General features: G+C 44.0%; 1 protein-coding gene across 1 annotated transcript; it reads right to left on the reverse strand.

The window, feature by feature from the left end:
* Positions 1-808: 808 nt before the first annotated feature.
* On the reverse strand, positions 809-188,000 carry TRPM6 (transient receptor potential cation channel subfamily M member 6). Its single transcript, XM_029615982.1, has 24 exons — positions 187,881-188,000; positions 178,391-178,619; positions 174,214-174,369; positions 146,952-147,092; positions 142,383-142,511; positions 128,013-128,264; positions 127,377-127,551; positions 115,411-115,525; positions 111,248-111,447; positions 100,004-100,136; positions 88,775-89,916; positions 75,876-75,991; positions 66,471-66,600; positions 59,696-59,793; positions 50,108-50,166; positions 47,075-47,100; positions 46,660-46,710; positions 43,354-43,419; positions 40,553-40,839; positions 35,175-35,257; positions 31,300-31,505; positions 12,788-12,839; positions 11,337-11,443; positions 809-4,404 (listed from the first exon to the last, which is right to left on the reverse strand). The coding sequence occupies exons 2-24, from the start codon at positions 178,559-178,561 to the stop codon at positions 4,292-4,294; spliced, it is 4,008 nt and encodes a 1,335-aa protein (XP_029471842.1). The 5' UTR covers positions 178,562-178,619; positions 187,881-188,000; the 3' UTR covers positions 809-4,291.
* Between the last annotated feature and the right edge of the window lie 28,990 nt (positions 188,001-216,990).

The following is a 216,990-nucleotide window of genomic DNA, read 5'->3' on the forward strand; positions in this document are numbered from 1 at the left end:
CCTGGCATTGCCCACTCATTCCCCTAATGCACCCAGATCTTTTTCCTGATTAGTGTTAGGCAAGTATTTCTCCAATCAAAGTAAACTAAACCTGCTTTTTCTTGTGGCTCAAAATCCATTACTCTGCACTTGTCCATATTATAAACATGATTTACGAAGGTATTTTTCTCCATTCTGTGTCTATGAGAATAAAAAGCTTGGTAAATAAGGCCTTAAATTCCATCTAGCCATTGTTTGCACATTTGCTTGAAGTATCCAAGTCCTTCTATAAAATCAAAGATTGCTGCTATGTAATTACAGTTTGACAAGAGTCTGATGTCATCTGTAAAAATGGCAATATTGCTCTTTATTCCTTCCTCTAGATCATTGATTAATCATATTAACCACAGTGGTCCTAGTAGAGATCCTTGTGCACTTGTCATGTCTCACCTTATTCCACTTCGAATATGTGCCATTAATTCTGTGATCCTTCATAACTGCTCCTTCAGCCAATTTCTAACCCACTTGCTAAGGTTATCCTTCTACTCCTTTCTTCATTTGGAAATCAGCATTTTATGTGATAATGTATCAAAAGCTCCAGCAAAATCCAGATAAACTATATCAATCATATCAAGTTTGTGACTAACATTCTTGAATAAATCTATCAGATTGGTCTGGCAGGATCTATTGCTATCTGAACCCATGCCAATTCCTTGTTAATCATTCCCCTCCCCTGCAAGTATGCAATCATCTCTACTTTCATGACAGCTGCCAAGCTTTTCCCCCTGGAATTGACATAAGGAAACAAAAATTGGAAAACCTGTTTTCTGTAAAATACTCAAAGTTTTAATGTACGCATAGCATTGGAATCTAAATACAAAGTTTGGTCCTGACATGCAGCATGTACTATTAAATAAAAAAATCACACATGATGATAGGAAATTAATGCCAAAGAAAGCAAGAATTATATCAAATGATATCTCCAATACTCCTCTTGATTCACATCAAGCCAATAATTATTCCAATTATTATATATTATATATATATATATGCATTACAAAAATACATTAAGAAATCAATTTAAATAATCTCTTAGATGACAATTGTTTATATAAAGATTATTCTCAACATATCAAACTTTTTTTGATCTGTAAAAATAATCTGAGGTACATAAATTTGTTCTTTTCCTGTAAAGCTTGGGCTACATGAGAAAAACAAACATTAGATGGTTATAAATACTGCATTATTTTGTCTAATTTTTGTTTAATATTTGGAACATTGTAAAAATGAAAGTCAGATATACTAGAAAATATCTTTCATACCTTTTTTGGTCATTAAAATACCAGATCAAAAATGTCTGTAAGATATTGTGACGCTGAAGTTTCCATTCCACATGTGCTACATGGAACAGCTCTGTACAGTATAAAAGGTTAAATGCCTGGTCCCATTACTTTGCTTAGACAACAATGTTTGAAATGGAAAGAGATGGAAAAGGGGGTCAGAAAAAGGATACCACTATTACAAAAAGTGTGAACAAAGGAAAAGATGGTCTTAATAATAGCTTATTGTGTATACAGAAGTTGGAACACTATCACCAAACTCAGTCTCCGAAATCCTTCCATGATAAACTGCACGACAGCTGCTGCAGAGTAATATGAATTATTTTAGGGCTGGCTTATTTCAGCTAGAATTTGCACCATGCATATCTATGTCATGGTGAAACTTGTTTGGAATCAAAACAGTGTATCTGTCATATAAATAAAGCTAATGGTTCTAATGTACTTCCTGGGAACTCATCCTAAACACAGTCATCTCTGCTATTCTCCCAAATGTTTTACTGTAATTCATGTTAAGAAATCTATAGATTCTTAACATATTAACTCATTTGTGTATCATTCACCCAACTTGTAAGAGCTAAACTGCTGGCTCCATTTGTACAATTCTTCATGTACAGATGGCAAATTCAAACAACTGGAAAACAAACAGGCAATCAAAGTCAAGTCCCGTGTCATGTTTGCCATTTTAGCATTGTTTCAAATAATTTCCGAGACTGGGCAAGTAAGCTTGACTTACTAGGTGATGCCACCATATCATTAATTGACAAAGTGAGCAGAACGCAAGCCTCTTCTCTAAAAAGAAAGGTCACCATTAAGAGGGCGATTTTATAACTGTATGGATTAGGGGTAAAGTCTGGGTGCACCTTTGACTCTGAACTTTCAAAGTGAATTTATGACATCAGGTCGCTTTGAATATTCTTGTGTAAGTGGGTTGCTATACATAAAAAATTTGCCTGCACAAAGATACAACCTGCTCTGTCAAGAGCATCACTCGTACAGGTGCATATGTTCCAAAATACCAATGTACGTGGCTAAGTGCCAGATTCCACTCCTGGGAACACCTCTTCCCAATGCATGTAAAACACACAATATCAAATTACATGCTGAGCCCTGGGCAATGTTATCACAGCCATTTTAGGTGCCTTAAACCATGTTTAAATTGCATGAATGTATTTGGAAATTCAGCCGTAAATGTCAAAACTGTTGAGAGACAAGTTTTACCCGAACAATAGGCCATGTAGGATAAGGGTCTCCGTTTAACATCTCTAGCCGTTTCTTTGACCAGATTATCTCAGCACAGACTCAGGGAAACCATTGGGAAGTGGGAAAGAAAAGAAAAATCCCAACAAAGATAATTCCCCCTGCTATCAAACACAGAGGCAGGGCAATTTTCAAAGGCATTTCTGTGGATAAAGCAGTGAATTAGGTACAAAAATGGTTCTTTGGAAACTTCCTACCCTGTGCCAATGTGAGGGTGCTTTCAGATGCAGGGAGGAGACCTTCTTGGGGAAGGAATAAGGGTGAGGTTAGTGCTTATGCATGCAGTTACATGCATGCACGTATGGGCTTCATTTACATGGAAAAAGTACCAGCATAAATAGCTGGCACAGGTCTGCGTGTGCACTTTTTTCCACCCCCATTTAAAAAAATGTTCCTTTGAAAACTGAAAGTCTGTGGGGAAAACAGTGCCTACAGACTTTTCGCTTCTGTATGCAGTTTGAAAACATGCTCTCTAAAGAACTATATGAGATTTGAATTTTATATATATATATATATATATATATATATATATATATATACGAAAATATAAATCACAAATTCTATTTACAGCATGTTCTGAGGCTCCGTTTCAAAGCCAAGTAGTGCAAAGTACTAGTAATGCCATGTGTCCTGGAGAAACTGAATTCTTTGTAGGCTGTGCTACATCTGACCACTCTCGGAATTATTCAAAGACGATGCTATGCCTTGTTCAGATGCTACCAGAATGAAGAAGAGATCTTGAAAACTCATGTACAGCATCATCTTAATTCCTAAGCTGGTCGAATAGGAGACCTCAAAAGTCTCATGTGTCCTAGAGTTACTTTGAAAAAAGTCTTATCCGAGTTTATTTTTCTTATAAAAATATTCAACCAAATCCTAATCTTACCTCAACACATACAAAACGGTATCCCATGCTCTCTTGGGATTATATACATATTTCTTTACTGCTGGGCTGATTCATTTTCAGCATATCAATAGTCATCCCATAGTTACTGTACAGTCACATTATGCATATGCTTTGCACATAGCTTGTAGCTTTAATAGTTTACCATATTGCCAATTTGTTTGTAAATTGACAAATGTTCAAATTCTATCCCTGTTCACTTGAAAAAATATCTGTACACCAGTATTTATTGCATATTTAAGTGAAAGAGCTAAAAAAAAGTCATTTTTTGGCATGCAAGTACGAGAAAATACTTGCGAGAATGGAATATATATATATATATGCTTATTACAGGCAACTGGTGAGTCAAAAAGTAGTTGGTGCATGGAGCTCAACTGTCATTGCCCTCACCCCTTCCCACCCTGGTACCATTCATCTCCCCCTCCCCTCTGTCATCTCCTATTATCCTTCTACCATTACCTGTCTGCACCTCTGGCCTCTCAATTTATTTTTGGTGTCTTGGTCACACGAGTTACCGCTGATGCTTATAAAGTACCATTGGTTCTGGGACTTCACCACTAGGTCAGAATAACTGAGATCATTAGAGAATGTTCACAAAGCAGCGACCTATGGAGCTCAGTAACCAGCAAGTGTTCCTACACTTTCTGAAAATGCAGAAATAGATGCTTAAAAGATTTATTTTAGAAGCATCTTTACATTTTGCTCCCTGAATGCAGTCTCTAGCCTGAAGGTAATAGTGACCAATGCAGGCAGAGGGCTTCTGATGAGCATGTGCTCAATAACCTTCTTAAAATATTTAGCAGTCTCTCTTTTATAATCTGGTGTCATATTCCAAAGGCTCCTGGTCGGCTCCCCCTTCTTCTGCTATTGCTTCATTGAAGTCTGAATTCATTTTTCCAGGTGTATAGTCATTTCTTTTCAAATCTGTAGAAAGGCAAGCCAAGAGGTTATATTAAAAGGACTGCTGAGGTTTAGAATTGTTAGTGGTGTTATGTGCTTTGTCTGACATGGAAATTGGTGATCACAGCCTAACATAATGATCATGATTTTTCTTGGCAAAGATACTGCAATGGTCTGCTGTTGCTTTTTGCCTGTAACTGTGCCCGGTCTTTCCAGGAAGTATCCTATCCCAGGTCCAGGCTGAGCAACTAAATTTGGGATCCTTACCTATGCAAAATGTTAAGTTACTGCAAATTGTGATAACTTTTTCACACTTTGAGATAATTGTGGTATTTCCTACATACCACCACTGGGAAGTGGGGGGGGGGGGGGGGGGAACCATGTTTACTATATGAGAGAGAGAGAGAGAGAGAGGTATTTATATTTCTATGGGAGGCCCACCTAGTAACTCGGGGTGAGGTTTAGGTATTAGTGTAGGGGTTAGGGGCCACTTTGACATTCAAAGTGAGACGTACGAACAGAACAGTGCTCTCTTGTGAAGATTTGATGACCCTTGGAGAGTCCATCAACCTAGCTTGATGGACTCTCTACCTGGGTAACATCAAGCTAGGTTGAGAGAACACTGCACAAATATCATCTTTGAGTGAGTTTCCTCATTCCAAGGGTCATCAAATCTTCACAAGAGAGCACTGTTCTGTTCGTACGTCTCACTTTGAATACTGGCATCAGATGGCCAGAGTGCAGGAAGTTGCTCCTGGACCCCTGCTGGACTTTTGGCAAGTCTTGTGGTGGTCAGGAGGGTCCCCCAAGAATTGCCAAAAGTCCCTGGTGGTCCAGCGGGGGTCCAGGAATGATCTCCTGCACTCGGGTCGTCGGCTGCTAGTAATAAAAATGACGCCGATAGCCTTTGCCCTTACTATGTCACAGGGGCTACCGGTATCATTGGTCAGCCCCTGTCACATGGTAGGAGCACAAGATGGCGCCAATGGCCATGTGACAGGGGCTGACCAATGGCACCGGTAGCCCCTGTGACATAGTAGATCAAAGGGTATTGGCGCCATTTTGAAACCGGCAGCCGAGGTGTGAGTGCAGGGGATGGCTCCCGGACCCCTTGCTGGACCACCAGGGAGTTTTGGTAAGTCTTGGGGGGGTCAGGAGGGTGAGGGATTGTAGTTAATTTAATTTTAGTGGGGAAATGAATAGGAATTAACGGATAAAATTATCGGGGGGCTCCCTTGCCGAATGCAACATATCTGCCCCCCGACGAATATGAATCCCGAATGCAACGTATGGCGTCCCTCTGCACATCCCTACTAATTTGAAGTTGAAATCCAGGAGCGCCCACACCCCATTCTTTTCTTGGAATTTTTCATTTGTGCACACAAAGGGAGGTACGCAAGTACTCGGGCAGCTTTTAAAATCTGCTCAGCGTGCGCCAGCCTGACACATTCGCATAACTCCCAGTTTTCGTGCATCAGGCTTTTAAAATTCATCTTAAATAGATCAGGGGGGTTTTAAGGGTCGGGTCTAACAGAGGAGAAGGGGGGCTTTTAACCTAGGGGGATTTGGAAGTCCTATCACTTACCCAGGCGAACTGGGAAAACTGGTAATGGCGTTGGCACGCGTGTCTATTAAAATCACCCCACTTATTCGATAGAAGCGGTATTTGCGCGCATAGGTGCACAATCACTTAAAATTGCGTGCACATGTGCGCGCGATCAGGCTATTTTACAACATACGTGCATGTTGGTCTGCCCCTAGGCGTGGGCCGATGAACATGTGCGCCTGTGCGCCTGTTTACAAGTTACCATCCCTGGGTGGAGGGGATTTGGGGCGAGGCTAGGACTTAAATACAAACTTTTGGTTTCTCAGAATTGTGTGTGCAAGTTTCCATGCAGAACTCATGCACTGCTAGAAGCAGCTATACCTTCCTGTGTGTAACTTGTGTGCGTACTAGGGGACTTAACCCCAGCATTTGCAAAATGATTTTATTCACGATATATTGCTTTGAAAATTAGCGGTAAAGCCTGCATGTAACAGGCACGGGCAGACTTTATCACTGTACATGGTGTTATATAAGCACCCTCTTACAGGTCGATCCAGTAAAGTTCAGTTGAAGATTTCTCGTCTGTAACGAGCTCGCTGCGCACAATTCGGACGCGTAAGGCAAACCAGCGATACAGTCTCCAATTTTGCGCATCCGTAGTGCTTCTTAAAACAGACGCGTAACCCTTCCCGCACCCGGCATGTAAATGAAGGAATTAGCTGTATAATGAAGGAATTAGCTATTCCCCTCCGATACCGTAACGCGCGCTCAGGTTCTCTCATTAGTAACGCACTGTTTTGCCGCGGCCGTAACGTGTTAGTTTACCGCCTCCCCCTAGTAGGAGTTAGGACTGTGAGTCTAGTAATAAATCCATCGACACCGCTTAAGATACTCAAAAACAATAAAACACAATTTAAAAAAAAAGCGATACAGAGATGATCGAGAAAATGTAATGATGTGGGACACATAAAACCTGTCATAAGAAAAAATAAAAAATTTTAAATACCTGTCGGAGGGCCGCGTGGGTCCAGGCGGCGGGAGCCGGGTGGTCGCGTGTTAAATCTAGGCCGCGGGCGGGTGGGTGCCTGTTCCGGGCGGCGGCGGCAGCGGCGGCGGGGGGACACGCGTTAGTTCGAGACGGCCGGCGGGCGGTCGCGTGTTAAATCTAGGCCGGGTCCGCACAGGCGCGCATTCACTGCCGGTGGGGGCTGCCTCTCCCGGCAGCCCCCACCGGCAGTGAATGAATGAATGCGCGCCTGTGCGACCCCTGCGATTGGGCGCTCAAGGCGTGACGTCAAGGCATGTGACTGCCTTGAGCGCCGAATCGCAGGGGTCGCACAGGCGCGCATTCATTCACTGCCGGTGGGGGCTGCCGGGAGAGGCAGCCCCCACCGGCAGTGAATGAATTCATTCATCCAGGCGGAGGAGCCGGCTGCTTTCGCCACCGGCTCCTCCGCCTGGATGAATGAATGCGCGCCTGTGCGACCCCTGCGATTCGGCGCTCAAGGCGTGACGTCACGGCATGTGACTGCCTTGAGCGCCGAATCGCAGGGGTCGCACAGGCGCGCATTCATTCACTGCCGGTGGGGGCTGCCGGGAGAGGCAGCCCCCACTGGCAGTGAATGAATTCATTCATCCAGGCGGAGGAGCCGGCTGCTTTCGCCACCGGCTCCTCCGCCTGGATGAATGAATTCATTCACTGCCGGGAGAGGCAGCCCCCACCGGCAGTGAATGCGCGCCTGTGCGGACCCGGCCTAGATTTAACACGCGACCACCCGCCAGCCGTCTCGAACTAACGCGTGTCCCCCCGCCGCCGCTGCCACCGCCCGGAACAGGCGCCCACCCGCCCGCGGCCTAGATTTAACACGCGACCACCCGGCTCCCGCCGCCGCCGGGACCCACGCGGCCGTCTGAAACTAACGCGCGTCCACCCCCCGCCACCCGGAACAGGCGCCCACCCGCCCGCGGCCTAGATTTAACACGCGACCACCGGCCCCCCGGATCCCGCCGGCCGCCTGGACCCACGCGGCCCTCCGACAGGTATTTAAAAATTTTGATTTTTACACTTCCTGGTACCTGTCATTTCAAATGTCATTTGAAATGACAGGTACCAGCGCACCCTGGTTACTGTATAGGCGCTGTATTAAGCGCCTATACAGTAAATGGGTTACGCGGCCATAACCCTTCCCTACCGCTTTAAAGCCGCGGCATGCATTTGCATGCGATTAGAGGAGAGTATCGGGGAGTTAGTGAAGAGAACTGTGCGTGCGGGGAGGAAGGGTGCGCCTGACACTACCGCACTGTTTCTACCGCGGCCTTACTGGATCGACCTGTTAGAGGGCAATTCTGAAACTCTGCAGGCAGCTCGCAGTGCCACCTTTCCAGAGGTAGGGGTTTTTCTGTGTGTGTCCAGAGAGTTAATGCTCTTATTTATTTATTTAGCATTTTTATATACCAATATTCATGTAAAAAAATTACACATCACTTCGGTTTACATTAGAACGTGAACTGGCATGTAAGAATGCATTACATCACAACAAGGGATACATTAACTGGGATAACCGGGCGAATAAATGAAGGGCCCTTCCCGAAAGCCGGAGGATAAAGAGATGAACAAAGTGTCTGTACCTAGGGTACCTAAAACTGAAAAGAGTCTTGTATCTAGGGAACCTAAAAAAACTGAAAGTGTCTTGTACATAGGGTAACTAACATGGACTAATCTTCTGAAAAGTGGAGGAGAACTGCGAGCATGACATTTAGTGGAGGAGGTCTAAAGCCAAATGGATCAAGTGAATTAAGGGAAAGCTTGCTCGAACAGCCAGGTTTTGAGTCTTTTTTTGAAGGTAATCGGGCATTGTTCACGCCGAAGATCTGGTGGGAGAGCGTTCCATTGCTGCGGGCCAGCTGTGGAAAGAGCTCGTTTCCTTAATGTGCTTTTTGCGGGGGGGGGGGGGGGGGGAGAGGGGCAAAGAGAGTGTCTCTGTAGGCAGATCTCACCGGTTTGGAGGGTTAGTGTGGACAAAGTGGGATATTAAGGACCAGAGGAGCAATATTGTGAATGGCTTTGTGTAGGACCATAAGGCCTTTGTACATAATTCTGAACTTGATTGGGAGCCAATGCAAGTTCCGCAGGATGGGTGTGATATGATCTCTTATGATATGGTAGGTTTGCTCAATGGTTTCCAAGTGTAGCTTTTGTATTACATCAGTGTCTAGCAGGTGATAACAGAAATGAATATTTTTTTTGGTATGCAAGTAATAAGGGGAATTATCCTAGCTCTGCACCCATTGTGGGGGATGTTTCTCTGCACATGCAGTGTCTGTTGACAGAACTGAAGGTGCAGGGTTTCTGTTAGAGCTCTGTCCCATTCTGTAAACTTCTGGGAAAATGATTGCTCCCCGCCTTTTTGCTATCAAATCATTTTGACAGTAGTTTTCCTGGAAGACTGGCCAAGAGTTTTCCTAACTGCATTTAGGGCTCTTAAGAGTATTTTCTGAAAATGTTTTATACCCAATTTAAAACTCCCAGATGCACATGGGCAGGCCAAGATATGCATAGTCTAAGGTTTGCTCTGTATCTTGGTTTTTAGATAAAATTTGAATTTGCATGGAGATTTGTTGGCCTTTTTTGGGGGGTGGAATCCAGGCATGAGGTGAATGAATGTACTTCCATTTTAGATTTTTAAAATAATTGAGTTATGAAAACATATGAAAAATGCATTAATACTAGCTTCACCTGTAGGGCTCAAGGTTTGCAATAGTTCTCTAGTAAGCAAGAGATAAAATATTTCTCTGGGGTAGGAGGTAAAAAGCCCAGATCATCTACCTATAGCAAACATTTGACTTCCATGTCCTGGGGCTGGGAGTGCCTCCAACATTGTGGGGAGATCATTGACGTAGGTATTACATCCCTGTCTTACTTCTTCCTCCTGCCTGTCTGTTTGCATGTTGTTTATCTTTATTTTACAGCTAATGGATGAATACATAGATGTATTTATAATCTTAGGTTTTTCCCCAAATTACAGTTTGCAATAGTTTAAGAATGCGGCCAGAGCGCTAAACAAAATGAAATGCTTTTTTTTTTTTTTTTAATCGAAAATACAATATTCTCAATAAAATCAATATTCTCCCCGAGATGGTGTTTTGCTCACACCTTAATCAATCAGTGTCTGTAAAGTAATGATGTGGTCAATGGTCGGGTGCTTGGTGAGTGAACAAATAGACTTCTGTGCAGGTTTTATGCTGTTTTTAGAAACTGAAATACTGTTTGATTGAAGACATCAGAAAACAGTTTATTAATTTTCCTGTTAACACTGATTCTTACAATTACTTGGATTAGTGGTATCCTCATGTTCATAGACTGATACAACTAAGCACAAAGTAGAATCAGATTGAGCAATTTTACCAGTGCTCCCTGAACCTTTACACTGCTTGACTCTGAACGTTTCGTTGAGTAGTCTATCAGGTCGGCTTGCTTTTCTGAGAGGCATTCCTTGATTTCCTATAATCATTAAAGGGGAATCCTAGTGATGTTGGATAAGCTTTGATTACACTTTCCTACAGGTTTAGTTTCTCTTGGATGTGGTTTTGACCTTCGTGACATCTTTGCATTCAATCTGGTTATAGAAGTGCTGGAAGTGCTCCATCCAGATACTGACAATGTAGCCCTGTACTGAGCTGAAAGAAAATCTACCCAGAGAGGTTCCTCCCCCCTCCTTTTACTCTGCTATTGAGGATATGCATACTTCAGCATTTACATAGATTTAAGAGTCACTCTTCTCACTATTCAAACTACATATTCTCACTTGTGGTCTGGCCCCTCCTTCTAGTTATAATCTCATTTATTACTTTGTTGACCTCAGTCCCACACACTTGTCATTCACCTTAGATTAGGCAGGCAAAGTCCTGTCTCCATGCTTTCTCCCTTGCTACGCTCCCATCTCTGTTTAACAAGCTTCAATCTAAAATACAATATTCTCTTACTCTGTTTTGGTCTCAGCTAAAAACCCAGCTATTCCAGTTTGCCTTTCCAGATATCCAATTGCCTGGAATTTTATCCACTGCTTCTATCTGGTCTTGCTTGACTGAACATTTCGTTGAGTATTCTATCAGATCAGCTTGCTTTTCTGAGAGGCATTCCTTGATTTCCTATATCATTAAAGAGGAAATCTAATGGTGTTGGATAAGCTTTGATTACACTTTCCTACAGGTTTAGTATCTTTTGGATATGGTTTTGATCTTTGTGACATCTTTGCATTCGATCTGTTTATAGAGGTGCTGGAAGTGCCTAATATTACTTTGTTGCTATATTTGGGTAGGGCATACTGGGCAGAACACAGTACAGAACCTGAGATGATGATAATAATGTCTGCTGATGAAAGAAATGCATGCCAAGTCTCCTACCACATACCAGGAAGTTTGAGTTTCCTGCAGCAGGAGTTGCAATGGTGCTTTGCAATGAAGTTCTTTATTGCATCTTCTCCCAAGTTAGCTGGTCCAAATACCATCCCTCTAGATCTGAAAGAAATGGATATGAATAAAAAAAAAATCCTTGGAATCATCCCAGCTCTTGTGCTATTCTCAAAATATTTCACAGCATATCGAGAATCTCATTGTTTTCCAAAATTATCATTCTTAATTACTTTTGCAGTTGCAAAGATCCAATGTAAATAGTTAACTCTTTCCTTTATTTTTTACTGAATTCAGTTGCTAATAAAATTTGCAATAAAAAAATGTCTTTTATGCCCATTACTTCCAGAGATGGGGGGTAGTGGGTATTCATTCTGTGATACCACTGTTACAGATTTCTTTTAAATTAATTTTTTATTCTTTTTTTCCTTTCTCCCTTTTATTCTCTTCTGTTTTTCTTACTTTTCATCCTCTTTTTGCTTTCTCAGCCTTTGTCATATGTTATGAATCTTTTGCAGGCATTTTTTTATGTCCATGCTTGAGGCTCCATCTAATTAAAATCTCCAGTAAAATCAGCAGAGCCCCAGAATATTTTTCTCCTGTCTCTCAACCTCTCCATTCCACATACTAATCTGTTTTTTCCCTCCCACTGGAGCCCCTTTCTTTAACCTCCTTTCCTCCACTCCCCGGTCACTCTTCACTCCTCCCCCAGCATTTCTTTTCATCCTACTCTCATCCCTTCAGTTTATCCTGACCTCTCCCCTTCCAGGCTCTCCTCTCCTCAATCCCCTCCCTCCCAGTCCTAATTCATGCCATGCGACTTTTCCCTTCCAGAAAATCTGAGCTGTGCGGTATAGGCAGTACATGCAGGATGGTTGGTAGTATAGGGCAAGAACACTGTGGGTACTGCCCACATCGGGTCACACTGTGAGCAGACAGAGCAGGCAGAAGGAAAGGCTGAGGTGGATTCTGCTACAGTTACAGCAGCAGCAGCAGAATCACAACCAACTGGGGGTCCTGGCCATTGTTGTACTATTACTAGAGAGAGAGAGACTGTAGACAAAAGCAGTAAAAGAAAAACCAATTCCACTGGCTACTAAACATCAGCTTCAGAGCAAAGTTTGGAAGACCCAAAAAAGATCTTGCAATTTGCAAAATATTCTATTTTCAAAATAGATTTCTCTCATTGGATGCCTATGGCAATATTCCTTCCAAAGTAAGGGCCCGAAACCCCTTTCCAGAATGTTACAGCTTTTCTTTTGAAACCGTAAGACTGGAATACAAAATATATGCAAAAGGTCACCTTCCAGTTTGCTTCTGAACCACGACACCTACAATCTCCTTGAGAACACACACACAAATCTAGTCAGGCCTATGCATTTGAGGGGCAGATGACTATCTCTTTGCTGTTTCTGGCAAAAGAAAGAGTTTATGAAAGGAGAATGAACTCACTGCCTGTCTTCCGGTTTAATAACAGATGGGTCTGTAAGATTTTCTCCAACCCCTAAAAAGAAAAAAGAAGACACAGATCAACCAAATATGCTAAAAACTAAACCATCTCGTATTTCATGCAGACAAAAAACTGATGCCTGGAGTGCAGTTATGCTTAGGAAATATCATTCAGCTGTAAAATACTCCAAACAATCACCACATTAACTTAAAAAGTGCAGTCAGGAACAATTGTCACTAAAGCTAGGAATACAGCAATACAAATTAATGGGTAGATTTTCAAAGGGCCGCGCGTGCGCCCATAAACGCACGTATCTCTTCACGTGCAAAGATATGTTCTATTTTATAAAATACTCTACACGTGTGTATGCCTGCAGCTTTATGCGCGCTGAAAGAGAGAGAGAGAGAGACTCTTTATAAGGCTCAGCTTGACACTCAACATATGGAGCATTTTAAGGGGGCACTTTGATTCGGGTGAGTTTTTGGGAGGTGGATTGGGGACAGGGGAGCTATTACAGAAATATTCAAAGGTATTCATTGTAAGATTGACATCATTAAAGAATTTTAGACCTTTTAAGTGAAGAAAAGGAGTTGATTTATGCAATGCAGCTAGCAGAGACTGCAGTGTACAAATCAACTCCTTTTCATCACTTATAAGGTCTAAAATTCTTTAGTGATGTCAATCTTACAGAAATGTTCAAAGGTATTCATTGTAACACCCCCTCTAACCCAACCCACCTCCTGAAAACTCACCCCGAATCAAAGTGCCCCCTTACAATGCTCCATATATTGAGTGTCAAGCTGAGCCTTATAAAGAAGCTCTCTCTCCCTCCCCATCCCCTTCCTAATGAGAAGCTGTAGCAAAGTTACATGCGTAACATACACGTGCTGGCCCCGCCTCAGGAACACCCCTTTTCTGCCGCCTTTTTTCTGGGCCCATACATTAATGGACGCGCGCCCTTCCCGGCTATTTAGAATTCGCATCGCTTCCGGGCGGCCCACTTACGCGCGTATGTGGCCATTTTTGCGTGTACAAGGCTTTTAAAATCTACCTCTAAATGCAAAAAGTGCCAGCTATCTTGAAGCAGTTATCTAACAGGAAAACATACAGCTTTCTTCTCTTTGGGTATTATAACACCACCAAAACGTACACTGACGGTTAAAAATGCCGCAGCACTCAGCAAATACATACAAATTAATTCACAACTTACATTTTAGGGGTTTTGTGCAGTAAATAGCATTAAGTATTTTAACACCCAATAAAAGGCACCAACCATGTCCCTTAAGAGGTTAATTAGCACGTGTTAACAACTGCAGTGAAGCAAGCATTACATTACTTCTACTAAAAAGTCGCAATATTAACATAAGTGTGTAAAGCCCACATTTCTGTGTACTAGTGAGGATGGATATCATGGAAAGTAATAACCAAGTTACGTAGTCAGCTGCTATTTATTAGGCTGCAATAGGCACTGAAAGGTGCCTCGCTGCACCAGCCTCAGATAGGTGTTTCAGCCTGATTCCCATGCAATACAAGCTTGACTGAGAGCAGGGAGATCCCTTTTGCTACTGGGCAGCCTTAGATCTGTAATGTTTGCTTCTGCACATGTAAACAGGAAGACAGTGAAAGAAGGAGGATGTGTACAATACCCACAATACCAGGAGCTGCAGAGGAAGAGCAGGTGGAGATCTTATAGAGCTGGGATTTTTAGGAAAAGAAGCACATTACTAGTATTACTATATCTTTCAAAACAGGAAGTTCTGTTGTAGCCCCTGCTCTAAATTTGATGACCACTATATACTGTAACCCCTACTGCTTAACCTTTACCATTATTCTGTATGGGTTTATGGTTTTGCATAATTTTATATTCCTTTATTTTTGTTTAAATGTGAACATTTTATTTAAAAATACATTATCATTCATAAACAAGAAATCTCATATTTCCAACGAAACCATATGTGAAAAGAGAAGATTCAAACAAAAATACATACTAAATAGTAAAAAACACAATAAAAAAACAAAACAAATTGCAACTTCTAGTCCCAGTATAAACAATAATAAAACATCAAGGATAGTCAGCACCATGAATATCCCATAGAATCCAAGGGAAGTCTGAGGATTTATTTAAGAACTTATATGCCACGAATCCAAGGGTCTAGGCAGCTCACAAAAGCGCACATACATAATTTTAAGAACATCAAATACAATAAAAATAAGTATCAAATGAGGGCAAAATTTAAAAACAAACAACATCAGTAAAAACGATCAGTAACATTTTAAAAAACCTTTTTAAAAACAAAATGTATAATCATGTATCAAATGCTTCCTTAAATAATTGTGCCTTGAGGTGTTTTCTAAATGTTTTGTTGTTTGTTTCCTTGCGAATTGGAAATGGGAGAAGGGGAGGGGACCCCAGCGCTTGTGCGCATAAATACTTATGCGCACATTTCATGATAAAGTCCCAGAATGCCCATGTCATGCTCTTGCCCCTCCCAGACCATGCCCAGTCCCGCTCCTTTTTGGGCTCCCTCATTTGTGCACGCACCGGGAGATATGTGCATACACGGATGGCTTTTAAAATCTTCCCGGCGTGCACCGGCCAGACATACTCGCGTGTCTCCCAGTTTTGGTGCGCGCTGGGCTTTTAAAATTCACTTCCAATTCATCAATATGACTTTTTTCCCCACCGCAGGAGAAACCATCTTCACCGTATGATGCAAATGGACAATATGACCTCCCACGCCAACACCCAACAACGACAAAGCTTTCTTCAGGTGTGGTCGGTATACATCCAGGCGTTGCCTCATCGGGCCCGGAGTCTCATTCTTAACTGCTGAGGGCTCTGAATGTGGTTTGCTGTTTAGCGGACTTCACCAGTACGGAATCTAATGTACTTAACAATACTATGTACAATAGTGGGTGGGTTTGGGAGGGGGGAGGAGACAGGGTGGGAGCGGGAAGGGTTAAGGGAAAAGGCCCTCTCAAGGGGATTACTTGAAATGTGAAGTTGCAGTTATGCTGTTATGTTATGTGCTTTAATAATAAAAATTGTTTAATACAAAAAAAAAATTCACTTAACAGAATGGGAAAACCTTTTAGTTTACAGGCCCCTTAGTGCTGCATGATGTCCAGAGAATGCACTTTGCAGGAGAATAGCCAGGAGACTAACAAGATTTTGTAAGGAATTTGTAATTACTAATGCACTTTTTTCCCCTACTGCAGGTGACACTGCATTAGAAACCAAACAAGCACAAAACCATATAAGCAACATCTCCACACCAAACACGTATAAACACCATTGAAACAGACAGAAGACAAAAGACAGCTTGTTCAGAATTGAACTCTCTCTTTCTGTGTATTGTTTTGTTGATCTGTTCCAACATTGTTTAAGTGTGTTTGATATGAAGGGGTACACAAATCTCCCCATCTCCAAATGCCTATTACAGTCTGTCTCACTTGCTCTACCAACAGCATTACCAGTGTTTCATTTTAAATGGATTGATTTTAAGGCCTGCTGATTACAATCCCACAGTACCTTTCATCATAACAAGACATGGCCTACTACTGAAATGTGAATGATCAATAAAATTTTAGCACACTTTCTTCCTATGTAAATTAACATATTTACACTCAATCTTGAATACAGAATTCCCATTAAAAATACAGGGGTTAATTTTCAAAAGGATTTATGCACTTAAACCTGGGTTTTATGCATATAAATGCACTTTGTGAGTGTTAAGTGAGCTTTTGAAAATTGCCATGATACATGCCATTGAATTATCAATAGGTTTTACAGGCGTCAAGTGCACTGTAAACTTGGAGCTTAGGTACCTCACATGCAGGAAAAAAGCTAAAACATGGCTTTTAGCCAAGCATCCCTAATAGAGACTTCCTGTCCAACAACCTAGTTACTAGAGTTATTCCTATTTCTACAGCAACAATATGATCTAATACTATTGTAATCTACTTTAAATTTATTGTAATCCACTTACACTTAGAGGCCATGCATGGTAAAAAGCAGAATATTAAATGACAATCAATAAATAAATAAATGGGCATCGGTACCATGGGATCTTCTTAGTGTTTGGGTAATTGCCAGGTTCTTGTGGCCTGGTTTGGCCTCTGTTGGAAACAGGATGCTGGGCTTGATGGACCCTTGGTCTGACCCAGCATGGCAATTTCTTATGTTCTTATGATATGTGCTATTTTTATGCATGTAAATCCTTTATAAAATTGCTCCCCCATTTCTTTTTTGCATGCTACCTTTGAATTTTACCTTCTGACATTTCAGGTATTATTTAGCACTTTTTAAAGGCCTATGGCGATGTTTACTAGAAAAATCGAATTTATGAGAAGAACTTACCATGACTAATTTTTACCTCTCTGTTATATATATTCTTTTATGTATATAGATCTATAATCACACTAAAATGCATGACAAAACTGCTCACAAGTACACAAGCTAAAAGGATATTGGGAGGGCCAGGCTTATGCTAGCCTGTTATGTTTCCAGTGCCAGGGGAATACTCATCCTAATGTCAAAGCATATAGTTTTGAAGTGTATCACAGGCCCTTCAGAAACCTTGGACAGAATATTTATAATTTGAGTTTTTTTCAAAAGCTTTTGAGCCTTATATGTAAGAATCCAGTCACCTTCCCAGACTCCTCGGCCGCGGATGTTCACCATGTGGCAGGGAGCCACCATTGGCACTGACCTAGTGAAGAGATGCTTAGGGCATGGGTGCACACAATTTGGCACTCATTGGCGGGAGAGTCATGAACCCATCCCGATGATGAAGTCACACAGTGAAGACTACTTAGCCTGCCTGGACTTGGATTTGTTGCCTCAGCAAGAAGGTATCCTGTTTCCTGCCCCTTCTGGTTCCAGTCTTCTGACTTGCTCAAATCCATCAGCCAGGTTCCTGCCTTCAGCTTCTACCTGTTTTTGTCTTCTCGGCCTTCAGCTTTGTTTCAGTCTTCAATCTTGTGCTTGACTGGCTTCAGCCTCAGCCTGGTCTTTGTAGAGACTTTTGGAGACAGTCATAGTCTGGCCCATGCCAAGAGTCACTCACTCGCTGTGGATGTGGGTCTCAGGACTCTACCTAGGAGGCTTCATACACAGTTCCTTACAGTTTGCTGAGGCTATGAGCTCGGTGAACATATCTCCGCAACTCAATGATGTGCCTCAACACTTCTCACTTTCTTCCGCTATTCATCAATGTCATCCTGTTAATAACGTTACTCCTCAATGTAAACTGTTAATAACCTCTCCATATATAATCAGTCTTGTACATTGTTCCTGTACATTGTTCCCTGTTCTTTGTTCTTGTACATTGTTCTTTAAGTCCATTTAACCTAGTTGTTGCTCCTTGTTCCTTGTTAAGGCCTCACCATTGTTTCATGGTGTTGCCATTTTAGTTCTATGTAAACCGATACAATGTGCAAATGGATATCGGTATATAAAAAATACTAAATAAATAAATAAACAGGCCATTGCTGCCTTGATCACCCAGATGCAGGACCAAAAAACAGAATTGATTGGTCTCCTGCACCAGTTCATGCAACAGGCCCAGCAGCAACTCGATCAAATAAAAGACTCATTACGGACCTTGTCACAGTGTTTAGATGTAATACAAGTCCAACGTCCAGCTTCAATCTCAGTTCCAGTTCTGGTGAACCCTGCATCGGCACCTATCCAGACCGGTGATCCTGAAGCATGCAGAGGATTCCTTAGTGTGTGCAAGATGAAATTTAAATTACAGCCGGCTCGTTTTTTCTCTGACTGTGTCAAAATCACGTATATACTCTCCCTGTTAGAAAGTCCAGTTCTTGTTTGCGCATCTCCCTTGTTGGAACAAGGTGATTTGCTTCTCAGAAATTTGGACAATTTTATTCAGCAATTCTGACTGATCTTTGATCAACCTGGGTTGTTTCACATCCACTGCTACAGAGCTCCTTCATATTCATTAGAGAAATCGTTCTGTTGATGAAAATGCAGTAGAATTCCATACCTTAGCTTCTGAACTCAGTTGGGGTGAAGATAGCCAAACCGCCATTTTTTGGCAGGGATTATCTGAGACAATAAAAGATGAGCTTACAGCCCGCGACCTTCTTCCATCCCTCAAAGCACTCAGTTCCTTGGCTATCCATATTGAACTGAGATTCCAGAAACAGGCTTGAGAAAAGAAGAACTCTCAGCAGACCTCGCTCATAGTTCCCAGACCTTCGAATCTCTTGCATTCCATCCTAGAACCAATTAAGGTAGCTGCCTTTGAAGAACCCATGAAATTGGGTAATGCCCAACTTTCACCTGATGAGAAACAAAGATGAAGACTGCAAAATATTTGTCTCTACTGTGCCGCACAAGATCATTTTGTCTGTCAGTGTCCCCTGAGACCGGAAAACTATACAAAGTCTCATTGGGAAGGCAGCCTTACGCCATCCTGCTTCCTTTCTGCTACTAACGATTCTGGTGTGTTTTCAGTTCAGACTGAAGCTTTAGTAGATTCTGGAGCCGGGGGCAATCTTATTCAAGAATCACAGTTACATCAATGTGGCTACCCTAATACCAGCTTAACCACCTGCCTGTATCATTTCATCCACCATGGAGAACTATCTGGTCTTGGGACTTCCTCACCCATCATGATGCAGATTGTGTCTCACCAAGAGAGCATTCAGTTCTATCTAAAGCATCCAGTTCTCTTGTACTTGGAATACCCTGGTTGAGTCTTCATCAATCATCTATTGACTGGAATTCCTTACAGACTGAGCAGTGGGATCCCTCCTGCCGAGAACATTGTATCATTTAATTTTTGTCTTCGGTCTCTTCATAAGAACATAAGAAATTGCCATGCTGGGTCAGACCAAGGATCCATCAAGCCCAGCATCCTGTTTCCAACAGAGGCCAAACCAGGCCACAAGAACCTGGCAATTACCCAAACATTAAGAAGATCCCATGCTACTGATGCAATTAATAGCAGTGGCTATTACCTAAGTAAACTTGATTAATAGCAGTTAATGGACGTCTCCTCCAAGAACTTATCCAAACCTTTTTTGAACCCAGTTACACTAACTGCACTAACCACATCCTCTGGCAACAAATTCCAGAGCTTAATTGTGCATTGAGTGAAAAAGAATTTTCTCCAATTAGTCTTAAATGTGCTACTTGCTAACTTCATGGAATGCCCCCTAGTCCTTCTATTATTTGAAAGTGTAAATAACCGATTCACATCTACTTGTTCAAGACCTCTCATGATCTTAAAGACCTCTATCATATCCCCCCTCAGCCATCTCTCCTTCAAGCTGAACAGCCCTAACCTCTTCAGTTTTCACTTCAAACCACCTCATTTGAAGTGCTGGTTTTGCCGCTTCAATGTTCATCCTATTCCTATGTGAATTCTGTTATCCTCCTGCCAAAGATCCTTTGTTCATTGATCAGGACCAGTCTCAGTCCTTGTCCAAGCTTTCAACTGTTTCTTCAGTTAAGTCTTCTGCTTTGAATAGTTTTTCAGTCTAACCTCAAAAGCAAAGAATCTCTGGAGCCAGAGTCTGGACCCCCGAACCCCCAGTTGGAAAAAAAGTACCTTTGTCTCTTCAGAAGCTGAAAAGAAGAGGATTGAAGAGGGGGTATTGTTAGAATCCATCCACCTTCCCAGCATCCTCAGTGGCGGACATTCACTGTGTGGCAGGGAGCCACCATTTGACACTATGATGCCTGTGATTCTAGGAGACGGTAAAGAGATCCCCAGGGTATGTGTGTGCTTCAGTGTGCACAATTTGGTGCATGTTGGCAGGAGAATCAGGTACCCACCCCAATTATGATGTCAGACGTTCGACTACCTAGCCTGCCTGGAGTTGTATTTGTTGCCTAAGCAAGAAGATCTCCTGGTTCCTGCTCCTTCTGGTTCCAATTTTCTGTCTTGCTCAAGCCCTTCAGCCTGGTTCCTGCCTTCTGCTTCAGCATGGTTCCATCTTCTCAGCCTTCAGCTTTGCTTCAGTCTTTGCTTGTGGTTTTGCTGCAGCCTTCAGCATCAGCCTTGCCACAAGCCATCAGTCTTATCCTTACTTGGCTTCAGCCACAGCCTGCTCTTTGTATAGATTTTTTGAGTCAGTCAGTCTGGTCCATGCCAAGACTTGCCGCCCACCACTGACGTGGGTCTCAGGACTCCACCTATGAGGCTATGTCACAGCCAGAAAGGCTCACGCATACATAGTCCCTTGCACCTTATTCACAAAAGACTTTTACATATACTAGCTTAATCTAGGCAGGCTTTAGCAGCAATGTTCACATGCTCATTCTTTCTGTGTATCCGCGGTGGCTCCCTGGGCTCCTTCCAGCTGGTACTCAAGTTCTTTGAAGCTAAGCCCTCAGAAAGGTCAGAGAGAGTTATCCCAGCAGATATGTAGCAAAGATAGATCTACCTGTTCTCATCTGAGGAGATCCAGCTGAAAATGACTGACCACTAAATATACTCTATATTCATAGGAACAGTTTTTTCTAACCTGGATGTTTTTTGGATATCAAGCCCAGTGATATCAAAGAAACAGAGAGGGGTTTTGATAAGGTCAAAAGCCTGTAGACAGTTTGAAGCTCACAAAGGTTTTGGAGACTTCTCAGGAGGAAACTAACTATGACCACTTGTTGGTGATATAAGCCTTGGAGCAGGCTAAAGAACTGACTCTGAAAACATTTCTGCTACAAAGATTGCTATCAACGTAGCTATATTAAATCTTGTTATATTGTTCATGCTGATATATTAGCTTATCTTTTGTGATGTTTTAATTTATTGTACTATATATTTTTATATTTGTTGTCCCTTGCTTAGGGTATTTTTTGCAAATAAGCAGGTTACAAATGTAACAAATAAATTAATAAATAATAATGTGCTTATAGAAAAAGACTTTATTAAGCAAGGCTGTTTTAACTTTTAGTCTCTGCCCAAATACTAAATAATTTGTGAATATTAATTGAACCAATAATCCTGCAGCTCTGTGAGAATAAATAGCAATTCTATATTAATGAATGCCGAACCAAGAGTTTTGAACCTTTATCTATTTTTTCCTTGACAAACAGAAAAAAAATCAATACAGTCCCTGACCTGAATCCCACCCTTACCCCAAAGATCATATTTAGAGAACATTAAGCTGGTATAGAAGCTAAGAAAAAAGCTGATATTTGTGGACCACATTGGTCCACAAATATCAGCTTAGAGTGACTAGAAAGTTAGCAGATATTGTGGAGGAAATATACAATTAATAAACAAAGATTATATCTTCCATCTATGAGATGATGATGATTTTAGAACGCCACAGTTGGAAAATATTAAACAAAGATGGCATAAGCATAAGATCAAATAAACAATATTCAGAAAGTGCAGTTGCATACCTGTAACAGGTGTTCTTCTAGGACAGCAGGATGTTAATCCTCACATGTGGGTGACATCATCCAATGGAGCCCACCATGGAAAACATTTGTTTTCCAGAAACTTTGACTGGCAGACTGAGCATTCCCAGCCTGCCGCTATCCGTGCGTCCACTCGAGGTCCCCCTTTAGTCTAGTAATATAGCAAAAATACGAGCGAGAAAAATTAAAATAATAAACTGAAGGTGAACCCAACGTCATTGGGAGGCGGGTGGGATTCCTGAGGACTAACATCCTGCTGTCCTAGGAGAACACTTGCTACAGGTAAGCAACTGTGCTTTCTCCTAGGACAAGCTGGATGGTAGTCCTCACATGCGGGTGATTACAGAGCTCTAGACTTCCCCATGTAATAGAGGGACCCACGGTAGCTGAACAAGGTGGCAACAGGCACATCACAACTGCGGCACTGTGGGAAAAACAGGGGCAGTCTGGCCCCACAGAGAGCATGATGAAAACAGTTGGGTTAAAAACTGGAATAGATTGCAGAGGACAGACTGGCCAAAAGCACTGTCCTAGTGACTATCCCTGTCAAGATAGTAGTGAGCCGTGAATGTGTGGAGAGAACTCCAGGTTGCAGCCCTGCAGATCTCGGCAACAGGGACTGCACGCAGATGGGCCACTGACACTGCCATAGCCCGCATAGAGTGAGCCTTCACCCTGTCAGCCAGTTGGAGGCCTGCCTGCTCGTAGCAGAAGGCAATGCAATCCACTAGCCAGTTGGTGTTCTCAGCCTATTGGTGTCAAAAGACACAAAGAGTTGGGTAGACTGTATGACTCGCTGTATGGTTTAAGTGGAAAGCGAGCGCCCACTTGCAGTCCACAGTGTGGAGAGCACGTTCCTCCGGGTGAGAATGAGGCTGTGGGAAGGATGATTGACTGGTTGATGTGGAAAGCAGTCACCACCTTCGGCAGAAATGTTGGTTGCGTGCGCAGCACCACACGATCATGAAAGAAATTTGTGTAGGGAGCGTACGTTATGAGTTTGGATCTCACTGACCCTGCGAGTGGAAGTGATCGCCACCAGGAACATAACTTTCCAGGTGAGGAAATCCAGGTCACAGGATTTGAGAGGCTCGAACGGATGTTGCATGAGCCTCACCAGGACAATGTTGAGATCCCACGGGGTCGCTGGCGGGCGAAGCAGAGACTTCAGTTGAATCAGGCCCTGCATGAAACGCCTGACCAGTGGCTAGACTGAAATGGGAGAAAAGGTCCAGTCCGGGGCCGCTGCACCAGGTTAAGAAATGCTTCCACTTCAAGCTATAGGATTTCTGGGTGGAAGGTTTCTGGGATTCAATCAAGACCCTGGAGACAGCATCCAAGAGCTGTAAGGGCTGGAGGATCATGCGCTCAACATCCACGCCATTAGGGCCAGGGCCCGGAGGTTTGGTGGCACAGGGTGCCCTGGTTCTGCGATAGGAGGTTTGGAGCCGTCCCCAGCGGAACCGGTGCGCTCGTTGACAGGTCCTAAAGCAGAGAAAACCACACCCGTCTTGGCCAGTAGGGTGCCAACAGGATCATGGTCCCCCCATCCTCTTGCAGCTTCGTCAGAGTCCTTGAGAGGAGCGGAATAGGGGGGTACACATACATGAGACCTTGTCCCCAGTGAAGGGAGAACGTGTCGCAGGCCGAATGGTTCTTCCCCGGAATCAGGGAGCAGAACATTGTCACCTTGTAATTGTGGGGAGAGGTGAACAGGTCTATGTTTGGCATGCCTCAGCGACAGAATAAGTCGTCTGCCACTGCCGGGTTCAGGGACCACTCGTGTAGCTGAAAGGACCGGCTGAGGTGGTCCACCAACATGTTCAGGTGACCCAGTGGGTAGGTGGCTGTAGATACATCCTTCTGGAAAGGGCCCAATCCCAGACCTCTATCGCTTCCTGGCAGAGGGGAAAGGAGCCCATGCCACCCTGGTTGTTGATGTCCTACATCTCCACTTGGTTGTCCGTTCTGATGAAGATGACCTTGGAGGACAGCCTGTCCTGGAAGGCCCACAAGGTGTACTGGATCATCCACAGCTCCAGGAAGTTTATATGGCAGCAGACCTCAGCCGCAGTCCAAAGGCCCTGGGTATACAGGCCGTCCATGTGGGCCCCCCCCCCTTGAGGTAAGGGTCATCTAGGGTGGCACAGGCTGAAATGGGAGCCCAATTTCCAGATTGGGCAAGACCTCCCACCAGGTCAGGGAGAGGCGAAGAGGATCCTTGCCCGTCACTGGCACCTCCAGATTCTGGGATGTCTGCCACCACTGGAACCACAAGGCCCACTGCGGGTCCCTCATGCAGAGGTGGGCCAAGGGGGTCACGTGGACCAGACCACCATATGGCCCAGCAAGTGAAGCAGCAGACTGGCTGGCGCCCTCTTTCTGTTGCGAATGAGGGTGGCCAGCAAGGAGAGGGTGACTGCTTGATCCCTGGGCAGAAAAACATTTTCTTGTGCCGTATCCAACCTGGCGCTGATAAAGTCCAGCTGTGGAGATGAATTGAGATGTGACTTGGGGAAGTTGATAACAAATCCCAAGGTCTGTAAGGTCTGAACCCGACAAGGGCAGTGCATTCAGGGCCCTGGAGTGTGAGTCACTTCCGATCAGTCAATCATCCAGGTATGGAAAGACGTGGTCTGAGCGACGCCTGAGGTAGGGAGCCATGACCACCAAGCATTTTGTGAAGACACGTGGGGCTGAAGCCAGCCCAAAGGGCAGCACTTTGCACTGAAATCGTGTCGTCTCCACCAGAAAGCAGAGGTACTTCCTGTGGTTGGGGACAATTGCAATATGGGCATAAGTCTCCTTTAAGGCCAGGGAGCAGAGCCAGTCTCCTCTTCGAAAGAGTGGGATCCATGTGCCCAGAGAGACCATTTTGAATTTTTCTCTTACGAAAAATCGGTTTAACGCTCTGAGGTCAAAGATGGGGCACAAGCCGCCATTCCTCTTTGGAATGAGGAAGTACCTCGAGTAGAAGCTGTGGCCCCACTGCTCGCGGGGAACCGGTTCTATCGTGTCCGCCGCTAGAAGGGCAGAAAGTTCAGATTGAAGGCTGAACAGATGGGTGGATGTACCCCACGATGGGCATGGGGGAGCGGTCTCTGCGAGCCTGCTGAAGTTCAGGCAGCAGCACTGGTGGACAATGGAGAGGACCCAGCGGTCTGAAGTTTCCCAATGGTGGGCGAAGCAAAGAAGCTTGTCACTGACTGGAAGATCGATTGCCAGGGGAACCGGCATTTGGCTCATGCCCCTTCGCTGCCAGTCAAAAGCCGGTGGATGGGGCCTGCTGGGGGGCTGATTAGGCCCTCGGAACTCGCTGCTGCCGGCCATGACCTCTGCAGCTGGACCGAGGCGGGCACGCACGGCAGCTGGAGGAAAGTACTTTCTCGGCAGGTAGAAGGACTTGCGAGAACCCGGCTTTCAGGACTTCCTGGTGGCGGACGGGCCTTCAGAGGGGCTGACGGAAAGTTGCTGAAGAGTATCATGCTGATCTTTCAGCTGCACAATGACTTCTTTCACCTTAACCCCAAAAGGTTCTCGTCTGCACAGGGGAAGTCCGCAAGCCTGTCCTGAATCTCTGGTCGGAGATTGGAGGCCCAAAGCCAAGCCAGCCATCTGGCGCTAATGCCTTTGGTGGCTAGGTGGGCTACGGTCTCAAAAACATTATTTAGACCTGACCTCATTTCTGCCTGCCTCAAGCCCCATCATGGCAATGGCTGCAAGAGACTCCTAGACCTGCTTCCATAGGTTGCAGTCATATTAGGTCATGTATAGCTGGTAGGCTGCAATATGGGCCACCAGCATAGCCCCCTGGAACATTGTCCTCTCTATGCCATCGAGCTCCCTGTGTTCATGCCCCAGAGGGGCAGAAGCGTGTGTTCAAGAGCATTTGGCCTTTTTAAGCACGGACTCCACCATCGCAGACTGGGGGGGTAAGTGCCACTGTTCAAAGCCCATGGCCTGTTGAACCAGATAAGTCGCATCAGCCTTTCTGTTTACCAGGGCAACAGACACTGGGTGTTTCCACATACGGAGGAGGAGCTCCTTAAAGATGTCGTGGACCAGCACCGACACAGTCTCCTTTGGAGCGTCGATGAACTGGAGGACCTCCACATCTTGTGACGGGTATCCTCCTCCGTCAGGGGCTGGAAGGGGATGGCTTCTGCCATGGCCCTTACAAAGCTGGCAAATGACAGGTCTTCAGGCAGAGACAGATGCCTCTCCTCTGGAGGAGAAGGCTCTGAGAGGGGGGTCATCGGAGAACTTGAGGATGAGTCCGAGAAGTCATCCACCCCATGGGTCACAGGGAACCTCCTCCTCACTAGTGTCCGGATGCCGAGGGCGGGGATCAGGAGAGGGATGGCAGGCCTGGGCCCCAAGGACACTGCAGGCTGTGGGGACACTGACAGAATCAATGGACCCCCGGGCAATGAGGGGGGCATCAGCCATGGTATACCGGAAGGAACCGGCGGCGACCCGGGGAACCACGGCCATAGGCACCCTGTCCCCAAGGTCCTCCTCGAAGGACCTGGGAATCGGGATCACTCCGATGGAGGGAGTCTGTGGCCGAGGAGGCATCGGTGGCCTTTCAGGTACTGGTAGAATCAGTAGGGCGCCAAGAAGTATGTCCAGATGCTCCAGCAGGGGTGTGAACATAGAAGGCAGAGGCTCGGGCACCGGTATGGGGGCCTGTCGCGCCAGCAGCTCAACGCTCTGTAGAACTTTGAACACCGCCGATTGCACCCTGCGATCCAACTCCTCCTGGAAGTCCTGGATAGTAAGGAGTCATGGAGGGGAATGAGGTGTTGCCGGCACATCCTCAGAGGGATCACGAGGAGGCATGGCGCCCAGCTCCATTGCCAGTGGGAACGGCTTGGGCTACCGGGGGCACTGGAAGATGGGGCCTCCAGTGGTGGTGCTGCTTCGATGGTGGCTTGGCAGCCACCAATGCTGCTCCGGAAATGGACCCATGGCAGGACGGTGACCGGTGCTCGGCCTGGTCTTTCCCCGAGGTTAGGTGGAGGGAAGAGACCACGAGGATCAATCTCCCTCTCCCCAATCCTTAGAGGTACTGGAGAGTGGGACCGCCAGGGGAAGAGATGGGGATGGTTCCCTGCGGTCCTTAGGCGTGAAGGATACCAAAGCTGAAGTGGAGGTTTTGGAGAATCGAAGATCCTCATTTTGACCAGGCACACATGACACCCTTTGGGGATCATTTCATCACACAAACGACACCCCCGGATGTCATGCGAGGCCCCCAGACATCTCATGCGGATCCATGATGGACATAGTCCGCGGGCACTGGGGGTACTGTTAAAAACCCGATGACGCCATCGAAAAAAGAGGCTGGTGTGTGGTCAATGACCGATGGGCACCCCGGAGCAGGAATCGGGAATTGACCGCGAATAACAAAGGCAAAAGCCAAGGGTACCTACCAAATGGAGGAACTGAACGTGAAGCAGGACCAGATGCAGAAAACTCCCCAAAAAAACAGCAAAACACTTTCGAGGATTTGGAGCTCCACAACCGCGAGGCTACCGCACCGTGAAAAAGAAGAGACTGAAGAGGGACATTGCGTGGTCACGCAGATAGCGGCAGGCTGGGCATGCTCAGTCTGCCAGTCAAAGTTTCTAGAAACTTTGACAAAAGTTTTCTGTGCCGGGCTTCATCGGATGATGTCACCCACATGTAAGGACTACCATCCTGCTTGTCCTAGGAGAGTGTACATTAGTCATTAGGGATGTGAATCAGGCTTCGGACGATTGAAAATATCATACAATATTTTCAAAATCGTCAGAAATCGGGGGCTCCCCCAAAACGATAGGAAAACCCCACGAAATTGTTCGTGGGGGTTCTCTTATCGTTTTGGGGGAGAGTGGGAAAAACGGCACACATAAATAACCCCTAAACCCACCCGACCCTTTAAAACTAATCCCTTAGCTTCCCCCACCCTCCCGACCCCCCCAAAAACCTTTTACAGGTACCTGGTGATCCAGTGGGGGGTCCCAGGAGCAATCTCCTGCTCCCGGGCCGTCGGCTGCCACTAATCAAAATGGCGCCGATGGCCCTTTGCCCTTACCATATGACAGGGTATCCGTGCCATTGGCTGGCCCCTGTCACATGGAGGGAGCAGTGGATGGCCGGCGCCATCTTTAAAAATGGCGCGGGCCAAAACCACGATGTGAAACGGAACCGGCATCAGAACCGACACCGGTTCCGATTCACATCTCTATTAGTCATACGTTTGGAAAAAGGTAGCTACATAACACTGGCAAAAATCAGAGTTTCATTAAATGTTAGAGACATGCTGTCATTTTAAAACAGGAAAATACTAAATAATTCTTGTTTTGTTATGGGTCACTTTCTATCTAAAACGACAGAAAACAAAATAACAAAAATATTGTCTGTCATTTTAGCACATGCTATTTGCAAAAATTACAAACGCTATAAAAAAATGTGTTGTAAGGAGCAAGATGGCCATGAAACGATGCTGCTGAGATTTGCTGTCTGATAGAATTGCCTATATTTTCTTTCTAAATGGCTCCCAATAGAAAAGGGAAGGTCAGAAATTTTCCCTCTGAGCTTTCCTGGCCGGCAAACGATTACATCTTTCACTTATCCGATTTCTGCTTTCTCCAGAGGCCAATTCTCCGTTACTGGGTCCGATGAAGGAGCATTGGCTCAGCTGGGAGAGGAAGTTTCCCTCAGCCCCCGGCCACAAGACTTTCTGCCATCAGTCAGATGCGACTCCTCCCGGGAAACTGCACCAACGCAGAAGAATGATGTCCCTCTGTTGTCTGTGCGGGAGGGGGCTGAGGAGGTACCGCCGTCTGCTCGATCTCTGCAGGAATTGGAAACAATTCATAGTAATGCAGAGACAGCTTGCCAAGTGCTGGAAGCCCTGTCCGGTGGTTCTCCTGCTATGGCTGCTGTGTCTTCTGGGGAAACCTTTTTTGCTGGCGAGTTCACTTAATTCCTTAATAAACCGGCAGAAGTGACTCTGGAATCCTTATGGGATGTGATGGCCAAATTTGGCCAGATTCTTTGCGTTTCTGCAAGGAAAATAGACTCCCTTGACTTAAAATTGGAGCCCCAGATTTCTAGGCACGAGTCACAAGTTCAAGAGCATGTGGATCAACTAACTGAGATTAAAAATGACTTGGGGACAATGCAGGGGGGATCAAACTGCTTTTTTGCAGGAACAAGGAGCAATGTCTTGATGGATTGAAGCATTGGATAATTCTGCTAAAAGGCTTAATCTTCGTGTTTTGAACTTTCCTAAAATGATGGGTGAATTACCATGGATTACCCTTAAAAATATTTAGTAGAAATCCTACATCTGGCTCCAGAAACGCTCCCTTTGGTGAATAAGTTGTTTTTTTACCTTCTCCCCAGTCTAGCACAGTGTTTGGTCAAGATGCTCCTGTAGTTTTTTCTTTCAATTTAACGGGCCTCTTGGAAATTTCTGGATCAGAAACAATTGAAAGAACCACTTTATTAGTTTCTTTTTTTTTAAAGCTGATTTAAGTAAAGTAATGGTAGCATATTTCCAAAATTTAAATGCGGATTTTCTGGGACAAAAATTGAGAATTTTTCCTGATCTCTCACGGCTAACACAGCAAAGAAGGAAGGCATTATTGGCTCTCAGAAAGGATACCTTGTCTTTAGAAGCCTCCTTTGTTTTATGCTATCCTTGTAAATGTTTTGTCAAATATCATTCAGAGAGTTTTCTTTTTTTTCTCCGGATCAATTATAATCCTTTATTGAGGCTCGCAAGATGTTAATATCTTCCCTTAGGGAACCAGTGAATTCTTGTAATTGATATAGCAGAATGTATCTTGCTAGTGTCTTCATCTTTATATTTCTTCATAGTCTCTGGTATTTCTCTCCTCCCCCCTTTTAAATTTCTTTTTTTGTAGGGGATTGGATTTTTTTGATAAAATGTTCTTATATAAATTGTTTTCCTGTTTTTGTGCTATTATCAATCTTCCTGTTACTGTTATAAAGTTTTTATGCCTTGTTAATTGAAATACCAATAAAAATAAAGATAAAAAAATAATGCGTTGTGAAAAAATACGAATGCTAAAAATGAAACGAATGAAACAAAATATGCTTTTGAAATTGAAACAAACATGAAGATGCATTTCTTTTCTATGCATGCCCCTATAAAATAGAGGACACACTTATTGATGCTGATGGAGAAATTATATAGTTATACTGCTGACAACTCATATTCACTATAACATGAATTAATCTGCATTGTAATTGCCCCGAGTCCCATTATTCCCAATGGGACTGATTCACTAAAGAATGCAATACATTACCCACATTAATGTAAGTACATGTAACTGTCCTTTAGTGAATTTTTTTTATTAATATGGTATATTATTATTTTTATTAAAACAACACAGAGTCAGACCTGAGTAACCACCCAATTAGTCACAGTCCTTTAGATATTCTAGCTGGTCTACCATCTCTCTAAAACACTCATATAAGCTACTGAAACCAATAAATATTAACGTAGATAAGCCACATAAAGTTTAGAGTACCATGGTATCAAAAACATTTTCTGTAAATATAGAACTAGTAACAAGTATTTCATTTTAATTTACAATGGAGTCAATATTCAGTCGCTATCCAGCTGATAGCCATGACATTGAATATACCTGGCTATCTAATAAATAGTTGGCTAAGTTTATCCAGATAACTTTAGACCTGCTGACTAGCAGGTCTAAGCTATCTGGCTAAGCTAGCTGAATAAGACTGAAGTTACCCAGGTAAGTAGCTCCACACCAGAATTACCCAGCCCACCCCTCAGCCAGCTATTTAGTTGGATATATAATTATCTGGCTAAGCGACAGCTGCTGACCATGACCAAATATTGAAACGGCACCACTTAGCCAAATAATTCCAAACATATCCGCCTATGTGGTGCTGAATATTGGCCTTAATATGTTTTATATCAACCCTAGAGTGAAAATACCAGACTTAAAAAGTTATGCCCTCAGTGATCAAGACAGATGACCTGCATATATATAACTACATCTTTCCTGCATGATCAACGTGTTACGTTTACTGTTGGTGTTCACAATAATGCAGCAACCTAGCATTCACCTTGCAAGTCAAGCACAAGCAGCTCCCCTCGCGTGTATTCGTAGCTCCAGTGGGAGAAGGCCAGCACCGTCTCCTCCAGCACACTGGTTGGGGTGATCTCATCCCCATTGTTGTTATTGTACTTGCGAAACTCTCCAGTTATACACTTCTCTATAGTCAGCCACTGATTCGCTGAATGGCAGTACAGTAAGAAGACTTCCAGAAACCTTGGGGAGAAAAGTAATATCAGTCAACAATGGTCAAATTTACACTTTCTTGTCCAAAGAGGCTGTAAGTTGAAGACTGTTCGTTGCTTATAATTATTTAATTATATTCTCTTCAAGATCATTTTAAGCTCTGCTTTCCATTTGCAGCGCAACCTTTCTCTACTTAGCAGTCTTGAAAAAATTGCTACAGTTCTGGTACTTTTTCAAAATATTGTGTTATCCAAGACAGAAGAGGGTAATCAATATTCAATTCCATTTCCACAGGTACAACAGCATTTTCTATGCAGAAATGGGCTCTTGATTATTGTCCACCCTCAATGCAGGTAAAAGTACGTGTATTGTTCAACAACATGCGTGCTTTTACTCACACGATTGTAAGGTGTTCCCAGGTCAAGGGAGGAAACAATATGCCTAGTATAATCATAACTACAATGTTGTTTCAGATTTTAAAATTACACACATTGAAAGTAAGTGCAAATTTCTGCAGGTCATTTTTCACTAGGCAATAATAAAAGCAAAATTACCCATGTAATTTTGCTTTCATTACTACAGCAAACCCTGCAAGTTAAAATTACCCATGGTTTTGCAAGACCATGCCAAAACTAATTATTTATTTAATTCAATTTAAATAAGCATTCGTATTCTGCTTTTACAGGCTGCTTATATATTTAATTCATTTTAAATAAGCATTTATTCTGCTTCTGTGTTCAAGGCAGATTACAGCAACAGTGTAATATAAATATAGAGGAATATTTCTCAAAAAGCCCAATACAAAGCAACCTAAATTACAAAATAAAACAAACCAAGTAAAACTTACAATCATTGTACACACAAGATGAACAACAAAATAAAGACCCATAATAGTAACATTTAAACCAGCCCAAAATCATAAAGACACCCCTGCCCATTAACAATCAGACCTAGCCCAGAGTACAGACACAAATGAGGGTATATAACCATGACCCCAGAGAGAGAGGCCTCAGTAAGTAAATAAAATAAGCAGCAATAAAGCAATAAACATGCCAGCTACAAGGGTGTTGAAAAGAATTCTGGATCAATCACATAACGATTCCAAAAGAATAAAACCAGTCTGCCAAAATGTCTAAGTATCCATAAAGTGATGGTGTAAATATACTAAATCAGGAAAAAGATTAACATGTGAACATCAAAAGACTGGAAAAAAAATCAAGGCACAGGAGTCTTATTTATGTATTTATTAATTTGTTAGATAACCAAGACATTAACTTTTTCAAAAAGAAAAGATAGTTTGCCTCCATCTTTAATTGAGCAGCAACAGATTCCACAATTTTGGAACCTTTCCAATAAATGCCCTCTCCTATGAGCTAAGCCTTAATTATTACACAGAAGATAGAGCCAATGACAGTCTTGTCTTCAGCAGAGAATAATGACCATCATGGAAAGTTTTGTGCTGTATGGCTAGTTAAGTAGTCTAGGGTATATCCCTTCAACACTATAAAAGTAATGGAAAAGGATTTTAAAATACAAGGTTTAATAATAACCAATACAAAGCAACCAAAACAACATGGCTCTGTTCTGACCTTTTCATCCAGTGATGACCTTAACAGCAGTATTTTGAAATAATTGCAACTAAGCAAGTAATTTTACAAAAAGCCCTAAATACATGGTTTGGCAATAATCAAGATGGGGAAAGAATCACTGCTTGCATCACTGACCTAAGATCAGATTGACTTAAAAGTAGAAACATTTGTATGCCCAACCCCAAGTTGAGAAACATCTTCTTAATTACTGTATTAAACTGATCTACCATAGAGTAGAGTCTAGAGAGATCCCCAGGCCATGAACCTTCTAATGTTGCATTGCCTTGGCATTACCCAGAAATAAGCAAAATTAGTCTTATAGTAGGCAATTCTCATTTGCCCACTAACAACAATTTAGTTTTAACTAAGTTGTTTTAACCAGCTAGCTTACATCTAATTGCCAACCACTGAAAAGGCTGCATACAAGCTCTGGTGTACTTTTTCCAATGAGATAGTCATTGAAAAGAACAGGTGAACAATCATCTGCTTAATTAGTGAAACCTAAACTCCTGATAATAGCTCCCACCAGCTGCAAAAACCACTAAAAAGAATAGCTGACAGTGGAGACCCTTGTGGGACATTTCACGATAAAGACCACGACTCCAAGAACAAGAACTCAATGTTATTCTGTTGCCTGTCTGACAGGAAAGAGCAGGGCCAGAGGAACCACTAGGCGAGCTAGGCCTGTGCCTAGGGCGCCGAGTGGTAGGCGGCGCCGTGGTAGGCAGCAGAATTTTGAAAGGGCCTACCGCGGTGCCCTGCCTCACCCCCCACCCCCGTGGCACCCTCCCAACACTCCCCTGGTGGTCCAGATGAGGGCCTGGGAGCAATCTGCCGCTCCCGGGGCCTCGGCTGCCACTAACCAAAATGGCGCCGGTGCCCTTTAGCCCCTACCATGAGACAGGGGCCAACCGATGGCACCGGTAGCCCCTGTTACATGGTAGGGGGCTGAAGGTCACGGCGCCATTTTGATTAGTGGCAGCCGAGGCCCCGGGAGCGGCAGATTGCTCCCAGGCCCCCACTGGACCACCAGGTGAGTTTTCTTTTGGGGGGGGGAGAGGAGTCGGGGCTGCGACTGGGGCGGGGGCGGCACAAGGCTGAAATTGCCTAGGGCGCCCAATCCCCTTGCACCGGCCCTGGGTAAGAGGTGGACCATCTGGCCAGTGGCCACTGTGGCAGTGCTCCCAACGCAAGCAATAGAACACGATCAACCAGGTTGAAAGATCTAATTGTGCTAAAGAGTCTTTGCTCCCCTTATCTAAGATCAGTCAAAGAATGCCCAACAATGGTAACATCTGAATTTTGGTGCTAAAGCCTTTACCTAAAACTTGACTGTGAATGGTCCAATGTGTTTAACTACTTTGGCCAAAAATGTTATTTATTTATTTATTTATTTATTTATTTAAGCGGGGGGAGTTTTTTATACCGAGGTATAGCTAGTGGCCTTCACTCCGGTTTACAATTGCAACAACTTATTACATTTAACAGTATAACTTAAACAGAGAAACTTATAAATTACAAATGGTATCAACATTTATAACAGTGTATATCTGTGAACAAAAAGGAACAAGGAAAATAAACGATGTAATTTCAGGCATCAAGCGGACTCTGTCCGCTTGATGCCCTAATGCACTATGCATAAACACCCTAATGCACTATGCACAAACACAAAAGAAAAAAAAAACCCACAGTTAAAAAAAGCCAAATCAGAGTTGGCAATTGTGAGACTTACAGGCGGGCAGGCATCCACATGAAATGCAGATGGGTAGAGCAAGGACTTCTGTAGTTTTGACCCATGTCTTAACTATGGTGAGAGTTAGTAAATGTGAAAAAAATATTATGCAGAAACGTAAATAAAACTGAAAAGGCAGCAAGAAAGAAGCCATACATCATGCAGTCCTGTCCCTTCCCCAGAACGAATGTCTCACATTTGTCAGCAGACCTCACTGACTGCACGTGGGTTTTCACCTTCTCTTCTTTCTTTCCCTCTGTGTTTGGCAGCTCTTGTTCCTCACCCTATGTGTCTGGCAATACATGCACAACCTGTGTACAATAAGCACAAACACATCCTATCTTTTCCGGTATCTTACTTTTTTTTTTTTTGTTTTACCTTAGGGTATTAGGAATGGTGTGCGGCTTCACTTGGTTGAAGGTATATATCAGCTTCTGGGCGGCCCTTTGTTGCTGAATTTCCTAAAGGTAAGTTGATTAGACGTTAAACATCATGTGTCTGTCATGGTAAAGAACATCTTGTACAATATTCTTCTTTCATTTCTAGTAAGCAAGATGTAAGGTAGAATGGGAGCCTACCCGAGGCCATTCACTGGACCCAAATAGCATATTAAAACCTAACAACTCACTGCTTTTATTTTTTTTTCCCATAAGGTCACTAGAAAACAAACCGGTAGTCGATCCAAGATGGCTGTCAGCAATGAAACACGTGGATGGATCGGTGTAAACAAGATTTTTATTGAAGCTTGCCCGACTCTGGCCGAGTTTCGCTCAAAGAGCTGCCTCAGGGGCTTACAAGCCACATGAATTGGCTTAAAACAACGCAAGGTGCAATCAAGAGGAGGTTCCTTAGGTTTCAAAGCAGAGCTTTAAAAATATCAGTATTGCATACCAATTAATGAAGGCAAACAGAGGAAAAAGCTCGCAAAATCAGCGCACAACAGTGGATTCTCGCCAGAGTCGGGCAAGCTTCAATAAAAATCTTGTTTACACCGATCCATCCACGTGTTTCATTATTGACAGCCATAAGGTCACTAGGCAGTCTGTTCTTTTGCTGTATCCACCATGTCCTATAAAAATATTTCACACACAAGCTTGTCTTGGATCAGTTAAAAGCTTTACTCTGAAGATGTTGACTCTGCAATTGTTTTAGCTTGTCCCCTGCAAGTTCCATGCAGTTGAACCTATTCTACAAGTAATTTATTGCCAGTACTTAATCGTTCGCAAAACGATTGAGAGAATCAGACCCATTCCTGACCTAAGGGACTTCAGAGAGTCTCAGTGGACACTGATGTTACTATGGGGGTCTCAGGCTATTCAGAGCTTTCATGATTACATTCAGATCATGGATGAGCTGTGAGCCAGTCTGACCTGAAGGCATTCCCATTGAAATGTTCTCATATTGTGTTGACCATTGATACATTCAACCTAGGCTGGGGAACTTACCTAGAGGAACTTCATACACAAGTTACCTGTCATTCCAGAAAGCAGATATCAGTCTTGTGGAAATGAGGACTTCTGAATATTCTAAAGGTTTTCACAATGCTGGTGATCAAGGTAATTGTCCTTGTGCAGATGGAAAGCCAAATAGTCAGATGGAGGGTAATTTCAAAAGCCATTTCCACGGGTAAAACAAAAAACAGTGCTTTCTCTGCAGAAATAGCCTTTAATAAAACTGCACGCCTGATTAGCAGGTACAATTATGCGCATGTGTTGTATTTGCATGTAAGTTCACTTGCAGCGAGCAGAGAAGTTCTCAGAGATGAGAGTGGAGGGGGAAGATTTGTGCTTACGTACAGTACATTTTCTGCTCCAATTCGCAGGTGATCTTATGTGCAGTTAGGTTTGGGGGGGAAAGGTTTCCAAGGAGAAGTACATGCATACTTTCATTTTAAAAACTGGAGTAAAGTTTAGGGGCAATTGACTTGGAATCTATGCAGGCAGTTACCAAATTACCCCCACACTACTTAAACAAACAAGGAGGAAAAAGATCCAACTTGTTGTGATGAGTGGCTCTCAAACCTTGTGAGCTCAAGTACTTCACTAAAAAAGGTCGTATTTTTAGTGGCAGTCACTTAAACCCAGAATCAATTACCTCCAAATCCTAATAACTGATCTATCTTATACCAAATTGTACACAAAATAATGCTTTGCACAAATCCAATGTTAGATTTTTACCTTAATCAGTTACAGGTCGATCCAGTAACGTGCAGTTAAAGATTGCCCGTCTGTAACGTGCTGGGAGCGCACAATACAGACGAGTAAGGCCATCCAGCCATCCAGTCTCCAGTTTCACGCGTCCTTAGCGCTTCCTAAAATAAACACCTAACCCTTTCCGCACCAGCATGTAAATGAACGAAAAAGCTGTATAATGAAGGAATTAGCTATTCCCCTCTGATACTGTAACGGGCGCTGATATTATCTCCTTAGGAACGCGCTGTTTTGCCGCGGCCTTAACCTGTTAGTTTACCGCCTCCCCCTAGTAGGAGTTAGGACTGTGTAACAAATCCATCGACACCACTTAAGATACTCAAACACAATAAAACAATAAGCCTGGCACCTTCCTTGATGTAGTACGTCCCGGATGCCCCCCCCCCCCTCCCCAGCGTGCCCGCCACTACCCCTTTCATCAGCTGCATCCACCCATTATGCCCCTCACGGGCATGTCCCGCTTCACAGAGCGCTCCCACTCAAATCCGTTCATGGGTATATACCCTTTCGCCCCCCTCACAGCGCCATGCTACCACTGCGACCCGGAGGAGGTGAGGCACAGCGGCGAAGACAGACGGGAGAGGAGAAAAAGCAGAGCCGAGCAAAGCAAAAGCGTGCAGCAAGCCGGCGAAATAGACCTGCGAGCAGAGGCAATAGCAGCGGTTCGGTAACCCTGGCACCCTCCTTGATGTAGTACGTCCCGGATGCCCCCCCCTCCCCAGCGCGCCCGCCACTACCCCTTTCATCAGCTGCATCAACTGCGACCCGGCAGTCCCGTGAGGCCTACAAAAAAAAAAAAATCCCCGGCTCCCGCGCCCCCACACTGGCCCGCCGACTCTACCCCCCCCCCCCCCCCCGATCGGGCAGATAGGCGGCGGCGACGAAAACCAAAGCAATTTTTTTTTTTTCAAAAAGCGACATCACACATTGCATAAAATAATTTCTCCAGCCTTAAAGCGACTTACTTTTGGGATCTGTCAAGATCCCAAAAGTAAGTCGCAAAAGTAACTTACTTTTCTGAAGCCATCAGGAACATGATCTTAGCTCCTCCGGACGAAGACGAAGATGGCCGCCTGCACGGGGAAAGCGTGCAATTGGCCGCTGAAGACGTGACCTCACGTCTTCAGCGGCCAATTGCACGCTTTCCCCCGTGCAGGCGGCCATCTTCGTCTTGAGCTACGATCGTGATGGCTTCAGAAAAGTAAGTTACTTTTGCGACTTACTTTTGGGATCTTGACAGATCCCAAAAGTAAGTCGCTTTAAGGCTGGAGAAATTATTTTATGCAATGTGTGATGTTGCTTTTTGAAAAAAAAAAAATTGCTTTGGTTTTCGTCGCCGCCGCCTACCTGCCCGATCGGGAGGAGGGGGGGGGGGGGGGTAGAGTCGGCGGGCCAGTGCGGGGGCGCGGGAGCCGGGGATTTTTTTTTTTTTGTAGGCCTCACGGGACTACCGGGTCGCAGTGGATGCAGCTGATGAAAGGGGTAGTGGCGGGCGCGCTGGGGAGGGGGGGGCATCCGGAACGTACTACATCAAGGAGGGTGCCAGGCTTACCGAACCGCTGCTATTGCCTCTGCTCGCAGGTCTATTTCGCCGGCTTGCTGCACGCTTTTGCTTTGCTCGGCTCTGCTTTTTCTCCTCTTCCGTCTGTCTTCGCCGCTGTGCCTCACCTCCTCCCGGAGCAAGGCTGCTTTCGCGCCCTGCTCCGGGAGGAGAGACACAGCGACGAAGCAACAAAGACTTTTCGTGTTTTTTTACACTTCCTGGTTCCTGTCATTCCAAATGCCATTTGAAATGACATTTGAAATGACAGGTACCATCGCACCCTGGTTACTGTATATGCGCTGTATTAAGCGCCTATACAGTAAAATGGGTTACGCGGCCATAACCCTTCCCTACCGCTTTAAAGCCGCGGCATGCATTTGCATGCGATTAGAGGAGAGTATCGGGGAGTTAGTGAAGAGAACTGTGGGTGCGGGGAGGAAGGGTGCACCTGACACTGCCGCACTGTTTCTACCGCGGCCTTACTGGATCGACCTGTTAATCTTCCCAACAACAAGGTAGAAGTTTAGCTCTAAGAGAGCTCTTATCTTCTATTTGGAGAAGACAAAAGACCTTAGAAAGTCCAAAGAGCGTTATCCCCACAGCCCCAGCTTTTCTGTGGGTTAAACTTATTTCCAACTGGCCAGAACAATGCTACCTTCATTATGATTTTGCAGGGGGATCCAGGAGAGCCCATGTTTGGTTACTTCAGGTTAACCTATACTGGAACAATTTACAAGGCTCGAATGTGAAGTTTAGCCTGCACATTCGACAAATATTGTTGTCTAGATTCCCACCTTCCAGGGCTCAGGTTTGTTGGTTTATCTAAAGAGTTGTCTGTCTTTATCTGGTTAAAATAATTATAAACAAGTTGTAAGGTACATGCTAGAAGTATTGCATAGCGGTACGTTCCCCACTATCTGTTCCTTTCCCTCATCCCTCTCTTCTTTCTCCTTCCCTTTCTTTTTTCCATTCTAGATTCCTCTCTTGCTCTACTTCTTTCCCCTCCCTTCCAGGTCTTCCCTCCCCCACTGCTTTCCCTCCTTTTTTTTCTTCCCTGCCCATCCTCAGCACCTTGGCGTCTCCTGTAGCTGGTGAAGCCACAGCAACAGTAGCAAGATAAGGATCCTCAACATTATCGCTTCCCAACCTGAAACAGCATCCAGCAATGCTGGCAAGTTGGGATATGTGATGCTATCTTCCGGCCCAGGACACACCCCTGCCGCCACAGCATGATGGGGCTCATGACACTGCCACCTTCCAGCCTGGGACAGCCTTCTGCTATGGCAATGGGATGAAGCAGGGCCTGCAGAAATGGGCAACACTGCTCCTCCCACTCTCCTCTCTTACCTTACTGCAGTGTAAATGGCTGCTTGACTAATGCTGCACACCAGACAGCACACAAACTTGTGTACAGACAGATGGCCAGAGCCTCCATAATAGGCGCTCTTGCTTTTTGTAAAAAGTGTCGAAAAACACACAAGCATTTTTTTTTCTTCTTGTGTTTTGATGTCTTAGGTGTTTACTGATGCTTGTTTCAGCAGACAACCCTTAGCTAGCTAATCCTAGCCTTGTGACTCTTAAACACATCTGTAATGGCTGATCCTTCAGGATGGTATTCTAATGGGGTCACACAACCCACTTACCTAACCTTTTGGAAAACGTTTATGTCCCTTTTCATATCAACATCAAAAAGTAATGGAAGACAGCTAGTCTCCATGACTGGTGGCGCAAAAACTTTAGGGACATTGTAGTTTGGGAGAAAATCCATCCAACAGGTCACTTGACCATTATTGTAATACTAAGAGAAATGCTGTCTTCAGACAAAGCAATTACAGTTAAGTAGATAGCATTACCCTACTAATGTAGATATCTTGTACTTTTTTTTCCTCCAAACTAAGCAGAGCCCATCATATTCTGTAATATCAGGTCCCATCATATTATATGCACATGCCTTTACTATTCTGTAAACTTCTCATTCTGTTTACCCCTTAGTCTATTCTTACCCTGAGACAGAGGTGAAGCACGGTGCCATCACGAAAGAGCTTCTGCCAGGTCTGGACCACCTCGGGTAAAAACGATTTCACTATAAAAACTTCTCCCGACTTGAGCACATCTTTCTCAGACCAGGTGCAGACAACTTTCATAGCCCTGCGAAGACCCCCATCCATTTCCTCCCGAGACAAGACCTGAATCATGGCAGCCATTCCTCGCTGGGACCAAGAGGACATGCTTTTATCTAGAGTCACTGGAGAACTCTCTTCCAGCCTGTAGATGGTCACCTCTTCACCAGCTGTGTCCAAAAAGGAGGTTTTTGTATTAAAATATGTTATAATACAATATAGTGTTATCACAGGAGTGCTAGGAAAATTTTACTTCTAAAGAAGGGTCTGCAACCTTTCAGAAGAGCCATTATTTTGTTTATGACCAAAGTCTTTCAAGAGCCAACTCACATGCATGAATATTAATACACTCCTACATATATGGTATAAACAATATACATATATACACACACAAACACACAAATGCCAATAGATTATATAACAGGCGACAAATTAATTGTGACTCAAGTAGGAGTACAAAAAATATATGGAGGAATAAAATACATATCACAATAAGTCACTTCTGGTTTTTCTTGGTTGTTCTTTCAAAAAACAGCCACATCCCTCATTGCCCCAACACTCTTCCCCTCCAGAGCCATAGCACTCTTGCCCCCCCCCCCGCCACTAAGTCCCAAGCCTTATAGCCCTAGTCTTTTTCCCATCACAGTCCCAGCAACTTTCTTCCACTGCACCAACCCTCACAACCCTAGCATTCTTCCCCCCAGTCCTCTATTCCCAACAGCTCCAGCCATTATAGCCCCAGCACTCTTCTATCCAGTGCCCCCAACCCCAAGTAAGAGGTGCTCCTCCCAGCCCCATCCATATAAGATGGGTGGTCCTCAAGCTCCTCCCACCCCTTCTTCTCCAGGTAAGAGCTGCAGCCTTCCCGCCATTCTCCTAGCCAATGTGAAGAGTTTCTTATTGCTTCAATCAGCGGTTCTTCCAGGTCACAGCAAAATGTTTCTTTTAGCTGGCAGGCTAGCAGCTGTATCTCTGTTGCTGAGATAAGTGATGCTGGGCAAAGAAGAGCTGCAGATTGGAGCCATGGGGTGCCCCATTGACCTGGGGATAATCTTGAGACTGCAGGTAGAATGCATATTACAGGAGAGCAGCATCGAAGATGCAGCTGCTAGAATAAGGTAACAGACGCCTCTTCTGCCGAGGTTGAGCAAGAATGGGTTAAAGTGCCTCATGTATGTATTCAAGTCAAATGGTATTATACCATATTGTGTGTGATGAGAAATGCTTCTGAATATATGTGATAGAAGAATCTCTCTCATCATCTATATTTCCCTCTCTCCGAGGACAGCACCAAAACTGAGATCTGTGCTCATTTCCTGCTTGGCAAGAATGTCAAGGAAATAACATTTTTATTGCCATGAAGATGTAAGCTGTGTCCTCTGTGGGGGATTCTCCATCATGGCAGATGGTATTGATGGAATTAGTAGTTGAAGCGGGTATTGGTGGCAGCGGGTCCTGCAGTGGTGTCCCATAGGGTACTCAGTCCCACGCCTTCCTCCCAACCGGATCTCCCGCAGGGCAAAAGGGGTCCTCAACACACCCAATACTGTCTCCGAAGGACTGAAGAGGCAAGGATGAGTTAAAGGAGTAGACTCTCCTTTTGAGTAACAATCTTAACAGTTTTATTCAAACACACATAAGAAAATAAGTGCTGACTTAATTTCTCTTTTCCTTTCTTTTCAACAAATACAATTCAAAGAACTGCTTCTTATCAATACAGAATTTCATTCAGATAAGTAAACTCAAAGCTTCCTAACTCTCTCTTAATTACTTTCTGTCTCTCAATGTGTTTCCTTCCCTTAAGAATTGAGTCATTATGTTGTTTTAGTCTTACAGAGAAGCTTCTAGAAAAGAATGGTCACGGATGTGAGCCCTTGGGCTTTGCCGTGGTTGACACAGCCTAGCAAGCAAACCTACTAGGCCCATGCTGACTGCAGGTGAATTCGCTCTTACAGGGACTGAGTCTAGGGCTTCACCTATACCAGCCCCGTTCCAGGTTGAGCCTTTGGGGCTGGCAGGGCTTAGGCAGGGCTTAGGCAAGTGTCCTGCAAGGAATGATCAGACGAAGTCGAGTAGCAGGCAGAAGTCAGGACAGGGAGCAAGTAAATGGGATCCGGGTCCAAGCCGGGCAGGCAGCAGAATAGTCAAGTCCGTAGCAAGGGTCAGAAGCAGGTGTTGGCAAAGATGGGCAGACAAGATAACGGCAAGGCACTGTGGACCAAGACACAAGCAGGGAAAGGCAGGGCAAGACAAGGCAACAATGAGGCAGAGCAAGGCAGCGTAACAAGGAGGCAAAACAAGGCAAGGTAAAGCACAGGGACAGCAAGCCACAGGCTCTGCAAGGCAGGAGAACCTGTTACTGAGGCAAGCTCGGAGTGCAGCTGGGGTTTAGATTAGAGATGTGTATCGTGTATGACAGTTCACTCAAACACTCAAACAAAAAAAACCAGGACTCACTAAAACATTTATGAGATCAGTGAAGGAGAACTCTGGCCTTCAAGTGTGTATTGTGAGGGGACTCTGAATCCTGTCATGGGCACATAATTTCCTACTGCTAACACCATGGACTACATTTTACCTCACATATTTATCAGCTACAAATGTTTGGAACCCAGCTCCCAGCTATGGCTCCTTTGAATTGCCCATCTAGAATTCTACACGATTAAGATCAACAGAAAACTTACCAAATAGCTGGACTGGTGTAAATGGTATCGTCTGAGAAAGCCTCATTAAGTTATTTCTCTCAACAGCTGAAGAGGGAAACACACTTGCAATTAGTAAGCACTGTCTTGGATGATCCAAATACCCTGTTATCATTTTTCCTTGGAATGTGATTATAGTTTGGTTGCATCATGCTGGAGAATGGACTCCTCCTACAGCTGTATGCTTTAACTGTAGATATTAAATACTGATTAAGTACCCACAATTTTACTGCCTATGGAAGAGTTATCAACTAGGTGTCAACCATGGGCCCCCTGTGTAGTGTTACCATGGCATGAAACTGACCCAGCAGAGAGGACAAAGAAAAAGCAGCAAAAAGGAACTAATCACACCTCTAGTTATGGATCTATTTTCATATGCATTAGCGCACTGAATAATGCATACTTAAACCCTTAAAACAGCAGGGAGAAAAGAAGAAAAAAAGGTCAGCTCAGCTCTACCATCAAGATCATCATCATCACTATCAAGAAGAAAGACAACCTCAGAGTATAGTGCTTTCAATCCCTCCTTCTATTAGGGCTGCTTGATTGTGATCCTGGATTGCTGGAGGGCATGACACAAAACTGAAGAGATTCCCTTCCTTCCTAAATATTAGACTGTTTTGTTCCCCTCAAGAGACAAGGTGAGACTCCATTTGGCTGTCTGAAATGCCATGAGACAAGCAGAGTGCTGAGGCAAGCAGCATTTGGGTCCCAGCAGCAGAGATGCTTCCATAATAGCTAAGGAGACCTCCTTGGACAGAACAGAATATGAGACCTTCAGCAGCGGTGGTGAGATTTGGGGGTTTTTACCTAGTTCCTTTCTGGGGACAGTCAGTTAAGCTATTTAGCTATTTTAGGATGCAAGTCCAAGCTAATGTGATATGTAATTATCCTGCTGATTTTTTAGTATCTGATAAATATATTACTTTTATACTATTTTCTAATAACAAATCCTTCTCTGGCAATCACTAAGATGTTGTGACAACTCCTGGTATAAGCTATATCTCTAATAAAATAATTTCTATTACCTAAGACAAATGGTCTTGATGTAACTCTCTAACATTCTCAGATTGCTAGTAAAAAAAAAAAAATTAAAATAAAAAAGATACAGTGGGGGTAATAAAGCTAGGCGAATAATCCCTATAGAGTGAGGGGGACAGAGAGGGAAAGAACAGCATGGAAGAGAAAAGGAAAAGGAAAGAAAAATGGGGACAGCAAACTGAGGAAAAGAAGTGCCTTGTGGGTGCTGTGAAAGGCACAACATTCTCTCTTCTCTCTATTACAGGACCTTGAGATAGCTGTATGCACGTATTTAACCCAGCACTTAAAGGAGTATAAAAACACGAAACCTTACAAGGAAGTAGATGGAAGACTAGCAAACTGAATTGCTGTTGTGTACTCTCAAATACGGTATGAAGCAATTGGTATGGGGCCTTTTAAGGATCCGGCAACTAAATCTCAGTTTATTCAACTTAATTCTTTTGTTTCCTATAGAAAAATAAATTTTCTGGGTAATTTTTTGATATAACACAGAAAAATGATTTTTTTTTTGTACCTTTTCAAAGGAAAGATTCCCTAAAAAGAAACAATTCGCAGTGTTCCAGCTGTACACTTGTTATCCTTCATTTTAGGAAGGATTTGGTAAGTGGAAAAATGAAACATGAAGAGAGAATCAAATCCTGAGACCAAAAGTCAATCATGTCACCCAATGGTGAGGGCAGAGGCAACCGTTCCTGCTGAGGTTCATTAAACATTTCTGAAAACTGTAATTTATACATGCTAAGTTCTTGCCCTTGTTTGGTCCAACATTTAAAAAATTACCCAGTCACAGATAAATAGAAGACACAATTTTTAGTAGAAAGGGATGTAAGAAAAAAATGAAAAGGATATAAAGAGCCCAACCAAAAACTAACTAACCTCCTGTTCTGACCTTCAAAGTGATGTCATACGTACAAAATTAAAGGTGAATTTTCAAAAGTTTTGCATGTAAAATAAAATAGCACTTAAGCGAGTATTAGCTATTTAAAAACCTTGACATACACGTGTAAATCAGGGTTCATGAGTAAATTTAATAAAAGGGTGGGCTCCAAGCATTTATGTGAGTGAGTTGCTATTTTATAAGCAATAACTGCATTACACTGAACAACGGTATATAAAAACAAACAAACAAATAAATAAATTTATGCATGCAAAGATGGCACCTTACTTGCGTATATTTACTCCTGCTCAATATCAGGAGTAAGGGATCATAAACATCTTAAAAGTGAAAAAATGACTGAGCGTGGGGGAGGCTGGGTGAAATGGGAGGACTTCAGGCTAAAGAGCCAGGTGTGTCTTCATGAGCTACAGATCTTCTGGGTGAACTGGTAGACCATTTAGTAAAACTGGTTATTTCATTGCTGCACGCATCTTAGAGAATCCACTGACATACACGTGTAGAGCCCAATTTATGACGGGTAAATGCGTCTAAACTACGCATTTAAAATCTACTCGCATATCCCTTTAAAGCTGGAAGTAAAGATACATGTGTATATCATTTGCACACGCTTATCCGGCTAGGTAGCGCCTTTGCTGCTATTTAGACAGATATGTTCACATTTATCTGGCTCAGTAGCGGCACTTATCCGGGCAAATTCCAATTTATTCGGCTAAGTAGCAGCAAGGTGCAGATTAGCTGGATAAGGCTGAAAAGCACTACTTGGATGACAACGCTACTTACTTAGCTAAGTAAAAAAGCTGGATATTTAGCCAGCTAAGTAGCACTTTAACTTATATGGCTATCTGACTTAGTCAGACAAGTAACATTTTAAGACTTATCCATCTTAAGTAGCACTTTTTACAGACTATCTTACTCTGTCAAGTAAGTCTGACAAGCACTACATACACTGTCACCAATGTGTGTAAATGACTGGAAATAAATAAATAAAATAAGCCCTCCTTCGAGGTCCCGTGAGACTCTCACCACCCATAGAGGTGCCCCTCCCCCCAAAAAAAGAAATCAATGTTGCATGGCACACATCCCATTCCCCAACCCCCATTTTTTAAAAAATCCTCCCCTGCCCAGGCTCCAAACCACAGCCCTCCCCCTCCCCTGGCAGTAGCATCCCACTAAGACCCAACAGCCCAAGTCCCACCCTAGCCCACACTGGGCATACCCGGTGGTCTAGTGGGGCCCACAGCACTCCCTAGGCTTCAGGCCTGGTGATCTCTGCATTCAAAATGATGTGTAATCTTGTATCACGCTGGCCTGTTATCAATGAAAAAACTTAAGCTAAATCTAAATCTCACCTGAATAATGAGGGTTCATATCTTGAGAGGTTTTCAATGAAGCCGAGATTTCTGAAATATAAAAGAAAGCCATCATAGTCATGGAAGACAAATGCACATTCACGTTCATTTGCCGTGAATGTATTTAACCTATTCTGTTTAATACTGTGCAGCGAGCCAAGGAGCCATAAGGAATATATTTTCAACAAACCATGATGTCACGTGAAAGCTTTTCAGCTCTCAATACCATGCACCTGCTCAATACATTTATAGAAAGCGAAGGGACAGAGATGATGTCATGCAGCCCTGTCATACAAGCACTGTCCCAAATCACTTCACACATACAGAAAAAGACAGGGACAGAAAAGAATGGTCAGCACTGTTTCCAGTGCTGACAGTGCTGACAGGACGAGCCAAAAAATAAACAGAAACTTACTACCAACTCCATTGGAACTTCTGAACCTGTTTTGAAACAACATGGTTTAGTTTCCATCTGAGTACTGGAATAATCAAAAATAATATTCTTAGAACAGGAAAATGCAAATTAGAAGCCCTTTTTTATTTTTAAACTAAGCCTTTTTACATAGTGAAGTCTGCAAGGTCTCACCTTTTTCTGGGCTTGGGAAAAGCAAGGGAAAATGAGGACAGCTGTTTAATTAAACTGGCTAGGCATGCAGTCAAGTCCATACCACAGCCTCTTACCATCCATGCAGCCCAGGCCACGGCGCCGCCAGCTTGCTGGGAGAGCTGCGTGCACAGGGGAGGTGGATTTTTCCAAAGCCGTTTCCATGGGTAAAATAGCAAAAAAGGCCTGCGCTATGGCCGTAATTTTCAAAAGCATTTACACCCATAAAACACAGTTTTACATACATTTAAATAGGCTTTTTTTGGAAAAAATTATCATGGGGGTTGGTTGTATGCGTAAACGTGTGTGTGGAGGTGATTTTGCGTGAACTTGAAAAAGGAGTTCCTGGGGAGGGGGAGAATTCAATATCCGTGCACCATCTTGATTTTCGAAAGCACACGCATTAATGTCTGTATGCGCGTCGACACTTGCTCACGAGCAGGAGAAAATGTGTGCATGTAAAGCGAGCAGACCACTCATGATCCAAGAGGACTTATGTACGTTAAATTTACTCTGAAAATTAGGACTGAAGTCCGCATGAACTTTCTACACGTGGATTTCAGGCCTATGCAGGCAATTTTAAAAAATTACCCTCTATATATGTGGTAAAAGTATATAGGCAGGGCCTTTGTATTTACCACAGTAGGGGTAGGCATTCCTGGGGGGTTATATTTATATGCACATACATTTGTAGTTTCAAAAGCAGATGCAGATTTTTCCTCAGAAAAACATCCCACCTAAATTAGGTGCTGAAACGTGTGCGGGTAGATAGTCTGGGATTACTTTTGAACGGGAAAGTGCCCGCAGACTTTCCACCAACGCAAAGGGGTTTACAATTATTCCCTAATCTGAATATCTGCCTGTATTTTCAGGTGTTTCTAGTAATAAAAAGCACAGCAAATGCAAGAAATGGCTTTTTTTTTTTCAATTTGATAAAATTCCTGAAAATGAAATGCAATAAAATCAGGCCCTTGCTTATGCCCATTGTCTGTAACTCTGCCTGTAATTTCAAGACCAAAAAAAAAGTTAAAAGGAACCCTTCTACAAAATCACTGCTGCTGAGGAACACGCATCATTAGCTGACTGAGATCCCAAACAGAGAAGCAGAGCACTGTGCTTAACTATTAAAGATGATATTCTTTTTCAGGAAGCCTTTTCTGCTACCCTGGAATCATGTTATTGTTTAATTTTAAGATTTTAATATGTTTTATTGTTATTTTATTGTTTAATGTATTTTAAGTACTTACTTATAATCCACTTTGCATGTGCCATTATTAGTGGAAGATAAATATTTTAAATAAATAAGTAAGCGTCCAGCTGGGTTATTTGGAGCTCCAAAGGGATTCCGAGTACACCCAGTGAAGAGTTTCCTGCTCTACATCTCAGGCTCTGGAGGGTTACCTCCCACGCTTTCGAAGAATCAGGCCCCAGGGGTGTTTAGACTTTGCCAGGACTTAGCTGTCGGAATGAGTGTGACTCCTGCCATCGGAGGCAGGAAGCGGCTGGGATTTGCCTGCATGCTTTGGAGTTTTAAAGAGTAGGCAGGTAAATCTTCATGGAAAATGCGTGCAGCTGTAACTTGTACAGGTAGGTCTGGTGGGATCATTCTTACAATGGGCTTGTGCGTGCAAGTCCACTTTGAAAACTGGTGTGAGGGATGCATACGTTATACCAGCGTTTCTCCCAGAGGGATGCTGGACACTAAGCCAGGAGCTACGGTAAAACTGTGCTCCTCCTGGCTTCGCTTAGGAGTTTTCGGGAGGGGGGGGGGTAGGAGAAGGCAAGGCAAGCAATTGGGCTTCACTATCGGGTGGGCATGTTTGAGGAGGACAGGCTGCAGCGGAAATTATTTATATTACAGAGGCTCATGGAAGCAGGGGATTTAGTGGGGTTTGGGGACTTTTGCTTTTAGCTGCAGGGAGAAGGGGGATCCCACAGGAGGGCTGGTAGCTCCACCTCCCAATGTTTTCTTCACCCTAACAGATGGGGGATTTATGTGGGGGCACAGTAGCGCCCCTCCCCCTCCCCCCATTCCCCCCCAATGCTACATTTATTTTGCAGCAAGGACAGAAGGGGGAATCTCACAGGGGGCTGTCAGCATGCCTGCATTTCCATGTGAAAAGAGGGAAAACATTCAATGACATGGGGAGTGGTTAACCAGTGAATTTGAGGCAAGAGACGTCTGGGCTAGCCAGGTAGATTTCTCTGGCTAGGGCCGAATATCAGTGCTAGATGAATAAACTTTAACCATGCTCCTGGAAATGCCCCAGCAGCACCACCTCCGTTTCATCCAGTTACATTTTAACTGGCTTAACGACTTGCGCTGTGAAAACTGCTGCAAGGGGTGAGGAACTCAAAACTTAGGGTTTGTTTGGCTTAAGTCCTGAACTCAGCTGGACAAACTCTTTTGAGTATCAGTCTGTTTCCTCTCTTATGTAAAAGAGTGGTAAATGTAGCAAAATCCTCTCTTTTGCTCACTCAGTGCCCCATATCGGGGGATGGTGCAGAGGAAGCCATTCAATTCATTTGCAGGCGATGGAACCAATTCTCTGTTTTCTCTTTGTAGAGTAGTTATTGCTCTTCTGATTTTGACTTCATTTTTCCTTAATAGGCTCCTCATCCACCCAAGATTGTGCTCTAATTACTTGCATCAGCCTATGCTGCCGTTTTCTCTCTCTTTTCCTCTTTTTTTATGCTCTATTATCGTATTATTCACCAGAGAATGTTAATAATGGAAACAATATAAATAAAATGTAATTTTCAAAAAGCTGCCTAATTAAATAACATGAGTGACAATGTTCACAGTTATAGAGAAGGTTTTGATATCAATATCGGCATACTTACGAAGAGTTCCTGCTCAGACTGCTTTGACTGGCGGACCAAAACATACTGTTTTTGAGATCCTGGGGTGGATTAGAAAAATAACATTATTAATTTATTACCCATGCAATGCACTGTACTATTGATTTCTGTCCAGAGACCAGTTCAGTCCAGTTTGATTTACTGGGTTATTTCTTTGGGTTATTATAGGTATTGGTAGGGAAGCAGTGGTGTAATAATAAGAGCATTCCTGCTTCACTGGAATACACCAGCTGCAACGGCAATGCCGACATGTCACCTGTTCAGAGAGTCACCTGTTCAGAGAGTACTGTTCATGTACATGAACACGTGCACAATGGTCCCTCCAAGGAGTAACTAGGTATGTGCAAATTCTTTTTTCGTGTGAGCAACAATCTTTTTAAACCAACAATTTTTGAGCGCCAACATTATCATTGCATTTCTGTACATCAGCACAAAGAAAATAAGCATGTAAGTGACCATGTAAAACCTGCGAGCGATGCTCCAAAATATATGAGTGATCGCTCGCTTGCTCAGCTTAGAGGGAACTATGGGGCACACGTACAGTCACACAGGCACATTTGTAGGCAGCTCTGTGTGTTTTCAAGGGGCTTTTCCCTTTGGATGCGAGACCTTGATAATGTGAAATACAGCTATTTCTAAATCTTTTCATGAGGGTCATAGGTGTAGTTTAAAGTTTATGCGGTCCATATTCAAACACATTTAGTTGGCTAACTCAGAAGCTAAATGTATCAATGCCACAAACACAGTGTTAAATAATCCAAAAAATCAAAAAGGAACCAAAAAGGTTCACTCACTGTGAAAAACGTTTATGGGTGTACTATTCCTGAACTTTTGTATTTTTAATAATTATTTTTTGAAAATTTGTAACACCTACACAAACTGTGGAATTCTCTTTATGAATTTGTAACCAGAAAAATATTATTTTTTTGTAGAGGGGTTGGAAGGGTCTCATATAATCGTGTAGGCAACCCTGCCTCATTTGGCATGTTATAATCATAGAACCGCCAACCTCCTCTGTTTTTTTTGTGCCCTTCTATGCAAATATTGTGTTTCAAAACTTCAATAATTTCTACTATGTTTAAAATGACATCCAGTACAAAATGACTCAACTAGATGCAGGTTGTTCTTTGTGGTTTTCAAATACCACGGCACCACCATTGATGTTCAATCAACTATGATATCTGATCCTTCTCTTATTGAGAACTAACTCTATTCTTATTACTGTATATCAGATCTCACAAGTTGTCAATATCCCAACATGTACATGTTTCGGACGCGGATGCGTCCTTCCTCAGGGGATGTTCCGGCGAGTGATGTTTAAACCCGCTGTTGAAAACAAAATCAAAATTTTAATGTGTAAATATTACTTTCCTTAAGTTGCTTTCCTTAAATATCTGAAGAGGCACCCCTGAGGTTCGCGCCACTGCTGGTACTTGAGTTGGGGCCATGCCACGTGCGTGCCCTTAGGCTGCTGGGAAACATGGCAGAGTGTGGCGTCTAGTCGGTCCGGGGATGCCGGAGGAGAATGGCACGTTGACGCCACAGCAGCCAAACATCCAACAGGCAAAGAGGGAGTCGCCAAAGAGGTAAGGTGGACGTAGTGGAGACGTCGGGCAGTGACTGTCGCAACAGAGTGTCTTAGAAAAATTAATAAACTTCAGATACAAATGCTGCATACAGTTCTAAAAATGTTTAATCTTCTTATTCACAAAAAACATCCTGCACCAAGGAGGACTGTACCACAGCCAGCCGATTGGACTCTCCAGATCACAAATCACTTCCTGGGCTTAAGCTGCAAAGGAGGATTCCTGATACTGAAATTGTTCCTGTGCCTGAATAAGAACGGCTCCAAAAGAAGAAATGCCCTGGTGAAGGGAAGTGAGGGCCGATCAGATAACGTCAAAAGTGACCGTCTCGGGCTTTTCTTATGATGGAATAGCCACGGCCACCATGGGGGGTGGGGGGCGGGGGGGACAGCAAAGGCTGCCAATACCAAACTCATCCCTGGTCCTTCCACAGTGCAAGAAGAGGCGAGCACTCCACCACACGCTACCGCAGTGCTCCTCTCGTCACTTGCAGATCTAGATTCTGGGCAGCTGCTACTTTCACCATCCACTGGTGTGGAGTGACTTACCCCCCAATCTCACAGAAGCGGCTAACCACACAAGGAGAGGGGGACTCCTGCTGGTAATTGAGTTGTCACTATGATCCGATTGTGGGGAGATGATCCTGAGGCCCGGGCTAAGAGAAAATCAGCCCCAGAGCTGTGAGCTGAACCTTCCGACTGCAATGCTTGAAGTGGCCTCATCTACTCCAAAGGACTCGCAAATCCAACAATAGTCAACTGGCGACCTGGGAGGGAGCTCCAGCCTGTAGCAGGAGCATCCCTTACCCTGCCTTTACATTTCCTAATCATCGAGGTAAGGAAAGAAGCAATAGTTCAAAAGAAAAAAGAGACACTAGGAGCTGGAAATGCGTGGCTGGTTCAAGCCATCATCTTTACCCCTGGGAGCTCCTTTTTGAATTGGGTAAAACTTTCCTGACAGGCTGTCCTCAGTTAGTGCAGTTAAATAATAATTCTATCCACTTTTGGTCTTTTCTGTTTAATACTTACAAACCCAACTCAGAAAGACAAATGATACAGAATTCATTACCACTGTGACATTGACCATGTACAGCTGGATTTACCATTAGGTCAAAACAGAGACGATGATGTCAATACTATGACCAACTGCTTAGAGGCTACAGTAGACTAGATGTGTAAACAAGTTAAAACCACATCCCACAACAATATATATATCTGCGGTTACTACATGAACATTAACTTTGAAAGAGATGTAAAAATTATCGATATAATTTTAGATTGCAGCTAAAATCATGACAGCCCAGATTTCAGAAATGGTTACAGTCACTTTATTTTTACATTACAACAAATTCGGCAGATGTGTCCTTTTCTGGACAGCGCAGATCTGGCGACCATTATCCATGTATAACACCATGCATTGAATTTTGTAATGTACTGAGATTTGACTAAAAAGAATACAACAAAGATACTATTGTTACAAAATGCAGCCGCTTGTTTATTAATGGGAGCTAGGAATGTGCAGCCTGAAAATTTTCAGTTCAGTTCATTTTTTAATTTTAGTATGGGACTGAGATGGGTTTGTGTTTTGGTTCCTTTAAATGTCTTTTTCAATTCACTTTGTGTCATGAACTGAAGAAATAAACCCATTAAACTCCAAACCACACCAAAAACAAAAAAGAAACTCCAAACTGGGCCTTCCCACGGCCTTCCAACTGCCCTTCCACCCCCCAAGACACATGTGAGGCCTGGGAATACCCAGCTGGCTAAGCTTGGCCCTTCTGACCCCCCGCCAATGGCCCCATCTGCAAATCCTGGGGCCCACGCCAATCTGGCTGGGCTGACCTGAGCCCAGCTGGAGCCTCTACATGCTCCCCTACTCTTCCAGAACCATGTGCCAGGGCTGAAAACCTCCTTTCCTTGCCCCCACTGACCCCCCTTCCCACAGGTCCAGGTAAAAATAAAGAAAAGGGTAAGAGTGAAGCAATTTGTTACTGCCCTGTATGTCAGTGACTTAAAAATGGGGTCATTTTTATTATTATTTATTGGATTTAATATATTGACTTTCTAAAATAAACAAGGCCATTTACAATAAAATAAGGGGCATAAATAAACGCTACAGAATGCCTAAAGAAATACATTACAATACATAAAAATGCAACCACAATAAATACAGCAATAAGCAGGTTAGCACAATCATATCAATGTGCATTTTTAGGACACGTTCCCTGCTTGTAGAACTCTCTGCCTAGAAAGGCTCATCTATGTATTGAATATATATGCTATTTATAAACCTCAAAATATACGCAAAAGTAAGGGTCTGCAAGTGAATTTGCACAAATAAAAAAAGGGACAGGTCATGAGCATTCCAGAGTGTGCAATGGAGAAATTACTTACCTGATAATTTCATATTCCTTAGTGTAGACAGATGGACTCAGGACCAATGGGTTTATACTCCCCTGCCAGCAGATGGAGACAGAGTCAGGTTTCAAAGCTGACGTCACTCTACATACACCCCTGCAGTGAACTCAGCCCTTCAGTATTCTCTTCAAAAGCCACTTTGGACCTACTAGTGAAAAAACTTGATTACAAATATGATTTAAAAAGATAACCGTAACTGTACTCAACCAATCATAGTCCAAGAAAGCAAACCGGTAGCCGATCCAAGATGGCTGTCAGCAATGAAACACGTAGATGGATCGGTGTAAAAAAGATTTTTATTGAAGCTTGCCCAAAAGCTTCAATAAAAATCTTTTTTACACCGATCCATCTACGTGTTTCATTGCTCTCAACCAATCATAAACATTGAACCCCAGTAAGAATACAGGTGCCCTGATCGAGGGACTACATGATGGCTTACTCATAATCTCTTGGATTCAATATCCACCCCAGGAGTGAATCCTTGGCACCATTCTTGGGCAGCTGAGAGCGGGATGCTGAGTCTATCTCTCTACATTAAGGAAAACGAAATTATCAGGTAAGTAATTTCTCCATTTCCTAGTGAGTAGCCACATGGACTCAGGACCAATGGGATGTACAAAAGTTACTCCCGATCAGGGTGGGAGGCTGCTTATGGTCCGGTTAACACTGCCCTTGCAAAGGCTGAGTCTTCTCTGGCCTGTAAGTCCAGGTGACAGAACCTGGAGGTGTGTAAGGACCACCACGTCACTGCTTGGCAGATATTGACAGGAGACAGCTCTCTAACTTCCACCCATGAGACCGCCTGAGCCCTAGTGGAATGAGCTTTGACCTGAGAAGGTAAAGGCTTTCCTGCCTTCATTTAGCCTCCCGTGACCATCTCCTTAATCCAGCGAGCTATGGTAGCCCACGAAGCTAGTTTGCCCTGCTGCCTTCCACTGTGAAGGAAAAACAAGCAGTCCCGTCTTTCAGACCGGGTCTGAAACTTCCAGATACCGCACCAAAAGTCTACTGACATTCAAATGATGGAGGAGGTGGTATTAGTCTTCTTATCTAAGGATGGCAATGAAATGGACTGATTCGAGTGAAACTCCAAGACCAACTTGGGGAAGAAGGATGGAATGGTATGAAGCTGTAATGTTCCTGGAGTCATCTGGAGGAACAGTTCCCGGCACGACAATGCCTGCAGTACAGAGATGTGATGTGCTGAGCATATATCCACCAGGAACACCATTTTCAAAGTTAATAAATGCAAGGAAAGACTGCACAGCGGCCGAAAGGAGAGCCCCGCCAAAAATTCCAATACTAGATTAAGATTCCACAAGGGAACCGGCCACTGTTCGGGTGGTCGAAGGTACTTAACCCCTTTTAGAAAACGGGCCACATCCAGATAAACTGATGGCGGGTACCGTTCACCTTGCCCTCACTACCTGCATCCTCAAGGAGTTAAGGGCCAAACTTTTATTAAAGCTGTCCTGCAAAAAGTCTAGAATAAGTGGGATTTTGAGCGCCTGAGGGGGGACACCACGTTCTTCGCACCAGGCCTCAAATACTCTCCAGACCCTCACATACGCTAGGGATGTAGAGAATTTTTGTACGCGGAGTAAGCTGGAAATTACCGCCGCAGAATGTCCTCCCATCATCAGGCAATCCCTCTCAAGGACCGAATAAGACAAACTAGTCAGAATAGAGTCAGATCCTCGTGCAGAACCGGTCCCTGCTGTAGCAGGTCCTTGTGCAGTGGGAGGCATAGGGAGGGTCTCCACATACCACAGATGCTTGGGCCAATCTGGAACTACTAGTAGGACTGTGGTGCTCAATTCTGCGAATGACCCTGTCCAGCAGGGGCCATGGAGGGAAGACATATAGCAACTCTTCTTCTGGCCAGATCTGAATGAAACCGTCAATCCTCAGGGACCACTGATCTCTTTGTGACTGAAGATTCAGGGAACCTTCGCATTGTGAGATGGAGCCAGCAGATTGATGCTGGGAGGCCCCAGTGATTTACTATCACTTGAAAGGCTTAGGCTGAAAACACCCACTCTCCTGGATCTAGACTCTCCCTACTTAGAAAGTCTGCTCTGATGTTGTCTTTTCCTGTAATTTGGGAGTCAGAGATCATCTGTTTATGTATTTCCGCCCATTCCAAAAGGAGGTCTATCTCCTGTGACACTTACCGGCTCTTGGTTCCACCCTGGCGGTTGATGTAGGCTACCATAGTTGCGTTGTCCGACATTACGCGTACCGCTTGACCCTGGAGTCTATGGCTGAATTGTAGACATGCTAATCTGACTACCTGGGCTTCCATGCAGTTGATGTTCTAGAGGGCCTCTTCTTCGGTCCAACATCCCTGGGCTGATGGTTCCTGACAGTGAGCTCCCCAGCCACAGAGACTTATGAGGACCAGCCAGTTCGGTGAGGACAGTGACATGCCCCTGCTCAGATGAGCTTCCTGCAGCCACCACTGGAGCCGAGAGCACATGCCCATCAGCAAGTGGAGGCAAATCGAATAGTCTTGAGACTGCGGGTTTCCAAAGTGACAGCAGTGAGCTCTGAAGTGGTCGCATGTGTGCCCTCACCCACGACACCACATCCAGGGTTGCCACCATCAAACTGAGAACTTGCAGATAGGTCCACACCATCGGACGTATCGTGCTCATCAACTGATGCACCTGGAACATGAATTTCCTTATCCGCATGGTCGGAAGGAAGACCTTGTCCTGCTTGGTGTAGAATTGGACTCTCAAATATTCCAAGGACTGAGAAGGCTTGAGTCTGTTCTTGTCCAGGTTTACAACCCAACCGAGTTCCTGTAGTGAGGATGTCACCTTGTTGGTCACCTGGAGACTCTTCCATGGATTTGGCCCAGATCAACCAGTTGTCCAAGTACATGTGCACCAGGATTCCCTCTTTTTTTTAATGCTGCCACTATGACCACCATAATCTTGGAAAATGTCCTGGGGCAGTGGCTAGGCCAAAGGGCAGTGCCCGGAAATGATAATGGCGACCCAGTACCGCAATGCATAGCAAACGGTTTTCTTGATGGATTGGAATATGTAGGTTAGTTTCGGATAGGTCCAAGGAGATTAAGAACTCTCCCGAATCTACGGCCTTTATCACGGAGCTTAATGTTTCCATGCAGAAATGATTCACTTGTAGATGTCGGTTGACATTCTTGAAGTCCAGGATGGGGCAAAAACCATCTCCTGGCTAACTTTCTCTTTGTTCCTGTAGTCCCTTCCCCTGTCCCTTTTTGATGTATTTTCTACCTCAGTTCGGATGTAAACCGGTATAAAAAAGAATTAAATAAATAAATAGATAAATAAATAAATAAAAGAAACCTTCCTCCTTGAGTATGAAGAAATAGATGGAGTAATGCCCCATATTTTCCTGGGCACAGGTACTCGGATTACAGACCTCATCCTGAGGAGCCTTAAAAGAGTAATCTCCACTACCTGCTTCTTATGCTGGGAGTGGCAAGGAGACATCATGAATACGTCCCGAGGAGTTCTGTGAAATTCTGGTGCATATCCTTCTCGTATGACTTCCAGTATCCATTTGTCCGAAGTGATCTTGACCCACCACTGGTAGAAGAGGGACAGCCGACCTCCTATCTCCTCTCTCACTGCTGGATCCAGTGGGTATAGAGCTTCTAACGCTCATCCCCCTTTAAAACTTGCTTCTGGGGCATCCCATTCCAGGTCAATCAACTCCCGAATGGCTTCCAGTATTGGAAAGTAGCAAGAGGCTTTCTGTAGGGAGATCAAAATGGGATTCTATATGGTTCCAACAGAATCGGACTCCCAGCATCTTCAGGGTCTGGGAAACCAAGGCCGGCATTCCATCTCTATGGAAAAACCACATCATGCTTTGATATGGTTCCAACCCAGGGGGAATTTCCCCTTCTTCCAAGGAGTCTGGATCATCCTCTTCATCTGAGCCATCTGGGTCCCTACCAGGGATGCCCTTGGTAAGGTGAGGCAAGCCTCGAGGTCTACAGATAGGACTGGCGGAGGGAGGGCTTACCGGCTGAGCTTCTGCTTTGACAGGGGCAAGCAAGGTAATAGACTGCGCCTATACGAAGGCTTGTAGATCCTGGAAAAATTCCATCCAAGAGAAGGTAGCTGGGTCCATGCCTAGTCTAGGAGGTACTGGGGTAGGAGCCACTGAATTTCCCTCTACTATGGATGACCCAGTCAAGGGAGTACTCAGATCCAGGGTACTTCCAGTTAAGGCTGTGGCTAACCCATCCTCTGAATAGGAGGAGCTGGGCTTAGCAAAGTCCGGAGAGGTCAGCTCTACTTTAACTTCCTCTCAGTGCTGAAATAAGTTGGAATCCAGATCAGACTGTGAAGCCCTAATATGACAAGAAACACAGAGAGAAAGGCACTTCTGTTTCTTGGCTGCCAGCGCCATTGGCTGCGTTAACTATATGTTCTATCAGCTTGCGCTTAAAAATTTTATGTGCACAGATTTCGGGTACCTAGGCAAGGCTCAGCAAGGCACACGCACAGCCCATGTGCCCGACTATTCCTCGTTCTGTGCTTTGAAGTTGTGTGCGTATGTATGCGCGCAACATTATGCATGTGGCATGTGCGCAGAGCTGACGCAGTGCACGTACTGATTTTCTATGGAGGGAAATACGGCGTGTGCAAGATGGCATGGCCTACCACATGGTGTGCCTACCAAGCCTGAAGCCATTCAACCCATTCGGAAGCCCACTTATCCTTACCCTAACGGGATCGGGAATGAAGTCGGTATAGTATGCCAAGTAAGGAGACTGGAGGACGTTTTCCTGAAACCCCTCCAATTGTCTCTGAATCGGGAGGTAAATTTTAAGCAACAAAGTCCATGCTGGGAACTGGCTTCTAGACCAAGGCATACTTCTGAGGGATCTCGGAAAATCACCTCAGTAATACTCAGTTGGGGGAGGGACCTTTAGGTATCACTGCAGGAGAGAGGGACTCAATTTCCTTCAATTTAGAATGTAGAATTTCTCCTTCCAAAAAATACAGTAATCCCCATAGGAAGAGGGAATACTGAGAAGGGCTGAGGTCACTGCAGGGGTGTATGTGGGGTGACATCAGCTTTGAAATCTGACTCCATCTCCATCTGCTGGCAGGGGAGCATAACCCGTTGGTCTTGAGTCCATCTGGCTACACGCTAGAAAATTTGATTTTAACTCCTTGCACGTTGTTTATATTCTGTGTTTTACACTTTGCTATATGCTATGCTTTACTGTTTGAATTTTGTTTTGTTATGCTTGTGATGTTAACTATTTATTTGTTCTGTTCCCCACCCTGGGCACTGTTTTGTGGAGAAGTGGGATATAAATGCAATAAGCATTAAACTTGATTGATGCCAAATGTGCTTTAGTCATGAAGAACAAAATTCTTCTTTCTGTATTACCGTCAGCTCTGTGATTTAATTTTTCTAAGTTAACGTGTTGACCTAAATAAATAAATTAAAAAAAACCCAAAAAACATTTCAACAGTATTTTCTTATTTGATTCTCTCTTGCTAAGATGAGATGAATTTTCTCACACTTTAACGTATGTCTCCTGAACCTACCTCTTGAGATTGTCTCAGGTAGTCACTGGTTTGTATTAGGTGTTTTTCAATCTCCTGACAGTTCAGCTGCCGGTTCAAGTAACTGATCCGTTCCAAACCTGACCAAGAGGAAACAATATCAGAACTTTAAAATTCAAAGAGAAATAGGAATGTTTAGATATGATTCCTATATACTAATATATTATTAATATACCAAAAAATGGAGATGGGTGTATTGTTCATAAGAGATAGCCTAATTGTACAAGCTCTGAGCCAGTTAGACCAAGAAGAGTGAACTTCTTTTCCTTTGTGGTCCAACAAACAAGATTTGAGTTATATTTTATGAATCTTCTGAGCTGGAAGTTCAAGTTCCAGCCTTCTAGCCTTGAAATCAGGAAATGAGCAGTGAAAGGACAGGGACAGAGAGGACTCCTCTAATTTAAACTAATCTACATTAATGGAAGCATGAACAAAATTTTCATGCTTTAAGGGATGTATGTGGTTATATTAAATATTGATGCCAAACTAATAATAGATATTTTAATAACAAAAATAAAAAGCAGCAGCTTCTTTTTCCCATCCTTCTACAGGACTTCACATTTTACAGTTGCCAAGTGCCACATCTGTCACTGGCATTTACCATGAAAACTATGGAAGACTATTCTGATCACCTTGAGTAAATTGGTTTGAATCTTGGATTTTTTTTTAAATGTGCAGAGGTTAGAAAACTACCAATGGTCAAAAAACCTTGTCGGAATCAATACAGTAAATCTTTTTCAGGGGATGAATATAAGAATTCAGGTCACCTCAGTTGAGCTGCTCTACAATGCAAGCATGCGTGGGAGAATCTGAAGGGCCTCCACCAGAACCAAATGCTTCCCTGCCTCAATATAACAATCATATGTATTTGCCTCTAGTAACATCAGCATAAATGAATAGTATAGGCCTATCTGGAAAGATTACCACAGTTGGTAGAATCATCAGAAAGAGCAAAGCATAAAGCACACCCTCTCTCTGTTACCATAATACTATAGAAGTCAGTGGAGAATGTGTGATAGCATGTAAAGCTGCTCAATGTTACCAGAAACACTTTGAAGTACCTTTAAATAGCTGTTTATTTGTAAAGCTTCAATTAAAGGTAGTTTATAGACAGTACAGTCCCCCAACATGGCAATGTTTCGTCAGAGGAGGAACCACACTCTGAAAGCATTATACTCGTGATAAAATCCCACCGAGTAAGTTTCCTCACAGGAGGAACCACACTCTGAAAGCATTATACTCGTGATAAAATCCCACCGAGTAAGTTTTTCAGGACTATGTTCCTCATGAAATGACTTTGCGGCACAAGCCCAAGTTTATGTCTGCTCATTTCCACGAGAGAGGCCACCCCCAATGCGTTGTCAGCTTACAAGAGAGCTCTCTTTACTAACTAGGATCCATTGTTCTCCTCTGTCCTAAAGAAGCCTTGAATTGGCAGACATGTGTTCTTCTATTTTCAGAAAGAATAAATCAGGTGTGCGCCATTATAAGACATCACTGGTCTATCTTGACACCTCATCCCATGTTTCATGATGTACCCTGTTTTACTTTCTGCTGGGTCAAAGATTTACAAGATTTTCTGGTCCTCTCTGAACTACAAACTTTTCTCTCATTTCTGGAAACACACTAAGTGGGGCATTCTCCCTGTGATCACTGTTTGGTTTTCTCTCATTCCCCATCAGTTTCTATATTCATATACCCCAATATGGGCAAACTCTCTCAACACCATTCTAGTTGTTCTTCCACAGGCATTATCTACGTCATTCAGTGCTCATGCCCACTGTCATAGGTAGGGAAAAACACTGAGGTGTTGAGAACTGGAATCATTGAACACCGTTCCTGTTTATGATCAAGCCATATTGAGGCTCCTTTGGTTGCTCATTGCTTATAGGCTTTCAGCCACATGACCTTTTCTGATTGGTCTCAACTTTTTGGCACCTTTTTAAATGTTTAACTTATAAAATGCTACTTTTTGTATATTCATATATGTAACCATTCTTACAAGTGCAGCCTTTCTACGTGACTGCATGTTATATCTTGACATGTAAACATTCTTAGCACTAGTATATATAGAAGTTGCTGCATACTTATCATCAAGTGTTGTTTTGTGTATTATCTTTAACTTCTAAAATGCTATTTATGTATATTCATGTATATGTTTACCCTTACAGACACAGCCTTTATACGTGACTGCATGTTATATCTTTCTAATAAGATTTCTAAAAAAGCTCTTTGAACTGTTACGTACAGAAGGTTTTGTGCACTTACAGTTGAGGACATTTCTGTATTACTGGTCTATCTTTGGTGTGAGTACTGTACCTGCCACTGTTCCTATATTTATTTATTCATTTCTTTACAGACATGTGAAATTTCTCCTGTGGCTCCTTCCCAATGCAGTTCCTCCGGCAAAACCTGGCTGTGTTGGGGGACTGTTCTGTCTATAAACTATCTTTAATTGAAGCTTTATAAATAAACAACTATTTGAAGAATCTTCAAAGTGTTTCTGGTAGCACTGAACAGCTTTACATGCTATCAAGCATTCCCCACTGACTTCCATGATTAATATGTGTGATTCTATTATCCCACTATCTCTAGGGGCAGCTGACCATATTTACTATGGCAATTCGAAGTATTACAAAGGGGTCAGATTTTCTTAAATAGAAAGCACTGTTTCTGTCTGCTTTTCTTCAAGCTCATACCAAACAATCAGTTTGCATTTAGTCACAAGGAACATGACAACTTGAACAGCACAGGTCCTGCTGATATGCAATAGGACAATTTGTAATAGAAATTTGCCTTCCAATGAACATGGACCATTATAACACTCCCACTAACCGAGTGTCAACAAATGTATTAGGAGGAGCACCAAGACTTTTTTAAAAAGGCTTTTTTTTTTAGATAATTTAGGCCTAGATTTACTAAAACACCGCAGCGTCATGAATCACGCAGTGCAGGGGGGCTGGCCGGCTTTCGCACCCAATAGCGCCATCATAAAAGGTGGTGCTATTGGGCGCGAAATGGGCAGCGAAAAGGCTCCTTACCTTTTCGCCGTCCACGCTGTCTTCGCGACATCCGCCCCGACTTCTCCTCTTCCTGGCAGATTCCACCCTGACTCCACCCCTTTTTAGCTATTGCACGCGAAAAGGGACTTTTTGTGTGCGAAACCTCCCTTTTCGCGTGCGCTAGCTTTAAAAAATGACCCCCTTCGTTTGCAGTTATCAAAAAAAATTAAAGGTCAATTTTCAAAGAGCTGCATGTGTAAATAGCATATATTTGCATATATGCTATTTTATAAACCTCAAAATACACGTGCAAATAAGCGAACGTGAGTAAATTTGTGTGTGTAAAAAGGAGTGGGCCAGAGATGTTCTGGGGTGTGGCCAACACTTATGCAAGTTGACATTTCATAAGCAATTTATGCATGTAAATTTGGCAGCTTACTTGCTCTATATCTGGAATAAGTGACTGTAAATGTCTTAAAAGTGAAATACTGATAGGGTGAGGGTCCATTTATTTTATAACCTGCAAAAAATCATATACAAACAGGTTATAAAATACAGCAGTAGATTTTCACACTCCCATATACATGTGCCTATGGGCTCACACAGCTATTTGAAAATTAACCTCTAAAATTCCCTTTTTTTTAAATTACTGGTGGAGCGCACTGTTAACCCGCGATTATTCATTAAGGGGTAATAGCGCATTGAAAACGTGCATCCAACACCCCCCCTCGAACCTAATAGCGCCCGCAACATGCAAATGCATGTTGATGGCCCTATTAGGTATTCCCGTGCAATTCAGTAAGTAAAATGTGCAGTCAAGCCGCACATTTTACATTAAGAAATTAGCGCCTACCCAAAGGTAGGCATTAATTTCTGCCGGCGCTGGGGAAGTGCACAGAAAAGCAGTAAAAACTGCTTTTCTGTGCACCCTCCGACTTAATATCATGGCGATATTAAATCGGAGGTCCCGAAAGTTAAAAAAAGTAAAAAAAAAAAGAAAAAAAAATTTGAAATAGGCCCGTGGCTCGCGGGTTGAAAACCGGACGCTCAATTTTGCCGGCGTCCGGTTTCCGAACCTGTGGCTGTCAGCGGGCTCGAGAACCGACGCCAGCAAAATTGAGCGTCGGCTGTCAAACCCGCTGACAGCTGCCGCTCCTGTCCAAAAAGAGGTGCTAGGGACGCGCTAGTGTCCCTAGCGCCTCTTTTTACCGCTGGCCCAAATTTAAATAAATTAAATTACTGTATCGCGTGCACAAGAGAGTGTCCTGTGCACGTACTGGGAGAGCGGGCGCTCGGCCCGAATGTTTTTTTTCATTCTTGAGGAGATATTAGGGTTTAAAGATTTTAAAACCAGCTTCTCTATAGCCACTTTCACCATTATGAATTTAAAGACATGTCCATCTCTAGTACTCAAGGGCTACAAACTGGGCTGGCTTTCAGGATATTCCTGTAAGGAGGGATGATCCCTTTGTGCTGCAGCACAGCTGATGCTGCCTCGGGGGTGCCCCATGATGCCTTTGCCAGCAGCTGGAGAACGCACTTTGGCACGAGCAGGACAGACCTTCACCTGTACAAACCAACTGCTGTGCAAGTTGAGCCCTTGGGTTCTGGTGGCCAGCAGGACTTAGGAGATTCAAAGAGTCTAGATCAGAGCTTTCCAAACTTTTCATGTTGGTGACACACTTTTTAGACAAACATAATTTCGTGACACGGTAATTCAGTCTACTAGCAAACCAGAGGTTAAAGGTTAAACGAACAAAATGTATTTCAACAATTTATGTATGTTTCCTTAAATATATACATCATAAAATGTTTCACGACTCAAGCTATCTTGTGAAAACCTTTCATTTATATTAAAAATAGATAATGTTCCAAGATTAATGTTATTGTTATAATTTATGAATAACAATAATAAAACAAAGTTTTTGTGTTATTCAATTTACCTCTTTAATGAGATATATGAGCTTGATGGGATGAACACAGCTTTTGAATATTTGGTATTAATAAAAAAGTCCAAAGGGTCTTCTGCGTAATTTTATAAAGCTGGCCAGTTTCACACTATAAAATTGATAGTCTCATTCAACTAATTCTATATGGCTATGAGCGTGAAGTCTGGAATATATAGGAAGGGACAGAATGTCAATATAAATCCTGCACCTCCAGTTCTGTAATTCTGTGCATCCACTGAAATTCCCCCAAACAATGGAGCTTGGATGTTTCCCTTACAGCAAAGGCTATCAGCGCCATTTTGAATACTGGCAGCCGACGGTCCGCGTGCAGGAAGTCGCTCCCGGACCCCCGCTGGACTTTTGGCAAGTCTTGTGGGGGTCAGGAGGGTCCCCTAAGACTTGCCAAAAGCCCCTGGTGGTCCAGCAGGGGTCCGGGAGCGATCTCCTGCACTCGGGCCATCAGCTGCCAGTAATCAAAATGGCGCCGATAGCCTTTGCCCTTACTATGACACAGGGGCTACCGGTGCCATTGGTCAGCCCCTGTCACATGGTAGGAGCACAAGATGGTGCGGGCCATCCAGTGCTCCTACCATGTGACAGGGTCCGGCCAATGGCACGGATACCCTGTCACATGGTAAGGGCAAAGGGCCATCGGCGCCATTTTGATTAGTGGCAGCCGACGGCCTGGGAGCGGGAGATCGCTCCAGGGACCCCCACTGGACCACCAGGTACCTGTAAAAAGTTTTTTGTGGGGTTGGGAGGGTGGGGGAAGCTAAGGTATTCATTTTAAAGGGTCGGGGTTGGGTTTTTGTTTATCGGCTCGGGCGCATACTGTGATGGCTTGATGCTCATATACAACATTTGGAGCTGTCTACATTGTAACTATATTGTTAAGATGTGTACATTTTCCATGTGTACAGTTGCCTTGTCTATCTCAGTATTCTATTAGGGAGGATCCAGCATTTTAGTGTTAAACCCATAAATGCATATAAGTATTTGTTCGACGTCAATGTCAATAAAGTTGTACTTTTTTTTTAATTGATTCTAATTTTTCATTCACATTAGTGCTTTTTTCCCCACTCCTTTGGAGGGTATTTGGGTCTGTTTGCACCTCTGTTGAGCACCTTTCATAATTACATATTAATTGATGTGTTCTTACAGTGCTAAAAAAAGAAATAGAAATATAGTAAAGTAATTGTCTCTTCTAATGCTTTCTGCAACTCCTTCTTTATTTTCTAGTAAATCTGGTGCTTATGAAATATGCCAGATTGGCAGCACTGGAAACTGAAGTCCTCCATTTATCCTCAGAAGAGGTACAATGTGGGCAATGGCAGTGCAAGCACCCCCACATTGCCCTACCAGTGTGCCCTCTCCCCTTGCTCTGGATGAGTATGTTGTTCAGTTTCCAATTACCATGCTGTCTTTGGCCACTTTATTGACACTGTCAACAGTAATAGTCATTAGTGCTAAACTGTGATAATGATTTCTTTTATGGGATGTAGACACCTGTCTACTTCAATTGTGCTGGGTCTATCAAGAAATGTCACATAGGTCGCCAAGCAGTGATGCTAATGATTCTTGGTCAATAGTGGCCTGAGCTAGATTTGAACTGGTGACCTAGAAGTGAAAGACTCCATAACCCTATGCCAAATTACCTTGAGACACATAGTCCCCAACCTGCCTCCCCCCAAACGCCCCCTATCTTTGCCTTTACAAAGAAAAGGTGAATCAAGCTTAAATTTAGTTTAGTTGCTATTTGCAAGCATATGCTTGTGGTTGCAGCCCTGCCATGGAAAAGCTACTCACTTAGCTGGCTGCAGTTGGAAACAGTAAGCCTGTGCTTGTTGTGTTCTTCCTCTTCGTCTTGCCAGACATTGCTACTTGTGGGTTCTGAGCTCATCTGGGTGCTCTGGGAACATCCGTCGACTGTAATCACCTGCAGGGGAGGAAGAACATTTTAAAAGGGTATTCCGATTCTGGACATTCTAATAACTACCACCAGGGCCCACTCTGGACAAAACTGTGCACAGTCCATGTGCCATCATTTTTTTTTTTTATTGCATGAAAACTAATGTAGGAAATCAAATTCTGATGTTATCTGCTCTCTAACCATTTGTTTCATTGTGAAAGTACAATAACTTAGCCTGAATTCCATTTCAGAGCATTTGAAGGTTGATAGTCTATTCTTTATGGGAAAAAAACAGAAGTATAAAACCTAAACACTGTCCACAATGATAGGGAGCCATGTGGTCACATTACATGCACCATTACTATAAGAAACAAACATCCTTATGTTGCTCTATATTGGCACACAATTTTCTATAATAAAAAATTATACATGCTATATATATGATAGGATGAAAAATGTTATATGTTGTTTAATTATTATTATTCATAAACAGATAAATGATACTACACTTGATTTCAGAATTTAGGGATGCTTGAAACAGATACAGAGGATAGTGGTAAGACCAGAGGTGGTGAAAGACTGCGTAAAATTAAATAGGGGGACTATGTGTTGGTTTGGGTATGGAGCATGCTCATCTACCTGGAACAGTGGAGAACCATAAAGGGAAGATCAACTTGAAGAAGAAAATCTCCTGCAGGAGGTAAAGTTTTACAGCTGACTGCTGGGCAATTCTCTTAGCTACAACAATGTAGGCAGAGACAATGGAGAAGACCAGGTAGGCCAATTGGTCCTTATCTGCCAGCATCTACTGTGATACCATTTTAATATGAAGATGATAGACTACTTGACAAAACTGGAGAAAACTAAAATGTGGAAAAATAGTTACAGTACAATATTATTAAGAAAACATTTCAAGAAATATATATAATATTCACCAGCAACAATAAGGTGTACTGGGTATCATGCAGGCATCATCTCAAGCAGGTCTCTACAACTCTGACATTCGAGTTGAAAGAAAATAGCAAAGCTTTACAATATCCAGCTCCACGACCCTGAGCACAAGTTGTCCCAGGGAAACAAAGCGATCTTGGATTTACACTGCTTGATGCTCCTCAAGCATACATCTTCCTGATCTTCTCAAAAAGTGATCGAGACCTACATCAACCGAAGCCAGAGGAAGCTATCTTTTTTTTCTATATTATAAAGCACATGCCTATTGTTAAAAAGAAAAAGCCCTCAACTCACTTTAGTGCATGCCATGCCCTGCTATGGTTTAATACTATAAAAGGTGAATTTTCAAACTTTGCGCATGGAAAAATCAGCACATAAGCGTGTAAATAGCATATACTTCCATTATGCTATTTATAAACGTCAAAATATATGCAAAAGTAAGAGTCTGGAAGTGAATTTGCACATATTAAAAAAAAGGGGCAGGCCAGGGGCATTCCAGAGTGTGCAATGGAGAAATTACTTACCTGATAATTTCGTATTCCTTAGTGTAGACAGATGAACTCAGGACCAATGGGTTTATACTCCCCTGCCAGCAGATGGAGACAGAATCAGGTTTCAAAGCTGACATCACCCTAGATACACCCCTGCATTGACCTCAGCCCTTCAGTATTCTCCTCAAAAGCTACTGTGGACATATTATCGAAAAAACTTGATTAAAAACAGATAACCGTAACTGTACTCAACCAAACAAACACTGAACCCCAGTAAGATTATAGATGCCCATAATCTCTTGGTATCTATATCCACTCCACAGGCAAATCCTTGGCACCATGCTTGGGCAGCCGTGGGTGGGATGCAGAGCCCATCTGTCTACACTAAGGAAAATGAAATTATCAGGTAAATAATTTCTCCATTTCCTAGTGTGTAGCCAGATGGATTCAGGACCAATAAGATGTACAAAATCCACTCCCAATCAGGGCGGGAGGCTGCCCGTGGTCCGGTTAACACTGGCCCTGCAAAGGCTGCATCCTTCCTAGGACTGAACATCAGGTGATAGAACCTGGAGGTGTGCAAGGAGGACCACATCGCCGCTCAGCAGATGTCGACGGGAGACAGCAGTCTAGCTTCGACCCATGAAACTGCCTGAGCCCTAGTGGAATGAGCTTTAACCTTAAGGGGTAATAGCTTTCCCGCCTCCACATAGACTCCTGTGAGCACCTCCTTAATCCAGCAAGCTATGGTAGCCTGCGAAGCTGGTTCACCCTGCTTCCTTCCACTATGAAGGATAAACAGGCAGTCCATCTTTCCAACTGGTTTTGAAACTTCCTGATACTGCACCCAAAGCCTACTGACATTCAAATAGCAGAGGAGGTGGTATTCTTCCACATCCTTGTGCTTATCTAGGGATAGTAATGAAATGGACTGATTCAAATGAAACTCTGAGACTATCTGATAATTGCCAGGTTCTTGTGGCCTGGTTTGGCCTCTGTTGGAAACAGGATGCTGGGCTTGATGGACCCTTGGTCTGACCCAGCATGGAAATTTCTTATGTTCTTATCTTGGGCAAGAAGGATGGAACGGTACGAAGCTGTAACACACCACCGTAGGGCTGGCCAGAGGTACTTCTCCCCTTCCAGAAAATGGGCCATGAATGGATGAACCAACTGGCGGGTTCCGTTCACTTAACTCCTTGAAGGACCAGGTAGTGTCTCTCTCCTGTTTCAGGGGAGAAGGGTCAAATCTTTATTCAAGCCGTCCTGCAAAAATTCCAGAATTAGTGGGGATTTTGACCGTCCAAGAGGAAACACCGCATTCCTTGTACCAGGTCTCAAATACTCTCCAGACCCACACATATGCTAAGGATGTAGAGAAATTCTGTGCGTGGAGTAAGGTGGCATCAGGTGATCCCTCTCAAGGGCCAGACCGAAAGACAGAATTGAGTCAGATCCTCGTGAAGGTCCGGTCCCTGCTGTAGCAGATCCCTTTATGGTGGGAAGCACAGGTGGGTCTCCACAAGGAGTCTCAACTTCTCCATATACAATGGACACCTGGGACAATCTGGAGCTACTAGTAGGACTAATCTCCTGTGGTGCTCGATTCTGCAAATGACCCTGCACAGGAGGGGCCACGGAGTGAAGATTAGCAGCTCCTCTTCCGGCCAAGTCTGAATGAGAGCGTCGATCTCCAGGGAGTCAGGGAACCTTCGCATTGTGAGATGCGGCCAGTAGGTCAATGGACAGGAGACCCCAGCAATCTACTAGCTGAAAGGCTTTGGCCAACAACACTCACTCTCCTTGATACAGACTCTCCCTGCTTAGAAAGTCTGCTCTGACATTGTCTCTTCCTGTGATGTGGGAGGCTGAGATCATCTGTAGATGTATTTCCGCCCATTCCATAAGGAAATATCTCATGTAAGACTTGCTGGCTTTGGTTCCACCCTGGCGATTGATGTAGGCTACCATTGTTGTGTTGTCCAACATTACGTGGTCCACTTGACCCTGGAGTATGTGGCTGAATTGTAGACACACCAATCTGACTGCCTCTTCCTTGATCCAACACCCCTGGGCCGTCAGTTCCTGTCAGTGAGATCCCCACTGTTGTGACGACCAGCCAGTTCAAGGGGACAGGGGTAAACCCCTGCCCCAGATGAGCTTGCTGCAGCCACCAGTGGAGCCGAGAGCATACTTCCATCAGTAAGTGGAGGCAAATCAAATAGTCTTGAGACAGTGGGTTCCAACGTGACTGCAGGTAGCGTTGAAGTGGTCACACGTGTGCCCTCGCCCACTGCACTAATTCCAGGGTTGCTGCCATCAGAGGACTTGAAGATATCTCCACACTGTCAGGCATATCATGTTCATCAACAGACGCCCTTGAGACATCACATTCCTTACCTGCACAGTCTGGAGGAACACCTTGCCCTGCTTGGTGTTGAACCGGACTCCCAGATATTTCAATGACTGGGAGGGTTTGAGACTGTTTTTGTCCAGGTTTACGATTCAACCAAGTTCCTGAAGCAAGTAGCTCACCCTGTTGGTCACCCGGAGACTCTCTTCCATGGACTTTGCCCCGATTAACCAGTCATCCAAGTACAGGTGCACCAGGATTCCCTCTTTTCTCAATGCTGCTGCTACGACCACCATTTCATTTATTTTCATTTCATTTAATAACATTTATTAATCACCTAACACTAAAAGGCCTAGGCGATGTACATAAATACATACATAAAATTAAATCACTACAAACACATAGTTTCACAGAAACTAAATATCAAAATACCAGAAGACAAATAAAAATTCCATGATAATAAGTCATAATGGTAAAAGTAAACATCATGATAAAACTCAAGAGAAATAAATAAATAAATCCAAATTACTGATACATCTGCTATTATATATCACGCATCTTCACATCGCGTTTTACACATTAAATGCACGGGTAAGCAGAAATTCTTTATAAGACGTTTTAAATTTCTTGACATCTTCCAAAGATCTTAAGTCTAAAGGAATAAGATTCCATTGACAGGGTGCCGCGATCGAGAAAGAAGTTTCCCTAGTATTGAATAAGTGGGCCTGACGAACCGAAGGAACCTCGAGCAAATTCAATTGGGATGATCTCAAGCATCTAGCTGGTTTATGAATCCTCAAGAATGCATTAAACCAATAAGAGCAATTGGACATACGGAGTTTATAAACAATCATCCCTATTTTGAAAGCAATCCATTCATGGACTGGTAACCAGTTAAGACTGCATAAAACTGGCGAGATCCTCTCAAAACGCTTTAAATTAGAAACTAACCTAGCAGCAGAGTTTAATAATAACTGAATAAGCTGAATTTGACATTTAGGTAAACCAATATAAAGTCCATTACAGTAATCAATATGCGGGAATATGAGCGCCCGAACAACCATCAAAAAATCTCTCTCATATAACAGATGATGTAATCCTACCAATAACCGCTGTTTGAAAAAAACAGTTTTAATTAGCATTCTAATTTGAGGTTTAAAAGATAAAGTGGAATCAAATGTTTTGGGGCGGTGGCCAGGCCAAAGGGCAGTGTCTGAAACTGATAATGGTGACCCAGGACCGTAAAGCGTAGGAAACGTTGATATTCTTGTTGGATTGCAATATGTACATAGGCCTTGGATAGGTCCAGGGAGATTAAGAACTCTTTTGATTGTACGGCCTTTATCAAGGGTTTCCATGTGGAAATGAATTACTCATAGATGTCGGTTGATGCTCTTGAGGGCCAGGATGGGGTGAAAGGAACCTTCCATCTTGGGTACAATGAAATAGATGGAACAATGCCCCGTATTTTCCTGGGGCATAGGTACTGGGATTATAGCCCTCATCCTGAGGACCCTCAATAGGGTAGTCTCCACTGCCTGCTTCTTGTGCTGGGAGTGCCAAGGAGATATCATGAATATGTCCCAAGGAGTACTATGAAATTCCAGCACATATCCTTCTCGTATGACCTCCGGTACCCATTTGCCCAAAGTGATCTTAACCCACCTTTGGTAGAAGAGGGAAAGTCTACCCCCTATTTCCTCGTTCTGAGGGTGGGTCGGCAAAACTTCATTGGGTGGTTCGGGATGAACCTGAACCCGAGCCTGCCCCTCTCTTGGGCTGCTGACTTCAAAAGGACTGAGACTTCCCAAAGGATCTAGACCTCTGAAATTTTGAGTTTCTGTAGGGGCGAAGGGTTTGGGAGCCGCTGGATTGGGCACTGTAACTGCTTTCTCTTATCTCTGGTAGCCGGGTTACTAAAGATTCACTCCATTTCCTGGCCAGCTTTTCCAATTCACTTCCAAAGAGGAATGATCCTTTAAAGGGCATCTTTGTGAGATTTGCCTTGGAGGTTGCATCTGCTGACCAATTCCACAGCCATAGCTGTCTTCTGGCTGCCACCACTGAGGCCAATCCTCTGGCTGAGGTACAGACTGGGTCCGAGCCCACATCAGCTAAAAAGGTGGCAGCGGGTTCCATAACCACTCTGGAATTCTCCCTCAAGTCATCTACCTCCCGAGAGAGGAGCAGGCATGATCTACCAGGGCACAACAAGAAGCAATCTGTAAGGTCACTGCTATTGCGTCAAATGCCTGTTTAAGGATAGACTCCATCTGCCTATCATGCACATCCTTTAAGGCTGCTCCTTCTTCCACTGGGATAGTTGTTCACTTAGAGACAGCAAAGACCACTTTAGGGAAACACAAACATTCTCTCGCTGCCGGATCTAGTGGGTATAGAGCTTCTATCACTCATCCAACTTTAAAACTTGCTTCTGGGGCAACCCATTCCTGGATGGCTTCTAGTACTGGAAAGTAGGAAGAGGCTTTCCGTAGGGAAATCAGAACAGGATTCTTCTTTGGTTCCATCATAGACTCCACCCCTGAAACTCCCAGCATCTTCAAGGTCTGGAAAACCAGGGCCGGCAATTCGTCTCTATGGACAAACTGTCCATACGGTCCATACTGTCCATACCAGTTGTCTTGCTTACTTGTAATTCGTTGTTTTACCTGTAAACCGGAGTGAAGGCCTCTAGCTAAACTTCAGTATATAAAAGCGTATAAATAAAAATAAATAAATAAACATGGCCCAATACGGTTCTAAACAAGGGGGGATTTCCCCATCTTCCAAGGAATCTGGATCCTCTTCATTGTGCTGTTCGGGTACCTATCTGGGATACCCTTGGTGAGTCGAGGTATGCCTCAAGGTCTGCCAATAGGACTGGGAGAGGGAGGGCTTACTGACTGAGGTTCCATCTGGACAGGGGCAAATGAGGTAGCAGACTGCGCCTGTATGAGGGCTTGAAGACCTTGAAAGAATTCCACCCAAGAGAAGGCAGCCGGGTCTATACCTAGCCCAATAGGTACTGGGGTAGGTGCCACTAAATTTCCCTCTCCCATAGATGAACCAGTCCCAGGGTTACTCAGATCCGGGGTACTTCCAGTTATAGTTGTGGCTGACCCATCCTCTGAATGGGAGGAGCCAGGCTTAGCAAAGTCCGGGGAGGCCAACTTTCTCTGGGCTTCTCACAGTGCTGACATAACCAAGAATCCATGACAGACTGTGCAGCCCTAACATGACAAACTGTGCAGAGAGAAAGGTGCTTATGTTTCTTTGCTGCCGGAGCCAGATGGCTCACTCTTAAAATTTATGCGCACAGATTTCAGGCGCCTATGCGGGCCACAGTGAGGCACACGCACAGCCTGTGCACCTGGGCTTTACTTGTATTCTGTGCCTAGTGAGTTGTGTGCGTATGTATGCGTGCAACGTGATGTGCACAGTGTGCTTGCAGAGCTGACATGCACTGCACGTACCGAAGCTCTGTGTTGGGCCACAGGCACAAAAATGTGTTATTGCGGAATGGACCCATACCTCACAGTCGGGAAATGCCTCCCGACATGACGCGGACAGCCTCTGGTGGCATCATGGCTGCGTGCCACAGCATGGCGTGCAAATCAGCTGGGTGATGCTCCTCCCCTCACGTCAATGTCTTCCTGAGAGCCCCTGCGCTAGCGCAGGAAATTGAAGTATATAGACCCGAGTAACAGCACCAGCAATGCCTCAGCTACAGGCTTGCTTGTCCTGGGGCTCTTCGTCGGTGATTCTGTGTTCCATGGAGACTTGGACTGCCCGTTGGATTTGTTTGTCTTCCACCTGCCTCTGACCCAGACTGAGTATTTGATTCTGTTTGCCTGCTGCCTGCCCTGGACGGAGTTTGGATTCTGCGACTTGGCCACCTCAGCCGAACCTTGGCGCTGACCTATCATTTGGGTCCACGAAACGTAACACGCGTGCAAGATGGCGGCACTGCGGCCTACCATGTGGTGTGCCAACCGTGCCTAAGCAGGGCCTAGCCCAGCAGGGGGCCGCTCAACCTGCTCGGAAACCCACTTCCCCTTAACCCAACGGGATTGGGAATGACGTCGGTACAGCGTGGCAAGCAAGGAGATCAGAGGAAGTCTTACAAAACCCCTCCAACATTTCTGAATTGGGAGGAAATCCTCTCCTCTCTCTTTTTTTTTTTTTTTTACTTACCTGGGCTCAACGCTTACCAGCTGAGTACAGAGACAGTCTCCAGCCGCAGGAGGAAAGGGCTTTGGCTGTCACCGCCTCGCTCAGCTTCCTGCATCTGCTGCCTTTCAGCTGCTTCAGCAGTAAAGTCCACGCTGGGAATCAACTACTGGACCAAGGCACACCTCTGAGGGATCTCGGAAACCACCTCAGGAATTCTCAACTGGGGGATGGACCTTTTGGTATCACCGCAGGAGAGAGGGCTCAATCTTTTCTCCAATTTAAAAGTAGAATTTCTTCTTCCAAAATTTACCGAAATCTCCACAGGGAAAGCATGTCCGCATCTGTTGAAGATGGAGAAATACTGAAGGGCCGAGGTCACTGCAGGAGTGTATCTAGGGTGACGTCAGCTTTGAAACCTGACTCTATCTCCATCTGCTGGCAGGGGAGCATAAACCCATTGGTCCTGAGTCCATCTGGCTACATGCTAGGAAAGTTGCTATTTTAAAAGCAATTTACACAAGTAGATTTGGGAGCTTACTTGCATATTTCACCTGCTCTATATCTGGATTTAATGATTGTAAACATCTTAACACTGAAATACTGACAGGCTGGGGGTGTCTGGTTGAAACGGGGGGGGGGGGAGGAGGGAGGGGGGAGTTAAGAATGAAGACCTGCAGATGGTCTAGGAGATCTGGAAGACTAATTGGTAAAACTGTTAATTTCATTGCTGCACGCATATTAGAAAATTTCCCTAACTTACACACGGAAAAATTCAACTTTGTTGGGCTAAATGTATACAAATTACATATGTAAAATCTTCACATGTATACATATGCACCGCTTATCTGGAGAAGTTGTGACTTAGCCAGATAAGTCTTAAAAGCACTACTTATTTGGATAAAAAAGATAGCCAGATAAGTCTCAAATAGAATTACTTATCCAGATAACTAACACTATTGATAGCATATCAAGTCATCTGACTTAGCCGGATAAGTAATGCTTGAAAGTCACATCTGGCTAAGTAGCAGCTTTATCACTACTTAGCTGGATATATTGGAACTTATAAGTGCAATATATATTTGTGCTTTTTTTTGCCCCCTCCCTTTTTTTTTTTTTAACATGTGCTCACATGATGCAGGGTACATTTGCACATATTTAATAACCTGGGTATATCATATACGCACAGGTTATAAAATAAAGGTGTATATGTTCACGCACCCATATACACCTGTTTGAAAGTTATCCTCAGATTGCCTAACTGTCCTACAATCTAGAGAACAAGGGATATATATATATATATATCTAGCACTATAACTGCTTATACCTGTACCTACCGGAACTTGAAGCTCCATCTTCTGTTTCTTCTTCGGCCTAAGGGATTTTCTGTCAGTATTCTGAAGTTTCGCCTTCGGCCACACAGACTGGAAAATCTCACAGGATTTGGCAAATTCTGCAGATGAGAGAGAAAAATAAATTACCATACTGAAATGTGTTCCCAATATACAGGCTAGGGTATATATTTTATTTATAAAAAAAAGAAAAGAAAAAAAAAATCAAGCCTCATCTACCACCAGGTCCCTGGTAGGAGGCAGTATAAACTGCAGTATTGACTAACTCTTGTTTACTAAAGGTAAAGGAGATATTGACCACTGAATGTAAGCCGCTTTGAAGTGGCTGAAAGGCAGAATATAAATCTATGTAAATAAACAACAAGTGAGAGCATGGGATGCTAGGAGATTAATTATACAGCAGCATGCAAACACAATTATTCAATGAGAAGGCAGTATTTAACTATTACCAAAGACTTAGTCAAACCCTGGTTTCAAGGTGACCTTATTTCTTTATTTACAGTGGCAGTATTTTGCTAAAGGATTTTGCAAGTGCTCTAACTAACCTACTGAGACAAGAAAAACACAATGCACCAAGATGGCATGCCCATTTGCTCCAGAAAAGAAAGATGGCACAAATGTTCCTTTCTAAATCACACACTGATTTTGTACAGATAATATCAATTTTTTTTGTCCCCAACATGCACAATGTGGTAGCATTTCCTTTGTATAATAAAATATAATGAGCAAAAGTAATGAGCAAAATTGGACTGGATGTTATTTTTCCATGGCTCAGATTTTCAAAGCCAAGGCCCCTGGGTTTGTGACACAGGTCAGTGAATTTTACTCCAGGAACGTGGTCCATAAAGGTGATATAACATAGTATAACATATATTCTGCAGGCAGGTTTGGAACTTTTATGGTGTGTGTTCATCTAACTTCCTTGGACCGTACTTTCACAGTGAGTTTCCCTTTAACAAACCTTGAGAGTAGGATCAGATTAAGGGTCTGGCCAACTGGGCAGTCACCAGGGGAACCAACTGATAGGGCACTGAACCTCACCATCTGTTTTCCACGCTGATTGGCTCCCTCTGACTCTTCTACTGTGGAAGATCCGGTGGCCGAGGGCCTGGCCTGCAGAGCCCAACCCATCAGTAGCTGAAGACCTCAGGAGGCAGCAGGGCTGCCCGGCAGAACCCTAACCCGCTGGTAGCCAGGATAAGGAAGAGGCTGTGGGCCACCCAGCGGTTCCCAACCCGCTGTGTGGCAAAGTAAAGAGGAGGGCTTGAAGCTGCTGTCATATCCCAACCAAAGAAGAGCTGAAGACACTTGTCGAGGGGGGGGGGGGGTTGGAAAGTATGTAACAGTGTTTGTGGGTCAGCATGTGAGTGAGAGCCTATGAGAATGAGAGAGCTTGTTTGTGGGAGAGCATATGAGAGAGAGCTTGTGTGTGTATGTGGGAAAGCATGTGAGTGAGAGCTCGTATATGTCTGTGGGAGAGCATTGAGAGTGAGAGCTTGTATGTTTGTGGGAGAGCATGTGAGAGAGAGCTTGTGTGTGGGAGAGAATGTGAGAGTGAGAGCTTGTTTTTACATGGGAGAGCTTATATATGTGTATGTTCGTGGGACAGCATGTGAGAATGAGAGCTTGTGTATGTGTGTGCAGAAGAGCACTGACAGAACTTGTCTGTGTATGTGTGCATGGGAGAGCATGTGAGTGAGAGCTTGTGTGGAATAGTATGTAAGAGTGAGAGAGAGTGTGTGAGAGAGAGAATGTGTGAGGGAGGAAGAGAAGAAGATAGGAAGAGAGAAGAAGCAAAGAAAAGAAACCCTTAAAAAGGAATTAAGAAGACAAGACAAGGGGAAATGGAAAAAAGAAAATGGGACCAACCAATTAGAAAAATAAGATCAACAAACATTAAAAAAAAAAAATTTATATCTTTCATTTTTAGCGATTGTAATATGCCATCTTTGGGCATATGCATTTCTTATATTTTTGTATTTTGTTGTATCTTCATACTTCCATTATTCAGAGACTGGTTTCTTAAGCTTTCTATTTCAGGTTTGTCCTCATGTTTCTGTTTCTAATTTGTAATACCTTATTTCTGTATTAGGTCAGTCTATATTCTGCCTGTGTGTGAGGTGTAATATCTCTGTAGAGCAGAGCTTTCCAAACTGTGTGTCACCTAAAGTGGAAAGGTGTGTCGCCTGGTCCACATAGCAGCAGGGCCAGCAGAAACAGGGAACTACAGCAGGAAGATCGGCGGGGCCAAGGTGGAGCTTACCTCACCCTGGCCCGAAGAAAAGAGTCACGTTCATTCCTCCTCCTTCCTGCCTGCGCAGCCCTGGAAGAAAAACGTTGCCAGAGCCACATGGGCAGGAAGGAGGAGGAGCATCAGCCACGTACAGAAGAGGAGCAGCGTTAATGGGCCGCCGCATATCCCATGTCGCGGTGGCCCGAGAAGAGGAGGAAACCCGATAGCAGGGCCGCTGCGGATCCCATGTTGCGGTGGCCCGAGAAGAGGAGGAAACCCAATAGCAGGGCTGCTGCGGATCCCATGTCGCAGCGGCTTGAGAAGAGGAGGAAACCTGGTAGCAGGGCCGCTGCGGATCCTACGTTGCAGTGGCTCGAGAAGAGGAGGAAACTCAGTAGCAGAGCCGCTGTGAGAATGAGAACCTGATTGTGTGTTTGAGGGAAGAAGACAGATGGGGAGAAAAGAAACAGAAAAAAAAGACCCTGTAAAAGGAATTGACAGCAAAGGTAAAAATATTTTTTAGTGATTGGCATGTTATTTTTGGGAATGTGCAAGAGTAGCACTTTCTCTATGCCGATCTCACAATGTACGAGATCAGCATGGAGGAAGTGGAAGCCCGCAAATATTTAATACCACGGGGCTTGCACAGAGGAGGCAGCAGAACAAGCTTCAGTGCCAGTAGCAGCAATCAGCACCTCCCCAAATATCCACATGGCAGCAGTGACAGCAGTAGCAGAGGAATGAGAGAGGCTCTGAGGTTGCTGGCAAAAGAAAGAGAGGGGGGTCTGCCTTCAGTGTGTGCAAGTGTATGAATAGGAGTCTGCCTGGGGGTGTATATGTGTGAATGTATGGGTGCCTGCCTGTGGCTGTATCTATGTATTAGAACGAATGGGTGTCTTCCTAGGGTCTGTCTGTGTGAGAATAGGTGCCTGCCCGTGTGTGTGAAAATAAATTGGTGCCTGACTGCCTGCCTGGGGGTCTCTGTGTGTGTGTGAGAATGAATGTGTGCATGCCTGGCGGGTGGGGAGGGAGCAGTGTGAGAATGAATGGGAGCTGCCTGGGGGTCAGTGTGGGTGTAACATTATGTAATCCACAAATATTTATGTATATATTTCAGGAAACATGCATAAATTGTCAAAATACGTTTTGTTCGTTTAACCTTTAACCTCTGGTTTGCTAGTAGACTGAATTACTGTGTCGTGAAATTCACTTGAATGTTGAATTGAACATAGAACAACTAAAGTTTCGTTTGTCCCTCCCGACGCAGCCTCGCGGCGAAACACAGGTCAATGCTGGGGGACCCGCTTTGCGCCTTAAACTGCTGTAATATACACAGTGGAGTTGCCGTTTAAAATGAAAACACTATATTACTGAACTTCGTGTGGACATTGAATTTCTTCCTGCACATTTTCTGTGGTTCGCTGAGATTGTTTGCGTGCAGTAGAGATCCTGTTTGTTGTTTAGTCTTTAAGTAATTACATTTTAAATTAATACAGAAAAAAGTTATTACTTAAAGATGCAGAATTTTAAATATTTTGAGCAGAATTTCCCTAGAAATTCACTGTAAGAGTGTCCCTTCCACTCGCTCTCCCTACTTCCCTGGCCACATTGCCCTCTCAGGCCCCAACTCCTCCACCTGCCAGTATCTCTCTCCTCCACCTCTAAGCTCAACCTCTTCCCCTCTATTGCCAGTCCCAGAGGTTGAGTCTGTCCCTCCCTCTCTCACACACATGTTCCCTCTCTCTAATACACATACACACACCCTCATACAGGCTCCCTCCTCTCTCCCGCACACACACACACATCCCCTCATATAGGGCCCTCTTTCTTGCATATACACCCTCACAATCTCCCTTTCTCTCTCACACATACATTCTCACACAGGCTACCCATGTCTCTCTCTCACACATGCATTCTTCACACAGGTTCTGTCTCACACATACACAATCCCTTCACATACGCTAGCACCCTCACATACACACAATCCCTTTTTCATACACGAGCTCCCAATCTCTCACACACATACACTCCTTCACAATCTCCTCATTTAGGCTCCCTCTCTCTGAAACTCACACTCAAGCATCCCCCTCCCGCTCTCTTACCTCCCATGCTCTCTTCACACCCTCCTGCTCTCTCTCACCCTCCTCTCTCACACACACACACACACATTCTCTCTTACTGGGGCCTTCCATCTTTGCCGCGAGTGGAGCGCGGCACACGCAGGCCATGCTCCGTTCGCAGCATGCCGGGGTCTCTTCTGCTATTTTCTGTGCAGAAAATGGCAATTCTGCGCTCCGCAGTAGCACAGAATTCCCTGAGGTCTAGAGTCCTAAGAATTATTGCTGTGATTATATGGAATGGCAAGGCTCTGGGTTTCTTTTTTTTTTTTTTTGCAGTTGTTTGCATTACTTCACAAAGTATTTGGTAGTGGAGGTAGTTTTTTGGATTGAGGTGACACCAGAATATACATAATCATACATATATATTTTTTTTATGTTGGATTGTAATGTGAACTGTCCTAATTCTGCTTTGCATCTGTTCTTATTCCCATTTTATTACAGTTATGATTTCTGTCTTTCTGGAAAAAAGAATTCATGAAAGAATACTTGGATATTTGTTTCATTACATGATTGCTTGGATTTGATGTTTGTGTTCTTTGCTTTTTACATCATATTCCTCTTGTGTATTTATAAACTACAACAAATACAAAATAAATTAATACACATTAATAAAGAATTTTTAACATTAATAAGTGATGAAAATGACCGAGTTAAAATATTTTAAAGTTTCACATATGATGCATAATGGCTGTTGCAGATGGCTTAGAAATTCATTGTAGGGTGCATACTAAGGCATTATTTATCAATCAGAGTACAACTACTAGGGTTCAGATCTGTATGCCTACTGACCATCCACGTTAAACTTAGGCCCACCCAAAAAATCAGTTCTGACTTCACCACTGGTATGAGAGAGAACAAGAGCCTCCATGTGTGAATGAGCAAGAGCAAGCCTACATGTGTGTGTGAAAGCCTGCATTTGTATGAGAGAGTGAGCTTGTGTGTGTGTGTGTGTGAGGGAGAGAGGGTATGTGTGACAGTATGTATATATGTGTGCGTGCGTGGGTGTGTGTGTGTGTGTGTGTGTGTGGAAGAAAGAGGGAATGAGGCAGTGTGTGAGAACATGTTTTAGGGAGAGAAGAGGTGTGTGTGTGTGAAAGCATGTGTGTGTGTGAGAGATGGAGTTTGTATATAGACATGAAAGAGGGGGAAAGAGATGACGTATGTGTGTCTGAGCATGTGTGTATGAGGTACAGAAAGGAAATGTGTGTGTGTGAGCATGTGAGAGAGAGGTGTGTGAATGACCATATGTAAGTGTGAGTGAGAGAGAATAAAGTTTGTGCAGCCCCCCTCCCCCAATACACAATAATCTCAGGGTGACTGGAAACATGGTATGGAGAGCGGGAGATTTTTTAATCCTTATTAATTTTAATTTTTGGGTGCTATTTTACAATACATTGTGGATAAAGGTGAACCGGTAGATGTAGTGTACTTGGATTTTCAGAAGGCATGTGATAAAGTTCCTCATGAGAGGCTTCTAGGAAAAGTAAAAAGTCATGGGATAGGTGGCAATGTCCTTTCATGGATTACAAACTGATTAAAAGACAGGAAACAGAGAGTAGGATTAAATGAACAATTTTCTCAGTGGAAGGGAGTGGGCAGTGGAGTGCCTCAGGGATCTGTTTTGGGACCCTTAATTTTCAATATATTTATAAATGATCTGGAAAGAAATAAGTTGAGTGAGGTAATCAAATTTGCAGATGATACAAAATTGTTCAGAGTAGTTAAATCACAAGCAGATTGTGATAAATTGCAGGAAGACCTTGTGAGACTGGAAAATTGGGCATCGAAATGGCAGATGACATTTAATGTGGATAAGTGCAAGGTGATGCATATAGGGAAAAATAACCCATGCTATAGTTACACAGTTAGGTTACATATTAGGTGCTACTACCCAAGAAAGAGATCTAGGCATCATAGTGGATAACACATTGAAATCGTCAGTTCACTGTGCTGTGGCAGTCAAAAAAGCAAACAGAATGTTGGGAATTATTAGAAAGGGAATGGTGAATAAAACGGAAAATGTCATAATGCCTCTGTATCGCTCCATGGTGAGACCGCACCTTGAATACTGTGTACAATTCTGGTCGCCGCATCTCAAAAAAGATATAATTGCGATGGAGAAGGTACAGAGAAGGGCGACCAAAATGATAAGGGGAATGGAACGGCTCCCCTATGAGGAAAGACTAAAGAGGTTAGGACTTTTCAGCTTGGAGAAGAGACGGCTGAGGGGGGATATGATAGAGGTGTTTAAAATCATGAGAGGTCTAGAACGGGTAGATGTGAATTGGTTATTTACTCTTTCGGATAATAGAAAGACTAGGGGGCACTCCATGAAGTTAGCATGTGGCACATTTAAAACTAATCAGAGAAAGTTCTTTTTCACTCAACGCACAATTAAACTCTGGAATTTGTTGCCAGAGGATGTGGTTAATGCAGTTAGTGTAGCTGGGTTTAAAAAAGGATTGGATAAGTTCTTGGAGGTGACGTCCATTATCTGCTATTAATTAAGTTGACTTAGAAAATAGCCACTGCTATTACTAGCAACTGTAGCATGAAATAGACTTAGTTTTGGGTACTTGCCGGGAAACAGGATGCTGGGTTTGATGGACCCTTGGTCTGACCCAGTATGGCAATTTCTTATGTTCTTATGTTCTTAGTGGAGTCAGATTATTTCAGGAATTGCATCTCTATCATGGAAGAAAGGTACAAGTAACTAAAATTCTGAACTCTAAGGAAAGGGCTTGGTAATTGGGGAAATTCTGTATGTCTTTCCTGTTCCAAAAATCAGAAAGGTAATTGAAGAAAAATTACCAATTACATTCATTTAATGAATTCTTAATTTAATGTTATATTCATGACTGATTAATAAACAGCTTTCCAAGTGTAAGATATATAAATAAAAGTTATATCTTTGGTTCTTCTCTCCAGCTTTTTCCTGATAAAAACAATCCACACTGAACTGAAATCCAATTACATCTGAATAAGGTAATTTATTTTTTTATTTATATCTCATCTCCATTTTAGTTCTTCCTCACATTCTTATATTTCTATCCCCCATTTTTTCCTCTCTCTCCTCTCACCACCTCTCTGCCTTCTTTCTTATGCCAATGGAGATACATAGCTCTGGTTACACACACTCTCCTGTACTGGAGATGGGAGGAAGGCATCCTGGAGCTACAGCAGGTAGGAGGTGGCAGCCCAAAGCTACATCAGATGTGGAGGAAACCAGCAGCAGGTAAGAGACAGTGGCCTGGAGAAGTGAACAGGGGGTAGGCAGGTGGACAGTTTTCCCCAATTCCGTGGTTAGTAACAAACTCTGCATCAGTTGTCAGAGTTACAGAATCGCAGGAACCTGGAGACCCTGCCTATGGGCAATTCAGTGCTTAGATACAAGCACTGAAATATTCCCCACCCCCTTAATTCTGCAAAAGCAAATACAATCAGTAAGAGTTCTGGTTATTATTGCAGCACAGGTCTCATCATTCATCAAATAAAGTTAATAATGCATGCGTTATCAAAAAGCGGCATGTTTATGGAAATTTGTAGATTGTCACACCATGCGGGAACTTACCACTTCACATAGGTATTATCGCATGGCAAAGTAAACTTAACATGCACTGTGATAATCCCTATTTTTCACATTCTGCACTGAGAGAGAGATAGACTATCTACAAGGCCCTCATAGTAGTTAAGTATTTCTATGTCTATAGGAGGACCACCTGATAGGTTGAGGTGAGGTGATAGGGTGAGAGAACATAGTACAAACTTTCATCTTTGTGAGACTTTCCTCACTCCAAATGACATCAAATCTTCACCAAGGTGTAAATGTGCTGCTTGTATGTTTCACTCCCGCTCTTAGTCATACAAAATTATAATTATTACACTCTAGGGGGGCAAATGTGTTCTTGTGTTTACAGAATCAGACCGTGACTTAGAATCACAAGGAATTCCACTGCTTTGCCGCTGGCTCCCCAAAGGTTCTGTGCCTCCCTTTCTCTTGACTGACCAAGCTCTAGTTGGGTAATAATAATACGTCCATTGTGATGCCTTCTTTCTCCCCATTTGGAATATTAATGTATGCCAAATTCTAGGAAAGTACTACCAGACCATTCCCAATAATAATGATTGAAGAGGCTGAAAGGCAAGATTATTCGGCAGGGTGTATCTTGCTATTGCATAAACTAATGGCTCTCTAGAAATACAATTAGCATTTTTTCCTGGGTATAAGAATTTTAACTAGAGATGAGCCATGAAAAAAGAGATTTTCAGGTCACAACTTGAAACCATTGTCCCTAAATCAGGCTGTTTCTGCAGACAGGGTTTATCAGAATTGTTATCTCAGAACATGGCAATTTGGCCAAAGAAAAATCAGGCAAAAAATAGCAGTGACTAACCATGCAGTGCTTTAAGCAATGGAGATAAAATATGTACATATCTTCATGTCACAGCCGTGATATGAAAATATATGCATATAGCTGAAACTGTACAGAATTAGAATATATTGTATACTAGCTTATCTGTATTTTATTTGAGAGAATTTTGCAATTGGCTGAGGAGTAGAAGGGATGCCTCCTCTGAAGCCCAGAGATGTAAACCAAGTAGCAGAATTTGCTGTTCCATCTCAAACAGGCCCCGAGCACATTGTCCTCAACCCTCCTCCACCAATGAGGCACTACCCTTCACAAACAGGATTGAACCTACACCTCCTGTCCTCCACTACCATATAGTGTCCTGTGAGCCTCACCATCAGGAAGCGAGGTCTCAGCGGACGTCAGACACAGCTGTGGAACAGAGTCTTTATTAAAGAGGTAGAAAGGCACAGCCCGCGGAGCGGGGGGTGCAGAAAAAGTAACAAGATTAGAGCAGGGGGGGTATGCCCAGAAGGAATACTTCAGACGTGGAAATCCGGTAGTGGCCCACAGAGCTGGGTATGCCGAAGAAGTCTCTCTGTAGTGGTGATGCGGTAATGGCCTGCAGCACAGGGTACACTAAGGGATTCCTCACATAGAGATGGTATGGCAGTGACCCGAGGTACGGGAACATGGTGAGGTCCTGTAGCTATGAAGCGGTAGTGGCCTGCAGCACAGGGTACACCGGAATAGTTCCTCAGAGATGACACGGTAATGGCCCGAGGTACAGGGTACACCGGAGAGGGTCCCACAATAAGGCTGGTAGTAGTAGTGGTCCGTGGACTCAAGGTACTCACAGAGTGGTAGTTCCAGCAGAGGTCCTAGGAAACAGGAACAGACAGCAGTCCAAGGCAGAAGGTCCTCCGAGGATCGGATAGCCAGAGATGAGGAAGGGCCCCCGAGGAGCGGGTACCCAGAGCGTCTCATGCCAAAGTGCAGCAGCTGGAACAGGAGGTTTGTAAGGATGAAGCAGATTCAGCAACAAGGGAACTCCTTGCTTACTCGTCAATAGGCAGGACCAGTCGGCTTAAGTACAGCAGGGTGAACACGTCATCCGGAGGGGATGCCCTCGAGGTTCCCGTCATGATGTGTTTAAGACTGGCCTGTGCACATGCACGCCTATGTGATCCCGAAGGCAAGATGGTGGTCATCAGCGCCCATGCTTTCCCGGGAACTCCAGGATGGTCAGCTGTAGCTGGCGGAGGCCGCCATTCTCCCCATAGGTGACAAGGCAGCAAAGAAAGAAGTGAGCATCAGTGGTCACAGCCGTCTGCGACCGACGGGCATAACAACAGGGGTACACCCTGCTCAGATGAGCTTCCTGTAACACTGGAGCAGAGAGCATACTCCCATCGGTAAATGGAGGCGAATCGAATAGTCTTGAGACTGCGGGTTCCAACATGACAGTAGTGAGCGTTGAGGTGGCCGCATGTATGCCCTCGCCCACGGCACTACCTCCAGGGTTGCCACCATCAAACTGAGAACTTGGAAATAGCTCCACACTGTTGGGCGTATCGTGCTCATCAACTGATGCACTTGAGACATCAACTTCCTTATCCACGTGGTCAGAAGGAAGACCTTGTCCTGCTTGGCCTCGAACTGGACTCCCAGATAGTGCCAAGGACTGGGAGGGCTTGAGACTGTTTTTGTTCAGGTTTACGACCCTTCCGAGTTCCTGAAGCAAGGAGGTTACCCTGTTGGTCACCTGGAGACACTCTTCCAAGGACTTGGCCCGGATCAACCAGTCGTCCAAGCATGGGTACACCAGGATTCCCTCTTTTCTCAATGCTGTTGCTATGACCACCATAATCTTGGAAAATGTTTTGGGGGCTGTGGCTAGGAAAAGGACAGTGCCCGTAACTGATAATGGCAACTATGATCTAAAGATATTAGCTAAGATACCAGCAAATCGTTTAAGTGCTGTAATTCCTTCTATTATATCGAACAATCAAGTGGGCTTTATTAAGGGGAGAGTTGCAGGGACCCATATGATTAAGCTGCTTACAGCTATGAATATTTGTAAAGAAAGAAATATTCCAGCTGTTGCTATTGGATTTCATTCAGAAAAGGCCTTTGACAGGCTGTCATGGCCAAATATGTTCTCTGTTTTGAAGGTGAATAGCTGTTTAAGGAACTTCAACTGGAATGGTAATCAAGCAAGGTTATCTCTAGGCACTTTGATGAAAACATCCCAGCAAGGTGGGTTGCATTGCCCAAATCTACAATAGTATAATTTGGCGCGTCTTCTAAGACACATTGAGGACTTTTTATCTGACACCTCTGGCTATACTCCATTGAATTTCTTGAATGCCTGGGCTTTTCCTTTTTCTTTATATGCACTTGTTCAAGTGGCAGATAAGGAGGTACTGGAGCATATTAAAGGGCACCTATTGTCGAGCTCTTGTAGGAAGGCTTGGAATTTGGTGTTCAAATTATTTCAGAGATCTCACCATCTATCCTCTTATCTATCTATATAGGGGAATCCACAGTTTATCCAGGGATTCAGGATCAAGTCTTCAGAAACTGGAGAATGAAGGGGCTCAATAATATGCAACAGGTTCTCAGGAGAGATATAATAGCTTTTCATAGCTTCCAGGATTTACAACAGTTCTCCATTCCCCATAAAGTATTTTATGCTTATCTTCAACTTAGGCATTATATCACAGACTGTCTATCACAAGATCCAGGATTTGGAGATTTTTATTTTCTTGGAGGGCTCCTTATTTGAAATAGGAAAAAATAAATGCTCATGTGCAAGTTTGAATAAAGCCCTTCAGAGCATTAAAAGTGATGAAGAATTTATAATTTGTGCCAATAAATGGAGTAAATATCCAGATTTAGCTGTAAGGGGGTTGGAATTGAAAAAAATACTTCTGTAAAATAAATCTAAACTCAGAAAATGTGCTTTTGCGAGAAATTTAAATTTCTCCATCAAATGTACATCGCTCAATCTCGAGCTTTCAAGGCAGGGTTGTGCTTTACAAGTGTGTGCATTAAATATGGTAATAAGATAGGGGACTACCTACACGGGTTCTGGGAGTGTGAAGAGGTTCAATGCTTTTGGACAGATCTTCAGAAATTTATTACATCCAGTATGCTGTTATCCCTCCCATTCTGCCCAAGGATTTGGCTTTTCGGGATTTATGATCAGGTGCAAGCCAATACGAGTCAGACTCAATGCTTATTTTTGAACAAATTTAGTTTAGTAACCAAAAAGACAATCCTGTCTGTCTGTCTGGTTAGAGACTGATTATGTCTTCAGGCATGGAAAGCTAGGATGCTTAAATTACTCAATTGAATATACAACAGCAAAGAATGTATACAGGAGAAAACTAGATTGTATGCTGAAACTTAGCAGGATTTTCTGCTAGTTTTAACACCAGAGGTTAGAAACACAATTTACAATTTCAAATTAAGGATTTGTAATTTATAAGTCATGATTTATAAGGTATAATTTAATTTCTACCTTGTAATTCACAGTTTATAGTTGATTTATGTCTTGTACGTTCACAGGATTTTCAATTGAGGATCAGGTGTAAATTTCATTCACTCCCCTATCAATTCTTCTCCTCTTTTATACTTTCTCTCACCACAAAATACCTACGAGTGTCTTCAGTCCAGACTGTACAAGGATCACACATTATGAGACGCTTCTTTTGAACTTGGTTGATACTTTGTATATACTCTGTACAGGTAGTGTTTGATGTTCGGTTAGTATGTAAAGGGAGGGAGGGAAGGTAGGGAGAGGGGAAGGGTTGAATGGGTAAGGGGGGCAACACCGGAATGGAATGGATGATGTTGACTGGGAACTGTTGTTGAATTTTTGAAGTTTCTGTATTTTTTTTTTTATGTATGTTGAAAAACTAATAAAATAGGTTATACAAAAAAAACTTGTACGCATCTAAAACTGTGGATCCCCTTGAATCAAAACTCTGATGGACAAAACTTTCAAAACTTCCTTAAACAAAATGAGAGCAGGTGACATCATCGCACTGATGTAGCATTGAGTCATACAAAACTGGAAAAAGGTTTACCTACAAAGAGTAGGCAACTAGGGCAGCTCATTGGTGTGGGCTGCCAGCTCTGAAACATGCATAGATTGAAATATATAAAAAATACTACCATTGCTTGCAAGTCTGCTGTTCTTCCTCTCTTTCCCTTGTTTCTTGGACTTTAAGCTGCTCCCTTTGTGGAAGGTCCAGTCTCTGCTCAGTGGATTGATCCAGAAGGAGGTACTGCGCCGGGGGTAAGACCCAGACTCAGAATTGTCACTGATGTGCCCTGACCTATCGGAGTTGTAAGAGAATGATTCAGACTCTTTTATCTGAACTCTCCGGGGGCTGCTGTTGGTGCAGTTGCAGTCAGTGTTGTAGTTGGCATGGATACATGGCTGATTTCTCTCTTTGGGGGAAAACACCCCGGTTTCATCCCCTTCTGAGAAGGCCCAGTTCACATAACCGCCTACAGTGTCCTCCCTGTCTCTGTTAGGTAGAAGGCCTCCCTCAATGCCAGAGTTACATGAAGGTGGAGTCAGAGGACGCTCATCTACTATTCCATCATGTCCATCAGAAGGTTGCCAAACAAGAGGGTCACGCCTATTCTTTTGCTGTTTCTCCTGGCTTTCCTCTGCAACACTCTGCAGACCTAGTCCAGCTGGAACAGTATTGGCGTTCCTTTCGCTCTTTGTTCCAGACAGCTCTATTTCATGCCTAGCTGGAGTACTTTGAAAGGACATTTCCAATCCAACCTCTTCAAAGGTAAATAGTCCATCCTGGCTAGGAGGAACCAGAAGAAACTGCCCATACCTTGGGCTTGATTTGCTCTCAGAAGAGACTCCAGACGTAACGGTATCGCTCTCTATCTCGTGCTCCTCCTGGCCTTCTGATTTCCTGCCTACTTCCTTTATAGGGTTGTGGCACTCTGAAGACCAACGGCTCCTTGCTAGGCTCCTTAGAAGGGATGGGGGCATGCTGTAGAAATTGTACGCCTTATCAGTCAAGTCCCCCAAACTGCCCAGAGTCTTGGGATAAATGATATTGCTCCAGCTGTGCGGGATGTTCCTGTGGCTGCGACGCTTCTCATTGCTCAGCAGGGCTTCCTCCACCTGCAAGGTGTCTACGGCAGAGATGACTTTCAGGGTATCAACTGTGAGGGCAGAGAGGTCCTGCAGGTGTCCTAGCTGGCTGTCCAGGGACAGTAAGGACTCCTTAATGTAAAACACCTTTTCATTCACTTCTTTCAAGTGCAGACACATTTCCTCAGCCCTAAGGAGATAACACAAAGCAAAATGATGGCAAAGTGAGACACTTTTCAAATGATTCCTCTAAGACCAACACCGCCCCACCTCCCCTCAGAGCAGCATAAAGAATTAATAATCTTATGAGCCATCACTCAGAGACTGTTATATTCCTGTAAACACACTTCAGGGAGTATTTAAAATAATAGGTGCATAGCATCATCAAATAATGATCTCAGAGGAATTATAAAAAGCCGTGATATAGTATAATTGAATGGGGGGGGGGGGGGGGGGGGGGCAAAAGCTGCACTGCATACAGAGCATGGTCCACAATAAAAGTCCCTTTGTAAACATGACACTTGGGGGGTGCTGTCTGTGCATGGTCATGCGTGTCTGCTAAATTTGTTGGTTCAATTAAAGCCCAAGGAAAACAGACATAAAAGCATGGATCATGTGATTTCTGCAGCTATCATCATTAGGTATTTGTCTGGCATCAACTGACAGTACCATCCTATTTGGTACTTTAAGAATAGATGCTGGGCTTCACGTGTCCATGTTCTTTGTAATATTATTGACAGACACTTCAAGGCACTGGCCATCTGCCGCAGGTCCTCCAATCGGCTGTCAATCGCTGTGATAACCCTCATCAAGCTCCGCCAAAGCCAATGGAACTGCAGCAATTTGCTGGGGCCCTGCCACACAGTGACAAACTTAAAGCGGCTGGGCCCTTGAGAGCCAAGCTGGGAGGCAAAGGTCAATCACAGCGGGCAACCCAAAGTGGCTTCTGTCATTACATAGAATCTTTGCATTCCCTGATTTTTTTTTTTGAAATTTCCATTGAAATAGGCAATTGATCGTATTAAATATTTGGGGATTTGGGTACCTAAACGATTGGAAAATTTGTATGCATTTAATATTCCACAGTTACAACAAAAAACGGATAGCTCAATATCGGCTTGGATGTCTCTTCCTCTCTCACTGATGGGACAAATACATTTATTGAAAATGACAGTGCTTCCTAGATGGCTATATGTGCTCAATGTCCTCCCATTATTTCTCACTCGAGCTACATTGAACAGGTTTTACAAAGGGGTAACCAAATTTGTATGGAACCGGAAAAAACCTAGATTATCTATGCAGATATTAATGTGGCCGCTATCTTTAGGAGGCCTGGGACTTCCAGACTTAAAATTGTATAATCATGTGATTCATCTATGACATATTGGCGATTGGATTCAAGGAACATCATATGTTTCTGATACTTTTCTTGAATCACAATTGCTCTTGCCTATTTCTCCAAGTTATGCTCTACATGTGACAACGGCTTCTATATCATCCACTATTCGTTCAGATCTTTTATTAAGACCATTACGACAGACTTGGAAGTGGCTCATATTTAAAACACTTTTAAAAATCAAAATGTGTTGGAGTATGTGGGGGTCATACTCTATGCCTCAATGACTGAATTTGTGTGGCACCACACAGGAGAAGCAGCCTTGGCATTGGATTTAGATTTAATACCTTACTTTTCAAACCCATGCTCAAGGCAAGTTACAATTCAGGTACATCAATCTCTCAGAGAAGGCTCATAATCCAAGTTGGTACCTGGGACAATGTAGGGCAAAGTGACTTGACCAAGGTCACAAGCAGCATCAGTGGGATAAACAGGATTTGGACCCTGCTTTCCCTGGTTCTTAGCCTGGATCTTGTACTGCTTGACATCAGGATTGCTGCATGCATGACACTCAAGAGGAGGCACGAAGAGGGTGAGCAGGCTACAGGCTGCATTACTTTCTAGGAAAACCTGCTGGGTGGCATGAGCTAACATTCTACCTTCTTTTTCTGGCAACCTAATGCATTACTGAGTGGGTGAAAAACAGAAAGACACCCAAAAATAAAAATGCCAATTTTTAGAATCTTCTCCCCCTCACTCAACCATCACTTCTACAAGTTGGCAGCACCACTGCTGACCTGCCCGCCTCCCCTGGCTGTTGCAGTTCTACAGGGGACATCGTGCAAGAGAGTCAGAGCAGTAAATTGATGGTGTTCGAAGAAGATACCACTGCCAATGCATGAAAACTAGCCATAAAAATATTAAAATAAATACATAGCAAAATTAAGATAAAATGGCCTCTCTCAAGATTCTTGAGACAGGAATCACTTTTAGTGCAGAACTTTCAGTCTGAACATGCAATACTAGGAGTGGTAATTTTCTTTAAAAAATGATGCCACATTGGGGCCAGCAGTGGCCTCTACCTCTTCTGTTTGGAAAACTAGGTGGTCACCTAGAGCGCTAAAATTTGGGGGTGGGGAGGCAATGGCAAAATCCGCAAATACATCCAAGTGCCACCTACCCACTTTTAAGGCATGGTACTCCAAGACAGAAGGGAATGGATGCTGGATAGATGTGGTGAGTGGAGACAAAGGAACAGGGTGAGTGAGGAAATTGTGGGAAGAGGGAGCACAGGAGGGGGTGGAGAGAAGAAAGTGAAAGAGAGAGAATTTGGGGCCAGTAGAGGATGGAGAGAGAGAGAGGATTCTGGGTACTGCAAAAAGGGGACAAAGATTAGGATGATGCTGGTGGGCTAAGCAGGGAGTGAAGGGAAAAAAAGAGGAGGATGCTGAGTGAGGGGGAAGAAATGGAGAAGTTACTTACCTGATAATTTTGTTTTCCTGACAGAAGGACTCAGGACCAATGGGTTATATGCTCCCCTGCCAGCAGATTGAGATGGAGTCAGGTTTCAAAGCTGACGTCACCTTAAGATACACTCCTGCAGTGACCTCAGCCCTTCAGTATTCTCCTCAAAAGCCACTGTGGACAAACTAATGAAAAACTTGTTTAAAAGTTGATTAAAAATGGATAATCATAACTGTACCAAACCAAACAAAGGCTGAATCCCAGCAAGATTATAGATGCCATGATCTAGGAATTGGGTGACCACTTATCCGTAACCTCTTGGAATCAATATTCTTGGAATCAATATTCATTTCATGGATGATTCCTTGGCACCGCTCTTGGGCAGCCATGGGTGGGATGCTGAGTCCATCTGTCTACACTAAGGAAAATGAAATTATCAGGTAAGTAATTTCTCCATTTCCTAGCATGTAGCCAGATGTGAATCAGGTGCCGGAATTGGTTCCGGTTTCGGTATCGTGGACCCACAGGAAATTTCGTTTCCCGCGGTCTGGACATTTTTTTTTTTCAGCTGTCCCGAGCCAAAAAAACAAACAAACCTACCCCGACCCTTTAGATCTAATTATTTACAATCCCCCTCCCTCCCAACCCCCCCAAAAACTTGCCTAAAGTCCTTGGTGATCCAGCAGGGGACCCAGGAGCAATCTCCCGCTCTCGGGCCATCGGCTGCCAGTAAACAAAATGGCACCGATGGCCCTTTGCCCTTACCATGTTACAGGGGCTATCGGTGCCATTGGCCGGCCCCTGTCACATGGTAGGAGCAATGGACGGCCGGCGCTATCTTAAAAAATGGCACAGGCCATCCATTGCTCCTGCCATGTGACAGGGGCGGCCAATGGCACTGATACCCCCTGTCACATGGTAAGGGCAAAGGGCCATCGGTGCCATTTTGATTAGTGGCAGCTGACAGCCCGAGAGGGGGACATCACTCCAGGGACCCCTGCTGGACCACCAGGGACTTTAGGCAAGTTTTGGCAGGGGTCGGGAGGGTGGGGGATTGTAAATAATTAGATCTAAAGGGTCGGGTGGGTTTGGGGGGTTCTGTGTGCCCTTTCTCCCCTCCCCCAAACGATAAGAAAACCTCACGAAAATTTTGTGGGGTTTTCCTATCATTTTTGAGGACCCCCGATACATGACGGATTAGAAAATATCGTATGATATTTTCATCAGTCAAAAAAAACGATGCACATCCCTACTCAGAACCAATGGGATGTACAAAAGCTACTCCCAATCAGGGTGGGAGGTTACCCACGGTCTGGTTAGCACCACCCATGCAAAGGCTGTGTCCTCTCAGGCCTGAACGTCCAGGCAATAGAACCTGGAGAAGGTGTGTAAGGAGAACCATGTCGCCGCTCGGCAGATGTCGACGGGAGACAGCAGTCTAGCTTCCGCCCAGGATACTGCCCGAGCCCTAGTGGAATGAGCTTTAACCTGAAAAGGTAATGGCTTTCCTGTCTCTACATAGGCTCCCGTGACCACCTCCTTGATTCAGCGAGCTATGGTATCCCGGGAAGCTGGTTCGCCCTGTCTCCTTCCACCGTGAAGGCCAAACGAGCAGTCCATCTTGCGCACCAGTTCTGAAACTTCCAGATACCGCAACAAAATTCTACAGACATTTAAATGGTGGAGGAGGCGGTATTCTTCCATGTCCTTGTGCCTAGCTAGGGTTGGCAATGAAATGGAATGATTCAAATGAAACTTCGAGACTACCTTGGGCAAGAAAAATAGAACGGTACAAAGCTGTAACGCTCCTGTAGAAATCTGGAGGAACAGTTCCCAAAACAACAATCCCTGTAGTTCAGATATGCGATGAGCTGAGCACCAGGAACACTGTTTTCAGGGTTAATAAGCACAAGGAAAGACTGCACAGCAGCCAAAAGGAGGGCCCTGCCAAAAACTCCAAAACTAGATTAAGATTCCACAAGAGAACAGTTCACCATTCACCATAGGAGTGGCTGGAGGGGTTTTACCCCTTTCAGAAAATGGGTCATATCCGGATGTGCCGACAGGCAGGTTCCATTCACCTCACCCCTGAAACCAGAGAGAGCCACCACCTGGACTTTCCAGGTGAGTTAAGGGCCAACCCTTTATTCAAGCCATCCTGTAAAAATTCCAGAGCCAGTGGGATTTTGACCATCTGAGGGGCAACACTGCATTCCTTACATTCAGCCTCAAATACTCTCCAGACCCGCACATATACTAAGGACATACAGAACCTCCATGTACAGAGCAGGTTGGTAATTACTGCCGCTGAATACCCACACTTCATCAAGCAAGCCCTTTTGAAGGCCAAGCCATAAGACAGAATCAAGTCGGATCCTTGTGAAGGACCGGATCTTGCTGGAGTAGGTCCCTGTGCAGTGGGAGGCACGGGGGAGGTCCCCATCAAGAGTCTCCACATGTCTGCATACCATGGATGCCTGGGCCAATCCGGAGCTACTAGTAGGCTAATCCCTTGTGGTGCTCGATCCTGCGAATGACCCTGCCCAGCAGGGGCCACAGAGGGAAGGCGTATACTATAGTAAGTCCTCTTCTGGCCAGGTCTGAACTAGGGTGTCGATCCCACTTATCTCTTCTGTGACTAAGTCAGGGAACCTTCCCATTGTGAGATGTGGCCAGCAGGTCAATTGATGGGAGGCCCCAGCAACCAACCACCAACTGAAAGGCTTTGGCCAACAATGACCATTCTCCGGGATTCAGACTCTCCCTGCTTAGAAAATCTGCTCTGGTGTTGTCTTTTCCTGCAACGTGGGAGGCAGAGATCATCTGTAGATGTAATTCCGCCCATTCTATAAGGAGATATATCTCCAGTGACACTTGCTGGCTATTGGTTCCCCCCCCCCCCCCCGGCGGTTGATGTAAGCTACCGTTGTTGTGATGTCCGACATTACACGGACCACCTGACCCTGGAGTATGTGGCTGAACTGTAGACATGCCAATCTGACTGCCCGGGCTTCCAGACGGTTTATGTTCCAGAGCGCCTCCTCCTTGGTCCAATACCCCTGGGCCATCAGTTCCTGACAGTGAGCTCCCCAACCCTGGAGGCTCATGTCTGTCATGAGGACCAGCCAGTTCAGTGGGACAGGCTTACATCCTTGCCTAGGCGAGCCTCCTGTAGCCACCACTGGAGCCGAGAGCATACTTCCATTGGTAGGTGGAGGCAAATCGAATAGTCTTGAGACAGCGGGTTTCAATGTGACAGCAGGGAGCATTGAAGTAGTCGCATGTGTGCCCTTGCCCATGGTACTATCCCCAGGGTTGATGCCATCAAACAGAGAACCTGAAGATAGCCCAACTTCTTGGGGCATATCACGTTTGTCGACAGACGCACTTGGGATATCAACTTCCTTATCCGCAAGGGCGAGAGGAAACCTTGCCCTGCTTGGTGTTGAACCAGATCGCAGATATTCCAGGGACTGGGAGGGCTTGAGACTGCTTTTGTCCATGTTCATGACCCAATCAAGCTCTGAAATAGGGACATCACCCTGCTGGTCACCCACAGACTCTCTTCCAATGACTTCACCTGAATCAACCACTCATCCAAGAACAGGTGCACCAGGATTCCCTCTTTCCTCAGTGCCACTGCTACGACCAGCATAATCTTGGAAAATGTTCTTGGGGCGGTGGCCAGGCCAAAGAGCAGCACCCAAAATTGATAATGGCAACCCAGTAATGCAAAGCAAGGGAAATGCTGATGTTCTTGCTGGATTAAAATATGAAGATAGGCCTCAGAAAGGTCCAGGGAGGTTCAGAACTCTCCCAGTTGTACGGCCATTATCACAGAGCGCAGAGTTTCCATGCAGAAATTAATTACTCATAGGTGTTGACACTCTTGAGGTCCAGGATGGGGTGAAAGGAACTCTCCTTCTTGGGTACAATGAAATAGATGGAATAACTCCCCGTATTTTCCTAGGGCACAGGTAATGGAACTATAGCCCTCAATTTAAGGAGTCTTATCAAGGTAGACTCCACTGCCTGCTTCTTGTGCTGGTAGTGGCAAGGAGACATCATGAATATTTCCCGAGGAGTGCTGCAAAACCCTAGTTTGTATCCTTCTCGTATGACATCCAGTACCCATTTGTCTGACGTGATCTTGACCCACCGCTGATAGAAGAGGAATAGTGAACCCCCTATCTCCTCGTTCCATGGATGGGTTGGCAAAACATCATTGGGGAGTTCGGGTTGAACCTGCCCCTCTCTTGGGCTGTCGACTCCGAAAGTACCGAGACCTCCCCAAGGACAGAGACCTCTGAAATGTTGAGTTTCTGTAGGGCCAAAAGCATTGTGAGCCACTGGATCAACTCCTCATAAGCGAAGGGCATTGAAACTGCTTTCCCTTATTTTCTGGTAGCTGGGGCACTGCAGATTCACACCACTTACTGGACAGCTTTTCCAATTCGCTTCCAAAGAGGAGTGATCCCTTATAGGGTATCTTTGTGAGGTTTGCCTTTGAAGTCGCATCTGCTGACCAATTTCACAGCCATAGCTGTCTTCTGGCCACTATCACTGAGGCCACTCCTCTGGCTGAGGTACGGACTAGATCAGAGCCCGCGTCAGCTAAAAAGGCAGTGGTGGGCTCCATAGTTTCTCTGGAATATGCCCCTCAGTCACCCACCTCTCTAGAGAGGAGCAAACACGAGTGAGCCACCAGGGCACAATAGGAAGCAATCTGTAAAGTCATGGCTGTCGTGTCAAAAGCTTGCTTAAGGATGGACTCAATCCGCCTATCATGCACATCCTTTAAGGCCGCTCCTCCCTCCACTGGGATGGTTGTTTGCTTCGAAACAGCAGACCAGCACATCCACTTTAGGGAAATGCAGGCATTCTCTCACCACTGGATCCAGTGGGTATAGAGCTTCTAATGCTCAACCACCTTTAAAACTTGCTTATGGGGCATCCCATTCCAGGTCAATGAACTCCTGGATGGCATCCAGCACTGGAAAATAGCACGAAGCTTTCCGTAGAGACACCAGAATGGGATTCTTCTTTGGTTCCATCATAAAGTCTGCCCCAGGAACTCCCAGTGTCTTCAGGGTCTGGGAAACCAGGGCCGGCAATTCATCTCTATAGAAAAAAAGTAACATGATCCGATATGGCTCCAAACCTGGTGGGATTTCCTTATCTTCCAAGGAATTTGGATTCCCTTCTTTGTCCGTGCTGTCTGGGTCCCTGCCAAGGATATCCTTGGTGAGTCAAGGCATATCTTGAGGCCTGCCAATAGGGCTGGGAGAGGGAGGCCCTACTGGCTGGGGTTCCATCTGGCCAGATGCAAGTGAAGCAGAGTGAGCCTGTATGAAGGCTTGAAGGCCTTGAAAAAATTCCACCCAAGAGAAGTCTGCCAGGTCGAGGTCTAGCCCAGGAGGTACTGGATTTCCCTCTCGTATGGAAAACCCAGCCCCAGGATTATTTTTTTATTTTTATTTTAACATATTTTGTATACCGTATATTCAGTTTTGCCATCATAATGGTTTACATTAGGAGAGTAACATTAAAGTTTTAACAAATACAATTTAAAGATAAAGTTGAGTAGCATTGGGGAGTAATAGGGGGGTTAGATTATATATGGAAAAGTTCTTAGATGTCTGTTGTAGAGTTGGTGGTTTTATTGGTCTGTTATAAGTTGATAGGGTGGTGTCTCTGTTTTCTTTGGATTTGTCTGGTTGGGAGTTTGTTGGTGTTGGTAATTAAGATCATCTGAAAAAGCTCTGGTAAAAAGCCAGGTTTTTAATTCTTTTTTGAAAGTTTTGGTGTCAACTTGAGTTCTTAGATTTAGGGGTAAGGAGTTCCATAGAAATGGGCTGGCGATGGATATAGCTCTCTCTCGGGTTGATACTAGGTGCATGATTTTTCCATGAGGAATTTTGAGGAGGCCTTTATTCATTGAACGAAGGTTCTTTTTTGGAGGATTACTCAGATTCGGGGTATTTCCGGTTAAGGTTGTGGCCGATCCATCCTCAGAATGGGAGGATCTGGGCGTAGTAAAGTCTGGGGAGGCCAACTCTCCCTGGGCCTCCTCACAGTGCTGACATAAGTAAGAATCAAGATCAGACTGTGTAGCCCTACTATGACAGGCAGCACAGATAGAATGGTGCTTATGTTTCTTTGCTGCATGAACCATTAGGGACAACAACTGCGTGTTCAGCCAGCTCGCGCTTAATGTTTTCCGTGCAGATTTTGGGCACCTACACAAGCTGCATCAAGCTGCGTGCATAGCCCATGTGCTCGGCTTTACCTAAATTTTGCACCTAGAGAGATGTGCGCATATGGATACGCGCTACATTATGCACGTGCGTAAGCCCTCAACGATATGTGCACAGGGCGTGCTCAGAGCCCGCACACACCGCACGTACTGATGCCCTATGATGGGCAATAGAAGGCACACAAAAATGCGTGCAAGATGGCGCCGCTGCGGTCTAACATTCGGGGTGCCTACTGAGCCTAAAGTGAGGCCTAGCTCACCGTGAGGCCGCTCAACCCACTCGGAAGCCCACTTCCCCTTTCCCCAACAGGATCGTGAACGACATCGGTACAGAGCACCGAGCAAGGAGACCGGAGGAAGTATTATTAAAACCCCTCCAACATCTCTGAATCAGAAGGAATCTTCTCCTCTCTTTTTTTTTTTATACTTACCTGGGCTTAGCGCTACAGGAGGAGAAGGATTTGGCCATCACCACCTCGCTTGGCTTCTTGCACCAGCTGTCTTTCTGCTGCTCTAGCTACAAAGTCCACGCCAGGAACCGGCTATAGGACCAAGGCACACTTCTGAGGAATCTCGGAAATCACTTCAGGGATTCTCAACTGGGGGAGGGACATTTAGGTTTCACTGCGGGAGAGCGGGGCTCAGTCTCTCTCCAATTTAAAAGTAGAATTTCTTCTACTAAAGGGTACAGCAATCCCAATAAGGAAAGCAAGTCCGCATCTGCTAGGAGACAGAGAGATATTGCAAGGCTGAGGTCACTGCTGGGGTGTATCAAAGGTGACGTCAGCTTTGAAACCTAACTCCGTCTCCATCTGCTGGCAGGGGAACATAAATCCATTGGTCCTGAGTCCATCTGGTTACATGCTAGGAAAACTATAAATACTGGACAGGGGGTAGAGAGAAGGGATGCTGGGCACTATATACAGGGGGCAAAGGCAGAGTGATGCAGGATATGGAAAAGGGTGAGAAGAGAGTGAAAGGTAGATGCTGAGTGTGATAAAAGAGGGGGATGTTGTGCCAGAGCTTCCACTGATAAGCAGGTGTGTAAAGGGAGGCGGAGAGTCAAAGACTGAAAGTTTGCCTAGTGCACCTAATACCTTTGCACCGGCCCTGGCATCCAGCTTTCACTCCAACTGCAATGGGGAAAAGGGTTCCAGGTCAGTAACAAAAGGTTCCAGGTCAGCACCCTAGCAGAAAATACATGTGCGGGTGGGAGCCCACCTCTCTGCTGTCACGCGGATCCGCTCGCTGTCGCTGGAGTGCAGGAACTCGTTCTTTTCATGAAAGTACTTCTCCACACACTGTTCTTCAAAGTCATGGAGCTTCTTTAACTCATCATTGCTCAGGTACAATTCTAAGGAAAGGAGAAGATGTCTGGCATCAGACAGCTCTACAGTATATACAGGCAATGCAAGTAACATAACTTTAATTTCTTACACATCTTTCAGGGTGCTCAAAGCATGGAACAGAAAATACAAAATAAAACATACAAAACAATGCTTGCAATAAACACAATCACAATAAATAAAACACAAATAAAACCATAGTAATGGATTAAAATAGAGCCCCCCCTCCCCCCCATCATGACCAGATATCATTCAGAAGCAAAACCAAACAAAATCTAAAAAGATATTTTAAGAATTAAAGTGTCATAAAAACAGTAAAACATCAAATCAATAATAAATTAAAAATAAAGGCAATCAGCAGCTGATAGCTTTACAAAATAGCCAAGAGTTTATCAGGTATTTGAATATTGCATAACCTTTTGTTGGGTGCACTTTTCTCAGAAGGGAATTCCAGAGAGAAAGAATGGAACAGGAAAAAAACCATCTATACAGCTTTACCTCTTTCAATGGAGGAACTGAAGATAGGCCCACTGAGATGAGCTTAAAGGGTGAGCAGGAACATAAGTGAACAATTTATCAAGCAATTATCGTGGATCTTGACTATTCAAAGTCTTACGTGCCAAAGTACAAGCCTTATATTATGCTCAAAAAGAGATGGGGAGCCAATGTAGACTCTTCAATACAGAGGTAACACTATCACTGTATCTGGAGCCGGACGCACATTTAGCGCTCAGCAATTAATGACTGCCTGGAGAGACATTTCCTACGCTTTGCGGTACTGAGTTGCCATTATCAGTTTTGGGCACTGCCCTTTGGCCTAGCAACAGCCCCTAGAACATTTTCCAAGATTATGGTGGTCATAGCATACAATGGGAGAGTTCTTAACCTCCCTGGACCTATCCTGGGTCTACCTACATATTCCAATCCGTCAAGAACACCAACGATTCCTACGCTTTGCGGTACTGGGTTGCCGGACACCACACAAGCTACATGCAATATATTCTCTTCTGCTCAAAACACAGTCCCAGGAAACACTTCCCCGAAATTAGGATAAATTTATGTGCACTGTATACTTTAGCTCCTAGGGGGAGCAATTTTTGGGGTAAATACGTGTTGCCTTTGAAAACTGCCTTCTGCAACTTTGCTGCGTTAAAACTTTTGATACAATTTCAGGGGAGTGTGCATTAATAGATTTTATCCCCTTTGTTGTGGACAAGGCTCCTAGAAACCCATAATCATTTTGATGGAACAACTGTTGCTAAAACAGATTAAGCCAGCACTTTTGGAGCTAGCATTGTCCTCTATCATGTGATTAAGTGCAATAGCTGTCTACTGTAGAAATGTCCAATATGCTTGAATTGATGACCTTGAATTTTCTCATCACAGAGCACTGGCCCCAGCATTAAATTGGCTTGGGTAACATGCTGGATGATCTACTATGAATTTCTGTTTGGGGCACTGGAGCCTAAATATTTTTGCTTGATTTGACACCATAAACCATAATATCTTATTGGATCAGTTAAGGAGACTTGGATGGGAGATACTGTGTTAACATGGTTTCAATTCTTTTTGAAGGGGCAGTCTCAACAAGTGGTACTGAGTGAATTTCTTCCCCCCACCCCCCACCCCCGCCCCCAAGATGAATAAATTGTGGAGTTCTCCAGGGTTCAATTATTTTGCCCTTCTTGTAGCTGGGTGCAAAAAAGGTTTGGATAAGGTCTTGGAGGAGAAGTCCATTAACTGCTATTAATCAAGTTTACTTAGGGAATAGCCACTGCTATTAATTGCATCAGTAGCATGGGATCTTCTTAGTGTTTGGGTAACTGCCAGGTTCTTGTGGCCTGGTTTGGCCTCTGTTGAAACAAGATGCTGGGCTTGATGGACCCTTGGTCTGACCCAGCATAGCAATTTCTTAAGTTCTTATGATCCAAGGAAAACACCTTGTGCATCTTATTAAGAGGTTTGGGCCTGCATTTCCATCTATACATAGATGATATACAGTAGAGTGCAAGTTAAAGGCACTGTACTGTCTTTTGATGGAGACCCAGATGAAGGATACTACAGTTATGAAGGCATGAGATAATAAAAGACAGGCTAATCTCACCAAATTTACAGACCAGACACAACTGAATAAACACACTATTGGAAACAAGTTAAATTTAGAGTCTATCCCCACTCTCCATTTTCATACCTGATCTTTAAAATGAGTGTTACGCCATTCCTAGGGCCTGAGATGTTGGAATGGAATGGGCCACAAGGGCAATGGCTCAACCAACTTTGTGCAGGGCAAGCTATAGAAATTCATTTATGTGAAAAAGCGACTCGAGTGCCACAGAAACCTGGCAACAGAAAAAGGTTGGCTAGGCAACTCCTTCCCCAACACCTCCTGTCTAAGTGATGCTTCCCGGAGCAGGCATTGCTATATGCCTCTAGGTGATCCTCCCACCTGAGCAGCTTGCTCATGGTCAAAGTTATAAGACCTGGTAACTTTCACTGCAAGCAAGGCACACATAAGCATTGCAACATGCAGGAGCTGCAAGCTGCTTCCTCTGCCATCATAGTAGTGCCTATGCAGTACCCCAAGAAACTCAGCTGCTGCCATCACCAGCACTCTTCTGTGGCCCTTCCTTTATCCCCCTGCTTGAGGCTGGAGACACAGAAGTTATCCGGATGTGGGGCTGAGGGTTGGGAGAAGAGTTGGGGGGACAGGGGATGGGAGAAGGAGGAGAGAACGAGGAGCATAAGGGAGAGAGAAGGCAGGGGGAAAATGAGAGGGGATCAATGGGGATATTGAATATGGAGAGGGAAGGATGCAAAGAAGCACAAGGTTTGGACAGGAGGGGTCATGTTGGAGCCAGCAAGGCCTTCTTGTTTTTTTGTGAGAGGAATTATGGTGGGGAAACAGAGCATTTATCATTTATCTTGATGGGGTGGAGGATGGTTCATTTGGTCCTCCCCACAACCAAAAAGGTGTTTTGCTGCTCGTTCTACATCTAATACAAGGGAAAGCGCAGTTGCTTACCTGTAACAGGTGTTTCCCTAGGACAGCAGGATGTCATCACATGTGGGTGACATCATCAGATGGAACCCAGCCCAGCCTGCTGCTATCCGTGCGTCCACGCAAGGTCCCCCTTCAGTCTCGTAACATAGAAAAAATACAAGCGAGAAAAATAACACAACAAACCGAAGGTGAACCCAACATTGTGGGGAGGCGTGTGAGATTCCTGAGACTAACATCCTGCTTGTCCTAGGAGAATACCTGTTAAAGAAAAGCATCTGCGCTTTCTCCTAGGACAAGCCGGATGGTAGTCCTCACATGTGGGTGATTACAGAGCTCCAGACTGCCCCATGTGATAGAGGGACCCACAGTAACCGAACAAGGTACCAACAGGCACAACACAACTGCGGCGCTGTGGGAAAAACAGGGACAGTCTGGCCCCACAAGGAGCACGATGAAAACAGTTGGGTTCAAGACTGGAATAGATTGCAAAGGACAGACTGGCCAAAAGCGCTGTCCTGGCGATTATCCCTGTCGAGGCAGTAGTGAGACAAGATGTGTGGAGAGAACTCCGGGTTGCGGCCCTGCAGATTTCAGCTACAGGGACCGCATGCGGATGGGCCACTGACGCCGCCATAGCCCGCACAGAGTGAGCCTTTACCCTGCCTGCCAGCTAGAGCCCTGCCTGCTCGTAGCAGAACAATGCAGTTCATTAGCCAGTTGGATAGGGTCTACTTCCCCACTGCTGCTCCCAGCCTATTGGTGTCAAAAGACATAAAGAGCTGGGTAAACTGTCTATGACTCGCTGTATGGTCCAATTAGAAAGCGAGCACCCGCTTGCAGTCTAAGGTGTGAAGAGCACGTTCCCCTGGGTGAGAATGAGGCCGTGGGAAGGAAGATTGACTGGTGGATGTGGAAAGCAGTCACCAGCTTCAGCTAAAATTTTGGATGCGTGTGCAGCCCCACACGATCATGGGAGAATTTTGTGTATGGAGCGTATGTAACCAGGGCCTGGATCTCACTGACCCTGCAAGCGGAAGTGATCGCCACCAGGAACATATCTTTCCAGGTGAGGAATTTCAGGTCACAGGATTTGAGAGACTCGAACAGATGCCACATGAGTCTCGCCAGGACAATGTTGAGATCCCACAAGGTTGCTGGCGGGGACTTCAGTTGAACCAGGCCCCGCATGAAATGTCCGACCAGTGGCTGGACTGAAATGGGTGCCCAAGCAACCCCCTGGTGTTAGGCATGTAGGGCGCTGAGGTGTACTCGGACTGAGTTGGTCTGGAGGCCAGACTCGGACAGGTGCCACAGATAATCCAGCGGGTGGGGGACCTGACAGGAGAAAGGGTCCAGTCTGTGGCCACCGCACCAGGTGGAGAAATGCTTCCACTTCGAGCTGTAAGATCTCCGAGTGGAAGGTTTCTGGGCTTCAATCAAGACTCTGGAAACACCATCTGAGAGCTGTAAGGGCTGGAGGATCATGCACTCAACATCCACGCCATGAGGGCCAGGGCCCAGAGGTTCGGGTGGCACAGGGTGCCCTAGTTCTGTGATAGGAAGTCAGGAACAATCCCCAGCAGAACCGGTGCACTCATGGACAGGTCCTGGAGCAGTGGAAACCACACCTGCCTTGGCCAGGAGGGTGCCACCAGGATCATAGTCCCCCCATCCTCTCGCAGCTTCATCAGAGTCCTCGAGAGAAGTGGAATAGGGGGTATGCGTACATGAGACCTTGTCCCCAGTGAAGGGAGAACACGTTGCAGGCCGGATGGTCCAATACTTGAAAGGTTTTAATGATCCAAAGTCAACGACAACCTTTTCCATTGGAAAAAAAAAAATCAGCATAACCAGGGGTCACGATTTAAAACTCCAGGAAGGAAGACTCAGAACCAATGTCAGGAAGTATTTCTTCATGGAGAGGGTGGTGGATGCCTGGAACGCCCTTCTGGAGGAAGTGGTGAAGACCAAAACTGTGAAGGATGTCAAAGGGGCGTGGGATAAACACTGTGGATCCATAAAGCCTGGAGGATGGGAATGAAGAGAAGAGGTATGGAGATGCCTTATAAGAATAAACACTGTGGATCCATAAAGCCTGGATGATGGGAATGAATAGAAGAGGTATGAGGGTGTCTTGCAGGAATGACGGCTACTATCTGGTGATTAATACCCTTATTCAATAAACATTCACATGGTTAATGAGACTCTGACATTCCTCTATGCTTCAACGGAAAGAGGAAATGTGGAAAAGAGGATTTCATTCAGGCAACAACCAACAAGGTAGCACAGTCTGGGTAAACAAATAAGCGTGGGAGTAGCTTGCTTGTTGCGGCAGTTACTATCCCAAACCAATTAAGCCGGATACTTCACTTTCAATGCATATCCAGCTTAAATCTCTGCTTGAACGGCAGAGGGAGGGATGAAGATAAAAGGATTTACATTCAGACAACACCCAACAAGGACTGAATTGCACAGTCTGGGTAAACAAGCATGGCATTAGCTTGCTTGTTGTGGCGGTTACTACCCTGAATTAATTTAAGCCTTTTACTTCACTTGGAAAGCATATCCAGCACATCTCACTGCTTCAATGGAAGGGGAATGAAGAAAAGAGGATTTATATTCAGACAACAACAAAGGACTGAATTGCACAGTCTGGGTAAACAAATAAGCGTGGGAGTAGCTTGCTTATTGCGGTGGTTACTACCCCTAACAAATTAAGCCTGATACTTCACTTTGAATGCATATCCAGCACAGCTCACTGCTTCAACAGCAGGGGGAATGAAGAAATAGGATTTACATCCCGCCAACATCAAACAAGGCATTGATCTCAGCAGTATGAGTATACAAACATCGGGGTAACTTGCTTGATACAATGGTTACTACCATTCTGGTCGCCGCATCTCAAAAAAGATATAATTGCGATGGAGAAGGTACAGAGAAGGGCTACCAAAATGATAAGGGGAATGGAACAACTCCCCTATGAGGAAAGACTAAAGAGGTTAGGACTTTTCAGCTTGGAGAAGAGGCGACTGAGGGGGGATATGATAGAGGTGTTTAAAATCATGAGAGGTCTAGAACGGGTAGATGTGAATCGGTTATTTACTCTTTCGGATAGTAGAAAGTCTAGGGGGCACTCCATGAAGTTAGCATGGGGCACATTTAAAACTAATCGGAGAAAGTTCTTTTTTACTCAACGCACAATTAAACTCTGGAATTTGTTGCCAGAGAATGTGGTTCGTGCAGTTAGTATAGCTGTGTTTAAAAAAGGATTGGATAAGTTCTTGGAGGAGAAGTCCATTACCTGCTTAGAGAATAGCCACTGCCATTAGCAATGGTTACATGGAATAGACTTCGTTTTTGGGTACTTGCCAGGTTCTTATGGCCTGGATTGGCCACTGTTGGAAACAGGATGCTGGGCTTGATGGACCCTTGGTCTGACTCAGTATGGCATTTTCTTATGTTCTTATGTACCCTCAAACATTAAGCCTTACACTTCACTTTGATACAGCTCCAATACTGTTCTCTGCATCAATGGTGGTGGTGGAAGGAAATTAGAATCCAAAAGCTACCAATAATGGCCCTGAACTCAGCGGTCGGAGTATCAGGTAAGTATGAGAAAATAAGTGTGAAAGCTTGCTGGGCAGACTGGATGGGCCTATTGGTCTTCTTCTGCCATCATTTCTATGTTTCATTTCATTTTTATGGTCCTTCCATAGAATCGGGGAGCAGAACATGCTCACATTCTAATTGTGGGGAGAGGCGAACAGGTCGATGTCCGGCATGCCCCAGCGACGGAATGGGTCAGCTGCCACCACTGGGTTCAGAGACCACTTGTCTGGCTGGAAGGACTGGCTGAGGTGGTCTGCCAGCGTGTTCAGGTGGCCCGGCAGGTAGGTGGCCCATAGATACATCCCTCTGGAGAGAGCCCAATCCCAGAGCTGTATCACTTCCTGGAAGAGGGAGAAGGAGCCCGTGCCACCCTGCTTGTTAATGTACCACATCGCCACCTGGCTGTCCATTCTAATGAGGGCAACCTTGGAGGACAGCCTGTCCTGGAAGGCCCACAAGGCATACTGGATCACCCGCAGCTCCAAGAAGTTTATCTGGCAGCAGGACTCGGCTGCAGTCCAAAGGCCCTGGGTATGCAGGACATCTGTGTGGACCCCCCACTCCTGAGGCGAGTTATCGTGGGGAGGGTTATCTGGGGTGGTGTGGAGTGGTGTGAGCTGGAACGGGAGTCCAATTTCCAGATTGGAGAGGGCCTCCCACTAGGTCAGAGAGAGATGGAGAGGGTCTGTGACCGTCACCAGCACTTCAAAATTCTGGGATGCCTGTCGCCACTGGAACTACAAGGCCCACTGCGGGTCCCTCATGTGAAGGCGGGCCAAGGGGCTCACTTGGACCGAGTTCGCCATCTGGCCTAGCAGGTGGAACAGCAGATGGGTTGGCACCCTCTTTCTGTTGCGAACGAGGGTAGCCAGCGAGGAGAGGGCGACCGCTCGATCCCTGGGCATAAAAGCTCTTACTTGTGCCGTATCCAACCTGGCACCAATAAAGTCCAGCCATGGAGACAGATTGAGATGTAACTTGGGGAAGTTGATAACAAATCCCAAGGTCTGTACCGTCAAAGCCAGAGCATTCAGGACCCCGGAGTGTGATTTGTTCCGTATCAGCCAATTATCCAGGTATGGAAAGACGTTGACCGAGCAATGCCTGAGGTAGGCAGCCACTACTGCCAAGCATTTTGTGAAGATGCGTGGGGCTGAAGCAGGCCCAAAGGGCAGCACTTTGTACTAAAAATGTGCCGTCCCCACCAGGAAGCGGAGGTACTTCCTGTGGTTGGGGACAATTGCAATATGGGCGTAAGCCTCCCTTAAGTCAAGGGAGCAGAGCCAGTCTCCTCTTCGGAGGGGCAGGATCAGCATGCCCAGAGAGACCATCTTGAATTTTTCTCTTACAAGAAATCGATTTAATGCCCTGAGGTCTAGAATGAGGTGTAAGCTGCCATTCCTCTTCAAATGAGGAAGAACTCGAGTAGAAGCCATGATCCCACTGCTCGCAGGGAACAGGTTCCACCGCATCTGCCGCTAGAAGGACGACCTAATGGGCAGGTGGTACCCCATGATGGAGCCTGCTGAAGTTCAGGTGGTAGCCCTGGCGGATAATATAGAGAACCCAACAGTCTGAAGTGATCGCTTCCCAATGGCGGGCGAAGCAAAGGAGCCTGCCACCAACTGGGGGATTGCCCGCCAGGGGACCTGACATCAGGCTCACGCCCCCTCGTTGCCAGTCAAAAACCGGTGGATGGAGCCTGCTGGGGGGCTGGTTGTGCCCTCGGAACTCGCTGATGCCGGCCCCGACCTAAAGGGCTGGACTGAGACAGGTGAGTACGGCCAGCTGGAGGGAAAAACTTCCTTAGCCGGTAGAAGGGCTCGCAAGAACCTGGCTTGAAGGACTTCCTGGCAGCGAAAGGATCTTCAGAGGGGCTGGCGAAGAGTTGCCGTTTTCAGCTGCCCCATGACCTCTTTCACCTTGTCCCCAAACAGGTTTTCTCCTGTTTGGGCCTCTGATCCTCATCCTCCGGATGAGGATCAGAGGCCCAGAGCCAAGCCAGCTGTCTGGCGCCGATGCCTCCGGCAGCTAGGCAGGATGCAGTTTCGAAAACATCATCAGAGACTCCCACAGGTGTATGGTTTTGTGCACTGTGCAGTTCTGGAGAGTGGTTTCTATCGATGGTACTATGTGGCTGAGCACAGCATGCATGGGTTGAGCAGCCCCTCAGAAACAGCACCATGGCAATGGGGAGCTTTGTGGTCACATGGACCATTCACAATGCTGCCAACTAAAGTCTCAGATCTCATCCCTATGAAGGTGAATAGCAGTGGGCTATGCTGTCTTACTCAAAAAAAGGCAAAACATTAACCACCAAATACTAACAATGAAGTAAGGAAATTAAAGAGACCTTCATAAAAAATTAGCAGAGCAAACTCAGAATGGCATTGTAACTTTGACTCAAAAGTCACTATGAATGATCATGGGCTATGAGAAATTTAATCATAGGTCTCAAAAGTTCATGTCCAATTTTTTGGAAGAAATATTTTTTATACAAGTGCAAAACACACAATTCAAGTGTAGTAAATGTAATAATAAGGGTGACATCTCAAATTGGGATTCGCTTGACAAACTTCACTCAACATTCATAACATGTCCAGCCCTAAGGACTGTGTTTAGATTCATTTTCTGTGTGCACGTGTGGGGAGGGGAGTTGATCTAGGCAGACATTGTAGTTGCAGATGCCAGAGTTTAAGCATCACCACCATAGGAAACTGTATAGCCCTCTCTACTTATTATAGGTTTCTGAAGAAATGGGGTTGAAAGGCAGGTTCTACCATTTCTCCAAACTCGTACCCTTACTGAAAGAGACGAAAGAACGGTCTTCTCTGTTCCCCCAACTCCTTCCTGTTGACCAGAACATTCTTGGGCTTCTCTCAGCAAACTCCTGGACTTTACCAACGTGGCCACTCTGTCTGAAAAGACCCATGATTTTTCTGTTCACTGACAGCTGAACGGCAGGTGGGGGAAGAGGTTACACCCCCTTCCTACTGTGATATAACATTGGATATGTATACACAAAGAATAAATTATACATACAATCTTCAAATACAAATTATGTATAAACTTTATTAATATCACAAAATGTATGACATTCTATCTAGACAATGCATCCTAATCCCAAAATTCGACAACCTCCAGGACTGTCACTCCCGGAGGTTTAAACGGCCCCATTGAATGGAATGCATTTTTTTAGAGTTAATGATAATTGGATTTCGAACTGTTGGGTCAGGTGTGTCGAATTTTGGGATTAGGATGCATGGCACTTCTATTGATTGAATTAGGCACTGATGGGGTTGCAGATATAAAGAAAGAGGAAGTGATACTACGCTATTACGTTTTTGACATGTGACGCTTGTTGGTTCCGGTTGGATAGTGAGTATACTGAATGAGCGCGGGGGTTGAGGGTAAACTTGTTTGGTAAGACATTGACAAATTTAAGAAATTTTTATGATGTTGCCTGTTCGGTTTTTAGATAATCAGATTGAAAACATGCAGTATACACTATGACAATGAAGAATGTAGATGAGATTGATGCCTTGAAGTAAAGTCTTTTTGCGATTATGAGTTAAGAATTGGAGGTTAGTATGGGTGATTTAAAATAGCGATGTTATGGAGTTAAAAGTTGCCTTTGTGGTTAATTTAATGTTTATGTTTGGGGTAGGTGTGGAAAGAGGATACCTTGGACATTATTATATTGGCGAGTCCCTGAGGAAGCCCCGGGTTGGGGGTGAAACAAAGATCTTTCTCAGACCATGATCGTTATTCATGAAGGAGAATATAAGATAACAATGATTTGAGAGGATTGGATAAGAATTTCAGATTGATTCATAATTGGAGGAGTGCATACAGAATATAATCACTACTGATATAAGCTGCTATAAGGTTTTGAAGAACATTGGTGTAAAAAAGATATTTGTACAAATAATAAACTGTGTATTTTTGGGTCACTATGTTTACAGGTGTTATAGGGTTTTAAAAGTGGTGTGAATGTGAGTGGATGGATGGTTTTTTTTATTAGTGAGTTTTTAATTGTCTAGATAGAATTTCATACATTTTGTAATATTAATAAAGTTTATACATAATTTGTATTTGAAGATTGTATGTATAATTTATTCTCTGTGTATACGTATCAAATAGATAGATAGAGGATAATTTGACAATAACCCTGTGTGTTTTATACCGTGATATAACATTGGGCAGGAAGGAAGAAGGGTCTGGCCAAAGAGATGTAGGAATGGTACAGCAACACCTAGATTTGGTCAGACAAGTTAGGAGGCTAACACTGAAAATCAGTGCTAGAATCCCAACTTTCTCCCCCTCACTTGATCAGTGTCCTGATCCCCACCTACTTTTTAAACTTAGCAAATCATAGAGAGAGACATATACAAGCATGGTAAGAGCAAGAGAAGTTTTTCTACCGAGCTATGGACTATTGATTTATAAGTGCTAGTGCCCCAAAACGTATCTTGGCCTGGAACTCAAGCACCGAAGGAGTTCACTTACTTAGTCCAACGTCGCCTTCCTCCTGATCCAGTTCATTCCGGGGCAGATGGCGACAAAGGCGGCTGATCAGCAGTCCTATGTGGCTCAGAAGGATGAAAGGAGGTGGCAGCCAAGGCTTTTCATGGTAGGTCATGATATAACGATAGCGGTTGAACTTCCATATTTTGTGTGATATAGATTTTAAATCTATGTAAACATTGCTGTGAAAAAAAAAATAAGATAATTGCACAAGAGGCATCTCTCAAATTACTATGCCATTTCAAAGAAGAGATGTGGGCTAGTGGTCAGAAAAGTGGACTACTAATCAAGAGTTTCCTGTACATTTTAAGTTCCAGTCTATGTCTCACCAATGAGCCTTCACCAAGATCTTGAGCAAGCCACAATTTCCCTCTGTTTTAAAAGATTAAAGATGTTCCCGTCCCTATAGAAGCTGTTCTACAGTCTAACTGCCAAACTTAAGCTACCAGCTTATCTTCCCCCAGCGGTGGTTCTTTGGATGTTCTGAAGTGCTGTAAAAACTTGAGATCGCATTTTTAATAAAATGCATCTTAAAAATCTGAATTGTTAGCACCTAACTGATAGTATTCCGTTGGTCTTCCCTGGCAAGTTAATGCCCATATTGGAAGAGCATAAGCACTGAGGCAAAGCCAGCAGATTTGAACCCATGCAGTACATTTACTAGTCTAGGAGGCAGCTCTGATGCAATCATCTTCTAGACCCACTTTAATGTACACAAAAAAGCCTTCCTGCACAGTACACTATTTTTAGCTTGCACATTAATGTTTACTGCACAAACCAAAATCAGGGCATGTATGCAAAATATATTAGTTTATCTTATTTTTTAACCCAATTTCCTCTGTTCCATTGGGCTTCCAGCTTGATTGGAACCAGAGTTGTGATCTGGTGTCATAAGTATTCATTCCATACTATTTAGGAATTTTATTTTATATCCCCTCCCATTACATTAGTCCAGCCACTGCAGCAAATGTTCTCGGCCCAGACCATGCACTAAGGCTCCTACTGAACCCCTGCAATTATGAGTCCTAAATCCAGCCATTGAGCAATGATTATGACTGCACCTCCCTCTATGGACTATGAATGCTCCTCAGCAACATCCCCAGCTGACCCAAGTAGAAGGACTTGAGTCAGGAGGAAAATCTATGTCCCTCTACTACTGAGCCATCAGACCAGCCTGCTTCTAATTTTGTTAAATGTACAATACAATTACACACATGCACTTAGCAAACTGTACACTTAGCAAAAAAAATGCACAAACAGCACCACAGCAAACTGTTGATATCTTTGTTTTGCTCATTTTTCAAGTATGTGAAATGGATTTGGAGCAGGAACATGCACTTTTTCCCACATCATAAACATCTTGTGATTTCTGAATAAATATGCCTGTAATTCAACAAATCCTATCCCAATTACTGATTTATCCATTTAAGGCATCCCAACATATTTATTTATCTAATAAATTTAGATATAGCATAATTAGCTACAGCTACAAAAACTGTTTACAAATCAAAAACAGAAAAACATAAAACATAAAAAGCAAAACACCAAAATCCAAAATTCCAAAACAATAATCAAACAAAAAGAAAAGAACTAAAACCTTTGAAGTAAAAACTGCCATTCACCAAAATTCATCAGAACTGAGCAACAGCTCCAACCAATCAAGACCCAAATCTTAACTTGCTTTCAAAACTTAAAATTGTTTAAATCAGATCTTGTGGAAAAAGGCAAACTATTCCACAAACGAGGGCCGCCACTGAGAAAGTCACATTACAAACTTCTGATCAGAATCAGTAGACAATAGCAAACTGAGAAGATCTAAGCATCCGCCCCAGAGTGTTCCAAGCCAACTTCTCCTATGAATATTTAGGGTTCTTGACCCTCAGATCTCAAAAGACTAACATCAGTAATTTAAATGTGGCTTTCTCCACAATAGGCAACCAATGTAAAAAGAAATGCAGCATGAGGGTTACTCTGTCCCTTCTTGATTTTTCCAGGATCAACCAAGCTGCTACATTCTATAACAGCTGCAACCTATAAGTAAGCCTCTTAGGCAGGTCCATGTACAGCTCAATGCAATAATTCAGAACATAAATAATCAACCTCCCCATATCTGTCACCTATCCTCTCAACCCTTTTCCTACCTCGACCTTCCATATCTGTCTTAAGCATACCAAAAATATTTTACAATGATGGCCTCCACCTACCTCCACTAGTTGGTCAATTTCAGACCATGCAATCTTCATTGCTTCTGACACGTCACACCATGGCTACCGTCTATATCTTATTACCACATTTAGTAATAATCCTCACAGCTATCAAGGTTAATGAGCCTGTTATTAAAAAGAAAAGAAAACCCCTGCCTCCCCATGCTTATTGAAATTTGCATTTTAACCATGTTCCCTCCTTGCAGGTCACTCCAGCCTTTTAGAAGCCCAATGCTGTTTTACCACTGCTATTCACGTTTGTAACCATGTTTCTGTGCAGTTATCCCAGTGCTTCATTACGTCATCATGCCACTAGGGATCCTATGTGTTTATCCCTGTTTTTTGTTTTGGTTTTTTTTTTAATTCCACCATCCCTTCTGGGAAGGTGCGCCAGGCATCCACCACCCTTTCTGTATAAAAGATTTCCAGATGTTGTTCCTGAGTCTATTCCCTTGGAGCTTTATATTATGACCCTTTGTTCTACAACTTCTATTCCATTGAAAAAGGTTTTCTTCTTGTGCATTATTTTGTATGTCATGTTTATCTTATTGCTAAGCACCTTCCCCATATTACAAAATCAGTGTACACTATATACTGCCACCTATATAGTTTTGCAATCTTCAGTTCTCAGTTTAATGTTATACCTGGGGCAAGTCTAACGTGGGATGGTAGGGAGTTTCCAAGGAAAAGGTGGAATATCAAATACAAAAAAAAAAAAAGATGAATTAATACCTTTGAAATATTTAAATGTCTCTATCATATTCCCATCCCCCTCACCCCTGTCTCTCCTCTCTTCTAGCAAATACATATTTGGGGCATTAAGTCTCGCCTCATATGGCTTTTAGTGCCAACCCCTTAGGCCCTTCTCTGGAGTGCCTTCAGTCTATTGCTATCCTTTCTGAGATAAGTTCTCCAGAGACCAGCACAGAATTCCAGATGACAGAGGCATTATCACCTCATTTTTTCCTGCTATGCCTTGCCCTCTGCACACCAGCATCACTCTGACTCTATTCACTGCTTTATTGTACTGCTTCGCTACCTTGAACCCCTCCACACACACTTTCACCCTGAGATCTCTCTCCTCGTTGATGCATATCAACATCTCACCCCTATCATGAATTGCTTCTTCAGATTTTTGCACGCCAAATGCATGGCTCGGCACTTTTTTGCATTGAAACTTAACTGCCAAACATTAAACCACTCCTCAAGCTTTCTTAAATCACTTCTCATTCTGTCTCCACCCTCAAAGGTGTCCACTTGATGCAGATCTTCGTATCATCTACAAAAAGGCAAACTTTTCCTTCTAACCCAATTAGAGCAATATGGCTCATAAATACATTGAACAGAATCAGCCCCAGGACTGTTCCCCGGGAATTTACTCCTCTGAGTAAATCAACCTCCCTCCTCAGAGTAAATTCCATTTACCACTATCCTGTTATCTCTTAACCAGTTTCTAATCCAGCGCACCACCTTGTGACCTACCCCTATACACATGTATTAGGTACTAGAACATTGTGAATAAATAATAATCAAAACAACCACATTCATGAAAAAGCACAAAATAGACTGAAAGCAAACATGTAAAAGAAGGAACCTTTAAAGATTTTTAACACGATGATAGTACAGTCCAGAGCATGACCTTGTGAGTTCAGAGTGTCTTGTAAGAATGTCCTTAAATAGTTAAAATGATATCACTGTGGAAGAGCTATGTAAGACAGTCTTTCTCCAAGAAAGAGATACTATGGAAATATAAGCTATGGAAAAAGCACATTGGCTGATAACCTTTTAATTATTTATGCTATAAAGTCGTTCTGAAGAACTCTGAAATGTAAAAAGAAAGGATAGTTTCACTTCAGAGCACATACAGTAGTCAGGAAGATAAGCAAGAAAGACGTGAGGCCCGTTGTGCCTCAAACAATGGGCAGTCGGAAATGTACTTACTTAAAGAAAGCAATCAGAAGATTGACCATAATAATGTACTGTACAAAAAGGTAAACAGCCTGCAGGAATGGTGTGAGAAAGGAGCCAGGAGGGCATTCTGGATTTTCTTCACAATCTGAAAAAAGAAATACAAAATATTCAGAAGTCTATAAGTTTTCCATTTCTCAGTGAAAAAGCATCTCAGAATAAAAAGCAGACAATGAATACCATTCTCCTCCCCTTCCCTCAAATAAAATCCACTGTATACTTTTTCAGGGTTGACACATTTTTCTCCACCCATTATTTTATGTTGGAAGCACTGCTTATATCAAATGCAGCAGTCAGTGGCTCTTAAGATGATATTGCTGTGCAGCTGCCTGTGTCCCAATAATAACTTAGAAAACCAGCTGTTTTATGTTGATGGTTATGCTGTTATTATTTTACGGTACTGTGCTGTAACTCACCGTTGGTGTTTTGTATGGGAAGGTGAGAAAAATAAAATGTGACGATGACGATGGTATTAATGTTTTCTGAAAGCAAAATGAGCAAGACCTGAATGCTCTACCAAGCAAAGCTGTGCCAGCTCCACCTCTGAGCATCATGTGTTAGTTTCTGGCACAGTGATTTATGCTCAACAGTGGGGGAAAGGAGTTTATGCTGGCCTTGAACACTGCTGAACAAACTGCTGAAGTGAGAAACTGGAGCAAGAGGCTGGACCTTTCTCTCTGAGCTATGTGGTAGTTGTAAGAAAGAGAAACCGAGCAAGCAGCAAGGGCTTTTGCTTGCTTTCCCAAGCCCAGACCTGCAACTCCACCCCTGAGGATCTGTATTGGTCCGCAGAGATTCAAAAGGGATGCTAGGAAAGTATTCCTGGCAGCTTGAGAGTTGGGAGGCATGGATCTATTCTAAACCAGAGAATCTGTGTAAAAGTAACTTGCAGTTCTGACTTGGACCAAACTGACATTGAATTCTGTGGATCTGATCTACTGAAGTATCTTGGATTGACTACTAAAGACTGTAGCTGAGATATGTTATATGTTTTATTTAGTTTAATGAAGCGGAAGTTAACCAACTGACTCTTTACCCTGCTCTTTAAAATACAACCTCTGAGTTAAACCCTAGAAGAAGACTCCAGGGCTTCTGAATTGAAAGTGCCCATTTTACAGTGAGAGATATATAGAGTGTCAGATTCTCTCTCCCCCCCCCCGTGTTCAGGACATCTCTGGCCCAAAATCTCCTGACTTGTGCCTCCTCAGCGCCAGTAGTAAAGTTAAGCAGGTAACATGCATGCGTTGCCATGGTCAGCTTTGCAAAATTCAGGGGGTTACGTGCGTAGGTCTTGGCCCTCCCCTTTTCTTCCTCCTTATTCTTGACATGCACACAGGTATGTACACGCATACTTCCCGACTTCTTAAAATTCACGTTGCTCTCGCCTGGCCCACATACGCGTGTATGGAGTCGTTTTTGCGCGAGCATTGCTTTCAAAATCTACCTTAATTGAATAAAGCCCACTATATTACAATATTCTGTGATGCTTTCTATGCTTAAAGAAAAATATTTGTTGCAATACACCTTTTTTTGGCTACATAAATATGCTCACACACGAAAGAAAACAAGAAGGAAAAGCAAACAAAGACATGGATTTGGGAATGCTTTCCAAAGTAAACCTGTAGAAGAAGTGTGTGTGGGTTTAGGGGGTTTGTGGTGGAGGTATATTTGTGAACTGTATTATTTTGGGTTGGATTTTTATGTAATGCATTTTTTAATAACCTTTTTTCTGCATCCACAAAATACAGTAACATTAGGTGTTATGCTCAGGCTTGTGAACCCTTGGGCTGACGGGAGGATGGTATACCTTAGGAGGAAGATCCGTAGGTTCTCCCGTCGGGTGGCGAGGCAGAACAGAAGATGTGACCAGCTGACCCTCGGATGGTATACCTTAGGAGGAAGATCCGTAGGTTCTCCCGTCGGGTGGCGAGGCAGAACAGAAGATGTGACCAGCTGACCCTCGGCACTGGAGACTGAGGCGACTGTGGAGGCAGACGAAGGGTCGTGACGTCAAGGAGAGGAGCTGTGTCTTCGCCACTGGAAGCCCGCAGTCTCCCCAGGAGGAGCCCCTAGGGACCCGGACCGCAGGGACTTAGGTGGACCTTTGAGAGGTCAAGGAGTCAAGAGTTCGGTGCAAGGGCTAACTGGAGCTTCACCCCTGGAAGCCCGCGGTCCCCCCGGGAGGAGCCCATAGGGACCCGGGCCACTGGGACTTAGGTGGGCCCTTGGAGACGATGGTCCAGAAGAAGTCCAAGGTCAAGTGCCAGAGGGTCGTCGCTTACCAGTCCGAGGTCACACACCAAGGGATCGCCGCTTGCCAGTCCGAAGTCACACACCAGGAATCACCGCTAGCCGATCTGAAGTCAGGAACCAGGAACACCAAGACAAGACTGGAACAAGGATCCATAGAAACATAGAAACATAGAAATGACGGCAGAAGAAGACCAATCAGTCCATCCAGTCTGCCCAGCAAGCTTCACACTTCTTTTTTCTCATACTTATCTGTTTCTCTTGGCGTACCCCCCGAAAACCTACCCCGAAAACCTACCCCAAACCCCCCCTGCGCGCGCCGAGCCTATTTTGCATAGGCTCGGCGGCGCGCACAAGCCCCGGGACGCGTGTAAGTCCCAGGGCTTGCATGAAGGGGCGTGTCAGGGGCATGTCAGGGGCGTGCCAGGAGTGAAGCGACGTTTTGGTGGCATGTCGCGCGTGACGCGACGTTTCAGGGGCGGTGCCGCGGGCGTGGTTTTGGCCTGGGGGCGTTCCAGGGGCGTGGCCGTGCCCTCCAGAACAGCCCCCGGGTTGGGTCTTGGCGCGCCAGCAGCCCGCTGGCGCGTGCGGATTTACGTCTGCCTCCGGCAGGCGTAAATCCATGGATAAAGGTAGGGGGGGTTTAGATAGGGCCGGGGGGGTGGGTTAGGTAGGGGAAGGGAGGGAATGGAGGCAGGCTGCGCGGCTCGGCGCACGCAGGCTGCCCAAAATCGGCAGCTTTGCGCGCGCCGATCCAGGATTTTAATGGATACGCGCGTATCTATTGAAATCCCGCGTACTCTTGTTCGCGCCTGGTGCGCGAACAAGGGTACGCACTAGCCCAAATTTAGAAAATCTACCCCACAATGTTTATCGTGATGTGTGTTAGCATGCAAATATGATGAGTATGCAAAAGTTAGAAAATTATGCATATGAGGGACCCCTACCACATTTTGTGGCAAAATAATGCACAGATCCCCAGAGGCAGGCAGAGCTCCGGCGTCTCAATGTGCAGATGAGACGATGGTACAAGAAGAAGGATTCAATTTTGTAAGGAATTGGGGAACTTTTTGGGGAAGAGAGAGTCTTTTCCAAAGGGATGGGCTTCACTTTAACCAGGGTGGAACCAGGCTGCTGGCGCTAACCTTTAGAAAGCAAACAGAATGATAGGAATTATTAGGATGGGAATGGTGAACAAAACAGAAAATGTCATAATATCTCTCTTTCGCTCCATGATGAGGCTGCACCTTGAATGCTATGTGCAGTTCTGGTTGTTGCATCTCAAAATAGGTATAGTTGCACTGGAGAAAGTGCAGAGAAGGCCAAACAAAAAGATAAAGGCGATAGAATAGCTCTCGTACGAGGAAAGGCTAAAGAGGTTAGGGCTGTTTGTCTTGGAGAAGAGACGGCTGAAGGGGTATATGATAGAGGTCTAAAAAATCATGAAAGGACTTGGACAAATGTAAATCAGTTATTACTCTTTTGTAATATACAAGGACTAGGGGGCACACCATGAAGTTAACAAGTAGCTCATTTAAAACAAATTGGAGAAAATTCTTTTTCACTCAACGTATAATTAAGCTCTGGAATTCATTACCAGATGATGTGGTTATGGCAGTTAGTGTAACTGGGTTTAAAAATGGTTTGGATAAGTTGCTTGAGGAAATACCATAAACTGCTATTAATTATTAAGCAATAGTAGCTTGAGATTTATTTAATGTTTGGGTACTTACCAGGTACTTGTGACTTGGCCACTGTTGAAAACAGGATACTGGGCTTGATGGACCCTTGGTCTGACCCAGTATGGCAATTCTTATGTTCTTATGTTCTTATTTCCCTTTCACCCCTACTATTAATGTAGAGAGCAGTGATGGAGCTGCTTCCAAGTGAAATATTAAGTTTGATTAGTTGGGTAAGCGGCAGCATAGCTCTCTGCCGTTGAAGCAGAGAGCAATGCTGGATATGTGTGAAATATTAGTTTTTCTTATCCCCTGCCGTTGAAGCAGGGAGCTATGCTGGATATGCATTGAAAGTGAAGTATGCCTTGAAAGTCACATTAACTATCATCAAATATTGAAAAGCCTAATAATTGGTAATTGAATAAGCCTAATAATTGGTAATACCTATAGCCCATGAACCTATCCCTGTTTTGTTTTGTTTTTTTGTTTGTTTTTTTTCTTTTTTTAATTGGGAGATGGCAGCCCTCCATCCTTCCGCTCCTTGAAGGTGGAACACCAACCACTGGCCACTAGCATCCCGCTCCGTGAATGCCTCTGTGGCTACTGCCGCTCCGTGCAGTGTTTTGCTGCCTGCTCTTTATACGCGTCCTCTAGACCTGATGGATCCACAGTGTTTATCCCACGCCCCTTTGAAGTGCTTCACAGTTTTGGACTTCACCACTTCCTCCGGAAGGGCATTCCAGGCATCCACCACTCTCCCCGTGAAGAAATACTTCCTGACATTGGGTTTTAGTCTTCCTCCTTGGAGCCTTAGCTCATGAACTCTGGTTCTGCTGATTTTTTTCTGACGGAAAAAGTTTGTCATTGTCTTTGGATCGTTAAAGTTTTTCAAGTATCTGAAAGTCTGAATCATATCACCCCTGCTCCTCCTTTCCTCCAGGGTGTAGAAGAACTCACCAAGGCAAGCAGACCTGACTATGTGGTTCATTGCCAAGTTAAGGAATGAGCAGAGGAAGTCTCCTTATATACTTCCTCTGCTCTGGCTCATAGGGAACAGCTGAAGATGGTTAAAGGGATCAGGTCCCTTTAATTCTAATGAGGAGGCGTGGCCTCATGCCTAAAGATGGCGGCAGCCATCTTGGATTTCCTCCACAGAAGAAAGACTGCAGAACGCCGTGAGGGAGGAGCAGAGACGGCTTCCCACCCAGCGGCCAGAACGAGGACCTGCGCCGGACCGACGGGCACCGGCCCAGGGGTATATCTAGGAGCTGCCGCGGTGGGTCACCGACGCGGGTGAGGTAGGGGGCCATGCTCGTGGCCGTCCACGGGCGCGGAACACAACAATTAGGTGTATCAGTATACCAACCCCATATATATCATAATATATATGAAGCGCATCATCAAGTGTCAACAGGAAGCATTAAACAATCAATAGCTATGTTTGGTAGGGCAGTAAGATAATGCATAATTTATTTTTGGATCCCATGGATTTACAAACATAACTGTTGATTGTATCACTTCAGAAGTTTGGATTTACAATAACATCATATGTAAGGAATTATTTCATTTTTGATGCACAAGCATATAAAGTTGTAGCAATATACATGAGAAATGATTAACAATGGTAAGTTAATGAAAGAATACATCCCTACTAAGCACAACTCACATCCCATGTAGTATTACGGAAAAGCAAGAGATGCAAGATGAAAAAGGAGAGGTACATATTAATACAATAAACTACTAAGAAAAATTGGAAATAAGAGGCAACCGCTGATAGTGAAAATATTCAAGTATTGAGGAAGCCTTTGGGAGATCCATACACCCCGATCCGGAAGGAGGAGCCATGGGCAAGACCAACAGAGAGCAGCCGTTGGACGCCAGGGCTGTTGAAACATTCCTTAGCCCCGGAGCGCCAACTACGCCAACTCTGTCTTTGGGACCCCCAGAAGGAGTGGGGGAAGTACAGTTGAGAACACTGCTGGAACAAGCAACTCTAAAGACCCCAACAGCCCCGAGAAGCAACGGTAGATGGCCGAGTGCTTCAGAGAGCCCAATTTCCCAGGGCTCCAAGGGCTGGTGTGAGGAGGAACAGCATTTGGCGAGGGAGAGATGCCCTTCTGAGATAGGAGTGGAAAAATCTGAAATACAAGTCCTACTGTCTTCGAATATGGAAATGCCAGTAAAAATCACCTTAGAGGGAATCTGGAGGGCAATAATAACTTTGAATAAAGCAGTAACTGATTTGACTACCACAGTAAAAGAAAATTTGAGCAAAGTTCAGTCTCAGGAAAAAACAATTACTGAGATAGATATAAAAGTAAAAGAAATTGATCTGGAGGTGAAAAGAGCTAAAGAAGTTCAGTGTAATTTGATAAAATCTGATACTATTATGGCAAGGAAGTTGGACTATTTTGAGAATGAGTTAAGAAGACCAAATTTAAGGTTCCTGAACTTCCCAAAGATGAGATGGATGTCTTCTAAAGACTTGCTCAAAAGCTATCTAATTATATACTGGGCTTTACAGAAACAACAATTCCTGCGATATCAAAAATAGTATACTTACCATCAAAGTAGGATACAAAAGATCAGGATGTGAAGTCGGTAGACAACTTAATGGATATAATAGAAAAATCTTTTGAAACAAATATTTTTGGAAAAATTTAGTCAAGTGGGAGGAGTTTGGGCAGAGTAAATAAAAATGAGGGGTGTTTTAATGTATGCGATAGTATACCTGGTATCTCTTTTATATAACTTATTCAAGCTGTCACACTGCAGAAAAGTATATAATTTTGTAGGACCACTACTCATAGGGTCAAGGTATTCCACCAGATTCTCTTTATGGTCTCAGGTCCATTTTACTTTATATATATTTTTTTATGATTTTTTTACGTTTTATCATAGATATTTTCTTTCCAGCTGTAAGGGAAACTGCAGAATCAGCCAAGCTCAGCATGTTTACAGTACTGACATGCAAGTACAGAGAAAGGATGACCTGATCAATCATCCTTGAGTCTGGAGTACATTGTTTAGACTGGGACTGCTGGTAGAGGTCTGATTCTAGGATAAGTGAGTAATCCTGTCCCACATAAACACAGATTAATTTGGCACGCACACTTGTTTACATTAGGCTATAAAAGACAAACAGCTATGGCTGAAAGAGAGAGAGAGAGAAAGAGAAACCTGCTGTTCCTTTGCAGACATGCAAAGTGATGCTTTTCCTTTGTAGACGTACAAAGTGACGAGATCCCTTCGCCTGTGACGTGCTCTCTCCTTGCCAGGCTGATGACTAAAAGGGTGTTGTGAGTATTGGCCTAGATACAGTGCACACACAGATGTATATGCTTAGTACTATTTTTATGCTTAGAACTGTATACCTTTATGCTTAGAACTGTATACCTTTAATGCTTAGAATTGTTAAGATTGTATATCAATAAACATATTATTTTTACTTTTACCTTGTTCTCGCTTACCTCATTCCCTACACCAGCAAACTGATGAAGGCTCCAAAGTTCAAATAGTGTAAATACTGCTAATCAAAGTCGCCCGTATGACATAGTGAGGGCAAAGGTAGCGCCGGCGCCATTTTGAATATTGGCAATACGGCCCGCGTGCAGGAGGTCGCTCCCAGACCCCCGCTGGACTTTTGGCAAGTCTTGTGGGGGTCAGGAGGCCCCCCCAAGCTGGCCAAAAGTCCCTGGGGGTCCAGCGAGGGTCCGGGAGCGATCTCCTGCACGCGTGACGTCGGGAGCCAGGAACCAAAATGGCGCCGGCGCTACCTTTGCCCTGTCACATGATAAGGGCAAAGGGCCACTGGCGCCATTTCTCTTAACGCAGCCGTGGCCAGAGAGCGGGAGATCGCGCCGGGACCCCCCCACTGGACCCCAGGTAATTTAAAACATTTTGGGGAGGGTTCGGGAGGGTGGGGGATTTGTTTTAAAGGTTCGGGATGGGTTTTAGGGTTGTTTTGGTGTGCCGGTTTTCCCACCCTCCCCCAAATAATTCCCGTGCCCTATTTAACGATACAATACAAATGCCCCTAACGATAAATCGGGGGCATTTGTACTGTATCATGCACTCTAACGATTTTGGACGATTTTAAAATTATCTGACGATAATTTTAATCGTTCAAAAACGATTCACATCCCTAATAAAGAGAGTCTGGTGGAATACCTTGACCCTATGAGTAGTGGTCCTACAAAATTATATACTTTTCTGCAGTGTGACAGCTTGAATAAGTTATATAAAAGAGATACCAGGTATACCATCATTTTTGATATGCTGTTTACATTTTGGTTACTGGAATACACGTGTTGTGTTGGAGGGCCTTTTGGTGTGATTAACGTATGCGATAACATAATGCATGCTATTGCGGGATTTAGTGCTGGAAATAACTACACCTTTTTTCCCAGTGTTATGCCTGCAATAGCTGTGCTGAAATGGGATTTATCACAAATCCCTTTTCGGGCAAGGAGAGGGGAGAGGAGGGGAGGGGCAAAAGAGAGCGTCTCTGGGGAGGCACACATATTAGTCAACTTTTTATACCACTGAAAGAGGGGGCATTCTGAAGTCAGGGTGAGGTTTTGGTGGTGTACTAGGTTTTGGGGGGCAGTTTTACATGCATAGTCAGAGGTACGAACAGCACAGTAAACATCAGTGATTTATAATGTTGAAAGGTACACAAAGATGAGATTTGTACAATGTACTCTCAACCTAGTTTGATGCACTCTCTACCTAGCTGTTATCAAGTTAGGTCGAGAGTACAATGTACAAATCTCATCTTTGTGTACCTTTCATCATTACAAATCACATAAAATCTTCACTGGTGTCTATTATGCTGTTCTTACCTCTGGCTGTGCATTTAAAACTGCCCCCCAAAACCTAGCCCACCACCAAAACCTCACTCTGAGTTATTAATTGCCCCTCTTACAGTGATATAAATAGTTTACTTATATGGACACCTTATAAAGAGCCTCTCTCTTCCCCCCCCCCCCCCCCCAAGCCTGAAAATGTGATAAAACCTATCCAGGCAGAAAAGCAGTATGCAATGTGAAAATATCACTGGTGCAATAAATTTAACTCACAATGCAGTATCTGAAAAATTAGACTATCACCCCCTTTTTCTTTTATCACGGGTTCTATTTTCATGAAAATTATAGCAAAATGATAAATCTGAGCCTTAGTGAACATGTCCCTAGAAGCCAACCAATTACCTTCTTTGCTTAAACAAGCATCTCTATTTGACCACTGTTAAAAAAAAATCCACAGGGAGATATAATGGATTTGCAAAACTATAAACCCATTTCTTCTATAACCTTTCCGGCTAAGGTAATTGAATGTGTGTTTTGCAACAATAAACAGTTTTTAGATGATCGACAGATTTTAGACTACCATCAATATGGATTTCATAAAAAGATAATGCAGAGCTCCTGATAAGATCTAATTTTGATGTCATTCAATGACTGATAAAGGTTCTATCTGTTACTTTTATTAGATATATCCTCAGCATTTGATATCTTGGACCATAACATCCTACTTAGTCGTCTCGCACACATTGGTATTGGAAGTATTGTTTTGAAATGCTTTTCTTCATTTTTGTCACACAGAACTCAACAGTTTTATTTAATTTTTATTTATTTTTAATTTTTTATATTCTGCTTTTCAGCACTTCAGAGTTCAACCTTTGTGTAAATTGCTTGCTGGTTTGGGTTTGCACTATTCTCTCTTTGCAGACAACATCCAATTCTTTTTTCTCCTATTCTGCTAAAGTCAATGCAACTATTGGATCATTAGCAATATACATGGCAGATAATTTTCCTTAGTAGAAAAGCTGATGCGCAGTTTAATTCTCATTTTACATTCCAATAAGAAGTGCAAAGAACCAAGGAGTTATCATTCATTCCAATCTGACTTTAAAAATACCATGTTAATTCTTTAGTGCAGGAGTCTTACTGGAAATTAGGGATGCTCCATAAAACCTTACTTAGATAGATCTGATTTTAGGACAGTTGTGCAAGCTCTTATTCTACCTTGTTTGGATTATTGTAATTCACTGATATTTTCTCACCAATAAACAAGTATAAGAGTCCCCCAAAATTCCAATAGGGTTAAAATTACAGCGTATTTTCTTATTTCATCAGACAATAATAATATGTTCTGTACTCTGTACACGAGATTCTCTTAAAGTTAGTAAAAACTTGTTTAAATAAGTGAGTTTTAAGATGTGTTTTGAAAGTGTTCATACATAATTGTTTATGTAACTCCAAAGTATAATGCCTTCAACAGAACGAAGCCTCTCTCTACAAGTGACTAAATGAATCATTTTTTAGCTGGGAACCTCTATCATTGGTCTTCAGATCTTAACGAATTTACTGAACAATAATTTTTTAACAGAGAATTTATACAAAATGGAGAGCTGTCACTTAATGCTAAGTGAATCATAATTAATATTTTATATTGAATTCTAAAATTAATGAGTAACCAAAATTCATTATGTGACGTACCAGTCAAATTTCTTGTGGCTATATTCTGAATCATATGGATTGCTCTAATGGTAGAAGCAGGTAAGCCAATAAGTTGTAATTTCAACTCTATTGGCGTATTGAGGAACATGCTGTATGTGTTTTTAGTTTTGTTTTATTTAACAATTTTATATTTTAATCTGCTCTTAATATTGTCATATTATACTTTGGTTTTTCTTAATGTTGTTATATTATACTTTCTTTGGTTTTATTATTTGTATTAGTTTTATTTTATATTATGTATGTTGAAGTGTAAGCCGCCTAGACTGTTGGATTGTGCAATTTATAAATTTTAAATTAAATTAACGAAGACGAGGATACATTCCATGGTTTTGGACAAGAGCTTGCCCCAAATCCCTAATTATATGTTTATTAATGGCTTGTCATCACTGTTTAAACGCCTGAGTAGGCATTTTGTTTTATCTCTTCTTCATTTACTAACTCAGCAGTATCTGTAGACCCTGATGGTATGCTCAGAGTATCATCATGGATCCAAGGCTGAAAGGATATCTCCAAAATTACCCTACCATAGCAACAGATGTCTTCCTTTCCTTCCCAAGCCTGAGTGCACCAGCAACGAGGCACGCCCAGACTCTAGTGACCCTGACAAACAGGAGTTCTAAACCCAGATTTACCTTTCCCAACAATGCCACAGAAGCCACACTGCCATTCTAGCAACATTTTTCTTTTTAACAAAGCATAGCATGTATGGCTGACCCTCTGAAACAGCTATTCACCTCAGCCTCCTTTCCAGCCTCTCATGCAACTTTCAAAACCATTTACCCAGATAAACAATGGCGCACCCAAGAAAACTGGCCTCCTCTGCCCAGCTAAAAGTATACATGAGCTTTCACAGCACACAGACTTTTAGCAGAGATAAAAAATAAAAAAAAAGGTAATCACCAGGGATAGATTTACGTTAAGGGAGAAAAACAGCAGGTGATTTTTCATATGTACATACGCAATTTCACCTCCCCCACCCGCACACAGCCATCCACACACGAGGCAGATGCAAGTATGCATGCCCTTTCTATGGTATAAAAGACATGTGTTTCACGCACATTGCAATGAAGCAAACTACTCAAAATTGTCCCTTTCAAGGGCGAACGGCCATAAAGAGGAAAGTTTGCATGTTTTACACTTGCATGGTGCTCTGTGCAGGTGCACTTTTCTCTTTTTTGAGAAAGATATCCATCATCATTCTAAGACCATTTTGGCAGACACTGCCCCAAGTGAAAATATGAGTAATGCTTAAAAGTCAAGAAAACCACAGGCAGTAGTTCATATTCAATTTTTCCTAACTATCAAACCCCTCTGCCATACTGCAGCCATTTTGCAATAATCGCCGACCCTGTGATAGCCACATCGAGTGGGATGACACATGGAAATGATTTTCATTTTTAAGAAGAAAGAGAAGAATGTTCCATTCTCATTTTCTGAGTAAAAAAAAAAAAATAGGTTCCTTCATGAGGTATAAAGGCATAGCACCTACCATCTATTTCAGAAGCATACACCTCACCGAACATCATCCAGTAGGGCTGGAATACAATATCTCGAGCTAGAGTCCAAGATGGCGGTTCGTTTGGCGAGAGAATGGCTTTCCGGGCCACTCCAAAGCTGAGCAGTACAATAGCCATCATAACCACAATATGCAACATATTGGCTGTCTGCAGGGAAAATATATACACAACCAGATGTTCTTTCATGCAGCTGTACCACAAAAAGCAGTCTCATTTATGTGCACTAGCAATAATACCTAGCTGAAATAATTGATGTGGGTGGGCAAACTAGATAGGACGTATGGAGTTTTTCTGTCACCACATTTGTCACTTTTCTCTATTCTGATATATTGTCCTCAGAGTGCAATTGTAATAACAAATGTCTGCTCCTTGTCAATCTGTTCTTCAGCATTGCTAGTTGCTATTTGTTAGTACTGTCTTATGAGGATATTTCCTGTTTGAATTCACACTGATAGAAGACTGGTTTTTCACTAGGGTCAGAAGGAACAGAAGATGGGCCCATTTTGGGAATTGGTTTCTGGGTACATGCTTCAGATCTCTAGCTTTTCAGCCTAAATGGCATCTTGCTCACAGGTCCTGAGAATGCTGCTACAAAACTAAAGACTCACCATTTTCCCAATCATTGTCAAGTACGGGCCTGCACGCTGATTCACTGCAAAGAAGTCCAGGAGTCGGGCGTACCAAAATATAATATCCAGGCAGTATATGAGCCTTCCTGCTGTTCGTACGTCCATGTCACCCCAGCGCAAACCAAAGCCAGTCACAAACAGGACAATAGCTATGGAATCAGTAATGTTCCAATACTCGTTAATCCACACTTTCACCTTGTGGTTAAACTTTCCTGGCTCAGAAATAAATACCTAAAATAAAAATGGAAAAAGCAAGCTGAAAAAAATAGCACAAACCTGCAGGCATATTTCATCAGTATCTTGTTTGGAATTAATGTGTTTGCTGCTGCTCCTTTGGACTTACAGCTCAATTGGATCTGGCTCTTACGAGTGCTATGAAACCATGAGCCTTCATTGCCAGCTACTTGCATTCCCCCCCCCCCTTTTAATCTCCTCCCCCCATCCCGTCTAGGCCAGTCATGGCAGGATCAATTTTCAAACAGGAGACACAGACCATGGCTCCCTCCAGGACGATATATGTGTCCCCTAAGCCTGACTGGCGGGAGTCACTGTTGCAAAATCACTAAGATCTACAACAACAAAAGAAAGAGTTGACACAATAACTGGCAGCTAATGACAAATGGATGGGATTGTGTGAGAGAGGAGAAAGGAAGGAATGTGTGGGGTGACAAGGAAAAGGCAGAAACACTGAACAAATATTTGGAGAAGGACCATGGATAGCTGGCAGGATTGCATGGGTTAGTAGGATAAATAAAGTTACAATAAAAAAAATGCAGAGCTACTGAGCATTCAGGAAGTATCAAGACCTCTTTACTTTTTTACACATTTTGTTGTTACAGCCTTATTCTCAAATGGATAATATGCATTTTTCCCTTTTCAATCTACACACAATATCCTATAATGACAAAGCAAAATCAGGTTTGTAGAAAATTGTGCAACTTAATTAAAAAATATGAAATATCACAGTTACATAAGTATTCAGACCCTTTGCTATGACACTCAAAGTTGAGCTTGGGGGCATCCTGTTTCCACTCATCATCCTTGAGATGATCTTAAACTTGATTGGAGTCCACATATGTTAAATTCAATTGATTGTACATGATTTGGAAAAGCAAATACTTGTCTATATAAGCTCCCACAATTGACAGTGCATATCAGAGCAAAATCAAATAATCTGCTGAAAACGTGCCCTACCACTTGACCATATGGACTAATAATAGCTGTCAATACAAAATATAATATAATATAATAAATGGTGGGGGGAGGCAGTTTCATAAAATGTCCAAACCTGATACCATCCAGGCTACCGTGGACTGGTTATATAATCATTAACATCCACCCGACCCACCTAATGTAAAGTTTTGTAATGACAGTGCATTAATATATATTATTTTTTTAGAGTATGTTTTACAAATAAAAATGTCTTTATCTCTTAACTATGGGGAAATTCAAACTAAATATGTTAAATACATTTAAACTGGTATCAAAACATTTCTTCTTCAAAATCAAAGTCATTAAGTCAAAGCCATTGTCGGTAGACCTCCAGGACAGGATTGTGTCAAGGCACAGATCTAGGGAAGAGTATAAAAAATTGTTGCAGCATTGAAGGCCCCAAAGAAAACAGTGGCCTCCATCATTCTTAAATGGAAGAAGTTCAGAACCACCAGTACTCTTCCTAGAGCTGGCCGCCCACACAAATTTATTTATTTTATTTATTTTTATTTATTTGAAGCTTTTATATACCGAGGTTTAGCACATGCCTTCACCCCGGTTTACATTGGAACGAAACAATGATACATAGAACAATTTGAGAAACAAAAGTATATGCAACTAGCATATGGAGAAGGAAGTAACAGGAATAACTAAAAAATAATTTAATTCAAATAACGAAAAAGAAAATAGAAACGAAAAACGAGGAAGGTATGTACAAACTCGTGCTCTGAATACAAGAAAGTCTGAATGGGAAAAGTAGGAAATGAGGGGGGGATGGGGTAGGTAATGGAAGGAGGAAGGGGTAGGTAAGCGGAGAAGAGAAGAGGGGAGAAGGATGGGAAGCATGAGGCATCACAATTGTGGATTGCTTAAATCATCATTGAAAGTCTGGCTGAAGATCCAGGTTTTCAGTTCTTTTTTGAATGATTTATTTTCGATGATAGTGGTGAGGTAGCATGGTAGGGCGTTCCAGAGTTTAGGCCCCGCTATGGAGAGAGCTCTATTTCTGGTGTTAGTAAGCTTAGCCATGGGATATGTGGGTATTTCGAGTAGACGTTTTTCAGAAGTTCTGGTGTTCCGTTGAGGTTTGTGGGGGTGGAACATTTTACTGACTGCGGAGTTAACTGAATTGTGTAAAGCGTCATGGATGATCGTCAGGGTTTTGTATTCAATTCTTTGAATGATTGGTAGCCAGTGTAGGCTTTTTAGTATTGGGGTGATGTGATCCGATTTTTTATTTCCGGTCAGTACTCTTGCAGCGGCATTCTGCAGTAACTGCAGCGGTTTTAAGGTGGATTTGGGGAGACCTAATAACATTGAGTTGCAGTAGTCTAAGCTGCTGAAGATCAGGGATTGTAGAACTGTTCGGAATTCCTGATGGTGGAGGAGCGGCTTTAGGTGTTTTAGTACATGAAGTTTATAGAAACCTTCCTTGGTTTTGGCTGCTATGTGTGTTTTTAGGTTGAGATCTTTATCGATCCATACGCCGAGGTCCTTTGTTGAGCTTTTTAGAGGTATGGATATGTTGTTGATTAGAAGAGAGTTGTGGGCAATGGTTTGGTCTGAGACGTTTCTTCCAATGAGGATACATTCAGTTTTATTCATGTTTAGGCATAATTTTAACTTGTTGAGCATGTTTCTAATTGTGGTTAGGTGTTTGGCAGCTGTGCGAAGAGCGTCTTCTATTGAGTTGGTGACAGGTATGATGAACTGAATGTCGTCGGCGTACAGAAAGAAAGTTATTCCAAGACTGGAGATGAGGTGGCAGAGAGGAATTAGATAGATGTTAAAGAGGGTGGCCGAAAGGGCAGAACCTTGTGGTACACCGGTGTCTAGAGGGAGGGGTTTTGATGAGATGTTATTCATAGTGACCTTGAAGGATCTGTTATTTAGGAAGGAGGTGAACCATTTGAGGGTGAAGCCGGAGAGGCCGATGTTTGAAAGGCTAGATAGAAGGATTTTGTGATCTACAGTATCGAATGCCGCGGAGAGGTCTAGGAGTATTAGGAGGTGGTTAATCTTGATGTCGGCACTTCTTAGAATTTCATTAGATAGGTTGGCGAGAAGTGTTTCCGTGCTGTGATTTTTTCTAAATCCGTGTTGATTCGGGTGAAGTATGTTGTATGAATCAAGATGTTCGTTTAGTTGGGATAAAACAGCTTTTTCTGTCAATTTGGCTAGTAGGGGTAGATTGGATATGGGGCGGTAGTTATTTGGGTCTGACGGATCTAGGTTCTTCTTTTTTAGAATGGGAGTGATGGTTGCAGATTTTAGTTCGGTTGGGAGTTCGCCTTCTTCTAGTGATTTGTTTAAGATGGCGGCTAAGGTGGGGGCGATGATATGTGCCAAATCTTTGAGGTTCCGCGTCGGGATTGAGTCCAGTTCATGACGCGCAGGATTTATTTTATTTAGCATTTTTTCGGCTTCAGTGATGGAGACAGGGTTGAAATGTGACCACTGGGGTATATTCTTAGATTCTAACCAGTCTTCTGTGGTAGTAGAATTGTTGAGAGAGCTTATTAATCTGTTGATTTTGTCATTGAAGAACGTGGCGAGGTTTTGAGATAAGTTGGTATCAATGTTTGAGTGGGTAGTAGAGTTTTTGTCCTCTGTGAGGTTTTTTACGATGTTGAATAAGGCATTTGAGTTGTTAGAAGAGTTTTTAATCTTTTGGCTGTAGTAGTATCTTTTCGTGTTTGAAATCGTGCTTTTATAGATGGCAAGGTGAGTGCGGTATCTTTGTTGGTTAGTTGGGGACATCGATTTTCTCCATTCTTTTTCCAATTTTCTGAGGTTAGATTTCATTGATCTTAGGTTGGAGTCAAACCACGGGTTATTTTTGTCGTTTTTTAGTTTTCGCTGTCTAGTTTTCACTGGGTTTATATTGTTGGCTGTTATTTTGGTTAGATGGTGCCAAGACTGAGTTGCTCTCTTGGAGCTGGAGAGGTCGAGGTTAGAGATTTGTTTTCCTAGTTCTTTTTGTAGTTTGTCTGGATGAAACTGTGGTCTGAATTTGAAGGAAGAGGAGATGTTTTCATTAGTTGAGATACTGGGTTGTAGTTGAGATTTACAGTGGATGAGGAAGTGATCAGACCAGGGGACTGGGTTGACTGAGGTGTAAGTATTTAAGAAGTGGTGGCTAGTGAAAATTAGGTCAAGAGTATGACCCGCTTTATGAGTATGGGTGTTCACTTGTTGAGTCATGTTGAAACTAGATAGCATGTCCAGAAGGGTTTGGCAGCTATGAGTTTTTTTGTTGAGGTCTGTGTGGAGGTTGAAGTCGCCCAGTATAATGGTAGGTTTTTTTGTGCTGATGTTTGAAGATAGGTATTCCAGAAGGGGGGATGGGTCATCTTCTAAAAGGTTTGGAGGGCAATAGACTAGGCATATTTGAAGGTGTTCTGAGTCAAAGAGGGCGATTTCGTATTTCTTTGGTAGGTTGTTGGAGATTTGTTTGATTGCGAGCTCTTTTTTTATTATTAGTAAGAGGCCACCTCCTCTTCGGGCTTTACGAGGAATGGAGAACAGGTCGTAGTTGTTGTTAAGTAGTTGGTTTACGAGAACTTGGTCGGTGGATTTGAACCAGGTTTCTGTAATAGCTATGAAGTCTGGATTATTGTCTTGAATTAGGTCATTTATTAGGATATATTTTTTGGTTAGGGATTGAGCGTTTATTAAGAAGAAGGTCAAATAGGTTAGGTTTCTGAGGTTGTTCTTTAGGGGGATGTTGATGAGATGGTTGGATTTTCGTTGCATATGGTTCATGTTTGAGTTGCTTGGTGGTGTGATAGGCTTCCTGTTTTGAATGCTTGTTGTCGTAGTTTGTGGGTGTTTAAATTGAGTTCTTGAATGAGAGACGAGGTTATTGTCTTCATAGGATTGATGAATGTATGATGGGGTAGCTAGATAGCGTTGGTAAGAGGCGTCATGGAGGGGTCTGGAGAGATAGAAGGTGGAAGAGGAGACGTTTTGGGTGGGAGACATTGGGAGTGTGAAGAGAATGGGAGCACGAATGGGTAGGTTCCTATTGCATGCGACGCCAGGCACGTGATGATTATGTACGAGCTGTGATTTAAATTGCCCTTTTAGGCGCGGCAATTCCGAAGTCATCGGTGGTGCTGATGCATATGGGTAGACCTAGACCGGCACCAGTAGGTGGATTGCTTATAAGGCCTCGTGACTAGCGGAGGGCTGTTGGAGGTATGGCAAGACTGAAAGCCTTACCCCGATGGATCACAGAACCGGATGCGCGGCTCTGTCTCCAGTTTGGGTGGATGAGGAAAAGACTAGACGGACGGTGATGAGGTACGAGTGAATGCTGGAAAGGCTGTATGTGAGGATGATTGAAGGATATTTATGTTTCGGACGGTAGACTCCTATATCACTGTATCTTTACGGTCAGCAATACTTATTAAGGATATCACATTAGATACTTCTGTGTATAATGGTCGGGGCTTCCTCGGGGCTGTACGAAGGGGCGAAACAAAGGGGCAGGCCCCTTTGTCGCGCTCCTTCGGCGCGCGACGCTGGCGCGCGGCGCCGTAGGGAGAGGATTTTTAAACTTCCCTCTGCTGCTGTCTGATTGGCCGGAACGGGCTGGTGGGCGGGACTTCGCGCCGTGGGGCTGCTGCTCTGTGAGGTCGGCGATCAGGCCCGTCGGGGGGAAGGGAAAATTTAACAGGCCTTACCCCGATGGGTCTGGGCGCCGATCGCGCAGGCCTCCCTCCTCCGAAGAAAGCAGGTGTCAGCTTCAGGTTTGTATGGAAGGGCGGCTGGCAGGCAGACAGACGCAGCGCCGGAGGGAGAGGATTTTTAAACTTCCTTCTGCTGCTGTCTGATTGGCCGGAACGGGCTGGTGGGCGGGACTTCGCGCCGTGGGGCTGCTGCTCTGTGAGGTCGGCGATCAGGCCCGTCGGGGGGAAGGGAAAATTTAACAGGCCTTACCCCGATGGGTCTGGGCGCCGATCGCGCAGGCCTCCCTCCTCCGAAGAAAGCAGGTGTCAGCTTCAGGTTTGTATGGAAGGGCAATTGAGCAATCAGGGGAGAAGGGTCTTGGTCAGGAAGGTGATGGTCACTCTGACACAGAATTCTACTGTGGAGATGGGAGAGCCTTCCAGAAGGACAACTATCTCTGCAGAGCTCCACCAATCAGGCCTTATGGTAGAGTGGCCAGACGGAAGCCACTCCCTCAGTAAAAGGTAAATGTCAGCCCGCTTGGAGTTTGTCAAAAGGCACTTAAAGAACTCTCAGAACATGAGAAACAAGATTCTCTGGTCTGATGAAACCAATATTGAACTCTTTGGCCTGAATACCAAGCATCATATCTGGAGGAACCCAGGCACTGCACATCACCTAGCAAATACCATCCCTACAGTGAAGCATGTTAGTGGCAGCATCATGCTGTGGGGATGTTTTCAGCTGTAGGAACTGAGTTGCTAGTAAAGATCGAGGGAAAGATGAACAGAGCAAAGTGCAGAGAGATCATTGATTAAAATCTGCTCCCAAGCTCTGCAGACCTCAGACTGGGGTGACAATTCACCTTCCAACAGACAATGACCCTATGCACACAGCCAAGACAATGCAAGAGTGGCTTCAGAACAAATCTATGAATGTCCCTGAGTGGCCCAGCCAGAGCCTGGACTTGAACCCGATCAAACCTCATCTAGTAAGAGAAAGGAAGTGATGATCCCCTTGTACAAGTCCTTGGTGAGGCCTCACCTGGAGTACTGTGTTCAGTTCTGGAGACCGTATCTCCAAAGGGACAAAGACAGGATGGAGGCAATCCAGAGAAGGGCGACCAAAAAGGATGGTCTTCATAAAATGACTTATGAGGCGAGATTGAAGAACCTAAATATGTATACCCTGGAGAAGAGGAGGAGCAGGGATGAAATGATACAGGCTTTCAGATACTTGAAAGGTTTTAATGATCCATGGTCATCAACAAACCTTTTCTGTTGAAAAAAAATCAGTAGAACTAGGGGTCATGATTTGAAACTCCAGGGAGGAAGACTCAGAACCAATTTCAGGAAGAGAGGGTGGTGGATGCCTAGAATGCCTTTCCGGAGGAAGTGGTGAAGACTAAAACTGTGAAGGATTTCAAAGGGGCATGGGATAAACACTGTGGATCCATAAAGGCTAGAGGATAGGAATGAAGAGAAGAGCCATGGGGGTGGCTTGCTGGAATAGTGGCTACTACCTGGTGATTACTACCCTTACTCAATAAGCCTTCACATGGTTACTGTAACTCCAACATTGCTCTCTGCTTCAACGGCAAGGGGAAATGTGGAAAAGAGGATTTGTATTCAGACAACAACCAACAAGGACTGTACTCATAGTCTGGGTAAACAAATAAGCGTGGGGGTAACTTGCTTCTTGCGGCGGTTATTACCCTAAACCAATTAAGCCTGATACTTCACTTTGAATGCATATACAATGTTGCTCTCTGTTTCAATGGTAGGGAGAAATGTGGAAAAGAGGATTTACATTCAGACAACATCCAACAAACCATTGATCTGTGCAGTCTGGGTAAACAAGTATCAGGGTAACTTGCTTGATGCGGCGGTTACTACCCTTAACCATTAAGCCTTATGCTCACCTTTGATGCAACTTCAACATTACTCTCTGCATCAATGGCAGGTGGTGGCAGGAAATTTGAATCAAACAGTTACCAACAAGGGCCCTGAACTTGGTGGTCGGTGAAACAGATAAGTATGGGAAAATAAGTGTGGGAGCTTGCTGGGCAGACTGGATGGGCCGACTAGTCTTTTTCTGCAGTCATTTCTATGTTTCTATGAAACCTCTCTGGAGAGACTCGAAAATAGCTGTGCATCAATGCTTCCTATCCCACCTGACAGAGCTTGAGAGGAACTGCAGAGAAGAATGGGAAAAAAATCCCCAAATCCAGATGTGCCAAGATTGTAGCATCATACCCAAGAAGACTGGAGGCTGTAATCACTGCACAAGGTGCCTCAACAAAGTACTGAGTAAGGGTCTGAATGCTTATGTAAAAGTGATATTTTAGTTGTTAGGTTTTTTTTATTCAATTGCACAAATTTCTACAAACCTGATTTCACTTTGTGTAGACTGAGGAGGAAAAAATGCATATTATCCATTTTAGGGTCCAAATACTTTCTGAATGCACTGTATCCATTTGGGGAGCAAGAATACAAGGAAACAGTATGTCATGGGGAAGAGAGACACTTATGTGCCCCAATCAGAAAAAAGATCTTGGGGTAATCACCTGATGATTTTAAGGTTACAAAACATTGCAATAAAATAGTGGCCAGAGACAGAGGAATGCCTTGGAGCACTGGGAGATGTTCACCAGTAGACAAATGGAAAAAATAATGCCTCTGTACAGATCTTTGGCAACACTTCATCTAGAGCACTGGATTCTGTCCAGTTCTGGAGTCAGGAGCTACTAAAGGATATGTGCTCATGAGTGTATAATTAAGGATGTTGGGAAGGCTGCTTTCCAAGTTATAGAATGTATTATCGGCCCCATTAAAATAACTGTTTTGAGCAGGTACACTCAATGGATAAACTCGAGAAATGGGTGGCACAAATAACTAATCAAGAAACATTTAATCTCTAGAATAATCTGCCTTCAGATGGAGCAGAAGCATCTTTGGTCTTTACAAACAGAATGGATACTTTCTTTGGGGCATCTGAAAGCCAACGCGCGTACAGCCATGGCTGGGCATCAGAATCTAAAAGGCAACTTGTAAATGTGAACACAATGGACACGTCTGTTATTGCTGTTGTAGCACTTCCGTGAGCTTCCTGGCAGTGTGCAATCACTAAGCACAAACATTGCCATACAAATTGATCATCCAGAGACTGCCCAAGCAAGAGAAATGTGAAAGCAATGGCAAATATCATAAATATGACTACCAAAGCTACAGAGTAAGAATGTATAACAACTGAATAATAATAAATGATAATAACCTTTGTGTTATCTTCTATGTCAAACTTTCCATTTGTGTGTAATAAAATTAATACAATATCGTGGACTTTGTGTTCAAGAAACAAAGGAGGCCTGTAAACCGATCTTTTCAAGCAGTAAAAGTTGTACTCTGAAAAGCTAAAAGTGCCCCCTCCGGATTTTTCAGCTTCAGTAAGCAAACGTATAAAGTGGAACCTTTGATAGGTAATAAAAGAGCCCTTTACACATCACACGGCTGCCATGGCATACCCGTTATGTGAGACAGAGATGATAAGAAACCTAGGGAATAAAATTCTGCAATGTGAGACTATTAACATTTGCTGATAGCATCTAGAAGAACACGTTTGCAAGGTCACACATAACAAGGCACTCAGTAATTAATCCATGGCATGTGTAAGACCCTGCATTGGAAATAATCTCTTCCAGCCAACCGTGACTGGTACACAGATGAAGAAATTTCCTCGTGCACTAATGATTTCAGGTCCTTAGGCTGTATGATCTTTTTTACCAACAACAGATTAAGCACCACAAAGCTTACTGTGTTTTATACTTCCTAATTTGTTTTGCCCTGAAAGTACTTCACAAATCCATTCTTCTGTCAAGCTAATTGATCAGCTTCAATATTCTAGACCTTATCACTCACAGAAGTTCATCTTTGGCCTAACTCAGCCTTACCCTGATGCCTAAGTAAGCTATAACATGTAAGAAAGTGTGTGATAAAAGGTGACCATTAACTTAGATTGAGAAGCACATATTTCAGGTTTACTTAGTTTCAATTTTCTTTTCTTTTTTAAATACATACCTTACAGCTGACTATCAGCTTCTGTTTGAACGCTGACACCACCACCTAAAGAGAACCTTCTCTGAATGGGAAGGATGATCTGCAGCTTTCAGAAAAAGTTCCATTTAGGGCAGGGGTCTGAAACTTCGGTTCTCGAAGGTCGCAAACCACCCTAATGAATATGCATGAAGTTGATCTGCATACAGCTGAGGCAGTTTCATGAAAATATATCTTATGCATGTTCAGTAGGAGTGTCCTGAAAATCAGATCAGGGTGCAGCCCTCGAGGACCAAAGTTTGAGACCCCTGGTTTAGGCGATTCTGTCAGCACTCCAAACAAGAGTCCATAACCGACAACTAGAAAACATAAATAAGAGGAATTAAACACTGAATATAAACTAATGTATGCCGCAGAGACAGCATTCACAGCCCCAAAGGAAGGAACCCCAACCATCATGCTACAGTGACACCTGATGGCCAGACTCAAACTTTAATATGGGCATCGCATACAAGAAAATGGAGTCGTATAGCAAATCTGTTTATTGCCCACATCTTTCAAGTTTGGGAGAAATATAGGATGGTCCTATAAGAAGCACAAGAATTTTCACCCTTACGTAGCTTGGAGTCAAAAGAAGGGTGCGTTTGGAAGACTTGCCATTCCTATTAGGGCAGATATGGGCAAAGAAGGGATTAAAGAATTTGGGGCAATTTTGCCAGGATAATAAGTTAATGATTTTGAGGATTTGGTGAGATGATATGATTTAACAGAAAAGGATAGATACAGCTATCTTCAAATTAAGCACTTTTTTAGATTTAGATTTCATTAATTTATGAATTGCCTAACACAAAAGAGGGCTAGGTGATGTACAAAGGAACATACATAATAAAATGTAAAAATAAAATAATCTTTAAAGGTATAGAGAGGCCACTTATTTATTTTGAATGTTAAGCACAAAATAAGGAATGGATAATGGGCTGATATCCAAATATACACTAAACCTAACATGTTCGAGATTGGGAAACAGAATTGAGTGAAGACTTGGAAGATCAGTGTATTACTTGGGCTAAAAAAAACTCTATCTCAGCTCTGAAAGTAAAAAATAGTTATAAGATTATGTATCATGGGTATTTGGTACCATATTGACTGCATATAATGTATTCTAATGTCTCTGAATTATGCTGACAAAACTGTGGTTCAGTAAGAACCTTTGGGCATACATGGTGGGAATGTGGGAGAATACAAGCTTTTTGGGGAAAGGTTAAAGAGGTCCTTTTTGAAGTCTTGGTTGTTACATTAATCTTGGACTCTAAAATTTATTTGGCTTTAATATTACCAAATGGCCAATGAGACATTTGAAACTTATGGTCCAAATCTTGGTAGCAGCTAGATGCGAATTAGCTGAACATTGGAAAAGAGAAGATATTCCAACCATGGACACATTCAAACAATGTTTGGATACTATTTGGGAAAGTTGACGACAATGCAAAATGAGGCACTGATAATCTTTCAAACCGATCTGGAACGAAATTAGTAGAATATATACAGGAGATGATATATATATATATATATATATATATATATATATATATATATTTATATATCAGAACATGCCATACTGGGTCAGACCAAGGGTCCATCAAGCCCAGCATCCTGTTTCCAACAGTGGCCAATCCAGGCCATAAGAACCTGGCAAGTACCCAAAAACTAAGTCTATTCCATGTTACCGTTGCTAGTAATAGCAGTGGCTATTTTCTAAGTCAACTTAATTAATAGCAGGTAATGGACGTCTCCTCCAAGAACTTATCCAGTCCTTTTTTAAACACAGCTACACTAACTGCACTAACCACATCCTCTGGCAACAAATTCCAGAGTTTAATTGTGCGTTGAGTAAAAAAGAACTTTCTCCGATTAGTTTAGATGTGCCACATGCTAACTTCATGCATTAGAAAAGGAATGGTGAATAAAACGGAAAATGTCATAATGCCTCTGTATCGCTCCATGGTGAGACCGCACCTTGAATACTGTGTACAATTCTGGTCGCCGCATCTCAAAAAAGATATAATTGTGATGGGGAAGGTACAGAGAAGGGCTACCAAAATGATAAGGGGAATGGAACAACTCCCCTATGAGGAAAGACTAAAGAGGTTAGGACTTTTCAGCTTGGAGAAGAGACGACTGAGGGGGGATATGATAGAGGTGTTTAAAATCATGAGAGGTCTAGAACGGGTAGATGTGAATCGGTTATTTACTCTTTCGGATAGTAGAAAGACTAGGGGGCACTCCATGAAGTTAGCATGGGGCACGTTTAAAACTAATCGGAGAAAGTTCTTTTTTACTCAACGCACAATTAAACTCTGGAATTTGTTGCCAGAGAATGTGGTTAGTGCAGTTAGTATAGCTGTGTCTAAAAATGGATTGGATAAGTTCTTGGAGGAGAAGTCCATTACATGCTATTAAGTTCACTTAGAAGAATAGCCACTGCCATTAGCAATGGTTACATGGAATAGACTTAGTTTTTGGGTACTTGCCAGGTTCTTAAGGCCTGGATTGGCCACTGTTGGAAACAGGATGCTGGGCTTGATGGACCCTTGGTCTGACCCAGTATGGCATTTTCTTATGTTCTTATGTTCATGGAGTGCCCCCTAGTCTTTCTATTATCCGAAAGAGTAAATAACCGATTCACATCTACCCGTTCTAGACCTCTCATGATTTTAAACACCTCTATCATATCCCCCCTTAGCCATCTCTTCTCCAAGCTGAAAAGTCCTAACCTCTTTAGTCTTTCCTCATAGGGGAGCTGTTCCATCCCCTTTATCATTTTGGTAGCCCTTCTCTGTACTGAACACTTACTACAGAGCTATTTTCTTGAATAGCACTGGGGGGGGGGGGGGGGGGTCAGAAGTAGTGGTGGGGAAAGGGTACAATATGGGTGATAATGCAAAATTAACAAAGAAATGTGAATGTTTGAACATATATATACTGCGATGAGTCTTGGTATACCACAATGTCTTAGTTGATGTATATGTCTGTCTTTGCTCAATAAACAGTTCATTTTTAAAAAGTAATAAATAAATGTGCATGTGCACCATGTTGTGGAAGGAGCCACCTCTGTGGCACAATAGTCAAGAGCCATCATTGCATTGGCTGGAATAAATTGGATGGGGGATGAAAACATAGGCAGGAAAAGCTCTGGATTCTTGTAAATGAAGTCTCATGGCAAAAAAAAACAAAAACCCATAGTAACCCAATAATGATAATGATGGCAGAAAAGGACCAAATAGTCCACCCATTATGCCCAGTAAGCAGACTACCCCCATGCTTCTCTTAAGGGTAGCAACTGCCGCTCCGTACAGTTATTCCCAAGCCTTATGGTAACCCATAAAATATTTACTGCTAGCAAAATTTTTACTGGGTGATGAGCCTTCTTGAAAATTCAGATGGTGCTTACGTGTTTTGCTTATGGACTTGGCCTTAGAAGCAGTCCTGTGCTTTTCACTTATGTCTGTGTACCAGTACACCAGACCATAAAAGTCAGGGCCCATGTTGGTTATCATCTGAATCCAAGATATTGACTTCATAAGTGAGCACAGGACAGGAAATAATTATTAACAATCACCTTTGAAGGATTGCTGTGTATAATTGCTCTGAATACATTGCTAGATAGGAGACATAAGCTTGAGGCCTAGGAGACAAGTTTGAGTCCATTGTTACTGAGCGCCAGGCGTGCGGCAGAGGCGATGCACGCGGTCCAGGAAGGGTGAGATGTCTGATGCTAGCTGCTGTGGTAGTTCCTACTAACCACAGAAAACACCACAAAGAAATCATCTTAGATGAGACATCCCTCCAGCCTTCAGAGTTGGCAAGGGTTGTCAGGGCTGCCTGGGCATGCTGTCTAGAATGGGAGTGAGGGAATTAAAGAGGAGGAAAAACAAATGTGTAGAGGGAACATTTTAGTATAGTTCTTTTAGAGCAAGCTATATGTGAGCTGCTCAGATAACTTGGTGACAGCAGCAGCATACTGCCACAAAGGAGATCCAGGTTCAACTCCTGATTACAAACTCTTGGTTCTTGGGCCGATCAGGGGCACTGCATTTGGCTGTCACTCTATAGCAATACCTATTGACTGATACAAGAGTACACATGTACCAAGCTCCGAAAGGGCCCAGGTCTGGCACTGCAACACCCAGGCTAATGGGGTGGAGGGAGGGATTTAAGTTCAAAGAAAACCTTGGTAGAGCCAGTAGGCCATGCTCAACACAAGGACAGTGCCAGACAACGAGCAAGATTGGGAGAACGCACTATATTTAATATACAATAGGATAATTTTTCTTCTGGCACCAAGTGATATCATATACCATACCGCACATATGCTTTTCTGAGTTAAAAAAAAAAAATGAAGGCTAGCGCTCACCTCACGGATTTTCTCCATCGCCGTTGTGAAAATGTAGACGATGACGTACCACTCCAGTGCACTGGGTTTGGACTCCATCTTCACCAACACAGTATATGTGAACAGCATGAGGAACACCAAATACGCCATCTACAAAACACACAATGCACGCTCTGTGTACACAGGATGGGCAGGGACCTTCGCTTTCAGTTTTTATTTTATTTTTCCCAGAAATGTATCAGGATTTAACAACACAAACAAAAATGGGAGAAAATCAGTGGGGGAAAAACAGACTCCTTTTTCCACTGATTTTCTCCCTTTTTTTTTTTTTCCTTTCATTTTTCACAGGAATTTAAAAGTGTTTACTACAGCAAAATTTGAAAACGATGGAAAAGATAATTTTTTTTTAAATTAAGATACGATGTCAGCCTCTATGAAGGGCAAATATGCACAAGGGTGTAAATAAAGGCACCCGCTACTCTTCTCATGGGCAAATCTGTGGATTTCTACTTCATTTTAGAGCTCAGGACTACATTTTACAGAATTTTTAGACATTCATTAGATTTCAGTGATTTTTAAATTTAGTTTTTTTACATTTGTACTTAATGTAGGCTTCTTGCTTATGAAGGGGCCATGCTGGCAGCACTAGAAACTGAAGATTTCTATTTGCCCACAGGACAGATACAGAATAGGCAGTGCCAAAGCAAACCTCTTTATGCTGTCTTGCCAATGTGTCTCAACCCTGCTCCGAAAACACCACCTTGAAATGTGTGACTGCAGGGCTTAATTTGAGGACAAAAAGGAAAGGGAGCTGTGGAGCGGGCGTGGGTCAGGGTGAGGGTGAGGCCCGTGACAGGGGAAGGACCAGAATAAGGGCTGGGAACTCTCTCGCTCTGCTAAACACCACACACATATATGCAAACGATCCTGTATCTCCAGCCTTCAATCTTCCTCAGCCTCCAGCCGTGCTCAGTAAGCACCGGTGGGAGAAGGACAACTGGAGGCTCAGCACTGTTGGGGGCTGTGGACAGAGGGTCACTAACGTGGAGGAGGAGGAGGGTAGAGAGAATGGAACCCTTTCTATTTACCCTCCTCCTCCTTCTCGCTGCCCTGATGATCCTGGTGCTGTATCCCAAGCCTCCCCAACCTCTCCCCCATGATTCCTCCTTATCTCCTCTCAGTGGTGCTAGAGCCTTCAAGTCTCACTCCTAACCCACAGTGGTTTTTAAGTCCTCCTACCTCCCCCCCCACAAACACACAATTGTCACTAATTCCCCCTTCCTGGAAAATTATGCTTGCACTCCTTGGCCAGTAAGGCACGGGCCTCTTCTTTGAGCCCGAATCAGCTGGCTATCCTCTGCCTTGGCGGTAGAGGCAGACTGGCATGCACCACCCACTCTTAGCCTCAGACAGGGCAGGGGAAGGTCTGGAATTCAAAAGTGAATCCTGCCCTTTGCCTCCTCAAGGGAGAAAGTAAAGGAGCTGCACCACGTGCTCTCCTCACTCCCTCTTTCCAAACACCGCACACCCTCCTATTCCTTTCCCTTCCTTCATTCACTTTTTTACTGCCCCCTCCAATTGCCTCACGTAAGACCTCCCCCCACTCTTATATCACTTACACCTCACAGTTCCTCCAATCCCCTCACTCACACCCAACAACTTTGAATCTCTCACTCTCTCCCCCAACACAGCCCCACAAATCCTCTCACCCTTTTTAGCCCTCCCACTTTCCCTCACCCATTTGCCCTCCCTTTTCTCCAATACCCTCACTCACTCTTGCCCTCACTCATTCTGCTTTCCTACAATCCCTTCATTCACTCTCACCCCTTCCTTTCCCTAACATTGCCTCACTCACTCTCTTTTCCCCTTCCCCCTCTCCTAGTGTATTCACCAGTGGTGGGTCCCAGGAAGCCAGCACACCCAGTAGTGGCAGAAACAGTGGGGATGGCAAGCATTCACCTCACATCTTTTTGAGCTTGGTTATTATCCCTAAAGACCTACTCAATTGTGCCTGGAAATTACACAAAAATCAAAGCCACGTGACTGCGCCCTCTCAGGGTAAGCAGCTCTAATACACTCTGCTTTTCTGCCTGGGGGGATCAGACTTAATAGGTGCCACCACTGGCTCTGCTCCATTTCTGCAGGAAACCAGAACCGATTTATACTACCTGCTCCACTTTGATTCCTTGGGTTCCAGGAAAAAAAAAGTGGGTTGTTCTACCAAATGTTAAGCCTGAATAACAGACACTAAAAGGTGTTGAATTAGCCCAAGTTTGAAACTTGTGAGGTGTAGGCCAATCATCAAGATCAGGGTTAAAGCTTTGATGACTGGTACTATTGCTCATAAGTTTCAGAATTGTGCTAATTCAAACCTTTTGTGTCTCTTCTTTGCTCTGCAGTTTCTATTTCAGTAACACCCAGTTCCCTATAGAACAGGAGGAGATGGTCTGAGTTAGGGAGCAAAATGGCCGTTCTCTGCTTTGTCTGCAGCAGCTCAGCTCCTCCCCTCTTCCTTGCAGGCTGCCTGAAGGGGAGGGGCTGGAGCAGAACACTACTGGTACTCTTCCACTTGTCTGAAAAGAAGTGCCAAAGCTATGTTCCAAGCTGTTCCCCCCCACAAATTAAGCCCCGTGTGAATGAACAAGGCTGCCATGGCTAATCCTTGGTGTCAGCTTAAGATTTAGGGAAACTAAGAGGATATGGATGCGTATGTGGACCGGGAGAGAGAGAGAGAGAGAGAGAAACAGAGACAGAGACAGAGAGAGAATCCGACACTCTCTCTCTATATATATCCCACTGTAAGAGGGGCATGTTCAACTCAGGATGGGTTTTGGGAGGGGGAGCAGTGTAACAAGGGACTACAGACCCTTGTGCCCTAGGCAGACCAATGTAACACTGCCCCTCCAAAACCCAGTCTGAGCTGAAAGTGCCGCTCTTACAGTGGGATATATATATATATAGGGTGTCAGATTCTCTCTCCCCCCCCCCCCCCCCCGTCTTCTGGTCCACATATACGTGTATGGGACTGTTTTTCCACGAGCAAGGCTTTCAAAATCTACCTGTTAGTGAAGAGGCATTCCCAGGGACAGAGTGAGGGAAGGGTTTCTACTTATGCACATACTTCTGAATTTTCAAATGTATATGCATATTTTTTTCTTGGGGAAATAACTGCCCACACAGATTAGCAGGTGTAAAAGTGTGGGGTTTTTCCCTGGGATAATTTTCAAAGAGAAAGTTTTCCCTTTAAAAACTGGTGTAAAATTCACAGGCAATTGGCTTTGCAGAAATGTGGCCAGTTACAAAATTAGCTCCATAATATAGTGCGGCTCACCAACAATGCATTTCTTAATAAGGAAATAAATCTATTAGAAGAATGCAGTTTTTATGCAGCTAACCAAAATCTGCGCATAAGTTTAGCTGAACTCTACTGAAACGGATACTCGTTATTAGAATAAGGCTGGCAAATCAAGACCAAATGCTGGTATCCGGGGGCAGACTGACAGTGATCTGGGCCCCTGGACAATAAAGGTCATTGGCCCCTAACCACCCATCTGAGGCTAGGGGGAAAGTGGGCCCTTAGGCACTGCCCCCATTGCTCAAATGGTCAGTCCACCCCTGCTGATGATGTCTAATGTAGCAGCATGTGTTAGACCTGCAAGGGCTGTTCCTCTTTAAAATCAGACCCTAGCCCCATCCCTGCCCCCACCAAGATCCAAACAAATGCCCATGAGTTTGGTTATATAAAGATTTTAATTTCAGGGAGTCCAGATCTGGTGCGTTTCTGGGAAGGCAGACAGATTATGTAGAGTTTTTGATGAAAGTACCTGCTGTCTCCTTTATCAGTTCACAAACCTCCTCTATGCAGTGAGATAAAAGATTTACAGCTGAAAAGAAATGTTTCCCTGGGTAAACATTTAAACCACTGTTTTATAGATATAGATATAGATATATAAACATATAGAAGTCAACTCTGAGCAGTATGGGGAGTGAAAAGTTAGCTGGGTAAAGTAATCCATCTAACTTTAGCCAGGTTATTCAGCATGAGCTAAGCAGGTAAATCTCCCGCTGAACGTATCCAGATAACGTTAGCTAAGTAACTTTACCCAGCTAACTTTAGACCAGTGCTCAGAGCAACAAGACTTAGCTGCTATCTGGCTAACAAGTCCAACCTCCAAGGCCACCTCCTTTTGTCCGTGTAAATTTTAGCCTGGCAATGACTCACCCAGCTAAAACTTATCCATTTGGTGTCCCTGAAACTTGCACGCTCAGGATTTCTTTGGCTAAGTCTTGAATTGAGCTGGACAAACCTCTCTGAATACTGACAAAATATGTGCTATATTAATCGTAAACCATAAATTCCAGTTTATACATTGTTTTCCAGCATATAATAAAGTTTTGACTTGTGTTCAGGTCATTTTGGACATATAATCATATTTTTATTGTATTACCAACTGAACCTAAACAAATTAGAATATGTCTGAAATAATCAGAACACTTTATGCTCCAAGTACTGATTAACTAGAGTTAGAACCCTTTGGAGCTCCTCTAACCTCTAACATGTGCATTTCTGTTAGGGAAAAGAGAACTAACCGTATAGAACCAGAACTTGACAATCGGGGCATTGTAGAATTCATAGACTTTTCTGGTTAAAGGAAGACTTTGCTGCCCACTGCTTCCAGTATACGTCTGACTTTCATCCATCTTCTCAGACCCCTTTTCTGCATCATAATCCTGTATAAAAAAAAACAATGTGCTTGAGAAAGGCAACACATAGGAAGAAAGAAAAAGGTGGACTGGAGATAACCTTAGGAGTTTGTTATTTATCATGTCTAGTCAACCAGTTGATGAATCCCCATTACATACAATTATTGCACAGCAAGACACAGTTCAACCATCTTAATGGAGATATGTATATTGCACTGAAGTCTGAGTTATTTTAGAACAGTATGATAGTGAACTAAAGTACATTAAAAATCCCCAGGGTAGTGTGCAATCTCCTGTTAAATATTTATTTATTTATTTATTTATAAAAATGTGTTAATCGCCTTCCAATTTTTACAATAAAAATTTCCAAAGTGATGTACATACATTAAAAAACAATAAAACAATAAAATGAATATAAAACACAGCAAAATATAAATACCTCACCACCTCCATGTTACCATCCACCGACTCCATCTCTGATACAACATATTCCTCATTACCTCTGTATTACCACCTACCTATACCATATTACAGTCAGCAGATAGATCACCATCTCATTACCTCCTGCCTACTCCACATTTCTAAAAATAAATAAGGCACCTCCTTCATAGTAATACCTCCCACCCATTCAATCCCAAACACCTCTAGATTAAGGAATGCGCCAATTTAACTTCCACTAACTTAAATCAACTATAGAAGAGATAACTCTTATACCCTGAGCCAAGTTTTCATGGCAGCAACATCTAACCACCTATCTACTTAAAAGAGAAATCCGATGCCATCAACCATGTTTCTAGCAAACAGCAAAATTTCATCAAATCTGTTTCCCCTCTAATATTCAGAGGGAGCTCGTTCCATAATAGAGGAGCTGACATAGAAAGAGACAGATTATAAAGTTAAAGTCTAGTATGTTGAAATTTCCTAATCCGGGGTACTTGGAGCATAAAAGCATACTGAGAACGAGAGGTCCTATTTAATTTCTCCTACTAGTTTATGTTTAATTGCCTATATCTTAACCATTGTTAAATGTATAACGCTCCTAAATGATTGTTTTGACCTAATTACTCATACTTGTTTTATGTTCAATTATATATAGTATAACCCTTGTTAAATGTATAACGCTCTAGCGTAAGTTCCTGTTCTCTGTACACCGACGTGATATCTCTGATGAGCAGCGGTATATAAAAAACTATAAATAAATAAATAAATAAATAAATAAATATTTCAATGAGATCTTATTTCTCAAATATAAAAGACCTAATCCTCGTAAAATCTTAAAGGTCAGGACCAAAATTTGCACTTTAGCTTGACCGGCAACCAGTGCAATTTCTTAAGTAGAGGAACTGCTGATTTCCTTCTTGATCGTCCCATGACTAATCTCGCAGCTTTATTTTGGATTATCTGTAGCTTCCAAATTACATTGCCTGTGAGTCCCCACTATATCAGCTTACAATAGTCAATTACTGAAAGGACCAGTGCATAAACTACAGACTTTAATTAGTCCTGGGAGAATTCTGCGCTACTGTGGAGCACAGACTTTCGGGTAGATTTTCAAAGGGATACGGGCGTACCCCCCGAAAACCTACCCCAAACCCCCCCTGCGCGCACCGAGCCTATTTTAGATAGGCTCGGCGGCGCGCGCAAGCCCCGGGATGCACGTAAGTCCCGGGGCTTGCATGGAGGGGCGTGGCGGGGGCATGCCGGGGGCGTGCCCAGAGTGACACGGTGTTTTGGGGGCATGTCGCGAGTGACACGGCGTTTCGGGGGCGGCGCTGCGGGCGTGGTTTCGGTCCGGGGGCGTTCCGGGGGCGTGGCCGCGGCCTCCAGACCAGCCCCCGGGACCGGAACATGGAGCGGGGCAGCCGGCCGGCGCGCGCAAAGTTACGCCTGCTTCCAGCAGGCGTAACTTTGCCGACAAAGGTAGGGGGGGGTTTAGATAGGGCCGGGAGGGTGGGTTAGGTAGGGGAAGGGAAGGGAAGGTGCGGGGGGGTGGAAGGAAAGTTCCCTCTGAGGCCGCTCCGATTTCGGAGCGGCCTCAGAGGGAATGGAGGCAGGCTGCGCGGCTCGGCGCACGCAAGCTGCTGACCCAGCCGCGCGTATCTATTAAAATCCCGCGTACTCTTGTTCGCGCCTGGTGCGCGAACAAAAGTACGTGCTTGCGCTAATTTATAAAATCCGGCCCTTTGTGCAGAATTCCCCCTCCCCCTGTGCAGAATTGCCAAATTCTGTGCAGAAAATGGTAGAGGAGACCCCGGCTTGCCGCAAACAGAGCGCACCATTCATGGTGAAGATGAAGGCCCCCAGCGTGCCGGTCGCGATGAAGATGAAGGCCCCTGGCATACCGTTCGCGGTGAAGATGAAGGCCCCAGCGTACTGAAAATGGAGCACACGCACCATCTGCGGTGAACATAAAGGCCCCCACGTGCCTCGGGACACACTCCACTCGCAGCAAAGATGAAGGCCCCAGTGAGCATGAATGTATGTAGAGAGGTGTGTGTGGGGGGAGGGGGGGAGGAGGGGGAGGATGAGAGATTAGGAGGGGGAGGGGTGAGAGAGAAAGAGCAGGAGGGGGAGGGGGATGACAGCAAAAGAGCAGGGGGGTGAGCAGGAGGGTGAGAGAGAGATAGTGAGGGTAAGCAGGGGGTGTGTGAGAGAGACCAGTGAGGGTAAGCGGGGGGGGGGGGGGGGGTGAGAGAGCAGGGGGATGCTTGAGTGTGGGTGCCAGAGAGAGGGAGCCTATATGAGGAGATTGTGAAGGAGCGTATGTGTGTGAGAGATTGGGAGCTATTGTGTATGAAAAAGGGATCCTGTGTATGTGTGAGGGTGGTAGCCTGTGTGAAGGGATTGTGTATGTGTGAGACAGAGCAGGTGTGAAGAGGTGCAGGAGAGACAGACATAGGTAGCCTGTATGAGGGTGTATGTGTGTGAGAGAGAAAGGGAGCTTGTGAGAGTGTGCATACAAGAGAGAGAAGGACCCTGTATGAGGGGATGTGTGTGTGTGTGTGAGCGAGAGTGAGGGTGTGTGTATGTGTACTAGAGAGAGGGAGCTTGTGTGTGAGAGAGGGAGGGACAGAGGGAGCCTGTGTGAGCGCAGTACTGAGAACGGGGTCAAACTCTGGAAGTGGAGATAGATTGGAAGGGGTTGAGCCTCGTGGTGGAGGGGAGAGATACTGACAGGTGGAGGAGTTGGGGCCTGAGAGGGCAAAGTGGCCAGAGGAGTAGGGGGAGAGAGTGGAAGGGACACTTTTACAGTGAATTTCTAGGGAAATTCTGCTCAAAATATTTAAAATTCTGCATCTTTAAGTAATAGTTTTTTTCTGTATTAATTTAAAATGTAATTACTTAAGGGCCATCAGGTAAATTGAGTAATTTTGACCAATATAAAGTTTGCAGAATCTTGCAGAATTTTAAGTTTTTGTGCAAAGAATTTTAAATTATTTTGCACAGAATTCCCCCAGGAGTATTTAATGTTTTTAGATTTAAGAAATTTTTCAGCTAATGCACTAGTCTTATTCTGTAGTAAGCAGCGCTAAGTACCACACTGATTTGTGCAAGGGTATATCTACGTGCGTATGCTGGCTCGCATAAATGGGCGTAACCATTTTATAACACATGCGTGTATATGAGTGCATGTATAAAATCGGCAGTACACATGTATATGCACACACGATTTTAGATGGGTGCATGCATGTGTGGGCAAATGTCAGCTCTACCGCATAAGTGGGGGGGGATTTTATTACAATCATGCACCAACGCAATTACTAGTTTCCCCAGTCCGTTCCCAGTTCACCCTGGTAATAGGACTTCCTAACTCCTCTAAGTAACCTGTCTCCCTTTTATCCCCAATCCTTCAATCCTTGCTAACTAGCCTCTTTTTTTTTTTTTTTTTATTATAGTAGTTGCAAGCCATCCACAGCAGAAGTAAAGATATGTGGATAGGGACCCCAGCATGCACTTATGCTATAAATAATTATGCACTGTCTTAATGCTCAAATCCTATGCCCCACCCAGGCCACACCCTTGCTCCGCCCCTTTTTACCAAAAAAAAATGTTGGCACATTGCAGGATATACGCGCATACTCGTGCATTTTTAAAAAATCTGCATAGTGCATGACGGCTCGAGAGAAGCAAGAACTAGGCCTCCCAGCTTCCTATACCAAACCTCTACAAATGGTCCAGAACTCTGCAGCCAGAGTCCTCACAAACTCCAGGAAAATGGACCACATTTCACCTATCCTCAAAAACCTCAATTGGCTACCGATCCACTATAGAATCATGTATAAAACCATTAACATCATATACAAAACTATCAACCAAAACACGCACCTCGACCTACAAATACCTCTTAAAAAATACACTTCCGCCAGACCCATCAGGGAATGCTACAAAGAGTCACTCCAAATACCAAAGGCCAAAACCTACCAACATAAATCATTGAGTCTCAGAGCCTTCTCTTCAGCAGGTCCAACTCTCTGGAACTCTATCCCACCAGATTTGAGACAGGAGCCATGCTCTCTAACATTTAGGAAAAGACTAAAAACTTGGCTTTTCAAAAAAGCATTTCCAAGCCTTGAATAATTCCTCCATTAAATAGCACAAACTCTTATCCAATAACTGGACCAAATACAATTCAATCAACCTTAAATTGACAATCATCAATACCTGCTGAACTTTTATCATAACACTGTCGTATTTATGCATTTGGTTATTTATGTTCCGTTCCATAGTGAGGTATTGCCACAGTTTCTCACATATTCTTATTTACTCACTATGCTACTCTATTACATTAATAGACTGAAATGTTAATATTGCTCTGTGCAATCTCTCCCCTTTTCCAGCTCCAAGTTGATTTCCCTGATTTATTGTAACTTTCTCAATTCCTATATCTGATTCACGATATTTAAAGTTCAAGGTTCTTTTTGAGAACATTGTTTTACGTTATGTTATGTTTTACACACTTTGTTAATTGTAAACCGGGTTGATGTGATGCCTGTCATGAAACTCGGTATAACAAAAACAATAAATAAATAAAATAAATAAATCTCCCAGCTTTGGCACACACTGAGCTCTTAAAATTTACCCCAAAGTTCTTTGCATCATAATTTCTCTAATGATTTAATTCTAAATAAAATTTACACAAGGTCACTCAGCATGCCAGAGAGCTCAGAGGACTGACAATTTCAGAATCACCCCCGAGGAGCACAATGTTTTATTGGATGGGCCATTCAAATACACAAGAACATAATAAGTTGCCATACTAGGTCAGATCAGGGGTCCATCAAGCCCAGCATCCTGTTTCTAACAGTGGCCAATACAGGTTACAAGTACCTGGCAAGTACCCAAACATTAAGTAGATCCCATGCTACTAATGCCAGTAATAGCAGTTGCTATTCCCTAAGTCAACTTGTTTAAGAGCAGTTAATGGACTTCTCCTCCAGGAACTTATCCAAACCGTTTCAAACCCAGCTACACTAACTTGCCTAACCACATCCTCTGGCAACAAATTCCAGAGCTCATCTGTGCATTGAGTAAAAAAGATTTTTCTCTGATTTGTTTTAAATGTGCTACATGCTAACTTCATGGAGTGCCCCTTACTACTTCTATTATCTGAAAGAGTAAATAACCGATTCACATTTACCCGTTCTAGACCTCTCATGATTTTAAAGACCTCTATCATATCCCCCCCTCAGCTGTCTCTTCCCCAAGCTGAACAGTCCTAACCTCTTTAGCCTTTCCTCATAACGGAGCCATTCCATCCCCTTTATCATTTTGGTTGCCCTTCTCGGTACCATCTCCAGTGCAACTATATCTTTTTTGAGATATGGCGACCAGACTTGCACACAGTACTCAAGGTGTGGTCTCCCCAACAGTGGGGATGTTCTTCCAGGTCACTGACCTGAAACCTTTTTGAACTTGCTTCCTTTTTCCCCTTAGGAAAATGTGGAAGGTGGAGGCAACTGCCAGCTTTGACCCACTGCCTTTTTTTATATATATATATATAAAATTCCACTGACTATATATCATTAGCAGTATGATCACAGATTATATCTGATTTTTTTAAATTTTCGTGTAATGAAAAGTGATGCGAGTATTTCTCTCGTATGTGAAACTGCCACGTCTAACCTCCTGCAGGAGTTTCCAGCCTCAAAGAGTACTAAAAGGGAAACCTTCACTGGTTCTTTTTAATGTCGGGGGGGGGGAGATGCAGGGGAAAATGCATAAAGATCCTTTTTTCTTCCAATAAAGAATTGGATTCAGGGATTCTGTCAAATGGGATTTTTTCAGAAGCCAAAAAATATCCATGCGTATAAATCTGAAGTATTATCATGCTTCCGAAAATCTAATTCTACAGAAATAGACATGGGGGCAATTACTTCTAGCCTCTAGGACCAAGGAAATAAAACTTGTAAAACTGGAAGACAATTAACGAGCTGACATGTTTCTATTTTGCCCATTAATTGAATGACAGAATGCCCAATACCATATGATCACCGGACGTTAAGCAGCAGTATTGAGAGGTGTGAAACTGGTTTGCTTGGCACCTATGGGGAGAGTAAAGGCATATCTTGACTCCATTAGAATGCAAGGACACTTCGACATGTGATGCATGCATGCAGTTCTGATGAAGATCAACATAGCAGCACTCTGGTTTACTCAGAGTCATAAAAATGGAAGTAACGAGAGAGGAATGGTCAAACAACATTGCCTCAGAAGCACAATAAAAATTATCATGAAAATAGGGAGGATCATCATGATTTTGTCTGCTGTAATTACAGACTCAGTTCTGTGCTATTTAAATATAAGTTGCATGCCAATGCTTTTATTTCCTTGTGAATGTAACTCTGTCTTAACATGTGCACAAAGGTTTTAGAGTCCAGCAAGGGTTGTTTCCTGCTTCCTTAAGGGCTCTGTACTAGTTTAATAGCCAAATCTAGTCCATAGGTCACATGGTATGATGGTTTTATGTCGCTCCAGAGCACTGAAACTGCACATCTGCCACGTACATACAACCACATGAAGAGCTTGTAAAGGAACTCTCTGCAACTGACTGGCTCTGCCCTAACTCCAAGGGATATACTGGCTATGGCTTGCCCAGTTTCAGCAGGATCTGGCTTGACATTTGTACCAGTTGGCATTGCTCTGAATTATCTCGTTGGCACTCAAGCACACACTCAGATAATTTATTCAGCTATGTCCACAAACATGAATACATTATGTTACCAAAAGTACATAAGGTAAACATAACAGCTGCCAGAGTACTTACATATATTTTGAAAGAGGAAGTTCATAAATGTAAATTATATTTTGCAAACTACAAATGTACTGGGAATGAATACACAGAGAAACATGCATAGAAGCATCCAAATGAATGCAAAGAGAAAACACCAGTGGAAAACTGACAGAGACCACGTTTGCTCAGAAATCTGCAACAAGTGCACTATGCAGGACTGACTGGGATGGCATGGCCCAGAGAGGTCTGGATCCCAGGAGAATGGTCAGCTCCGTCAGTCCACAGCGAAGCAAGGAAAGCAACAATATAAATACAGGAGAAAAAGCAAAAACAATTATTATATAAACCAGGGACAGCAGATCATGCAAAGAACTCAAAAATGAAATTTCAGACCTATTAGTAAAAATTTGTAACCTATCATTAAAATCATCCATTGTACCTGAAGACTGGAGGATAGCTAATGTAACCCCAATATTTAAAAAGGGCTCCAGGGGCGATCCGGGAAACTACAGACCTGTTAGCCTGACTTCAGTGCCAGGAAAAATAGTGGAAAGTGTTCTAAGCATCAAAATCACAGAACATATAGAAAGACATGGTTTAATGGAACAAAGTCAGCATGGCTTCCGCTTTACCCAAGGCAAGTCTTGCCTCACAAATGTGCTTCACTTTTTTGAAGGAGTTAATAAACATGTGGATAAAGGTGAACCGGTAGATGTAGTATACTTGGATTTTCAGAAGGCGTTTGATAAAGTTCTTCATGAGAGGCTTCTAGGAAAAGTAAAAGGTCATGGGATAGGTGGCGATGTCCTTTCGTGGATTACAAACTGGCTAAAAGACAGGAAACAGAGAGTAGGATTAAATGGACAATTTTCTCAGTAGAAGGGAGTGGACAGTGGAGTGCCTCAGGGATCTGTATTGGGACCTTACTTTTCAATATATTTATAAATGATCTGGAAAGAAATATGACGAGTGAGGTAATCAAATTTGCAGATGATACAAAATTGTTCATAGTAGTTACATCACAAGCAGATTGTGATAAATTGCAGGAAGACCTTGTGAGGCTGGAAAATTGGGCATCGAAATGGCAGATGAAATTTAATGTTAATAAGTGCAAGGTGATGCATATAGGGAAAAATAACCCATGCTATAGTTACACAATATTAGGAGCTACCACCCAAGAAAGAGATCTAGGTATCATAGTGGATAACACATTGAAATCGTCGGTTCAGTGTGCTGCAGCAGTCAAAAAAAGCAAACAGAATGTTGGGAATTATTAGGAAGGAAATGGTGAATAAAACGGAAAATGTCATAATGCCTCTGTATCGCTCCATGGTGAGACCCCACCTTGAATACTGTGTACAATTCTGGTCGACACATCTCAAAAAAGATATAATTGCGATGGAGAAGGTACAGAGAAGGGTGACCAAAATGATAAGGGGAATGGAACAGCTCCCCTATGAGAAAAGACTAAAGAGGTTAGGACTTTTCAGCTTGGAGAAGAGACAGCTGAGGAGGGATATGATAGAGATGTTTAAAATCATGAGAGGTCTAGAACGGGTAGATGTGAATCGGTTATTTAGAATTTCACATAATAGAAAGACTAGGGGGCACTCCATGAAGTTAGCATGTGTCACATTTAAAACTAATCAGAGAAAGTTCTTCTTCACTCAACGCACAATTAAACTCTGGAATTTGTTGCCAGAGGACGTGGTTAGTTCAGTTAGTATAGCTGTGTTTAAAAAATGATTGGATAAGTTCTTAGAGAAGTCCATTACATGTTATTAATTAAGTTGACTTAGAAAATAGCCACTGCTCTACTATTACTAGCAATGGTAACATGGACTAGACTTAGTTTTTGGGTACTTGCCAGGTTCTTAATGCCTGGATTGGCCACTGTTGGAAACAGGATGCTGGGCTTGATAGACCCTTGGTCTGACCCAGTATGGCATGTTCTTATGCAAATGAACATGTGTAATATAAAAAATGAGCCAGTACATTGAGTGAAAGGAGAACAGATTAGATATAGTACCTTGTACATGCAGAAAAGACATGCACATAAACATACAAACACAAACACACATGTGCTATGGTTTTTTTCCAGCACGTTTGTAAAATTCCAAGATTCACACACGCAAAGTAAGAAAAGACCCAATTCACCGAAGTTGTGTTTTGGTTTTTTGTCCCCTAAGCTGCATCTATGAGGAAGTAAAAGTTCAGCAATTCATGCCCTTAGGCGCACTGGACCTACATAAAAGAGAATTAATTTACGAACAGCACAACCCTGAAAGGGAATGACTCATTTTGTAGAATACATTATCCTGGCCAGAAAATACTTCCACATTAGCTGCTCTGCCTACTTGCAGAAATTGAGGGCCTGATGTAATAAGGTGAGTGCAGATATGAGCAATAAGGCACTGTTGTGTGCACGTTAACATGAGTTTCTTGCAAATTTTTGTGCACACAACCTTACTCTTGATTTCATAAGGAATTTAGTGTACAATATGTGCACAAAATCAGTGGTCCTCCATGGAAACACCATGTTAATCAAAACATTAGCTATTACTACTTGATTCAGAGGAGTGTGTAGGCTTCACTCCTGTTTTTTGTTTTTTTTTGTTTTGGTTTTTTTTTAATTAGAAGTTTATTGGAGACCACAAGAACAGGTACATAACACGTTGAAATCTCTTAACAAAAATCTACGTCTCCACAACAAAGGAAACACAGAAATCATTCACAGACTATGAAAATTGAACAGAAATCACTCCGATCATTATAGAACAACTCTACATTGCAACAGAGAAAATCTCTTGATAATACTAGTCTGGCAATAAAATCATGACATACTGAATATCCATACGCCGCAACAAAATCTCAGGTCCGCAGGCAAAGCACTTCTATCTATTTCATCACCGAAAACAGCACATCTTAATATGGTCCAAGAGAGGGCATTATCACTGGCAGGCCCAAAAGCATGGAATTCATTACCGTTAGACATTAGACTAGAGACTAACCTCCACTCATTCAAAAAAAAATTGAAGACATGGCTTTGGGGCAGATTTTCAAAGCCTTATGCGCGTAAATCCAGGCCAGATGGTATATGAAGGCATGGCGTAACGGTCTGGGGGCGTGGTGGTCCGGGGGTGGTCCTGGAGGTGTGGCCAGGGGATCATGCGCTGGCACTCGGCCAGCAGGCGTAACTTCTATAACAAAGGTAAGGGGGGGGGGGTTGGGCTGGGGGGCGGGACAGGTAGGGGAAGGGAGAGAAAGGTGGGGGGGGAACCAGCTGGTCTCCCCGAGGGCTCGGTGTGCTCTAGTTATACTAGTGTGTACCCCCTTGCAAGCGCCAACCCCTGATTTTGTCACATGTGCGCGGCTACGCGTGCATGTGGTAAAATCAGGCCTACATTTGTGCCCTAAACAATCAGCCCTAAACAATCTTTTATACTATTATTTTATTTTGACCTTTATATAGTATTATTTTAATTTATTTTCTCCTGTTATTTTTATCTGATTTTACTTTTATAGTGATTTCAGTGTGTGATATATCAGAGTTATATAATGAGTTACTTTTCTTTTCAGATTGTTTTTTAAGAATTTTATTTTGCCTAATTTTTTACTTAAGATTTGTTGAACTGTTTTTATTGTATTTCTACCTATGACCTAGTTTTGTATTTGTTTTGTCCTGTAAACAGACATGAAGTTAACACGAATGTCGGTATATAAAAGTGAACAAATAAATTAAATAAGTAAATAAATGACATTGATTCCTCTATGTAACAATAGCTTACAATAATACAAAGAAGCTCATCTATTGTGTGGCTCTTATTTTAATCCCCTCCATCCCTATACCCAAACCCTCCCCCCAGCCTCGCCCCACCCTTAAGCTATCTCCATGTAAAGGAGCAATATGAGAAGAGTAATCCATTGGGAGAGTTAGGAAGGGCTGTGAGTGACTAGCCTCGTGACTTCAACATAATTAAATTTGGGCTCCTGTCCAATAAGCATAGGGTGACCAAATTTTTTGAAAAAAGGAAATAAATTTATTCTTATGGGCCGTTATCCATCCCAGATGGTAAAGCATGTCAGTTTGGATTTGCACGATGGGAATGAACAGCCCTATCTCTCCAAACTTGTGCCAATTCGCATCTGGCAGCTGTAGATACACATTTTATTTGTTTCTGCTGGTATTTATCCCCTGTAGAACAAGGTTCATTTAACAACCTTGGAGGAAAGTGCTACTGGCATCTGTAATACATCGTATAGCCAGTGAACTACCGCCTGCCAGAATGCTTGAATGTGTATACACTCCCACCAGGAGTGGAAATACGTGCCAAGTTCACCGGATCCCTTCCAACATCTATCTGATATTGCAGGGTAAATCTTACAGAGATGTGCGGGGGTATAATACCAGCAGTAAAGAGTCTTATACCCATTCTTAATCAATGAAGCAGAAATTAGATCTTTGCCAATAAACTGAAAACTTCTGCCCAAAAATCCTCCGGCAGCTTTTCATCCATGTCATTTTCCCAAGCCCTTATGAAGGAAGGTTTCTGTTTCATATCCTGATTTAACAACTTATAAATCTTAGACATAGTTTTCTTCGATCTGTCCATGAATTTACACATGGATTCAAACATTGTAATACCTTGAGATAGATCCAAATTTAGATCAGAGGTCATCAGTAAATGACGTAACTGAATATAGCGAAATAATTCAGAGGCGGGTAAGTTATATTTGCCTTGTAAATCCTTGAACTCCATTAAACTAAGAGGGCCCCATACATGTTCCCATTTGTGAATACCATTCTGTACCCAGGTTGAAAAGGCCAAGTGAGCAACTCCAGACAAGAACTCAGTATTATGGAACAAAAAAGTGTTAATAGAATAAACTTTTGTTCCTACTAGAGATACCTTCCATCTTTCCCAGATACGTAGAGTATTAGATAATAGGGATGTGCGAAGTCTGAACCTATCAGTTCGAGCTTCGTTTTTGGCCCGTCATGGGAAATTTCGTATTTCCCATGATTCAGGCCTTTAAAATTTGGGGAGAGTTAATGCACACTAACGGGGACTTAGTGTGCACTAAACCCAGAAACAAATTTTTCCCGAAATTTTGGGAAAAATTCCTTTGGGTTTCAGGCTTCCCGAACCAGGACAAATTAGGAAATTTTGTTGAAATTGCCTAATTCATCCTGGACAAATCCACATCCCTATTAGATAGAGGCTCCGGGAAAGCTTTAGGAGGAGGCCAAGACTTTCTAGACTGCCACGGCAGGGCCAAAAGAGGCACCCACCCTATAACTGCCTGTTTCAACATCACCCAAGGCTTACAGACACCCACCTTATGCCAGTCAACAATAGTTCTCAATTTAGCCACCGCAAGATACCAAAGAAGATTGGGGACCCCGAGGCCTCCCTGTAATTTAGATTGGAACCGAGTCCTTTGGGCTGCTCTGCGGTATTAATCCCGCCAAATAAACTTCATTATCCTCCTTTGCCAACACTTTAATACAAGGTCAGGAATATCTATTGGGAGAGTCTGGAAAAGAGTCTGGAAAAGATAACAGTTCAACTGAAATAAATCCATGGTAGACCCAATATACACCCCAAGGTAGTTGATTATATCATGGGCCCATCTGAGCTGTAAGGCCACTACTTGTTGAGCAGGTAGAGAAACATTCAAAATTTCCGACTTATCCCAATTTATGAAAAACCCCGAGATAGCACTGAATTGGGAGATCACCTTTACCAGCTCATTAAGAGAAACGGTAGGGTTTGTGATGGTAAACAGGATGTCGTTGGCAAACAAGGATAATTTTGAAGAGTATTCCCTGATCTGAATCCCACCAATTTGTGGGTTATCCTGAACACTCTGAGCAAAAGGTTCTATAAACAAGGCAAAAAGTTAGGGAGATAGTGGACATCTCTGACATGTACCACGACCAACAGGAAAGGCCGCAGAGTATCCCCCATTGACCTTAATACAAGCCTTGGGAGAGTCTTAGAGCTTTTAGAGCCAAGAGAGAAAAAAAGGTCCAAATTGCATTTTCTGAAGAACCTTAAACAAGTAGGGCCAATGAACTAAATCAAACACTTTTTAACATCTATAGTAAGTAGTAAGAGAGGAAGCTGCTGCCATCTGGCCCACCAAATGGAGTCTATTATTTTGCAGACGTTATCTGAAGCCATCCGTCCAGGAATAAAACCAGCCTGGTCCGGATGAATAAGATGAGATATAAAGCTATTTAGCTTGTTAGGTAAAATTTTGGCTAACAATTTTAAATCAATAATAAGAAGAGAGATTGAGCGGTATGACCTGCAAACTGTAGGTTTAGTTATAATAGTAATTCCAGCTTGGTTAGAATTTTGCAATAAAGAGCAATTAGCACGCAGTGCGTTAAACATATTTGTTAAGGGAGGGACCAAATCTGCAGAAAACCTTTGATAAAAACAGGCTGTAAAGCCATCTAAACCAGAGACTTACCGATCTTCAGCTGTTTGATTGTCATGGATACCTCTAGCCGGGATATTTCTTTGTCAAGTTGAAGATACTGACTTTCTGCCAAGACTGGAAGAGATACCAGCTAGAAATTGATTAATAGCTGCTAGGTCAATATCTGAATTTGCTTTATAAAGTTCAGAATAAAATTGTAAGAACTTCTGACAGATATCCTTATTAGCTGTTAGGATAGTACCTTTCTCACCTTTGCAAACTTCAATTGTTTCAGCAAGGCTGCCCTTTCTTTTTCTGCAAGCTTTTTGATGTAGGAAGCCTTTGCTATCAATTTGCCCCTCAAAACAGCTTTCAAGCAGCCCCAGATGACTATAGGGCAGGGGTGGGCAAGTCCGGTCCTCGAGGGCTGCAAACCAGTCGGGTTTTCAGGATACCCCTAATGAATATGCATAAAATAGATTTGCATACAACTGAGACATTGTGTATGCAGGTCTCTCTTATGCATATTCATTAAGGATATCCTGAAAACCCGACTGGTTTGCAGCCCTCGAGGACCGGAATTGCCCACCCCTGCTATAGGGGATACTTCATTAGAGACATTAAACTCTAGATATTCCTGAATATCAGCCCGGAATTTCTCAACAAAGAGTTCATTGTCTAATAAAATATCATTTAGCTTCCAAAAGAGTTGTCCCCTATCATAATCATGAAAAAGCAGCTCTAACCATAGGTGCATGGTACGACCAGGTAATAGGCTCTATATCTACAGCTGAGAGTCTATTTATAAGCCCCCTATCCAAAAACAAAAAATCAATCCTAGAATATGACTTATAAATATTGGAGAAGTAAGTATAATTCCTGGATTTGGGGTATCGGGATCACCAGGCATCTATTAGATTACACTGAGACAAAAAACTCTTAAATAGGGCACGATCACCCTGAGAAACCAAGCCTAAACTTGATGAATTGTCGGGGCAGATTTAGAGTGATATTACAATCCCCAGCTACAATTAAGTGACCTTCTGATCATGCCAGGATGAACTCCCCTAAAGCTGAAAAAAAGGCTCCTTGCTTCGTGTTGGGGGCATACAAGCTATTAACATATATTCCCCCCCCCCCCCACACATACACACACACACACACAAACACACAGTGATCACTAAGACTATAAGTCTACCATAAGAATCTTTACGGCAGGAGACAAAATAAAAAATGAAATCTTTTTTGAAAAGGATCCCCTCCCCCGTATATTTGGCCAAACAGGAGCATACCGCCCAGTATTGATAAGGATATAAATCTGAATGCATAAGACGCTCGAATCTGCTTTTCAAATGAGTCTCCTGCATCAGAGCTATTGAAACTTGAAATCTGTTTAAGTCGGACAACAGCAGCCTCCTCTTTTGAGGGGAATGAAGACCTTTAACATTCAGTGATAACATTTTAAAGGAAAGCATAACACAATGAGTAATATGTTATGACTATGGGTGTGGATAAAGGTTTTAATAACTCAGATGCCCTTATCCAGTACCAATGATAACCCCAGGTCCCAAACCCAAGTGTCAGAGACCACTTCCCCCATGGATACTCCACTTAGATATATTCCCCCTTCTAATATAACAGAGCATAACAGACCCCAATCTAATCCCACCCCCCCCCCACCCACCCACCCTATAGGAACCAATTAAAAAAAGACGGTTCCATATCAAGAACAGCAGGAGGAACCATACATCAAGTACCCGTGAACTCCCGCCCCACCAGGCTGCAAACAAACAATAGCTGGGGGTCACAACCACCATTTACAGAACTAAATCAACAGGCAAATAGAGATTCCTGACTAAGTAACAAAGCATCCCACATTAACATTGCTTTCAGCCACCAAAGCAAATAATAAGTCTGACTCGAAAGTGGTATCATGAAAAGTCAATCAATAAAATCAGGTATTTTCTTTATCGGGCGCGGAACCCTCCAAATTTCTGCAGAGGCGCCTACCACTCTTCCCCACTCTTTGCCAGCGGGAAGCCCCTTCTTTCTGTTGAGCCATTATTGGGGGTCACTGGGGAGCGTCTTGAACCATGAAGCCAGCTTCTTGTAAAATTGCTATGGCTTCCACAGCCGTTTGCAGTCAATGTGAGGAGCCTCTTATGGAGAACCAAAGCCCGAATGGGTGGAGCCAGCGGTAGCAAATGTTCTCCTTACGCAGAACATTAGTTATGGGCCGCATGTCTTGTCTTTTCTTGAGCATTGAGGGTGACAGGTCATAAGAACATAAGAACATAAGAAATTGCCATGCTGGGACAGACCAAGGGTCCATCAAGCCCAGCATCCTGTTTCCAACAGAGGCCAAAAACCAGGCCACAAGAACCTGGCAATTACCCAAACACTAAGAAGAACCCATGCTACTGATGCAATTAATAGCAGTGGCTATTCCCTAAGTATAATTGATTAATAGCCATTAATGGACTTCTCCTCCAAGAACTTATCCAAATCTTTTTTGAACCCAGCTACACTAACTGCACTAACTACCTTCTCTGGCAACAAATTCCAGAGCTTTATTGTGCGTTGAGTGAAAAAGAATTTTCTCCGATTAGTCTTAAATGTGTTACTTGCTAACTTCATGGAATGCCCCCTAGTCCTTCTATTATTCGAAAGTGTAAATAACCGAGTCACATCTACTCGTTCAAGACCTCTCATGATCTTAAAGACGTCTATCATATCCCCCCTCAGCCGTCTCTTCTCCAAGCTGAACAGCCCTAACCTCTTCAGCCTTTCCTCATAGGGGAGCTGTTCCATCCCCTTTATCATTTTGGTTGCCCTTCTCTGTACCTTCTCCATCGCAACTATATCTTTTTTGAGATGCGGCGACCAGAATTGTACACAGTATTCAAGTTGCGGTCTCACCATGGAGCGATACAGAGGCATTATGACATTTTCCGTTCTATTAACCATTCCCTTCCTAATAATTCCTAACATTCTATTTGCTTTTTTGACTGCTGCAGCACACTGAGCCGATGATTTTAAAGTATTATCCACTATGATGCCTAGATCTTTTTCCTGGGTGGTAGCTCCTAACATGGAACCTAACATCGTGTAACTACAGCAAGGGTTATTTTTCCCTATGTGCATCACCTTGCACTTGTCCACATTAAATTTCATCTGCCATTTGAATGCCCAATCTTCCAGTTTTGCAAGGTCCTCCTGTAATGTATCACAGTCTGCCTGTGATTTAACTACTCTGAATAATTTTGTATCATCCGCAAATTTGATAACCTCACTCGTCGTATTCCTTTCCAGATCATTTATATATATATTGAAAAGCACCGGTCCCAATACAGATCCCTGAGGTACTCCACTGTTTACCCTTTTCCACTGAGAATATTGACCATTTAATCCTACTCTCTGTTTCCTGTCTTTTAACCAGTTTGTAATCCACGAAAGGACATCGCCTCCTATCCCATGACTTTTTAGTTTTCGTAGAAGCCTCTCATGAGGGACTTTGTCAAACGCCTTCTGAAAATCCAAATACACTACATCTACCGGTTCACCTTTATCCACATGTTTATTAACCCCTTCAAAAAAATGAAGCAGATTTGTTTGGCAAGACTTCCCTTGGGTAAATCCATGTTGACTGTGTCCCATTAAATCATGTCTTTCTATATGCTCTACAATTTTGATCTTGAGAATAGTTTCCACTATTTTTCCCGGCACTGAAGTCAGGCTCAGTGGTCTATAATTACCCGGATCGCCCCTGGAGCCTTTTTTAAATATTGGGGTTACATTGGCCACCCTCCAGTCTTCAGGTACAATGGATGATTTTAATGATAGGTTACAAATTTTAACTAATAGATCAGAAATTTCATTTTTGAGTTCCTTCAGAACCCTAGGATGCATACCATCCGGTCCAGGTGATTTGCTACTCTTTAGTTTGTCAATCTGGCCTACTACATCTTCCAGGTTCACAGGGATTTCATTCAGTTCGTCTGAGTCATCACCCCTGAAAACCATCTCCGGAACTGGTATCTCCCCAACATCCTCATTAGTAAACACGGAGGCAAAGAATTCATTTAGTCTTTCTGCAATGGCCTTATCTTCCCTAAGAGCCCCTTTAACCCCTCTGTCATCTAATGGTCCAACCGACTCCCTCACAGGTTTCTTGCTTTGGATATATTTAAAAAAGTTTTTATTATGAGTTTTTGCCTCTATGGCCAACTTCATTTCAAATTCTCTCTTCGCCTGTCTTATCAATGTTTTACACTTACCTTGACAATGCTTATGTTTTATCCTATTTTCTTCAGATGGATCCTTCTTCCAATTTTTGAAGGATGTTTTTTTGGCTAAAATAGCCTCTTTCACCTCACCTTTTAACCATGACGGTAATCGTTTTGCCTTCCTTCCACCTTTCTTAATGCGCGGAATACATATGGACTGCGCCTCTAGGATTGTATTTTTAAACAATGTCCAAGCCTGTTGAACACTTTTAACCTTTGCAGCTGCACCTTTCAGTTTTTTTCTAACTATTTTCCTCATTTTATCAAAGTTTCCCTTTTTAAAATTTAGTGTTAGGTCTGCAAAAACTTGGATTTCCTGCCCATCCAACTGTATCGATGAGCGTTTCTGGGCTAAGGAAAAAATCTGTTCCTTTACAGCGTACTCATGGAAGCACACAATGATATTGCGTGACCGATTCTCCATTTTGGGTCCTAGAGCTCGATGGGCCCCCTCGATCTTGATACAATCCTGGGAGGTGGAAGCCATAGTATCAGAGGAGTATTCTGTGCTCAGGATGTCCCTGCAAATCTGGATCACTGTAGCTGTACAGTTCGAATATTCTGGGGTCTCCGGTACCCCTTGGTACCTCAGGTTTACCCGACGAGTTCTATTTTCCAAGTCCTCCAGTTTCATTGCCAAAGTATTGTTTTCAGTTTGCAGGAACTTGCAGTCTTTTTGCAAGTGCTGGATCTCCTCCACCTGGGACTCAGTAGTAGTCTCAAATTCAAAAAGACGCCATCCCATCTCGCAAATCTCCTCCTTCATATCCCCCACAAGCCCCATAATTTCTTTTATGAAAGATTGACTATCTTGGCGGAGGCCATGAAACCAGGTCCGATATTCAGCACCAGAATCAGCACCAGTTTCCTAAGCCATCTTCTCTTGCTCTGCATCTGATCACTGTCCAATTTTCGGTATGAAAACTTTTGAAAATTGACAGATTTTCTTTTATCTGATATCAGCAATTTAACTTAAGCCAAACTGGAAAATTATAGGGCGTTCCGATCAGGGATGCCTTTGATATTTAGAATGTTTGCCTGGTGCAGTAGGGAGCTCCTGGTTAAGTGTCTGAAAGCCTCGATGATGTCATAATCCTCCTACTCCTGTTTTCTTATTGCTGGAAATGTAACTCTTGGTGTGGGATAGAGCAGCATTAACTCACATTTTTCAGACTAGCATTAGTCTATGTGGGGTTGAACCTATAGTTCTTCATACAAGGGTCCTGTACTAAAAATGTATGCACATAAATCATGTTTTACTTACAGAGAATGTGCTTTGTGCAAGAATCCTGCTTTCAGGACATAAAACATGTTTTATTCATAGACAAAAAAAATTGTCTACGTAACATTTTCCATGCAGAAAATATAGTTTATGCTTGTTATTCTTGTTTTATGTGCGCAAAGCATGTTTTTGTGCTCACATTTTCAGCTTTTTAACTCCCAATACATTAGTACACCATTATCTTACTGCATCAAGAGATAACTAACGCATGAGTAAAGAAAAGTGCATGAAATTCAGCACTCATTTCTCACTCATGTTTTATTATATTGAATTTTTTAAGATGCTCCCTTTTCAGTTCCCTCTGAATACCCATATTGGTAACAAAGTTACAAATTAATTTACATAAAGGGGACCTATTCACTAAAGATGTGTGCACAAACAAATTTCATGTTATACACAAAGGCCTTAGGGGCCGATGCAATACAGTGCGCTCAGCCGAGCGCACTGTATAACCCACACTCGGACGCGGGTTAAATAGGCACTAATCCACCCCCTAATGCAATAGAGGTATTAGCGCCTATTTAACGAGCATCCAACGCGGAGTGAATGCAATAGCGCTCATCACATGCAAATGCATGTGATGAGGCTATTACTCATTCACACCGCATTAAAAAAAAAAAAAAAAGCACACGTAAAAGAAGTACAGAAAAGCAGAAAAAGACTGTTTTTCTGTACTTTTTTTTTTTCCTTAAAAAAAAAAACAAACCTCGGTTATGAAAACCGACGCTGAGTTTACTGGCGGCTGTTTTCGTAACCGGCAGCCGCAGTAGGGTCGCATTAGTAAAGAGGCGCTAAGGACGTGCAAGCGACCCTAGCACCTCCTTGCTAGCGCGACCCCCTAATTTGGGTATAGCATGGCGCCCCCCCTTGCAGGCGCTGACTTTTCAGCACCCGCTTTCCACGCTTTTATTGAATCAGCCCCTTAGATTGCATGCTAAATGGTCAGAAAAGATATTAGTGTACCTGTGATAAAATTATTTCTGTGTTTTATATACTGTCATTCCATGTGAAAATCACTAGTTCATAACGGTGTACAGGTTTGACATTTTACCACCGCTATTACTAGCGACAGTAACATGGGATAGACTTAGTTTTTGGGTACTTGCCAGGTTCTCATGGCCTGGATTGGCCACTGTTGGAAGCAGGATGCTGGGCTTGATGGACCCTTGGTCTGACCCAGTATGGCATGTTCTTATGTTCTTATGAGGTAGGCATATCTACAGGTAGTAAACTATGAGGTAGGCATATCTACAGGTAGTAAACTAGGGAAACATATAGAGACAGAGGGTGCGGATGAAAGACAGGTACAGTGAAGGAAAGACATCACTGGGCAAAAGAAGGGTAGAGGGAATTGGTCAGGAAATTTCTGGTTATCAGACTCATGGTGACATGGAGTTTTCTGTCAGACAGCAGGCATTTGTGAAAAGCCAAGTTTTTAACTCACTCTTAAATGTTTTAATGTCTGTTATTGTTCGCAGGTCCTCTGGCATGGAATTCCATAGTTTTGGGCTAGCGACCGAAATCGCTCTCTCTCTCTCTCTTGTTTGCGTTTGATGACAGCTTCTTATGGTTGGGGTTTCTAGGAGGCCTTTTGTTTTGTGATCTGAGCATTTGTGATGGAATATGTGGTTTAAAAGTTATTCCCTTCAGATCATTGTTCAGAAAAATATTGTTGAATATTATTGTAAGTACTTTGTATATTATTCTTGATTGCATAAGGAGCCAATTCAGAGCGTTAGAATTGGGGTAATATAGTCATATTTCCTTGTTCCAGTCAATAGTCTAGCTGCAGCATTTTGCAGTTGTTGCAGGGATTTTAGGTGGCTAGCATATACCCAGATGTAAATGAAGAAATATCATTTGCAATTTAAATTGTAGCAGGTGCATGCTAAATAAAGGATTGCCAACTGGCTCCAGATTTTCAGGACAGGTTGATTCAGGATTGCCAACTGGCTCCAGATTTTCAGGACAGATTGATGCAGGGACTTGTAGTCTTGTTCTTCTAAGGAAATGCAAGAGGGAAGTCATAATTACAAGTCCCTGCATGCAAGGGGATAAAACCAGGTCCAGATCAGCCTGTCCCGAAAATCTGGAGCCAGTTGGCTACCCTGGCTAAACAGCATGGTATACTCTTTCCTCACTCTATTTAGCAAGTGTTCACTTGCTAAGGCCTAATTTTTTTTTAACACCTGCCTTAGATCAGGTCTTAACTTTTTAACTTACATACTATTGAAAGAACTCAGCTAACAGGATGCACTGGGGGTAACAGACAGATGAAGTGGGGCTACTGTAACAGCAGGAGTTATGTGTGGAGAAGAGGTCAGGAGAGAGATGGAGAGGAGGGAGAAAGCAACAGAGGCAAAAATTCCAGAATTGGTGGGATTTTGATCGCCCAAGGGAGGACACTGCGTTCCTCGCACCAGGCCTCAAATACTCTCCAGACCTGCACAACACGCTAGGGACATAGAGAACATCCACGCGTGGAGTAAGGTGGCAATTACTGCTGCCGAATATCCTCACTTCATTAGGTGAGCCCTCTCCAGGGCCAGACCATAAGACAGAATCAAGTCAGATCATCATCAAGGATCGGTCCTTGCTGTAGTAGGTCCCTGTACGGTGGGAGGCACAGGGGAGTCTCCACCAGGAATCTCCGCATGTCCACATACCACGGACACCTGGGCCAAACTGGAGCTACTAGCAGGACTAATCCCCTGGGGTGCTCGATTTTACACATGATCCTGCCCATCAGGGGCCTTGGAGGGAAGACATATAGCAACTCTTCTTCCAGACAGGTCTGAATGAGAGCGTTGATCCCCAGGGACCACTGATCTCTTCTGTGACTGATGAATCAGGGAACCTTCGCATTGCGAGATGTGGCCAGCAGGTCAATGGACAGGAGACCCCAACAAGCTACTATCAGCTGAAAGGCTGTGGCCGACAATGCCCACTCTCCTAGATCCAGACTCTCCCTGCTTAGAAAGTCTGCTCTGACATTGTCTTTTCCTGCGATGTGGGAGGCTGAGATCAACTGTAGATGTATTTCCGCCCATTCCATAAGGAGATCTATCTCCTGTGACACTTGCTGGCTCTTGACATTGTGTTGTCCAACAATATATGGTCCACTTGACCCTGGAGTCTGTGGCTGAAATGTAGACACACTAAACTGACTGCCTGGTCTTCCAGGCGGTTGATGTTCAAGAGGGCCTCCTCCTCGATCCAACGTCCCTGGGCCATCAATTCCTGAGAGAGAGCCCTGGAGGCTCACATCTGTTTTGAGAGCCACCAGTTTGGAGAGGACAGGGTAGCACCTCTGCTCAGATGAGCTTCCTTCAGCCACCACTGGAGCTGAGAGCATACTCCCATCATTAAGTGGAGGTGAATTGAATAATCTTGAGACTACGGGTTCCATCGTGACAGCAGTAAATGGTCATATGTGTGCCCTTGCCCACAGCACTACCTCTTAGAGTTGCCGTCAGCAAACCGAGAATTTGGAGATAGCTCCATACCTTCGGGTGTAACGTGCTCATCAACTGAGGCACTTGGGACATCGATTTCCTTATCCGCATGGTCAGAAGGAAGACCTTGCCCTGTTTGGTGTCGAACCAGACTCCCAGATATTCCATGGACTGGGAGGGCTTGAGACTGCTTTTGTCCAGGTTTATGACCCAACTGAGTTCCTGAAGCAAGGAGGTCACCCTATTGGACTTAGCCCGAATCAACTAGTCGTCCAAGTATGGGTGCACCAGTATTCTCTCTTTTCTCAATGTTGCCACTACGACCAACATACTCTTGGAAAATGTTCTGGGGACAGTGGTTAAGCCAAAGGGCAGTGCCCGGAACTGAGAATGGTGACCCAGTACTGCAAAGCGTAGGAAACATTGGTGTTCTTGACGGATTGTAATATGTAGGTAGGCTTGGATAGGTCCAGGGAGGTTAAGAACTCTCCCAATTGTATAGCTATTATCACAGAGCATAGTGTTTCCATGAGGAAATGATTCGCTTGTAGATGTAGGTTGACGCTCTTGAGGTCCAGGATGGAGCAAAAGGAACCTTCCTTCTTGGATATGATCAAATATTTTCCTGGGGCACAGGTACTGGGATTATAGCCCTCATCCTCGGTACCTGGGGCACAGGTACTGGGATTATAGCCCTCATCCTGAGGAACCTTAAAAGAGTAGTCTCCACTGCCTGCTTCTTATGCTGAGAGTGGCAAGGAGACATCATGAATATGTCCCGAGGAGCACTGTAAAATTCCAGCGCATATCCTTCTTGTATGACCTCCAGTACCCATTTCCGAAGTGATCTAGACTCATCTCTCATACAAAAGGGGCATTCAGAGGGTGGAATGGCAAAATTTCATTGGGGAGTTCGGGACGAACCTGAGCCTGCCCCTCTCTTGGGCTGTTGAAGACAAAAGGATTGAGATCTTCCAAAGGACAGAGACCTCTGAAATGTCACGTTTCTGTAAAGGCAAAGCATTGGGAATTCCTGGATCGACCCCTCATAGGCGAGGGGCACTGTAACTGCTTTTTCCTATCTTCTGGTAGCCGGGGAACTGGAGATTCACCCCCAATTACCTGCCAACTTTTCCAATTCGCTTCTGAAAAGGAGTGATCCTTTAAAGGGCATCTTTGTAAGATTTGCCTTGGAGGTTGCATCTGCTGACCAATTCTGCAGCCATAGCTGTCTTCTGGCCATCACCACTGAGGCCACTCCTCTGGCCTCAGTGGTGATGGCCAGAGGAGTGGCCTGAGCCCACATCAGCTAAAAAGGTGGCAGCAGGTTTCATAACCTCTCTGGAATTCAGCCCTGAGTCATCCACCTCTTCAGAGAGGAGTAAACATGATTCCCCATGAATTACGATCTATTGATGATGTTAAAAAATTTAAAACTGCCTTTAAGGAATATTTGCTGAATCGTGTGTATAATTGCTAAAGGTAATACCTGAACAATTTAATGCATAAGGTAATGAATATCAGATAATTTATTAGATTGTTTCTATGAAACTATTCTATTTGTATTTATTTTTGTTTGTGTTGCTTTTATTATGTGTGTGTACTCTGTATATCGCCTAGGCCTAACAGTGTTAGGCGATTAATACATTTTATAAATGAGAATGAGAAATGAACTAGCTACCAGGCACAATAAGAAGCAATCAGTAAGGTCATTGCTACTGTATCAAAGGCCTGTTGAAGGATGGACTCCATCCGTCTACCATGCGCATCCTTTAAGGCTGCTCCTCCCTCCACTGGGATAGTTGTTCACTTACAGATGGCAGAGACCAGTGCATACACTTTAGGGAAATGCAAACGCTCTCTCACTGCCGGATCCAGTGGGTATAGAGCTTCTAACGCTCATCCCCCTTTAAAACTTACTTTTGGGGCATCCCACTCCAGTTCAATCAACTCCTGGAAGGCTTCCTGTACTGGAAATTAGTTAGAGGCTTTCCGTAGGGAAATCAGAATGGGATTCTTCTGTGGTTCCATCACTGAGACCGACCCAGGAACTCCCAGCATTTTCAGGGTCTGAGAAACAAGGGCCGGAAATTTGTCTCTATGGAAAAACCGTAACATGGTCCAATACAGTTCTAAACCAGGAGGAATTTCCCCATCTTCCAAGGAATCTGTATCCTCCTCTTCGCTCGTGCCATCCAGGTCCCTGCCAGAGATACCCTTGGTGAAGCGAGGCACACCTTGATAGGACTGGAAGAGGGAGGGCTTACCAGCAGAGCTTCCGTCCGGACAGGGGCAAGTGAGGTAGACAACTGTGTCTGTACAAAGGCTTGAAGGCCATGGAAAAATTCCACCCAAGAAAAGGCAGCCGAATCCATGCCTAACCCAGGAGGTACTGGGGTATATGCCGCTGAATTTCCCTCTCCCATTGATGACCCAGTCCCATGGGTATTCAGATCTGGGGTATTTCCAGTTAAGGCTGTGGCTAACCCATCCTCTAAATGGAAGGAGCCAGGCTTAGCAAAGTCTGGGGAGACAACTCTCCCTGGGCTTCCTCACAGTGCTGACATAAGTTGGAATCCAGATAAGACTGTGAAGCCCTAATATGACAAGCAATGCAGAGAGAAAGACGCTTATGTTTCTTGGCTGCTGAAGCCATTAGTGGTGGTAACTATCAGGTCACGCTTAAAACTTTACCTGCACAGATTTCAGGCACCTAGGTGGGATGCGCGAGGCGCAGCACGGCCCACGCACCCAGCTTTACCTGTATTCTGTGCTTAGTAGGATGTGCGCATAAGTACGCGTGCGACATTTTGCGCACAGTGAGTGCTCAGAGCCAATACACTGCACGTACTGATGTTCTATGAACGACAATACAGCACACAGAAAGACGTGTGCAAGATGGCACCACCATGGCCTAACACACGGCGTGCCAACCAAGCCTAAAGCAAGGCCTAGCCCACCGAGGGGCCACTGAACCAGCTCGGAAGCCCACTTCCCCTTACCCCTTACTCCGTACCATTGGTGCGGTGCGCCGAGCAAGGAGACCGGAGGAAGTCTTACGAAACCCCTCCAAATGTCTCTGAATTGGGAGGTAATATTTCTCTCTCTCTTTTTTTTTTTTTTTACTTACCTGAGTTCAGTGCTTATGGCTGAGTACAGAGATTGTCTCCGGCTGCAGGGGAAGAGGGCTTTGGCAGTCACCAGTGTACTTGGCTTCCTGCACCTGCTGCCTTTCAGCTGCTTAAGCAACAAAGTCCACACCAAGAATCGGCTACCGGACTAAGGCACACCTCTGAGAGACCTCGGAAATCGCCTCAGGAATTCTCAATTTGGGGAGGGACCTTTAGGATAGCGGGGCTTAATTTTTTCTCCAATTTAAATGTGGAGTTTCTCCTTCCAAAAAGTACAGCAATCCCCTTAGGGAGAGGTACATCCACCGTCTGCTGGAGATGGAGAAATACTGAAGACCTGAAGTCACTGCAGGGGAGTATCTAGGGTGACATCAGCTTTGCAATCTGACTCCATCTCCATCTGCTGGCACGGGAGCATAACCCATTGGTCCTGAGTCCATTTGGCTACACTCTGGAAACTCTCCTTCCTTAAGTTTAAGTCTTGTCTCTTTCTGTTGCCTTGTACATCTCTTTCTCTCTTCTAGTGTTGTCTTTCTGCTATTTGGTGTCTAACTCCTGTAGTCCCTCTCCTTCTCAAATCTCTCCTGTCTCTTGTCCTCCTTGTTGTTTTCCTTTCCTTTATTTGCCCCATCCTTGCATTCTGCTTTGGTATTTCTCCCTCCCATGGTCAATTGTCAATGAGTGGGGAAATCAGTAGAGGCCACAGGAGAGAGAAGGAATAAGGAACCCAGGGGAAATCCAACAGGAGTAAGTAAATAATGTGATCAAACTAAACTGGTTTATGAGATGCGAGCTCCAGTTCACTTGCAGGTTTGGGTCAGTTCAAGTTCTGGTAAATCAGAGTGCTTTCAGTTTATTTGGTAAGGGGCATATGGAAACTGGATTTTGCAGCCTGTTTTACCTAGTTCTGCTGTGGCTAATACTTAGCCAAAGTTACAGAACCATGTAGCATTTCTTTGGCTCTCGTAGTAAAAAAAGGCATGAGACCCCACCTTCTTCATGACACACCCTCGAGGCAAACATGAGTAGTGGATAATCTGCAAAGGAGTTCTTCCTTATTCACCCACATCTGTTGCTCAGATATAGACCAAAGTTCAAATGTACATTGACAGGAGAAAGCTTTAGGAAGTCAATCAATATCCGTTTAATTGCTTAGAGCAAAACACTGTTAACCTTAAAACAGAAATCTAATTTAATAGTACAAATATTGTAAAATGTGCCCATGGTAAGAAAGAAGTAATAGTGCTCCAATTTTTTTAAATCTATACTGTCAAAATGAATGCCCGCAGAATACAGACAAACACTATATAATATTCATAGGCCATACTAACCGGTAACTGCTCATCTTTGGAACTGGAGGGGCTCGGATCCACATAGAGACGAGTAAACTGATGAAAGTCCTGCAGCTGGGGCACATGAGACATTTCTGCCTTGCTCTTAAACTCAAGCATCAGGATGGTAGGAGGCAGAAGAATGCACAGGATGACCTTTAAAAAAAAACAAAAAAAACATGCACATGCAACTGAGTGCACAGCAAGCAACACCTCTTTGCACTGTTAAAACTTTTTTTTTTTTTTTTTTACAGGAGCCCCTCAGTGTAAATCCCAAAGTCCACAGCTGTTTTTGCCTGTTTACTGAGACAAAGCAATGTCGCATACTCCTGGGAAACAGAAAAGCTCCCGAGTTACTCTACACAGGATTAAGGACCAGGGAGCCAAATGAGAGAAGAGAATGAGAGTTTGGCTCTGGCCTCATAATTGTGGATGTTGAGATAATTTTATTTCCTAAGAGTTCTGCTTTGTTATAGCCAAGCTTTGCTAGAAAGGGATGTATTATTATAAATAGGAATCAATCCAATGTGAACAGCTCCACTGGGAATGTCACACACAATGGAGTGGTCCCTCTTTATAACAAATACAGCAAATCCTGGCTATAACACAGATCCCTGCAAAGTAAGTGCAGTCATGTTACTAGGACACCTCTTCTCTTTAATTAAGAAAAGACAACTGCTGGCTTCCCCAGCCTGTTTATTACAGTAAGGGACGACAGCATATTTTTCTCGTTTTTAGCTCCCTCTTATCTGAACATATAAAATGAGTTGACCAGGAGAATCAGATCAAGTGCCTAATTTTCTTCAAGCCTCCCAGAAGCTCAGCCATGGTTTGCATATTTATTTTTATACGTTCTGCTTTTTGCCACTTCAAAGCAGATTGCATTCGGGTACTGAAGGTCCCTATCCCCAGAGGTCTTACAATCAAGGCCTAGAGTCATCAAGCCGCAGGAGGATACCATTATCAGGGGAGAGGGGGTTGTTGCCGTGACAGTGGAGCACCTCCCTCGAAAAAACATTGTGACTGTGTGGCGCGTTCTTTTTGTCTCATGGCTAAAAACTGTGGGACAAAAGAATGCAGCGACAGGCCCTTCAATGCGAGGTGGCCCCCAACCCCAAAAATTAAAAAATAGAGGCAAAACGGGGAGGTTGAGCAGGGGTCAGTACTGTCAAGGTGGCCCCAACTCCGCCCCCCCCCCCCCCCACAATCCCTCCAATAAAATAAAGGCTTCAGCCATGCTGCACATGGCTGGGGGAAGGTCAGATCGGCAGCATTTGGAAAATGGCACCGACCGGGCCAGGCGCAAGGGTGCACCTGGTCCTAGTGACATTTACTAAAGAAATACTTGAATGATGGATTACTGATCATGAATACTGATTCTTGAATAAACGATATTTCACATATGTCGAATTCCAGCTTATGGATTTGAAATTTTGAACTTATCTACACTTCATTTTATTTTTGTGAATATCTTTGAGTGTGAGGTTCTTCTGATCCACTTCCTTTTTCGAGGAACACTTGTAGAGTTACATTAAGTAGGTATGTTTTTTGATTAGTGAATATTTGCATGGCATGGCAAACGATGGGAAATATTGAGTATGTAGTGGGGTTGGTTGGACCAAATTGCCAGTGTTTTTGGAAGATATGCAGTTGCAGGACACTTCTGTGGCTTTGGTGGGCCTCTGGTTGACCAGCCCCTAAATGTAACAATGTGGTCGGTAAGAGATACTTGAATGATCGATCACTGATCATGAATATTGATTCTTGAATAAAAGATAAAGTATATTTCACATATGTCGAATTCCAGCTTGTGGATTTGAAATTTTGAATTTACTTACATCTCATTTTATTATTGTGAACACTACAAGCATTTACATCTCAAAGTTGTTTTTCCCTTTCCCATTTTCTCTCTCAACAGCTTCTGCCTCCTCCATCCCAAGGTTTGCAGGGGGCCTCCTTCAGGAAGTACCCTCTGCACTGCTCATTAGCTGGCAGGAGCTGGATTGTGGCAGTGATCATCTTCTCTCCTTCTCCAATCCTAAGCACAGCAAATCTGTAACATTCTCAGTCCCATGGAGGAATTGCTGGCTGCTGCTGCTACTGTAGCAGCTCCTGTTGGCCAAGGGATTGGCACTAAGGACATCGTGAAGAAGGCACCCCCCTCCAGCTCTTGCACAGGCAAAGGTTCCTAGAGTTACCTGGACATACCATCCAGAGAGGGAGGGTTTGAAGACAGAAGTCAATCAAACAAGAATAGCCAAAAAAAGTAAAAAAAAATCTAAATTAAAAATATTTTTATGATCACAAATTTACTCTTGAATTACCATAAAAAGAAATAAAGAAAAAAGTATTTCTTGGTGACTAGCAAATATGCACCCTGATAGACATACCTTTCCAATGCAAAAAAGTACAGTTTAAGGTCCATACTTATCTCCTCCTGCAGAATGCAGGCTTAGTATATGAAATAAGGCGGTGTGAAGAAATGGCCCTATTTCCCCTCCTTAACCTAGCCTGGTCCACCTTAATTCCTACGGTGAGAGAGCCATGTGGGTGGGACCCTGCTGAGAGGGGAATAAGTATGTGAGCCCAGCTGGGATCAGGAGGTCCCTGCTTCTCCAGGAGCAGGAGCTCCTTTCCATCTTTGGTGAAACTATTGTGAGTACACTGACCTGAGTAAGGTAAGGCAGTCTACTATTGTGTGCAAGCTGGAAGTATTAAATAAAGCTGAAAGTATATGAAGAAAGGCTGGAAGGCTGGAGTCAGTTACTATCTTTGACTCCAGCCGAGGACGATTTACTCTGTTTCCCACACTGAGTCACTTTCAAAACCATTTATGCGCATAAAATGTGTGTGTAAATGTCTTCTTACAAAACTGTGTGGGGCTTGAGTGCAAACCCAAGTCTGTGTAAACTTTTATGCACAACAAAGATAGGGTACCAAGAGGCAGAGCTGGGATTTACATGCATACTTCAGATTTTAAAAAGTATACATGTAAATTAGCCTGCATAAGTTATTGCATGCAAAGAGCAGAGCAGGGTAACTTTAAGAGGCTTTTTTGAGAATAGTTTGCTTTGAAAACTGGCATAGCCTCTGTTCTTTAGCAACACATAAGGTGAATTTTAAAAGTACTACACATGCCAAAGCCAGGACATATTAGTGTGTCTTGGGCCGATGCGCGCTGCGTGGATTTTAAGAGGCATCCGAGTACACACTTATCTCCCTGTATACGCACGAATCAAAAAGTTACAAACGGCGGGGCATGGGCACTCCGGGAAGGACACTTGAAATGGAGGCATAAGTATTTAGGCCCACAAATACACCAGGGTCCCCTACCATGTAATTTTATTTCTGCTATGAATGTTGTTTAAGTTTAAAAATAAAAAGTCAGGGCTAGTCAGCGGAATTTGAAGGGTCAGGGCTAATAGGGTGAAAGGGAGGAAGATTAAAAAGGGGAGGGGATTAGAAAGTCGGGAGCCTTTACCTGGGTGAACTGGGAATTGCGTCGATGTGCATAATCTAATAAAATCCCCTCACTTATGCGAGAGCCGATATTTGCGAGCACAAGTGCGCATCTATACAAACTTGCACACACATATACACACACGTACAGCCGATTTTATATCACACGCACGTATGTTATAAAATGGCCGTGTCCATTCACGCGAGCCGCCATACACGAGTACATTTATGTCCGCACGGTTGTTTAAAAGTTACCATCATAGGTGACATGGGGAGCTACAAAATTACCCTCTCAATATTCTTATGTGACTTAGGTTGCTATAAATACAAATCAAGTCCAATAGGGCCCTGCAGAACAACCAAATGCATACAATGTAAATTAGGGACATCTACAGCAATTAATATCAATTTTAAAAAAACTCACATTACCACCATCTGGCCACCAGTATTTTGGTTTATTTATTAAAGTTGAATAAACCAAGCTGTTTGTGACCATGCGGAGAATGTGATTTATTTTTTTTGTCTTGAGATTTCTTTGCTGAAGGTATGCCCAGCCTTAGAACTCTGACTGTGAGCACTCACTCGTAATTTATTTTAGTATCATGTCTGCTTTTTATCTATCCTACAGCACAAGCAGCAAAGGTGAGATGTGAGCATGGGCCTCCAGGCTACCAAGCTGTATGTCCTAAACCTTTTGCTGTGGTGCATGCAGTTTTACCTTAAGCCAGGAGTTCTTGCGCATCTTCAGACGTCCCATCCACATATCAGTCAGTAACATCTGTGTGCAAGTGTGAGACACAAAGGGTCGCAGCCCTGAGGACACGGCCAGCTTCAGGCAGGTGGAGTTACTCCAGTTCTTCAGTTCATACGTCAGAAGCTTCATGGCCATCTGCTCGTTCTGTTTGAATGCATTCTCCAGGAGATCCAAAGCGAGCTGTCCAAATTCCCTGGGGCAAAAATTAAAAGAAGCCAGGAATAGAAATTCCCACTTTTAAAAATACACAGACACAGTCTGGAAGGGCTGGCTCACCTCAGGTACAAAGACAACTGAAAACTCTCGCCAGAAATCCTTTTCAAAGCTGCACTGAAGAATGATGTACAGCATGTACCTACTCCCTGCCCTCACCAGGACATGGTAGATGTCCCTCTCACCAGCGTAAACCCAGTGAAGATACACGCATGACACTTCAGAGATATTTTCCAAAGGAGAATCAAAAGTTCCCCAACACAGAACATCACAGTTCTACTCAGCCCTAAAGACTATGCTTTATCAGTTGACAAAGATGACACAGTATTTCATTCTTACCATAAAGAGGGCAAATTACAAAGCCATCTGTAAATCACAATTTCCAAGCCTGACTTGGCTGTTTGAAGATTTCCCTCCCTCAATGAGCCTTTATTCTAGAATGTGTGTACTTTTAACTTTGTTTACAGGAGGCATTCCTGGGGTGTGTTTACATCAGAGGTGGAAACTAACAGGCATAGATTGCATTTTCAATTCTATATGCATTATTCTCCATGAATAATGTTCCCATGACAAGTTTCCAAGCAAAAGTATGCATAATTTTTGCTTTGAAAATTGTGCAAAGTGCAGGGATTAAAAAGTAACTCTAGACTTTGCCCCAGCAAGGATAGTTTGACCCCACAAACTTTGTCCCCTGGGATCAGACTTTGCATTTGACATAGAATTCAGAACACATAGAAAAGTTCATGAACATATATTGGATTAAAGGCAACACAGAGGGGCGTATTTTAAAACAAGCGCGAATAGAGTACTTTTGTTTGCGCTCCAGGCGCAAACAAAAGTACGCTGGATTTTAGTAGATACGCGCGGAGCCGCGCGTATCCGCTAAAATCCTGGATCGGCGCGCGCAAGGCTATCGATTTCGTATAGCCAGTGCGCGCCGAGCCGCGCAGCCTACCCCCGTTCCCTCCAAGGCCGCTCCGAAATCGGAGCGGCCTCGGAGGGAACTTTCCTTTGCCCTCCCCTCACCTTCCCCTCCCTTCCCCTGTCTAAACCCCCCTTACCTTTGTCGGGGGATTTACGCCTCCCTCCGGGAGGCGTAAATCCGCGCGCGCGGGCCTCCTGCGCGCCGGGCCGCGACCTGGGGGCGGGTACGGAGGGCGCGGCCACGCCCCCGGACCGCCCCGGGCCGTAGCCACGCCCCCGTACCCGCCCCCCAAAACGCTGCCGACACGCCCCCGAAACGCTGCGACGACCGGGCCCGCCCCCGACACGCCCCCCTCGGAGAACCTCGGGACTTACGCGAGTCCCGGGGCTCTGCGCGCGCCGGGAGGCCTATGTAAAATAGGCTTCCCGGCGCGCAGGGCCCTGCTCGCGTAAATCCGCCCGGCTTTGGGCGGATTTACGCGAGCAGGGCTCTGAAAATCCGCCCCAGAATAAGGAGTTAAGGGGCGGATTTTAAAAGGCGCGCGAATAGCCTACTTTTGTTTGCGCTCCAGGCGCAAACAAAAGTACACTGGATTTTAGTAGATACGCGCGGAGCCGCGCGTATCTGCTAAAATCCTGGATCGGCGCACGCAAGGCTATGGATTTTGTATAGCCGGCGCGCGCCAAGCCACGCAGCCTACCCCCGTTCCCTCCAAGGCCGCTCCGAAATCGGAGCGGCCTCGGAGGGAACTTTCCTTTGCCCTCCCCTCACCTTCCCCTCCCTTCCCCTACCTAACCCACCCGCCCGGCCCTGTCTAAACCCCCCCCTTACCTTTGGCGTAAATCCCCGCGCGCCAGCGGGCCTCCTGCGCGCCGGGCCGTGACCTGGGGGCGGGTACGGAGGGAGCGGCCACGCCCCCGGACCGCCCCGGGCCGTAGCCACGCCCCCGTACCCGCCCCAAAAACGCTGCCGACACGCCCCCCGAAACGCCGCGACGACCGGGCCCGCCCCCCCGACACGCCCCCCCTCGGAGAACCCCGGGACTTACGCGAGTCCCGGGGCTCTGCGCGCGCCGGGAGGCCTATGTAAAATAGGCTTCCCGGCGCGCAGGGCCCTGCTCGCGTAAATCCGCCCGGTTTTGGGCGGATTTACGCGAGCAGGGCTCTGAAAATCCACCCCTAAGTGAACATTTCTTGATGCCCAGTTTCCTTCTTTGGTGTAGATATTCGCATATGGCTATGAATTCTAATCAATTGCAGAGCATCTTTAAAACTCCTCAGTGACATCACAATTTCAGCTTCTCTTTTTCTTTGGCAAGGCATGTTGCAAAATTTCAAACTAGGTGATAGGGTTATGCAGCTGGAAAATTTTAGAGGGTTTTTTTCATTTTAAGTTTTTTTCAATTCATTGTGATTTTTGTTTTTGTTAAATTTTTGTTTCCATTTAATGCACACTATTTTGATTTTCTGCATACTAATTTTTTTTTAATTCACATTAAAAACTGGAAAAAAAAAACCAAAAACAAATGAATGCACATCCCTAAGAGATGATCAGGAACCTATAGACACTAATCAATGCAAGGGCAGCTTTACAAATCCTCAATGGCTCAATGCTCTTACCTCCCTGAGATTACAGTGATTAGAACTGAACCAGTCTGTTTCCCTATGGGAAACTAAAGTAAGAAGTCAAAAAGCAATTCCATGTGTAGGATGTGTCAAGGATTCATGAAAAGTATGTGCAAGGAAGTCACTGGGTACTCTATCAACTGTGACAGAAATCTGAATAAATCTGGATGACCAATTCAAAGATTGGTAGGGATACACATTCACAGGGATTCTGACAGACAGACACAACGAAATGTCATGTCCCTGCAGACCTTGTAGCACAAATTTCAGTCTTGTAAGCAGTAGTGCAGATCATCAGGGCTTCTACCTTAACTACCACCCACTCAAACAGCTACCGTAAATTTGTGCTAATGCAACTTTCTTCTGTATTGAATTGTCAATGTCTACAAAAGATGCATGAATAATCAGTAACTAAGGACGAAGCCTCAACGACTGCTGCTACTGCACACAAGAAGGAACATAGTAGTGCTTTAATCTAAGTTTCATGGTGAATGGAGAAAGTACTGACCTGATAATTTAGTTTTCCTTAGTGTAGACAGATGGACTCAGGACCAATGGGTTATGCTCCCCTGCCAGCAGATGGAGACAGAGTCAGATTTCAAAGCTGACATCACCCTACATACACCCCTGCAGTGTCCTCAGCCCTTCAGTATTCTCTTCAAATGCTACTGTGGACATACTATTGAAAAAACTTTATTATAAATGGATAACCATAACTGTATTCAACTAAACAAACACTGAACCCCCCCTATAGATGCCCTGATCTAGGGACTGGATGATGGCTTACCCATAGTCTCTTGGAATCAAAATCCACTCTACGGGCACTGTTCTTGGGCAGCCGTGAGCGAGATGCTGAGTCCATCTGTCTACACTAAGTAAAACGAAATTATCAGGTAAGTAATTTCTCCATTTCCTAACGTATAGCCAGATGGACTCAGGACCAATGAGATGTACAAAAGCTACTCCCGATTGGGGCGGGAGGCTGCCTGCAGTTTGGTTAACACCACCCTTGTAAAGGCTGAGTCCTCTCGGGCCTGAACAACCACAGGCGATAAAACCTGAAGAAGGTGTGCAAGGATGACCAAGTCACCACTCAGCAGATCTCAATGGGATACAGCAGTCTAGCTTCCACCGATGAGACCGCCTGAGCCCTAGTGGAATGAGCTTTAACCTGAGGAGGTTATGGCTTTTCTGCCTCCACATAGGTTCCCGTGACCACCTCCTTAATCCAGCGAGCTATGGTAGCCCACAAAGCTGGTTCGCCTTGCTTCCTTCCACCATGAAGGACAAACAGGCATTCCCATCTTTCGGACTGGTTCTGAAACTTTCAGATATCACACCAAAAGCCTACTGACATTCAAATGATGGAGGAGTCAGTATTCTTCCATTTCCTTGTTGTTTTCCAGGGATAGTAATGAAATGGACTGATTCAAATGAAAGTCAAAGACTACCTTGGACAAGAAGGATGAAACGGTACAAAGCTGTAATGTTCCTGGAGTCATCTGGAGGAATGGTTCCCGACATGACAATGCCTGTAGTTCAGAGATGCAACGTGCTGAGCATACAGCCACCAGGAACACCGTTTTCAGCATTAACAAGTGCAAGGACAGCCTGGGCAGCGGCCCGAAAAGAGTGCCCTGCCAAAAACTCCAATACTAGATTAAAATTCCACAAGAGAACTGGCTATCCTAGGGGTGGCCAGAGGTGCTTCACCCCTTTCAGAAAATAGGCCACATCTGGATGAGCCGACAGGCAGGTTCCATGCATCTCGCCTCTGAAACAGGAGAGAGCCGCTACCTGGACCTTCAAGGAGTTAAGGATCAAACCTTAAGCAAGCCATCCTGCAAAAATTCCAGAATTAGTGGGATTTTGACTGCCCGAGGGGGAAACACCGCGTTCCTTGCACCAGGCCTCAAATACTCTCCAGACCCGCACATACACTAGGGATGTAGAGAACTTCTGCGCATGGAGTAAGGTGGTAAATACTGCCACAGAATATTCTTCCTTCATCAGGTGAGCTGTCCCAAGGGCCAGACCGTAAGACAGAATCGAGTCATATACCCGTGAATGACCCTGCCCAGCAGGGGCCATGGAGGAAAGGTGTATAGCAACTCCTCTTCCGGCCAGATCTGAATGAGAACATCGATTTCCAGAGACCACCAATCTCTTGTGCGACTGAAGAATTGGGGAACCTTCATGTTATGAGATACGGACAGCAAGTCGATGGACGGGAGACCCCAGCAATCTACTACCAGCTGAATGGCTTTGGCCGACAACTCCCACTCTCCTGGATCCAGAATGTCCCTGCTTAGAAATTCTACTCTGACATTGTCTTTTCCTGCAATGTGGGAGGCTGAGATCATCTGTAGATGTATTTCCGCCTATTCCATAAGGAGGTCTATCTCCTGTGACACTTGCGGGTTTTCGGTTCCACCCTGGCGGTTGATGTAGGCTGCCATTGTTGTGTTGGCTGACATTATGCAGACCGCTTGACCCTGGAATATGTGGCTGAATTGTAGAAACGCCATGCTGACTGCCCAGGCTTCCAAGCAGTTTATGTTCCAGAGGGCCTCTTCCTTGGTCCAATGTCTCTGTGCCATCATTTCCTGACAGTAAGCTCCCCAGCCCCAGAGGCTCACCAGCCAGTTCGATAGGTCAGGGATATACCCCTGCCCAGATGAGCTATCTGCAACCACCACTGGCGCAGAGAGCATAATTCCATCGGTAAGTGGAGACAAATTGAATAATCTTGAGGCTGCAGGTTCCAACATGACAGCAAGGAGCATTGAAGTTGTCACGTGTGTGCCCTCACCCATGGGACTACTTCCAGAGTTGCCACCATCAAACTGAGAACTTGACAATAGCTCCAACCTGTCAGGTATATTGTGCTCATCAACTGATGCACTTGGAACATCACCTTCTTTATCTGCATAGTCGGAAGGAAGAGCTTGCCCTACTTTGTGTCAAATTGGACTCCCAGATATTCCAAGGACTGGGAGGGTTTGAGACTGCTTTTGTCCAGGTTTACGACCTGAGTTCCTGAAGAAAGGCGCTCTCTTCCACAGGCTTTGCCCGGATCAACTAGTCACCAGGATTCCCTCTTTTCTCAACATTTCCGCTACAACTACCATAATCTTGGAAAATGTTCTGGGGGCGGTGGCCTGGCCAAAGGGCAGTGCCCGAAACTGATAATGGTGACCCAGTACTGCAAAGCGTGGGAAACACTGATGTTCTTGATAGATTGGAATATGTAGGTAGGCCTCAGATAGGTCCGGGGAGGTTAAGAACTCTCTTGATTGTATGACCATTATCACGGAGTGTAGGGTTTTTTGCGGAAATGAATCGCTTGTAGATGTGGTTGATGCTCTTGAGGTCTAGGATGGGGCGAAAGAAACCTTCCTTCTTGGATACAATGAAATAGATGGAATAACGCCCTGTATTTTCCTGGGGTGCAGGTACTAGGATTATAGCCCTCATCCTGAGGAGGCTTAACAGGGTAGTAACTACTACCTGCTTCTTGTGCTGGGAGTGGCAAGGAGATATCATGAATATGTCCAGAGGAGTGCTGCAAAATTCCAGCGCATATCCTTCTTGTATGACATCCAGTACCCATTTGTCCAAAGTGATCTCGACCCACTGTTGGTAGTCAACCCCCTATCGCTCCTCGTTCTGAGAGTGATTTGGCAAAATTTCATCGGGGGAGGGAGGGTTCAGTACAAACCTGAACCTGAGCCTGCCCCTCTCTTGGGCTGTCAGCTCTGAAAGGACTGAGACCTCCCAAAGGATAGAGACCTCTGAAATGTCAAGTTTCTGTAGGGGTGCAAGTGTTGAGAGCCCTTGGATCAACCCCCTCATAGGTGAGGGGCACTGTAACTGCTTTCTCTTTTCTTCTGGTAGCTAGGAAACTGGAGATTTGCCCCAATTTCCAATTTGCTTCCGAAGAGAAGTGATCCTATAAAGGGCATCTTTGTGAGATTTGCCTTGTAGGTTGCGTCTGTTGACCAATTCCGCAGCCATAGCTGTCTTCTGGCTGCCACCACTAAGGCCTTCCCTCTGGCTGAGGTACAGACTAGGTCCAAGCCCACATCAGCTAAAAAGGCAGTGGCTGGTTCTACAACTGCTCTGGAATTCGTCCCCGAGTCATACACTTCCCAAGAGAGGAGCAGGCACGAAAGAACTACCAGGGCACAACAAGAAGCAATCTACAAGGTCATTGCTATTGCATCAAAGGCCTTTTAAGGATGGACTCCATCCATCTATCATGTGCATCCTTTAAGGCCGCTCCTCTCTCCACTGGGATAATTGTTCGCTTAGAGACAGCACAGACCAGCACATCCACTTTAGGGAAACACAAACATTCTCTTGCTGCTGGATCCAGTAGGTGTAGAGCGTCTAATGCTCGTCCACCTTTAAAACTTGCTTCTGGGGTGTCCCATTCTAGGGCAATCAACTCCTGGATGGGTTCCATCACTGTAAAGTAATAAGAGGCTTTCCGTAGGGAAATCAGAATGGTATTTCTCTTTAGTTCCATCATCAAGTCCACCCCAGCAACTCCCAGCATCTTCAGGGTCTGTGAAACCTGGGCCGGCATTTCGTCTTTATGGAAAAACCGTAACATGGTCCAATACGGTTCTAAACCAGGGGGAATTTCCCCATCTTCCAAGGAATCCGTATCCTCCTCTTCATCCGTGTCATCTAGGTCTCTGCCAGGGACACCCTTGGTGAGGTGAGGCATGGCTCGAGGTCTGCCGATAGGACTGGGAGAGGAGGGCTTACCAGCTGAGGTTCCATCCGGACAGAGTAAGTGAGGTAGCAGACTGCGCCTGTACGAAGGCTTGAAGGCCTTGAAAAAATTCCAGTTAAGGCTATGACTGATCCATCCTCTGAATGGGAGGAGCCTGGCTTAGCAAAGTCCAGGGAGGCCAAATCTTCCTGGGCTTCCTCACAGTGCTGACTTAAGAAAGAATCCAGGTCAGACTATGCAACCCTAATATGACAAGCAGCGCAGAAAGAAAGGCGCTTATGTTTCTTTGCTGCTGGAGCCATTGGGGACAGTAACTGCATGTTCAGTCAGCCTGCACTTAAATTTTTATGCACACAGATTTTGTGCACCTATGAGGGCCGCGGCAAGGCATACACACAGCCTGTGCGCCCGGCTATACTTGTATTCTGCGCCTAATAAGTTGTGCGTGTATATACATACATGACATTATGCGCACAGCGTGTGTGCAGAGTTATGTGCACAGCACGTGTGCAGAGCCATCACACACTGTGCTTACCAACGATCTACAGACTGCAATAAAGCACATACAAAGATGTGCACAAGATGGCACCGCCGCAGCCTACCATGCGGTGTGCCGACCAAGTCTAAAGTGAGGCCTAGCCCTCCGGGAGACCGCTCAACCCGCTCGGAAGCCCACTTCCCCTTACCCCAATGGGACAGAGCTCACCAAACAAGAAGGCCAGAGGACGTTTTACTGAACCCCTTCCAAATGTCTCTGAATCGGGAGGTAAATCCCTTTTTTTTTTTTTTTTTACTTACTTGGGCTCAGCGCTTACAGGCTGAGTATAGAGACGGTCTCCAGCTGCGGGGGAAGAGGGCTTTGACCATCACCGCCATGCTCAGCTTCCTTCACCCGCTAGTACTTTTCAGCTGCTTAAGCAGCAAAGTCCACACTGCGAACCACCTACCAGACCAAAGCACACCTCTGAAGGTTCTCGGAAATCACCTCAGGAATTTTCAACTAGGGGAGAGACCTTTATGTATCAACATAGGAGAATTTGGGTTCAAATTTTTTCTCCAATTTAAAAGTAGAATTTCTTCTTCTACCAAGTACCATGATCCCCATAGGGAAAGCACATCCACCATCTGCTGGAGACCGAGAAATACTGAAGGACTGAGGTCACTGCAGGGGTGTATGTAGGATCCTGACTACATACACACTGCAGGGCTGACTAGGATCCTAAAATTGCTACAGCTATAGGCTCATTAGCTGCCTGCTGAATGTGGCTGCACTTTTATAAAACTGTTTTAGATAAGATAAGCAGAAGACTAGTAGCTTGAGGCAAAGCAACTGGAGGCAAACCTCCATTGGCTCTAGTTGGGAGTGCAGAGGGAAACAAGATTAGCAAAGATATAGTTCTGTTTGTAAAGTTGCCTTACGATCTACGTAAACCATACAGGGTTATGCAGCACCAACATATACCTAGAGCTCCCATGAACTATTACTTTAATTAGCCAGTTTCTCCATGTAATAGTCCCTTCTCTGCTCAGTATAGTCAGTATAGATATTCAGTATAACTACTTAGTCTAGGGTAATGTTCCTAACTTTTTAAGCAGATACAGAGGGGAATTATCCATGTAAAAAGGGCCTTTGAAAACTTCAACCTTGCTGTAGATAAAATGGGCAAGATTAGGTCGAGGGAGGGATTGCATTTTGAAATCTCCCTGCTTACTTTCACACAGGTCATTTGCACCTGCTTCAAAGCAGATGCAAAGTAGGCAGGTTTAAAGTACCTGCCTCTTCCCGCCGGCCCCAGTTTTCACAGGCAAACTCCTCCACGAGATTCCCTTTGAATACCAGCTTGCAGGACCCTGTCAATAGTTGGAAAATTGCCCCAATTATAAAATACACCATTTCAAACCATTTATCTTAAATTTTTTAATCGGATGGAGAGAAAAATGGCTAACCATTCTAAGTAGGTCTTTATTAACTGAAGTGAAGGGAGAACTCCTACTTTGAGAACTTCTTCAACTGCTCTGAAGTGTCGTCCACCATGTTGCTCTCCTTTGCTTCATGTGCCATTGCCCGGTACAGTTTGCAAGCCACCAGTGCTTTAACCATGGCCTCCTCTCCATGTTGCCAAAAGAACATGGCCATCTTCTGTCTTTTCATCAACACTGCCCAAACCAGCAAGTCATTGTATGGGTAGATAAAGCCAGCACGCTCATGGTCCTCTGAAGATGGCAACTCTTCCTTGGATTTCTTCCTGGCTTTAGGCAGGGAAACCGTTTTTTCCTGAAAACAGATAGACTTCAGAGTTAAACAAGGAATTCTACTTTGTTAAAAGGCTCCAAACAAAACACTTCTTCAGTAATCAAGAATCCTGCACAGCTGCTGAACTGTGCAATTCTTTCACAGACCTAACAAGGAAGTATCATCCTTCTACTTGCATGTCTTCTTAAATTTCAGTCATAGCTTCCTAGCAAACACACGTATGATGATTCAAGAACAATGTGACTCTTTAACCCTGGCAATTTCCCAAGACCCACCAAGCTGAACACCTCCACAAACTACTTCCTATTCCCACCACCCCCTCTCCTTCTTGCCACCTAGCTTGCATGGTGCTCCATCATGTGCCTAATCTCATCAGTCATTTACAAAAGAAATCAATCCATGATTATTCATCCTTTAAGAGAACTTTCACATCCAATCAAAGACCAGCTGGAACACCCACAAACAAATGTCTCCTCCCTAACACCAGATCCATCCATAAAAACTCAGATTCATTTCACAGCCTTCTCACAGACCACTCCACTGATATTCTGTGCCTAACTGAAACCTGGGCACATGAAACAGATTCTCCTCAGGTCATCCAAACCTGCATGGTTACTTCCCCCATTCTCCCTGTCAAGGCAAACATGGTAGAAAGATAGCCATTCTCTTAGGAGAATAATTTGGCTTAACAATCACTCCCACCAGGAAACTAGATGGCATGGAAACCATTCTGGTTCAATTAAACACCCATTCTAAATGGCATCTCTTCTTGGCATACAGCCCACTTCAGCACAATGCTGAGGCCCTCCAGGAGCTCCTAACAATATCAGATATGATACTTGAGCACCCTAGGATACCCGACGGATCAGGTAAGTGATTACTCGGGTGGAGCTCAGGACTCGGCATCATGCTCGGGCATAGGCCATGGCCCCAGCTTTGGGCCTCGGCCTATGCCCTAGACAAGGCCTCACTCAGGCCTAGGCCCAATGCATTCATTTAAAATGAATGCAACGAATAAAGTTTGTTTTATTCAGGAGGCCCTCGATTAGTTTTGGGGCCCCCAAATGAAACAAAATTGCCTTTATTTGTTCCATTTTGCGCATTCATTTTAAATGAATGCACATCCCTACTAAACACCAAGTGGATAAAAACAACTGCAGAAGACACCAGAAGACCTACCACAAAGCAATCTCAGAAGCTGCTCGGTTGTTAGTTTTTTGAGTTATTTTATAGTCAGTAAGCCAGCGAATGGCCAAGTCACCTGGATAATTTTATCTGAGTAACTTTAACTGAGTATATTCGATGGAACACTTACCCATTACAATCTGATGAATAGCTTGGTAAAGATACCCAGGTAGCTTTCACACTCACCGGTCCACTGAATATCAATCTCTTAAAGTTTTCTAGAGTTTTGTTGCATTACAGTTCATTTATTTGCCATTCTACCATAATGATCTTCCTCTATCTCTTTCCATCTGTCCTTTTACTTTACTCCACTCTTCATGTCACTTCTCTCTGCCAGTTTCCTCCATCATAACCTCTTCATATATTTCCATTCTCAACAAACTTTTCCAATGTCTCCTCGCTGCATCAATTCCTCAGTTCCCCATTCCTCTCCCACTACCAGCCAGCCCTCCATACCACATGTACAGAGCCCAGGAGTACAGGAGCTGTGGTAGTGTGGATTAACTGTCTTTGCAATTTCTCCTCCTCCTTTTCCTGGCCTTCCTTTTTACACTGGAAGGGATCTACAACATAGAGAGACTATGCACAAGCTCTCTCTCTCTTCTCTCAGCCTCAGCTTCCCTTTGTCACCTCCCCCCTCTTCCAGCCCATTCTATCATTTATCAGTCTTGCTCCCAGCACCCTCGCTCCCCTTCCTTCAGCCTAATTATGCTAACAGTGGTACAACATAAGCAGAACTCACTCACTCAGTGGCTGTCCTTCCTTATCATATTCCCAAACATGCCGCAGTGCAAGAAGGGCCTGTCAAGACAGTCTACCAGCATCAAATATACGCCTCCTCTCTTCACACCACATGTACCTACTATGCCTGTGCCTAGAATGGCAACATTTTTAAGGGGGGGGGCAGCAAATGTTTTGTTGTCCTGAAATCCAACAAGACAGAGGAAGCAGACCTGGGTTTATAGTCTGCACACTTCTGAAAGGGTTGGGTGTGGTTTGCAGAATGCCAGTTGGTAATCCCCGCTGCTTATAATGTTCTGTTACAATTATAGACTGCTTTCTTTGAACAAAGATCAACTCAAAGTAGTTTACACCAAAAATAATATAATCAATGCAACAAGTACATGGTTATTTAGTGCTGACATTTTCCATGTTATGTTACTATGATCAACCAACCTCATCCTTTGCTTTGACCTGCTCGTTTTGTTTTCACCTAGTGAGGGAAATGCAATTCCCAAAAGCTAGTCAAGAACTGTACTGTTAGTCCAATAAAAACTATTACCTTATATAATAGATATAACTCATAGTCTGCAGCCTTTATGATTCCTTAGGCTCTGCCTGGGGAGGTGGGAGGGGTTGCACCAGAAGTGATCCACACTGCCTGCTTCCTCCAGGGCTTAGGAAAAAAGGAAATTACGCTCTGGCCAAGACTATATGCATCACTGCCGCAGCAGAGACTGGGAAGAACCTGGTCCATGATAGCAAAGCTCCAGACGGAATTCTGCTTTCCCATATGGCATCAGTGCAGCCAGGACTGGTGCAATCTTACGACCTTGCACCACCCCCCCCCCAGCCCCACCCTCCACACAAAATTAAAAATTATTCATTTATAATAAGATTTTACATGAAAAGGCCATTCAGTCTTCTGAATGAAAAATATCACAACATGCATACTATATTTATATGCACTGCTGTGGTGTCAATCATAAAAACCTGCAAAAAAGTACAAAAATACTTGGATCTCATATGGTATTAGGCCTATTGAAACACATATTGGATATGGGCTTGGCCTTAAGAAAGCCATGAGTAAACTAAATTACAATTACAATATAGTAAACTTCCCATATCAAAATAGCACTAACTGCCAGCACTTAAACAGTAAAAACCCTACTTCTGAAAAAGTAGCACTGTGCTTACACCAGGCTCTAAAACATCAGTACACCTCCTATTAGGAAAACAGAACCAGCCAAACAGCTATAGATCCCTACACAGAAACTATGCCCCAACATAATACCAAGGTCTGGCAAAGGCGGAGTACAGACAGACCCTCACCAAATAAGAATAAAAAGAACAAAATATAAAAAGGAACATACAGACAAAAATTGAACTGGAAAACACAACAAGCAGTTGCATATGAAAAGCAAAAACATTACTATTCTTCATAAAACATCAAACAGTAAAACCAAGAAATATAAAACATAATAGTAAAATCACACTAAACAATAAACAAATATTTCAAAACAGCTGACGAATGGAATATCTAATAATTGAAAACTCAAGAGCCCAATATTCAAAAAACAACTTAGCCAAATATGTCGTACTTATCAAGCTAAGAGGCGCTGCTGAATATCTAATCACAATCAGCGGGCACTACTTAGCTGAATAAGTGACTTATCTAGCTAAGAGTTTAGCCAGACAACTCAGACAAGGAATGTACAGATCGGAGAGGAATTAAAATAAGCCGGATAAGTTATCAGGTCAACTTCGATATTCAGAGTTAGCTGGATAATTTATCTGGCTAACTCTTGTTGGGCCACAGGGCTGTGCTAAAGTTTGCTGGATCAACTTAACATAGCCAGGTATATTCAGTGGTGCAGGCTAAATTAGCCGGATAAGTTTATCAGGCTAACTAGCCGAGCAGCTCACAAGCTGAATATGGACCCCATACTTTTTTTTTTAATTTACTGTTTTCAAATGTTATTATTGGTGTTTGGAGGATGCAACAAATACAACAAATAAGGATAAAAAAAAATCCATTGCTCTCCAAACCTGATTTTCAGTCATCCTAAGAATGTCTTGGATTATTAGCAGGAAAGAGGGAGGTGCACAAACCTTCTCCTTCCTCTCTCTTTCACAGAAACACACACACATGCATGCACACAATCTCTCATATGCACACACACAAGCAGGCTCCCATACTCTCTTTCAGAGGCGCACACACACCTGCCTTTCATCATGTGACCAACGTGACCGCCCCACCGGGGCATGCCTGAAGTCATGATAGGCCAATCCACCACTGATTGGCATGACAAGTTGTACATGTGTTGCCAAAATAATATATAAAAGTATTTTCTGGTCTTTAAAATCTCATCCAAGAGGGCTTATGGAGCAGACTCTGCATCATTAAAGCAGCCCTTCTCTTAATTGTCTTCACTCTCCCTATATGCTTTTGAAGATGCAGCCTCCAGACCGGGACACAATGAGGCTAATATTCAGCACTGTTTATACAGCTTAAGTTCAGCCGTAGCCAAAGGGCAAGATTTGAACATCCCGCCATGCTGACTTATACTAAGATAGCTGGATTGATTCATTTAAATATTTTATATCTGGCACCATCATAAAATACCTGAACAGATATAATATGTTATATGGCTATAAAGATATCTGGCTAGCCCAGGGATAGCGTGAGATCATTCTGGGGCCAAGCTAATTAGGCAGCTAAATTTGCTGGATTAAAGCTGATTTTCAGTCTTGTCCAGCAAACACAACAGGATAACTTGTGTCGATGAAGAGCAGTCCTAAAGTTAGCCAGATAAACTTATCCAGCTAACTAACTGCCTAATTCACTAAGACTTTTCTCCCATTCTGTGTCTATGGGAAAATACCTTGATGAATCAGGCCCTAAGAAAGCTGAGTATCTTCAGCGATGCACCCTCTGCCATGGTGAATACTTAAAAAAAACAAAACAAAAACAAAAAAACCCACACATATACCCTCATACAAATATTTCCTAACAAATGCAAAATCAATGAAAAAAGAAATGGCAGGAGTCTGAAGCAATTACCTTGCGTTTGTACGGCTGTGCTGTTCTGATAAACTGGGAATGCAAGGTGTCTTCAGCTGATCCAGGTCTGCTACTTAACTGACTGTTCTGCTGAAGTGACTGATGGGGTACATTGCGAACCATACTGGTTACAGAATGAAGGCTAATTCTCTAGATGCAAAAATAAAAGAGACAAATGTTACACTTACCAATCAATGAAATGATCTGCTGGAAAGGCAGGGAACAAACATCATGAGGAAAACCCAGGATCCCATTCATTTAGAATCAGTGTCACTATCTTTATGGTGGGAATGTAAGCAAGTTTAGGGGTGCTGGGACCTGTCTGCTACACGACACTTCCAATTGCCTTATTTCACGATCCTAAGTCAGGAACAGACTTATTTATCAGAGTTGACAGAATATAGCAATTAGAAAATAACAATAATTCCTGTCTTTATCATCCTGGCCACTAAGTGCCAGTTTTCTCTAAAGAAAGATCTGTATCATGGGTGGTAACAAACATGCCATAAACCTTAGCCTGCTTAATATTAATACTTATGGCTAACTTACCGCTTCAGGCGATCTCCCCCGTTTACCTCTGAAGCAGGCTGCAGCTGGAAAGCTGGAGAGTGTGGGCAGGTGAAGAGAGTTGACTCTGAGACAGGTTCTGGCAGAGCTACCAGCTATAATCTGGGAAGGAGACTAGCTTTTGGCTCTGGTGCTTGCCGGGCTGTCTGGGGCTTGCTCTCACCCCTCACCATCTCTGACTCCATGTCACGATCTGCACCTGAGCAGGGTCTCTCTTCTCTCTGGTCTCCTGCCCCGGTCTCTTGGCCACACCTAGTCTCCCTCCTTGATAGCAGGGGTTGCTGGTCTGCTTCAGACCCCCCTTTCACTCTTCCTTTTCAGGTCACTCTCAGGGTTTGCTCTTAGAGTCCGCTCTCTAGCATCCAGGGGGTCCTTCAGTTTTTTCTCCTTATTTGCCCCCTCTGTCTTATATGTTCCAGCTGATAAATATGCATAAGCTCATGCATAATCATGTGGTGGGTGGAGGGTCTTTGTTGCATTGCAGGTATTTTCTCTTCCTCCCCATTACTTCGGGGGGGGAGGGGGTCCTGCCATTTTGCAGGTCTTTTTCCCCCTTCCCATTTATTTGGGGGGAGAACTTCCACAAATGTATGCCAAGCTGTTATGCAGGGTGTTTCTCTCCATCTCTGACTGCCCCCCTCCCTTTCTTCCAAGGGTGGGGGTCTTCGTGACCTCTGGACTCTGCTTTGGCTGGTCCCTGAATCCTGCTTAGGGGCTTAGGTTGTATTGTCCTTCTGGCTGCTTTATTATTTAATTAGACACTTAGAAACAGGCACATCTTGATAAAGTATCCTTCAGTGTATCAGGGCAAAAGTTCTTATTTGATCACAGAGATAGTGCTGTTTTAAAGTTCATCTGGGCAAAAGTCCTCTCTCTTGCGCGACCGTGCTTTGGGGGCCTTTCAGTGCAGTCTGAATATTTCTTTGGCTCTTATGATTCATTTTGCTGCTTTCAGCGGTAAAACATGAGATATCTCCCTACAGGAAAAGGATTTCAACCAAGTTGAGTAGCCTTTTGTTTGGGTATCCTTACAACCCTTCAGCCTGTGTTGGAACTTCATCATATGAGTTAAAAACACATACAACAAGCCTAGAGTTAGATTTAGCGTGAACAAAATGTACTCGGACTTTTTGGAATTGGTTTGTGAACCAAACAAGGATGCCCCCCTCTCTCCCCTCTTCCATTTGTGTAAAGAAACTTCTAGCTGTCAGGATTAGGAACCACTACCATTTCATAGGTTCACAAGGTGATGCTGCAGAATATATGGTTAGCAGTATTTGCTGATGATACCTTATTAGACCTTTCTGACCCAATAAATTTGCTGCCATACTTAATGACAGTTGGGTTCACTATCTGGATGTAAAATGAACAGCTCCACCACTTGTCATTCAGAACAAGAAAGGCTAAAGCAGTGCTTTCCCCCTTAAATGGAGTAATCAGGTAAGTAGAGATTTAGTGGTTTTTATTCCAAAGGACTTGACAAGTCACAGAAACCCAGAGTCTAACCATTTTTAGTGTATATAACTGCTGTCATAATTTTGAATTTTAAGCTAAAGGAATAGGAAGTTGATGTCTAAATCATCCGCAGTTCCCATTACCTATATATTCATATGCCAATGATAGAGCTAAGATTTCAAGGGATTCTCCTTGCAAAAGTCATGAGGGATACTGAGGGATACTGGAAAAGTAGAAAAGGGTTTTCCATTTGTCAACATCTTGTATGTTTTATGGTACACTCTCATTTCTGGTCAAGATCTTGTAAAGCAAGGCAGACTCATACAGAATGAATGACGAGGAATGCCAGGGATTTTTCTTTTTATTTGTAAACACAGATATACTTATCTTCTTTATCAGTTCGTCTTACGTACACTTAGTTTGATCTATGGAGATAATACTATTTTATGTTCTATAAGGTTGATAATCAGTGGGCCAGTGAGCAGGATAGTCAATCCTGCCGAATATAACAGGTTAAAGTTAACCAGTTAAAGTTGCCTGGGTGAACAGAGCATAGCTATTTTTCCAACCAGACTTACCTAACTAACTTTAGATGGGTAGTGTTGAATACCAGTGCTCAATGGCTAAAGTTTAGCTCTGCCCTTAGGATGCCCCCAGTGTCACCTCTTCTTACCTGGCTAAATTTTAACTTACCCGGACAAAATTTAGTCAGAGAGTGGGAGTGGGAGAAATATTTAAATCTCAGGTTTTGGACAGGTAATGCAAAAAAGTTCTCCAGACAAATCTAGCGTTTTTGAATAAAAATTAAAATAAAATAAAGATCTGTCATTTCCTGCACTGGACCCCTCTCCAATAACATATAAGTGGTGCTGATCACTGCTGTTCCAGTGCATAGGTCCAAGATTGTAGTGTTCAGGATTTCAGAGAACACTGTGATCCAATAAGATATTGGACAGCCTCTTCTGTCCCCTCATACCAAAAACCAATATTCTAATAAATGCATAATAAAATCATACAACGTGCAGAAAAACAAATAATTAGGAATACTCTGACAATGGTACTTTGACAATTAGCAATACAATGCAGTCCTCTTTCAGAGGATAAGTTCATAACCCCCCCCCCTATATAGAGCTGAAGTCAACGTGTTCAAAGTACATGCGGACGTAAGCCCAAATTTTCAAAGCAGACTTACACACCTAAGTCTCCTTTGAAAATAGTAGGTATACACAGAATCTTGTGTGAGACACGAGTGCACACGTTTAAGCCTACTTGGGAAGAGGAGCAAAATGCGGATGCGTTCATTTATGCACCTACTTTTAATTTTTGAAAGTCAGCATAAATTATTTCCCTGCCCCAACTCCTCGCCCCCCCCCCCCCCCTGAAAACCTCCTTCAAGTTTTCAAGCCCAATGAAAGGATGAGTGAAATGGCTTCTACATGTACTTTAATTGTTTGCGGAATCCCCAGGGCAATCTTTGAAAAAGTCCATTAATGCGCAGAAACACTTTTGAAGAGCCACCTCGGAGAGCAATTTTTAAAGCCACTTATCCAGTTATATTGGACTGGCTTAAAAAACTGATCTCCTCTATGTTGCGCGGCCCGTCCGCACAAGGGCCTGCTCACCTCGCTAGCTCCTCTGCAGGTCCCGGGTCGGCCTCCCCAGCGGCAGCTGCAAGCTCCTCCAGGCCTCAGTGTCCCGCGACGGCGGTCGCCGGGCCTTCCACTGTGCACCAGGTCTCACGCCAGAGTTCAGCATCTACAGTGGCGTTGGCCATGCCCCTACGCGCGCGCGGACCGCCCGGCCTCTTGTAGGACAAGGGGCGGGTCCTAGCTCCACGGCATGTCCTGATTGAACGTTCAATATAAGGAAGTCCCTGCCTGCACTTCCTTGCCTTGGCAATCGGGTCGGCACCGTATGTGTATTAGTTTGCCTCCGCTTTCATAGTCTTGTTCCAGTCCTGTTCCAGTGTCCTACTGTTCCAGCCTTGTACAGCGTCCTTCTGTTCCAGTGAGTCTGTCCTGTCTCCCCAGGTAGTACCCTCAGACTGTCTTTCTGATACTGACCTCGGCTTGCTCCTTGACCATTCTGTCCACTGCCTGGATCCTGCCTTGTGACCTCGTCTGACCTCCAGAACCTGACCCCTGCCTCATTGACTACTCCTCGGACTGATCCTCGGATTCTGACCTCGGTTGCAATTGACCACGTCTCCTGATTCTGGCTCTGTTCCTTGCCTTGTCATCGCCTACACGGTTCTGGTCTTCCTTGCTCCTCCAGACCTAAGCCTAGAGTGCGACTGCACTCCCTTGCTGTTCGTGGGCACATCTCTCTACTACCTCTCTGGGAGACCCTGCGAGGCCCACCTAAGTCCAAGTGGCCCAGGTCCCTACGGGCTCCACCCGGGGGGACCACGGGCTTCCAGTGGTGAAACTCATCCTAGCCTCTGTCTCCTCCTGTGCTACACTCCCTGGGGGCAGGTGCTTCCTGGTCCCTGCCAGGGAGCCGTTCTCCACTGCTCCAGGACAAGGGTCCACCTCCAAGCGCAACACTCTACATCAGAGAAAATTAGGCGAGGGCTTTCACAGCAGGTGAAATTTAAGCCAGATTATTTATTATTTATTTTCATTTATTAATTTATTAATCACTTTACAGATAAAAATTATCACCCAAAGCGATGTACAAAATAAACATATAATTACAACAATATGTCATAACATAAAACTCAACTAACAACATTTAAAAGCAGCATTATGTGGCCAGTTCCTATCACCCATCATTTTGTCCTGTCAAGTCAACCCAACCAGGCCAAGTAATATTATTAGGTGAAGGAAGGAAAATAGCACACACACATTTCATGTTCAAATGCATGCATGTTATAATGCAATCCTGCTTGGCTGTGCACACAAAGAATATGGGCCCCTTGTATGCCTGTACTTTGCACTAACTAATTTTCAAAGCGAAAAATTATCTGAGAGGTGCGCATGCACCTTGTAGCTAGGCGGCCTATTAAGAGTTGGCCCCTTCAAGTTCTCCAGCATGCATTTCAATTTCTTATCAAGTTTTCCTCTGTTCCGTGAAATCTTTTCCTCTCAGAACAGCAGAGGTTTGGCAAGCAACAGGCCATCTGCTGATGAAAACTGGTGTCTGAATCATCCTTACAGTTGTTGTCGTAAAATTTGAGATCACCAGCTATCGATAAAAATGATCAGCTGAATAATTTTGCAAGTGTGTCTCCCCCTGCCCTAAATGCTATATAGTGCTAAAGATTTGACCTCTGATCAGGTGGTACTCTACTGTAAGTACTGAAGAAAAAGAATATAAAAAGTTACTCTGTACAAATAAGGCTTTCACGTTATATGCGCGACCACTCTATTCCTTTCGAGTTAGATCTGTTTAAAGTCATTTTTTATACACTCGCTAATGCAGAATGAAGGAGAATATGAATGGAAGGATGATTCTTCCTGAACTCTGTCAGGCCGTCCAATTGTAGCAGGACGTGGGTCTCTTTTGGAACCTCTATCAAATTTCCTTGATTTCTTCCTAAAACCTGTGGTTATAAAATCCACCTCTTTTCTTCAAGACACGTCCCATATGCTTCGTTTGATTCAAGATCTTCCACCAGTTGTGGAGGGCTGTTGGTTAGTAACCTTAGATATCACTTCACTTTATACCAATATCCCGCAGGAAGAAGCGTATCAATTGGTACAAGATATTCTAAGGAATCGCCCCCGCCCGCATCGTATACCTACAAGTTTCTTATTGGGCATGCTGAAATTGGTGTTGTTCAAAAATTTCTTCAATTTTGATGGGACTTTCTATTTACAGGTCCAAGGGGTAGCTATGGGGGCCACTGTTGCCCCTGATATTGCTAACCTGTATGTAGCCTGCTTTGAGGACAGATTTCTGTATAATTCCGAATGGTTTCAGAATATTGTAATCTGGCGACGCTACATAGACGACATCTTTTTCGTCTGGACAGCGACATGGGATGAGCTACAATTATTTTTGGATTGGCTAAATTCCCAAGATTCCCATCTACAATTCACAGCCCATTGTGACCAACACTCAGTGGCTTTTTTGGATATATTGATCAAAAAACAGGGGGACTCGTTCACTACTTCCTTATATAGGAAGCCTACAGATAGGAATCATTATTTAAGGTATTCCAGTTTTCATCCTCAAAGGTTAAAGAATGGCCTTCCTATATCTCAATTCCTTAGATTACGCAGGATCTGTTCATCTGTGGAGGATTTTAAAGCACATGCTTCAGTTCTCTCTGCAAGATTTGCGCAAAAAGGCTATCCCCGTGGAGTGATTAAAAAGGCATATAAGAGGGCTCAGTTTGCAAATAGAGATCTGTTGTTACAGTATCAGCAACGTCCTTACAATCAAGAACTTACCTGTACTTTGAAATATTCACGCTATGCAACTGAAGTGGTTAACATCGTGCGAGAACATTGGAGAGTTCTAACGTTGCATACTGTGTTTCAAACGAGCCCAAGATTTGCCTTTTTCAGGGGACAGAACATTAGGGATCGGGTTGTCCATTCCCGATTCTCATCACATAAGATTTCGTTTCCTTCTGGAGGACATCAAGCCTGTGGCACTTGTGATATGTGTGGGCAAACCATCGCGGGTGAACAATGGCAGGCGCCCCATTCGGGGATGGTGATTCGACATGATAGACGGACCTCGTGTGATACGATGGGAGTTGTGTATGTGATACAATGTCCTTGCAGTCTTGTTTATGTCGGTCGGACGAAGAGAAAGATCCGCACCCGCCTGATCGAACACAGGAGTTGCATTAAGACATCCAAACTTGCAGCCCCCCTAGTACAACACTGCATCAATCATCATCACCAGTTTACTGACTTGAGATGGTCCATTTTGGAACAAGTGGATCCAAATCCAAGAGGAGGAGACATACAGTTGTCATTAAATCGACGGGAACATTTTGGATTTTTCACTTGAATACTGTGGACCCAAATGGTTTAAATGAGAGAATCAATTGGTACTCTCTCATTTGATTGTTTTTCAATATTATCAAATTTTGGTATCTGGACCAAAATGTTTCTATCTGTTTGGATATCGAACTAGACTGTGGTTGTTGAATAAGTCTTTAAGTTCTGTGTCTAATTAATGATGCAGGGGACCGTGATTACGAATGATTTCTAAAAAATTTTTTACAAAAATTTTTTACAGTATTTATCCAGTGAGGACGTGATGTATATCTAGTGTTTACAAGCATGGGCTGCTGTGATTTATTTTGCGATCCATTATGAATACGAGTGCAGAGAAACTAATTGTGTTCTACTATATTATGCAAGATTGAAAGCGCTTTTTTTCAAAGATGGAATAGTAAACATCTCATACCGGAAGAGGAGGGCCAAACGCTGGGAGTGTTGAGAGGATGTGATAGGGAACTAATGTCCTTCCCTGTCGAGGGGAGGTACCCCAGCGTTGGCAACATTGAGAGGACGTGTTAGAGAACCACCATTCATTGACCGGAAAGGGAGGTATTAGGCGCTGACATTGTATAAATAGTTTCCGGTTGTCGCCATTTCTTAAACTCAGCGGGGTGAAATGCAGCCCGCGTTGACAAACAGGATAGGCACGAAGTAAATTCGCCGAAAGAAGAAGATGTTTTCTACCACCTGAATTGGCTTTTTGAATATTTTCCCCTGAAGCAGGACAGAAGTCCGAAACATGGCCATGTCGGGTTTGGGTTCCGAGTGCGGATAAGTATCCGTTTTTTTATTCTCGATTGCAATTGCTTAAAAATTTTTGAAAATCAACAAAAAATTATATTTGATTAAAGGTTTAGTGACCCCTATGCAAAACGAGCAGTACTGACAATGTCTGCCCGTGAATAGAGGGTCATACATAAGTAGTCTGGCGTATTAGGTGCTATTTAAAATTTAGTACCAGGACACTTGTTGTTTTTGGATTGTTTACATTGGTGTGTACTGGAATACACCGTTGGTGTGTGTGGGTTTTTTTGGTGTGATATAACACAACACAACAGAATGTTTATCATCTAATGATATTCACTCTCTCTCATCACATCAGCTCCAGAGTTGCATATTTTATTTTCATTGGGCAAGAACTGGATAAGGAAGTAAAGGATCTTAACGCAAAATCTGAGCAGATGTGAGCTGAAAGTCAGACAGTAGATGCACATTGTAAAGCCAATGGCCTCTTTTTTTTTTTTTATAGAATGACTTATAACTGGAGAAACACAAAACTAAATATTCAGTAAAAGGGAAAACAACCTAACTCACCTTGTGTTTTCTATAAAGGCTGTTGTAGAGAACTCGGAAATGTTTTCTTGTGTAGCTGCTCCGATATGCACCACCAAACAGGTACTCAATTACAAGTCCAATGTCAATTAATGACACTTTGTAGTCAGAAGGAACATTATTCTGTGAACACAAACGTTTAACAATGCTGTTAACATGCACAATACTCCAACTCTAGAGACAAAAGCCAGCATAGCACCAGGCATAGCCATAGACGAATCCATGAAATAATACTGGATACCAGGCAGAGTAGCTTATCTAGTACCCTCTGTCTCATTTTATTTTCACAGTGTTGTCTCTCAGGGAGACAAGTGTTGAATCGTTCCACATCAAAAAGCAGGAAGGACTGCGTTTTCAAAATTTTAAAAAGTTTAGTCTGTAAGTCATTTAACGTGAAATGTGTTGACTCTAATAAGTGAGTACTGATGGAGCAGACTCTTCTAGCAAAAAACTACAAGGCTTATAAGTTTAAGGCAGACATATCTGATATCCTCACATCACTCAATTCTCAAAACTCATGCCTCATCTTACAAGAAATGATTCTCTTAGCTGGTAAGCAGTATTCCTAACATCACTCATTCACTTATATATTTTTGCCTTTTAAGCAGCAGCATTAATTAGACTAATAATCAATGCAAAGAAAGACTCCCAAGGGCCTGCACCTGGAGCTGGAAACCAACTACTGAACTTCAATGTAGCTCCTCTGAGAAGTCACCTACCTAAGTGAAGAGGAGAGGAGGAAAAAAAAAAAAAAAGCTCAGAAAAAGAGGACTAAAACCAAGTAGAGCAGAATTACAGAACGCAATTTTATCAAATACTGAAGAAAGATCTAGGAGAATGAGAGCAGTAACACAGTAAATAATGGCAGAAAAAGACCAAACTGGCCCATCTAGTCTTCCAAGTTGGTTAGATAAGCATACAATACACACAGGAGCAGCTCAAGAGAATCTGCTGCCTGAGGCTAAGGATGAGATGGTGCTCTCCCAGCTCCACCTGACCTCACCCCACCAAGGAATGGCACAGGTCAAATCATCGAGTCTCTATGTAGTCTGGCCCTTTTAGTGACTTGAAAAATTGCAGAAGGGGAAAGAAGGGAGCAGAGCTCCCAGAGGAGTGGCAGAGTGATAATGTTTCTAGGAAGCTGGCAAACCCACCTTAGTCCCAGGAACGCAAGACCTGCCTCCCACCTTTCCCCAGCATTTTCCCCCTGTAGAAGTGGGAGATAAGGTAAATGGTGGTGGTCTGTGTGTGATGCACGCTCTCAGAGCTGTTGCAAGGACATAAGGCAGACTAGGCCCTGTACAGCCTTGTGCCCACACCCCAATGCCCTTACCACCCACAATTACAAATTCTGCATTTATAATAACTAATTTTACATGAAAGAGGACATTCAAAATACAGTCTTCTGAGGTAAAGATATCAAAACAACATATATATTATTTTTACATGCATTGCTGTGTGCCAACCAGAAAACCCTGCAAAAAAGCAAAAAACACACTTGGAATGTATATGGTATTAGGTTATTGTAATGCATGTTGGGTGTGGGCTTTGTCCTCAGAAAGCCATGAGTTAACTGAATTATAATATAGTAAACCCTTCTGAAACAAAACAGCACTAACTGCCAGCACTCAAACAGTAAAAACCCTACCTAAGAAAAGGCAACACTGAAAATATTACTCCAGATCCTAAACACCAATACACCACCTATTAGAAAAGCAGAACAAGTCAGGCTGCCATAGATCCCTACACAGAAACTATATGCTAGTAAAATCCATCTCCTAGGTCACACATGCAGAACACAGACAGAAAAAAGTGATCATAATGTATAACTAGAAAAGTGTAGTTAGAAATTGCAATATCAGACAGTGTATATCGTTCAAGAAATGAAAAAGAGAAATATCACCATTCCTCACAAAAAACAAACAATAAAGCCATGAAATATAAAACATCATAATAGGAAAACCATACTAATAAGAATAAATATTTCAAAACAGGAGTCAAATAAAATAACATCCAATAATTAATTCATATAAACATTTATTTGAATTTACTAAACACCAAAAAAATATTTCAAACAGCAGATACATCAAAAAGTCCAGTATTTAAAACAAGGTTAAAAATTATCCTGTACTCTCCACACCTGGGAACTTTTGATTTCCATTCATCCTGAGATTGTCGTGGACTACTTGGGGAGGAAGAGGGTGCATACTTTATCCTCTCTCTGTTTATACATATATATATATACATACATACATACATATACACATATACTCCCTAACATACACATTCATTTGTTCTCTCTCACACATGTTCACTCTCATGCACATACCCTTTCACACACACAAGCAAAGGTTCTCGCACACACAGGCGCTCTCTCCCTCTCTCACACATAGGCTCTCTTATATTCACTGGCTGTCTCTCCCTCACTTTCACACGCACAGGTTCTCTCAACCTGTTTCTCTCACACAAAAGCTCTCTCTTACTCACTGGAGATCACTCTCACTCACTGGTGCTCTACCCCTCACTGTTACATGCACAAAAGCTGTCTCATACTCAGTCCAACATACAAGCACTCTCTCACTCACTGGCATTCTCTCCCTCTCACACACACACAAACATATATAAGCTGTCTCTCACTTACCGGAGCTCTCTCCGTCTCTAACACAGACAAGCACTCGTCTAATCTCTCACTCTCTCTCACACACAAAGCTCTCTCTCTAGCACACGCAAGCTCTCATTCACTTGTTCTCCCTCTCACACACACACAAACACATACATGTTTCTCACTAACTGGAGCTCTCTCGGTCTCAAACACACACAAGCACTCTTCTATCTCTCATTCTCTCTCTCTCAGACACACATACATACACACACACACACACGCACACACACAGCTCTCTATCACACACAAGCTCTCACTCACTGGCACTCTCTCCCTGTCACTCTCTCCCTCTCACACAAACAAGCTGTCTCAGATTTTCCCTCTCATACACACCATAAGCTGTCTCTCACTCACTGGTGCTCTCTCCCTCTCTCACCGGCACTCTCAGGCTGGAGCCTCTACTTCAGATGACGTCTGCTGAATCTTTCCTTATGCATTGTGGACAGCAGCAGGAGGTGTCAACAGCTCCGCTGGGCCTTTCTTTATTCATTAACAGGCCAATACAGTACCTGCCCTTGGACACGCGTTTTCCCTTACCCCTTATTCAGTAAGGGGAGGAAAACGCGCGTCCAACCCGCGGCACCTAATAGGGCCCACAACATGCAAATGCATGTTGAGGGCCCTATTAGGTATGCCCGCGCGATACAGTAAATAAAATGTGCAGCCAAGCCGCACATTTTACTTTAAGAAATTAGCGCCTACCCAAAGGTAGGCGCTAGTTTCTGCCGGCACCGGGAAAGTGCACAGAAAAGCAGTAAAAACTGCTTTTCTGTGCACCCTCCGACTTAATATCATGGTGATATTAAGTCAGAGGTCCCGAAGAGTAAAAAAAGTTAAAAAAAAAAGAAAAAAAATTTTTTAATGGGCCCGTGGCTGTCGGGCCGAAAACCGGACGCTCAATTTTGCCGGTGTCCGGTTTCCGAGCCCGTGGCTGTCAGTGGGCTCGAGAACCAATGCCGGCAAAATTGAGCGTCGGCTGTCAAACCCGCTGACAGCCGATGCTCCGGGCTAAAAGGAGGCGCTAGGGACGCGCTGGTGTCCCTAGCGCCTCCTTTTGCCCGTTTCTACCACACTACCTAATTTAAATACTGAATTGCGCGCGCCTTTAAGGCAGGACAGGAAGCGTCACCTCCCCTAGCCCTTCTTCTTCCTTCCCAAGGCTGTAGAGCCCAAGAGCAATGGAACAGCAGAAACCATTCCAGGAGCAGTGCCCTGGCCCCAAACAAAAGGCTTATAAACCTTTTAAAAAGTCTTGCCAAGGGTAGAGAACAAACAGTACACTGCAGGGGAAGGAGAAACCACTGCTCTCGACACAGCACCTGTCGGAGAAATACCTGCAGCTTGCCGTGCAGAGCTATTGAGAGGAGAGCCGCCATATTTTTCACTGCTCCTCAGCTGCAACATAGCCTCAGGAGTTGTTTCGAAGACCCCACGGAAGAACTGCGATCCGCCGCGGGGGGGGGGGGGATAGCTCTAGACCCCCCTCCCCCCTCTCCGACACAAAGTCTTGGCTACGAAGTGTCCCCCCCCCCCCCCCCCCCCCGAGCCGCCGCACACGCTCTACAGACCCTCTGACCACCTTCCATAGTGTGCAGGCTGTGTACAGTGCGGTCTTTATGCTGCATTCAGGCATCTTTTGCTCCCCCATGCAGCCCAAGTGTGATTTTTTTCTAAAAAGATAACTCAACAGTGAACAAAAAAAAATAATAATAAAAGCTCTCCCAGGCCCCGGGAAGATCCTAAAATTGACTCTCCTGCTGCCACAGTCTGGATTTTTGAAGTGGCATAGACAATCCTCTGCAATGTGTCTTTTTTTTTTTTTTTAAACCATCACTGAGCTACCCAGCCAGGACAAAAGAATTAAAAGCACAGCCACCACTCTCAAATACTGAAGGATATCTGGGGAGATAGACAGAAGGGGCAATGAGAGACAGGATAAAGAGACAAACTGAGAACTTTACCAAGACCTCTCCGGAAGAACTCCCCCTTCAATCCAATCCAATTCTGCCTTTCAAACACTTCAAAGTGGATTACATTCAGGTATTGTAGATATTTCCTTGTCCCTAGAGGGCTCACAATTTAAGTTTGTACCTGCGGCGAAGGAAGGTGAAGAAATTTGCCCAAGGTCACAAAAGCAGCAGCAGCAGGATTTGAATCTGGTTTCCCGGGTTCCTAGCCCACTGCGCTACCAACTAGAATACTCCTCCACCCCTGGGTTTTGGCTGCTCAATAGTGGAAAGTGGGGCACCAGGCTTTCATCACTGGAGCTATTTCATACCTTTCTTTCTTTCTTTCTTTTTTTTTTTTTTTTTTTAAATCTACACGGTACTCTTCTCATCTGAGGAAGGGAGTATAAAATTTTCACATCAGGAACCTTCCACAAGATTTTCCTTTTCAGCCTACCAGGCCACAGTCTACAGCACAGGATGCTTGCCTACCATCTGCTGGAGACAGAGAATACTGGCACGCTAGTTTCAGCACAGATGCTTATAAAGAGTAACATCAGCGAGCCTGTTACTCTCTGTCTCCATCTGCTGTTCAGTGAGCATAGTCTAATGATCTGGACTGGCTGAAGAGGAAATGGGTTTTTAAAAATTGCAAAGATGATATGCCACTTTTGCTTGCAGAACTCCTTTGAAAATTCATTCCTTAATGTCTCCAGCCAAAGTCTGTCCCTGCAAGGCTCGAGTTTGATGAGGGACATGGGAAGGAGAGAGGGGGTGAAATAAAAAAAAAAAATGAGTGAAAACGCCAGGTAAGTTATGAGTAAAGGCTCATGCTGTCATAGCCCAGCTAGAGGCCGGTTCCAACTAAACCAAAAGCCCAAGAAAACAGAAGGAAATGGTCAGCCCAAATATTAAGAGATAACTGAAAATGGTAGAGAACCTCTTGGTGTCTGTGGAAAAGCAGGCGAGAGAGAGCTTTAGAACTGTGTTGTCTGGTAAACAGTCTATTCACTGTATTTCCCCTTCAGCCGCTAGATGTAAAAGACACTTTAAAGATGAAATGCCGATTGTCAAGCCAAAGTATTCTTAAATTCAAATGGAAATCCAATAAACCAAAAAATACCACATTACTTACCTGTTTCACATCTCGAACTAGATGGTGCAGCAATAAATTAATTGGTCCTTGTTTCTGTGATTAAAAAAAAAAAACCAAAGCATAAAACACCAGCATTAAATGTTGGTTCCATGAGGTTAGTGATTCTGTGTCAGTGGGAATCTGGTGCTCACACAAGAGAAGTACTGGTAAACCTGCTTGATCGAACATGCTGCAGCTTCGAGTAGGAACCCTGCAAGCATCCCCATCTCAGACCTCGTTTTAGGCCTTTTCAATCACAGGCCCTACACCCTGGAATCTTTTACCCAAGGACCTACGCTCTGGAATCTTTTACCCAAGGACCTACGCTCTGTTTCAGATATTAAAGCTTTCTGGAGGCAGGTGGAGGAATTTTTATTTCTAGAAGCGCTGTGATAATGTCATTTTCTGAATTTCGGTGTGTAATTTAATGTTTTATTGCTTGTATTGACCTGATGATATATGTTATATGCAGGAATCACGTAGAACAATTTTTTTTTTTTACATATCAGTATATAAACAATTTTTAAATGAATCAATAGGCATAGGCAACTGCCTCTGGCACCAAATTTTTTTTTTTTTTTTTTTTTTTTTAAATCTGTGCCGGAGCATTGCCACCTCCAAAATCAGAGCCTGCTGCAGTGCCACTTCTCTTCTCTAGCAGCACTTGAAGATGAAGGAAAAATCAGTGCGGGCTTTCAGCAGCTCTGGTGTCCTGAAAGACGCTGTGGCACTCACCCCTCCTCTCCCTCGGGCTTCCTATTACCATAGAAACCCGTAACAAGGGGCAGGGTACAGCTTTGATTTTGCCTTCAACTTCAGGTGCCCTTAGAGGAAAGATAGGGCCCCATGACTTGTCGGTGAGGAGGGAGGGGGGGATTTGGGCAGGAGGGATCATCCACACCCCCTCTCCCCTGCAGAGAGGAGTGAGGGGGTGACTCCCCTTCCCCTCAATGACTATAGATGCATGCTCCGTGAACCCTGCTCTGCCCCTACAGTACAGACAAAGCATCCCCTTAGCTATTCAGATCTAAGTCTCTCGTGAGCACAGACCACAAACTGTGGGTGGATGGGTCCTGGGAATTAAATCCATCTCTGAGCTGTGGTCCCAGAGGTACTGCAGCAGGCGTTCAACCACAGTGTCACAAAGGCCAAAATGCCATGCACTTTCATGATCGATGCCAAAGTGAAGGCACATGATTTCTGGTGAATTAGCACTGCACAGCTATAATTAAAAAGCTTAAAACCCAGTGTTGAATCAGATTCCGCTACTGGTTTGGATTGGAAAACAAAAGTAAACCCTTGTGAAATTAGATTTTTTAACAGTTAGTACAATCGTGGCATCTGAATTTCCCCTTTTCCGGCTCGTGCATAAATTTTGCACTTGTTACTCATGCGCACAGAATTTACCCACATTTAAAGGAGGTGGAGCTGCTGGCGCTCCTGGGGCATGGTTAAACATTATCTAGTACATTTTCAAAGGTCCATGCACGCAAATACCGGGGTTTACGCGCATGGCCGGACCTTGCGCACACCGCACACATTTTATAACGGGCCAGGCCACGTGCATAAACCCCGGGCCTCTCCAAGGGGGCAGGCCAGGACAGCACCATTCGAAGCTGTGCCAGGGAAGCGTGTGCCGGCAGCCGACCAGCGCGCAAAGGTTACTGCTGCTCCAGTTTAGCGGGTGGGAAGGAGAGGGGAAGAGGGAGGAAGTTTAGGTAGGGGTAGGTACGTTCCCTCCTAGTCCGCTCCTTAATTGAAGAGGACTGGGAGGGAACTGGGGGAGGCCCGATTGCATCCCGCTCATATTTAGCAAAAATTTGCCTGCCCCGCACACTCCGCCCTCACATGCACGCAAATTTCCGGTGCACGCGGTCATCAGATTTTATAATATGCGTGTGCCGGTGCGCGCATGTTATAAAATTGGCACATCTATGTGCGCGCGCCGGGAACCATGGACACGTGAGACTGGTGTGCGCTGCTTTAAAAATTGACCCCTATGTGCTCAGCGCTGATATTCAGGTCTAATTGGATAGAGTGATGTGCATAAGTCTAGTTGGAAAAGCAGCTGTCCCAACATTAGCTGTATAATGTTATCCCTGTAAATCCTGCTGGATATCTGAATAAGGTTATGTGCATTACCTTATCTGGCTAACTTTCCAGCTGACCAAATTACTGATTTTTTAACCTCACTACGTCTTAACTGTTCAAAAACGGTTTTATGTAAAGTGCTTCTTAGTAGTGTTCAGGTACTGACGGTATTGTAGAGCTCCTCCAGGCGGCTGATGGTAAGGAAGCGGTGCATGTTTACTCCGTACTCAATTAACAACTTCACAAAATCCACCCGATCCATCACCAGAGCGTCCTGCATGGCCTGCTCCAGCGAGTTAACCTGGGAGAGAGGATTGGGGGAGGGGGAGAGGGAGAGGGAAGGAAAATTAAAACAAAGATCTCTAAATTTTAAAAAGCCATAGTCAAACTATCTGTAACATCCACAACTAACAGAAAACCCTCACTCACACAATCAGATTGACTGCTGAGGTTTCTCCATTGTCTATAGTGAAAATATCTGAGTGACTGAAAGATCAGAAATGGGGCCAAGGAACTTGAGCAATGTGCAGTCCTGATGAAGGCCAATTCTGGCACCAAATAGTTGATTCGTTCAGAAATTTGTATTTATTTATTTATTACTTTTGCTGGCACAGGAGGCCTTTCCTGTGCAGCTTATCTGCATTCTGCTGACCCCAGGTGAAGCCAGTCTTTGATTGCTTCTGTAGTGTTCAAATTCAGATACTTGAAATGTCCAGCAATAAGAGGTCACTGAAAGGGCACCCATCCCGCTCTGACATTTGGGTAGTAAAGCAAATACTGACGCCATCACCAGCAGTAGGGGCTTTGGTGATACAATGCTAAATGAAGCGGAGAAAGCTTGTCTTGCTCGGCGCAAATAACGGGCGGGAAAGTGAGTGAAGGCAGTAAAGGAAGGGCACTAAAGGGGGGGGGGGGGGGTGTAGGGAGAGGGGATGAACCAATAGGGGACAGGGATTTCGAATAGGGAAACAGGATTGGTTAAGGAGGTAAAGGGAAGCAAGAGCAACGGCCGAGCACCTCAGTTGGTGAGGAAAAGCTGAGGCTGCGGGCTGAGGTTTTATTGTGCTGGCATAGTAGTGTTCAGAGAGGGTAAGGCGATAATTTACATTGATTTAGCAGCTGGGGTTGAGTTAGGAGGGGAGAGTCGTTCTTGTTTAAGGAAATATATAATAAATAAATAAATAAATAAATAAATAAAAGACTATTCACTTTTGAATTGGAGATAATTTGTGGGCGACAGCGTACGATGCCTAGGAAGGCCGGCGCTCGTGGCCGCTTCCCCCCTTGCCCCGGGGGGGCCCCCCCCCTCGCTGTCCCGCCGCCGAGCCTGCCGCCTCAGCTCGCCCATGCCAGCCCGCGCGCGCCCCCCCCGCGGTTGTGCGCCCTTCCCCCGCAGCGCCTCCCCCAGCCTCGCCGGGGGTCGGCTCCTGCCGCGTTTCCCTCCCGCCGCATTCCTCAGACGCGCTGGGGGGTGACTTGGTTGATTCGGGAGAGAGTGGCCCCGAGCCGGACGCCGTCTTACCTTCAGCGGGGCCGGTGTTTGGTGCATCATGTGGGGACGTGGCGGAGGTATCTCTAAATGCCTCCGCCATGGATTTCAGTTTTTTGGATGAGGGGGAGGCTCTGGATCAGGGCGTTAGGCCAGCAGCCGTTGCGTTTGTCCCTGGCTTGCCGGCGCGCGCAGAGGCCAGCCGCAGCAGAACCCCCCGTCCTCAGTGTTCCCCCTCATGCTCGCGCCTCGGGAGCGCCAGGAGCGAGCGATTTAGGGGTAGGCGGGGTTTCAGCAGCGTAAGGGGTGGGGGGGGTTCGTTTTTCCCGGTGGCGGGGCGCAATCAAGGGGGGGATCCCCCTCCTGCCAAGGCGGTCCGCAGGCGAGTGCGCGCAGCCGCGCATTCGTCGTCAGCCGCGGTATTTGAGCCTTTTTGCCATTGGGTTGCAGGGGGTGATTATGCTCAGCGGGGGCGGTCCCTGGCTCGCCGGTCTCGGGGTAGTCTAGGAGCGGAGTGTGGGCGTCGGGGTAGCAGCACTGAGCTCTTAATTGAGGTGGGAGATTCTACGCGCAGTGTGATTGCAAGGGAGTTTTCAGGCGGTTATGAGGGAGGGGAAGGAGGATTGTTCGGGGGATGAGCGGCCGGGGGTAGGCAGGTTATTGGGTCGGGTGGTATAATTCCCAGTAGTGGCCCGGTGGGACGGGCGGTTGCCTCTGGGCCGGCGAGCATGTCGGCTATGGAAGGCAAGGTGAGGTATAGGAGGCCTGCGGTGATCAGTAGGACAGTTCATCGGCCACAGGTAGGCAGCGGCAGGGAGGTATTTTGTTTTTCAGAATCAGAGGATGAAGCCCGGCCGGGGACGTCTCAGCAGGAGTCTTGGAGAGACAGAGAAAGTGAGGACATTATGGCCCAGAGGGGCTCAGTAACAGGGCGAGGCGGTACGGATCCGAAAGACCAGCCTGCGAAGGATGATACAAAGGGAGCAGGTGAGGTTTTGAAAAGGGAAGTGGGTGGCAAAAGGAAGGCAAAAAAGGCAAGGAGAGTTATGTCAGCTAGTTCTTCCTTTAGTGAGTCGGACTCGTCTAGTGAGTCTTCAGAGTCAGGTCCTAAATATGCTGCAGTTCTAGAAGAAGCGCCTTTACATGGAGCAGGGCAAGCAGCCTGCGCTACCCTTGCTGAGCTGTGGGAAGGAGTACCGAGAAAATTGCGTAGGCGTATACGTAAGAGGAGATATATTAATATCTTTCGATTATTAGAGGGTAGGCGGGGTGCGAAGAAGAGTAAAAAGAAGGGCAAAAAGAAGCATAGTAAGGAACAGGGGGTAAAAGTAGCGAAGAACATAGTTAACTGGGTGCGGGGGTTTTTAAGGTTAGCTAGTGTAGTGGGTCATTATGACTCATCTCAATACGGGGCGTTGCTGTCTTATGCAGATAGCATATTAGGTGCGTTTCAAGATTATGAAGGTTGGGCTTGGCTCAACTATGATGAAAAGTTTAGAGACAAGATGGCCGGCAGCAGAGCAATGTCGTGGGGCTCGCAGGACATCAATTTGTGGTTAACGCAAATGATGTATAAAGGGGCTAAAGGACAGCAAGCCGTGGGGGTAGGGCATAGTGGCTCAGGAGTAGGCTTAGGGTCAGGCAGGTTAACTGAAGCAGGGCATTCCTTTCGGATGGGAGGACAAGGCGTTAAAGGGGGATTGGGGGATTGGGGGTTAAGCCCAGGGCGGGTGGAAGCGACGCGTGTTGGAGATTTAACAAAGCAGTGTGTTTATTCCCGGACTGCAAGTTCCGACATGTGTGCTCTAGCTGTGGGGGAGCGCATGCCGCCATCAAATGCGGACAGGGAGTTAGCGGTACACAGGGCAAAGGAGGAAAGGTTTAAAGGATTGCGAAACTTGGCAACCTCGCCAGTATCATGGGAAGCTATGGAGCCTTGGCTAGCAGGGTATCCTAATCGCGAGGATGCTCAGTTACTATCCGAAGGGTTTAAGGAGGGTTTTGTAATTCCTTTTAGGGGCTCACCAGAAGGGGGGAGGGGCAGAAATGCGAGGTCTGCTACCACACATGCTCAGATAGTACGGGATAAAATTGAAGAAGAAGTTCGGTTAGGAAGGGTTGCGGGGCCGTTTGTTTCTCAACCATTTGTAAATATGTACTTGTCTCCAGTTGCAGTGATCCCTAAGAAAGAGGCGGGTAAGTTCAGATTTATATTAAATTTATCACACCCACGGGGCAGGTCAGTAAATGACCAGATACCTAGGGAGTTTTGTTCAGTACGTTATGCTTCTTTTGACGAAGCTGTGAGCTTAGTGCAGGCAGCAGGACAAGGAGCTTTGTTGGCAAAAGTGGATATTGAGTCGGCTTTCAGGTTGTTGCCTATTCATCCGGAGTGTTTTTATTTGTTGGGTTTTTATTTCGAAGGTAATTATTACATAGATAAATGTTTACCTATGGGATGCGCAGTGTCGTGGGCATTTTTCGAGGCATTTAGTACTTTTCTGCATTGGGTGGTGGCGCAAAGCACGGGATTGGAAGGTATAGTGCATTATTTGGACGATTTTTTATTTGTGGGACCGGCCGGGTCCGAGGTTTGTAGGCAGCAATTAGTGGGGTTTTTACAGATAGCGCAGATGTTCGGCGTTCCTGTGGCAGAGAAGAAAACAGAAGGTCCGGTCTCAAGCTTGGTATTTTTAGGTATTGAGCTTGATGCGGTAGCTATGGAAGCGCGCTTACCTGAAGAGAAGGTGTCAAAATTACACAGTTTAGTGCTGAAGGTAGGGAGAGCGAAAAAAGTAACGTTAAGGGAAATGCAGTCACTGATAGGAGCACTCAATTTTGCTTGTAGGGTGATCCCCATGGGAAGAGCGTTTATCAGGAGGCTGTCGGGTACCACAGTGGGTATCCGTGCGAGTCATCACTTCATCAGAGTGACGCGAAGGGTAAAGGAGGAGTTGAGGGTGTGGGAAGCGTTTTTAGGTTCATTCAATGGTGTTTGTATAATGCAGGAAGCAGAGGTAACAAATAGGGAGTTGGAGTTATTCACGGATGCTGCGGGTGGGGTAGGCTTCGGTATTTATTACCAAGGACGTTGGTGCGCTGAAAAGTGGCCGGAAGATTGGATGGAAGATGGCTTGACGGCGAATATAAATTTCCTAGAATTGTTTCCTATAGTGGTGGCGTTACATATTTGGGGTGCACAGTTAGCAAACAAAAAGGTTTTGTTCTGGTGTGATAATTTGGGAGTTGTTCAGGTGATTAATAGACAGTCAGCGAAATGTAATAGAGTATCTGAACTCTTGAGAGAGATGGTTTTTCAATGTTTGCAATTGAATATAACTATTAGAGCCAGACATGTGCCAGGGGAACAGAATGTAATTGCGGATGCACTCTCTCGTTTTAAGTGGCAGGAGTTCAGAGAAGTGGCGCCAGAAGCAAATGCGGAAGGAGAGAGGTTTCCAGAACACCTGTGGCGTTTGGGCCGGGGTCAGCATGGACGTTGATTGAGAAGTCGCTTGCGTCAGCAACTTGGAAGGCCTATTTGCGAGGATGCAGGGTAGTCGAGCAGTATTTGGTAGGAAAGGGTTGGCTGGGAGGTCCAGTGCAGGATTTGGATATAGTGGAATTTGTCTTGTGGGCACGGGATATGGGATACTCATTGTCAGCCGTGCGGTCGCACTTGGCTGGTTTTTCGTTTTTTATGAAGTTACAGGGTTGGGGGAATCCTATGGCGAGTTTTCTTTTGCAACGGGTGTTGCGGGGTTGGAGACGTGAGAAGGGATGGGTGCCGGATAAGAGGCTCCCGATTCGTTATGAAGACTTGAGAGTGATCGTGGATTGTTTGCCACTGGTCTGTTGGTCCGATTACGAAGCACTTTTGTTCAGAGCAGCGTTTGTGTTAGCATTTTTTGGTGCAATGAGAGTGAGCGAGCTAGTTGCGAGGTACAAAGGGGATACAGCAAGGTCTGGTTTGTTGGCCGAGAATGTTTGGGTGTGCAGTCGGGCGGTGACAATATGTATTCATCGTTCAAAGGTGGATCAGCAGGGTAAAGGGCAGTTTGTGACGTTGGGTCCTGCGGTGGACGAGTCGGTGTGCCCGGTACGATGTATGCAGAGTTTTGTCTCGGTCAGACCTCGGAAGGAAGGCCTACTACTTTTGCATCAGGATGGTTCAGCAGTGACTGTCTATCAGTTTGGTCAAGTCTTGAACAAAGCAGTGCGGTTTCTAGGTTGGAATGTTGACAGGTATAGTTCGCATTCCTTCCGGATAGGTGCAGCGACGTCGGCAGCTGAGAGGGGTTTCTCGAACAGGGAGATACAGGCTATTGGACGGTGGAAGTCTAACGCTTTTCTATCATATGTTAGACATGAGCAATAAAAAAAAAAAAAAAAAATCATTTTCAAAGGGGGTTTAGGGGAGATGTGGTAAAGGGGGTTTGTTCCTTTAAAAAAAAAAAAAAAAAAAAAGAACTTAACATGGTTCCAGGCAGAGACAGGTACTAATTGTGGTGTGTTTTTTGCAGAATGGAAAGTTCATCGGGGGGAGCGAGAATGGGCCTGGGTGGTGGGCCATTCCTTCATACATTGGGCGCTACATAGGGCAGAGAAGAGACCGTATGGGCCACATCTAAAGTTGGAAGCGCGATATTGGAACATCAGATGGCTCAGTCGACGAGGGATGACATGGAATGAACTTTTACCTTTTCTGCAAAACTGTCTTTTGGAATGGCGGATGCCAAAAATTTTGTTAATACACCTGGGAGGCAATGATATTGGACGAGGGTCTTGTAAGGACTTGATTGCCAACATAAAGAAGGACTTCAGTACATTGTTGAATGCGCTGCCGGACACGAAGTTGGGATGGTCCGATATTATAGTGCGGATGAAATTCGTGGGAGTTCCGTTATGGTGTAAAGGGGTGAAAAAGATGAATAAACAAATAGGGAAGTGGTTGGTGAACCAAGGAGGGTTTTGGGTTAAACATGAGTGGGCTTGGGAGGTTATACCAGGGTATTTTCGTTCAGATCGAGTACATCTATCTGACGTGGGAATGGATTTGTTCAACAATGACATACAGGAAGGTTTGGAACTAGTGATCGCTAGTCAGGAGGGCCGCAGTGGGGGGGAACAGTGACAAAAGGGGTTGTCATTGTTCTGTGGCGGTAAACCCGAGCCCTTTAGGGGTTGCATTGATGTTAGGGTTAAAAGTATTAAACAAGGGGGAGAGTCTTGTGTAGTGCGGGGGTGCTGCTACACGAGATTGTCAATGAGCAGGAGGGGGGCTGATGCTCTGAGGCGTGGATTATTAAGAAGCTCTACCACTGGAAGAGGTGGGGGGCACAATTAACAGTTGGAGAAATAAAAGGGGGAATTTAGTTGTTGTGTAAAATTGTGGGGGCTCGGGTATGGTTATTAAACTGCGGCCTTTTATTGTTCCAAAGAAAGTGTCCTGTCATTTGTTGAGTGGGGAAAAAAGGGAAAAAAGACATTTGGGGGAGGGGGTAAGGAAAGTAAGCGAATCTTTCATCTCACAGTTATGTCTGTTTCAGTCTCGAATTAGGATTTTACAGGCATTTGTGCAAGTCAGCAAACAGAAGTATATCAGAGGACAAGGATCTAGAACAGGGGTGGGCAGTTCCGGTCCTCGAGGGCCACAAACCAGTCTGGTTTTCAGGATATCCCTAATGAATATGCATGAGAGAGATTTGCATGCACTCTGCCTCAGTTGTATGCAAATCTATGTCATGCATATTCATTAGGATATCCTAAAACCTCGACAGGTTTGTGGCGAATTGCCCACCCCTGATCTAGAATGTATTCTCCAGCTGGTCACACTTTTTTGAGTTCTGTTCTGGAAGCTCGGGGAAGTGTTCCGTAAATAAGCTTATTGTCCATTTTGCCTTGGTCTAATTCTCCTGCCTTTCCTTTGCTATTAGCATTGCTTGTATATAACCTAATTTTAATATCCATGTCACACAACTGAATCGATACTTATATCAGCTCGCCAGCTTGCTAAATGAGGACCTCAATATTTTTTCACTGGTATTTAACAAATAAACCTTGAATTAAGACCCATTATTGCATAATAAAAGATAAATAAAATAATGGTGTTTTATTTTGCTCTGCCTCCCATTATCCTGCAGGTCAGCTGCATGGGCCGCTAGTGCCTTGGTCTTTTTGTTTTGTTCAATTT

The sequence above is a fragment of the Rhinatrema bivittatum genome, chromosome 1, assembly GCF_901001135.1.
Source record: "Rhinatrema bivittatum chromosome 1, aRhiBiv1.1, whole genome shotgun sequence".
Classification (NCBI taxonomy): Eukaryota; Metazoa; Chordata; class Amphibia; order Gymnophiona; family Rhinatrematidae; genus Rhinatrema; species Rhinatrema bivittatum.

Excerpts from the sequence above, each read along its gene's own strand:
- TRPM6 (XM_029615982.1), bottom strand. The coding sequence starts at position 178,561 with ATGGCCATGAAGCTTCTGACGTATGAACTGAAGAACTGGAGTAACTCC. Across the intron at positions 111,448-115,410 it reads CTTCTGATTGCTTTCTTTAA|CAATGTTTACATAGATTTAA; the intron begins GTAAGTACATTT and ends TTTTTTTCACAG. Across the intron at positions 89,917-100,003 it reads ATCCGCGTGACAGCAGAGAG|GGCTGAGGAAATGTGTCTGC; the intron begins GTGGGCTCCCAC and ends TTATCTCCTTAG.